A 288,358-nucleotide genomic window follows, 5' to 3' on the forward strand; every position below is an offset into this window, starting at 1 on the left:
TTTTGGGACAGTGGCTTTACCTTAAAAAATATCATCCAGTTTTCCCAATGCCATCTCAAATAAGAACATAATTGAAGAACTGACATGAAAATGGGAGACTTGAAAACGGAAGAGAGATTAATAAGAATTACCAAGCAAGGCATGGATTTGTGCGTAGGACAGAATATGAGGTCCACAGAAAGACAGTGTGTTCTGCAAATGTAGCTTAAGACATAGCCTGAGTCATATCTGCAGGCTTTCAGTTGCCAAGGGCTTTCTAGAGAGAAATTTCAAAGACTTCACTGATTTTGAAAATCTGGTACTGAGCCCCCTTATACCCATGTGAGCTGTAAACTGAGGGTTCCAGTACTTGGTTCTCAGAACTGTAAAGAGTAGAGTGTCACATGGGAATTGACTCGTATTGTCCCATTGTCCTCCCAACTCTGTCCTTCATCTCCCCATTTCACACTGATACAAAAGAAAACTGGTATAGATATTAAATTGTTACTTGTCTCATTATCATCACAGAATACTGACAAAACAACCTACAGGAGAAAGACCTTATTGTATTCACAGCTAAAGCCATGGAAGCCATGGTAAAAAGACTTTGAGGCAGCCCTCATTGCATCTTCAGTCAAGAAACAAAGAGAAATGGATGCTCCTTCTTACTCCCTTTTTATGCAGTGTGAGAACTCAGCCCATGGGTGGATCTTTTCACCCCAATTAATCTAAACTTGATAAGCCTTCATAGGCATGCCCAGAGGCTAACCTAATCTAGATAATTCCTCCAAGACAAGCCCAGAAGCTTGTCTCTTCAGTGATTCTAGAGTCTGTCAAATCGATAATCAATAACAACCAAATCCCAGATGTTTAAGGCAAGAGGTTTTATGTGTGTGTGTGTGTGTGTGTGTGTGTGTGTGTGTGTGTGTATTCCCTTCTATAGTCTGAGTCCTTGAAAGAGAGTGCCAGTGTCAATTAATTTTGTCCCACCGCTGTCCTGGCCATGACAACATCCTTGCTCAGTAACATTTGTTGGATGGATGAATAATATTGAGAGTAAATGAAGACGGTCATTCTAGAGTCGAGGTTTGAGAGGTAGAGTGAGGCTAAACTTTTAACTGGTAACAATTCAGGAAGCACAAGAAGGCCACTTAGTCATTTCCAGATTGAAACTCATGCCAAGAGTAGCACAAAACAGAAAGGCTCCTCGAGGGGGAGGACTGTCCTTGCCCAGGGAGAACTGTGCCCTTCTGCCTTTGCTTGGCTTCCCTATTCCTGGAGGATGTCTGAGATGGAACAGAAGTCTATATGGAGCCCAGCACAGCAGGGTGGGAAAAACACATGTAATTTCCCCTGTGCCCACGCTGCCTCCCACACTGGCAATTACGTAGCTGCTTTCCTGGAGACTGCTCTGACATGCTGCCACATGCCCAGTGTGCAATGGACAGATCAGGAACCTGGGAATGCCAGTTTTCACATTGGCCGTAGGAACAATGCATGTTCTGAACACAATGGCTGAGAAGTCTAGAAGACACAGCTTCACGTAGTAGCTGTTAGTTGTGAGAATGCCCTGGGGAGTGGGGTAAGCAAATGGTCTTTAGGAGACCGTGGTGGCTCTCTGAGCAGTGGATGGGCACACAGCCTTAGGCTTATGCTCCTCAGTGTCAAACACTAGCACTACTACTTATTGGCTGTGTCACTTTGAACACTTTGGGCAGACTGATCCAATACTGTAAATCTCTCTCCCTCTCAGCCCACAGATGAAAAAATAGCCATATCTACCCAGAGGGATGAGTATGAAGACAAAATGAGATCATCCATGCGCCTCAGTTCTTGAGACATGGCAGGCATGGGACATCTATGAGCTGCTCTTTTCATATCTGTGCTAACTAGGATTATCAGCATTATTAATGGGTTCCGAACCTGTTCTTTCATTAAACTAGACTCCCTCAGAGAAGCGATTGGTCCCAATTGGCTAGCATCAGGGAACTCAGGATGTGTGTGTGTGTGTGTGTGTGTGTGTGTGTGTGTGTGTGTAGGGGGGTGATGTTCTAATAGAGGGCCTTGTCACACCAAGTACACTATGTACTGCAATAGCCAAAGGCTGATTAGTACAAATTGAGTTTTGCACTAACCTGCCAGAGGCAGATTGAGCAGTTGGGCTCTGTGGTCTGAATTTGATTGTTATAAGGAGATATTTACACTAGAAGTGCTCTGAGGCTATTTGAAAATTCTATCCTTGTAGCAGTTAACCACAGTGACTATACTTCTGTACCCAGCCATGCTTCATACAGAGATGTCTTGCCCAATAACAGACAACATATATAATTGTGAATCCATATGGTTACAATGAAAGTGAAAACTCCTATCACCTATGGCATTGGAAGTGTCTTAGCACCAGAATACAATTCATTCCTCACACAGTTGCACTGTTGATGGTGTGGACAAACCTGTGCTTTCAGTCCTGCAAGAACAGAGAAAAATTACGCACCACAACTGATACTTGATACTGACAACAAATGAATGCATTGTCTGTTTATGCATTTAGTGTACTGTGCTTGCAGTTATGACTGCAGAGTGTATTCCTTCCACTTACTATAAAATGGGATTGTGTCATGCAGCCAACGCCCTCCTGTATCCTGGGGTTATCACGTCTCTTGATTGCAGCATCTTTTCTTGAGTCTTATTTAGTCTTGTGTCTCATGTGGTTTTGTCATCCTGGTTCTAGGAACAGTGTGTGTGTGTGTGTGTGTGTGTGTGTGTATACACATACATACATATACACATTGTTTATATATAAATATGTACATAAGTATATAAGAACATAATATGAGCAATGTATATATATATGTATATATATATATATATATACACATTCTTAGTGTGTGTGCATGCATGTATGTATGTGTATTTGTATCGTATAGTGCATGTATAATAGACTAACTTATGTTTCAAATAATGATGAACATATCTGTGTTTCTCAAAACAAATCTGTGTTTAAACAACCCATGGCTGAATATAATTTTTCTTGCCTGCCACGAATGAAATATAGGTTCCTGAAAACGTCTTCCAGACTTGAAGGCCAAACTCAACTCTTGGAGAATAGGAAAGCCGGAATGAATGAGAAGAAAAGAGTGGCAGTCTCTCGTGCTTTGAGAGCAGAATTTATTCCTGTCTTCTTTTCTCTCCTGCCTGTCTGCGTTTCTGTATCTTTGCAGTTCTTCCTCCTGATATTATTCTACTGTCAAGTTCCTGGCACTGCAGAGTAGGAAAGAATTTTTCTCTACTCTGAGCTTGAGCTGGGCTCTGGGAAATCCTCCTGTCTGGGATTTGTGGCGGCAGCAAAGTCATTCTTCATGCTGCCTCTGCTCTGCATTTTGGCAATTGTTAGGTCCAACTCAGCCTGGGCTTGTGATGAAGACAAGAGTGAGTTTCTTTTTCATACCTCAACCAGAGGCTCTCAGGAACTTGCTCTAACCTGGCAGGGCCTGGGCAATGACATCTTTCCCAGAACCGAATCAGCACTTGCCCTTACTGTTGGGCAAAAATCTATTTTTAAATTCTTCTGGGAGACCAGCTGGGAGTTCAGGGGGAAAGAGGGGTAAGTATACTTGAGATGTGTCACCAGGGGACTTAAGCAAGAGTATTTGCTTGCTCTTCTCCCACACACTCTCTCCAAGAGCATAGAAACTGCCCTACAGATGGATACCCATTCAGAGCTGAGGTGTGGAGGGAGGGGGTCCTTCCAGGGAAGGAGGGAGGGTCCAACTGCCACTCTCTTGCCCACTCCAGCTGCTCTGGGATGTGCTAGTCCTAAGTCATCAGCTGCTTGTGACTCACATCACAGGTCACATGAAGCTGGCCATCATGACATGTGCGTCACTGGCATTGCAAACACAAACTCAGAAATCAGGTTAGGCTTCTTTTAGTCTTTTGTTCCCTTTTTGGTGCAAGGGGAACAGATTAGGAATGGTTAATGAGTGTTTTATTACTGCCTAATCGGGAGGTTTAACAAAAACAAATGTAGAGACAAGGGAGAGTGGAAAGACCCAGGTATATATAAAGACACAAGAGCAGGCTGGGAGTTTATCATACTAGCGATCTGTGACTTTCTCTAGCCCTGTGGTTTCCAACACACACCTTGCCTCTGCTCTGTCCTTGTGTAGGTGAGCTGTCCTATCAGAGCCTTGCCCCTCCTCCTAAATCCTGTAGTTCTCCCTATCTCAGGACTGCTCATCAGAGCACTTTGGAGGTGTCTTTTATATTGTCTTTGCAAAAATTTCTTCCTCCCTCCCTCCCTATCTCTCTCTTTTTCCCTATCAGTTGTGATATCCCTTTTCTCTTTGGGTAGGCTGTAAATTCTTTGTGGGACAAAAACGGTACCTTCTGAACCTTGGTACATATTATGGGCATGCTTATGCATGCATGTTTATTTATTTCTTTTGTCTAATCATTTTAATAAGTATTATTATATACGTTTAGTTCCTAAAATTATACAGACAGGCTAAAATAATTGGAAAGGTCTTAAAATGTTGGTGTTGGTCATGATAGATATCTAAGTTTGGTAAACTTCTTTTAATACCTACTTTTTCATGATGATGAGAAGGAGGACGAGGAGGAGGAAGAGGAGAAGGAGGACAAACAGGGTAGTTTGTAGAAGAGAGGGAGAGAAATATGTCAAGGGATTATGCAGCATGGTACCTAAGAGTTTTTGAGCAGATATCCATCCATTTTCTCCCATAAAGTGGTCATTCTTATTTTAATGACAAGGAAACCGGAGGTCAGAGGTCTGAAATGACTCGCTCAGGTTCATCTGTAATAGGAAATGCTCTACACAGTGTTTTGTAGTTTCATTTTTTCTTTCACTCAGCAGCATAGTAATGCCTTCAATTGCTTAACAGCTGTTATGTAGTGGTTATGTGTCAAATGTTGGAAGACCTAACACTATATAGTGTCAATCTCTGACATCATGAAGTCCAGATGAGACAACTTTTTTTTATTGAATATTTTCTTTATTTATATTTAAAATGTTATCCCCGTTCCAGGTTTTCCCTCTGGAGCCCCCATCCCATTCCCCCCCCCCTTGCCTCTATGAGGGTGCTCCCCCTCCCCATAGCAAACACTTGATCTCTGCTCTATGATAGAAATTCAACATCCTCTGGGGGGAAAGAGTGAGACATTATTTTATTATTATTTTATAGCAATAGTTCATATACTCATTTCTCATACTTACTCACGACTATATTTGTCAGATAAACATAGTTTAGAATTAGTATATATCTACATATAATTAGTTAAGAATAATACAGAGAATTCTCAAATACCCTTTGGTTAGTTTTATCTAATTGATTAACTTGCATGATTGTTTTATGTGTGGCACAACTAATGAACCTATAACAAAACAGTTACTGGTCTCAGTTCTTCATACCTTAACCACATTCTTGTAGATGACCCACAGCTATTCATTTTCTATTTTAGGAGTCTACAAGTTTGGATATCATGTCTGTGAGGATACTCCCAGCTCCAACAGCTTTTTAGATTTTATTGGCAAGGATAATTTTGAGCAATACTAGTCAAGTATTTCGTAGAACATTCCTTGGTTGGAGTTTGCTTTATGCTAACAAATGGTTCAGGTTGTAGTCACAGGTTTTGGGGAGGAGAGTACATAGGAGAAGTGGGGGCTCCAGACCATGTCAAGAGTGCATGTTATCAACAGAAATTCTGATGGCGATAACCTTGGCCCTTTGGTATGGTCATTGGTGTCAGGTTTCTCGACTCTGAAGTTACTTCCTACCCCTAATTTCATTTTGTGAGCTTTTCTCTATTAATATGTATTAATTATACATAATGATAGATTTATCATATTCAACTCTCGTTATCCTTGCCTGTTCCACTCGCAGTGATCCACCCCAACTGGTCCCTTTATTGCTTTCTTTTTTCGTTTCTCTCCCTTTTTTTCCTTATGCCATCTTTTCTCACTTCTCTCCCCTTTCCCCAGGCCCTCTGTATCTGTCTGTCCGTCTGTCTGTCTGTCCCTCTCCTCCCACATCTCTCATAGCTTTCTTTAGGATTATTTCCAGCATCCTGGACCTGGGGTTATTTACAGGAGCATGTGCTCTTTACTTGTAGCCATACTCGTGACCATTGACTGCCTAGAGATCTACTCAAGGAAAGAGAGAGCCCTGTGAACACATACTCCCTGTTCACAATTACCTGTCTGTAGTTCCTGGAGTGTCAAGGCTCATGGTCCTTTTATTTTTTCCCAATGATAATATGCTGAGAGGCTTGGTCTTGCATAATTCTTATGCTGGCAATCACAAATACTATGAATTTAAAGTTGCAACAATGATGCTATGTTTTCCTGATAGTGTTGTACCTTATTCCAGTCCTATCTCTACCTCTTAAACTCTTTGAATCCTGTTTGATATACTCTTGAATCTTTTTTGATATACTCTTTAGTAATTACTGCATATAATTCATAACTAAGAGGTAGGTAGTGATGTTCCATGTCTTTGAGGAAATAATACATCTGTGCTTTTATTATGTATTTTTGTTAGTTTAAAATTAATACAAATCTTTAAAAATTCTTTGATAATTATATATATAATTTATTGTGATCACAGTCACTCCTCCTTAACTCCTCCCTGGTACTTTCTATCCCTTCTTTCCAGTCATCCATGAGTCTCGAGGGAGGAAGGGGTAATGTGTTCATGGGTGTACACAGCTACTTTCCAAATTTCTTCTTCATAGACACTGACATTGCTCTATTTATTAAATATTATCTGCAATGTCACATGAAGGTTCCTTACAAATATCTTTGAGATACTCAGTTTTTTTTTCTTTACATTGGTCCCTTAATACATTGGGACTAGCATGAGCATCTCTACCAGCATCATTAAGTTTATATTAATAAATTAATTTCTAGAAAATTACTACCTATTTACACTCACAAATATCAATTTCTCCAAGCCAGAGTAATGCTCCATGAATACTACTGTCTTAAATAATTGATTTGATAGACAAGTGATTTAGGTATTTAGTACATTTATAAGGAAAGCAAGCAGAATTTAAGTTCTGTTTTCACTGAGAGATCAAGACTGAAGTTCCTTATTTCAGAAGGGAAGAAATTGGGGTTAACTAAGAAGCTGACTGAGTAATTTTTGGGCCAAGCACTAGACTGGGGAATAGTCCCCACTCCCAAGGAGTTTTTCAGTGTAGGGATGAGCTAACATAGAAAAGCCCCAATTATTCCTGCAACTCAAATAACACCTTCAATTCAAATTGCGCTTACATTTATTCCATTTGCAATTCACAAAGTGCCTCCTTAGACTGTCTACATGACTTTTCATGCTGAAGAAAATGGTGAAGATTGCTCTGGGTAGTTTTGTAGTGCTAAAATTTATTTAACACAAAATTCCGAGACCTACAGAGATGGAGAGGTTATTGGTGCATGAAGGAGCCTACACTCCAAACAAAATTGTTTATGTAAATATTGAACACTAAACAGATCTTTCCTGAGGAAACCTGTCTTTGTGAGTTCACTGATGCCAAATGGGAGGTGATTATGAAAGAATTATGAATTCCAAGATGTAGTTTTACAAGTGCCTAAGTTTGGATTCCCGGAGGGACCAATTTACTAATACCAAGTAGATGAGGGCTAAATGGGATATGGTGAAAACAGAGAGGTGCAGATTCAGTAAGTGTAGACATGAATTTTAAATAAATAAAAGTAATGCTGGCATTTCAATGATTAGGTCTTGTCCTAAACTCCAAACTGGGTTGATCTTCATATACTGAACGGAAAACATTCTGAGGGTATAGGTAGCAAAATCCTTGTTTTGTTCCACCTGAACTTGGAGAATTGGTAAGAAACAGAGAATCACTTAGATACAATAAGAATCTAAATATTAATACCAAGTCCTTTCCTAGAGGAACGTTTTTGTATTTCTTTGGTGAATTCAGTATTTATTCCGCTTCTTTCTGATGCTTCCTTGCATATGTCCTGAATGAATGACACATTGTCCTAGGTTTGGACAGGACTGTTTGAGAAAATGCTTTGGTTGGTATGGCTGGAATGCCACGAGGCTACCTTCTTTGTTCTTTGCTTTTTGTAGATGTATACTGCCTCTGCAGATGAAAATTCTACATTCCCTTATTTTATGTAATGATCCTGTTGTGTACTGTTGATTTTAAGAGCTAAAGACTTCTCAGCTTAAAACAGGGACGACAAAGAGCTCTGGCCAACCTCTGAAATGATGGTAGGTTTTAAGTCTCCAAATCCAATTAAAATCCTTCCTAGTACTGCAGGTAAGCAGGGAAGGGGAGGATATTACAGTCATTCTTTATAATGTAATCGTAGTGGTGGGCAATGTTGTAGCCTGGTTCTTGTAGTGAGTTTTCTGAGACAATATCCAACAACGACACAGGGAAATAACCCATGGAAGGATGGATGGGTATGAAGCCTACTTAGAGGTGACACTGTGCCCTGGGACTGTGCATGACTCCCATAAAGTTAGAGTAGTCTTGAATCAGAATACATGCTCCAAAGAAGCAGCAATCCATGCCATCTGATATGTGTTACCAGAGCTATTCTCCTTTCTAGTAGGAATATATGTGAAATGGAATATATATTCCATTTGCAGTTTAAATGTCTATCCAGGAACAAGGTTAAAGGTAGGCCATGGTTTCTATTTTAGAGACAGTCTGGAAATTCTTTGTTTCTTTGTTGGTTTTTTAATCAGCTGCTTATCTGATCCAGTCTAAAGGGTGTAATACTCTAAACCAGTGGTTCTCAACCTTTCTAAGGCTGCAACTCTTTATAGTTCCTCATATTGTGGTTACTGGCAACCATAAGATTATTTTCATTACTACTTCATAACTATAACTTTGTTACCGGTGTGAACTGTAAAGTAAGTATCAAATATGTGACCCTTGTGAAAGAGTCATGCAACTCCACCCCCACCCCCCAAACAGATGGGAACCTATAGGTTGAGAACTGTTGCTCTAATCTAGAAATCAAATTTTGTCCCCCATCTTACAAAGCAGGGGAGATTGGTTAGTTTGTTTTAGGCACAAGCCACTAAAAATTTGCTCTTAGTGATTCAGAGTTCTGATTTTCAAAAACCTGAATTATTTACAGTTATGTGTTTATGATTTTTATGAGTGCAGACATGTCTATGGAAGTTAAAGGACAGCTTTGTGGCCTTCTTTCTCTACTTTTATATGCGTTCTGAGGAAATCAAGGTCAAACCCAGGTCATCATGGTTGTACACCCAATGTTCTTACAAGCTTAGCAATCCCACCCATTCAGAATTCCACTTTCACCGAAGGCCCGTTTGACAAACATTAGTATGGGAGCATCCCTAGGAAGCTACAATTTTAGCCTACAGATTGTGGAAACATCTTTATATCTAGAGCTTTACAGTTTATCTGCTTCCTACTGTGTCATGGGGTGTAAGGGGGAGTGATCTTAAGCCAGGATATTTAAGTAGCAAGCAAACAAGAAAGGCCTATGAAATTTAGAATTGACTCACATAAGCTGTCGCTGTGAGGCCTGGGGCTATGTTGTCAAGAAGCTTGGAGGTAAGAGGGTTGCACTTACTGGCTCACTACACATATTACATCAGCCTAGGGTTTCACGTTCTTCTCTGTCTGAGTCGTGTCATTACATGTAGCGTCCATTGCCACCGTTCACTTGCAATGCATTCAGACTATCGTAAGTGCAGTGAGTCAGGGAGAGCAAGAGGTTGGTGCTTCATTTGGCTTTTAATGAAAGATAGCCATATCTGTTGCATTTTCTTCAAGTGGAATCTAGACTGTTTCTCCTTCTCCTCTTGACAATTGTTCCCATCAAAGCCACATTTAAAAAGATCCTACTCCTTTTATAAGTCTTGAGTGGGATGTCACCTCCTTCTGGAGTTTGGCAGCAGTTGGCAGGTGGACTGGCACATTCCATTCCACATTCCTGTGGCCCTAGTGGTAGTTTTAAGCTGGAGGAGGAAGAAGTTATCTCGCAGTGGCTCATTTGTTTATACCTCTTGAATACCTCATGACAGAGAAGGTATTTCTTTCACCTCTCTAGAGTGCTGGACTCATCACTAGATGAAGAAATACTCAATAAATTTGCATAGGCTTTCTTAAATTGTTGATTATATTTTCATAATTTAGACGTAGGGGGGTGGTTGAGAACTTGGAGTTCCTGAGGAAATCCTAGGCATTATAAAGGTTATCTCTAGAGGAGATACAAGGTTATATATTTTTGAATCTGTGAAGTATTTCTGTGAATGCTTACAAGAGAGAAAAAAGAGGTGGGTGGACTACTTTTGGGAGAAGAACTAGATTAGAAGATTCTTCATCCAAAATTTTCTTACTAGCCACATGTCCTTGGATCTCAGTGATCTCTCATGTAATGCCAAGGTAATGTCACCTTCGTGGGGAATTGTGAGAGAAGTAAACTGTGCTATTGTTTGCTCGACTCCCAGCAGTGGTGTTTGTCATAATTGCTTATGGTAGTACTGTTGCCCGGCTCAGGGTGAAAATTCATTCCCCAGACGAGGACAGAGAAGTCCCTGAGGATCTCCAAATACCATAGAATCCTGGGGTTCCAGTTGCTTCTGTGATGTGCTTTCAGATCCTTTACAAGGACCAAGTTTAACAGTAAAATGGTCTTGTAAAGGATCTGATAAGCTGTTATTATCTTCTAAGTGTTCTTTGACCTACAGGGTGAGAAGGTGGGCACAATTCTGTGGGTGCTTGTTGCATCTAAACATTATTGTTGCCCATCTGTCAGTGCATTAGTTTTTAATTTGGGCTGAGCCAATTCAGTATTTCAAAACAAACAAACATTTTGAGACAGCACTGAAAAATCTCATTATGAATTTTAATATGTTTACTATGCTTTATTTTGGAAGATTTTGATATGCAAAGTTCCTATTGAAATGCAGAGGAGGGTGCCACCATTGATTTGAGTACTAAAAATAAGACGTAGTCATGTTCTTCTTCCTTTTTTTTTCCTATTTGAGTAATTGTACGGTAGAAAGCTAAATGACAAGGAAAAGAGAATACTAAAAAGCAACAGTGGGGAGCTGCCCAGGCCGGGCAATCATCGCCATGGACCCCATCCAGTGTAAAATCGCCTCACTGAACATCTATGCAAGCACAGCTGTGGAGGCTTCTCCTGACACCAAGTGGGCACCGGACTGGCAGCTGCAAGATATCATACTGCCACCCAAGGCTGATGCTTGCAGGGCAGCAGACATAGTGTCTCCTCACACCTCTTTCTTCCCTGCTGTGATTGTGATTTCCTGAAGTTACTTCCCTGCCTTTTTTTCCACTTCTTTGACATTTATTTGGTTCTAAGATTCTTGCTTAAATTTCACCTTTTCTTTGAGACCCCTATCTTCTCAAAGGGCTTACCATACTTCCTCTCCATGAAGTATCCGTCTCTTGTCCTTAATGTGTACTTGCCTTCTTGTATGTTGTGCATAGGATGTTATGCACTCTGTTAGCCATTGTTACGCTACTTTATTTTGCCATGGCATTGAAGAATTAAGTCTGTCCTTGAACATCAGGTTTTGCTGTCTGAACAAGTTCCTTGAAGATGCTTCTAGATGACTACCAAAGTAACATATACTATGGAATAATCATGTGACACAGGTGTCTTAGTCAGGGTTTCTATTCCTGCACAAACATCATGACCAAGAAGTAAGTTGGGGAGGAAAGGGTTTATTGAGCTTATACTTCCACATTGCAGTTCATCACTAAAGGAAGTCAGGACTGGAACTCAAGCAGGTCAGGAAGCAGGAGCTGATGCAGAGGCCATGGAGGGATGTTTCTTACTGGCTTGCTTCCCCTGGCTTGCCCAGCCTGCTCTCTTATAGAACCCAAGAGCACCAGCCCAAAGGTGATACCACCCACAAGGGGCCCTCCCCACTTGATCACTGAGAAAATGTCCCACAACTGGATCTCATGGAGCCACTTCCCCAACTGAAGCTCCTTTCTCTGTAATAACTCCAGCCTGTGTCAAGTTGACACACAAAACTAGCCAGTACAACAGGAGTCATTCAAAGAATATCTGGAGACTGGAGTAATATTAAAAAGAATTATTCCTCCTAAATGAAGATGTGTCCTTGGAGGCCTGTGCTTTCCCATAGTGTCTGTTCAAGGTACCCCAGACTATCTGTAACAGCTCTTTATTGCAATACTCAAAGATGCTGAAATGAAATACACTGTAAGATCCAAAAGCTATCCTAAGCAAAAAAAAAAAAAAAAAAAAAAAAAAAAAAAGATTTCTGTCTCTATGCAATTCTTACACTTCCACTGTGCACTGATTTTTTCTCCATTAAGTCCCTGGAGCCTTGAGTCTGGATCTTATAGGACCATGTTAGCCATTTCTAACTTCCCATGTGGCCATAACAGATAGTTTCTCTTGGACCAATCTCTGTGTCCGGTTGTGCTTATGCATATTTTTCAGACTTTTCAAAGTCCTATTGGGATGAATGGCATATTTGTCAAGGGACTTACCTCTGGGACATGGTGCAAAGGGCTTGATCCTAACTAATGAGAAGATGGATAGTTGAATAGGTTGTGATGAGGAGGCAGAAGATAGCAGTCTTCTGGCTCTCCCCTTCCTTGTGGAGAAGTGAGAGGCAGTGAGGTTGTTTCTGCCCACAGCTGGCTTTTGACTCTTTCAGACTTTCAGGATGTGTGAAAATAATAGCCCAATAGTGGAACTGTGTTCATAGGTTGACAAATCAACAGTACCTTCCGACCTTTCTAGGAGGAGGATGCCTGGTAAGGATGGGCAGAGATGTTATGCATTTTAACAATGACAAATCGTTAAAGGAGGTCAGTAATGTCTGTATCTTTTTTTTTTTTTCCTAATAAGGAGAAGACGGAATTTCTGGGTTGGGAATGGGAACTCTTGGGTCTGATCCACACTTCTACCTTTGGCCTAGGGCCAAGTTTTGCTTTGGGCAGAAGTGATGGAACTTTCTGCCCCAATTTCCTGACAGAGACTGGGCAGTAGCCCTTCGAAGCAGCACATGCCGCATGGGAGTATTTTGAAGATTAATCAGTGTCTTATGTTAGTGGGAGAAAACATTAAATAAATGAAACATGGATTTCACTTGTAAAAGTACCGCAGAGACAGAGAAGATAAAATAAATCAGGAGAAGCTGAAGTTATGTGGGGACCATGGGGGTTTTTAAATCACCTTATAGTGTCTCGTGTCTTATACTCTCACTCACAGCCTCCCACACACTCACTTGCATTCTCTCTCTCTCTCTCTCTCTCTCTCTCTCTCTCTCTCTCTCTCTCTCTCTCTCTCTCTCTCTCCTTTCTCTCTCCCTGTCTCTTGATTTCACTCATTCTTGCTTCTCCCAAGAATTTGCTTTGGGACAAGTTTTGATTTGGGCAGAAGTGATGGAACTTTCTGCCCCAATTTAAAAAGAAGATATGGTTGGGAAAGTTACACAGTTAAATGCTCATTGATGTTCATGGCTTGTTACGGTCACCTTGGATTGTTACTGTCACATTGGATTGTTACTGTCACATCGGCTTGTTACTGTCATGGCATCCATCCTGGTTTCTTTGTACAGATGATCTTCCTAATTTTCAGAGATTGTTAGAAGTCCATTCCTAACAATGAGTTGGCGTTCTTTTCCGGTTTTGATAATAAACCTGCTTCTTAGTTAAATTTTCACACTGTCTTGCCTGCTTTGGCTACATCATTTTATTTTAATGTCCCACTTTAGAACTGTGAGCCAGAAGAGTAGACCATGAGCTACACTGTCTGGCTCATGTTCCGGCTCTGCCCCCTAATAGCTATGGTTTTGGACCAATTTCTTACCCTATCTACATAAAGCACTGTCAATAACCCTGTCTTCTTTCCCGTACTTCCCCCTTATTTACTGTTTCACTTCCTATGCAGTCAAATATTATCTGAAATTTTAAATGGAAAATTCTAGGTATAAATAATTTATAGCTTTTAAATGTTGTATGATTCAGAGAACATAAATGCCAACTCATTTCTTCAACCTGAGGCATGGTATCCCATCCCTTATCCACTGTATCCATACTGAATACACCACCTGCCTTCTATGCACTTATCTTAGTTATCGGGTTGGCTGGAATCATAGTGCTTGTATAGGATGTTTGAGATTATTTGTATTTCACATATCTGCTAGGTTCTTGAAATAGATCCTTCACGGATAAGGTGGACACAAATATAAGGATGTTTAGGGATTAGGCAACAAACGGCTTAGCACATAGTGCCTAGCACATAGAAACTACTCAGTGCATAACTTTTGCTATATCATAGAATCATGTTGGTGGATCAGCTGTATCTAAAGTTTTTGTGATGGTATCATCTTATTTAAAATTAAATAAAATTCATTAAAGTTCTTTCTAGACATGGGCATGAGTTGATATGCAATAGTCAATACTTCATATTCCTATAACAGGTGTGTTAAGAAATCTTACATGTGCCGGGTGGTGGTGGCATGCCTGTAATCCCAGTACTCTGGGAGGCAGAGGCAGGTGAATTTTTGAGTTCGAGGCCAGCCTGGTCTACAGAGTGAGTTCCAGGAAAGCCAGAGCTATATAGGGAAACCCTGTCTTGAAAACACCAAATAAATAAATAAATAAATAAATAATAAAAAAAGAGAAATTTTACATGTTAAGAAGAGAACATAATGACTATTTGCTTTATTGTATTTCTCCAAAAATAGAATGAAAGGACTGCTTATATATAGGGCTGATATACAGGTACATATCTGCTTTGAATTTATCTTTTGAAATTCTGCTTTTCTTTTACCCTAAGATATCAGTTAAAGAAGCAAAATAGTTAAGAACATGAGGTTTGAAATCAGGCAGTTGTAAATTTGAATTCTTTTTAAATTTGATTTTGAGATAGGGTTTGTGTGTGTGTGTGTGTGTGTGTGTGTGTGTCTGTCTGTGTGTGTTTGTGTGTGTGTGTGTGTGTGTGTGTGTGTATGTGTGTAACTCTGGTTGTTCTGGAACTCATTGCATAAACTAGGTTGGCCTCGAACTCAAAGATCTTCCTGTCTCTGCCTCCTAAGTGCTGGGGCTAAAGGGGTGAGCCACTAGGCGTGGCTGAGTTTGAATTCTTATTCTCTGGTTTGTCAGAAGTGCTATACACAAACAGCACACACTCTTGTTGTTCAGTGCTTCCATTGCATGTATGGCAGAGACACTGATGCCGCCTATGATTTAACCCTCGTGTTCAGGAGAACTGCCGCATGTATACCGTCCCGACACCCAGGTGAAGGCTGTCTTATCCAGAAAGCCACATTGCCCATCTCAGGAGAGACACTATTTATTCTGTAACCCATCAGAGCAGCTGCTGGAGTAGTGTGGAAAATGGCCCTGATCTAGACACTGGTAGCTGCTAATGTGGCATTGTGATGATCGGTCTAGGAAGGGGACCTATGATCTGAAGTACATGTCAGCTTGCTCCTTCTCTGCTAAGATCGTCAGCAGAAACGAAACGGTCCAGATTACTATATTGCATATGCTCTTGTACCTTGTGCCTCTTTAATTCCATTAACTTGTGTCAGAAAGCTTTTCCTGAATGCATACTGTATTATGCAACGATCAAGCCGATGACTTATGAAACTTAGTAGGGGAAAGAGTAGATGTAATCTTTTCTTGCTGGATGTCCTGGTTGCCAGGGCTCAGTCTGGCCAACCCCACCTGCCATGCACGCGGGTATTGTAGGCAGCTTTTTCAGGAGGTGGCACCAGGACACCAGTAGTATTTTGCAAGCAGGATCCTTGGCTTAGCCTGTGGAGCAGAGAATGTGATCCCCAGCTGGGAGCCAAACCACAAGCATGTGAGCAGAGCCTCGAGCTTGGTCTCTACCCAAGTACATGGAGGGGAGTGGAAAACACAGGGAACCTTTGTGAAACACTGCCGCTCACATGCAGAGACCATTCTGCCAGGTCTCGTGAAATCTCCCGCCTCACTCCAAAGGAGGAAACGCAGTTGTAGCTGTTTCTTGCTGACCTGGAATCATCTCCAATTGAAAGAGCCTGCTCATCCACTTCCTAGAGTTCGAGTCTTAGGCAACCCACTTTGCCTAAGTGTTTCAGTTTCTTCCATTGAAATTCCTGATAGCTATTCTACTTGGATCATGGGATCTAGCCAGGATATGCTGTCCCATTGGTGTGTGTAATAAATCTAACCAGTATAACCAACCTCTCCAGTGAAGTAACACGTCTACTTCTGTCTCTTACTATTCGGATTGGTCAGCAGAATCTTGGACCACTGCTAACAGGAAGTCAAAGTCTCCTTCATAAAGTCTCTCATCATCAGATTACAGCCAAAGTTATAGGATAGATCCATGGAGTTTTCATTTATAATTATGTGCATGTGCGTGTGCATGCGTGCGTGCGTGTGTGCGTGGTGTGTATGCGTGTGTGTGTGTGTGTGTGTGTGTATGTGTGTGTGAGGTCAGAGGTCTATGTTAGATGACTTCATCCATTGCTTTCCACTTGTGTTTGTAGGCATTCCCTTACCAAGTCTAGTCAGCTATCCATCCTTGCTGACCAGCGAGCCCCAGGGATTTTCCTCTTTCTGCCTTTCTAGCAGTGGGCTTATGGGGGAGCTGCCATGTCTGACCTTTCAAGCAGATGCTGAGGGGCCAGACCCCAGTCCTCGTGCTTTACCAACTGAGCCCTCTCCCAAACACTTCTTTGTTGGGTTCTTTTCAAGCATAAAGCTGAAGGGGGAAAAGGAAGTGACAGGTTACCCGTCGATGGTCAGTGCACTCTCAGCTACTACTGTACAGTGTCACCACTGATCCTGTACAGCACAGCATGCACAGGCTAGCTCCTGGCTTTGTGAGGCCCGTGTGTGTCTACCGCAGACACACAGATCCAAGGATGTCCCTAGCCTTTCTCTGATTGCCATTAGTATTTTCAAATCCTTATGCCAAGACAAGGTAGCATCCAGCCTTCCTCTTGTCACCCATCAATGTTCCTACCTTTCTTCCAAATCCTCTTTGGCATCAAGAGACACTCTACATAAAGCACATTACTTCTTTCTCACATGAAACTGTTACTGTGGGCTTCAGAGTCACCTAGCTAGAGACTTGTGGTGCTTGTTCTCAGCGTATGAGTGGTTGGCTGTGCTGATCCCCCAGGGCACAGGAACGGCTACTATATGTGGCGGTGCCCTCTAAGCTGAAAGGCTTCACGGAAAGTAAGCTGTTATGATTACTATTTAGTGGTCAGAGATGTTTAATGCATGCAGTGCAAGGAAGAGGTAAGACTCATGCACTCCGATGACCATAAGCTCCCCGAAACACTTCTCTCTAGCACCTCACAGCACGCAGGGGTGCTAGGCTAGCATCTATAATGTTAAATCGTGATTCTTTGCATTCTCTCCTTCATTTTCACATTAGTTTCTCTAGTCCCAACTCCATGAGTTCTGACCTGGCCTGCGGCATGGAAGAAAGGACCGGACACACCAAACAGTGGGAAGAGGAATCCCTAGACAGCCCAGAAAGCTCAATAAAACAGAATACTGTCCATAACTTAAGCATATGAGACATGCATGTCCTGTCAGTCTCCTCAAATCCCCCCTTTTTAAAATGGGGTGAAAGAGACAGAGTCGGGGAACTTTCGGGACATCTCTGCAGCCACCATCCGGGTCTGCCATTCCTTCCTTTCCTAGCATTCTGTTGTCGATTAGGAAGAGAATGGTCCCCACTTGACAAAATGTGCACACAGCTTTCAGACATTTTGGCACCAGAATAATTGAGAAGGGAATCTGGGCATCGGCTCCACTCCATCCCTCAGAGTCTTGCTTTCTCTTTGGGGTTTCCTCGTTTTTATGCCTCTGGAGGCACTGCTTGGGGATGGGTCTGCCAGCCTGACCAATACAAGTGTCTCGCCCTTAAGCTTATGAATCATGCTAGCAGCCCAGAGCTCCAGAGAGACTCCAACCCCCGAGGCCCCGGGTACTGGTGACATTCCAACCCCTGGGCCTCCGTGTTACTGATGACATTCTCTTCAGAGCCACTTGCTCTGGCTTCTGTCAGGGAAACGGGAGATCACACAGCACCTCAGCCTCAGTGGAACATGCTATCAAGAAAACCTCTGTATTACCCTTTGCCACTGGAATCCCGCTCTCTTAAAAGTTTCCCATGATATCCCTGACTTATCTCTGGCAACTGTTCTGCCAATGAATACAATATTTATTTCCCATTAAAAAATCATTTTGTCAAACTATTCTTCCTTTTAAAAATTAACTAGTTTCTCTTTCTCCATCCCTGCACTGCAAACAGAAATTTTCTGCCCTTCATTTTTTTTTTTTGTCTGTAGCTGCTGTTTTTATCACTATATACATATATGTTGTGGTTTTTCTTCTTTATAGAATCATCTTTCCTGAAAGATTGTATTAGCAAACTAGGCCCTGAGTTTATTCCTCTTTCTGCTGCTTTTTGACTTTATGATGCTATGAACGCTGCTTGTTGCCTGTCTCTGGGCTTCTTGCTCTTAAGGCAAGAGGAGTGGAATCAGCCCTTGTAGGAGGGAGAGTACGCAGGGAAATTCCCATCAAATGATCTGACCTTGGTCCCTGTGGAGATATCCTGTGCCGTTCTGCTCTCCTGTACTTAGATTTCCTTGGAAATCTTTTGATCTATTGATCACTGCCTCGAGCTCTTATTTATATATTCTGCACAGCTTTGTGCTGTTTGAGATTTCCATTTGTTGATAGCATGACTAGATCGCCTTCCTTTTCTTTCTTTACCTTCTGTCCGTGCTATTATAACTGGTCATTGTTTTCTCTAAATCTACCACACTGGGACTTTGATCGCAGTGACTTCTCTGACGAACTCTGACAGTTGTGCCTTGTTTTCTCCATTTCATGCTATGACGCTGGAGCTCTGCAAGGTGAGGTCACATGCCAGTGAGTGGTGCAGCCAGACGTTGTCCCTGGGTATATCTGACAGCAAGGAACGTCATTGTCCCTCAGCATCCTCACACCGATTACTTGCTGGCACTTAGCACGCATCACCTCTTTTTATCTTCTTAACAGCCTTGTAAATTAAGTATTATTTTTTCTATTTTACTGCAGAGGATAAAGCTTAGAAAAAGACGTTAGGTAAGGACGCCAGCGGCACACAGCCAATAAATGTTCTCAAATCCAATGTCAGATGACATCCCTGCACTTCCTCTCTGCTCTCTGCTTTGTGAATGAACCAGTGAGTAAGTTGAACGGCTCACCTTCCTTCCTTCCTCTCTTTCTGCTAGTCTTTACTTCTTTTGATTCTCCTTAAAAATATGTGAGTCTGCAAATAAAAAAAAAATCTAAAACATGTTGTAGGTTAAAAAGGAACAAACACGTGGTGGTAGCAGGGTGCGGGGGCGGCGAGGGATACAGAAATCCATTATACCAAAGCCAGTGTGGAGTAACCTTCCACCCAGAGTGGCCGCTTTCCTCCCTCACCAACCCCCCTTTCCTGCCCTTGGCTTGTGTCCTCTTAGCCAAGAGTCACATTCTTTCCCTACCTCTTCCAACACAAACTCCCTTTGGGGGTCCGAGTTTCCCTGCTGTGGCACTTGGCATAGCATACTACACACACATTTGCAAAACTACTCAAGTGTGGAGGGGACACAGAGTTCCAGCACTCCAGAGGTGGCAGCCACCACAGCTGCAAGTCCCTCTTTGCTAGCTTCAGAGGTATGGAGGTGCAGGTGACTCCCCATAACTCAGCCTCAGTCGCCCTTCCCTGGGACTGTGGAGCAACAGAGCCCGTAGCAACGGAAAATGCCACGGAACGCTCCACGCGGTGGCTGGCATGTGCTGGCTGCCTCTGGGAGCCTTACGTTCTAAGCCAAAGTTCAGCTGAAGGGCAGCAGCCGTGCCAGCGAGTCATGCGGCTCTCATGTTGGTTAGTGTGTCACTTTGAACAGTTCTTATGTGATATTATTATGACTAACCCAGTGCTGACAGCATGAGACAGATTATAGGGTCCATGTGACAATTATTGAAGACATCGCTGACTGAACTGTACAGTTTACATTAACTCATTGCTTCCCAGATTACCATCCCTCAGGAATTTGGCCCCTTAAGAGCCTGGTTAGGGAAGAAAGGAAAAGAGAATCAGTAAAGTTCCTTGAGTCCTGAAGAATCCCATTGGTTCCCCATTGAGGTGGGCTTTGGGACACTATTTTGTTCAATAGCCTGTGTGGTATATGTTTTTTTAACTTTTGTTTTTTAAAATCGGTGCTGAGAGTTGTTCATGTTTCAAAATCTTTCTTTTCTTCTGCCTTGTACTGAAAAAATGTTGTGCCTTTGTTGTGGTTAAGGTTGATCTTTATGATACCAGAGAACTGAATGGCAGTCCTAGCTAAAGAAATAGCCCTTCAGCCTTGTACCTAAATGTCAGCACTGAGAGGGCGTTACACCCCACCATATGATTGACGTCTTGGGTGGTGCAAAAGAAACACAGGAACTGCTGTTATTTATTATTTATATGTTGCCCTGAGTGTGTCTGGGAACGCACAATGATACGAAGTCCCGCAAGGACTGTGCCATCAAAAAAAAAAAAAAAAAAAAAAAAAAGGTATTCGCAGTCACTCCCAGGGCAGAGAAGGATTTTGCTGTGTTTGAAGCCAGGTGCAACAATATAAATGGTCTTTGAGTCTGAGTAAAAAAGAAACTTCAAATCTGGTTTGGTGCCATAAAAGTAAATAAAGCAGGGTGTCTGGATGAAAATTCTGATGTTATCCTTGGAAGCTGTGCAGGGTGCTAACATACAAATAAAGTACGCCAGAATGACAGACAGTGAGGCTGGTAAACTTGTGAAAACCGTTCCACAGAAGCCATGGGAAGAATGTTTCTTTGATGAGCTTAGGGCCTCTTTAACACTCTGCTATAAAGTGGAACAATACTAATACCTTCCTCACAGGGCTATTAAAAAGATTTAATGAGAAGAGCCTTGTAAAGACTTAGTCTAGGGCAAATGAATGCTCAGTAAAAGGTGTCAGGTGTTAGCCTTCTCATTATTCCCATTATTGTTATTATCTTTAGGAAAATGCTCCATAGAAGAAGGCAGCAAAATGTGAATCCTTGATTGAAATGTCATTTCTGGGAGGATTCAGTCTTGGGGTTGTCTCAACCTGTTGTCATTGACATCAAAGCCATTCTAAGCGTTGGTCCTTCCACACACTGAGTGCCGTCTTCCCTGTCTACCCAGTACTGAGCCTGTTGCTGGCATCTAGCTGTGTTCGCGTGCAGCCATGGTAAGACACCATCATTTCCAGCAGGTGCTGCATGGGAGTCTAGGAGAGTTTTGAGTCAGCAGGCTGAGTTTCATCCCTGTTGTCCCAGGAAATTCAGTTCTGGCTCCAAACTTGCCCATGAAGTTCTCTCACAAAGACATGTGGTTGACATAGCCTATATCCTTAGATGGTAGTTCAGTGTTCATGCCCCATGGTGTGAGCACAAGCGGAGGATTACATGTTTTCATCTTGAAGAATTTATTCAAGCCTTCTTCTTACCGTGCACAGCACATGGTCTCATGCTGTGGGCACCATACCTTAGTATCATTTTATGCACTAGTACTCTGTGCATTCCCCTCTTTGACACAACACTTAATCCAATTTGTGTGTTGTCTTAAGTCATATGTTTAGGAATAATAATAATAATAATTTCTAAGGAAATTCTATTCAATATTATCAAAGAACAATAATCCACATATCGTAAACAAGATAAATCAGATTGGGGTTACTGTTCATCATCATTGCAGAACCACTTATCAAAATACCCAACACTAGATGGTAAATAGCTGCTTGGGAGGCTTTCTGAGTCTGCTCACAATGTCATAGTGCCACTGAATCTTGGAACACCTTTGGCTGCTTCAATGTCCAAGAACTAAAGGATTCATTGTTGTCATCACATAGTCGCTAGGCACATTTTGATTGGTTGTCTGTTTCCATACTGCTGGTTATTCTTAAGAATGTTTTAGTAGAGAGAATGGAAGTCTGTTCCATGAGTTGGAAGTAAAGCTTGAGAATGTGATTTTCAGTTGAGAGAAGTGGGGTACAATTGAAAGACTTGTGTTAGGTTAAGATTCCATATCTTCTGGTTTATGTGACCTTGCATATGCTATTCTCAATGTTTTCGTTTGTATTGATGAGGGGTGGGGGTAGTAATGCCCAAACTTCACTCTAGCAGAGGCTGATGTGACAATAAATTAATTCAGACATAAAACAATGAGGACAGAGTTTCAACATGACAGGCTCAGAGAGGACCGAATATGTGTATTATTAGAACGTTGGGTTAAATTCAAGCTCAAATTAGATTGGTTTCAAGAAAAGGTGAAACAGATCCAATTACCCTCTTCCATTACTGCAAAACAAAACAAAGCAGAAAGAAGAGACAAAGGAGCCATGAGCCTTTTCTTTTTAAGCATGTTCATAGGAGGATTTTTACTTTTCGGACATATCATAGACTTTAAAATACCTATGTACAAGATGTATGTGGAATGTGTATTGTGAGACATAGTATGGACTGAATCACTGTCTATTATGTGCATTGAAGGTGTTCAAATGATTAACAGAGAGAAATTCTGCTGTTGATGAGTCTGGGTATGGGGAGACAGAGGTATGGACCAATCAACAGCTCTAACATGCTGGGGCAGTAGTGGATTTACCCAAAGAGCTCTGAGGCATGAGGGATCTTAGCCTCCAGGAGTGAATGAGGTTTGCAGAAAGAAATTTGTCTGGGTGATTCCTCTAGGAAGAAGAGTGATACATAGATAAGGAGAGATGGCCCAGAAAGGATTTCCATGTTTGAGCAAAAGCCAGGAAGAGAGATCTAGGTGTTGGGCCCTCTTCAGAAAGCTGGAAGCATAGAGTGGAGGAGGTTCTTACTGAAAAAAAAATAGGCCAGCTCAAATAAGGCCTCATGATCAGGGTCAGGAGGTCTTTAGGTCAATATGGAGGCATGAAAGTAATGTATGCCAAAGTGTTGTGTGGCCAGAGTTGCTATTTGGGGACCTCGTTTAGCAGCAGTGATAATGGAAGGGTGGGTTAGTAGCAGCGACATTCTTTTTTATGGGATGTAGTGTTACTTCTTTTCATCTGATAAAGACACCTTGGTTGGAGAAGCAGATGGTATTGGGGAGGAGATTAAAGTCCATGATGGTATATTTTATGGCCCTGGATCTTCAGGATGTTGGAAGTTTGGTCAGCAGGCAGCTAGCTCCAAGCCTGTGATGGGTGGTTTTCAGTAGAGCTGTGGATGTTGCAGCTAACAGTGCACGGATGCAGGGGAAGCCCTGAAGAGCAGCGAGTCTTCAAGGAAGATTGATCAGCACAGCAAAGTGGGGAAAGCACTGCACTTCAGGGGACACTGGCAGTTAAGGGGCAAGACACTAACAAACAAGAGAGGCTGGAAAGACAAACAGGACCTAAACAGGTCTAAACAGACCACAATGAAAAACAAATTCTGCCAGGTCAGGGGGAGGAACAAGCAAGTTCAGTGAGCACCAGTACCTTCCTCCTGCTTCTGTGGTCACTTAGGCACTGGGTTTATGGGACCTAACCTTGACTGAAGGATTCTTCTACTTTCTGTCAATTTAATTTGACTTTTTTCTTTCTTTTAACTAATAGATTTCACTGCAGGTAAGATATCCAGCTAGTACTAACCTGATTACACACTCCCCTTTGCCTATAAACTAAAACTAAAATATAAAGTGGGACACGAGAAACGATTGTATTCTCTTCCTCTTCCAGTGAAAACTGGAACCATAAACCCTTCCATTCGAGTCCTGGGCTCGAAGCTCGAGGTCAATTCTTCTTTTTAACTGAATCCATTCCATTTCCTCTCATCATCCTCCAGACATGTTCTTTTCATGGCCTTTCATATCCTTTTATGAAATGTTTGTCCTAAATCTCTTTCATTTTGAGTGGCACTTATAAACCAGAGTCTAGCACTGAGCAGATGTATTCATTTAATAGTTTGCTTTGATGGCGCCTTTAAAAGGTTTTCTAATCTTTCTATTTTACCATTGGGTTTGGTGTTTTATGCTTTTCTAGCAGGTGTATTACCTTTGTCAGATGTTTTCATTTTAAGCTGTTGACTTATAAACACATGGCCTGCGGGGATTGGTGTGCAGACAATTTATTCGCTTACCGATTTATTCTCCTGTTCAATTTTTGTATTTAGTGCAGGCAAACTTAGACTGATTGATAATGACAGTTCCTTGGTAAACATAGCTCTTTCAGTGACCAAAATAATTGTTTCCTCCAGTCGACATAGGGTCAGTGAGAGATCACTCTCATATGTAGAGGATTTTGAGGAAAAGTTAATTAAAAAAGAAAATGCTTTTATATTTAGTTTTTCTCGCTCTGTGTTTTAGTAGGAGAAAATGTCACTTTTATATTTCTTCTGAGGACACTTGGAGGTTTGTGTTTTAAGCCTTTCCATCTTTCAGGTTGCCTGTACTGTAGAAACAGAATGTGCTTTGTTTCAAGCTGATATGCTCTGGTCTTACATACCAGGCACACATCCATGCGTCTATAAAAGATAAGAAATGGAGAGAGAGCACCCTTTTGCTGTGTGGATTTTGGAGGGGAACAGGGCAGGGGTACTAGATGAAAGCTGTATGTGCAATGCGAGAGTGGCCCTGCCCCCTGAGAGTGGTCCTGCCCCAACCCCCCACTGCCATCACTGATGGTATTGGGAGGGAGGGATCTTCAGTGAGGAACCCCATTGGCCTTGCCTTGGCATGGTGCTGCAGAGAAGTCTGTGTATACTCTGGGAGAGTATTCCAGAGCCTCTGACTTGGAGACCTTTTCAAGAAAAGACATAAAGACACAGACTTCACTTTGGCTTTGGGTAAGCGGACACCTCTATGAACGTTTACTCAACGGTCCATCCTCCAACCCCAGAACCTGAAAATGGCTTGGGACAGCTCCCAAGAGCAAGTATCTGCCAACCTGGAGTGCGAATGAGAAGTTTAGGAGTGTCTCATCTATTTCGTAGTGTGATAAAATAGGTTTGCCGGTCCATTCAGTCTCCCATGAAAGTCTCTCTTCCTCAGCAGGCACCGTGAGTCCACACGCCTAGCTATCATTTCTACCTGTGCCCAGGAGGGGCCAGGACTGAGCCAGCCTGAGAAAGGAATTGCTCAGGCTTCCTGGATAAAGAAAGGGCCTCTCTTTAGTGAAAGATGCGAGTGTGTGGTAGGAAGAATGCGCCTGACTGAACTTTGTATTCTGCCCTGTGGTCCTTTCAAAGAGGAAGGAGAATCAAAATACGAAGAAAGTATGGGATGTAGGAATTGATAAAGGAGAGGAGGCTGGCCGGTGATTTTAAAGATAAACTTTTTTGAGAGGTGTTTTCTCTGGGAGAAGAGAAAAAAAAATGACAGCTCTCTACCACTTAAGTATATTGAGTTAAAATTTCGTTTTGGAATCTCTTTCCAAATAAGGACAGTTCAGGGCACCCTGGCTGGGTAATTTCTAACTTCCTTCCTTTCTTCCTATTTTCCCCTTCTTTATCCTGACAGTGCTTTGATAAGATTTCTTTTTCTGGCAACCGTTTAATTCATGCTCTTTTTTTTTTTTTTTTTTTTTTTTTTTTTTTTTTTTGTATCACAAACTATTGGTCAGCCAAGTATATCCCCGCCCCAGGGTTGGAGAGGCACGCCCGTGCTTATTGGCTGGTTTGCTTTCATCAGTAATATCCAGCCATCCTTTCCTTACTAGGCACCCATTTGTCAAATATACGAGTAAATGGCCAGATGCTCGAGCAATTGAGTAAGTAAAGGCTTAGGAACCTCACAGATTGGGGCAGGATTGCTGTTGAGTGGATGAATCCCACATTCATCTTTGTGCCTCAGTTCCCTCTTCTGGCGTGTATACACAAAAGGCTGTGACCCAATGCCTTCCTTCAGTCTCCCCGCCTAGCCTTCCGAGAAATACCCTGGCCCTGAACAGCACCGGCAGAGTTAAAGGCGGTGGACGAAATGAAAACTCAAAGCTCCTGGGAAAAAGTCAAGCACCAGAAAATGCAATAGTTAGCTGATAAAATGTCTGCTTCAGTTTCGGCCAACTTCCTTGAACCTTGCCCCACTGCAGCGGCCCCCAGCTGAAGTGGCAAGGAGTTGTCAGTGATAAATCACCCTGCCATGAGACAGCACAAACCTTAGTAAATTGTGTGTGGAGACCAGAGTGGGCTCAGTAATGGTGAAGTCCCAGCAGCCAGCAGGCCCCCGTGGGGCCCAATACTCGTCCCTCCTCGGCCACGGGATGCTTTCTGTCCATTCATAGCTGGAAAATGAGTTGGGAGGTTTTCACTGAAGCATTCCATTGTATCTATCAGAAAGAAACCAAACAAATTTCCCCTCAAAGCTGGCAAAACCTTCACCTCACCACTGAGAGGGCCAGAGACTTACAGTGGACCATTGAAAATCAGCTTGTGATTTCTAATGTTATAGAAATGACAATAAGAAAAAGCCCTCGCAGAATCATAAAACTGCTCCTTTTTTTATGTTCAATGTGTATTTCTTTTTTTAAAAAAAATTTATTGATATATTTATTTACATTTCAAATGATTTCCCCTTTTCTGGACCCCCACTCCCCGAAAGTCCCATCAGTCCCCTTCCCTCCCACTGTTTTCCCACCCAACCCTTCCCACCTTCCCGTTCTGATTTTGTTCTATACTGCTTCACTGAGTCTTTCCAGAACAAGGGGCCACTCCTCCGTTCTTCTTGTACCTCATTTGATGTAGGTATCCCTCAACAGAAGAGTGGATGCAAAAAATGTAGTATATCTACACAATGGAGTACTATTCAGCCATTAGAAACAATGAATTCATGAAATTCTTAGGCAAATGGATGGAGCTGGAGAACATCATACTAAGTGAGGTAACCCAGTCTCAAAAGATGAATCATGGTATGCACTCACTAATAAGTGGATATTAACCTAGAAAACTGCTCCTTTTAAAACATGACACAGGAAAAAAATAAAGTAGACTACTTCCCTGCTATTACTGGGGAAAGGAATGGGGAACCTTCAATAGTTATAGAAATTCAGGCCACACATAGGTGTGGACCTGCATATTTTGGCAAGAAAGTGGAGTCGCTTAAGAGATGTTCCCTTGTCGATGTGATCGAATGTTGAGGGCTCCCCATCTTCTCGTAGATACCTAAGCCCAGTGATATTCTTTTTTCCAGCTGAACTCAATTTCAGATGGAGTGCCACACACCCAGTCCTTCAGAGGCCTGATTCCGGCGTGCCAAGCATTTGTACCTTACTCCAAAGGATCTTTAGTGCTTGTGTATTCTCTGTGTCCCATGTCTCCTATCAGACTGCAAATTCCATAAGGTCAAAATCCATCTCTGGTTAGCTGGTTATCTTTCTTTGCTCTGTTCACCCACTGGCAAAAAGGCTCGTTTTATGAACACCAGGCACATGCAAGATGAATGAATGATAAGAACCTTGGCCCCTGTGCTCCCTGACATTTTTAGCACCATACTATAATTTGGGAACCAGCAGTGAGATTTGATTTAGGTTAATGACTTATTTTATGTTCAACCCTACAATTATTTTCTTTTCCTTTCCATATTGCATGTCTCTCTTTCTCTCCCTCTCCCTCTTTTGAAAACAACCCCCAATAGTTCCTTCTCCTCCACTAACTGAATCTCAGAGTGTGTGCCTGACAAGCATCAGTTCCCTTCTGTCTGCTCACTGTGCTGTGCCCAATCCATTCTAGAACAGTCTCCTAGGAAGAGTGCTTAGTTGGGGGCCCCCCACCCCCCACTCCCCCACCTGCCTGCTTCTGGTGCGATGGGAGCTTTTTCAGACTGTTCTGAGGTTGCCAGTGAAATGTCAAACAGGGTGGCATTCAGTGTGCCTGGGGGCCTCACGTGATGGGCTGCCTGGCACCCCAGAGCCTTCACGTGTAAAGGCAGCCAAACCAAATCCCACGCCTGGCTCAGGCTGAGATCTGGAGAACCAGGAAGAAGCAGTATTTAAAATTTCAAGGTGTTTCACCCACATGCATTCTCTCTGTGGAAACTCTTAGGGGTGGTGAAGAATCCTTCTCATTCATTTGAATTCTTTACACATACCCCACCTACACACATACACACACACACGCACACACACACACACACACACACACACACACACACATACACGGTTATCTGAGGACAAGTGTTTTCTTGTTTACTATTTTCCCAGGGTACAAAGTCTTGAAGAGTTTAATTGTAGATGTAATCTGGAGAATCAAAGTCAGTCTCATTCCTCAGAAGAATGGTGCAAGTGTGGGAGGCAGCGATTGCTCGCTCTGCAGTGCTCAAGCTGTAGAACCAATTCTTTCCCCTTTCCACGTTGTGGAAACCCACTCCTTTCCCTTTGGGAAAAGCGGCGGGACAGGGTGTGGTGATGGCTGGTCTGGTTCACTTACCCTTTTTAATGGAAGAACCTGGGCCTCATCCGTTCAGGCAAGTTCACATTTTCGGCTGGGGCCCTGCTGTTTACTGTGGGCCAGCCCAGGCTGACCCTGCAGGTGCTAACTCAGGGAGAGCAAGCTCTGGTCAGGACAGGTTCCCCGTGGCTTGGACTGGTTTGAAGAATGGGAGGAACAGTTTCTGCTTCCAAACACAGGAGCCTGAGTCATTTCAATATCAGGGCAAACAGGAAGGAGACATCTGGAAGCTGAGTGATAACCCTGTGGAGAGATTGGAGAGACCACATCAAAGAATTACAGTAAAACTCCCCACCCCCATACTTTTTTGTTCCTGGAGGAAAGTTGGGATTTAGGAAGATAGGTAGAGGAAAGTTGAGGAAGAAAATAGAAAAGCAAGATGGATAATTTTAGTGTTCTTTATAGAAAAATTAGGATTTTGGAGAAAAAAATCAGCATTGCTTTGTCTAGGGCCTGGGCCTGATGCCAGTCTCCCAGGGGCAGGAGGCTTGGCTTGCTCTCTCCTGAGTTCCAGCTCCCAAGCTGCATTTGCAGGCGGCTTGTTATGCCATGTTTTGTGCAGTGGCGGAGTCTTGACTAACAGCATAAGCAGATTACCATTCTGTGGGCTAATACAGATCTGAGACTCGCTTCCATTTTCGTCCTTTAAAAATTTCTATCAACTTAAGGTAGCCAGAGGCACATTTTCTGTACGGCTTTACCAGGCTCAGAGTTAGCTCAGCACTGGCTTCAGGAGAATATGTCCCACCTGGGGTATGTTTCTGCACTCGATCTTAACCCATACCATTATATTTATGATGCTCCTTTGAACACTTTATGTTTTATCTTTCCAAATCAATAGGTTGCTTTAGACAGATTGGGATAGAATTTCTTTATGCATACTACTCTTCTTGCTGAGTTAAAAATTACAGTCTCTAAAGTGATTTCATTTAATTTGATCATACGTAGACTTCTAGGGTCAAAGAGCACATAAGCCTTTTGAATCTTTGCTCTTTTCTTACCCTTTCCTCTTCTGCTGGGTCAACCTGCTTCCCTCTCCGTACTGTCTGCATGAATATCCTGGCTTCCCTCACAGTATCATACTGGGGCCTTTTATCAGCATGAACCGATACAGTGTGGTCTGCATTCTCCCCATTGAATCCAACTCTCAGGTACATTTTCTTTGTCTCCCTTTCTCTCTGTGAGTGCTCTGCTAAGATACTCTGTCATCGCGTGGGAAGGGGAGAGTGTTCTGTCAATAAAACATATTTCATGTAAGGGTTATCCTTACACTCAAATCCTATTTTCTATTAGTAAAAAAGGACATTCTTTTTTTTCTAAATGGCTTGGAGCATGACTAGAGAATGACCATTCATCTATTGAGAACTTACAATAGTGATTGAGTAAAAGCTAAACTGTTTCTCAAGGGGATTTATAATTTACCTCATTTTAAAGGAAAAAAACCATTTTATTAAAAAGAAAAGAGACTGAAAACTCTAAGAGTCTTTGGTAAAGCACAGTGTTCTCTAAGATATGAGGAGTCACTGCACAGTAGTTATAGTCATACCTCGGAGACTTATATGGAGACATCTCTACTCCAGGGATGGGCAAATGGATGTGCAATATATTTACATGGCTTTTTTTTTTTTAAATCAAAGTCCATGCACATGGTGAACAGAAAACGATTGTGCGTCACTCGGCTTTGGGTTCCAGGCACGTCTTCTCCCGGCACATTCATTTGAAACGTATTTGTTGGGTATCTTTCATGTTGCTAGCTGGATGCTGGGTGCTAGACATACTACACTAAAAAGAATGGGTTGTAAGGCTGATCTCTGAAGGAGATTTATGGTTTGTTTCTGTGGAGTATAAGACATTTCCAAGTGGAGAAATTAGAGAAGGGTGAGGCTTGATATGTAATCAGGTGCGAGCTGGTGTGCAGCAGAGAGAAGTAGCCTTCATTATTCACCATGTTGGCCTGTGATTTATATAACAGATGGAGCCTAAAATAAGTCTCGAGGAACTAGTACCATGGAGTTACACAGTATGACCAGGAGAGGATGTGGACGCAGGGTCAGCATGAAATAAATGCAATAGGAATAGCAGATACTTCACCTTCTCACCCTATGCTCTGTTCATGACAGCATTGATTTCAGTGCATTTCTTAAAGTCAGTTTCTCACTGTATATCTCTTGTACTACTACTACTACTACTACTACTACTACTACTACACACACACACACACACACACACACACACACACAAACAAACGAACGCTTTCTGTTAGCCAGTATAAAATAGAGCATTCAGGAGACAGGAAACAATGAAATTCCTTGCTACTACCCTCCATATTGGGATAAAAATTCTTTCTTGCATCCAGTGATAGAATCCTATCTTAATATTAGGAGATAAAAGCAATAAACTACCTTTGACAATCATAAGCAATATTTGTCAGGGTAAACTATTGTTGAGAGGCCTGAGATATTTATAGATAATATACTTTACATTTCAAGGATATTTTTGTGTGTGTCATATTGGTCTTCCCCAAATCCAGCACTTACTGCAGTGACTGGGACATATTGGTCATGCAGTAAATATTTGTTGAATGAGTGAAACTCATAGAGAAGTTAATTGTAGCCTTGGAAAGGTGAAAGGCCAGAGTTTTATAAGCTGAATCCATCCAGCTCATGCTGGGACCAGAGCCAGGAAATAATACATTTGCAATATATCTCCATGCATAAACTCCCTTCTGTAAAATTGGTATCAGCAGGGTCTTCTGGTTCCTGCCACGTATATTTGCTATAAGCTGCAACACTAATTAATAGAGAAATTTATTCTTAAAAAAAAGTGTAGCTATTCTAACTTACTTATTTTCATGAATTTTCATATCTGACTCAACTCTATCGTACACTCAAATAGTTTAGAGGTTTTATTTACAGAGAATAGACTGGCACTTTTAATTTCAGCTATTAATCAATGAGATTGTAAAATAGATGCGATTTGGTATTTTGGTCTTACATTTCACCTTCGCAAGAACGAAAGAACATTTCTTAAGTGCTTCTGCTTCTATAGACTCTTATTGAAGAGAAAGATGAGATGTTGTTCCCAGTCTCAAGGATCCCTATCTGTGGATGGACTGTGGTGCTGATCAATATATCTCACAAGCCTGCCACTTATAGCATGTGTCTCTTCCCTAGGACTAACTAAGTGAGCACTTCTAGGCATCATCTTTGATTTTCTTGATATCTTCAATTTGGGATCAGCAAACCAACATTTTATGCCTCATCCATTTCAGTTTCAAAACGGGTTTGAAGTTCATTGTCAAAAATGAACTCCAAGGCCATACATAGATTCAACGGGAAAGAGCGGCCATTGGTAAGTGATGACAGTCTGTGAGCAGAGGTGGGTAAGGTAGCCTGGGCAAAGGAAAAGGGACATCTTTGTCTTGAGAGCCGGTTCCTTGAAATAGTTCTCAGGTCTTTCTTCTCATTCTGATTGAGAAGTTCATAGGATTTTTGCACTTGGATGCAAAACATATCTTAAAGGATATGTTTTTAAAATGATGGTGTGAATATAACCAAAAGAAAGCATCCCTTCTTGGGGATATCAGTGAAACAGTAGAAGAGGTCATTTCTTGAAAGGTCAAGGATTTAATAATAACGTAGTTACCTTAGAAATGTGGATGATGACATGTAACATTTGCTTATTACTTTGTAGTTTACAAATCTCATTCACAAACTGGGGGCGACCCGTCTGTGTATGAATGGAATGCTGACTAAGTAAACCAAGGTGGTTCATACAAAGGGGAGCTGGCAGCCACAATGCAGAATGCTTGTCACCCACAGAGCAGGTGGAGCAATAGTGCATCCTGGGTGTCCAATTATTTGAAGATGATATTTTTTTAAAAGCACACGTGCTTATGTATATGGCATACAAAGAAATCTGTAAGATATAATAATAATAATAATAATAATAATAATAATAATAATGGTGGTTCATCTCATCTCATCTTTGGAATACAGAGAACATTTATTTTTTTATTTCTCTATTTCTGAATTTTCTAAAACTCCTTTGGTGAGCATATTCTATTTCCATAAAAAGAAAGCAAACAAAATGATAAGATCAAGAGTTGAAAAATTCAGCTTCTTTGTTTATTTAAGGTCAGTTCATTCTTAAAACTAACCTGTGGAGTCTGAGGATCAGGAGTTCAGATTAACTGGTAATCGTTTCCCCTCACAGCCAGGCAGTGTTTTAGATGACTGACACATAAAGTCTGCTGAGTTCTCACAGCATCCTTTGGTAAATGTGCGAACAGCATCCCACACTCCACAGACGGAGTTGGAAGTGCAGAGAGGCTATGTGAAACTTCAGAGGTCACAGAGTTCAGCCAGGACTTAAAGGCGGGTCACATCACTGACTCCAGGATTCGTAAGCTTCACTTTCACTAAGTTGCTTCATAGAAGGGAGGGTGTGGTGGTGGTGGATTTCGTGGCTTGTATTCCTCAAACACTCTACGCCACATTTACCTTTTATTTGATGACTAGGATGATTATCAGGCTATATAAACTCCCCACTCTAGTGTAACCTCACAGCCTGATTTAATGTTTTCTTTTTAAAATAAGATTTCATGATCAATTTCTCTTGGAATTCAAATTAAGAGTAAAAATTTTCTCCCCTTTTTCTTGCCCCTCCATCCTTCATTCTTTTCCTCTGTCAATACTTATCCCCTTTTCTATTTTCTCTCTCTCTCATCCAACCCCTGCTCCCCCTTGCTTTCCTCTCTAGTTCTCTCCTTCCTTGTCTCTCACTTCTCATTGTTAAGAAACTATACTAAGAGCTTGTGGTAAAGTGAGGAACAGAAGTATCGACCTGTGTCCCTTTTAACATTGTATTTCAGAAGAATGAAAAGGAAACCACCAAAAGACACATGATTTAAGATACAGATACACGAGGCCATGAGAGCTATGGAGGGAGATGGAGAGATACCAATGCCGGGCACCAAGAGTACGGATGGTGTCGATTTAGGAGCACAGCAAAGTCCTATTTTTTTCCTTGTACAAAATATTTACTTAAACTAATACATTTTAGTTTTCATTCAAAATTCCAGGCAACTCAAAACTGTGCACAGAAGTTGGTTATAGAGTTGCAATGCAAGTCTGGGTATATGCCTACCCATGTGCAGCATAAACGAACGCCTTCTCCTTTTAAGCAGATCAATCTGGTGTTTTTTGTTTTTGGTGTGTGTGTGTGTGTGTGTGTGTGTGTGTGTGTGTGTGTGTACTTATTTTCTTGTTTTCCTTATTTAACTTTGTATGAACCCCCAACTTCCATTTTCATTCAGAGCTACAATACAGTATTTTCTCCTTCATATGTGTCAGAGGTAATAGAATCCAAGGCCTCACTCATATTTGCTAGGCAAGTGCCCTACCACTCAGCTACATCCCCAGCCCTGTCATTTTGTTTATTTCTATGTTACTGTGGATTGAACCTATGATTTTCTCATGCTGTGCAAATGTTCCATCGCTGACCTCTTCCTATAGTGCATAAGGTATAATTTTTAAGCAGTCTTTAAAAAATGAAATTTATGTAAAGTATGAAAATATTAAGATACTCCACTCTCCTTCAGCCTCAAGTAACCTTTTCTTTTTCACTCGCACTGTCTCCTCTCTCCTTTTCCTCTTTCAGTCACGAATGGTCTATCCACATCCAGAGATTAGCATGCCAGTGTTCTTTCTTAATACCTCCAGGAAGTCTTAGGCTTGACTTTATAAAACTAAAATGTCTTTTTCTCTTTAAGATACTAAACTATTATGGTTGGGTTTGGTTGCTCCATCAGTAAAAGTGCTTTCCCTGCAAGGAAGAATATCTAAATTGCATCTCCAGCACCCTTGTAAAAATGCTTGAAATGCTAGTGATAGAGAGATGGATACAGGAAGATATCTGGAGTTTACGGTCAACTGGCCTTGCAACAACCCTCAGGTTCCAGTGGACACTTTTTTTTAAAAAAACTATAATGGTCAATCTCCCAAACAATAATATCCAAGATTGACATTTGTCTTGCACAGTATGCACACAGATCCCATATACATGTCAAGATACACACATGTTTATACATACCTGCACTCAAAGGTTTTTTTGAATGATAGTGAACTGTTTGTTCTTTAGTTACCTTGACCTTTTTGAAGAACTGTGGAACTTTCTAGGACCTGCATGATTCTTGGCAGGAGTCATGAATCTTAATAGATGTTGTAGTTTTCCAGAGTAATTAAAACTACAGTTATTTATAAGACTTCATTTCGAAATTGCTGCAATATGTACTTGCTCCTAATGGGTGGCAAATACATGCAATTTATCAATAATGCAATATATTTATGCTCACTGTTGTAGGGCTCAATTTTTTTCTTTAGCAACGAGAAATCTAGAAACAGCGTCTTAGGCTACAACAGTAGCCTGAATATAAATCAAGATGTTTTTGACTGCTAAAACATTTTGGAGTTCCATTTTGGAAGCTAAAAAAGGATCAGCCATACTGAAGAACAGTTAGCATGGTTAATCATGTGTACACAAAGGACAGATTCTGGATTTCAAGTATAATTTTGACAGTATCTTATATTTTAACAATACCAGTCCCTGCTTACTTTCCTTATATCAGGGTTAGACAAGGCACTCCAAACTCATTCCAGTTGGTTATGTTTAAAATTATATCCTCACAATTTTGGCAAGCCTGAGAGGTGGCTTTCTACATATAGGGCAAGGTCTTTGTGTGGACAGTCAGTCCAAAGTTGTGGGTGGTTGTGAATCTGTTTGTCTCCTCCTCTAGATTTGAAGACAGACATTATTTGTTGCTTAATTTGGTGCCACACGAATCCTTTTGATGGTGGGTGCTCTGTGAGTGTTTAAATAGCAAATACATGAGTTTATATCTGTATGATGGTCTAAGAGAAAAAGGTGTGGAAATGATGACCCAAATCTTTGGTGTATAAAAAGAACAAGTAAATGAATATACACTGCTTAAGAAAACACCCGATATAATAACAAGGCAATGCTTGTTACTATAGAGATCTAACCAGTATTAGTATTCTGCCGTGGATCTTTTGATTACTTCCAGGGCAGAGCATAGTGGTCAGCCAGAGTTGAGCTTTGCAATGAAATCAGTTAAGAATTGAATGTTACAGGAGCACAGCTTTTTCTGCTAGAAGAGGTGAGCCATCCATTCTCTGGCCCTTCCCAGAATTCCATGCCTGGTTTTACTCCCATATTCTAATGGTATGATGGGACTTCTTTATTTACCAGCTTGCGTACTAACCTGTGTGTGCTCCAAAGGTGAGAATTTCATCTGAATCCTCACAATGAGGGCGGTCCTATCTGGGGAGTATAGAGGGTGCAAGACGCCTGTCAATGGAATGAACAGATGGACAGACAGAGAAATGCATGCCTCCTCAAAACCCGACGTTATTGTGGATGCCGGGAAGTACTTGCTGATGGAAGCCTAATATGGCTGTCTCCTGAGAGGCTCTGGCAGAGCCTGACAAAGACAGAGGCAGAAGGTTGCAGCCAAACATTTGACTGAGCTGGGAGGTCCCTGATGGAGGAGTTGGAGAAGGGAACTGAAGGAGCTGAGGGGGTTTGCAACCCCATGGAGGGAACAACAGTGTCAACAGGCCAGATGCCCCAGAACTCCTGGGGACTGGATCACCAACCAAAGACTACACATGGGGGGACCAATGACGCTGGCCACATATATGGTAGAGGATGGCCTTGTTGGACATCAGTGGGAGGAGAGGCCCTTGAGCCTGAGAGTATTCGATGCCCCAGTGTAGGGGAATGTTAGGGTGGGAAGATGGGAGTAGGTGGGTGGGTGGAGGAGCACCCTCGTAGAGGCAGGGGGAGCAGGGATGAGATAGGGTGTTTCCAGAGGGGAGACCTGGAAAAGGGAAAACATTTGAATTGTAAATAAAGAAAATATCCAATCCAATGAAGAAGTAGAAGTAGAAGAAGAAGAAGAAGAAGAAGAAGAAGAAGAAGAAGAAGAAGAAGAAGAAGAAGAAGAAGAAGGAGAAGGAAGAAGAAGAAAGGAAGAAGAAGAAGAAGAAGAAGAAGAAGAAGAAGAAGAAGAAGAAGAAGAAGAAGAAGAAGAAGAAGAAGAAGAAGAAGAAGAAGAAGGGAAGAAGAAAGAAAGAAAGAAACAAAGAAACAAAGAAAGAAAGAAAGAAAGAAAGAAGGAAGGAAGGAAAGAAAGAGGAGGAGGAGGAGGAGAAATAACGAGTCTTGTGACTCTTCCATTATATGTAAGGAAAGTATCATGGAGAGAGCCTGTCACCTGTCTGAAGCTACATGATGGTGACTGAAGTCAACAACGAAAGTCAGGGCTAAAGCTCTGTGCTACCAGGCTGAACACCTGAAAATGTGGTTTTCTCACCTAGAATTCTCTTTGTCTTGATCCTTCCTAATAAACTTTCTTGGGACTGGAGAGAGGGCTTAGCAGTTAAGAGAGCTTTCTGGCTTAGCAGAGCACAGGGCACAGTTGCCATCATCCACACAGCAACTTCCAACCTTCTGTCCCATTACTTCCAGGTTCCTCATGTCCTCTTCTGGCCGCCATTAGCACTGCATGCAAACGCTACAGGCAAAACACTCATAGACATAAATTTGAAGGCAGAGGGTTTTTTTTGTTGTTGTTTTTTGTTTTTTGTTTTTTATTTTTTTTTTGTCTCTAATATTGAGTAGCTCTCAATTTTTTTCCAGATTAATTTTAGCGACCTTTTAAAGATCCCATTTCTCTTTCCTGTTTTATGGTTATTCAGTTCAGGATTGGTTTGTTGGGTGACAGGCAAATCCAGAGTTGCTTTCAGGATTACAGTTCTTAAAAACACGTACGATTAGTTTTCTTTTCCTGTGCATGGTAGCTCATGCCTGTGATCTCAGAACTTGGAAGACTGAGGCAAGCAGAGTGCCATCAGTAAAAAGGTAGCCTGGGCTACAGAGTGAAACCCTATCTCCTCCACACCAAATTATGTGAATAGGTACTTTTTAGTTTTAGCCATGAGGTGGTCTGTAAATGTATACCTGTGTGCCCACGGTTAAATGTACATATTACATATATAATGAAGACTTAATATGCAGCTATCATATTAACATTCTTACCACAATAATGAAAGTAGGTTTATTCACCACACAATGTGATGTACTCTTTGATATGCATTTTTGATGAAAGTAAGGTGCATTGTTGTAAACTGTATAGTCTTCAATCAATGTAATTTTCCTTTGACTGACTGATATGTTATCAAGTTTGTACATCTATTGTTAATATAGTTTATACATATATGTGAAATACTATGATTATACTTTGATACATTTATTGCTTTAATGTATGATGGTTTATTTTGATTCATCAATAATTAACATCAGAGAGTCTTGAGGCTTCTGGTTCATGAAGATCATCAGATAACTGGGAGAAGTTGACATCATGTAATAATACCATAGCTGTGTTTGTATATCATGTCTGTCTCTTTAGGATCTTGGGTCAAACTGCAAAATGTGCAGCTGTGCATGCAAATTATTTGTTTCTAGATTTTGGTCTTCATAAGATCCTAAATGCCTCATGGGCTAGACTGCATTTTGTTTAGATATGCAGTCTTATAATAAGATTAGTAGACAATATAAATAAGTAGACTTATAAATAAGATTAGTAGACAATACCATTATCTGCATAATTCAAAGATGCAAGGCAGTTGCTTTCCTAATATGTTAATATTTAGAATGGTTTCAAAGTAGGGAAGGAGAAGGAGAAGGAATTTTTTCTGATAATAGCATCTCACCCTCCCATCTCCTCTAGCCTCCTGGGTTTCTCAAATGTTTACATTCCACTCACAGTGTCTTTCAGATTCCTCTGTGCTTCCAGAATCAAAGATTCTATTGTTTCTGTTAAGACTGTGGATTCCCTGAGACTAGGAACTAGGTCTTGCTCAACTTTTAGTTTAAGTATTTCCCAGAAGTTTAGGCAGTTAAAAAAAAAACTAAGCTGTCAACAGGTGGTAGAGGGAGGCAGGTATTTGAAAAATGAGTGCCCTCTCAGAGACATACTCTGCAATTAGGCCACCCAGGACCAAGTCCCAGCTTTCTTGCCTAATTCCTTTGAGCCCTTACATAAATGATGTGAACTCTCAGCATCTGTCTCCATTTGACAAAGGAGGTATAACAATAGGTTTCCTTTATAGGTACTGTCTCTATAAAGCCTTTAGAACAGTAGTGGATTCATGAATGACATTATAAGTTAGAATAGACACATCTATGCATTTCAATTTTAAATGGCTCTCTGTTTTATATCTCTGGTTGTCTTATGATTTACTTACATTTTCTGGGCTAAAGACTGATTTGCACAGTGAAATCATGTTAGTGGCTATAACCACCTGCTTGTTGAAAATCTCTCTCTCTCTCTCCCTCCCTCCCTCCCTACGTCCTTCTCTCTCCCTCCCTCCCTCCCTCCCTTTCCCTCTCCCTCTCCCTTTTCCTCTCCCCCTCCCCTCCCCCTTCTCTCTCTCCTCTTTTCTTTGTATTTGTATAGCAGTAACCCCTGACCTTGTACAATTCATCAGTTGTAATCAGGGCACTTGATTTTTTAACTCTCTTAGTATTGAAGAGAAGTAACATTTACCAAATGTCTGTGTGGTGCCAACCCAATGTCTGATACTTGTTTGCTCATGTAGACAGTGGTGTCATCTCACTTTAAGGTCCTTGAATCACCCAGAGCTAGGAAGCATCACAACCTATTTCCACCTCACATCAAAGAGAAACTGTCTTTGCTACCATATTATCTGTCCTTTCATCTGACATCTTTCTCATTGTCTCAGTGTCCCCATCAGCTAACTGATAACCAGGAATATCTCCATGTCATTTTTTCCAGCCAAGTGTGCCTCTTACAAACCTTTTCTTTTTTTCTGGATCCTAGACCTTGTAGCTGAGGTCCCATGAATGGATGGCTACGACTCTGGCAAGCCACTGCTGTTTTCTTTTGTTTGTTGGCATCCACACGGGATTACTCAATACCACACTAATCAAATGATTGGGCACCCTGTGAAGCAGGGAACCAACATTTTTCCTTTGAAAGACTATTCATTCTATTAGATCTTTTAAAGTAACCACTCATACAACAAGTATGATGGAGATTACATCACTGAGTGTCTGTACATATGCATAATTTAGGAATGAGTCTGCTTTATACTTTGAATTACACATGAGGCAGGTATCTATAAATATCGTTGTGGGCCTGGATATATTTATGAGACTAATTAAATCTATTTTCAAGCTTTTAACTGATTCTCCACCCTTGGTCCCACAACACACACACTATTGTTGTATTCACCTGTGGGTAGTTTGATTGATTTGGTGTCCAACTCTAAGACTATAAGAGTGTTCAGTAAGATACTCATAAAATCTTACACAAGCTAAGCACCTGGCATGATGCTAGGCTATCTTTTGAAGTATGTCATATTCTTATAGAATTGTGTCCTAAGCATTTGCAGGTAAGTATAATCCTACATATGTGGCTACACAGGAGAATGTTTTTTAATGTGTGTGTGTGGGGGGGTGGTGGGTATGTTTGCTTTGCAGTGGAGTCTTTTTTGTCAGAAATGTTTAGCTTAATTGAAATTTTTAGGGCCAATTTCTTCTGCCTTTGCAGGGAAGGAAGCTCAAACAGTAAGCATCACCCCCTTCTGCAAACCCCCAAAAAACAGATTTTAAGTGTCACATGGCAACCATAAATAAAAAGACTTCATGGTCAACTTCTTGCTAAGATACTATCAAAACTCAAATTCAGTGAAACTATTCTATGAAGTCACTTCCAAGCTTTGTAATGTATTTGTGAGCCATAAGTGATTTGATGTTTTGATGAGGGTCTCGTTTTCAATTTTTCTCACTATATGGATGCATATATTCTAAAATATGAAGGAAAATAAAAGCATCCTGAATTCCAGAATACTTCTTGGCCTCTAGCCCTCCAGATAGGAAAATCTGAACCTATAGCAGGCAGGGTTCATGTGAGGGAGAAGGAAGTTCATTCTGCCACCTTTGACACATCTCAAGTTACAGTCTGGGGCTATAAATAACAACTGCAGACATGGGTTAAAGAGACAGATTCCTTGCGGTTAGTTTTCCACTTGGGATGGTGTTTATCTTTCTGTTCCCCACCACCTTTCTGATGGTGCTGGGCATTGATAGTGCTTCCAAAAGGTAATGACAAACCATTCCCACACACGTCTTTTCTGCTACCAATCTATTTCACTTATTTCCAGTTCTGGTTACTTACAGGGTAGTTTTGTGATGTAGCTATTCTAAGAAAACTTGAGTGCATCTGAGCAAACTATCACATTTTCTCTGTGAGCAAAAATTTCACCTGGTTGGGAAGTTCTGTTTTTAATTTTTAAAATATCTCCTCTTTGATGGCTTTTCCTGTGAATGCCCAAAATGACACTCAACACACACACACACACACACACACACACACAAAGTCACATCACCCTGAGTTCTGCTAAGTTCCACTTAGCAGCATTTTGTACTGTGTACATTTTGCTCATGTGTGTGGGCTTTCTTAAACTTTCACAACTATACAGTCGTGGGTTCAAATCTTGTGTAGCATTTTCTTTTTAAGATTTTCAGGATTGTTTTCACTGCATATCTTTCACGTATCTCTTATGAACCGTGTTGACGACTTCATGTCGTGTCTTCAGCACTGTTTGAACTTCTGCTTTCTCTGTGTAAAGGCAGCCAGAAGAGAATAGACAGTTTGCCACTCGTCTTTATTTTTATCAGCACCGATTACATATAGAATTGAAAGTACAGATAATATATTTTATCAAAAATTCCCCCACGTAAAAAGTGGCCCAGAATTTGTTGGAGCTAAACATCTTGAGCCAGGAAGGAAATATGGGCATACAGAAGTGCCCGCTGCATACCAGGAGCTTTGAGATGGCTTCTATGACTCAGTAGATAGCAACTCATATTTTATGAGAAAGCTGAGTTCAAGGGCTGTCACTGAGGTAGCCATGTCAAAGAGGAACCATGTTTCTTTTGTGTCTTTGGTACTTCTGGCTAGGCATGTGGTCAAGATCAGGGCAGCCAAGACATATTGGATCCATCTGGTTCTGATACCACTTTGAAGAGCTTCTTCTTAGTGGTGTAATTAGTATATGTGGATGTGTGGTCGGACTCCTGGGCCCAAAGTAAACAAGCTTCTTCTTTGAAAAGTTATATTGTTCACATCTGATCTCAAATATTACAATTGAAAACACTCTGCTTCCTTTCTCACTAAGTTACACTATAGTTTGTGCAGCTGCGGTTGTGAGCTGTATAGGGGTACTGACCATGGGTTTACAGGTCTAATTGACACATGCATATAGTCAAAGACTGTCTTACATTGTCTTTGCCCTTGTAGGCAGAGAAGGTGTGGGGATATCTGACAGTTTTGTTTTCTGGGACATTTGCTTGGGACTCACTGGATGATGCCTTCCAGATGCTTTGGATCTTAGCTGTAATAGCTAAAAAATTTAAGCCACAGTCCCACAAACCTGTTTTATTGGGGGGCAAGTGTGTTTAATGGAATTCATTTTGAGGCAGGCTCTCACTATATATAGCCTTGGTTGGCCTGGAATTCACAGGGAGACTCCTGAGAGTGCTTGGATTGAAAGTGTTCACAACAGTCTATATTCAGTCTCTTCCCCTTCCTTTTTTCTTTTAAATCAATTATTTTCTATGTCAGGGGAGATTAGGAACCATATATGTTAGCTCCCTGTCCTTGAAAGAGCAATACAAAGGATTTTGAGTGGTCCCAAATTTTGTGAAATTCCCATATCTGATTGCATTTCCAAACAGATATGAAATAGCTATTGGAAATTGATTCTGTTATAGATGGTGAAAGGCAGCAGGGAGAGTTGTTTGTTGAGGTCTATTCAAGATTAGATGATACATTGAAGGTACATTACTGAATAGACTTGCAGGAGAGTGTTTGTAGCATGGAAAACATCTTCAAGTTGGTTGGCCGTGTGGTTTAGATAGATGTGTTGTACCCTGCTCAGTATTTAGAGTCACCACAGTTGAAATAAGACATTATTCCACCTCCATTGCCTTTGGGAGTGGATGTCAATGGCCTGGACCAAACACTCCTGGTTCACAGTAGGGGTTGATCTAAAAAGAAAGGTACATTCCTTTAAATGGTATTCAAGATCAAACTTGTAGACACTTGCAGTAAGTAAGCCTTTTTTTTTTTTAATCAAAGGAGTTTTCCATGTTTAGGCCGTGTTCTTTAATTCTGCATATACCTCATATTCCTGGCATTTTATGTTCATATGTATGGTGAATTTACTTTCTTCCTCAACCCAAGGCTGTGGATTCCTCCTGATTTTTGAGGCATTTTTAGATGGCTAACTTACATGACTGTTGGCCAGGAAAAAAAAAAAAACATTCTTTTTCTGCATAGCCTGGTTATAAGAACAATACAGAATGAGACAGAACTTACGGAGGGCGTCATTTCTTCCACAATCCATTTGTTTATTCTCAGGAAAGTTTCTAAGTTTTTTACATTTACTAAGCTTCAGCAAGCTTATCCTTAGAGTCAGCAGAACAAGAGTGTTCACTTCTATTGTTAGTGTAAGGATGAAATGGGAAAATCTACATAACTGCTCAGCATAGTGTTTGGTACAAAATGCAAAGCATCATTTCTTTCTTACTATCAGTTATTGTGTGCAAAGACCTGGAATACGCATACACACACACACACACACACACACACCACCACCACCACCACCAGCAGCAGCAGCAGCAGCAGCAGCAGCAGCAGCAGCAGAGGCAACAACAACAACACAAAAACAAAATAAGGAAGACTTGGTTGTTGGAACACTGTAGGATGAGTTCAGAGAGGCAGGGGACCTTGCCTCATTTTCCATTTCTTTAGACTTATGATGGCTGTAGGCTACCAGGGAAACATCTAGGATTAAGGTGGCATTACTGTGTAGAGGACTGAATGAGCACCTCTGCAAAGCAATCCAAATCAGGTATATGTTCCTTAAGTAGTTTGTAGCTGGAGGTGTTATTTGAGGGGAGATGAACGGAGTCTAACTCGTGATTTGTTGTTGTTGTTGTTATTGTTGTTGTTTGTCTCCTGGATTTAATTGACTTCACGGAAACTTAGGACCAGAAGTTGAAACCAGGATTGTTTCTCTGTATTTGCCCCTTTGTGGGCCATTCCTTAAAGTTGTCAATAGTTATGGCCAGAATTTCCAAATGGGAAGCCACTCTTTACATGCCAGGGAGTGTGGCCTTCTGAAATAGATTCTGCAGCCGAAAAGAACTCTGAGTGTTTTCTGAGGAGGGCTGACCTCCTTTCATGCCACTTACTGTGAATTAAAGCTGCAAGGGAGAACTAGTTTGGGCATGTGGCATAGCACTTAGCACCGCCGCTGCCAGGGAACAAGATTTGTGTTTCTAAGGAGATACAACAAAAAGGAGAATGCTTTAAGAGGCAGCGGCTGTCAGAGTGTAAAAGTATCTATGTTGAGAAAGGGAAATAGAAGCTGAATTAAGTAATTTTATACACACGTTACAGGGCACCCTTCTGCTAGTAATTCTTAAATTCAAAAGCAAATACTTGTGACCACAAAGGGCTTAGTACATCTCAGCTGATCTAAGCTTGCAGACTCAAACTGGCTCTGATCAGTAGTGACCTGAGCCTGCACGTGATTTTAAGATGCCTTCACTCTTGTCTGTTATTTGGTTGGGTTGTATTAATAACACGGAACAAAAGGTGACTTGCCAAGCAGAGAACTGGGCAGATACTTGACAATATATTCTGAGTAAAGAGGAGAGGAAAGTTCTGCTTTTAACAACTAGAGTATCAAAACAGGGCTCTCACCAGCCTCTTTAAATGCCCAGATCAACTTCTTTGCAAATGTTCTCTCCTTTGCTGGCTTGGTAGGATGTCCTGGGATTTAACTGGATAAAGTATCGCCACAGGATAGAAATCACAGGGAGAGTGTACCAAGGAAAAATTACAGTACTGCTATATTTACCTAGTGCCTCTGTACTAGGGTTTTATTTTCCACAGTTGGAAAGGGAACCACCTGTCTCAGCTGCTGATGTCAGAGAGCTCCCTCGAGACTCGGGCTGTTGGGAAGCACATGATACTGTACATATTTGCTCTTACGTCCATATCTGGCTGAGATCGGGTTTCACGGTTGTGTCCTATTGTGGAATTCATTGAGCAGTGACTCCCAGGTGCCCTCCCACGTCACTGATCTCCAGTGAATTAAAACGTAGCTGGTGCAAGGCCCTGCCATGAGTCCTGTCTGGACTGGCCATGGGAGTGTCTGCACTCCAGCAGAATGAGTGACAGGGATGTTGGGATTGTCATCCATGGATTCAGTTTTGAAAGTGAGTAACAGGAGGCATTCTCTCCACACCTCAGACCCACTATGCTGCTGGTATGTAGAGACTTGTCTCATATCTAATAATGAGGATGATTTTTAAAAATGACATAAGATCAGGAGATTATATGTGCATGCTATTGTTGTTGTTGTTGTTGTTGTTTTGCAGTAGAAGGATATGATCTTAGGGCATCATGCATGGTTGTCAAGTCCTCTCCACCAGGCTATACCCCCCCAGCCTTTATGAAGAGTCGAAAAGGGATTAAACTGCAGTCCAGCATGAGTATAAAAAATTGTTACAGAGCAAATGTATTCTGTAAGCAAGAACGATTGAAAATTATCAATGTGCATTTGAGGCAATGTATTGCATTTTGGTTTTGTTTGTTTTTAGGGTTGTTGTTTAGAAGTGTGGAACTCAGCACTGCAGCTCTTTGTGGCTGGAAAGAATTAGATCTTTTAAATGTAACTCCTTAAAGAGATGTGAGGGCCATTATATGGCATGACTCCAGGGGGGTACCATTTGTGTCATAGTCAGAGTCTCACACTTAAGATCTCCTGCTGACTGTATGAACAATCTCAGGAAATATGATCCCATCATCATTACTCAAACGTTGCATAAATATAGAATTGTTGCCCACAGTTGCAGAAGGCTTGCCATTAGTGAGGTAGTTTATTATTTTAATAGTGCCATGAATCTGAATTTAAATATCTTTACCAACTCGCAAATTATACAGCAATTATACAAAATATGTAAGAAAAACAGGCTGAGGGTATGAATTACATTCTTGGGCCATGTCAGATCAATGTCTTGGAGACCAGTCCCACAGTTCTTAATTCCCTGCCTTCCTATGATGTACAAGTTCAACTTAATTTATGTCTAAAATGATGCTTGGTATCATATGCTCAAGTCCTATAAATAGAGTAAATATGATTGGCTAAGACCCCTCTGTTCATCTAATCTTACCTCTAGTATAGAATTTCCCACTGAATCATTACAAGTGTTATAATATATGATTGATATTAATTAGTTTTCTGTAAAGTACTGCACTCCTCAACATGAACTCAACTAGAAATAAATATATTACCATGGATTAAGGTTTTATTAGTTGAGAAGAATTGGATGAAGGCACCTATTTGAAATCCTAAGTACAGACAGACATCAAGTTGAATTAATGCCAGCACTGCTCAGAGATTAATTTGACTATTGAATAATAGTAGACTGTAGCATAACTCTGTTTACTGAATCATTTTTGGCATCAAAAACTAAAGCTGTATCATAGATGTAGCAACAGGCTTCACACACAACTCCACATTGGAAGAAAGATGGGGTGCACTTTATAACTAAAGAGAATGATAGCCTGTGAAGACACAAAAGCTGCCTTCTGGAGACCCCACATTGTGTGTCCTTAGTGAGCTTTGGCCACCTGTAACCAGAGTTTTATAACATGATCAGTTCTACTTTCTACAGTCCTACTTTCAGAATACCAGGGAAAGCCTTTACATTTGCATCTCATTATTATGTATGCATTTTGAGAAAGGTACAGAAGGTGCTGAAAAGATTTATAGACTTGCCCCAGGGATGTTGTTGAAGGGATTCTTAATGATTTTGAGGAAGGATAGATTATGTAGCATTTAATACAGGCCCATTCAAGCACTGAGCACTGTTGGGGACGAATCTTCCCAGGCTGACAGGTGTGGCAACCCCTGGACTTGTACAGTGGTGCTTCAGCAATGCTAGGCTCTTCCTTCTCATTCCCCCAAGTCCCATTCCCATAATACACTGATTTGGTTTTTCATCTCTGCTAAAACCTGAAGACTAAATTAAGGGTTTGCACTGTTCAAGAGGGATATTATACACATTACACACGTAACTTAAAAATTTCTAGTAATTACCTACCAAAAAGATACATTTAATTTTAATAATAAGAATGGGTGGAGAGAAGAAGGTTTATGGGACATATGGGGAGGGGGGAACTGGGAAAGGGGAACTCATTTGGAATGTAAACAAAGAATATAGAAAATAAAAATATATAATAAAAAAGAAAGTACAGGTTAACTCATGTCTTCTAAAAATAAAAAAATTAAAAGATTTCTTATTTAACAGGGAATATCCAAAATATTTTATTAACATGTAATCTATAAATTATCAATGCGATCATTCATATTACATTCCTTATACCGAGTTGGAAATCATAGGCACATTTTATGGAATATTTCAATTTTGAAAACTTAAAGCTCCCAACACAGAAAACAAAATACAGTAAGATCCACTTGTGTCACTTTATCAATTGCGAAAGAACTATGTGGTGGATAAGAGCTTTCCCATCAGCATGAATGCTAAGACAGCCTCATTGATAGTCTACTGGGGCGAAACTGTCCTTGCACTGTATTGTTCTGATATCCTGGCACTGCCTTCTACCTGCCTTCTGTGTATGATTCACATGTCATCCATGTTCCTGAGGCTCCCACACTGGCAAACTCATGATCTCTTGTCAGTTTTTTGTGCAGTGTATGGTTGCTTCTTACTATAAAAGTTCTTGAAAGTCTTTGGACTCAAGTACTTTTGTGGCCTGCTTGAAGGCTGGAAACAAAGGGTCTCTTCAGAGGCAAAGCTGGGTCAGGTTTCCAAATCAAATGTTTTAGTACTTTTATCTTAAAAAAATATATGTATACAAGGTCTGTTTTTTTTTGTTGTTTGTTTGTTTTGTGTTTGCTTCGTTTTCTTTGCCTTTTCTTCCGGTGAGCAGAGAACTCAACAGGCACTGGGCATGCCTATCAACTGGGCTACTGAGGCATTCAGAGGAAGTCAGTCTAAGACAGGGTGTGAACACAGCGTGACTGGAGCTGTCTTCTGCAGCCTGATGCATCCCTCCATTCCTTCATTCCTCTTTTCATTCTTTCTTTCATTTAGATGAGGAAACAACACAAAAATCAAACTCTACCCTTGCTTTCTATTAAATTGATTTTTCAGATATTTGTATAGACTAATAGGATTGATTACATGTATATATGCTAGACATAGGACCAATAAATATGTCATTTAACACTAGTGCCAACCATGTCAAAGAGATATCTTCCTTGGAATGTATATGGATGATGCTAGTACTCATTTGAGAGCTCACAGATCGACACAGTATGATTCTCTGGGTTATTTCTCCAGAGAAGGAGAACATATTTTCAAACTAAGCCAAATGGCACCCTTTAACAATGAATTCTGAGTCAAAGATAAAATACTAAAATATTTAATTTGGAAAAATTCTTCTTTTTGTTACTTAAGAAGTACATGCATATAACACTTAATCACATCCATAACCAACAAAAAACAAACAAATAAAGACAAGATTTAGGACATTAAGAGGTTTGTCCAAGGTGGAACAAACAAACCCCAGTTTTCTGGCTTTTTGGTTCTAGTTTCTTGATTCTCTGTCTCACTCCTCCTCATTATCTGAGTGGTTTAATGACCTAAGAAGGTAAGTTGAAACTTGACTTTTTTTTTTTTATTAACCGAAAGCAAACAAACTTTTAAGCATGGTAGTATAGAAATATTACTGTCGGTTTCTTCTCAATGTATTTAATCCTCAGCTAAACTATAATGTCTTTAATGAAATTCAACCCTCATCAAAAGGGTTGAGATAAATACATTTCCCCTAATTAATCACGCCCATGTAACCAGAACGGACAGCAAAAAGGAGACCATATAGAGTTCCCCAAGTGCATTCTTGCTCTTGGGCCACCTCCTCTAGCTTTCACCAACTGCAGCCAATTCTGCCCTCCAGTTTCCTGGTTAGTTGTCCATTTTTATGTTTTAGTGAAATGGAATCATGGGAATTGTAGGTGTGTGTGTGTGTGTGTCTGGCTGCCTTTGCTGCAGCCATTATATTCCATTATTCATGGAGATGTGTACTTTTGGGTATGTGAATTTTATTCATTTTCAGCTTTTCAAGTATTTGAGTCTTAATAATCAGATCATAATATTCAAAATAGAAAAATAGAAGGGATATGTTTATTTACCATTGATTATTATTTTAAAAGCTTAGGGGGATTTCATAGCCTTAAAAGTCACATCACACAGCTGAGATATAGTTCTCAGGAGGCATCAGTACATGACACGTTCCAGAAAACCACAAGGAAAAGTTCAAGGGTTTTACATATGACGTGGCCCTGGGTGATAAGCAAAAGGAGACAAAGAACACACAGGCTGAAAATACCCACAGCAGAGCTCCAGGTTGCGCTGTCTGCTTGGTGCTTTGTGAAGCTGTGGGAAAGGTTAGGTGTGGCCTATTTTTAGGTGCTCTTCATGGAAACAAATCTATGAATATGGAAGATAGGAAGCTCCATCCTGACAGTAGAGACTTTTGTTGTGAGAGGAGGCGAAGGGGCAGCCAATCTGCTTAACTGCTGGTACAAAGCACGGCCTGGAGACTACAGAACGGCATAGACTACAGGTTGTTCAACATGGGAAACCCTTTTAGAGGCTGATTAACAGATAGGGTGGACTTCAACACCCTTAAGCAAGTTGTTTCTCTGTTCCTTTTCTCTGGTTGCAGCAAATTATGAAGTTGTGCTAGGCCATAGTATTGGCTTGGAGCTGGTTGCTACTGTGCCAAGGCATTGTCCTGACTGAGGTTTATGACTTAACCAACCTGTACCTTTCCTAGTCTCCCGTCGCCATCACCCACCCCCCCTCTCCAAACTTTTGGTTCAGAATTTAAAGTCCTTTGGCTATTCATTTAACCTGAGAGAACCTTTCAGCTAGGTGACAATAGAAGATGCTGAAGGGCAGATCATGTGCCACTCGCTGAAAAGAGTTAAATGTACAGAGAAAATACTTGGACAAGAAAGTCATAATCCCTAGGACCTATCAACCGTCTATCCTTCGCTATAGCCATAATATATTAATACACATTTTAATAATTATATGCTAATACACAGACGTGTGACCTTTGCTTCATTTGCATTGTACAACAGTCTTACCCGATCCTCTCTCTCCAAATTCACATGGAATTCTTTTATTCAATACAACTAGATTTTTATTTAAGAAGCATGACTATGATATTAACAGACAAGAGGGTTACTTAAAATTCTGATTAAATGCTACAGAGCTTATTTATGTTTTTATAAAATCTTAACCTTAGGATTCAGTTTCTTCCTTCAATCTTCTTTCTGTAGCACTGTATTCTTATCTTTTAAAAATCGAATCACATGTTGGTACATTATATTCTGTCTCCATGCAGAGGTAAATAAACAGCCGCTACCATACCCAGTGTGTGGTTTTCAGACTTACTGTGCAAACAGTGGCTTTGTTTTACATGTGACATAATGTCATGTGAGTGCTATCAGTTCTCTTGAGTTCTTGTCCTAGAACAGTTAGTGATTAAACCCCCATATGAAGGAAAGAAATGAAGCTGTGCTCTCTTCTACAAACGGGTATGGAACTTGCGTGTTGTCGCTGACCCCAGATTCTATGATTTAAGATGTTTGTGTTCACCTTGGGCAAAGGTTTTCCTGATTTGTTTACTTCTGTCAAGGTGGTCACACCATGGTATTGTAGAAATGGCAGGGAGTGATCTTAGACATAATTGAATCTCTCACTTTTGAACGATAAAGAGACTGAGGCCCAACACCAGCGAATGAACTATCCATAGTCACATTACTGGCTAGTGACTCAGTGATGTGAGGACTGAGGCTCTGTCCACTTAAGCTTTGTTCTTCTACTTTGGGCTGAGTTAAGAACCACAAAGTGACATTATTACCAGATAGACTTGAGCCTTCAGGAAATCACCTGAACCCTTCAGTTTTGGCTTTCATTTTGTGATTCTTCTTTTTACATTCCTTATGGTCAAAATAATCATCAGCCACATGTAGGAAGGAAAGACCTGAGAAATTATAGGCACAATAGGTTTAATTGATACATAGTCAAGTTTCCATTTCTGTAGATTCTTCTCCAGGAAAAGGAAGATGCATTGGTCCCATTGGCTATTTGAAAGTTCCATCTCCAAAACAGGGCAATGCAGTGCAATCTTTCATGTAGGCAGCTCCACATTTGGAGACTGGTTGTTTTAGAATGCTCCACTATGTTCATAGAAGCCCTATTTGTAGTAGCAAGAAGCTGGAAAGAACCTAGGTGTCCTTCAACGGAGGAATGGATACAAAAAATGTGGTATATTTACACAATGGAGTGCTATTCAGCCATTAGAAACAATGAATTCATGAAATTCTTAGACAAATGGATGGAGCTGGAAAACATCATACTAAGTGAGGTAACCCACTCTCAAAAGATCAATCATGGTATGCACTCACTGATAAGTGGATATTAGCCTAGAAACTTTGAATACCCAGGACATAATCCACAAATTAAATGATGTCCAAAAAGAATGGAGGAGTGGCCCCTCGTTCTGGAAAGACTCAGTGCAAGAGTATAGGGGAATTCCAGAACAGGGAAATGGGAAGGGGTGGATGGAAGAACAGGGGGACAGAAGAGGGCTTATGGGACTTGTGGGGAATGGGGACCCAGAAAAGGGGAAATCATTTGAAATGTATATAAAAATATATCAATAAAAAAAAAGAAAGAAAGACACTTTTCAAGTCACTGGTTTGAAATGGGAATGGTGGTTTCCCTATCAGGGCAATGCCAGTTTTCTTTAGTAGAAGCCCCTTTAGACCAGGTGTTGGCCAGCACTTCCCTAACTGTACCCTACTTCCACTCCCTAATCAATAGGCTCTCCTAAGAAATTTCCTAAGAAATGCTCTTACTTTTTAAGTCAGATAATGCTTGAGCTATTCTCTCTTTTTCTTCTTTTGATTTATGCTCCTGACCTGTATGCCAAAAGGGAAGGAAAATCAGGAATAACAAACAGATAGCTTATGTAAGAGGCTAAAATTTCAGCCTTCTCACCGATAATTATTGTTTTAAAATAGTGTGTGCCTAATGTGATAGCGGTTTCAGTAAGGAAACAATGTAAAGATGGCAGTGATGTCTCAGCCAAACTTGATTCACCTCTGTCCTCTGAAACTCAGGCTTGAGAAGATTTCTAAGAGACCAAGCAGTGACTCCTCTCAGCATTGGGCCAGACCTTACAGCCTTGGGGAAAAGGATGCTAGCTTCCATAGCCGTGGCTTCCTCTTAAACGGATGAGGACTATTTAAGGATGGCACTGGATTTCAGGGGCTGTTTCTGCATGTTCTATCTCATCTGTGTTAAGAAGCCATGACCCTAGTTCTATCTCTCTCTATTTCTTAAATAAGAAAGAATAACTAGTCCTCTTTTGAATATATATGATGTTTGTATACCTAAGAAAACTTGGAAGTTATAGAGACACGCTAAAAAAATTAACACATGCTTATAGTGTCCTTAGCACTGCAAACATCATGTCTGTTCTCCACCTCCCTTCTCTCTTTCTGCCATCATGTGTTTGTTTGTAACTTTTTAGGTAGAAGTTTTATGGTTATTATTACTTCAAATCTAATGAGAAACCTCAATATATTTAAAACAATTTCCCATTATGCTACTAAATGTATTTTATAAGATTTTTTTCACAATAGCATTGATGCCGTGTATATAAACACTGCTTTATAATTTGTAAAGTAGACCACCCAAGGTTTTTACATTGTATTCAAATTTTCAACAATACAAGTAGGATAGCATTATTTATTTTCATACTGAAAATCTTTTAGGCACTCCTCTCTTATTTCTTTGGACAATTGTAGAGCTCAATTTTTTTGGAACTATGGGGCCATCCACTTAGAATATTTTTGAAATATATTACCTATTTGCCTTCTAGGAAAAAATTACCTACTTGTGACCCTATTGTTTGCATGTAATATCTATATTTTTAGATGTAGTTATGAAAACTGAAGGTGTATTCTAGATCTGTCATTCTTGACTAAGGAAATTTCTTTAAAATTCCCATGTGTGACTTGCTAATATCCAGTAAGATTTTATATATTGTACAAAATTTATCTCATGCCCACCTACCTTCTATCTAATTGCTAGTTAGGATGATAATCCATGTATTTGCCTACACATTTTAGGGATATACATTTTAGCTTGCTAGAGTGAGATACAAAAGTCAAAGTACTGAAAAAAATATGGACAGAAAGAAATACCCACCCCCACCAAATTTTCCAGGCTATCGAATGTGATCTAAAAAAGAAACACAATATTCTTTTTTTCTTTTTCTTTTTCTCCTCTTTTATTTTTTAAGGCTATTTATAAGGGACAGTTTTCTTTCATAAAAAGAAATGGTTAAGCTAATAAGTATATGACTCAACTGCAGAACTAACAAACAGAAGGGCAGTTTGATTTTGTTTTCCTGTTTTTCATTTAAACAATCCATATACCTATTTTCCTCCAGCCCTCACCAAACACAGGGAATAAGATAAAAACATTGTCCTTACTAAATTAAATAACATACGTTGGAGCACAGTAACACTTTAATTTTTTAATACATTCTACATTTAAAATATGCAATAAGCCTTATTTTTTTTTCAGAAAATAATACTGGTAAGTAATGCTATTAAACATTTCTTATCTAAGTAATAACTCTGAACAATGTAGATGAATCAACCTGAAAAATTAAGATAAATTAAAATATCTATAGCTTCACAAATATGTCCAATTTAAACATCAGACGATATCAGATTTTAATCAACACTATATTTTCTCTTATTTGTGTTCCTAGTAAGCATAATTCTTGCTTTCTTCTCAGAATAGTCCACTACTAGACTACTGCTCAGATTAATTTTCATGATATTTTTTTGTTGTTATATTAAAAAAGTAGAAAGCAAATTTTAAGATCTAATTGAGCCTGGCTGTATTCCATGAGGCTTTTCAGGTTTTATTGGGGATGAGAGCTGTGTTGCTCAATATGTTGATCAAATCTTGCTTATTAAAAAAAGAAAGAAAGGAAAAAATATACAAATGCTAACAAGCATTTAACAGTGTCCTCCACTTTCTTCCACTTGTTTCACTAAAAGATCTTTTGATCTCTCAGACAGCACCATCACGGTAGCTATAAAATCAGGCTGAGTTTGGGAACCTTTACAGAGTAGAGACCTCTGTTACATTTGAGCCTGCTTTCAATCCTGGAGCATTGTACTTCAAATTAGAATCCCAAAGTATGTGTTCAGAAAGTGATGTGGGGGTGTCAGAATCAAGGGACCTTTAGAAATTAAAAGCAAACCATTTATGCCTTTTAGCAATGATTAACTCTACACATGTTAGTGATTCTGGACAGGCCCCTGTTCATTCTGTTAGAATGCTCTAGGCAGTTTGAAGTCCTAGGAATGTTGATTTCCTTTTGTATGTATGTGTTTCCAGGGGTTGACTCATGGGTTTTTGTAAGACCTTTGCTTTGGAAATAAATGCTGTAATTCTTCTAAGAAGGGATTTTCAAGATCTTTCTGCCCAGTTGGGCTGCTGTATTTTTCTCAGCTGTAAAGTGGACATATAACTTCTTTTGAGCGAGCATTCTGAGGACTACATTGATTCGTGTGTCCTGTAGGGTATGCTGATCTTGCCTCTGGCTGCCCATGGTTTCCCCTTTACACTTTCTTCTTTAACGATTCGGCCTCTACTTCACTCTTGTATACATTATTTCAAGTTTATAAGGGCAAGTGAACAAGGAAAATCATGCTGTGGTTCTTTATTTCCGAGGGTCCTTCCTTGATCATAGGACAATGTTAACATTGAAATTCATGGTCTTGCTGCTGTCTTTGGATATTTTGGTTTGTGGGATTATTTTCACTTTTTAGAAATATGCTTTTACATATAATAGAGCATGAAGAACACACACACACACACACAAGTCTATACATTGGGACATGAGTAGGGAAGGAAACACACACAGGTCATAAAATATATTTAAAACAAGGTTGAGATGTCTTTCCCCCATCTCCCTGTATTCCTGTCTCCATCTGCTCTATCCCTTCACATTATCCACTTAAAAGATAGGTTTTCCAGCAAAACCAGAACGGGGAAGTGGGAAGGGGTGGGTGGGAGGACAGGGGAAGAGAAGGGGGCTTACGGGACTTTCAGGGAGTGGGGGGCTAGAAAAGGGGAAATCATTTGAAATGTAAATAAATTATATCGAATAAAAAAAATTAAAAAAAAAAAAGATAGGTTTTCCTGCCACCAGCAATGGTGGGATCTTAGAAAAGAAATGTGAAGAGAACTTCTGAAGGGAAGGATTCTATGGGCCTGGAATCCACCCCGTGAAGATACACAGCACCATGGGCAGCCCCCAACTGTTAATAAATACCTTTATCTACTGTTTTGAGAAAACAAGGGTTGATTTGGATTTGACTTAGGATTATCAGCATAAGGACCTTGCCCCTGAACATGGCTTGTTTTACAGAATAAAAGGGATTTTGAGCAAGGTGAGACTTCGTTTATAGAAAGTGATTTCCCTTCCTTAAGGATTAGTCTCCCCTCTCCCCGAATGCTAAACTCCCTTGTGTTCATGTTGTATGTCTGTCGGCTCTTGCAATATGTGGCTTAACCCACTGTATAGTTTCCATAGACATTGGTTTATTGAAAGCAAACATTTGGGAATCCTCTATGCAAAGCCGTGGATGAAGTGAGAGGCAAGTTGCACAAAGAGAGAGAGAGAGAGAGAGAGAGAGAGAGAGAGAGAGAGAGAGAGAGAGAGAGAGAGAGAGAAACAGGAGTCAAGATAGAGAGAGAATTAAATATAGAAACTGCCTGGGGAGCCAGAAAAACCGAAGGTTGGTGAGCAACTAACAATTTAAATTCTCTTGAGGACAGAAAAAAGCTGGACAGAGAGGACTTTTAATTTGAAGAGTTAATTAACCAAATGATAAGACTTCTAAAATATCCTTCTTGTTAGAGTTGTAATTTTGAGGCCCGAGAAACAAGTAGAAGGTATCCTGACATGCTTTACAAATCAGTTTAAAATGGACTTCTATAGTAGCAGAAACGAAGGGGAAGAGGGCGGCATGTCTATGTTTTCCAGCCCTGTGCTCTCTCTATCCTCACATAGCCTTTTTAGGAAGGTAGAGAACAGAGTAGCTGTTTTAAGCAGATCATTAGCTTCATGGATGTGCTGGTTTAGTTATTTTTTACAAAGTATAATTAGGTAGCAAAAAAAAGAAAGAAAGAAAGAAAAAGAAAATAAAGAGAAGGAAAGAAAAAATAAACCTGCCACCACTCAGTGTGAGCAAGTTAAAAATATCAAAACAATAATGCAGAGTGATCTAGTACAAGGAAATGTCTGTAAGAGGTGTGAATGGGATTTTTAAAAAGTATGGTGGACGCCTAGCAGATGACAAAAAGAAACCGAAGTATCAGTTACCATCAGGATGCCGGTATGGCTTGATAATAATTAATAACCATTGACTCTTTGTAGCTATGTGGCCAGCATTATTTCACAGTTGACTGTGTGGAGGATAGAGCCCATGACCTTTGTCCTGAATTTTAATAGTTTACTGAAGTTTTACATTAAGTAAAAATCTAATTGGGAAGAAAATTAGTGTTCCTTTGTGGGAGAACAGAGTAAGACTACTAATTGCATGTTGAAAGTGATCCCAGGGTTGTCTTCTCTCTCTCTCTCTCTCTCTCTCTCTCTCTCTCTCTCTCTCTCTCTCTCTCTCTCTCTCTCTCTCCCTCCCTCCCTCCCTCTCTCTCTCTCTCTCTCTCTCTCTCTCTCTCTCTCTCTCTCCCTCCCTCTCTCTCTCTCTGAGTTAGAAAATTAAATGCACAATACCTTTCTGCTATCTGGAAGAGGAGAGTTGTAGCAATGAAGTATATTCACCCTAACTTAGAATGTCAAAGCTGTTGGCCATCTTATTCTGCTCACTGATTTACTGTCGATTTCATTACCTTCTTCACTGGCTACTAGTTGTCCAGGCGAACAGACCCTTTATATGGTGTCTGAAGTGAGAAGATGCTTACTTCAAGTGGGGTTGTGTGTGTGTGTGTGTGTGTGCTGTAATTTTTTTCTTTCACTTTACTGTTTCAGTAACTGACTATATAAACTGAGATAAGTCACCAATGGTTTCCTTCTAAGGGGAGAAACAATAAAGAACACATTAAATTAACCTCAGTGGAAATGGAGTTTAAATGAATGGTGCTTTATAAATTATATTTAGATGTATTGGGACTTTTTTCTTCTTCTAAATTACTGTCAAGTAGAGGAAAGGAGCTGGTTTCTGAGTCTGTGGAGTTTGAGGTGTTATGAAAATATGTTTTCAAAGATCTCCTGTGGAGTTGTCACTGGGCCTGGAAGGGTTAAGTCTGAGCAGCCAAGTGTCATGGAAAGTGCTGAGAGTTGGTTATGTATTTCATATGTGATGTCACAGGCAGAACAGTTGCACCTGCATTACCCCTCATTGACTCCAGTGTTAGTAAGCTAAACTCAAGAAATGAGTGTCTCTGCTGATACCATTTCAGTGTTTTTCCTTCACCCCCTGGACATTCTTGATTTCAAAAACAAACTGTACAACTCAGGGCACTAGGGTTGGAATCCAATGTTTATTCAAAAAAGGCACCCGAGGCCATGAGGAAGAATATGCTACACATAAGAAAAGAAATAAGGGGCGGGTGGCAGTTGAATAGCTAAGCTGTTTCAGAGATGGCAGCTGCAATTGTATTTTCTAACATTTGTTTTCTGGGAGCTTATGAGATCCACGGAAAGAATTATGAGGGGAACCCAAGAGTCTAGGGTGCTGTAGCTGGCTAGCTTTACATGGAGCAAACTGCAGTAACAGTTTTGGAGACCCGGTATTCTCTACTGCCAAGGAGACAGCTGGTTCCGGGTAGAGGAGTTTGTTTAGACCTAAACAAATGTGGCTGTTTTGTTGATCAAACAAGAAAAGAAAGAAAGGAAAAAGAGAAAGAAGGAAGAAAGAGAGAGAGAGAAAGGAAGAAAGAAAGGAAGAAAAAAGGAGAGAGAGAGAGAGAGAGAGAGAGAGAGAGAGAGAGAGAGAGAGAGAGAGAAGGAAAGAAAGGGGGCCCATTGCTTTCGAACACTCCCCTAATAGGGAGGGGAAAAAAGAATCTCATGAAAATGTATCACATGAAGAGCTTTTGCTTCAGTTCCAAACTGAGTCTGGGTCCACTCAGAAACTAGTTCTTAAAGCACACACATTTTAGGCAAGGGTGTAGTTACTGTGTCAGGAGCAGGGGACCTTTGCTGTTTGCCTGTTTTGGATGGAAAATAAATTTTAACAAAAAGATTGCAGGAGATTTGAGTTATTATATGACCAGGGCTCCTGTTTAGAGTTGGTGGCATTCAAAGCTGGCTTTAGTCACAGTGTGATGCTTGAAGCCTCCCAAAGGCCAAGTGTTTCCTTTCTTTCTTCTATTCCCCCCCGCCCCCCCCCCCCCTTCTAAACGTTACTTCACTGAGGCAGAGGGCTGCCTCGGAGTGACGTCAGGAGTTTGAGCAGCAAGCTGCACAGGAGAAGGGAGGCTGGGTGAGTGACAGCCCAGCCTACTTTTTAATAGCTTTGTCATGTGACTGGGGACTGTAGTAAGACAGGTGCCTTCAGTTCACTCTCAGTAAGGGGCTGGTTGCCTGCATGAGTGTGTGCTGTGTGTCAGAGTGGATTGGAGTAGAAAAAGCTTGACTAGCGTGATTCAGGAGCTGGATGGCTTGGGACATGTGCAGCCAAGACTCTGTATGGAGTGACATAGAGGTGAGCTGGGGCTGGGCATTGCAGGACCGGAGCTTCCCTCAGATGCAATGATTCCTGGAGGGGGGGATGGGCTAGGGGAAAGGAGGGGGCAGAGAAAGTAGTTCAGCGGGAGCTTGTGGAGGGGGGAAATCTCAATCTTATCTTAACTCCAATAAGTTTGCTATTTTAAGGTGGCTCGGAGGTGCCTTGAGCAAATCAGAGCTTAGCTGCTGTCATCAGTATCTGTAGCAGTTAGAAACTCTTTCCTTGTGCCTTTGGCTCTGTTTCCACTCATATGCAATATTTATGCTCTAAGATATTGATATGAATCAGGAGCTGAAGTCTTTCCAGTGTTCAGTGCCCTGCTTGGAAAAATGCCATTTCTATTTATAAGAAAATGAAGATAAACATTAAAATGGATTGTGTTAAAAGAGAGTCCGTTTTGACTCTCGTCAGGATTTTTATTTTTCCGCCCTCCTCTCTCTGTTCATTAAACAGAGAATTTACAAGATCCTAAATAATCCTGCTGGGTCTGAGTTAGATTGCTTTTCCCACAGAACACAAAACGATAGTGCTGTTTCCTTTAAAACACTTGTGTGTGGCTGAAAGGGTTGGCTAGCGAGTTAAAAAAAAAATCCCAGCTTTAAGAGAGCAAGGCTTTCTGTTCGCTTCTGTGGCGAGTAAGCGAACGGTTAAATCTCTCTACCACGGAGAGCTGCCTGGGGCTGGGAGAGAATGGAGTTTATGCAGACCGTGTGTGAAGCTGCTCACTGCTTGTGTAAAAATAGACCGCAATACATCAATTCCACAGTCTCTGCTGGCTACAATTCATACAGGGGAGGAAAAAACACAAGCAGTTTCCTCGTAATCTCTGGAGTCTAGCTGGGGCCAGAGGACTTCAGCGTGTTTGCATTCAGTACAATGGAATGTTCTCGGGAAAGTTTGAGCAAGTTGGAAAACAAGTGAAACTTTTGTGGACTCTGGTGAGATGGACCCGAATTGAATTGCGCGGAGGATCGGAGCTGCTAACTAACAATGGTGCTTCCTCCCGGTAGCGGGGGCACGTAGGGTAAGGGGGAGGGTCAAGTGCCACACGTGATTTGATTAAATAAGATGTCCGTGTGGTGCAGTGATACACATCTAAAGTGAAAATGATTTGGCGAGGCTGCCTGCGAATGCATTTTTCCTATCTAGCCAGGCGTGCCCTGGGTTCTTAACTCTTTGCTGGGTCTGCAGATGTTGGCTTGGTTTGCTCTCCCCAGGCTTTGACAGATCGGATTTGCGGGTTATAATTATTGTTATCTTGTTGTGATTTCTTGGCAAGGCAGAATAGATATGGATAATTCATGTGTCCTGTGGCTATTGCAAGTCAGAGTTCTAAGTGGCTTCAAAGTCCTAATTGTTGGAGTAGCCAGCTTAACCCTGGGTGGTTGTCTGGCTGGCACTATAGGTCTCTTCGAATCACTTTCATTTTTACCTCTTGGAACATTTCTCCGTTCTCCAATGCTGCTCCGAGACTGAAGAGCTCTGATCTAAAGGAGATGAGGGAGATTTGCCTTAGTAGTCAGAATTCCTGCAGTTGTTTGCAAATAAGCGTCGTAGCCATTTATAACCATGGCTCTAAGTTTGTTCTTTGTTTGTTTTTCTTAAAGAGTTGGGGATAAGGGCTCAGTGTCCAGCCTCAGATTGAGGCTTGGGTCAGCCAGCTGTGACGGGCCAGTTAGTGCTGCAGAGTAAGTAGACAGCCAGCTGCTGGAAACCCGTGCCTTCGAGGCTGTGGCTTCTGGGAGTCATCCCTGCCTGTCGAAATATTACAAGCAGCAGGTAGCTTGGGCAGCTTTCATTTTTTGAATCATTAATGTTCGCTGTCATCTTTCATACCTATTAAGCCCTTTCGCACCTAATGACAGGACAGGGTATTGGTTAATAAAAGCCCAAACCACCAGAGCTACTGAGAATCTCCTGGTGTGTCACAGCTTAATGGAGGTGACGTACAATAAGGTTACTAGGATTGATGGAGACAGTTCACATGACACTTCACGAAGGTTGTCATTCTTTCCTGCCGCCGATCCTCCGCCCATCTCAACTGATATTTTTATCATAAGTTAAGATTCTGTTTTTTTATTAACATAATTAATGCTGCCGAGTCCACTCACTCTCTCCTCTTTCTCTCTCTCTCTTTAAAATTTACCATCAATGGCACCAAAACCTCTGAAAGGTTAATGGAGAATTATACTTAATTATAATGAATCATTATCATCCATGCAGTTAAGCTAATTTATTGTCTGCTTCTTAACTAAGGGGAAAGACTGTCTGTTGGGGTGAAATAACATACAATAATTAGCCTTTTGTGTTTAGAGACTGCGTTAGCCTCTTAAATCTTATTGTAAAAACTAAGACTACAGTTGTGAAACTGCTTTCACAGTTGCGATGTGGCTGTAGGGTATCTGTGTAATTGAGGCACGACACACCTGTTACAGATGCATAGGGGAACCATCAATATCAGCATGTCAGACAAGTGCAGCTACTCAGCCTGCTAAGTCTGGCATTCTCCAAATAGGAATTAATAACAGAAGTTGCATCTACAAATGTGTTTTTGATAAGTAGGATCATGCACATTCAGAAGCATTGATTTGATCAGGATGTCAACACTGGCAAGCACAAACACTATTTTGAACGTAGTGTAAGAATAAGCATGAACACACACACACACACACACACACACACACACAGAGAGAGAGAGAGAGAGAGAGAGAGAGAGAGAAAGAGAGAGAGAGAGAGGGTGGGTGGGAGAAAGGCAGGTGAGTGAGGGAAAGCAAAATAGAGAATGCTAAAACAAATTTATTTTATGTGTTCCGTAGTTGTCAGAAGTTATATTCAAATGCATATTTTTCATATTTTTTTCTCGAAGGTTAAAGGGTCTTTAGTCTCCCTTAGAGAGAGTATTTAAAGAAAGATGAAAAAAGAAAAAAAAAAAAAACCAACTGTCTCCAAGGAAGTGTGTGTAACCATTCACCATCCCCAACCATGACTTCTGAGCTCTAGACCAGGAGGAACACCAGAGGCACACTGGGCGTTCCTCCGCTTTCGTTTTCCTTTGGATGTTCTTCTTGGTTGTGGTCCTTGGTGTTTTTTTAAAGGAATCCTCCATCCTGACATCCTGCGTGCTGTTTGGCACTGTTGACAATGCTCTCCCCTCCTTTCTGTGCTGACAGTGTTGAGGAAGAGTTAATGAAAAGGGGTTGTGCTCACTCTGGGGCTGTGTAGTGTGGATAAGAATGGAGCCTTGGGATTGTCACACCCATAACAAAACACTGACTGTATCCGGGAAGATCTACATTTTTTTTTTTTTTTTTTTTTTTTTTTTGCCAGACTTCCACTTACAAACCTAGCCAGGTTTTCTGATCTGTAATTTTGGGCTGACTCACATGTTACAAAGGAAAGCCCAACAAGATAAGAAAGAAGCTCTTTCTTGGCATGGCCATGTGCCTGTCTTTGGGGATCCTTTGGGGCCTGGTGGTCTTCTAGTGCAGTAATCTGCAGACTCTGTTCCCATCTCCTTACCCTGTGCCTACTCCTCAGCGTGTGGCGTCATGTCACGCTGCTGCATGTGACCTGTGTGATGCCGTCTGTCAGGGATGACAGGGGTGCTCCAGAAAGAAAATCTGCATGAAACTTACTTTATTCAAAATCTAAATGTCAAGGAAGTTGATCAGCTTTATGTCTCTCTGCTGCCTGCATGGGAACCACTAAATACCTTGAAAAGTAAAGGCAGGGGGGCCTTGTTTCTCTCCCTGTGGGAGTGCCTTGATTCAGGCAGTTGGCTGGTGAGAGGTTGAAGTCCTGGTGACTCTACTGTCATCATACTCCCATAGTAGGAGCTTCTGTAGGGTTCTTTAGAGCACAGGGACTTGGCTCAAGAGCTAAGTATCCAGTTAAAAAGGAGACTATCTCATTGGTAAGGGGTCTGAAAGCCTCAGAAGACAACGGGTCAGGGGGTTGGAGAGACTCTAAATGCTCTCTCTCTCTCTCTCTCTCTCTCTCTCTCTATATATATATATATATATATATATATGTGTGTGTGTGTGTGTGTGTGTGTGTGTATGTGTGTGTGTGTGTAAGTTTATATGTATGCATGTATATGTATATGTATGTGTGTATGTATATATACATGTATATATATACATACATACACACATATATAAAATCTTCTAAAATTGTTTTCCTAATAAGTATTTAAACCTTTCAATATATTTAAATCATTTTGTATCTTTACAACTATCACTTTTAAATTCACCATAACTGTGGTTTTGACATACCTCAATAAAATACAAAATATAATTATGGTACAAAACTTCTGTTTTTTTTTTCTTTCTTTTTACTTGACAAGTCACCTCCCATCCAACACACACACACACACACACACACACACACACACACACACAGCATACCACACACACCTTGCAAAATATTTTTAGTGAAAACTATAAGGGTCACATAGAAAAATAATATGAATATTGTTCTTTAACTCAAGGAAGTTGCATTTGACCTGTTAAGGATGAAGTCAGGGAACTCATAAAAAGTCAAGTGAAAGTAAATGATTTAAATAACAATTCACGAGAGCTGGAGATGAGCTGGAGGACTTGCATCATTAGTTGCTAAATGAATGATACAGATTATAATACTTAAAGGGAGTGGGCATGGAGGTAGTTTTCCTAGTCTAATCCTTGGGTTCTATTATCTCAGTGAGCAGTTGTTCATAGGGATATCCATTACATATGATGGTGATTCCAAGGAATAAATCCACTTGCAAACCTTCTCTCAAACAGGTCCTATGATAGCAACAGAATAAAATCATGTGCATAGTTAACTATATGAGGGTTAAAACTCATCACGTGTTAACCATCCTGGAGGTAGGAAAAAATTCTTGTTACTTTCTATCTGGAAGACTCAAGGAGGCCTTCATGGAAACATGGTACTTAGCTGGGATCCAGGTTTAGAATTTGGATGGAAGAAATTAAACCAAATACCCCCTTGGGAGCCAAGGGGAAAAAGAATGGAAGGAGTTTCCCCTGGTGATTAAAGCCCCAGAGGCAAGCTTTGGTGCTGTCATTGAATAAACCAGACTTAATTCCCATCACATGCCACTGCTGTTTAGCGAATCCCTGCCATTAACAACTGCTGTGTCTTTTTTTGCAGTGTGCTGCTCTGGTTGGTGAGGACCAGCCTCTTTGCCCAGATCTTCCTGAACTTGACCTTTCTGAACTGGATGTGAATGACTTGGACACAGACAGCTTTCTGGGTGGATTGAAGTGGTGTAGCGACCAATCGGAAATCATATCCAACCAGTACAACAATGAGCCTGCGAACATATTTGAGGTAAGCATCTCCTCTGGAGAAACGAATTTCTTGCTTCTGACTATGGCTTGGGCCACACCGAGGTGGTGCTGGGCCCCAGCATGTAGGGGCTCTTCCATGGTCGCCAACGGGAATTGTGCCATCACAGCTAGAGAGTTTCTGCTATGGAAAAAAAATGGTATTTGGAAAATGGTGCTTTGTAGAATTAAAGTGCTAAGGACCACAGAGTGTGTTAAACTGTGTTGAAATACAAGAGGTTGTGAAAGCTTTTGGGGACAAGGAAGAAAAATGTGTAAATCTGTTTACACTTCTTTGTTCCCACAGAAAGGGACACAGGAGCAAAAGGTGCCTGATATGAATTTGATACAGAAGAAGGCATTTCTGGTCCTAAGGGGTTAATGTCTATCGCCATTTGTTTTACCTTGCCAGTGAGCAGTTTTGATTATTGCTATTATATTATTGTTTCAGACCCCTAATTTTCTCACATGATGGAAAATTTCTAAACTCAAAAAAATTTAGTATGTACTTATAAATTAGTCAAAATTCATTTTCCTTTCAGTAGTGAGAATTACCTCCCAGACTCTAGACGCCTATTATGAGTCTACCCTATAATAAAGAATGTTAATCTACTCCTATTAAAGTGTTACTCAGAGAAACGAGGTTCGCTCTCACAAGATCGGGAGTCATTTACTTGAAAATAAATCATTTCTTATAGTGGGAAGCATTCAGAGAGTATGGTGACAAGTGAATTGGGTGCAAATTGCCAAATCAGCTAATTTTCAGCATCAAAATCAGCATCAGCAGCACCAGCATCTGAGAGTTTCTGAGCTCCTCTGTGCCAAGCTGCACAAAACCACTTCTGTTAGCCACCGGTCACACATTACCATCTTTCCACTGACTGCATTAAAATTGTCATCCTTCAAGAGAGCACATTTTTGTAAGAATTAAATTTTTCTGTCACCAGGTGCATAGGTGATACTGCATAAAGAAATGATGGTTTAATGAGTGCATGATAAAAATGATTACATTGAGGAAAAATAATTAGTAACAATGATGGCTACCACTATGAAACACCACTGCTTGCTGTATATTGTCACACACATCCCTTTTATTTTCATATATCATTCCACATGGAATATATATGTATATATGCATATATATATGTGTGTATATGCATATATATATATATATATATATATATATTCATTTTACACATGTAGCCACTGAGTTTTAAAGAACATTACGTGATTTCACCAAAATCACACAGTTGACAAATGAAGATCTAACATTGAATTTCTAAATTTATCTGACTTCAAAGTCTATATCATTGATAAAAATAGGGAGACCGTACTTCTTGGGTGACAGCCATCCTTTACAAAGATGCATCAAGCTGCTTCTTTGCTCAATATATTTAAAAATAGAACGGAATGTCTCCTCTTCGTGTTGGCCTGTGCAGAGGCACTGGGTAGTTGGGGAGCTGGTGTGCCCGCCAGTTCCATGGATAGGTTAGATTCTGTAACATGCCTGCAGCATTACATGGGTCTTAAGAGAACGCTCCGGGTGGGGGGAGTTAGGGCTGAGGAGTGAGCTGCAAACAAAGGTTTGTGGTTGGTTATACTTTCCCAGGCTCTGCTGCTGGGTCTTAGAGAGTTCATGTGAGGACTTGGCTGGTTAGAACTGGTAAATTGAACATTCCTCATCCAGTACCCTTGTCAGGTTACAGGCCCATTCTAAGTCATGCAGCATTAAATAAACAGTTCTTTTAGAATGTGTCTATCTCTATAGACCTCCTATCTAATGATCAGCTATGCCTACTCCATATTGGGTGAATGCCACACATTTTGCAGATGATGGTGCTGGGATAACTGAAAAGCAGGGGGAGGTTTATGTGGTAATCATTACCTCCCAGGGAGGCCGGTTTCAGAACTTTCCCCATGACCTTAAGTCCCCATATTTCATGTTGTGGAATCTGCATGTAGTACTTCTCCTTTATAGCTTCAGGAGCTGTGGCTCGGTAGCCAGTCAGTTATCTATATATAGATGCTTAATCTATGCTCTGCCACTCTTTTTGTTTCCCTATAGAACTCCCCACACTGATAGAATTGTTTGCAATGGCTAAAACGCATGGTTCATTTAATTTAATCTCTCATTAGGTCATTTTAAGCCAATGATTCTCAACCAAAGGCAATTTTGCACCTCAGGGGACATTTGACAGTGTCTGGAGGTATGTTTGATTGTTAAGGGTAGGTTACAAGATGATACCACTGGTACTTTGTAGTTGGAGAAAAGGAATGACACTAAGTACCCTACCATGTATAGAGCAGCCCATTGCAGAAAAGAACTGTTGATTACAAATGACTGGTGCTGAGCTTGAGAAGCCCTGGTTGGTTTATTATTTATTATTATTATTGTTGTTGTTGTTGTTAATCAGTGAAGTTTCTCTTTATGAAGTGGTTTGATCAGACTACTGAGGTGAAAGTGTAGTCAAGATTGAGGTTCCTTATAAACTTGTGGAGATGCCTGGACCTGAGGCCTCATGCGTCAGCTGTTCCTAACAACAGAGGACTAGGGTGACTGTTTTGACAGAGGCTCCTAGCAGTCCTCTCTGATGTCACAGGATCTCTTCTTTGTCCAGGCAAAGGGTAAGGTCATATGTGGCAACGCTATCACCAGCAACAGCGGCAGTGTCACGAGCCCTTGGAGAGAGTGCTGGCTCCCTCACTCCTTGCCCTCTAGTGTTAAACTCACACAATCACTCCCACGATGGGAAACAAGAGTGAGCAGGAGGGAAATTCTCAAATTGAGTCGTTCCATATTTAGGGACAGAGTCTTCTTTGCCTGGCCACAGTCTTGTGTGCCCTCTGACAAAGTAGCTTTTCACAAGAGCTGTTTCCCAGGGCCGTCCACTCCTGTGGACTTTCCTCCTGTGTTCCTTCCCCTTCGCCTGATCCTCAAAGTCCTGCCTCATCACATTTGAGAAGGCCGTTGCCTTGAGCAAGCCAAACAGTCCCAGCTCTGCCTGTGCTGATCTGTCAGTTATAAGCATTATTATGTTGTACCTCTGCCTCCCAGGATAAAATAAGCCATTGAGGAGTTAAACATTTTTCCCTGACTCAAGTTGCACATGGATGACATTGCTGGAATCTGGCCATCGGGTTCTGAATCATAATCAGCACAGCGAGCGAGGTTCAGGCTGGTGTGATGGTGCAGCTGAACCATCATGTGATGTTGGGAGTGTTGGGAGTGTGGAGTATTCACTTCCTTTGGCCCCTAGCATTTGGGTGAAATCTTAAGTTTAGTTTTTAACTCAACATGACAAACATAAAATAAGGAACGGTAATGAAAGCATGGAGGTGAAAGGCTGGGAAGATGGCTCGGTGATAAAGCACTTACCACACAAGCATGAGAGCCTAAATTTGGATCCTAAGCACCCGTGTCAGAAGACAAGAGCGGCAGTGCATGCCTGAAACACTGCTTGGTGGGCGGAGGCAGGAGGTTCCCAGGAACCCTTTGGCCAGTCAGTCTATTTAACTGGTCAGCTCCAAGTTTGTGAGAGATCTTGTGCCAAAATTAAGATTGAAATTGATTAAAAACAACACCTGATTTTATCTTCTAACCTCCATATTAGCAAGCTTAGGCGTACACACACACACACACACACACACACACTCTATACACAAATACTCTGTATTAAAACATTAAAATGTATATCTAAAAACATACATTATTTATACACACAGAATACTACAGTTCAATCTCACAGTTTCTGAAAGAATAAATTCTAAATGTGGCCCAAGCAGTGCTAACCTATAGTTGGTTAAGTTATTTACTGGACACCAATTAACCTGTGCTTACAAAACTCATACTTGGATGTGTAAGCGAAGGTGACTACGTATCACCCAGAAGCCACTCTGGAGTGAACAGGGCGTAGAGCCCATAAGGACAGCTTCCAGTGCCTGCTCCATGTGTAAGGAAAACAGGATGCTGTCTGTGAACAAACTGGTAGCAAGATTTATGTTTTAGAATATTGCAACATGACTTCCTTCCCCAGTTGCCTTTGTGCATTGTTTGGTGGAGAATAAAGGAGTGCTTTCAGGGCACAGGGCTGTGTAAAGACGGGGTGGTAGGGAGTTCAATTAAATAGCACTCGGGCCTTTCTGGGTCACTGTGAGCTACCTTGTCTGGGCTTCATTTTAACACCTGCTTCAATGCCTTCGTGTAACAAGTGAATGGACATCTTTCATTCATTCATCTGGTCCTTCTGAATGACGCTGCTTAGGATTCCTTAGAACACTGGCATGCGGGAATGCAGTTGTCTGGAGGTCATTTCCTACAATGGACACAGAGGAGAGCCTATGGTAGAGGACTCAACAGTTTTAGCCAGCACTCAGTTTTAGTAATGACTGCAACTTTCGCAGTGAGGTTTGAGGTTCTGAACTTGTGTAGGCGAAGGATGAGTGGGGACTCCTTGTTGTCTATGTGGAAGGTGTTCTCCTCTGCACTGCTTAGGAAGTGAGAGATGGAATCTCTCAAAACACTTGATTATCTTGGTAGGAGTATAGGTGGCATTGTTATTTTTTCCTGTGGCTTTCTATCATATTCTAACACTTTCAATCATGGGAATATATTATGTACATTTTTAAAAAGTTAAAATAACCAATCTTGGCAAATTCACCAGACCCGTATTTGATTCAAAAGTATTGGCTGATGGCTGTCATTGAAGAATTTTCAGCTTAAAAGTGATTTTAAAAAAGTCAGTTACCTATATAGTTCAAAAGGAGATCTGTCTTCATTTTCTAAGAAAATTTAAATCCAGTTTGGGAGGCCAAATGCAGAAATGTAAAACAATTTATCCCCCCCCCCCAAAATGGAAGGCTAGATGAGCATATATGTATGCAAGTGTGTGCATACTTTTGTATGTTAACAGATGGAAAATAATGTACAGTCATATACATGCATATGTGTGTATAATAGGATTGTCTAGCACATATAGGTATTCATATATAATATGTATTAAATTTATATTGGCTGCTAGCAAACATTACATGATCATGTTTACAAGTGTACATGTATTTGTAGCTAAGGAAGGAAACAACTGTGGGGTAGATTCACCAAGGCTGGTGAGAAAGTAAAAGAAAAGTTTTTCAGAGTAGGGCTGGAGGTGAAGTATTTGGTACACTCAAAAGAAAAAAATGGACCCATGGGAAGATGTGGTATGAATTTAGATTTAATACAGTTGTGCTGTTATGTCAGGCCATGTTGTGAAGTCTTCATGCGTTTGTATGATAGAAATTAGTGCCCCACAGGAGGCCAATACAATGGAGGTGGTACCAAAGAGCAATCATGCTGGGAGATCTAAAAGGTAGAGGCAAGTAGGAGACAGGGAAGCCAGACTGTATGCATGTAATACTAGGGCAGGCAAGGGAGGAGAGAGGGGGATAGGATCCAGGGAAAGATTCAAAGAACCTTGAAGGAAAATTCCAACAGCCCTGAAAAATATGAGTTATATATAGAGGGAGGTGACAAGTAATGTTGACTTGAACACATTCCAAAGGAATCAGGTCTTCATAGATACCTCTCCTGGTCACATGACTACTCAGTGTTACAAACTGAAGTACTTCCTTCAACTTGTAAACCATTTTATATACAGTGCTTCATCTCCCTATGGCCTCAAGCAGACCATATGAACCCTAATCCACAAATGTATGTGACGTCCCCTTTCCTCTCTTGCCTTCTTGGAGGACATTTTACAACTGTCTATGGTAATGAGTGCCTGCCCCTGGTTGTGCTGGTGTCTAGGAAGACTATTTTATGAATGTTAATCCTGTTGGAATTTTAACAAAACATGCAAGAAAACCAAGCATATAAAAAGACTTACATTCATGTAATCATCAAAAGAATAAATTCCCCTTTGTTGTGCAGAGAGAGTGAATTCATTTACAATAATCACTTTTTAAAGATTTCTAGGATTCCCAATTTGCAATCAATAAATGTTTGCCATTTAAATTAAATTTACAGCCCACAACCAGATTTTGTGCCACACTTGGTAATGACACTTTCCAAGAGCGTAGACTTCAAGTAAGAAAATAATAGCCATTTAAATGGGGAGATAATTGGCTGTAACATAAGAACATTGAAGAATGTTGAAGCTCACGGAGACTTATGGAGTATTTTAAAAATTTATGTTGTACTTATCTTCACATTTGTAGTCTACCACAAAATTCCAAATTCTGATCATAAATCAGTTAGATGTTCATCTTGGAGACTCACAAATCAGAAACCAACAATCAGATCCAGTCTGTGTGCTGTTGCTGTTGCATTTGTTACTGCTACCAACAGCTTATGACACAGAGACCAACTGGGGCTTGGCCTGTGTGCATGCTTCTCTTTCTCTCTCTCTCTCTCTCTCTCTCTCTCTCTCTCTCTCTCTGTGTGTGTGTGTGTGTGTGTGTGTGTGTGTGTATGTGTGTGTGTGTGTGTGTGTGTTTATTAATGCCCCTTAGGTAAACACTTATTTTAGACTTCTTGGCTTGATAACATCTGGCTTATCTTGGGAACATCTGGTTTATCACCCGATTTTCTCCCTGCCATTATGCTGACCACTGGAAAAATATGGCTTAGGAGTTCTGCCCCACAGGGCTACGTCTTTTGGCATCCACTCTTGCTAATAAATAGCAAGTCACAGGATGCAGATTGCATGGCCATGGGTCACTCCCACATACTTCTTCAGTCTCTCTCAGTCGTGGGTCTTGTTAATGAAAGGACAAGGGGGCTAAGCTGTCTTCACCATGGAAGCCGATCCAGTTACTAGGCTCTGTAACCTAGAAAGCATGAATTTATGTTTAATTAGACACACTGATTATTTTTTATTTTTTTATTTTTTTTTACTATGTTTCACTCATTGTCTTTGACAGAGCTTGAGATTGAAGGCAGGATTTCCTGCATGCAAGCCATGCACTCTACCTCCCGAGCCTCATCTCCAGCCTCAACTTTATAGAGATTATCTTGTGCTTAGGTGAGGGACACTAGAAGACATTTCATGTCAGATACTCTGTGTGCTCTTAGAAGTGGGTGAAAGATTTGTTTGTCTTAATGCTGTTTGGTTTCCCAGAATCTCATGTGAGTTATTCATAAGTAAACATTCCTTTGTCTGGATATGTTTAGGGGAAAGAGAGAGAGAGAGAGCCAGATTCACAGGAAGAAAATCCTGAAGTTGAATCAGGAAAAGAATGACTGGCTGACTCCTTTGGTTACTTCAAAGCTGTCCACCCAGGTTAAAGCAAACACTATTCTGGGCTCTGCATTGGGCAAACAGTCCTTATGCACAGCACCTGGGTACTGTGTGGTAACCTCATACATATGCTGTTTTTATTTGTCCGTGGACATCTAGCCATGTGTTGTCATAGAAGCACAGCCCAGCAGATGGCTCACCTAGGAACGAGAAGAACCCTCAAAGCTGATACAAAGATAGATGAATGTTGTTAAACCAAGAGCCAAATTGTTCTTGCACAGTCTCTTGTCCCAGACTTCACATTTTTTTTAAACAAGGTTAATTTGTCCCTATAATTATGTGCCTATTCTTTTAGCAATGAAAACTTTTATTGTGGGTTTAATAAAATGAATTGCCTGTGATATGAAATGATTCTGGGAGGCTTTAGTTTTATCTTTTTCCTTAACCTCTCAAGCCTCCTTTTGAGATTGTGCCCTGTGCAGTTCAGATGGAAGGCAAATCAGGAGACCTCATTTTGCTGTCAAAGATGCTGACTTATAAGTAGCCGGGATGAACACAAGGAGAAATCAGACAGAAAGACACGGTGACGTATCCAGGGATTACTCTTCATAAGGGTACCATTTTTCAAAGCAAAAGTAATTTGTTATCCATGAAACCATACATTCTGAAATGATGTTAGATGATGCTTGTGTTCCTGTTCTTTCCAGAAATGTTAGAGGAATCATGCAGTTCTGGGTCCAAACACTAATGCTGCACACACCTGGGCTCTCCAGCTATTCCCACTGCAAACTATTCATTCAAGGTTCACAGCCAGATGGATTAATGAATTACCAGATCTTGGGGAAAATATTTTCACCTGACTTTTAAATACAACTTTCTCTTTCCCTGTCTCTTTAGTCTTGTGATTGGTGTTATCACTTCTATAACTTGAGCCCCTGTAGAATTCCTCCCCACCTAAAATACCTTCTTTAAGCATCATCTCCACTTTCCTATTCCTTCTCAATTTCTGTTCACAGGCAGTTATTTAAAGAGGCACAGTACAGCCAGGTTGGTCCAACAGGGATGGGAGGGAAGGCTCAGTAGCCAAATCTTTGGTACCCAGTGACCTTTTTGATGCTAAATGTGCATGATTTCCTCTCTGCTCAGCCTCGAGAATGAGTTGTGTAGGGTTCCCTGCTCAATGTGTATAGCTGGCGCTCTGAACTTTGCAGGAAAGCCTTAGAGCTATTTGAAAAGTGCTGGTGCTTGGTGAATACTAAATTACATGTAGGAAATAGTCTACAGTACCAGTTATACTTCATTTTTATTCTTGACACAGACACCTAAATCAGAGAACAGTAACATTTCAGAGATTATGCAAGCAGTTTGGGTATGTTCCAACACCATAATAGGATCAGAATTTTAAGGCCTTTTGTATTATTACCAATACTCGCTTAGTTTCTACTGCAGTGTACTTTGTAGGGAATTACAGCTTTTACTAAAAAGATTAAAATGCTATTATGCAAATGATTGCAGTATGTTATTATGTTTACAAATTAACATCCATGGCTCAACACACAAATTAACTATTCTATCTGTGTTATTAAGGATTTAATAAAGTAACTGTTAATAAAAATGGGTAGCTTGGAACACTTATTAAGAAACAATTGTGATTTAACACACACAGCTAGTATCTGGTGTTTAATGTTCTAGGTGATATAATAGTAAAATCAAGTTGAGCAAAGGCTTTAGAGAAACCACCATTGTGTGAATGGTGGAAATGTTTGCTTGAGATGATGATGCACACGAGCAAAATAGCTTCAGGCTCCAATATACAGTGGGCAGCATATCAACACATCTAAGCAGCACACACAAAGCATCTTCTATTAAAAAGTATTTCATTGAAATGAAAATTGCCCTCTGTTCCATGTCTGATATGTTCCATGCTCCTAGAGAATACTTACATTATTCTAAAATGGAGCTCAGAGCACATTTCGCCGTGGTGACTGGGACTTAGCTGCCGAGTATCACCATGTGATACAAGAGGGAAAGGCTAGCTTCAGACTAAGATGGCTTTACAAACAGGCTGCAAATTGCTATTCCTGGCTGTTCATGAGAGATCATAAAAGCCAGCAGATAAGAGCCGCCAAGGTCCCTGAGAAATGAATGTGTGTGATCATGTTATCTCTCACTTCGGATTTACTAGACGGACCAACAGCACCTTCCCTTTAGCTCCACAGGAACCGTAGGGAGAGGTGCAGAGTTTGAATAGTAAACTTTGCTGGGATGGGTTTAAATACTAAAACCATATCAAGTTGTTTCTTTTTTTTTTTTTGTATGAAAATGCCCTTCTATAACTCAACACCAAATGAAATGGATTATATGTAATAAAAATTTATATTACAAATGATTCTAAAATATCTTGTTTTGAAGAAACTGGGCTCAAGAGGGACCTAGGATTCCAGTGTTGGAATCCCCCAATAAGTCTCATGATAAGAGATAGTGGGTATTACCAAAACTTAAGCAAGCTAACAGAGAAGAGACAGGGGAATTACTCAAGTAGGTGCCAGAAAATTCAATTTACATTTCCAATATTTTGAATGTATTTTCTCACTCATCAAAGACGAAGATAACTTTAGAGGCTGCAAACAGTTACCTGTTTAGGTCTAACTGCTGAGATTAGTAACCTGACCTTCTGAAATGGAAGAGCTAAATGTTCTTAGGAAATGTACAGGCAGGGAAGCCATCGCAAAGTTGGCCAAGGTTTGTGTAATTTATTTTGTTCCAAATAGCACCTCTGTTGTTGTTGGGAAACTGCTTATGCAAATTTTTGATATCTAGCTTTAGCAAGGTGCCTGGTTCCTTCATTTCCTTCCACATTTGGATAAATTGTGTTGTTCCTCACTATTCCAAATTTGTCCTTGTGGAAGTGAACACTTGCAAATTGTTTGAGGCTTCCTAAGAGAAAGAAAGCAAAAGGAAGAAGGGGGGGGGGATCCTGGCTAAAAAACAGTTTCTGTGACAGCTTATGATTTTATGGTGTGTGGCCTTGTCCTGTTCCCAGGCACCTGATCAAGAAAGTAGTACAGTCCTGTTATGCAGGCATTCCGGAAATCTTGCCAACATTCACCTGACATTACCAGGGTTTAAAGTCCTTGAAGTAACTTTATGAAGCAGGATGGAATGCTCTGCTTCTGGACGTGGGTGACTATATCCTCACATTATCTTATTTTATAAAGATGAGGTGGGGAGGGGGGCTGGGATCCTTGCCACAAAAGGGCGGTAAAATAATTAGTCCAGGAGACAAATGTCTTGGACCATGTTTAAACAGAGCTTTAAGGACACAGTGTTCCCAACACTCACATATCTAAATACAAGCGGGTGTCAGCTGTTATACAGACCAAAGCGTAACAGCCTGCTTCCACATAGGTCATCGTCAATCCATTTTGGTCCCAGTCACACTGCACATCTGTTTTTGCGAGCTACAGCTTCTTAAGGTGGCATTTGGACTTCATAAGAGCACAAACAACCGAGCTATAAATTGCCACTGCTGGAGTTATTTTGAATAAGTGTATACTGTTTCATATTTATAATGGTGAGGCTTCATAATAGTCGCAGTGAATATATAACACCCATCAGTTCAACAAGCATGAAATTGTATGTTGTCAACTTGTCTCATAAATAGAGTCATCTTCTGGCTTGCAATAATGTCAAACTAACATTTTTTCCCCCAGAATTGTCGAGAGGGTCACAAAAAATTAAAGTTAAAATTAAGAAAAAAAAAGGAAAAAATAATCAAGAAAGAAAAAGCAAAAGAGGCAGTGCTTTCTTTAGGTAGCTCTTGTAAAGCTGAATTTCCTGCTGTTACCTTCCTTGATCTCTCTCTCTCTCTCTCTCTCTCTCTCTCTCTCTCTCTCTCTCTCTCTCTCTCTCTCTCTCTCTCTCTCCAAGAAGCTATCTTTCCTTAAATGAATGCTAACTGGTTAATTGGACAAGTTTTCTGTGTCATCCAGTGATACCATTTCTACCCAGACCTTGCAGGGTTGGTACATTGTGCAGGTTTTGCTGAGTTGTGCATTTTGTGGACATTTTTATTTTTTAAAGAAGTTTTTTTTATTCTATTCTTGTGATGAAAATAAGTGCTAATTGTTACAAAACCCTCTAACTCCGTGCTCTGTCAAGCTTCCTGCTGGCCTTTGCACCCCCGGTAACTCTTAATTCATTATCAGAGCAATAGGAAGAAGTGACAGGAAGATACTTGGTTCAAACTTTTCTGAGTCAGAAAATGAAGAGAGAGAGAGAGAGAGAAAGAGAGAGAGAGAGAGAGAGAGAGAGAGAGAGAGAGCAAAGAAATGATTGTACCAAATTTGCAACTTGCTGTAAGGATAAAAGACAAATGAAAATCATTCGCCAGCAGCTAGGGAGCAACCAGAGACTGGTCTTCACAGTAGTTGAAATTTCTGCACCAGAGGCATGAGGGACAACCAGTCTTTCTTTGCCTTTGAGAAATTCTTAGATGTGTTCATCACTCCCCGTCTTTCTTCAAATGGCCCGGAGACAAGAAAGCGTCGCAGCCTGTATCTGTAATCATTTTGACTTAGCCAGTTATGTTGCTAACTTTAAGACCTCAGGACACTGTCTGGTCTTAAATCAAACACTATGCAGATATTACTGAGGCTCATGGCCAACCCTGCTCTCTTCATCGGGTCGTCGGCGAGATGGATGGTCACGTCTTCTTGCGAGAGAAACGATTTGCTGGTCAAAGCTCTTGGTCTCATTTTTGCATTTCTTTGTGCTTTTAGGTTAGGAAGTTCACCCATTGCTTCACTGATTTATGTATCCATTCACCAGAAAATAATTATTATCATACCGTAGCATGTTCAGCTACTTGTCCATTTCTAGGGAGACTGTTTTTGAGCAGACATGTCCCCTGACTCCAGGAAGCTCATGGTGACTGATGAGAAGAGGCTTCTAATGCTGGGGGCGGGGAGTAAACATTGTACTAAAGGGACCACGGCACTCTGCTAAAGGGAGCAAAGCAGGTGCTTACTTTACCTTAGTATATTGCCCGTCAAAAACAATAAATTCTGCTCTTCTTTCTCTTTCAAAAATACCCCCAACTTGAAATTGTTGTTGTCTTTTCTTTTTCTTCTAACCTTTTTTTATTCCATATATTCTTTATTTACATTTCAAATGATTTCCCCTTTCCTGGATTCCCCCTTCCCCCGAAAGTCCCATAAGCCCTCTTCCCTCCCCCTGTAAGGACACATGCTCCACTATGTTCATAGCAGCCCTATTTATAATAGCCAGAAGATGGAAAGAACCCAGATGTCCCTCAGTGGAGGAATGGATACAGAAAATGTAGTATATATATACAATGGAGTACTATTTAGCCATTAGAAACAATGAATTCATGAAATTCTTAGACAAATGTTACCTTTTCTGGAGACAACTTCTCTCAGCTACAAGACCATTCTCTTTCCAATTAGGAGCCAAGAGATCTAAAACCTCTAAGATAGAGGCTCAGAATTTTGAAATCAGAACACCTGAGATAGGCAAATCAGGAAACTCATTGCATAAAATAAGAGTTTGCTCACTGGACCTGTTTAGGGAAATCAAGAGGAAGCCAGTCTAAAGGAAGACAGCCCCTCTGTTAGCAGGGAGCTCTTATACACACTGCTTCTGGCAATGTGTGTTGGGCTTACTGTGGACCAGAACCATTTTGTACCATTTTAGGCTTGGTGACCTTTCTCTCTGAGAATGATATTTCAGTCCAATTGGAAAGGCCCGCATGCCTTTGGCTGGTAAGAAGCACCCTATATGGGAAGCATCATTCTCTCCAAGCAAACTGTCTCTAATCCCCTGTCTCTAATTGCCGTCCCATTACCTTCTTTGGTAGAGCAACCTATGGACTGTCCTGTCCCCTTTGGTCAGGCACCCCAGGAAGAATGTCTTGTATCCGTCCACTCTCCTCTTTGGAAAAACCAAATAACATTTCCCTAACATCATTATTCAGTTAGATCCCACTCAGATTTCTATAATGCTCTGACATAAATCTCCTCTGCCCGGTCCCCTTCGAGAAGTCTATTTCTCCAGTTTAACAGCTTTTATTCTAGATGGAAAAACCTCTCTTACTGGAACGTCCTTGATGTTCCCATGGACTCTTTGCCTAAGGATATTAGCTTCCCTGGGTGTCATCTCATCTGCTCAGATGTGAACTTGGAGCCCCTGTATTCCAGACATAGTTCTCTTGGCTGTCCAAGGCACCTAGCCAGCTCAGATTCTGTCCAGAACGGTTCTCATGTCAGGATCCTCTTGTGTCTTGCCAGCCAATTCTTAGCAGGGACACCCTGCTCTCCTCTGAGCTGCATGTCTCCACCTGGCTTTTTTTGGTAGTGCAGTCTAGTGGGTAGGCTCACTTTTTATTCATATTGGAGGAGAGCCTAGCAAATGCCTGGGAATTGGAGCACAGTGATTCTCCACAAGATAAGTGGCCTCTTTTCTCCTGCTGGTTCCCAATTCCAGGGCTCTGCATACCACAGATTGGAGAGTTACATTAGGTCACAATGCTACTGTCTAGATCCTTTAATCCTCAATCCTAGCTGTGTGGCTACCATCCTAGAGGAATTTATGTCAATTTCTCCTGGGATAGATCTAGCCTGGGCTGCTTTGCAATATTTGTTCAAACTGACAATTTTAGCAAAGACGTTCTATCCACATTGAGCTAAAGAATTTTCTGTGTTTAGATGTATTTGGAGGTGACTAGATGTTGCCTGGTCTTAGCAGATAACTGAGTCTGCATAGCTCAAGCCCTATCCTGTTTAATTCGACTTTGAATGGCAAATGTGCTTCTCTGAGTCATCAGACATGATGATTGCCTCTACTGGACTGTGTGACCTGTCTGCTGCTTTAGGATACAGAAGAACAAAATATGAATCTTATGTTCAGGTAATGTCAGGGTTCTGTTCATTGTGATTCCTGGCTACATAGTCTACGGCAGATAGTGAGGTTGTCTTTCATATAGAAGATGCATGTCTAACTCAATCACAGTGGCTATTTTTATAACTTGCATTAGAAGACCTCATTTCTCTGGCCATTATTAACGTGATTAATTGTCTGAAACAGAACTGAGAAACACACCATCTTGTAAAGTTGTCTTAGAGAAGCCAAACTAGATTCAGATAGATTTTCTCATATTTAACACGTTTTATTCCCAGATAAACTTCTCCAGTCCTCCCTTCGCACTTGCTTTCTTCCGTTGAATGTGAAGTCTAAATGAGTCTTGTTGTTCTGAGCACATAAGACATGGGGTAGGAATGATTTTAAAAACTCATAAGATGGCAGAGACATGGATATTATGGGGAGATTTTCAGGTTGACAAGACTAAAACTTACAAAATTCAACACCTAGAACCAAATTATCTGGAACCATTTATTACAAGGGAATCCAAACTCTGTTTGCCTTATTCATTCCCAATCATTATTTTGTAAGAGCAAATGGTGCCACAGAAGTTAATTCTCATAATTTTGAGCGTGGCTGAAATACTTCAAACCTTCACACATGTGCAGGGGCTTGTATGCCCACACTCAAGTGAGTAAGTTAATGTTTAAATAAACAGGTTTGTTGTTTACACATATCAAGTTCTTTGTTTCATCACACAGGGCCAACTGGGCTAATTCTGGATCATTCTTTCCGTGATAAATGAGAGAATGCTCTTTGAAAATTTACAATATTTATTATTATTAATTATTTTTATGAGTAGTAATAGAGTAGTAATAGTAACCTATTGTGATAGTTCTTCACTTAACAAACATATCTATTTAGATGTTCAACAACAATGACACCTCTTGTTATTTTATTTGTTAATTATAAAACTTTGGAGGAAGAGTAGCTTGTCTTTGTGGAATTCAGTACAGCTCAGCCTGTCTACTGCTCTGTCCCCCTTTTACTGCTTCCATCTTTATGTAGCCCCCTATAACCCACAGCTACCGCAATGAGCATCTCAGTCATATAGTTCCATCCAGAACATGTTAACATATCAGCACCAATAACAATACCTTCCTTTTCATTCCTCCTATTTTGCTTGGAGACTCTTATAAGTAACTCACCAGACTTATGACCTGCAAAGCAATTATTGAAATTCACCACTTGCCTTTAGACAAAGGATTTTTAGTTAATGTATAAGACAAAGTTCCTTAAGTCTAATCTTCCCTTAGAAACCCTGGGACTCCTCCAGCTGCATCTTTCTCTAGATTTGCCTGATTAGTTCCCATACCTTGTACCTAAAAGTGAACAGCCTGAGTTTCCCCAGTGTGGACCCTCAGCATTGGTTAGGCCATGACCTCTCATTAATATTCAAACTTTGACAATATCAAAGAGTGCTGTCTTGGCCACCACTGCCCCCCTTGGCCCCTTCTGGAGCTTATTCTTTGTAGAGAGGCATTCGTGTCTTTCTTCATGTCCCTTTTAGGAGCAATTCTTTCCCTTGTCCAATTTTTCCCTTTCTCTTTATGGCTGTCATAATGGTACCTAATGCCATCAGGCAGCCATGACCCTGTCTGTCACTCACCTGCAAGCTATTGCTAAGCTAGTAGATGGTCCCTGAGTGACCAGATTAATTGTGCCAGTGCTAGCCCTTTCCACCTGACCTTTTTTGTCTAGTGGCGTAAAAGCTGATTCCGGGCTGTGTGCGAGACAGACTGCCCTGCTATCCCATGCTCTCCATGGAGCTGCTTAGTAGCAAGGGCAGCTTCAATGTAAATGAAGTGCAGAACAGGGCTGGAAGAAGGTGCATGGTTGCAGGCGGCCAGAGATCACATCAGCCCTCCGCCAAGGGCCATTGGAAGTAAGTCTTAGGAAGAAAGGATCCCAGAGAAATATTCTGTGGCCACCATTTCTGTAAACATTACTGTAACAATGTGCTATTTTAAAGATGGGTTGTTCAGTCTTTTATTATCCGAAGGCTTTACCAGGCACTGGATAAGCTCTTAATTTCCCCAAATTTAGGAAGGTATTTGAGGTCGTCCTTGGAATACAGTGAGTTGTTCTCACATAGGCTCAACAGTGTCCTTTTCTCTTTCTCTAAGCCTCTGGATTATGGCACAGGTCATTGATTCCATGTCTCAATGTATTGTGGGTCACATGACAGAAATCTGGCTGTGTGTTTGCCTCATCGTTGCCCAGGACAATGCTATGCACATTGGGACTGCCTCCAGTGCTTTTAAGGGATGGTTTTACAGTGGTTCCTCTGAATTCAGAAAGAGAAAATGAAATGACCTTCCTAGCCATTCTGACCAATCAGGCTAAAAATAAGACATGTCAAAGATCTGAGAGCATGTTCTCCAGGAGATGGTTTATAAACAGAGCCAACGGTGACAGTGGCATGCCGTATGCCTGCCAGCATGGCTACAAACCTACCTTCTAACTCATTGAACAGAATTGCTGTTCAGATTTAGATATGAGGGAAACTTCAGTGCTGATGAGATATGTAGTTGTGTTAGGTCATGTGTGTACACAACACATAGATAAAGGGAACATGTTATCAGCACTGAGATCAAGGTGGGCGTAATTTTCCACATTCAGTAAAGTGCTAAAGATTGCGTAGTGTTCTAGGGCTCAAGGATCATCTGAGGACCTCTGCCTGATTATAAGGTACTGGATAACTCTCATAAAAACGTTCATAAAACGTTCTTCGTTCATAAAAACGAAGTTCTGCTCTGCCGCTTTACAACACACCATTCCTAATGGTGTATTCCTACCTCCATGTCTCTTTTGACTTTCAATATTTTGTAAGCATGTGATCATTACTCTTGTAGTTTTCTTGTCAACAATCACAGTGAAAAGAATTTGCTTCTTGGGTCTAAGTAATCACAAGACTGTGTAGTTTACCGTGACATATGTATAGTGGTTACCTGGCCTTTAGGAAGAATCGGCCCAGGCTCTAGTTAGGAAGCCTGGAGAGGGGCAGAGGATGGCTAATTCTTAAGGTCTGTGGGTCTACAGAAGCTGGGAATGTTCCCATTCTTGCTTTCTTTTATGAGCTGAGATGGAGTTCAGTATGCAGAAGGGACAAAGGTAGATCTCCGGCTTTTCCTGGTTTCTCCTGTGAAGCTGCTATTCTGGTCACCCTTGTAGTTTTTGTAAGGATGGTGGAACCTTCCTTAGATGTTCTATCTACAAGTTGAGGGCATCAGAATGACTTCCATGTTGTCAGGCAGTCTGTTCCTTTATTTGATTTCAGGACAGATCTGATCTCCTTCATTTGTTAATGGACAGAGTTATCAGCCATTTAAGGAGCAGCTGGCATGGAGCTGGCTCTGTGTTCATGCCACTGCAATGCACTATGAACATGAGGCAAATGGTACAGGGACTCCACTTAGGTGTTGTTTGTCTATTGAAGACACTCCTGAGTTAAAAGTCAGAAGATGAATCCTGCAGCAAAAGGAGAAGGGAGCATCAAGCAGACTTTACAAAGACTGCAAATGTCTGCTGAAAAGGAACAAGAGGAAACTTAGTCATTGTTGTATTTACTCCTGAGACAAGAACAAATCAGAGACATATACTGCCTGTGTATAAATTACATTTCCAGAAAGTAGACATGAAAGTGGGTATATGTAGCAGTTATGGTAATTTTTGAGACAGGGCATCATGTAGGTCAGGCTGACAACTATGAATGTTCCAGTGTAGCTGAGGATGACCTTGAACTTACGATCCTCTTACCTTCATCTCCTAAACACTAGGATTATAGACAAATGTCACCCTACAGCGCTGTGTTTTTGTGCACGCTAAGCAAGATCTCTATGGACTGAGTTACAGCTCCAAACCCACACAGTAGGTTTTTAATGCCATGTTTTAATGAATTTATCTTCTAACCAGCACTGTCTACTCTGTGGATGTGCTTGGCAATCCAACAGCTCATTAGATTTCAACAAAAGCAGCCCAGCTAAATAAGAAGGGTTCCTTAGTCAAACACCCCTGGGCAATATCTCCGAGAGCAAATGTGACAAATAGAATCAGAAATGAATTAAATAGCCACAGCAAGCCAAACTAAGAAGAAGAAGAAGAAGAGAAAATAAAAAGCCCTGAAATGACCAAAAATGGAAACATATTACAGTTATCTACATTTACCGTACAGAGCAAGTTTGGTCATATTTAAGATAATTCTCTAGTGCCTGCTATTTTTAGCCCAAGGGTAATCTCCCTTAAGAGCCTTTCCAAGCTGCATCCCTTTAACCTGGCCCAACAGACTAAGCCAATAAGCTGTCTGCCTTGCCTTGTCCATCCAGAAGGAAGAGCAATGCCTAAAACAAGCCATTTGCAGGGAGAACGCTCAGCCTATCTTGTATTAGCGGTTTCCTTCAGATAGATTTTTAAAACATCCCACTATTGAGTGTTGCCTGTCATAGACCAAAATGTCCAGCTCTGCTGTTTGGAAATTGTAGACTCACGGATATGAAAAGAGGATTTTATAGGCCTGATCTAATGGAAATAAACATTACCCCATTACCTTCAGTAGAAGCAAATCTTTACAGTTCAAGCCATCATTATTAATGGCTATGAGAAGAAAGAAACATTTCCAGGGGATTATTTATTTATTTAAATTTTTTTTTTTTAGGCAAAGGAAGACCGGCGAGCTGTACCATAGCAAATGAAAGTTTTCTTAAAGCTTTCTCCTTGGTGACTTTGCAGTGTGTAATTTAAAAGCAGAAAGCAAAGAAGAAGCAGTTTAAAAACAGCAGGCTGTGCTTCTCGGCTCCAACCAGTCCTGGGGCATATGCTCAATAAACTATCCCTATCTGACTGAAAAAAAAAAGTAGGCTGACTGTTTCTGCTATCATTCTTACATTTTCAAAAGCTTTTGTGAGACCCTTGATCTGTCAGTTCTTGTCTGTCTGTCTGTCTGTCTGTCTATAGTGTATTCCAACAGCTCCATCACCTCTTAGCATTCACTATCTTCATCAGAGAGAGGGAAGGTAGTGTTATACACATGTGTGCACAGGTCCAGTTGTAGGCTGTCTAGGGAGAAATCCAACCATGGGTGACAGCACCATAAAATGTGTTAGCCTCTGCTCAGCTCCTTAGAAACAATGGTTCTGACTGTTCAAGTTCTAGATTAAACCCAGGTTGATTAGTCTACCCAAGTCAGAAGACCACCATAGGTACTTCAGCACAAAGTCAATTTCAGCTGCAGATGCTAAGCATGAGGCTTTCTGAGCTCATGTGTTTTACATCATGTTAAGTAGGTGCAGTGGGAAAAACATGGTTGTAACCCAGGGCCTCAGTCTTCCGGAAGCTGTGTTCCAGGGCTGTACAACTGAGATGTTTTGACCCATAGACTAGGAGACTGAGGACACTTAGAGACCTTCCTCTGTCTGAGACACCATGCATGCATCTTTCAAGGCTCATCTAGAGTGCAACACTACCTGAAATACCAACCTTCTCATAAATGTTTTATGGGGACCTGGTAAGTGCCACGTACTGCCCTTGGTTATGTATGATTTCTTTCTTGCCACAGATTAGGAATTTAGAAGTTAGTATTTAACCAGGCCCCATTCCTGGTTCCCACTGTTTCTCTTCAGTGGCTGTAAGGTGAGATTGCCATTTTTCCTCTGGACATCTAGGAGCACTGCCCCCTCCCCCCCATGGCTGTCTCCAAGGGAAGAGTGGTCCTACCCAGGCTATCTTTTGACTCTTAGCTGGTGAAATGGGACCTGGGATCTTCTGACACTCAGGGTCCTGCAGGGCATACTGCCAGGAGGTGTTTGGTGGTGCTTCCCTGGCCCTGCCTGATCTTTAGTCCCCTTTGAGTCTGGCTGTTAATCTTTAGCTCAAGGCTGACACTGCAACACAGGGCACACAAGGTTGCCTAACTTCTTGTTTGTGTGTTCCTAGGGATCAGAAGCCAGGGTGTTGTTCCCCCTAAATCGCGAGCCTTGGATCTCTATCTTTGTCTCATTCCTTTGCTGCTGTCTTACCACCTCCTGTGTAGTTAGTCCATAAAAGTCTGTTGCTGAGGACTTCCTTTCTGCTCTTTGATGAGTGTTCACAGTCTCTCTCTTTCTGAACCTTCTCTATCTGGTGTTTATATTATCAGGCCTGTCCCCACACCCCCACTGCTTACTCAGTCCTGCCTGCTGCTGCTTCTGTACAGTCCATACTCTACAAACATATTCCTTGAATATGAATCCAAAGGCTGTACTTTACAGCTCCTGCTATGACCCTTGAACTTTGCAAGAAACTATGGTACATAAAAAATTATTATTATCTAGGATTCAAGGATTAGATTCCTTTCCTAATCTTAGAAGTATGCCAGATTTACATGTGTGATGCAACCACTGGCCACAGCTACACAGTTGATGATTGCTTGACAAAGCTTTGTTCTAGGCCTCATATGGAATACATAAAGTCTTCAGCTACCCCCTGCACTCAGTGTCCACAGAGGCTAATCATTGTATCAGGAAGCATGCGGCCATTGGTAAGGGATTAGCAGATATTTTAAGGGTGGGAAGAAATCCTTTAAATTTGTAGGAGAAAGGAAACGTAGCTGGCTAGGAAACACATCTTCTGGCTGGGAAGCGTTTTCATTGGTAGAGTAGAAAGGTAGGTAATTCAAGCATCACATTTCTTTGCAGTATTCTTTCGGTATGTATTTAACACCTTTTGTGTGTTTGTGTGCAAGGGTATAGCTGTGTTAAAATAAGAAGCTGATTGGAAGAAGGCAGCAAGGCTGTGGTGCAGGTCACTCTGAGATGGACAAGAGGTGGGAAGAGGCTGGGTAGGTGGAAGGGACAGTAGCTCCATTGGGACAGAATTTTTGAATTGTTGAACACTGATATTTGGATCATTCATATCGAGTCTTGTGTGCCCATTTCTTGTGTGCAGGGAAACTGAGGTCCAAGAATTTTAAGTTGCTTGTAGCATGAAACCACCAGGAGATCATACAGAAGATGACTTGGGAGAAAAGTGGTAGAGAAGGGCTGAGGGGTGTGTAGTTAGGAAGATAGAAGCCGTGAAGATAGGAGGGTAATGGAGAACCTGAGAGATGGGGTAGTTATTACAGAAGTTGGGGGAAAAATAAAACGTGTCGATGGAGCTGTTCATTAAAGAAAGTGATAGGTTTGGTGTCAGAGTGCAGCAAGGGTTAAAAAGGACTGTAGTTTAACCGTTTGAGTGATTTGGAGAACTGAGGATTAGTTAATAAAAATAGAATTTTGTGCTGAGGGGCTGTGTGTAGTATCTCTAGGATACAGCAAAGAAGACAGATCCAGAATATAACCTAAGTAGATTATCAGGAGTATACTCTGGTATCTGTCGGAAGTAATTTTGTTCACAAAGTATGGGCCAGCTATGGAAGGTGGCTTGAAGAAAGTTACCCTCCAGGAAACAACCATTTGGTAGATATGTTTTGCAAGAGATCTCCGGGCTTCCTTTTGTCCTGGATATCACAGATGGTTCACTTTTGCTTTGAGTTCCATGAATGGTGGACTAGATTTCTTTTAGCCAGTAGTAGAAGTTTGCTGTGTGTACATATGAGTGTGTGTAAGTGGGTGGCAGTCATCATAGGTCAGGCACTTGGCCTGTGCCTATTCAAACAATGTTTTAATATACAAAAGAAAACTTTCGTTCCATCAAATTACTTACTAAAAATACTACTCTGGGTTAAATCTCATAATAGCCATAAATGTGTTGGAAGTATTCACTTATTTTACAGTTTGGAAATTGAGATGGAGAAAGCACCTTGCCAAGGGCCAAGTCTCAGAGCAGATAGCAGAACAGAGGAGCATTTCTGAACTACGACTACAAACTCCCGTTTTCAGCCATTCCCTGTGCAGTGCTGCCTCTTAATTAGTACTTGTATTGGCAGATATTGAGCCTCTTATCCCCTTTACTCCCAACCTCATTCAAAATGTCCAGACACCTACATTTATTTCTGTTTCTTTATTTTCAGTCCTCCTAATTTAAAAACCCCAGGAAACCCCAAAGTTCTGGAATTGCTCTCTGCTTAATTCTACTTCTACTTGAAGTAGCGTAGTTGTGCATCCTTTTCAGAGTGGTGTGTGGTGGATAGAGCACCATGAAAGCCCAAGCTACTGCAGCGGTCGGTAGATAGCTCTCCTGTCCTGTAGCTCCTGGAGCCCTGGATGTTTCGTCTGTATAAGAACACATATTTTCATTTTAGGAGATACTTGCCCTGGGAGCTTGGGAGACTTAGTTCTTCATCCCTAATGTGAATTTTCTTGGCACTTGTGAACTGATTGACTAAAATTCTACTTGTGGTTACATTTCATTGAAAAGGAAGGCAATTTTGAAGTATTAATAATGCATTCTAAACTTGGTTCTAAATTCATTCATTGGACCCTTGGAAATGTCTTTGTAAGATATATTCAGATGACTGTCTGGAAGGTCTCCCGCAAAGTGAAGCTTAGTGGGAACTACAATTCCTCCCTCATACAGTTCTTCTAGTTTCATTAAGTGATGCCAGTTATCAAAATTACCCAAGCACAGAACTATAGCCAGTAAATATTGCTGCACACCAATATCAAACCTACCACCTTTTAAATGCAACTCAAAATACAAATATTCTTCCAAATAAACAACCTTTTATAAACTACATTGAGGTCCAATTATTTTCCTCTCCTTAGTGAGCATCAACTCATTTTGTATTAGTGATTACATAAATTTTCTTAATATTTTAGCTTCTTTCACACCTGTGTAAAGGTGAACACTTGTGCCTCTTTCATCTTCCTCTTGTATGCAGTGCTTGCAGTGGTTCCATGCCTTAAGTGGTAGTGTCCTGTATCAGCTCAATTATAAGCAGAGAGGATGATTTTTTTTAAAAAAAATTTATTATTTCTTTTGGTCCCTGTGTTCTCTGAGCTCCTTGGGATTCGGATTCAAAATTATGTAGATAAACAGAACTGAGTAGCTAGCTGGCGAATAAATGAATGAGCACATGACATCTAACTTATGATCTTCTAAACCATTCTGGAAGTGTTTTTAGGGGACCTGGAAAATTACTTGAGTAATTGGATCTGTTGAATAACTGCTGGGCTGGGTCTGGTGACTGCATCACATTCTGCAGATGGGTCAGTAATTTTGCTTCTGTTTGCTCATTCTTTGTTGCAGATAGTACAGGTCTCTGGGCCTCGATGTTTAAGATACACTGGCACCCATTCTGTAGTTCTTGTTACGTTGCCAAAACAGTGTTTTATTGCTGGCTACACCCACTCCCATTGTTGTACCTGAGAAAGGATTGCTGTGTGTCTCTGCCCTTTTGGCTTGGGTGGCAAATTATTGATCAAAGTGTTATGGTAACAGCTACCCTGCTGATTGGATGAAGATTGGATGAAGATAAATGCAACTGGCATTTTCTGACACGATTGCTTTTCCTGGGAGCTCAGTCATCCCAAGAGGTTTTATAGGAGTATCCAGTAGGTGTGCATTTGTAACTGTGTTATAGGAGAGGACACACCTATGCTGTCAAATTCCATTTTTCATTTGTATTGCAACTCTCACCTCCATCCACATCTCATCTATCTTTTTATCATTACCTTTTATTGTTTTCCTGGCTAGTTAGATTTTCATCTGTTTTCACTTCCTTCCTTCCTTCCTTCCTTCCTTCCTTCCTTCCTTCCTTCCTTCCTTCCTTCCTTCCTTCCTTCCTCTCTGTTCTTCATTCATTTGCTCCTTCCTTCCTTCCTTTTAAATACTTTCTTTTTTCTAAGTCTTTTTAAATTTAATTTAATTTATATTTAATTAGATATTTTCTTTGTTTACATTTCAAATGTTATCCCCTTTCCTGGTTTCCCCTCTGTAAACCCTCTATCACATCCCCTCTCCCTCTGCTCATCCAACACACCCACTCCTGCTTCCTGTCCTGGAATTCCCCTATACTGGGGCATTGAGCCTTCTTAGGACCAAGAGCCTTTCCTCCCTTTGATGTCCAACAAGGCCATCCTCTGCTACATATGCAGCTGGAGCTATGGATCCCTCCATGTGTACTCTGGTTGGTTGTTCAGTACATGGGAGCTCTGGGGGTACTGATTTTACATACATTCTATGGTGGGTTTTGAAGGACTGTGAGCCAATACTACCATTGCCTACTACCATTGCTGCTCTTGAGTTTAATGTTACTCCTACTGATGTCCTCAAGTGTTACTTTGGCCATTATTTCTGTTGCATATATTAAATTGTCAACCTATTAATCACTTCACTTATTTTCTCTTTTGTTAAATATCATAATACAGTCCAATATTGTTACCTTCAATCCCAGTACAAGTTATTGGACGTTATTATTCTACAACTGCAAGTTTGGAACTTGTGATCTGCTTTTCATTTCTTCCAACCTCCCCCCTTCCCTCAGTCTTTCCGAGTGTTCTTGGTTGTTTGACAAAAGTAATTTGTCAGGTCTTCATTCTTCATGAATTTTCGGTGTTATTTGAATATTTCCCATTGGCCAGCTTGTAGCTAAACTCTATCTTGATTGGTGTTTATGGTGTTTAATATAAATAATTGAGGTTTGTGACTATTCTTTATAATCTATTTTTTTCTTCCATGAACGTATTTTTTCATTTTATTTATTTCTGCTAAACTGTCCTGAAGGTACCTCTCTCTTTCACATTATGTATTCAGGTAGACTAGAGTTAACTGGGCAAGCCAAAGAGTATGTCTGAAATGGCTCCCTGGGGCCTCAGTGTCTGATTATGTTGGCACCACTGGACTGAGAACCTTCTTTTGGCCTGACTTTACAGCAATGCCTTCTTTCCTTAATTAACAGAGACAATCCAAGGAAGACTGGTTTGTGAAATGATGCTCAAGTGGTCTTTGACTATCATCTCATTCCCTGGGGAGTCTGTGGAGTTGATATTTCATCCCGAACAGTCAAAAGTACACTAGTAAAAAAATAAATTATAATTAACACTTTAATTTATATTTATAAGTAAATTTCCTTGCATGATATAAACTTCTATTTGTATATTATCTTAATTTATGTTACACAGCACAAGCAATACAGCTGTGTACCTTAATTTATTTTGATAAACCTTTTTCATAGAGACAACCCATGCGGATTCCATATATTCTTTCTGTGTCCCTAACTGAACTGAACAGAAAGACAATTGTTTTGCCATGGCAATGAGTCTCAGTGAAGAAACCTGTCAGTCTGTGAAGAAAGAATAGCAGAGATAAGCATTGACCTTAAACTGACTCCCTAAACATTGAACAGATGACAAGTTCAAGAAATTAATCCCATGTGGCAGTATTTTATACATGCAAAGATTTCTGTTAGCCACAGAGACCATGTCTCCATTTCCCAAGGCTGAACCCAGAATTCAGCAGACCTTGTCAAGTTCTTTGAGGTCAGCAGACACCTTTTTCTTCTTCATACTTCATGACTCCAGAGGTTCTATGGTAAGATGGCTGGAGGGAAAAAGAGAATGAGAGTCAGAAAGAACTTCTCTTCTTATCTTTTGTCCGTCACTTGATCCAAGTGGGACTATGGATACATTTCCTCCTCTCAAAACCAATACTGGCATTATAAGGTCTTTTATTCATTCAGTGAATATTTACAAATCATCACATTACACATGAGAGTCTAGGGGCATTCTAGTTAAGGAGCTGGAATTCCTGTCCTCCTTGGCTTCTGTTGTAGATGATAGTGTCTGCGTAAGAGGCTGCATTAGGAGTTTCACAGTGCCTTAAGCCAAAAGCATGCAGTTCATGTTGCTGACAAAATCCATACGAAGTCCATGAACACTTGGAGGCAATGGCAACTGCCACTCATACATAAATACATGGACAAAGAAAGTCAAAATATTAGCAAACTCCTTCCATGGAAACAATTAAGTGTAATAACAGTGAAAGGGGCTTTATTGTTTATAGATCTTCAGTTAAAATAATATATCATCATCATCATCGTCGTCATCAAACGAATCAACTATAGTATCCTCACACAGAAGTGAACGTGCAGTGGATAGAATTGATGCGAGGGAGTTGAGTTGAGGTTGGCGACTAATATCTGGAACACAGAACCTACACTTCATAGTTTTGAACAGTTCCTGTTTTAGTAGGTTTGGGCTACATCTGTGCTAGCCTCTGGGAGGAGAGGAGAAAGTGAAGGATCTGTCCACTGGCTCCCCATGCAAATCCAGGGGAAACTTTTCTGTGAAGGGAAATAGTGACATGAACTTATTTGTGATGGGCTTTTAGTTGTATGGGAGATCTTGTAAGCAGAAAATGCTTGACATTAAGAGAAAGAATAGGGGTACTTGTTCCCAGGAAAGCAGTAGGAATTCTACCACCCAGTGGTTGTCCATTGAAATTCCACAAATTAAATTAGTGTTGATGTTTCAGTTATTTTCTTTGCCTTTAAAATGTTTTGCTTAAATACTTATTTATCTGCACATGCACATGTGTGCAGACACATGGGCCTTAATTATGTTTTGTATAACTTTATTTCACATTTTACATGTTACAGATAAGTGCTCTTTCCCCATTCCTTGTGGTCTCTGAAGCTTCTTATAAGTTGATACTGCGTGTTTACTACTACTTTTATCGTCACAACAGCCTTAGAAATCTAACTGCTGTTCCTGAGAAATTAGCTATGTGTTTCTGCTAGGAAACTTTCTTTTTCAGCTTCAAGTTTGTTTGTTTAATCTGTGTGTGGGTAGTCATGGTATATTTGGAGGTCACAGGACAACTTGAAGAAGAAAGTTCTCTCCTTCTACTATGTGGGTTTTGGAGGTTGAAGTCAGGACACCAGTTTTGGCAGTAGAAACCTCTACACATTGAGCCAACCCACTGGCTCTTTTTAAAATTTATTTACGTTTTCTAATAATATATGTAGAAATAACATTAGGAAAATGCCTCATTTGATTTTTGTCCTTAACTTTTAGTCAATAAATGGCTATTTGCAAGAATGTCCAATACGGTAGATTTCTTGGATAGCTCTATAAAACCAAAAATGTCCTTGTGAACAAAGTGCATGAAAATTCTGATGAAGATTCAATTTCAAGGGAGAAAGCATCTAAGTGCTTGTCCCTGGCCTCTGGGAGAGCCCTGTAGTGAGAATGGGGCTTTTGCTTGCTGGCTGTGGATCCATTGTTGTATCAAAGACAAATTCCAGGGGTCTGTCTTATACATCATTCACACTCAGAACAGTTCTTAGCACATAGAAATGACCTAAAATGTGGTTTGGAGAAATGGCCTAATTGGGAAGCTCTAGACAGAAGCCAGAGGGAAATGAATTAGCTGTTTGATTGAGTAGCAAGGATCGTTGTTAAAAACAATCCTAGGTGAGTATATGTATAGTGCCTAGCTAAACTTTGTCATGTAATGTCACCTTTGCCAGAATGAGAGGCAACCAAAGTGTGACTCCTTGAGTTACTTAAAGTTCTGGGCTTGTCTCTGATGTGACGAAGAGAGATCAGCAAGCAAATATATTTTGTACATTAAGAGTACACTGTATCCAGTCAGAGATGTTTGCAGTGACTAATGGGTCCTGGTAAGCAGAAACCAGGAAGCCTTGGCCTACTTGACATAAAATATCAATATAGAGAACTTTGCTCAGAACATTGGCTACAGAAGTTTAGCATTTGACGTTTTCAACAACTGCTGTGTGATCTGCTTTATGCTTGTGATGGCATATTCTAGAAACACAGTAAGTTCTGATGTATCTTGTGCCAGCTCTGGGAGATGGATATGCTGATATAAATTTTTGTCTCCTATTATAACTGTGGTAACATATTTCTATAGACCATATTTTATTTTGGTTCAGAGGGGGAAGACCTGCTTTTCATGAATGCCAACTGGGTTCTAGAATATGAGTGTAATTACTCATTTATTTGATGTCTGGGAAATGAATACCAAATCTGGTGACCAGATATTTCTGAGTATATAACACATTGATTTATTCTGATGTGGGACCCCTTTTATATTATTCTTTATATACTGAACTCTTATTATTAACCAGCATTCCCTTCCTATACTGCTACTAAAACCTGGTACCCCAAGATAGCCCATCTTCTGCTCCTGTGTGCACTATAAATTCTGCCCAGGGTCCCTTATTTCCTATGTGTTCATACTCTTTTCTTCCTTTTTCAACTGGGTGGCAGAATTTGTGCTGTGGCATTCAGCCCCCCCCCCCCATCACATCTGTTATTAACTGAGTATGTTAACACAGTGCATGCTTACTAGGTTTATCCTGAATGATGTAAAATGTGGTATCAAATAATCTAAAATCATTCTTGGAGTACTTTAGGCAAAGTACAACACTGGGTATTTCAAGGAGCCCCACACTGACTGGGTACTTGGCTTGTGCTGAAAGGGAACTTCTTGCTAACCCATCGATCCTCATTTATTTGAAATATTATTTTTGTACATCTAGCCTGTTTTTTTTCCTTTCAGAGTTTCCTGAACTAAAGGCTAGACTTTAAAAAAATATGACTAATATTTGAAATTATTTGTCCTTAGTGACAAAATGTATATTTTCAAAACATTCAGGGTTTAGAATTATCTGGAAGAACAGGTGATTGACAGAGGCAGATAAAATGTTGCCGCCTGTTTTCTTTTGGGAAAAAAAAAGACCTTTGTGTCCCCTCCTTCCATGATTTCCTTCATATCTGCTCATCCATCCATCTGAGGGTCATTCATTCTTGGCTTGCACCATCTTATTAGATGCCTGGGATACAAAGATAAATGGCACCTGCTCCCCAGGAAATGTGCATTGATAAACATTTTTTAGAAGCTTAATCTATCTGCCTTTGAGTGAAACATTTTAGTACAATGCTTATCTTCATGTAAAAACTCACCTTGCTCAGGCAAGGCCAACCTCGTTTAGAGACTTCGAATTTCTTTTCTAAAGCTAGGCTTCTATGCTAACCCCATGGAACTGTTTATGTCTGAGGTCTCTTGGTCTGTCTAAATACCGCAGCACATTGGAAATGTGTATAATCTCCAATGGTCCACTACGTTCCAATTAAGACTTACTTAAAGTCTAGTCTTTACTCTGATGTTACTTCTTTTCCCCCTCTTTCACCTCCACCAGAGGCAAAGCCTCTCTTCTCCAGATAGGAGGAGAATTCTGTTCTGAACAAGTTGTTGAAAAGATTTCCATGACCAAAATAATGTAACTATTCTAAAAGTCCTGTGACCTGATAAGAAATTCCTTGCCTGGATTCTTGGCAACATTATTTAAAACTCAAAATGATTCTCCTCAGAGCACACACTCCTCCTTATCTGAGTGACTTATCTGCCACTTGTCATGTACACATAGCCTTGTGGAGTTAGTTATATTTTTACTATTCTTGTCTCACTTCCTTGACTAGATTATAAGCCCTTTGAGGATAATAAAGCGAACACCAATGATAGTTAAAATTTATGAACGGCCTGCATGTGTTTGGCAGCATTCTGAGCATTTAACATGTTTTAATTCATTCGATCCTTGCAACAAGGCACACGCTAGGTATTTAATCATCAACTTAACTATCGGTGGGAAATGGAATACCAGAAGAATTTAGTAGCTCCCAGAGGTGACATTATTAGGTGTAGAGAGAACTCATGGCCAGAAACCTCACTTCAGATACTACAGTCTTCAATAATCAGTTCACAGCTTTGCCAGAGATCTCCCACTTTAACCTATAGGCTGGACTACACCTGGAAGATGCTCCCAAAATATTGAAACATTGATTTTTTTTAAAGTTGTTTTCTAAATGTTTTTTGTATTTTTATTAAAATTTTCTATACCTTAATGGGTAGGACATAGAAAGCAGCTGTCTGAATATTATAGTGAGAATGTAGACAATGTGAGGAGTTCTTTTGGGTACAAGACGGTTGTTCATGGGAGCTGGGGAGATGGCTCAGTGGTTAAGAGCACTTAAGAGTCGTTAAGACTTCCAGAGGTCCTGAGTGAGTTCAATTCCCAGCAACCACATGGTGGCTCACAACCATATATAGTGCGATCCGATGTACTCTTCTAGTGTGTGTCTAAAGACAGCTGCAGTGTACTCATATAAACAAAAAATAATTTTAAAAATATTTAAAAAACATAAAAAAGAAGGATGTTTATGTAGGATTCCTCAGTATTATAACAGTCAAAAGTTTCCTGAGAATAAGTGTTTCATGGATACAAATATGCAAATATGCTGAGCCCTAAATTTGAGATTAATCTAATGTATGTTCTGCTCTCTAAAATGTATCTCATTTTTCTGAGATAACATTGAAATACAGCAAACTTTCCTTCACTTGTTTAATAAATGACAATCCAAGGGCATATTGTAATGGTGTCTGATAGAGTATATATAATATAAGTGGTCTAACTTAAATATTTCATTACTATTTATTTTGCTTAATTTTATTTATTTTTCAGTCTCTCTCTCACACACACACATATACACACACTCACACACCCTCACCTCCACACAAATTTGATCATGTCTCCTTCCATTTCCCTTTCTCAGTCTTTTCTTCCTCCATCTTCTTTATAAATCCTTGAATAAAATTAAAGTTGCTTGTTTGATCTTGAATGGATGATATTTACCTGGACAAGAAACACATACCTGTACCTACACACTGCTCTTCCTCCCCCAGACAACATTATAAACAATTTAACTCCTCAATAAAGGCTGGGGTCCCCTGCTCTACCTACTGTGATGTATCGATGGGCCCAGTCTTGCCCAGCTCTCGTGTACACCATTTTAAACAGACCCTGATGCTAAAGACACAGTAGACCTTGGATGTAGGACATAGAGAAATCCAGTTGGAATGCACTAGCAGCCCGTTCCTGCTGTGAGTTCTTAGGTACACCAGCCATGTCATGTCTCAGAAGACAGAATCCCACAGTAATCTTTCTCATCTTCTGGCTTGTACATTCTTTCTTCCTCTCACTGCTGTGATGGTGTTTGAGCCTTGGATAAAAGTAGACTTTATACATGAAGAATAAAACCTGTAATGATGTATCAAACCACTTGAAAGGATGAGGCTTGTGCATTTAACCAATATTTTGTGATACAGAAGAACTCAAGCCGAAGGTAAAGCCAGGAAACTTCTATAAAGAAAGAAAAATGGGTAGAAATATTTGACATGAGATATACCAAAATGAGAATGTATAAAATGGAGAGAGAATTTGAAAAGGGAGATAAGAGTGACTCCAGTATTGGGGATATAGGCGGGTATTGAATGATGTGATTGAGGGGTAAGTGATTTTTGGGGATGGCCCCAGAAATCAGTGTCAGGACTGTGAGGATGGCCACATAAATGTTTCTCCTTTCTGAAGTGGCCACCTGCTCCTCGACTCCCGTTTATCTACATTTTCTGATTACTTTCTAAGATGTTAAACTTTCAGAATCTAATCATGCTGAGAAACACTTTGTGAACAAAACCATGTTATCCAAGGAAAAGCTATGTCTAGGATTACTGTAGAGAGACACCTCCATGTTGTAACATGAACCAGCATGAGTGGAATGGCAGATAACACAAGATTTTAGTTCAGAGTGTGTTAGCATGCCTCTACAAGATGGGAGAAACAAGCCCATTGAGAACCTCATAGGAAGAAAAACGGTATCAACTAATCAGAACCCCCACAGCTCCCAGGTGCTAAACCACCAACCAACAAGTACACATGGGGGGACCCCTGGCTTCAGCTGCATATGTAGCAGAGGATGGCCTTTTCTGGTATCATTGGGAAGGGAGCCCTTTGGTCCTCTGGAGGCTAGATGACCCAACATAGTAGGACACGGGGCCACTGAGGCAAGAGTGGGTGGGAGGGTGGATAGGGGGGCATCTTCATAGAATCGGGGGGAGGGAAGAGAGGCTAGGAGGCTTGTGGAGGGAAAACTGGAAAGGAGGATAAAATTCAAAGTGTAAATAAATAAAATAACCAAATAAAAAATAAATAAAATGAGAAGATTTGATGTAATCCAACTCTCTCTCTCTCTCTCTCTCTCTCTCTCTCTCTCTCTCTCTCTCTCTCTCTCTCTCTCTCTTAGTTCCCCTGCTCTGTAAGATTCAGGAAAGTAATGGAAAAATGTGCTGACTTGATTAAGGGAAATAGACAATGATCAAAGCAAATTACATACCTGAGTGAAAAATCTCATAATGACGGGCCGGTGAGATGATTCAGTAGACTAAGGGACTGTTTGTTAAGCCTGATGGCCCATGTAGTAGAGAACTGACTCCATCAAGTTGTTAGTTCAAGTCCACAGGTGTACCTTGCCATGCTAGTAAAAATATGTGCATGCAGAGGCGCACGCGCGCGCACACACACACATACACTGAAAATAAATGAATAAATAAATAAATAAATAAATAAATAAACAAACGTGATTTAGAAGATTAAATTCTTACAATGAAGTCCATTTTTGGACAAGTAATGGATATTAACTGCATATTTTAGAGAATGGAACTTAACACACACAAAAAGAAAACGAGACCCTTGCTACTCTACCCTAACTGTGTGATGCCTATGTGATAAGTAGCTTACGATGGCCTGGAAGTTGTTAACAGCTCAGAAAATCTTCATTCCATATATCCTGAAGCAGAACCTGCAGGTTATTATATTCCGGTGCTTTGTGTGTACATAAATGTCTGAGAAGCACTGGCTTTGGTGAACTTCATGTTCTTGTTTCTAACAGCCTCAGCAGACAAGACTTAGAGCAACAGTTTGATCAGACAGCAGGCTTTCAGGGAGCCTTCAGCAGCATCAGTGGAACCAAGGAACAACAACCTCATAAAGGTTTGCTCTCACTGAAGCTAAACAGAGCAGTTAATATGGTAATGGTGACATATTTAGCAATGTATCCAAAGCGCTAACTTCTGAATGAGAACCTGATGAGCTAAACATAATGCATCGCACAGGCATCACATTCATTTGGCAATCAGTGGTTTGCCTTATATAGTCAGTAAATTATTAAATCCTGGACAACTGATCAGATTATTTGCTTTCTCATTTTTATTTTCAATATTGTGCAGAGCCTCTAGTATAAATTGAATAGAGTGACCTTTTGGGACTCTGTGAAATTGACTGCATTCCCTAAGATTCTTTGGTTCCAATTACCATACTTTTTTTTTTTTTTTTGATATTGGGTCCTCAGCCATTGTGTGAATTCCAACATAGCACTCTTGAGTCACTCGTTCTGCTGATACCGTCTGCAGCAGGACAACATGTTACTAATGAGGATCTGACTGTGGCCATGTGTGTTCCCAATCAGGACTTCATGTCAAGTATAAGAACAATGTGTAAATTACCCAAAGCAAATTGAATCACAAAGTTGATTGCAAAATGCTGAGTGATTTGGGGCCCAGTGATGGAAACTGTGTTCTAGGTTGCCGGATCTTGAGTTTGTGAGATGGATAAGTCAATTAGTGGCTCCTCAGTTTATTAGCAACTTAATTGTCAGAATGTAATGAAACTTCTGAACTGCAACAACTCATTAGAAGCAATGAAACATGCGAGTTTTCTTTTTCTAGAATATTCAGTGAGCCGTATTTTCCCCCCAAAGACATCTTGAAAATAAAATGAACAATTAAGTGTAATTTTTTTTTTTTTTTTTTTTTTTTTTTTTTTTTTTTTTTTAGTTTTTGAAGCAGGAAGAGATTTAAATTCCCTCCATAGAAAAATGCTCAGAAAAGGTTAAGCTCAGTCAAGAAAATAAGACTCTGCTCTAACTCCCACTCTGTCCTGTGTTTGGTATGTCACCTGTGTTGAAGCCTTAATCTCTTCAAGGCTCTGCCCTGTTTGTAGAATAGCACAATAATGCTTATCAAAGGGATTATTGTGTAGATGGAAGGAAATAGCAGTAGTGTAGAACAATAATCTTATCACATGTCACAAGGTCTTTTGTCTTTATCTTGAGAGAACAGATTTTAGTTTTGAAGATTAAGGTATTATTAATGAGCACGTAGACCCTGTATGAGCTGTCATATATCAGGTGGCTGTATCTTGATGGCATCTTGTACCTTGCATGTATGGATTATTTCTGAAAATCAGGATTCTTGTAAATGGTGACTGATTCTACTTGACCTCCATGGGAAATGACTCTGATGACTGTACCAAAAGCTCAAAGATGAATCTGGGTGCTCCTTTTATACTTTATTATCACTATGGCTAACAAAGAGAACGTTGATAGTGTTAAGAATAAAGAGCTATAAAAAGTCCTGGATAGTGATTAAAACTTTAATTCATATTTTAATGGCAGTAATTATTTCCCAAAGTCCACAGCCCTAAAGAACAGTAGACTATGGAAAGAGTACTTCATCTTCAACTAGAAGTGAGAATAACCTCAGGTATCTGTCTATTCTATGTTTTTTTTTGTAATTTTTCTTTTTCTTTTCCTCCATATTATCATTACTTAGCCTGCTTTGATCTTAATTAAACATGTAATTTTATTTGATTGTGAATGCATGAATGAATGAATGAATGAATGAATGTAGGCTAAGATAATGTTTCACTGTAAAGTTGGTGATAATGTTTTTCAAGTTTACCTTTTCTCCCCTACTTGCTTGAGATACCTACCTTCCAAAGGCATTTCCTCAGCCAAGTGGATGAAAGAAGAGTTGGGCAAATAAAATAGGACATAAACCTTGGATCAGCTTTTCTATATACTGTGGCCCTTCTATTTTGATTGAGATAAAATATCTCTATATATTTAATATTTAAGTATGATGGTGTATACTATACACTGTATACAGTGTATGTCTATACAATAAACCTTTTATTAGGGAATTTAAGTAAAATATCTACCATATTTATTGAAGACTATGTCCCCTAGTCATATTCTTAAATAAGACAAATTACTATATTTCTTCCTCTATCACCCTCAAAAACAACTTTTCATACATATTGATTTCTGCTATATTTCCTATGAAACATTGGTTTCTGCTTTGTTTTAAAAAATAATAGTTTTACCTAGATGGGGTATTCTGAACTGAAGGCAGTATCTGTGGGCCTATTTTTCTCTGGATTCAACCACACTGATAAAGATTCAGCTGTGGCACAATTTGGCAATAGATGAAGTCTTTATGCAGTGTCGCTTTCAGCAGTTTCTTTGGAATGTTTGTTCTTTGTTGATGATGTAACATTTTGAAAATTCTTCAGAGTAGGAAATATTTCTATGGAGGTCTATGGCACATTTTGTGTATAACATCACATACTATCACCAAGCAACTATCTCCAGCTGACAGTGCCAAGTTCAGTAGCCCCAACTGACTTTCCAAACGACACAAGCTTCTGCATGATAAAATTAGAACTTAATCTCATTCTTCTAAGGCAAAATCCTGTAGGATTTGTAATCTATGTCTTGTAATTATTCACAGTGGACATGATATCGACGAGGAGAGCATTGAAACGAGAGGCCTTGGGTTAATGTTTGGAGAATATTGAATAGTGGTCCAGGGTCAAATTGAGCAGCAATTGATGCTTTAGTGGCATCTAACTATTTTGCTATTAATTGCTAAAGCCTGATGTTTTCACACTGTGCCTTGAGGCAAAAGGATCCACCCTGGAGCCAGCCAAGTCTAGCTGATAGCATCAGATCTTTGAGTCCTGAGTGAGCAGATTACAGCTTCTGGCTGGCACTGTCCCAACAGTGTTGGGAAGTTTGCCTGTCATTATTGCTCCCAACCGGGTTGCTGAGGATTCAGAGCAGGTTAGAGACAGGTACTGTGGGGACCCTACTGAGCCAGAGCTAGAGCCTCATACACCTTCTATGACTGTTTTCACACTGGCTGTTATTTTCCACTTGCTGTCACAAAGTTTTATGAGCAGGAAATAAATTCAGTCCAACTCTAAGTATAATCCAAATTCAGTAAATATTTTGAACAATTTAACCTGAAATGCATGCCATCACATTTGTGGTTGTAAAAATACTTCTTATACAGATTCTCCTGGGTGTCCTTTTAGTTTTTCCCTCAACTTAAGTAGACTGTCTCGTCTATGAGACCTGATGTTATTTTTGTTTTGTTTTGTTTGTTTTTCTTGATGGTTTCATTGTCGTTTCTTTCTTTTTTTTTTTTTTTTACAAGCCATTTAGTTTGACATTAGCAGTAAAAGGTCCTGGTTGGTGGGTACCCCTATCCAACACCAGAGGTCTGATCTACTTAAAGGAATTGTAGGTCTTGAAATAAGATTGGGGCAGGTAAATGAGAGCTCTACTCATACAGGCTCCAGGATATGTTGTAGGATCTGTATTCCTTAGGCATGGGAAGGTTTCCGGGCATCCTGAAGCAGGACGGGTGGACCTTATCTATTGGCAAGCTTTGTTTGCTTGAGCTCATGTTGGGAGCACTCATTTCCCACTTTCTCCAAAGGCACTGCCATTTGGTCTTTTGTAGGAGTGATTCTTAGTCCTGGCTCCTGTTAGAATTCCACCTGGGAAGCTTTAAAATTACTAACTCCCATTTGCAAAGGTACTGATTTAATTGCTCTGGAATAAGGCTAAAGCATAAATATTTTTAAAGCACATACCTGATTCTATTGAACAGCCAGTATTGAAAATTACAGCTCTCCAGCTACCTTTCATTTCATAGAAAAGATAGTAGCAAACTGTTCTGTGAGCCAAGTCCTTGTAGTACCAATTATATTTCCACTTTAAGTGCTTCTAAGCTATCTCAGTGTGAAGTCTTTCCTAAGAAAACTGTTCACGCTTTGCTTTTATAATTAAATCTGATTTTTAAATATGTTTGGCTTTTCTTAACTGTGAGTAGCATTCATATTGCTTTAGCTATTCTTTTATTCTTCACAGTTGTTTATCATGTTTATAGTAACTTATGTTGTCAGTCACTGGTCTCCTTTCTTGCTCAAAATAAGCTCTCTGAGGGAAAAGGCTTTATTTATTTTGTTTATTGCTAATATTCCCAGTATCAAGACTGCCTGGAACATAGTGAAGTCTTGATCAGTAATTGTTAATGTTGTTCAGAATCAGTTTGAGGTGCAAATCACAATGGCTAGCTCTCAAGTGCATATTGTCTATAGGAAAACACAGATTTAGATGCATAATTTTGGTAATTATGCTCTACTATTTCTTTTGAAGTCAATATATTGAGATTTTTTCCATCCACGATATTTTGAAAGATGTTGAGTCTTAAAGAAGGAAAATAGCACTACAAGAAATAGATACTTCTTCAATGTTACTTTTTTTTTTATTCTTCTGGGAAGCAACAGGGTTGATTGGCAAAACTAACCATCATACTGGCCTCGATTAGAACAAATGCAGATATACATCAGTTGAGAGTTGATCTTAAAGAAGTTTGCTCAGCATTTTAAACATTGTTCTTCTCAATTCCTTGTAACAGTATTGCATGATTTGACTCCTCAGTCTCCCTATCTATTGCTTTTCTGTTACTTCATCCTGGTATTATGGGAATCACCAAAGGATAAGTGGGTTAAATTACCTAATATCTCCTTTTGTTGTTTTGTAACTCTAAATTCTTATCCAGACTGGTCTGGTCCACTCTTGTTATTTCCCATGCTACTACAGGGGGATGTGCTTTTTAAGACCCTGATAGCAACTCACTGAAAAAAAAATGTTATGGATGTTACAGGCCACTTTGTCTAAAGGGCACCTGGTGCTACCTCGCTATGCATGCTCCCTGCGTATGCATACAGATCACCAGGAACCACAAAGGAGGCTGCATTTAGAACTAACTCAGTGGAAAGTGTTTAAAGATTCTTCATGAAAGGTGCACTAAGTGTGGCATTAAAGGGAAGCTCAATATCTGAATCCTAGGAGATTGCAAACTTATTCAGAAGCTTCGGAAAGTAAACGGCATGTAGAATTGTTAGATGTGAAATCATTGAGAAAATGAAGCTCTCATATTGTATTTATTTGGCAACTATTTATCGACAACCCGCTCGTCTGTGCAGAGCACTTTAGTGGGGTAGGAAAGTTGCTCAAGGAGTCTCAGATCCAATCTCAGCTCTAATGGTTTCTGCTCTCTTGGGGAAAGGCCAGGGACAGCACAGAGGATTACCAGGAAGCACACTTTGATTTCCTTTACCCCAGATGGCCCCACAGAGGACAGGCTTGCCTCTGAATAGCTTGCAGCTACCCCGAGACAATTTTCGTTCATTCTGTGCTATTGCTGGTATAGCACAGTAATCAGATCATGTGACACTGTGTGCTTCTCAGTGTACCCAACCTGAAATGCCACATAGATCCAGGTGCCGGGATCTGCAGCTGCATAATCTCACACATATCCTGTGGTGCTCAGTCTTTGTGAACAAGTAACACTGACCTTTTTGATGATGCTGTCTAAGCATTTTTTTTTTTTAGGAAGAAAATGTACTATCATATATAGAATAAAGTTTGCTTACATCGTCACTCTGAAAACGGACAAAAATCTCTGTCCTTGATTCATATAGCCTTCTAATTTGACACAAGAAAGCCATGTAGGTTATTTACAGCCACCTTCTATCTGAAGATCTGGTGCTGATGTCCCGACTGATTACGGCTCATGGGTGATTGCTGGTTGAAGTGCAAACTTTATAAAGTTAATTTTTTATTCATTGAAGTTCTCATCTTAGGGTTTAAAAATTTATTACCGCTTATTACTTCGACTGCGCTCCTTTCCCTTCCTTCCTCCCTTCCTCTTTCTCCTTTTCTTGCTCCCTCTCTATTTCTCTTTCTCACTCCTATGCAGACTTAGATCAGTTGGGAATGGATCTTGGAGCAGTTTGTTCAACGCTTCTCCCATGTAATTGCATTGCCTGACTTAACATTGTGCTCTTGCTACTGTTGTTACATCCTAGTATTGTGGAAGCCATTAAAAATGACTGGTTAAGTTACTTGATTTCTCTTTTGTTGTTCTGTAATTGTTGAATCCTTATCCACATAGGTTTTTCCCACTCATTATTTTCAATGCTATTATCCTGCTGACGTTGATCTAGAGATCTGGATTTAGTGATCCGTGGTGGGCTTCAGAAGTCCACATTTCTGTTCTTAGGGCACTTGTTACTCAAATAAAGAAGCTGGGAACTTTGAGAGGTCTAGAAAATCTGGGTTTGTGTAAAACTGCCTTACAGAGGAAAGAATGTCTAAGGTCAGCTTTGATACGGGGGTAGCAGGAACAAATGAAGGAAAGGGGAAGAATGCTCTAGCAGAAGAACCAATCACAGTCACTGGGAGTAAAGACAGATTATGAAGTAATGTGAGCCAGCAAAAACAGTGAGAAGCGATTTTAAAGTGATCCCCTCTTTCCACACAGAAGATGGCATGCTTCCTGGAGTAGAAGTGCACAGACATCTTGGTTTTTCATCTGTTGGTAAGGATAGATATGCCTTCTGATATGAAGATAGATTAGAATAGCACAAATGAAACCCCTATTCCTAATACAATTTTCTCTTCCATAAAATTTCAGTACAGACCATGAGAGCCATATCTTACCAAATACATTTAGCTTGCTATCCAACTCTGCCTCTCATTAGGCACATGATTTTAGACTAACAACAGTGTTAAATGGATAATTTAAGTGAAATAGTGCACATATGCTAATTAACTCAGCATTAGATACATAGGACGCATTGAGTAAAATCAGCTGCTCTAACTATAGTTGCCAACACAAGACCTACACAAGGTCAAGTCAGCCAGCATTCCCAAATGGATGGAGGAGGGATACACACGTTTGTACTCCTAGATGGGGATCCATTGGAAGTTGGTGTTTCTCCAGTTGGGTTTCTTTGGGGGTGTGACCCCTGGTAGGTTGCCCATGCTCCATTGTAAGTCTTTACATCTATGCACATACAGCCAGCCACAAATTGGACTCTGAGTTATTTACAAAGAAACAAGAAGAGGCCACGAAGTTGGGAAAGTGACTTGGGGGAAGCAAGATAAAGTGTAACAGAAGGTTTGAGGATGGGTATGATCAAAACATGATGCATACAGAGATGAAATTCTAAGAGGATTATAAAAGTACTATATTTAAAAATATAGTACTATTTTTAGTAAATAAAATAATAAATAAAATAAAAGTACTATATTTAAAAATAAGCTGTTCTTTCTTGATGCTTTAAATTAAAGTAGCATCTACCAAGAGAATTATAACACTAAATGAACAGAAAAAATTTAGCTGTAAGACAATGATCAGTATCTTATAAATACTTTTAGCAACAGATTATTTTTTTTATTTTGGTTTAATCAAAGAGGATTGAGAAAACTGAAATGTTTGTGTCTCCAGGTTCATACCCTCTCTCCCTCACTTTTCAGTTTTTGATTTTGTTTTTTAATCCGGAGACAAACCAAAAGTGACTCTTTTGTGTGGTTAATGTCTCCAGTGGCAATGTCTCCTCTGTTAACCTAAATAATTCACTGGAATTGTTGCTTTCTAAAAGACACAAGCCTTTAAATCCAGTGACATAGTGGCGTAACATACACCAAATTGATATTCGCTATTGATTTCTTACAGTGACTATACTAATGACCACTGTTCCACAGAACACCAATTTAAAGTCCCTGGATAAGATGAATATACAGAGAAGAACCTGTCATGCAGGGATACAGGTGATGCTGATAGACTGTATCAATATTTTATTCTCTTCTGGTCACCTGGGATTCCAAAGGGGGTAGATTATAAGTTTAGATGGCATGATTTTTCTCTTCATAAAACCATTCTGTTTCTTCTAAGATGTTTGCAAATTGGCTGCTTGGTGATTTGTTCCAGTTTCTGCCCCCAAACAGGGCTGAGATGGATTCATCATTATATTTAAAGGGGTCATTACAATTTTTTCCTAGGGATACCGAGTCCATGGGGGCAATTTCAAAAGTAGCCCCTCTAGATTCCTAACTGTTCTTAGTTCCTTCTTTCCCATCAAGACTATATTGGCTGCTTGCCTGGACTATCATCTGGTATGTGTGAGATGAATGCAAACTAATTTTAAATCATAGTCGAAGATAAACATTATTAAGAAGATAAATATGCTGGGGGTGGGCGGAGGTGGGAATTACAGAGAAAAGTAAAAACAAAAGAAAAATGAAATGTCACAATGTATTTTGAGAAAGTTCTTATTCATTTAAATTAGCCATATCCAATATGCTTGGTGTCTTTTTATTTTCTATGCTAAACCCCACAGCCTCCTACGTACTAGCTCAGCTCTCTACCATTCAGATCCACTCTCAGCCCTATATGCCAATTATCCTTACACTAATCAAATTCGGAGATGATGTTTTAGACAGAATATGAGCAGGCAAAGTCACTAAGATACATGATGAGCTATAGAGAAAAGTGGCAAAAGAATAATAACCTAGGGAAGGTGGCAAGAAAGTGGCTTGGAGTATTGGAAAGTCCTCACTGGGAGGGTGTATTTGAGTGAATAAAGGGAAAGAGGGTAGAACATGTGGCCACCCAGCAGGAGAGCCTTATAAGGATAGGAAACATCAAATGCACAGATGTCACAAATGAATACCTAGTGCTTTGTGGACCAGCTGAGGAGAATTCAGGCAGGTAAATGGTGGGCGGTGTTGCTGCTGAGTTGAAGCTACTGTAGAAAGGGATAACCTCGTGCCCCATTTAAACTGTAATGGTGCGGGCCAACCCTGTGAGGCTGGTCATCATAGTCTGGATAATAAATCATCTGGTGAACACCTAGCTAATATGCAAATCCTTTGGATTTTGGGTTTTATTTTTGAAAATCTGAAGGGACCTGGGTAGGAACTGGCAAGGAAAGGGGTGAGACTTTAGCCAATTTTCATCCCGGTTACTCAGTCTTCGGCATTGACAACAGAGGATGGTCATTCTTGATTGTGTCATGCATCCAGATTTGAGTATCTTCACTGGAGCCTGTGCAGCTGCTAGCACTGAGAACGGGAGCATCTGTTCTCTTAGTCTGCTGTCTGGTGTCATTGAACTCTCTGCAATGATGTTTCTCTTCATTTACATCCAAGGTCAAGAGCAATGCCTTGCTGGCTCTTTTCAGGGTATTGAGCTTCGTGCCACCACTCAGTTCCTTCTTCCTCCTACTGCGAGAAGCAGACAGGAAGTGTCACTTTTCTGTTTCTCTGCTGAAGTAACTCATTCTGCCCACACCGACCATTCTATTGAACTTCGGTATTTACACTTTGGTTCCTCCAGTGGCTTCAGAATAATGAATTCCACATGTTCCCTACATGCTTATTAACTCATGAATATTGTGATATAAGTTAATAAGTTAGTGTGGAATCTAAGTACAGATGTGAATATGAATTTTATGCTTGCTTAAATAGGGCCATATGTATTCATGGGAGTTAAATGGATTCCTACAGATCTAAATATATCCATGCAGAAATAAAAAGTCTTCAGATTTCCTTATATTTTATTTCCACTTGCATTTTATTTCATCTTTGAAAGAATTAACCTTAGTTCTTGAGCATTGCATCCTTGATTGAAATGAATAACCCAGACAAAGAGTATAAAGTACTGATTTTATATTGTAATCTAGTCAACTACAAGTAACTATGCAAGAACAGACTAGAGAATTTATATATATATATATATATATATATACATATGTATATATGAAACTAGATACTTTTTTGAAATGTGTACTTGTTTTATATATACATATATGTACATTAATATACATGTACATATATATATATATTTACATGGATTCTAAGAGAGTTATTATAAATGTATATTAAATGGTCTGTATGTGTACCCAGACAATGAGTTTAAAATTTGTATTCTTTCTCTTGGTCCTTAAATTTTAGCACTTTAGCACCCAGCGGAAGTTGTTGGTTCTAAGGATAGATGGCAATATGCAAACCCTTGGTGTCTCTATAAAATATGAAAACACACTGAAGTATTTCATAATGAATTCTGTAAACTAAAGAGGCCTATTTGAAATTACTGTCTGTTACTTGCATAGCCTTGTGGGGTTTTTATGTCCCATTTTTTTTCTGCATTCAATGTCAGTTCCTTGTTCTAAGTTCTATATTCCATACGGTAAACAGAAGTAAGTGGGGTATTATAGGGACTCTGTTTGCATGATGCGGAAAGGTCTAGGATCCCGTTTGGGCTACATGGAGCTCTTACCTGTTTCTTGTTGATCATCAGAAAAAGGAGGCAGGCTAGCTGTTGGTGTCCCTGCTTGGAAAAAGAAGAAACATCACAGTGGATTATGTCAGTACAAGCAGGGAAAAAAGAAAACAGGTAGAAAAGAGTTGTTTGAAGACAGTCAACACATCTCACTCCCCTCCCCACCAAGAGGCCTCTGGGAGCTCAAGCAAGCACGGAAAGGAGTGGTGCCTGCACTGACTACTACAGGGAGATGGGGGCAGGGGAGCTTCATCTAGGTTTTCATTTCATTTCATAATACAACAACAGCAGCAGCAGCCAGCAACAACAAGACATTTTAATTTTCTTTACTTTGAATGAAGCTTCTATTAGACTCTGGAATGTTATGCATCAAATTCAAAATTCATACATGCAGACTTGGTCGTTGTTATTGTTGTTCTCTACCAATTCATGTAAGAACTCTGTGCATGAAGAGAGATTCAGGGGAGGGTGCCTGTGGTCAGTTGGATTCCTGATTTGAGCTTTTGAATCCATCATAAAAGTTACTTCTCTATTTTCTTATTTGAACTCTTGGTAGGATGTAGCAGAATGAATAATCCAAAATAGTGGATAATCCAAAAATGTCATTTATACTTGGCTTTGGAATACACTACCAGATGTTACTCTAGCAGATTTCCCTTCCTAATTAGGCCTCACTTAAAGTAGAAGTTAATTTCATCTTCATTAGCTGTTTCCAAATCAGCAGGATAGGGCAAGAAAGAGGCCTAGGGCATGCTGGGTACTTGGGGGAAGCTGGCCCAGAGTGGAAAGCCAGTGGTAGATTGTGCACATAGGAAGAAATTCAAATGTGGGTAATCAAGATGATGGGTGTGTATACTGTAAATGCTTCTGAGAACCAGCTTGAAGAATTCTCAAGTTGCATTGACACTTTTTCTCCTATTAATCATAAATTCTGAAGAAGAAAAAGGCGGTCTATAGCAAGAATGAGGCAGAAAACCTGAATCTTTGCATAGAAAAAAAAAAACAGAGACACTGGAAGGTTAAGTGACCTCTCACACAGATTGATCTTTGAGTCAACAGTTCCTAAGAAACTGAAATTGATTAATGAGTGATAAGAAGACCCCCCCCTCCGGTTTCCTTCTTATTGATGATTTGAATAATGAGGAAGCCAGAATTCTCATGGCCTAATTCACATTAAGAGAGCTAAGATAATGAAGCTGTGATTAAATGGCTATTAAACTATTTTTATCAAACAGAGATCAAGCGAGTGTGAGAATCTGGGGATGCAGAGTGTAATTGCAATTCTACAAGATGCAGAAAAAATTACTATCATAAGCAGGGCACCGTCCTTCCATAATAGGCTGCATTTAGAAACCTTTGGGATGCCACATGCGGTTTTCCTCTGTGTTTCTCCCTCCAGGTGTTGGTTAGCAACCGAGTCCTTCATCTTCTCCTTGATTGGGAGGATTTATTTGCTCTCTAGGGTATGTGACTGGATGAGCTGAATGCACTCTGTGTCCAACCACCATGTCTTTCTTCTTTAACAGTTGGAAGGTCCTTTTGCTACTATGCACAAAGCAAGACATCCCAGTTCAGTCCTGGTGTCTGAGATTTAAATCTTCGGCTGATCATAGGGACCCAGAGAAACATGGTCTACCTTTCTTCAACTGTGCCATTTGGATTATGTCACATTCAGTGCACAAGTCATTTCAGGACACTGGAGTCTCAAAGAGCAGTGATGAGTCTCTGGATTCTGTTGGCTGTTCAAAACCATTATTTATTAATGACAAGGCATGGCTTAGGAATTGTTGCAGACTCTAGATTTGGGCTTGTCACTGTAAAAGCCAGTGTATCATCTGTCACTGGAAATTCTTTACACCTGGAGTGAGGTTTTGTTGCTGTGCCTCCTTTCTTCCTGGAGAGCCCTTGGAGAGTGCAGTTTTACAGGCTCACAGACCTTTATTTAGATCAGAAAAATAGCAGAGGAATTGTACCGTGTAAGAAGGCAAGGTTGAACCCTTCCCCCTGCCCTCTCCAACCCCAGAAATGCCATTGACAGCTTCAGAGAAACTATGGAGACGCTGGTTGACCAAGACTATCCTGTGTCTTCTGCTATAAGGAATCCAATGGAGTTGGTGATCTGCACACAACTAGTGTTGATGGCTCTCATTTTTCCATTCTCTCCTCTTTAGTCTTTTAGATCAGTGATTTTTCAACCTCCCTAATGCTGAAACCATTTAGTCCAGTTCCCTTCTTTGTGGGGACACCAACCAGAAAATTATTTCCTTGTTACTTCATAACAGTAAGTTTGCTATTCTTAGAAATTATAAATATCTGATATACAGGTTATCTGATATGCGATCCCCAAAGAGGTCTAGATCCATAGGCTGAGAACCACTGTTTTAGCTAGAGTCAAGAAATACTCTGTTTTATGAAATTGTAATTTCAAGTGACTGGAGAGCAGGGCAAAGGCCAAGGCTGTGTCACCTTGCAATGTCACCAGGCTCAGTCATGCAATGCCATTCTCTGGTACGTATGGACAGACATGTGCTCATAGGCCGCTGTGCTCCATCTGCAGCGACTTTGATTTATTTGCTCTGTAAATTGGGACCAGAGCAATAATGGAAAGTGACATTAATTGTTTAACAGAGTCCTCTTTGTCACATCCATTGCTTCTCTGGAACGATTACTATTGAAACTCACACAAAACTAATTGAAATTGCCACAGTGAGGGACAGCATCCACTCAACTTTGCATGTAAGAATATTTGTCAATCTTTGACACAGAGGCATATCAGTAGGCTCTCATAATGAATAAAAAACAGTTTGGGATCATAACATTCATTCTTCCAAAATTCAGCATAACCATTATGGTCTTGGAGCATACAGCGATAGTAAACGTACCTAATGCGTATTCTTAGTGAACACAGTATAAAAATTGCTGGTATATACTGGTTGAATAGTAGTAGCCTCCTCCACCCACACATCTCAGCCACACTTACAAATTTTCTGTGATAGCCTCCCTTTTGCAAGCCCTCCCCTGTTGTGCTTTCAGGAAAGAGGAGAATTAAAATAGTTGCTGGTTTAATCAGATCTTGTAAATTAATTATGACATTATCAAGCTCCAATATTTCTGCCACTGTGTGTGGTATACATTCACTCGTGCTTATTATAGAAATCCGTGAAAACTAGTTCATTTAAGTGCTCTCTGTCATTTTGACTTGATTGGAATTATCAGAGTTTGTTTACACAAGGGACAGAGCCGAGGCGCTATTGTATTCTGTGATTGAAAGCAAATAGCAGCTTGTAGTACCACTGGCAAGCCAAACACAAATTTTAAATCAGGGTAAACAAAATTATTCATTTATTTGTAAATACTCTTAACGATTTTTCTTGGGTTCTTTTTTGAATTCAGCGAGCTGAATCTTCTTGAAAATGGGTTAGATAGGGACCCATGAGAAGAGCCTAGTTTACTGAAAATGCATTTGCACCTTTCGTCTGCATGTGTATTTGAGATGTCTCTGAAGATTATTTTATTAGAAAATAGTCACTTATACTAATGAAAATGTCATTAGTTTGATAAGAATTAGTAGGATATTTTATTTAAACACAAGAGAATATACTGAGAAGTTATACATACTGAGAAGTTTATGATTTGCATCTCTTTTTTATTTTTGCCATGTGGTAGGTAGAATTTAGGGATACTCAAGATGGAGTCATCAGAATTTTTGGGTGCTAGATTATGTGAGAAGGCAGAGAATAGGAAAACATTTCACTATATTTATTATTGGGAGTATATGGAAAGATATAGAGGCTCTGGGTGGACTGACAGATGCTTGTTTTTATAGTGCACTTTATATTTTGATGGATGTTTAGCTGATGGAAGGAAATGTGCCATTTGAAAGGGATTGTGAAGTTCTGGTTGGATTTCTCTTCTTAATTCGAAGCTAAGATTCAATCCATTTGTCACACTGTAATGTGCCCAAAGTCCATGACTATGGTCTCAAATCCAGGGACAGTAGGGACATGCCACATGCAAATATTAACACCCACAGAAAATAAAATGGCTCTTCTGCGCCTCTTGAATCCAAAAGAAAACAAAGTCTGTCATTTGACTTTCAGAAAGTGATCAGTAATAAGGGAAAATATTTTTTATCTTGTGAAAATTGAATGTCTAAGTGATAAGGCCCTGCCTAATTTCTCTAGTAATACAATTTGATTTTCTGATTAGCTGTCTTTTTCTGTGATTCTTGTAATTTTGTCAGGTCAATTAACTAGAGTTCAGTGGTAGTGAGAAAGGAAGTATGGGTATTGCTAGCTTCATTAGATGCCAGCAACTTAGATGTATTTTGTAATAGAATCATGTGGGAAAATTTACCCATATTGTTAATGTCACAGATTGCAGAACTTGACAAAAAGAAAAAGAAAGAAAAAGAAAAAAAAGAAAGACCCTTTGAAACTTGGACAATTAATGTAGAATGCTAACAGAAAGAAAAGTGGTGTACACCTTCTTTGTGGGAGCCAATAAATACCATCAATGAATTATTCAACTGGCCATTGCCCATTTCTTCCATGTGCCCAGGCTGATTAATTACAATAGTCAAGAACACATTGTCATACTAATATACTGACATTCCAGTGTCTGTACAGAGACCCTAAACTAATATTATCTCATGTAATTTGTTTATAGACTATTTTCCTTTCCAGTATAATAAGGGTTCAGTCTCCTTTTTCTTTCTATTTTCAATCCTTACGATGACATCCCCAAAGACTAAGACATTCAGTAATGTCTGTGAAAGACACAATTCAAGATTAACTTTGTGTTGAGCATATATGAAGATGAGTTCATGCAGGAGTTACAACGCACTGTGAAAGCCCCTACTACAAACCATTTCATGCTGGTATTATACCTCTGGTACTGTAGAGGAGTCTGGTTGAGATGTATTGCAAGGGAAAGTTTCCCCTTAGCAACTGACTTCAGAGCATGGATCCCAGATACTGCAGAGCACAAACCTGAAGAATTGATAGTCAAGCTAAAGAAGTTAAGAGAAAGATCAGTTTTGCTCTGAAAGGTCCCAAGTTTAGGTTTTGGAGACAAGATTGCTATAATATGGTAGAAGTATCCAGTAGGCAGAGATTTATGACTTAAGTTTGGAGAGATGACAAGGAGAGAAATAAATGATTTGAGAGTGCGCAGTGATGAGATTATAATTGAAATCACAAAAGTGTGTAGATTTTCTTAGTATATACTGTTCAAGTTTCTAATGGTGTTCAACTGCAAAGTTACCTAAATATTTGGAGTGGCGTACAGTGTGGGAGATCCAGGGACTGCATATGAAGATTAGATGATGCTTAAAATTCTCTCAAGCCTTGAGATTTCCTGAGTTAGAAACAGAAGGCATAAGGATATGAAAATGACTATAATACAACAGTATTAAGAATTGACCTAGCAGATTGTCACAGCTGACAGCTCCAAGATCAGTAGATGTATTTGGTAATCATATGATTCAGACTAAATGTGAGTTAAGAGTTTGAGGAAGACACATCCTTTGTGTTCTGCTGTGGGCACTGAAGATTTCTCATACAGTTTCCTCACCCTTCTGGACATGTTCAGCCTCTGCTGATCAATCACGGTGTCTACTTCCTCATGTCAACCCACTCATGTCTTCTGTACTTTTTTTTTCTGCTTCTGCAGAAGATAGATGAAGAGAATGAGGCAAACTTGCTAGCGGTCCTCACAGAGACACTGGACAGTCTCCCTGTGGATGAAGACGGATTGCCCTCATTTGATGCACTGACAGATGGAGACGTGACCACTGACAACGAGGCCAGTCCTTCCTCCATGCCTGACGGCACCCCGCCCCCTCAGGAGGCAGAAGAGCCGTCTCTAGTAAGACCCCTTCCTACTGTTTAACAGTGGTCAGGGTTGGGTCTGGCTACCGATGCATGGATATGGTGTAGGAACAGTTAGGTTTGGATTCTTAATTCAGACCAAAGTGAAAAAAAAAAAAAAAAACACAACCCTTCCTAGATTTGCCCATTCTGTAATTCTCAATTAAGAGTGTTAATAATACATTTTTAAATGATGTAATGAAAATTATTTACAAAACAATCTTTTAACATTCTTGTATATATGATTGTATGTATTAGAATTATTAAAGTTTATGGGAACAGCTTCCAGTACAGCAGTACAGGTCTAGAAAAAAGAGAGTAAACATTCACCTGTGATGTTTTTTAAAATCTTATATCAAAATTATTTGATATTTTTTCAATTTAAGATTTAAGATGAACATACCATTGCATTTTTTGTTTTTATGCTTTGTAAATTAAAATAGAATTTTTTAATTTCCTCATTTTCTACCATTCCTGTAGCCCTTCCTAGTTTGTCCCTCTTAACCTCCCTGTTCTTACCATTCTCAAAATAATATCCTCTTTTTTTCAATTATATATATATATATATAGTGCAATATATATACATTGCACAAAATATGTAAATACAACCTGACATGTCTGGTTTATTTGGTGTTTGCTTATATATTTTCAGCATATCCAGAACTTTTTAGTGGTTACACACTGATTTTTTTTTGTATGGAGATGCTATGATTTATTAGGCAATCTAGCATGGTGAAATATTTAGTTTTTTTCTTTACACGTTTTGCTGTTAACAGATTGTATAATAATGTTTACCTGCCTTTTCCTATGATTCTAAAAACAGAATTGCAAAGTCAGGCACTGTGCTATAGCTTAAGTCTTTCAATCAGCATTTCTTATGAAGATGGAAAAAAATAATAGCTCTTCTACAGCCCAAGTCACTGAAATCTGTGGTAGGCAATGGAAAGTAAATTTGTTGGCCATGAGAAGTGACTTTTAGTTTCAACAAAATGCTTGACCAGAATTTGATTAGTTCTGAGTACAGTTTGTTGCCTCATCTATGATAGCCATTCGTCATTTGCCATAAGTCTCATGGAAGGGCAATGCCCTGTAAATTATTGAATGCCATTGTTCTAGCATTAATAACATACTCCGGCATGCCTTTGGAGACTGATCTCTCAAATTGTGAAGACCGAAGGAACTCTACATGAGCATGTGGAGATTTGCTTGTTTCTTTTTGTTGTCTAAGATGTCTGCTCTTGAGGAAAAACCTTCATGTGTAAATTATCCCTCAGTCACCCCGCCTTCCATGTGACACTGGCTCTATGGTCTAGTGTCCTCACTCCTGAGTGATGATTCACATCTGTACAGTTTGTCCAATTGGGAAGTGTTGTTGGGTCAAAGATATCTTGCATGTCAGAGCAGGGTGGCTCTTGAGAGTGACTCATACCAATGAAGAAACTGGGTTAATAAAACAGTAGGTGGTAAAAAACCAAGCATTGGAGCACATACCTGTGTATGATCCAGGTGCTTAGGGTCCTGAAGGAGAAGCACGCACAGTTAGAGTCTTGTTAGGGCTACACACGGGAGGCCCTGACTCCAAAAGCAAAGACACGAACAAACAAAACCAATAAATACTTAGCTGGTGTTATAACCATATCTTGGCTGTGCAACAACATTCTATTTACAAATCCTTTCTTTCCTTTCTTACTCCAGTGATAGCCACTGCCCTAATTCACATATTTTTAATTCCATACATTCATATGTTTAGTTATGCAACATGATCAAGAAAGTGTTCTCATTGATTACTATGTGAGCTTGAAGGTCCTAGAGAGGAAGGTCTAGTTCCTAACCTCTGCCTCTCAAAACACTGGTGGGTCAGGTAGCCTGATATTGCTTGGAAATATTTTTAGGAATGGTTGTGTCATTATTCTATGTAGAAATTGTTTAAAAATTTAAGGCTAACAATGTCAAGTTTCAAATACAAGAAAAGACAATATTTTCCTAGGCAGTACTGTAGTCTTAAAACCCTTTCTTTTACATGAAACTATTTCCTTTCTCATTCTTGTGGTAAAGTGTGGTATAGTTACAAAGAAATATAATTAATTTCAAGTTTTAGTTACTAATGCAAAGCTTAGAAGATGTATAACCTTTCTTGCTTTCCCCTTTTCTGGTATGTGTCTAGCTTAAGAAGCTCTTACTGGCACCAGCCAACACTCAGCTCAGCTACAATGAATGCAGCGGTCTTAGCACTCAGAACCATGCAAACCACACCCACAGGATCAGAACAAACCCTGCCATTGTTAAGGTGCGCATACCGGCATTTTAACACACAGGGGAGAGTAAGGGTGGGGCAGGGGGCGTTGCATGAATCTATGTAACAGATCTAAAGTTTGTATGTATTAGTTTAGCCAAGATTGGCAGCTGCCTCTAGAGGGGATCTCCAAAGTGTGGGGGCGGTCTCCAAGCACTGGACTGGGGCTTAGGGAAAACTAGCATGAGTTCCCTTATGCATTGTTTTTCTGATTATCAGAATGAGTGATTTTTTTCCCATTTGATTAATACGTGCAGTGATCTGCCCTACCGCACAGTTTACTGGTAGGCTGGTAGCTGTGGTCTGTGGATGACTTTAAGATGCAGGGTGGCTGTTTTGCCAGCTGTTTAACCTGAGACAGACTGTTTCGGATTCACTGGGAAAGATCCGTCTCTGCCATTAATTGGAGAAAAGGCTGGCAATGACATAATTCAGTTAGCGGGCTGTATTAAACAATGTTTGTCTTGCCATTCGCTGTGAGTGAAAGCGGAGCGTTAAGGGGTACTTAAGAGAGTTGTGAATACTGGGCTTCAGCAGTCAGCGGTAAATTAAGGTTTAAAGCAGCATTTTTTTTCTTTATTCACAGTAAAGGCGCTGTAGGGTCTTGTTAGTTACATGTTGCTGAGTAGGAACATCGGGATGTAAGGGAAATGAAATAAAAAGCTGCATAAATGACATTTAGGAATTTTAAATGTAATTTTCTTCCTTGTTCTGCAAACAATTATTCACAGCTCATAGATCCAGTACACTTAGACTGAGCACTTCACTGAAAATCTCATCTCTTCAGAAAAACCTATATCCATTCTGATAAGGTTCACTTCACTAATTTTAGCTTTCTTTATGCCTTGTTTTTTAAGACCGAGAATTCATGGAGCAATAAAGCAAAGACCGTTTGTCAACAGCAAAAGCCACAAAGACGTCCCTGCTCAGAGCTTCTCAAGTATCTGACCACAAACGATGACCCTCCTCACACCAAACCCACAGAGAACAGGACCAGCAGCAGAGACAAATGCGCTTCCAAGAAGAAGTCCCACACACAACCGCAGTCGCAACATGCTCAAGGTAGGCCAGTTCCGGAACAGAGAGCAGCCAGCAGGGGCGCAGAGCACATGCTGCAAGTTTGAGCCCAGGGATCCTGCTCTTCATCCCCTCTGTGTTTGTCTGAGGCAAGAGGAGGAAGGAGGTGTGAAGGTCTTCCATGGACACAGATTGATCTTATCCGATTCAGCTGATGGGTAGCTTGAGAAATGAGCTCTAAAGACACCTGGATTGTTAGCTGGGCAGAGCCGGCCCGCAGGGATTACAATACCTTTGAGGTTTATACACATCTGGATTACTGAGATCATTGACTGCTATGTGCGATCTTTGGCCAACTCTTTCTGGGGTTCTTTGATTTTTTTTACCCTTTCCAGCTGTGGAAAAAATGAGACACGGGAGATCTCCTCCATCTACCTTGGGAAGCAGTAAATAGTAACATGTAGTCTTTCTGATTAAATGCATTCTTGTTTTACTTTTTAAAGACCACCTGCTGTGCTCACCGGATTTTTTACTTTGCATATGAGAATTTTGGAAATTTTTGTTTTCCTCTGCCTTTCGTATTTAGAAACTATTACATAGATTGAACAAAACATCTGGGTTGATCTTTAGTAGTCCCATATGTAGCCAGGAGGCTGATGCTTCCAAGACAGATTCGGTGACTTGGGGAAAATCGCTCTTGGCAGAGATACAGTTTTCTCTCTCACCTCTTCCTCTTCCAAATGTTGAAGTCCAGGAAACAGAGTTTGATGAAAGTAATTGTTGCTTTAAAAATATGCCAGCTTCTGCTTACTACCTGGAATCATGTCATAGAAGCAGACATATTCTGTAGTAGCTACAAACATGCCTCTCTTGTGTTTCTGGTTCTCTAAACTACCGCTTCAGGGTAGTGAACAGTCCTTGTCTTGTTTGAAGTATGATCATTTCATACAGATATGCTGCTGCCGCTTATGAGATGATGATGATGATGATGATGATGATGATGATGACTTTAATAAAATAAGGATTTTTTCCCTTGGGGTTTGTAATTCCTCTGCCCTCCGACCTTAGAGTACTTTTAAGAATTTCCTTTAATATTTTCAATTGGCTCTTCATTAGATTTTTTTGTTTGTTTTTTCCTTGTTGGATATGTCAAATTTGCTGTTTATCTCTGACTGTCACTTTGGAGAACTAAATGTCACTAACTGGACCAAACGCCCTGACAGCTTCCTCTGCCAGCACTGGCTACTGCTGCTGCTCTCCATCATTTGTGTGTTGGTTTTGTTTAAGGAGACACATTGATGCTGATGGAGGCCTAGGACAAGGAGCCCACTGAACTTGACCCAGTGGGTGAGTGAAAAGTCCACTGGGCTCCTCCTGACCAAGTCCCAGTCATGTATTCGTTTCCTGGAGCTGAATTGAGAGTTTCAGGGTCTTTGAGATCCTGTGCTCAGGAATCTGGTCAATAAGCATATAGCTTAAAGTTCTCTCTCTCTCTCTCTCTCTCTCTCTCTCTCTTTATTTTAGAATTTGAGATTTTCTTAGAATTCACCTACTATTAAATATTACTGTAAGCTTTTATAAACAATGGCATCGAACAATTAAATAGGTTCCTGGAAGATAGACTCTCTGAGGGAGACCAGCTATATGCAGATTTTCTTAAAAGTAAAAATCTGTGGTAAGTCCTAAAAGGCTCATCACAGAACAAAGCCTGCTGATTCAAACGAAAAGGAAATGCCTTAGTTATTAGAAGCCTGGGAGAAATGAAGTCTGGCATTCTATTAATAACCAATAGGTGCTTACTCTCCAAGGTTTGTTAAGTTACTCAAAATTAGAAAGTAGAAATCATATGAGCAGTCAGAGATCTCATTTGATGAGAATAGCTAGGTTACTTTCTTCCTGGGTTGGCATGTTCCTGACTGGGCTTTTGATCTCTTCTTTGTTATACTGTGGCATCATCGTGCACTTCTTAGTTCCTCATGCTAATTGCCTAGAGGATAGTGTGGTCTGAGTATCATTTATTTACTCACACATGTAGGTGCTGTTCAAAAATAGCATCTTCATGAAGGATAACGAGAGGGTCCTAGCATCCTGTTGTCAGGTAGTGCTTGGAATAGCACAAGTGACAGTCCCTGTAAATAAACTTAGTGGTCCTCATGAGATAATCTTTGTTCTAATGTCAAGTGAGGGTTCTAGTCTGCGGGAGGCTACAGGACCACCCTTTGATCAGGCCTTCCATTCCTACTTGCCTTTGCTGGCACTGAGCATGCGTGTGGCCAGTTCTCTCCCTCTGTTGCTTTAGGCTTCCGTGTACCTAGCTGTCTGGAGTTTTGAACCATTTATATGAGCACTTAACGTGCCTTTTCTACATGCCTTTTTCTACCTTTCAATGTACATCTATTGTGTGATTTAAAGGTTCATTGTTCCTTATTGGATGACATTTTCTATAGAACCAATGTAAATTATCCTGGCTATTAGAGAAATACCATACAAAGTGAGGAAAATTTGTTCATAAATTCATTCTGTTGAAAGGCTGATTAAATTAGGCATACTCAAAAATTAATGTACAATCAGCTCATCTATCTGTATATATGTAAAAGCCAATTAATCAATGTACCTAATTTGTAGAAGACAGCATAATCTTCATATTTCTGGATGCACATTGGATAGATGATATACTTACTATTCAATTGTTTAAAAAGTAAGTCCTTGCCCACAAATTCAATATGTAAATACTATTTTTCTACATAAAGTACCTTATTCCAGACTAATTTGGACATAAATAATATTTTTACATTTCAAAGGACCTTAATTACTAGGGTTGATTAACTTACTTTAAAGTGCATTGAATTTAATTCCTTTTGATAATAGGAGGAAGGAACTATCGGAGTGCCTAAATCTGGCAAGAATCAGTTTTATGGTTCTGTAGACATCTCTTACCATTTTTGTGTCTCAGAGAATTCAACTGTAAAGTAAGAAATTGTTCTGGGACCCTTTTTCTTTCAAATCTATGGTCTTCATTACACATGTAACTACTGCTTGACTTTCTGAAAGTAGTTAACAGAAAAAAAAAAGACAAAAGCTATGTGCATAAATCTCCATAGATAAGCATATATATTCATAATATATTTCTCATCATCTATATTCTTCCCACTCAAAGTACAGGATTGACATGGAGTGGCAGTTAACCTATTAGAATGGGAAGGTTCTTACTCATGAATTTCTTGTTGAGAAAAGACACCAAAGGATCAAAAGATCAGGTGACACTTAAGGAAAGAATGAAATAGTGAGCTTTAGAAAAATATCTATTGATCTTTTAACTGTCAACTAAGATGTCTTCTGTAGTCTATCAGATTTGGGATGCAAGCTCCATTTAAGCCATCTGGGTCACCGGCCACAGTTTGTCATCATCGCTCAACTAATTTTCAGTGACTAGGATGGTTATTGCTTGAGCCTTAGTCATCTCATAGAAATTTCCTGTTCTCACAGCTAGATGTGGAACTATACATTTTAGGAGTAAAATCAACTGAATATTCATAACGATCTGTCACCTTGTAGTTAGTCTGCTGTTTCCTTGTCTAAACAAACCGTGTACTGATTCCAAATTAAAAACAGAAAACAATATTTCTCTTTGATGGTATGATGCAAATTTTGTGTCCTTAACGAGATGGTGCATTTGTTGGAAAATTCTGTGTTTGTTTGTATTCTCTAATGCTATTGCACTGAGTCAAGTGTTGTTTGGAGTTTGTTTTGGCATAACGGACTGCCATCTGACTTTTAGCCAACAAGCAGGGGTTTCCTTAGTTTATTCCTCCAGTTGCCTGGCTGTTTACTACTTAAACATAGTAGAAAGTCGATCTGAAAAAGCCTCAATATTTTGTAATTAGTTTCTTCTTCTTTCCTTTAGCCAAACCAACAACTTTATCTCTTCCTCTGACCCCAGAGTCACCAAAGTAAGTATTAAGAAACGCAAGCATTTTCAGAAAGGGAAGGGGGTTCTAATACATTTGGCTACAGCAACTCCATTTCAGTTTGTTTTTATAAATGTGCCATATCTTCCAGTGGCCCCAAGGGTTCCCCATTTGAGAACAAGACTATTGAGCGAACCTTAAGTGTGGAACTCTCTGGAACTGCAGGTAAGCTTTTATTTCAGTCAGACTTTCTCTCTGTGACATACATATTCAGTGCTAGGCTATGCTTTAGGAGGGATCAACTGAAACAGAGTACAAGTGGAACTGGATAAGAAGATACCTGCCAAGTGTCTTCAGTTGCTTACTTCGAAAACAAAAACAAAAGAAACCTTGAATTGAAAGATGTTTTCAAGAGATAGCATTGATTCAGTATCACAAGGAGCCCGGACCTTCACATACATGCGGATTCTCAAAGTTAAGGTAGCCAGACATTAGTAGGAGGAGAACTGAACATTTTTTCCAGTTTCTTATTATTTAAATTAGCAATATCTTTAATAATTTTTTTGAGAATTTTATACAATGTATTTTGAACTTAATTTACATCTTTAATTTTTCCACCCAGTAAGTGTGCTTGACATCTAAATTGTTTCAGTGGAGTTGACAGTGACTTCATGAGGATAGGGGTAGGTTTTGTTTTGTTTTCAATTTTGAGATGAGAAAATAAGAGTGATATTAAGCAAATGTGTAAAAGGAAATCAAGGTGGAAAACAGGCAATACTTGGATTCAGGTTTATTATCAGTACTTTATGTATATTTTCTCACTATTTGCCATATTTAGCAGCATAGTGCTATCATACACATCTATCTATCTATCTATCTATCTATCATTTATCTATATTATATTATATATGCATAGTATTTTATCTTGCTAGCAAAGGAGAAAATCGAAAATATGCCTTTTCAGCAAGCTATGTTGTTCTTGTATATTTTCCAGCAAGAGCCCTTATCTTCATCCTTTGAGACTTTTGAAGTTCTCTGTCTAATCCTTGTGTCACATGGAGACAAAAGAGCTAAGACAAACTCTTGGACTAGCTGGAGGTTCCTATACATACTTCTGAGTTGGTTGCAAATGGTGTTTAGGTTGAGGCTCTTAACACACAGCACAGAGTAAGTCTTAGGATGTCTAAACTAGAGAGTTCTTGGCTCTGGCCATTTCTGTGAAGGATGGAGGAAGAGTAAGTTAGACAAGATGATTTCAACCAGAACTGTGGTGCCTACACGCACCATGGTCATTGTTGCTAAGTTTAATTTCATACTTTGAGTTGACTAAATTACCTTCTTATCAAAGGTCTACTGCATGATGGCATGGTTTGGTCAAGCAGCAGAGTAGTTAATTTCACGGCATATAAATAGTGTATGTGTGCACATACACACACATACACACATAGTCATGCATGCATTCACTTGTAAACATATATATATATATTTGTTTCTTTTTATAACATTTTATTTTTTGCTTTTAAAATTGTTTTTATATGTGTTTGAGTGTGGATTTGTGCACATGACTGCAGGTGCCCAAGGTATACATAAGACAACAATAGATCCTATTAGTATAGGAGTAACAGGTGGTTGTAAGCTACCAAAATTGGGTGTTGGGAATAAATCTCAGGTCTTCTGGAGGAAGAGTACTCATAACCATCTCTCTAACTATTATCTTGATCTCTTAAATTAGTTATAACTCCCATATATTAATAGCAAAATCATTAACATGTACATATCTGTAGGAGAGACCTTCTTATTTTACCAGTGAAGACAAAAAATCAGTGAATTTGTTTGAAAAATTGATACACAATTCTTGATTCACAATTTACTTTTGCACGATACATGTAAATATCTATTCAGATATCACAGTTTTGTTAGGAGACAGAAGGCATGGCATCGAGTTTCAGTGTGCTAACCGGCAATCCATCAATCTTTTCTTTCATAAGCCATACTAGTGGTATCATAAAGTTCTCCCCTCCTTCTTGTTTTCAGGGGGATGATAATCTGAGTGAAATTTTTTTCAGGATTTTTGTGATACTGTGAGTGCTTTGCAATAGTACACACACATTTGATAGTATCTGTTCTAGAAATTTACATTAATTGTGTCTTTTAATAGGAACAAATTTTCCTATCCATGTACCATTCATTTACATAAAACTGTATCATCTTATCTAATGCCAGTCTCTGGGCCAACAGATAGTAGCAGGTTTTAAAAGATACACAACTGTGCACCATAGTAAAATCCTTGCTGAAAGGGATCTACTGATTATAAGTATCCAGAACCTAAACGGAGTTAGTCTCTTAGTTTCTGAATGGGGTAATAGAGCTTCCTTAGTTATGTACCAATGCCTGACTTTCCATTAAAGAAATACTTATTATGATTAAAAAATGTCAGCTAATTAGGAATGACACAGATATAAGGCAATTGAGAACTTTTTCATAGTTCTAAAATTAAAATATCCATAGCTTTGTTTTCTACAGATATATGAATGTGTTTGTAATCATTATGTATGGCAGTAAATCCTTATAAAATTTTAAAGCCTAAGTTTTCACCTAATATAAGCTGGTTTTTGTAATGCCTCGAAGTCTGTTATCAGGATATAGCAGTAATATATAATATTTATTTGAGTAGATAAATAGAAAATTTTGCTCCAATGTGTAATTTTACATATTTAGGCTGTTTTATACTGTGACTCTTTTGAAATAGTGTTGTGGGGAAATCTTTATGCATACATTTTTAAATCTGATTCTCTCAAAATATATTTTAATAGGAGTTAATGCCAAAAGTAACCACTTGAATATCTTAGAATATTCTGATACATGCATTGCTACATTGATTTGCAAAATGATATTTCTATTTATAGCCCCACTAGTGCCAAGGGGACATCCATGCATCATTGCATCCAGGTCGATATTGAATGTCTTCATGCAAAGGTGTCTTTCTAATTTCTAAATATGAACATACCCCACAACTTGTATTTATTCCATTAAAGTTATTATATTATGAAGCACTTATCTTTTTCTTCTTTTTTTTATTTCTGTGGGTTTGTTTTAGATTTTATTTTTTTTTTTGTATTTTTATTTGATGGATGTTTTGTTTACAAGTATGCCTATGCACTATATTTATGCAGTGCCAGCACGGGCCAGAGAGAGTATTGGATCCCTGGGACTGGAGTTACAAGTAATTGTGAGCCCCTATGTGGGATATAGGAACAGAGCCTGAGTCCTCTAAGAGAACACCCAGTGCCCTTAACCACTGAGTCATGCTGCTAATATCTATTTATTTATTTTTGTTGCATTTGCAAGGAAGGAAAGTCCTTGAACTTACTAGGCAAGCACTGTTCCCAACCCCGGGGAATTTTTAGTTTTAAATAATTTATGTAAAAGTTTGAGATTTTAGTACTCTCCTGTATGGAAAAGCAGGGGGAAATTATTTTATGAAATGTAGACATGCTTAGCATTTTATATAGTACATTTATTTCTATTTCTGTCAGGGAATGCACTTTCATATTATTCATTAAAATCCTTCATTCTTTGTATTACTGAAAGAATATTTGATACAGTGGAAACCTATTTACCAGGATTATTTTTCTCTCTGCTCATTCTTGGCAATATGTGAAGTCTTGGTGAGAATACAATCAGTCTGAGGAATAGAAATAATTCCACATCTAGTACTGAAAACAGGGTCTGGCCATAGAAGTATTGAGTAACTGTTCTCAAGTTTGAGATATCTTCTAATAGCTGATTGAGAAAAATCTCTTCATTTATAAGTGCCACAAAAGGAGGATTTTGACATCTTTAAGAAAGATGTGCCTAAAGGGTGCTCTTGGTTTGCTAAGCAAGATGTTAGCAACTATGTAGGGAAGCTGTGATGAACCAAGATTGCATTATGCAATAGAGGAAATTGGGATTCGGAGATGAGGAAACACATGGAAGAGCTGATAGGTGTGGAGGATAAAGTATAGTTGGATAAAGGAGGAGATTGGGTGGAAGGGAGGATTTTATAGTGGCATCCACTATTTGGGATATAGACAGAATTCTCTTCAGTGACAGATGCCCATCATTACCACTTAGTAATCTTCACTAGTACGCACTGCTTAATGGCAAACATTGGGCATCAGGAACTACAGAGGAGATAAGGAGTCATTAAAGAACTCTGTGAGACCTCTTTCCAGTTCAAGGAAGTATTTACCCAGAATACGTAGATCTTTGAAGGCTGTTAAGTGTGGGAAGAAGTATCACAGCAGTGCTATTACTCTAGTGAAGAGCATAGGTGATCCATGGGAAGGAAACAGGGGTAAGAGTAGGCTCAGTTGACTTGGCAAGCCTTCAGGTAGGGAAATATTTACACTGCAGTTTGGAACATGGTGGAGGGAAGGAAGCAAGGAGGCAGAGTCCAAGGGATGGTCAGATGACAATGCAAGTTTATCATTGATGAAACCAGCAAGAGACTAAAGAAGAAACTCACATCTCTTCCTTTCGAACTCTTGGTTGCCACGACTGTTCTGTGTCCTTGGTAATTCTCCAGTTTTAAGGTTATGTTCATGACTACTCAATGAGATTATTTTTGAACTCCAAGTAACAAATTACAAGTAGAAATACAATATTTATAGTATTTAACCATTTGTGCCCTACACAAATAATGGCAACTTCATGTAATTCAACTTGAGTTTAAACACTTTATAAAGAGCAGAAATAAAAATAAAAGTTCACTATTAGTATAAAAAAGGCAGCATATCTTAGTGAAGTATGACAGCTAGCATCTTGTGCAAGCATTCAGTTCATATTAGCCTCTACTAAGGCCACCTCACCTTGCTTCTCAAGTTTTCAAGTCTCATCTGTCTCTAACATTGCTGATCTCTCTGCTGTGGCCACTTTGGTAATTTCACATGTGACGTTTCCTGTTTTGCTTTGAGTGGTGCCCATTCAGCCACTCCTACTTTAGCAAACATCGGATAAATACTGCTTTTGGTACAGCTGTAGGATTTAGAAAATGGAGGTATAAGCACCAGAACTAACTTTCAGATTCTGTCAACAGCTACTTCTGCTGCCACCAATTCTGGTGATTCTTCACTGACTGTTGAAGCTTAATATCTTTTTGACTCTCTGCCCATTCCATTATCTAGGAAACAGTTATATGTTGACAGAAGCTTCCTGATGAGCCCCGAGTTCAAAGCAGCTCTGTGGATTTCTTTTCTGAATTTTAAAGATAGTAGTTGGCATCTGTTATGTTAAATAGTTTTCTTTCCCCCTTGCCAAGAGCCATTGATTGGTATTGGCTGCCAGAAGTACTGTGTTGGGAAAGATTCTAAGGCCAAGTTTGTACTCAGTGGGAATGTCATGATCAATTAGTGATGTCTGCCACAGGTGCAGCAGGGGGTGAATGGAGTAGAAGCATCATCCATACAGTTGATTTGTTGATCTTTGATCTACATGCCTATTCTGTTTGGTTGAGACAGAGAAGGTAATGAAACTGCTGGGAACACCCTCCTAGTGTCTTCTTTTACTTTACTCTATTTTTTTATTTTACTGAATTTCCCCAGACATTTAAGTGGAAATGTAAAGACTCAACAGAATTCTAAGACCTCCAGAATAATGTGGGTGCCCCATCTGTAGCATCTTTGGGAGGCAGGAGGGATGAGATAGGGAATTTGTTTTATTAGGTATTGCCAGCTGCTCTGACTTCCTTGTGATTGTCCTAAGCTAGCTCGTCGTGGCTGATAAGAAAAACTCTTCTCTTTTACAGGTGTAAAAACTAATTTGATTTCAAAATAGCTGTTGTTAGTAAAGCAAGATGAGAGAAAGGAGAATGTTCTTGTGGCAGAAGGCATTTAAATCTATTGCATATGGAGGTTTTTTTTTTTTTTTTTCAGACAGTACCAACAGGATTTTATGTTTGAAATGGGAATGGCAAGGCAATGTCAGCCTAACAAGGTGATGGTTTGAAACACAAGACATGAAGGAACTTTCTTAGGGACCAAAGTGACTGGCCCCCAATTTTATGTATATGCATACATGTTTTGGTTATCATTGTAAACACTGTAAAAGCATCGTCACTGTTTTATAATTGATAAAAAGATGAACGGAACAAAATCCTCAGCTGTCTTTTCACTCTTGGACCACTGGGTTCTGCCCATATTTCCTTCTGTTCACAAATCTTTGTTGCGTTGTTTAAATGGGGGTGGACATGGGGTTAATTTGGTTTGTTATTATATTGTTTGTTTGAGGATTCCATAAATATAAGTATAATGTATTTGAACATTTCCACTCTGACTCCTCCAAAAACCACCTGTCTCAAAATAATTTGCTCTTTTTCTATAGTTTGTTTTTGTCATATATTACATACACACAAATGGATATGCACATATACACACATACACACACAATGCAATTAGTGTTGCCCTTATTTAGAATTGGCCACTTAGGGTTCAGGTCTCATCCCTAAAAAAATAAGGAAGAAAAAGAAACAAAAACAATAACTGCACCAACTTCCCTCAGTAGCCTTTCACTGCTTGGAGTTGCCTTTTTTTATAGGTGGCATCTCGGTGGCATTCCACTGTCCATGGTAACTGGTGTGATCTATTCAGGTCTTATGCAGGCAGCCATATTGTTTGAGTTTATGGGTGCATCAATGCCATAGCCAGAAGATACCATCCCAGAAAAGTCATCCTGGTCATCTTCAGGTTCTTACAGTCTTTGTACCCCTTCTTCTGTGATGATCCCATATGCTATCACACACATATGTAAATAAATAACAACAAAACAACAATAATAACAGTAAATGCAATTTTTAAGAAAGGAAAGTACAAACTGACATTGGAAGGTTGTTTAACCCATTCCTGTTTAGGAAAAATCCATGGAAGGGAAACCCAGCAGTTCTGTTATAGAAGTCCTATTTGCGACTAGGCCCTCAATCTGCATTTTATGATGTCATTTATTTTTAACTCAGTATTTTCCCTTGGTGAAATAACTAATCATTCAAAGTACACTTTAGTGAACTTGTGATTAAAACAAATTCATATGAACCAATTAATTTCTAAATTCTTCTTCTTTTTTATTCTCACTTAAGAGAAGAATCTTTATTTTTCTAAAATAAACATTGGTTAGTCTCCACACAGCTTGTCCTTCTCCATTTGATGTGCTTTGAGGAAAAGAGACAAATGCAAACTTTAAACAGTAGCCAGTAGTTCTTCAGGAAAAGTCAAAAACAGTTTTAGAAAATTGGGAAGTGACCCAGTGAGATGGTTCAGTGGTTAATTCACTTGTTGCTAAACCTGACAACCTGAATCTGTTTGCCCATGGTAGAGGGAGCAAACCAACTGCTGTGGCTTGTTCTCTGATCTGCATAATCTGAAGTGCACACACACACACACACACACACACACACATCTGTGTATGCTCATACACATGTACTCATATGCACACACACGTGTGCTACCACACACATACATAAATTAATAACATCAACAACAACAATAATAACAAATGTAATTTTTAACAAGAAAAGTACAAACTGACTTTGGAAGGTTTTTGTAATCCATTCCCACTTAGGAAGAATCAATGGAAGGGAGACCAGAAATTGTCTTTGGAGCCCAGTGTAGTGTTTGGTGACTCTGACTGTCGGGACTGCCATCCGTTATCCTCTGTTTCCAGGCTCGTTCATCCCAGCCGGAAGTCTGCAATGCTCCCGGCTTTCTTTTACTGCTTACTTTTCTGGAAATGATCGCATTCCATTGCCTGTTTTTGCCAAAGATGACAAAGGAACTTCTAACTTCACCTCAGCTTTGGGCTTTAGTAGTAGATGACTACAATTCCAGGTTCCCAGCACCCGCTCTGTGAGACAGTAATTAAGGGACAATCCTTAATAACTTCCACTTGGAATTCTACAAGTGAAAATTGTGGTATTAGGTTTTTTTGGAAGAAAGTCTTGAAGATCTTCTGTGAAGTCAGTTTCATTCCTAATGATTAGGCACGGTGTGCAAAACAATTCGTGACATCAGGCAGGGAATTCCTAGTCAGTGTGCATGGATGCCAGCCAGAGAGCACTAGAGCAGTGCAGAGCAAGCCTTACTGTGCCAAGGGTTAACACCTCAGTGGATGGATTTTGTGTTGTCTGAGTGAGTATTGGGAATTGTGCTAAGGACAGAGGACATCTTAAAAACCAGGATCAGACAGATACTTTAGCGCCTATTGTAACAGCAGCGACTGTCCCCACCATATTAGCCATCTCTCTGTTCTCTTGACATACTGTTCAAGTACTGAAACTCTGGGGTACAGAAAAAAGAAAAGGCCTGCTTGTGTTTGCCCTGCCTTCCTGCCTTAGTCAACTTCTAAGCTAATGTAATGAACTCCTCATTGTTTTGCCTTCAAACCCTGAGTTGTCACACAGCCAAGGCAAAAACCCACTAAATTAACTTGGAAGAAAACTTCAGGTTTAGCAGGAGATTCTGAGATTATAAACTACACACACACACACACACACACACACACACAGAGAGAGAGAGAGAGAGAGAGAGAGAGAGAGAGAGAGAGAACAAAGTCCTGCAAAAATATAGGTAGATACTAGTGTTCAATGAAGAGGTCAGAGGCTTCTCCATTTATTAGAGTCATTCAGTGAAGCAAACAAACTCTAAGGAGAGCTACTCAAAGAAAATCACTTCGTGGCATATAATGAAAAACAAAACAAAACAAATCTAAACAAAACTTGTCTCTGACTTTTTTTTTTCTTTAAATAAAAGGGCTGTTTAAAGCGATGACTTGTAGAGTGTGTGCCACTTCTCCCAGATCCGCTGTGCAGAAGTGTGAGGGAGTGTGAGTGATGTCGAGGTACTTGTTTATTATAGAGCACATTTCAATGCAGTAATCATAAATATTGCTAAGGTTGTGCTCTGTTGAAATATGACCTACATACTCTTGATTGTTTGTGTTACGTGATTTGTCTGACACCCATTACATTCTGGGTAATAGCCGCCATTTGTTGCTCTGCACAGCAGGCTCTTTTGACAAAAGAAAATAGGCAGCAATAAAAAAGCTATAGTCTGAATTACATTCTGCACGGAGCTGTACTGCTGAGAGTTTGTGCAAGTGTCTTAACAATGCTCTGAACTGCCTCTTGTCAGCCTTCAGCCTGTAATGGCCATCTGTCCTCACATAAATCTGTCAAAACCTGCTAAGTTCAGGAGAGAGCATGGAATATACCTTGTACTGTCAACACTAAAATGTACACATTCCCCAGAAAAATCAACAAGCAGGAAAGAAGCCAGAGGTTATGGGAGGCATTAGCACTGTTGATTTAGGCTCGTGGCATGAAATTGAGAGTCCGGCCATTAGTGGAAAGATGAGAAAGGAATTGAGCATTAAGGAATTGAATGTTGACCTCCCTGAATCACAGGGGAAAAACCTGTGGGCAGAGCAAGTCAGGTTAGAGAAATATAGCTGATTCAAGGGCCAAGAGGGGTAACCTGTCCCGTCAGCAATGCTTAAAAGTTTGACACAACACTAAAAGAAATAAAAAAAAAAAAAAAAAAAGAAACTGTTCTTTGTGCTTTTGTTTTGCTTTAGTTTGCCTTAGGTCTCTACTCTATCTGGAAATAGATTTTCAATTAAGCACCCGAGTGATACAAAGTCTGTCATCCGTGAGATTTCTCAATCTCATGTAGAGATAGTCTCTGATTATGGAGGTTTGGATAAAGAATATAAGGAAAATAGCAAATTATTCAAGAAACTTGCCCTACTCTCCTATGCACCAACAGTGAACTGTTTCTGTCAAATAAGCTGAAGTGGAATTTGAGTTAGCAGATGATAGGAGCAGAACCTCACAGCCCTGGGCTTCCCCCACAGCACACATTTGGCTTTCCCCAGAGCATTTCCATCTATTTGAAGCATATCTTCCACAAAACATAATTATTTCAAAATTGGAAAAAAAAAATGGCCTCTTTTAGTAAAAGGAACTGTGTTGTCCCTGGGGGGTAGAGTCTTTAAAGTACCATCCAGCACTTAGTAGGTGCCCTATGGATGTCTATTTAGTGACAAGAGGTACTCCTCTAGGAAGACTATTAAAAAGCTTAGTCTTTAACAGAAATGAAGTACAATCACAGGATCAGGACAGCCAAGACCAATTCAAAAACCATTTATTTAAACAATAATTAGCTTCGATATTGGGACAAGGGTTTCAGATGTTCAAGAGTAAAAGAATTTCTATATTTAAAATCCCTAGATAGACAAGGTATTTTTAGAGCTAGTCTCTCTTTTATAGTGGCCTAATTTGGCATTTCTGAAGTTCAGGGTTTCTTTTTATACATCTGGACTGTCAGTCAAAACACAGATATTTGGAGTAAAGGCCACGTGCTATCCAGATGTTCAAAGACTTTGGTTCTCAGTATGTGGCCCAGGAGCCATCTTATTAAAAATGTGTAACCAGCCTCCTAAGTGACTCTTAGGCCACTGACACCTGAGACCAACTACTCAGAGAGAAACTGAAAACAAAAAGGAAAATGAAAATGAGCAAGATAACCTGTAAGACAATTAAGTCCACACAGCATCCTACAAAGTACTCACGACCCCTGAGGAGAAAAGTGACAGGGTTCTAGTTAAAAATAAAAACAGCAACAGCAAAAGACAAAAAGATTCAGAGACATGCAGCATACAGGACTTGAGTCACCCCGACAGGAGTCATTAGAAAAATCAACCTCACCCTAAACTGTTTGTTTGGCTGGCACTTATAGGCACTTACTCAGCTTAGGCATCATTTGTGTGTATGTGTGTGTGTGTGTGTGTGTGTGTGTGTGTGTGTGTGTGTGTGTGGTGTGGTATGTATGTATGATGGAGTTGATAGTTGTTGGTGTTGACATGGTCATGCATGGTACACATTGATGTAGGAGCATGTGGAAGCCAGGGTTTTCGAACCAGATGGCTTTACTCTTCACCTTCATTGATTGATTTTGAGACAAAGTCTCTCACTGAAGCTAAGTTGGTGAGGCTTTCCAGCCAATGAGCTTCAAGATGCATTTGAAGCTCTGCCACCTATCACTTAGATTACATTCTAATACCCCAGACTTTTTACATGGCTGCCAAGTAAACCAGGGGAAGGGGGAAGAGTCCTTATATGTAGTTGCAATGTAGAAACTACGTAGTTGAACCATCTCCTCAGTCCCTCATTATCAGTTCATGTGCATCTTTGGCTCCAATGGGGAATGTTCAAGAACCTGACATCTTTGTTTCTGATCATGAATACTTTACAATGTTCACCTTGTTCGCCAAAAATAGCCTGCGGTAGAAATCCCAACACAAGAATGGAGTATACACAGGGCAATGGAGTATAAGCAAAAGGAATAGGAGCTGCTTAATCTGGAAATAAGCCATGCTCATCTCTAATGGAGAAGGGTACAAAAAGGAACACTCACCTTGTTGGCACAAACGTTTCGTGCTGGAAAACATTACCTACTTCTCTGCTGACGCAAAGAGTGGGCACGTGGACAAAGGCTAGACCCCGTGCAACTCAGGTGTGCACCAAGGATGAACACCCATGCCTCTGTTGCCTTTCGGAATGTTCTCTGCCTTTCTCTACTGAGATACTTAGCTCGACTTGCCAAAGATTGGCTCAAAAACTTTTTTGAAGAGAAAAATATTAATTTCTTCCACATCTTTATCATCAAGTAGGAAGTACAAGACAAAATTTATATTTTATAACAAAATTTCACGTGACTCTCTGTGACCTACTTGGTTCTTGACGTATTTATATTTTTTTCCCAGCAAGGTAGGAATATTTTCCCCTTGAAATGCACAGTTGCCTTGAGACTCACCTCAGGCTTGTTAACTGGTTTGAAGCCTTTTTTTTTTTTTCTGAAGAGCATTTACCCATCCTCTTAAGTACAAAATCTATTGTAAACTAAAATGTTTCCTTGTAAGAATAAAGTCATTTAAACTGTAGCCTGCCCTTCTTCAAAGTTCCTTAGACAGTGGAGCTTTACAATGCTTCTTCCTGGGCAGGATGGGGTGAATAGAGTTTATTCATGGGTGAGTCGTAGAGGCAACTACTGTGTCTCTGAATGTCTACCCGTTAGAATTTTCTGTAGTAAGGCAGACAAGGCACCAACCCATAGGCACCCCTGTCTTCCTTTATTTGTTCCTTATGTAATCAGCTGCTGAATCTTGGATTCGTTTCAGTCCTTCTATCTTATCACCCTCAGTGACAATGTGCTCTAAATAAAATGGTCCCCCGGCACGGTGATATTTAGAGCCACTTTGCACTTCGCTGTCTGTTGCAGAACCATATTTTAGACAGAATGTATTAGTTATGCTTACAAGAATGTATTATACCTACATTAGCCATGGTTTACTAAGTTAATGAACTGTGGAGACAAAGACTCATTGCCTTCAAGTTTGTGGAGGGGCTCCGGTTCCCTGTGTTCAGAGGGGCCATCCGAGTTTGCTGAACTTATTTCAAAATATCTGTGTGCATGATTCTTACCATGAATAAAATTTGCTGTCATTATTCTTTTTTGTTATTATTTTCAATATTGCCCCATGGGTACATTCTTGATTGTTCAAAGAGCCTTGAACCACTTTTTTATTTTTTCCTCCAGCGATCTTTGCAGACAAATGCCACCAAGGCTGTTTCATGATTCTCAGGTCCCAAGACATCGATTCCCTTTAAGTGACCTCAGCGGCACCCTTAAAATCGCCAGTGTTGGTGACGCCTGCTTCTGAAGTAACTGGCAGTGACACATTCCTGTTTTCTAGGCAGCAGGATTTGTTAGCATAGATGTTTGATCTACAAAATATCACAGCCTTCGCAGCCGCCAGGCACTGTCCATCCATCTTTGTTGGGTGACAGAGACCTAGGAGAAGAGACCATTTTTCAAGCCTTGTCATGGATTTAGTTTCCTTCTTCTTCTCTCAGTTTTAACTATGGTCTGAAATCTAAGAAAAGTTAGGAAATGCGTTCATCCTTGAAGAACAGTATCTCTATCTCTGTTCTCTCTCCTTTTCTCCTCCTACATTTCTTTTTGTTTCTCTTTTGTCATAGGCCTAACTCCTCCCACGACTCCTCCTCATAAAGCCAACCAAGATAACCCTTTCAAGGCTTCGTCAAAGCTGAAGCCCTCTTGCAAGACCGTGGTGCCACCGCCAACAAAGAGGGCCCGGTACAGTGAGTGTTCTGGTACCCAAGGCAGCCACTCCACCAAGAAAGGGCCCGAGCAATCCGAGTTGTACGCACAACTCAGCAAATCCTCAGTGCTCAGCCGAGGACACGAGGAAAGGAAGACTAAACGACCCAGTCTAAGGCTGTTTGGTGACCATGACTACTGTCAGTCACTCAATTCCAAAACGGATATACTCATTAACATATCACAGGAGCTCCAAGACTCTAGACAACTAGACTTCAAAGATGCCTCCTGTGACTGGCAGGGGCACATCTGTTCTTCCACAGATTCAGGCCAGTGCTACCTGAGAGAGACTTTGGAGGCCAGCAAGCAGGTCTCTCCTTGCAGCACCAGGAAACAGCTCCAAGACCAGGAAATTCGAGCCGAGCTGAACAAGCACTTCGGTCATCCCAGTCAAGCTGTTTTTGACGACAAATCAGACAAGACCAGTGAACTAAGGGATGGCGACTTCAGTAATGAACAATTCTCCAAACTACCTGTGTTTATAAATTCAGGACTAGCCATGGATGGCCTATTTGATGATAGTGAAGATGAAAGTGATAAACTGAGCTACCCTTGGGATGGCACGCAGTCCTATTCATTGTTCGATGTGTCGCCTTCTTGCTCTTCCTTTAACTCTCCGTGTCGAGATTCAGTGTCACCACCGAAATCCTTATTTTCTCAAAGACCCCAAAGGATGCGCTCTCGTTCAAGATCCTTTTCTCGACACAGGTCGTGTTCCCGATCGCCATATTCCAGGTCAAGATCAAGGTCCCCAGGCAGTAGATCGTCTTCAAGGTAAGGCAGTCAAACCCCTCCCAGGGCTAAAGTCTTTTCCCGGAAGTCGTAGAAAATATCCAACCTCAGGGTTGCTCTTTTGGAGCCACTCGAGTAACAAAGAGAGTGTTGTACACCCCCCTCTCCTCCATCTTCTCTCTCTCATATCCAGCTCTGAGGACTCAGAACACCGAGAGCCATTTGTAAGAAACTTGCTTGTGTAACTTTTTCCCACTACCTGGAAAGCAGCCCTATCCCCGGAAAGCTGCGACTCATAAATGACAGCAGTCCCTTCCCTTGAGCCATGGTAACATCTGCTCCGTGAGATGTACCATGTACTTGAGACATGGAGAAGGAGTCGATGATCACTTCTTGGTCTCCAGGCTGACTAGCTGGCCGCAAGCTGTCACTGAAGATCTCGCTAGGAAAGAAAAGGCGATCCAATGATGCTCATTGGTCCCGATAAACTGGCACTAAGAGGCAGTTGCAAATGTCCTTTTGGTTTTCTCCTCTCTCCCAGATCCTGTTACTACTATGAATCAAGCCACTACAGACACCGCACACACCGCAATTCTCCCTTGTATGTGAGATCACGTTCGAGGTCACCCTACAGCCGTAGGCCCAGGTAATGAGGCCTTGTCCCTTTCCTTCAGCTCCCCATCCCCCACCCCCTTTCGAAGAGGAGACATTACCCTAAACTTTTTGGCTCCCCTTCCCAAACGCTGATGTATTTTTTTCATGCAAATGGAGATGGTTGACTTAATGATGAAGTTGTGTTTCCCAGGTATGACAGCTATGAAGCGTGTGAACACGAAAGGCTGAAGAAGGACGAATACCGCAAAGAGCATGAGAAGCGGGAGTCTGAAAGGGCCAAACAGAGAGAGAGGCAGAAGCAGAAAGCAATTGTAAGCAGCATGGAGCCAATTCCTTTTCTTTTCCTTTGTGAAGTTTTATTTTTTTCAGGTTAAACAATACTTAAAAGTTAATGTTTTGTTCACATGGAAAATATTTGACTTTTTGACTTTAAAATATGAGAGTCTCAAGACCCTCTTATCTGAAAAGTAAAGGGTTTCAGCATTACTGTTTCTCATTATAGTTGAGTTCTCAAGTTTGTTAGCTTCCAAGTTTTGTTTTGAAAAAAAAAATGGAGAAAGAAAAGGTATCTTTGGTTTGGTAGAACTTAGAAACCATGTGGTTTTGTTTGTTTTTGTTGTTGTTGTTGTTGTTATTGTTTTGAGCTGCTTCCTGATGATTTTCTTTGAGTAGATCATCAGGAGCTACTACATCCTATTTATAGTCCTAGAGGAAGCCTGGCTAAGAAAGTCAACATCTCTCACCTCTAATGGCCTGCATCTGACTGGAGGGTGGGTTGATACAGTCGCCTACCATGTAGGCAATGCTGACTGATGCTCATGAGTGAAGATACAGGTTATGCTGAACTTATTTGTTCCCTAAAATCCAACACTGTCCTTCACTAGCTGTTAATATGCAGTCTGGACCCAGCTTTCTCGTGCTACTCCTAACCATCATGGACTGCGGGTGGCAAAAGCTGTGGCACTCAGGTGCTCAAAATCCAGCACATGCCCAAGGCAGACATTCGTAATCAATCACCTAACTCTGTCCCTCTAAGGTCCCACAGAGCCTTAGGGTCTTCCCCAACATAGTGCTCCTGGGAGCTGTGGCTAATCGATGAGCTATGGCACTGTTTTGGTTCACTGCACCTGCTGCCCGTCTGTGCTAGCCACTCCAAGTCACTGCTGTGCAAGGCAGCATTTGATATATTTTGCATATAAGCTATCCAAGCTTTAAAGAAATAAGCTGTAGCCATTGAAGTTGAGCTTCTGTAAGATTTAAAATAACCCAGTAATATAAAAAATTGATAAGCTAACTGTATGAAACACCTCAGCGATGCTGTCAAATCCAGTCTTAGCTGATAGTCATCAGCTAGAGAAGAAAGGTTAAATGAGAGGTTTGCTAATCATAAACGTTGGAAGCAACAGAAGCAAGAAATAATTGAATGGTTGGGTTGAAGTTCTGGGTGTTTCCTGCCATTTAATTCCAGATCTACCAAGGACCGAATCAAAGGCATTCTGCAAATTATAACACTTTACCTCATTTTTTTTTCTTGACTTTCAAATAAGCTGTGATGCTAAGATATGCCAGAGTGTCATTAGTTCACCGTTAGGAAGACTAATGAAAATGAAAATTTCAACTTTTCTAATACTGCTGTATTTAATTAATGCCTTATCCAACAATTATCAGAACTCCCATTAGGAGTGCTGTATCACTGACAAAGCCTTTCCACAGCACGACTTGCTGTTACTCATTACAAAGAGAACCACATTGAGAGACCATGCATTGACCATGTTTGCTAACTCGTTCCGTTTACTGTTTGTAAATTCATATCATATAAAGTTCTATTTTTTTTCTTTAAATATTGGGTATTTGCTCATTTGGGCAAAATACAGTGCAGTTCTAATCAAAGCCAGATGAATGTCTTAATCAAAAATATGCAAATAAATGACATGTATTTATTTTATGCCTACCAAAATAATTTAAGTCTAGATATTTAACTGGAATAATGGAGGGGAGGCACATAGCTTTTGCTGCCCTAACTGTCCCTAAAAACATCCTGTAATTTCCCTTAGTTCTGATGACACAAAAGCATTCTTAAGAAACTCTCCCCTCTTCACTTTGTCTCTCAAATGTTGATTTAATTCTTAGACCAAGACAGTCTTTATCAGTACCCTTTGAATGAGGGCTTGGAGTAATCCAAATGTCAATTTGGCTATATGAAAGCATTATGCATTAAGTACTAGGCACTGGTGAGATTTTTGACATTGGTATTTGTGGTATTTATTTAGATTTGAAAAGGCATTTGAAAAAAAAAAACCTAGGGAACTGAAACAAATTTACTAACCCAGTGATTTATAGATAGTAAGTACTTCATACATATTTGAGACTTTCTTTTTACTAAATCCCCACTTAGAAAGTTATATACTGTTTCTGTTGAACACATATGAAGTCTTAGAATCTTAGGACAAGTAACTCCAGGTGCTTGAGATGTAAATTTAGGCTAAGATGAGGTACCTGAATCTAAAGAGCTTAAAATCAGCTGGCAGATAAAGATGTAGAAGCTGGGAATATGATGTGATTAGTGGCATGACAGAAGGTTCATCTAAGGTGCATGATTGAGAGCGGTCATCCAGATTTGTGGGTGAGGAAGAGCAAAAGGGGAAATTGAAAGCGATCAACATTCTGAAGGTGGGGAGGGCAAAGGTGTTTTGACAATTAGTATGTCCAATATGGCACCCTAAATGAATTACGCAGAATTAAGTTGGACTGTGTGAATGGATTTTGAAAACTTAGTTCAAAACAACCATGGCGAAGTTCAAATGCTTTTGCATCTATCGTGTGTCATATGATATTTTAGCTATTTTGTGATAAATAGTATGTTTTAGCATGTTTTATTAGTGTTATTTTCTATTTCTTTTTATTTTAATGTGGCTCTTAGAAATTGTTGGATTACTTACACTGGATTATGCTTTTATCCAACATTGCTATTCAAGATTGAGGTTCTGTCTAGGAAGTATCTCTACAAAATAGTTCACTACACTGGGTACTTTTCGTCATTTTACTTTAACACTGAGGTAGGCCAGACCAGAAATCAGCCAATAGATCTCAGTGGCAAGAAGGTTTTGGAGTCTTGTAACTCATGCTAAAGATTTTGAACTGTTTTGAAAACACAGTGGCGCTGTGTAATGACTTTAACCACAGGAAGATTTTTGTAATTGATTTGCTTCTCTCCATCCTAAAGGTTTTCTTTCATGTGCCATGATGCATTTAAAAATAAAACCACTTTTATAGGCTTGAGCACAGCTTGCCTACAGTGATTACTAACTCATTTGCTTTAAATTCCATTCAGGATGTACCTCTGGAAGCCAAGATAGGCCACCTAAGTTAGCTAGATAGGTGACTTCTATTCAGTTTTTGAGTGTTCTTAAAAGTAGTGGGATGAATAGCCACTTGTGTTTGTGATGTCTTGAATGCAATGCTGCACAATCTACTAACCAGAGCAATTATGTACCTAGGGAACCAGCAATTCTGAAGTTCCAGAAGAAAACTTAAGAAATCTTACAATGTGCTCATTGATAGTTTACAAAATAAGTGCTCAGTTTTGTCTTGTGGGCTGCATTGCATTTACACTTAATTTTTCAAGGAAAGTAGTCTAGGAGGTCTACATGCTTGTCATGAATTGGAAGTCTTAATAGAGCCCAGTTTAAGCAAATCTTCATAAAGCTAAGGGAACATTAACAATTAGAAACTGCAAACACAGAATTCTCCATCGTGATTGAAGATTACCATGGCACCAGTGTCTGTTTTCCTGTGGCTTCCATTCAAACCATCTCAAAAGCCAACTGACTCCCTTCCTTTCTCTGTCCCCTAAGTTTAAAATAATTCACATTACACTGGAGCTATGAATACCAGAGATTAGTACTTAGTGTCTGAACTGTCACTGTTTTAATTTCCTGCTGAAATCCAAGTCCAATTCCATTTGCAATCTGTACAGTTTCTGCCAGAAAACATGATAATGGGATGTTAATTTAAAGAACAAATCTAGACATTATGATATGGCTCAGTGCTTAAAACCCAACGAAGATACTGAGAAGTGGCTGGCCTCTCACAGAGCTCTCCTCTCTTGGTTACTATACAGCCAAGGATCCACAAGCCACACTTCATAACTGTTGGTTATGAATGTCTCTCTCAAATGTATTATGTCAGTTATTCTTCCAGTAGAGAGTCCAATTTCCTATATAAGCCCATTCGCATGGTTTTGTAGTATTTAGGCTTTTCAAGAAATTTTCATTAAAGGGAACTATATATTGTGTCATGGCTTTAAGTTCAATATTTGGAATTTTTTTCTGTTTTGTAAGGAAAAGAATTGCTAGAGGATTGATTACAGCATCATTCCTATAGTGTGCACTTTGATAGACTTAAATGTTAGATCTCATATTAAGTACACACACACACACACACACACACACACACACGGGGGAGAGAGAGAGAGAAAAAACACAAGGAAACAAGAAAATTAATGCCTTATTATAGCAATGTTTTGGCTGGTGAAATCATATGTCCAAATTCATCAAAATATTTACATTGAATAGTGCAACTTTTATATTCCAATTATATTCAAATAAAACTTTTAAAGAATACTATTATCAATCTATAAATTTGGTTGCATCTCAGCTTTTACTTGGTTGTTAGTTCCTGGATTGACTCAAGGTAACCTTACATTCTAGTCTGGAAGATTCTGTATAGTATTTGCCTAGTAGTAATTTCAGAACTCATAATGCTATATTTTTGTTTCTGTCTCCAAAATACACTTTAGTCAGAAACATTTAGTAAATTGTTTCTCTACTTCCTAAATGTACTCAACATTAAGAGCAAGGACAGTATTTTTTTTCAGTCATTTTTTAATTAATCTTCCTTTCTGACTAGCTATATATCTAACTGGCTGTCAACTATATTACCACTTAAAAATTATTTAACTAGACTGTTCAGTTCTGCATAATATTCATAAAACTGTGTATGTGTGTATGTTTGTGTATGCATGTGTGTGTTTGTGCGTGTGCATGTGTGCATATGTGTATATGCATGTGTGTGCATATGTATATGTGCTCGTATGTGCATATGTGTGTGTGTTATGTTTGTTGGTGGGGTCTGCGTGTGCAACACAGGGATTTTACATGCTGAGCATGGCCTCCACCCTAGATGTACCATGAAAATTTGTGCTGAAGTTTCTACTACTCTGGAATTGAAAACAAAAACTTTTGTTCTGAAGGTTTAAATGGAGCTCTCTTTGTATGGAAAGAAAAATTAACATTTTTTATGCTACACCAAATTACAAGTGTCCAATGAAAGTGCTGGGAACCAAACCTGATATTATACTAGATACCCTGGTGTCTAGGAAAACAGGCCATTTTCCTGAGATAATCCAGTCAAAAGTATCTAACTTGTGACTCGGCCTATATAGTGCTCAGCAAATGTCAAGTCCGACTGCTTCCCATCTCTCCTCAGTCAAATTCCTCTTACAGAGAATCACTTACTATTTCATAAGAAACAACCATTGCTTGATTTTTCCCAGCTAACCAGCAAGCTCTATTCTTCCTGATAAAGATTTTAGTAATACAAAGTCAGTTAATACTGTCAGACATTTTTTTTCTTTATTTATCTCCCGTGTTTTAGTGTAACGAGGATTTACTGCAGCGGTTAATGCAACATAAATCTTCAGTTTTATTATCCACCCCATCAGCAAACTAGCCTTTGTGAAAATTGAAGCTAAAAGTTATTTGATAAATGTTCCATCCTCCTCAATAGTAAAAACTGGTCTGAAAATAATTTTTCAACCAGCCTTTTCCAAAGGTTCTGAGTTCCTTCCAGCCCTTAAGAAGTTGGAAATGTTATTAAGCATTTTGATTTCTTCTCCTTTCATCTTCTGTTTAGAAATTAATGTCTTGAAAAATTGGATGCAAATGTTTCATTTTTTTTTTAAAGATAGCAACTCTATTCATCCTTCTAATTCAACTTCAGCATGTTCAAAGTCTGATTCTTTGTTGGAAATCTTGGCCAATCGTACATAGATTTTTGTCTTTGCCTTTAGGTCTAAACCTTAGGGTTTCTTTCTTTTCATGTTTAGCATGTGGGAAACAAAGGACTTCAATACATTTGAGAGCATTCCAGCTCTTCCTCAATCTTTTGCTCTTTGTAAGGTAGCACAGTATGGCCCATCCTTGTGGTGTATAAAAGGAACTGGTAGTTTAAAAGGGCAATTTGAGCAATAGAGGGGCAACTCTTTCGAGCTCTATCTTCCTCCTGGGCAGAATCTCTCGGTCCTAGAAAAGGTCCTCTGGGTTACGTCTTTTGTGAAGATCATTGTTGCATACAGCTTTGTATAAAGGCGCAATTCAGAAACTGTCCCAATATGTCTGCACATATGGTCGATTTTAGCTTTAAGTTCACATTTCCTTGAACACATAGGCTGAGTGTATTCCCATAACGGCAGCTGAGCAATTTCTGTGCTATGGCTCAATTTCTTTCTTTCTCTTCTGCAGTTCCCTCTCCTTTCTTAACACAGTAGTAACTTTCCTAAAAGGGTCATTAAAAAAAAAAAAAAAAAAAAAAAAAAAAAAAGCCTAACACCATGAAAGCTGGCGCCAGGAAGTTTAAGTTTAGATAACAGTCCCATCACATTTGGCTGTTGGGCTGAAACTGGATGAATAAATAGAACGGAATGTTGTGTTATGATTCCCTTGATAATTCATGTAAAGCATTGCGTAGGCTCGAGCCTTTCCAACCATTTCTAGCTACTGACCATCCAACGGTGTTGGATGCTCTGGAAATACAGTTTTAGCCTTCAGCTGTGACATACAGTCTACATGGAAATGAATCATGTGTCTGCTTGCTTTACTTCACTGGGTCAGTTAGTAGGCTTGATAGCCATGGTCAGAGGCATAATGTATAGCAACCATTTGAGTTCAGGTTCCCCTCTGATTTAGAGTTCCTTTAAAAATAAGTCTGCTTGTATAATAACCTGAAACAATCATCTATTGAGTAGTTCTCACCCTCTAGTCTGTTCCATGTAGTAACTCACTCACCTAAGTTGCCTAGGCTGAGCTTTTCCCTTAATAAAGAGGCATACCCATGCAGCACCAGTCTTGTATTGGAATATACCAGAAAGTAAAGACCTCTCTGGCATGGTTTAGCATCAAAAAGTATTAATTGGTGCCTGGAAGAATGCTTAGCTACTAAGAGTACTATATGCTGGCTCTTGAAGAGCATAAAGGATTGGTTTGGTAATTCAAAGCCATTACGACTCCAGTTCCAGAGAATTCAATGCCCTTTTCTGAATTCTATGGCTATCGGGCACACATGTAGACATGTGGTGCACAAGCATATATGCAGGCAAAATAATTGTACTTATAAAAGATAAGGTAGAAATATTAATTGATTTTAATTAATCTTGTATCAAATATCGAGATTCTCTTTTATACTTAACATAAAGAGGGCCAAAGGAAAGATATAGACTCTAATCCCATACCTTCTTCATTATAAGGAGAGAGAAACATTGTGCAATGACACAAAACTATAATGATTTAATTGTACTTAAACAGAGGACTACACAGGAAATACAGATTTCTTTAGATCAGCTAATAGCACTTTACCTGAAGTCTCAGTCTCAAATGAAACAGTTGTAGAGTTTGATGTAATTCTAGAAAGTCTGCGTGAGCATCTTGGGCTACAGTTTAGGAAATATAGTCCAAGTTATAGTGGAACACTATGTGCAAAGACTTTGAGATGGAAGAAACACAGTGTAACTGGGGCCATGTAGAAGTTCATCATACAAACACAAGTCAAGGAAACGAAGAGTTGTAGGGAAAAAGTCCATGCAGACAAGTTGGGATTTTGAAGGGCCCACCTAATAGGGCTTGTTAACGAGTTAGATGTCTTCTCAAAGATACTAGAGGTCACTAATACATTTTATTTAGAGGACAATTGCCACGACTGAACCCTCTTGATCTGTTGAAAATTATTCCCATTCTATCTGTGGGAAAAGGACAAATTAGAAAGATTAAACATTGACATGGGTATGTAAGCTGAGGACTATTTCACTAGACAGAAAGAAAAGTTGGAAGTTTAGCATCAGAGGAGGGAAAAAAGAAGACAAACTGAAGAAAGACTATGGCCATAAAGTTCAATAGGACCCGAGTTCAATTCTATGCACCCATGTGGTGGTTCCCACCCATTTGTATTTCTAGTTCCAGAGACTCTAGTGCTCTCTCTTGGCCTCCTGATATGTACCTAGAGAGTTTGATTTGGCAAGGTTGTTCAAGTTTAAGAGGTTTAGAGGAAGTCTAAGGAGGTAGCTGGTAATCTGAACCTCGGAAGAACTTTTGCTCCTGATGAAAATGTTCAGTCCACTGTTGTTTATGGTAAATTTGAGTAGGCTTAGCTGACTAGACGCCAACCAAGAAACTACAGAACATGCAGATCATTCAGTTCTGCCTCAAAAAAAGTACTAGAAAGTGCTCACTCTGTGGCAGATCATTTGCTAGTATCTATGAAAAAGGAAAAGCTGCCAACATATGTCAGTGGACTTCTCTTTGTCTGAAGCCTTACGTGACTTTTGCAGCTTCCAAGAATGAGATATAATATAACCAGAAAAAAACCTCTTGGGCAACTGAACCTGCATTCTAACCTCACGTTTCCCAGACATTGCCTTAAATTTAAATTTCTTCAACCTCAAGTTAATTTTGTTTGCCTGTCTTGGGTAGACACATAAATTATTTGGTAAGGGCAGTCTCTTTATTTGCTTCAAATGGTCTCAATTTTGAGACATAATTGCATTTGGCCCCTCCTTAGGACAAAATATTCAAAATTATTTTTCTCCCTAAGAATAAACCCCAAATTTCTATGAAAGGTATCTTATCTTCAGGCAACAATATAATCTTCCTGTGTTTTATAGGTTACAAATATCTAATGACTTCTACATTATGATCATATTTATTTCACTTATATATACTAAAGATGGCCTACATTTTAAGACTATTTCTCAAATGATTGTCTTTAGACCACACACTTTTGAATCTCTGTGGTGTCCTTGCTATAAATGAAGACTGTCAAAGCTTTTCTCCTGGTAGATTTTTTGTTGCTGTTGTTGTTTAGTTTCTGGATAAAGCCCAACAATTGTATTTTAAGCATGTACCTTCAGGAACTTTTTGGTGTATCAGTAATTAAGGACCACCATTTAGCCAGGCGGTGGTGGCGCACGCCTGTAATCCCAGCACCAGAGGTAGGCGGATTTCTGAGTTTGAGGTCAGCCTGGTCTACAGAGTGAGTTCCAGGACAGCCAGAGAAACCAGCTACACAGAGAAACCCTGTCTCAGGGGGGAAAAAAAAACAAATCTGAAAAAAAAAACACCCACCATTTAAGGATTTCAAAGCTTGTCTATTTTCTGATTAGAATTCTGAGTTGATGGAAAGTTAAATACTTTTGTTAGCTAAGGTTGTTATTGTACCAATTCTGAAGATTGCTAACCAAGTCATAAGGGCTCACTTATTTCATAGATACTTCTATCCGCTCAGTGATTTGAAAAGAAAAAAAAAAGCCACTCATGACATGAATGTCTTTTCTAACAAGGTTTGTGTGAAGAAAGACAAGAGTGGGACAGAAAAGGTCGGAAAGAGGATCCATGGAGGAGAAAGCTTAAATGTGAACAAGAAGCCTAAACTTAAGGCTCGAAAAACCAAACTCGGTCCCTATGTGGCTTTTCCTTTAATATAGTGTCCCGTTTTGCTCTAATGAGATTGCCCTGTGAGATTTTGCCCACTATTATGTGCTCGTGGTTGCTTCTAGAGGCATATCTTTGTCTCCGGAGCAAGAAAAAGTCTCTCCTTCCTTTTTGCTTATAGGAAGAACGCCGTGTGATTTACGTTGGTAAAATCAGACCTGACACAACGCGGACAGAACTGAGAGACCGCTTTGAAGTTTTTGGTGAAATTGAGGAATGCACTGTAAATCTGCGCGATGATGGGTGAGAATCTTCAAAATTATTTCTTGTTTAGAAGCTGACGTATGTAAAAAATTATGACCCTAAGATTACTGGGATGGGAGTTGCCAATGTAAGTGCTTTGACAGATGACAAGTTGAGTTCAGAACCTTATTTATTTTCTTTCATCCCTATTTATTAATCTTTCTAGTTGAGATTTCCTGTCTCAGAATAAGTATTTAGCTGCCTGACAGGACAATCACACTGATAAATGGATGTGGTGTCGGAGACGCTGGCCCCAGTGACGTCTCCCACAGTAGAAGGGGTAGCAGTCCTAGTGCCGATGCTGCCTAACCAGATCTCGGTGTCTCTTCCCTGCCCGCTGCAGAGACAGCTATGGCTTCATCACCTACCGTTACACCTGTGACGCTTTTGCTGCTCTTGAGAATGGATATACTTTACGCAGGTCGAACGAAACCGACTTCGAGCTGTACTTTTGTGGACGGAAGCAATTTTTCAAGTCTAACTATGCAGACCTAGGTAAGGTATAGACTGTTGTACAAGGAAGGATGAAGCCATAGCTTAGAGCTCGACATGGAAGCGAGCAGGCTCCACAAACACCTTAGCTTAGGCTATCCCTCGGCTTTCTTGAAGGGAATATTTGAACGCAGTTTCTTTTGTTTTTGCAGGAGACCGTTTCAGAAGCAAGGTGCTTAAGTCTGAGCCACAAAGGGCAGATGCTCTTGTACTCTGTGAATAGATGCTAAGCCTTCACCATTCTTGACATGTGTGTGTGTGTGTGTGTGTGTATTATTGTCTTGTGTATGAATGTGTTTTACATATCTGAATCTACGAATCTACATTCATTCCGGTTTTACACGTTTCCGTAGTCTGTGTTTTCTCTCCATGCCTGCTCTCAATCCTTTCCAATACATTCAAACTGTCACTGTTTTGGGGCACAGGGTATACCAGGGGTTTGTTCTCCTTCCTTATCATGTCCCAAGATCTTGGAAGCACTCTCATTATTTCTGAAGTATTAGAGTTATACTTGAGAAGAGAAAGCTGAAGTTCACTAGCTAAATAACTACATACTTACTTTTTTGAGAATAAAATATAACAAAAACTGAGTTTGTGGAGTGTTTGCACATCTCACATGTTGCATAGGAAGTTCTGCAAACGTTTATAATTTAAGAGCAAAATGACAATAAGAAGTCTATTTCGTTATCATGCCCATTGTACATATGGTTAAAATAAAATCCATATAACTATTTGCTTTTTCCTGTTCAAAGGAGACCCTTTAGATGAAAAGTAAAATTCTAATGAGCTTATTACCTGTGTATGATACTATTACCAGCTAACTTCAGAATTTTGCCTTAGACTGCTCCCTTTCTTGTAGTTGAGACCACGATATGTACGTGCACACGTGTGCTTACACCTGTACGTGGAGTTAAAATAACCTTTTTAGCAATAACACATATATTACTTTCCTGATGTGATCCACAGGACTAAAAATAACTCAAGTGCATATTTTAATGTTTGCACATACTATTTTGCTGGACATGTAGAATCATTATATTAGATAATTAATTGTAACTCTATTTGTATTCGATTTTTATTATTTTTGATGTTATGAATAATGGTACAATGGACATCTTAATTTCCTTTCTAATTTTAATTTTTGTTCCATTGCGTGCCATTCCCTATCTAACATGTGCATTATATGCCCCTTAATTCTTTGAGGAAGGAGTGAAGAAAGGTGGCAAATGTGCATATCATGATTATTTTAAATTAATTCATAATAAGGATAAAATTAACATATGCATCTCTTCCTCTGCATTATTAGCTATCCATTCCCAATTGCTCTTATACTATATAAAGACAAATGTGAATACCAAACACTGGGATTTCTTTCTCCCTTCTAGCACAGTTGTGTCTTCCTGGAATAATTGATACAGGTGCTGTGCATCGTTCAGGGGAATATGCTATAATTCACTTCACAAGCTAAATAGATAGAGGGAAACAGGGAAGCAGAAGCTGACTGCTGGAGAGATAGAGGCCTAGGGATGAAAATATAAAACCTGGCAAACCATTTGTTCAAATGTTGGCTGATAAAAACAGTCAAGACGGATGGAAGCCTTGAGTTGATTTGACTTATTTTCTTTAGTGATGGAGGCTAGGGTGTTTCCACTCTCTCACAACATCTAGAGTTTAAAACAAGTTACCTAGAGGGGTCTTTAGATCACGATTCATCATGGCAGAGGGAGGACTGGATGGTATTTCCAAATTGAACTGGCTGAAATCTTTCTAAGAAGAATGCTCCTTCTCAGCTCGCTATCTTCCTGCCTAGCCAGCAGCCATGGTAGTTTTGCCATTGCTAGGCACACTCACTATATTTTTTGTTTGTTTGTTTGAAGCACATGCTTGATGCACATTGCAATACCATGAGATACTGAAGCTCCCCCTAAAGCATATCAGAGTCATCACAGTGTGGATGTTCTGAAGACATGTATGACGTAGACAAAAGAGCCTCAGAACTAGAGTGATGTCCCCCAGTGTTTGCGACCTGACTCACTGCTGACCATGGATAAGCATTTCAGCTTCATTAGCTTCTGATTATATCTCATACTGTTGTGAAAGTGTGTTAAATGTCTGTGGAGAATTTGACGTCATGATGCCTAATATAAAAGAAATAGGTTATAACTAAAAGTGTGAGAAATAGGAAGTTAGAGATTTTGAATTTTTTTTTTAAACAGAAATATTAAGATTGCTTTGTAGCTTTGGAGATCAATAAAAATTTCAAGTGTCTTATCTTGTTTTCTATGAAGAATTTAGGTTAAATGTTTCAAGCCACATATAATCCCTAAATAAAAGGAACATAATAATGTACTCCAAGCAGAAAGAGATTGGAAGCTCATAGCTATGTTAAAATTAAACAAAACTAACCCACTGCATATTAATTTTACTGAGATGGGAAATTGTGCTGCCACTTTAGATAGATTCTTTTTTCCTATTTTATTTGCTTCTCCAAGTGAAGTCACCCCTCCAAAGACATCTTATTTTTCTTACCAGAAAACTGGTAAATGATGTCTATAATACTAACATGTTAAACAGGACTGCATATTTGGATCAGCAGTTAATAATACTGATTGCTCTTTCAGACGGCGTGGTTTGATTCTCTGCACCCAAGTGATGGCTCATAATCATCTATAACTCCAGCTTAAGGGGATCTTACACCTTTTTTCTGGCCTCCACCGTAGGAGGCATGCACTTAGATATCAGCAAGCAAAATAAAATGTAGCATATAAAATGTAGAAAACAAATCTAAATAAAAAAATGTTATACAGGAAAGATGGGATCAGAACAGGGTGAATTTCTACTAAGAATACAATAGCTTTAATTAAGTATTAATTATACATAGGAATCACATTCAGGCATGTATGAAAATTGAAAAACTACATTCATCATCAACTCATTATGTACTCAAACAGTATATTACAATATCAGATATTGAATATCTGTTTCTTTGCTATTTATCGTAACTAATTCCCAGATCCTATATGAATATTTATTTTCAGCTATAGTTTCTATAGTGTGAGTGTGCTTGAGATTAATGCTTCCACTCAACAACATTAATTTGGGAACCTACATTGTGCCAACAGTTTTCCAGTTGCTAAAAATACAGAGGTGATGATTTTTGTTTCTGTTAGTATGGAATCATTATAACAATTTCTTTTGAAAACGAAGAGAGTAGCTTTTAGTTTATTTCCATATTTTTTCATTATATCTTATTGTTTTCCAATATCTTCTCCTCAAGATGAGACGGCATGGTGGAGTTGCTGCTGTTGTTTCATACATGACCTTACCTATCCAACAAGAATATCTCTTTGAGATGCCTACTCAGAAGCATAATGTGTCTAAGTGGGCATCAATGTGAAGTACTTCACAGTCAAGAAACTCCTGAGAAATAGTGTCTCACAACACTTGGAATATTTATCAACAATAATAGAGAGCATTAAATTTTGGATTACCATTAGGATAATCCAACAGACACAATGGAATTCTTCTCTAAATTCCTTCTAGAACAAATTTCCCTTCCTGGTCCCCTGATGTCGTATGCCCTATATAGTTCCCCAGCTCTGTACCCTCCGCCCCCAGCCTCAGCCAAGCATATATTTTTTTTGGCTTTATGTTTTCATATTCTTTCCTTTAACACTCCTACCATGGATTTTTACACTGTAATCTAGCTTAGGATAAATACAAAGTGCTTATATGGTTAATTGAATTTGATAATCTGTTCTTGAAAGGGCTTATTTCCCTTCAAATAAATACTTCCCTAGAAAGTTGGAAGAAGGTTTTGGTTATATTTCATTCATAGGAGGCTTTGGTTATATTTCATTCATAGGAGACTTTGGTTATATTTTCAAGAAACCCTTTCTTACTTGTAAGACCTGCATGAACTATCTACCTTTTAGTGTAGATACAAATGGAGAATAATTAGAAGTATTTATTAGACTTTTACTTTACACACATTGCTAAATACAACTACTTAAAAAGATTTAATTGAAATAAAGTGTGGGAACTCCCATAAAATCAGATTTGAGCTAGGTGAAAAATACAAGACATTATAGAAGGACTTTATCCCTCCGATTCAACAGAATCTTATGCCCAATAAAGTTAAATCCATTGAATGGGAAGATTATTTCCAGTTTCTACTGTACCTTTGTTTCTATGTTATTGGGGAGCCACTGGCAAACAACTTAAAATGCGAAAATCAGAGAAAATGGTCACTTATAAGATCTTAAATATTAAACAAATATTAAATCTACTACTCCTGTATACTTTGAGTTTTTAGGTATACAATAAACCTATAGGTTTTTGGTTTTGAAAATTAACTACTCCTTTCTCTGTTTGCATGCATACATCCAATAACATTTAGGCATTGTTTTTAAGTACATTGATTCGAACCTTGAATTGTATTAAAGGCCAACAGCAAAGGGTGCATCTAACCTGATTTGTGTTTCTTTCAGATTCAAACTCAGACGATTTCGACCCTGCTTCCGCCAAGAGCAAGTATGACTCTCTGGATTTTGATAGTTTACTGAAGGAAGCTCAGAGAAGCTTGCGCAGGTAACGTGTTCCCAGGCTGAGGAATGACAGAGAGATGGTCAATACCTCACGGGACAGCGTGTCCTTTCCCAAGACTCTTGCAAGTCATACTTAGGAATTTCTCCTACTTTACACTCTCTGTACAAAAATAAAGCAAAACAACAACAACAACAACAACCACCATAGCAGAACAAGAACAACAACGGTTTACATGAACACAGCTGCTGAAGAGGCAAGAGACAGAATAGTAATCCAGTAAGCACATGCTTATTCACGGGTGACAGCTTTGCTTTCCCTGGAGGCTCTTGGTGACAGTGTGTGTGCGTGCGTGTGTGTGTGTGTGTGTGTGTGTGTGTGTGTACTTGTTTGGGAAGTACATGTGTACACATGTGAGGACTTGGGGGCACCTGACCAGAACGAACAAGGGCGACCCCCTTCAAATGGCAGCGTTTCCATGAAGACACACTTAAAACCTACAACTTCAAAATGTTTGTATTCTATACAAAAGGAAAATAAATAAATATAAATTAAAAGGAAAGAAAACTCACAAACCACCCTAAAACGACACTGCTGATGCCTGTTGTCAGCCTCCTCCGGTACCGTCTTTTCAGAAAGTGCAAAACCCTGAAAGTGCAAAACAGACCTGCAGCAAGCTCCCTCTCTTTATGTAATGATCACGTGACAATCCCGAAGATACTACAGGTTCCATTGAACTCATATCCACCTCTCTCTCTCTCTCTCTCTCTCTCTCTCTCTCTCTCTCTCTCTCTTTCTTTCTGTCTCTTTCCTTTGCCATGGAATCTGGGTAGGAGAGGACCCTGCAGGCGCCAGATGCTAAACTTTCCTAACATTTTGAAGTTTCTGTAGTTTGTCCTTTGTCCTGACACCTATGTATATGTCCAAAATGTTGATCTTCCACTGCAAATTTTGAAAAGCCTTGTCATTGGTCAAGCGGGGAGTGTGTTCCGTGGTTCCTTCTGAGGAGCAGATGTGGTGTTACATGACTACTGAGAGTTGAGTAGAACTCTCTGGATGTGTTCAGATAGTGTAATTGCTACATTCTCTGATGTAGTTAAGTATTTACAGATGTTAAATGGAGTATTTTTATTTTATGTACATACTCTACAACTATGTTCTTTTTTTGTTACAGCTATGCACTGTAAATGCAGCCTTCTTTTCAAAACTGTTAAATTTTTCTTAATCAAGAATATTCAAATGTAATTATGAGGTGAAACAATTATTGTACACTAACATATTTAGAAGCTAAACTTACTGCTTATATATATTTGATTGTAAAAAAACAAAACAAACAAAACAAAAGACAGTGTGTGTGTGTGTCCGTTGAGTGCAAGTCCAACAAAATGGCGCTTCACGCACATCCATCCCTTCTTATGTGAGCTTCAAATTAAGCATCTTGTCAACTACAACAAAACTCCTAGGCCCCTCAAGGTATTAACCACTTCTGCAATATTTTTCCACATTTTCTTGTTGCTTGTTTTTCTTTGAAGTTTTATACACTGGATTTGTTAGGGGAATGAAATTTTCTCATCTAAAATTTTTCTAGACAATATCATGATTTTATGTAAAGTCTCTCAATGGGGAACCATTAAGAAATGTTTTTATTTTCTCTATCAACAGTAGTTTTGAAACTAGAGGTCAAAAAAATCTTTTTAAAATGCTGTTTTGTTTTAATTTTTGTGGTTTTAATTTGATACAAAATGCTGAGGTAATAATTACAGTATGATTTTTACAATAATCAATGTGTGTCTGAAGACTATCTTTGAAGCCAGTATCTCTTTCCCTTGGCAGAGTATGATGATGGTATTTAATCTGTATTTTTTACAGTTATACATCCTGTAAAAAACTGATGTTTCATTCCTTTGTTTACTAAAGAGACATATTTATCAGTTGCAGATAGCCTATTTATTATAAATTATGAGATGATGAAAATAATAAGGTCAGTGTAGACTTTCTACCCAGGGTGCATGGCGAGTGTCAGGTTGGAGTGTACGTTCTTCATTTGGGAAACTCGACTCTCGCAGAAGCAGTGTTCCATCTCTCACTAGCATGGCCTCTGATATGACCATGATGTTGTTCTTGGTGACATTGCTTCTGCTAAATTTAATAATAATAATGATAGTAAATGTCAGAAAAAAACCTCCATTTTGAGCATCAGGATTTCATCTAAGTATGGAGTCCCTGCCATGGAAATCACTAAACCTTGGAGTGTGTATTTAATTTCCAAATTGAGATGTGTTTACTGTTTGGCTGACATGAATTTTCTGGAAGATGTGATAGGCCTACTATTTAACTGTTCTTTTTTTTTCTCTCACCCAACACGATCTTACAAAATGGGTTTTACCCCCACCCCCAGGCCAATGCAGCTAATTTTGACAGCTGCGTTCATTTATCACCAGCATATTGTGTTCTGAGTGAATCCACTGTCTGTCCTGTCGGATGCTTGCTCAAGTGTTTGGCTTATTATTTCTAAGTAGATAGAAAGCAATAAATAACTATGAAATAAAAGAATTGTGTTCACAGGTTCTGCGTTACAACAGTAACACATCTTTAATCCGCCTAATTCTTGTTCTGTAGGTTAAATGCAGGTATTTTAACTCTTTGTGAACGCCAAACTAAAGTTTACAGTCTTTCTTTCTGAATTTTGAGTATCTTCTGTTGTAGAATAATAATAAAAAGACTATTAAGAGCAATAAATTATTTTTAAGAAATCAATATTTAGTAAATCCTGTTATGTGTTTAAGGACCAGATGCGTTCTCTATTTTGCCTTTAAATTTTTGTGATCCAACTTTAAATACATACGTTCTCTTGTTTGCCCTGGATCATGGACATGACTGAAATATGTGGTTTCTTTTCTTACTTATCAAAAGACAACCCTACAGATGTCATGTTGAGGATTCATTGACCTCCCTCACCCTCTGGCCTGACAAATCTTGTTACCATGAAGATAGTTTTCCTCTGTGGACTTCAAATTGCATCTAAAATTAGTGAAGCTTTTGTATCTTATGCAGACACTGTGGGTAGCCCATCAAAATATAAGCTGTAAGCTGTGTTCCTTTCATTTTTTTTTTTTTTTTTACTTTTTGTGGGAGAGAATATTTCCAACAAACACATGCACCCCGCCATCAGGGGAGGCAAATTTCAGCATAGATCTATAAGACTTTCAGATGACCATGGGCCATTGCCCTCATGCTGTGGTAAGTACTACATCTACAATTTTGGTACCCGAACTGGTGCTTTAGAAATGCGGGGTTTTTATTTAAAAAAAAAAGAACAGAAATGTAGCAAAATAATTCTTTTAGTGCAACAACTCAGTTTTTGTAAAGGATTCTGAGAACAGTTGGGCTGTCAACATTCAAAGCAGCAGAGAGGGAACTTGGCACTATTGGGGTAAAGTGTTTGGGTCAGTTGAAAAAAAGGAAACCTTTTCATGCCTTTAGATGTGAGCTAACAGTAGGTAATGATCATGTGTCCTATTTGATGGCTGTACGAACAACTTCAATCACTGTAGTCTAAGATCTGATCTATAGATGACCTAGAATAGCCATGTAATATAATGTGATGATTCTAAATTTGTACCTATGTGACAGACATTTTCAATAATGTGAAAACTGCAGATTTGATGGAGCTACTTTAAGATTTGTAGGTGAAAGTGTGATACTGTTGGTTGAACTATGCTGAAGAGGGAAAGTGAGTGATTAGTTTGAGCCCTTGCTGGCTCTTTTCCACCTGCCAATTCTACATGTATTGTTGTGGTTTTATTCATTGTATGAAAATTCCTGTGATTTTTTTTAATGTGCAGTACACATCAGCCTCACTGAGCTAATAAAGGGAAAAGAATGTTTCAAATCTACTTCTGCTCTTCTTATTTATCGGAACCAAATGGTTGGCATGTCTCTCAGATCAGTACACATCACTGCTTGTTATTCGATTTCCTCTCGGGTTCTTTCCTTTCTCCCAGCTTTTCTGTACCAATGGATGTTCTTTAGCTCTAAGGACATATGCACCTCCCAGATTTTCCCTAGTCTTTTCAATGTGTGAAAGGCAGGTGTGTTGATTTCTCTAACAAAGGTTGAAAGGTGACAAGGGACATGCAGCTTTATCAAGTGGCTTCACTCTATGTGTACATGTAGCCCTGGGAACTATATACTTTTAAGGACAAGCAATTGCCTAGAAGGTTATCAAGTAGATATTTAGAATGGAACATAGTGTTTAGAGTGTTATAGAAAGGTTGGATACTTTCAATGACTTGCATCAGGAGAAAGGCCTTGTACTACACTTCTTACCAGACTGGTGTAGGAAATGGGCTGGTAGTTGCAGATATGTCTTGCTCTCAGGCTGTGTGTTGGGTCTGGTAGCTGGTAGTGATCATAATGACAGAATGCATTATTACTACTAGAGCCTCTCAAACCTCATAGGGTTCTCTGCACTCAAATATTTGCTTTTCAAGAACAGTATAAACACAACATTGGGAGGATCACAACTAAGTGTATCCTCTCCCCCACCCCACCAAATCCCCTAGAAAAAAGAATGTGAATATTAAAATATGATGAAAGTATCAAATGCATTAAAATCTGGCAAATAACACAGGACACACTCTCCCTGGAACTACTTACATTCTATATTAATAGTATAAGTCATCAATTAGCCATGTCAACATGCTAGATTAAAAAAAAATAATGTTAAGTCATGAAAGTATTGCAGTCACCTGCAACTATAGATTTTAAGTATTTCTGAGATCCAGGGAATATACTAGACCTGACTCACCTTCCATTATTGCTTATGTGGTATTAGACACCTTTTTATTTTCTTGGTAGATGCTGTCAAGATATCAACAGATTCTTCTGATGGAGTTAAATTTTATGCTAATAAACCTTTGGGGGATGGGTAGACAGGTAACAGGAATTGTAAACAGTCATAGCAGCTAGCTTGGTATTGGAACATCTTATGAGAGAACAATGACTTGTCTCATACTACCTTCAAAATGTTAAATCACTTCCATTCTTGATGATACTATTGGCAAAAATCATTATCAAAACCAAATGTAACCAAAAACATAATAGGAATAGATTATTTAAAAGAGCTTTTTTCACTTAAAAAGTCTTCAAGATTAAAGCTACCTAAACTATACAATGTGCTGTTGAATTGAAATTCTTTTCCAACATTGCAATATTGCAATCTCTTATTAGTGGGGTTATTTAGCAAACCTCTGGATGTAATTTGCAGCCCCAAGAACATTATCAGTCATGTGCTACTGAATACCCAGTTTTGACTAGTATTAATTATGGGATTTTTTAAAACAAAGCCTACATTTTAATATTTACTTTATATTAATATCATAGTGTGCAATTTCTTCTTAGCCCCCTTTTCAGTATACACTATTACAAATCAATGTTTGTACTTTATCTAACAACAGAGACTAATAAAGAAGGTCACAGCTCAAAGAGAAGTTCCTTGGAGGTTTGTCACATCATGATTTAAATCTCAGAAAGATTTAATCAAAAGCTGAATTAATCCCCGAGGAAAAGATGTTATATAGATTCAATTGATGGATATGAAGCAACCTCTTTTTCCCACTGGTCTCTAGTGATATGTTGAGGGATAGAGCAGCCTTTCTATGGGGATGGAGCAGCATTCTATGGGGAAGGAACAGCCTTTCTATGGGGGAATACATGGATTCCTTGGTGAGAGAAGGCGGACAATCTGTCCCCTCAGGTCAGCTTGCATCTCTCCATGGTTCGTTTGTTCTTTCTTTCTTTCTTTCTTTCCTTCTTTCTTTCTTTCTTTCTTTCTTTCTTTCTTTCTTTCTTTCTTTCTTTCTTTCTTTCTTTCTTTCTCTTTCTTTCTTATGGGGATGCTGTCTAGTGCATAGAGTTAAGTGTTCTCCCTCTTGTCCTCAGCTCTCGCATGTGATTCTGTAACTGCACAGTGTCCCCAAAGCTGCACTCCAGTGAAGCATGTGGAATGTGTGGGTTCCATGGGCTGCTTTCCAGGGTTTGTAAGCTGTATAATCAGGTGATTGCCCCAGGGCAAATTCTCAGCATTCAAGGACACCGAGAACTTGCAGGAAGAAATGAACATAAAATTTGAATATTTCCAAGACTGGGCATTTCTGAAAAGCCCAGCAGGTACTCAATGACTAAGGTTAAGTTACTGCTGCCTTCCTTATGCCTTCTTGATGTCCACAGTTCCAGAGCAGCACAACCATGTCCCTGTTAGCTTGATACTCCTTCCATATGACCAGAAGACTTATGGACAAGGCAAAGTGGAATTCATTAGTTGTGAAAAAATGTGAGTGAACTTTTAGAGGAGAAAAATCAAATGATCCTATAATATTTTCATGATTAAATTAAATGAACATAATTATACATGCACATATGCACACCAAGGCATTATTATAATCAGGAATCTTAAAATATTGTATTGTTTCAAATTTATGCATATAGCATTTACTGAAGGCAGCTAGCTAGTATGATATTTGAATTTGCATATTGACCATTTTCATATATTTTCATATATTAACTTTTAGCAGGAAGAAGCTGAATTCTTAGTGAAAATCCTAGGGTGCTTGAGAAAAAAATATTGTGATTTTGCTGGACTTTTAGCATCAGGGCATGTAGGAAAATTTTTCTTCCCTACCACACATACACACACACACACACACACACACACACACACACACACACACGTATCTTTCTGATAGATTTCAACAAGATGGCATTCAGGGACAAGCTGAAATTAAATATGAAGGAAGGAATGTTAAGTGGTAAAGTCCTACATCGATTACTAGACTACTTAATCGGAGGGAATTTATTTTCGAGGCTGTTAAGCACTCTACGGTCAACTTTCTTTGTAGCAATACTACTTGACTAGAGAAGTGCAGTTGCATGATTCCCACACAGTACCCTCCAGCAGATCATTTAAGGCAACTCGCAGGTTCTTGCCTTTGATTGACTTTGGTGTTCCTGATGATTTGGTGCTGTCTCTAATTGTGCTACCACTTTCTCTCTTCATTTCCAATCAGGTATCCCACTTATTCTTACCATGGCTTCACAGAACACTTAAAAGACTTACTTAGTACTCAGAGAGTAAAGCCATTCTTCATCGATAAGTGAATCTTTCATTGAGTATTTCCTATGGCTTAGAGATATCACCCCTTGAAAGCATGTCCCTAGCCATTGGCAGGGCTGAGTGTCCATTATCACAGAAAGAGGATTAGTTGCCTTACAATCCAGAAAGGGAAAGTTAGTAATCTTCATGTATATCATGTGATATAGCTACATCTCTTTCATGTAACTCCATGATCAAAAGCAACCCATGGTCTAATACTCTTCCATGTACTAAGATGGAAAAAGCATCCTGGTGTTAATTCTGTGAGTGGCTGTACCCTGGGTCAATAGTCTGAATTGCAATGTAGATTTCCAGCAGGAAAATAATTGCAGGGAAAACTTCAAATTCATGACCCATTCTTTGGCTTCAGCAGTTTTGGATGTCCCTAGTTCTGCTCTGTGTTTTCCCACTTCTAATAGCAGCTGCATTGTAGCACACATGTATATGTGCATAAGCCCAATGGATGAAATAATTCATAGGGAACTCACAAGAGTTCCTTTGTCGCATGGTACCAGTGGATCACACCATCACATGGGCCAAGCAGAAAGGTCATCTGAAGGAAAGAGAAGTAAATAGAAGGCTAATCAAACACCTTTGAACATCATGTACAAAGCAAGGTAGGCAAAGAAAGATCATGGACTGATTGCCTTTGATGTCTACACATTCCTTGCTATTGCATAAGCAGAAGTACAGGTAGTTAGCTGGTCTATAAATGAGGGAATGAGTACTGTAAGACTGAATCCATGAGTGGACTTGCCTCTGTGTTTGCTTAGAGGGTCTGACTAAAGTATTCTTTACTGCCTTGCTGTCAGATTGATAGGAATGTAGGTAGATTTTCAGATACAACATTTAAGCATTGGGGTTGTGCAGTTATAAAACATAAGGTCCACTCCACCTCACATGTAACACAAAGGACAGTCCATATTTCATTTAAGATTTCAGGAGGAGGATTACTTCTTTTTTTCTCCCAGTTGGTTCTTTTTATTTCCTTCTCCACATAGCTGTTTGCAACAAGGGATCTTGGCAGGCTGTCAGTAGTTAGACTCTAATATTAACCTCCCTTCAAAGGCATATCGCTTAGTTAACATGGGCATCTGTAAATGTCTGGCATCGGGGATAAGGAAAGGCATTTTGTTCTCTAAACTTTGCACTGTTAATTTCACTTAGAAAAATAATCAACTTAGGAGACTTCTTTTCCTAGAGCCCACTATGAGACAGGCCTGGCTGTTGCTATTTCCCAGAAATCAGGCCTCAGGTAAAGGTGTGGCTGGACCTGAAACTATTCCTTAAATACTCTCTTTGCCAATTAAGATAAAGCTTTCACTGAAAGAAGGCACACGTGAAAAGCCACCTTCAAGTTGAAATTGCAGTAGATAAGAGGCCTATGAGGACCTGAAGATATTCAAAGTTACACAGATGTATCAGCTAGCACGTATGATTTACCATCTCAACACTCACTTCGCCCAGTGATTACAGTGCACTTTCTTAGTCTCCATAAACAGAGGACAAGGGAGAAACATAACCCTTCCCATTTTATAGATGAGGAAGTAGAGGTTTGGGACAATTGCTGTCTAGAACAGGGCGAAGTTAGACTGACCTCAAAATTTGTTTCCCTAAACTGCCATGCAATTTACAATGCCTCCAGGCATAAAATATTAATGCTTAAAAGGGGAAAATGCCTGTTAGAGGTAATTGACTATTTTTAAACAATTGTTTAGCTTTGTTGTTTCCATTTGGTTGGATCCAAACCCTTCCAAGTATACATCCTTCCTCTCTACACTGATGAAATTCCAACATGCAGGAGATTGCAGCCTGTAGGAGGAGTAGGAGGGAATAGTTGGGAATCCTATTCTTTAGCTAACTACCAGTACAAAAAATATATTAAAATGTAAGTTTCCTAAGAGTAACAGTAGGGCATTCAGAGCCTCTGTGTGAGCTTCACACACACATACAAGAAAACTTACCATGTTTTCTGAAAAATATGTTGTACAGCAATGGGAAGTAGAGAATATATCACAATAAACATATCAGAAGTTGAAAACATCATTTAGCCAGAAAGCATCCCAAACGTGTACTCTCCTTCACAGTTGAGGAGTACCAGAAAATGCAGAGTACTGTCACCTCTCTCCTGTGCTCCAGAATCACTGTGAAGTATAATCTTTCTGCTGATCCAGTGCCACAAAGAGTAATTCTGTTGATCAACAGCAGCATAAGAGAAAAGAAAAATGTAAAGTGTAATTTTCAATAAGTGTGTATTATTTTTATACCATCCTAATGCAGAAAGTTCAGAAAATAATTTTCTTAACTCAGAACTATCTCTATGACCAGTGCTTAAGAAGACTGATTCCAGATATCCTCAATGAGAGGAAGGATCTTGCACTGTGAGCTTACTGCGCACAGCCTCCATTTGAAGTATTGTACTTGCATGAACCAACACATGGATTTGCAACATTTTCTAATTAAAACTTTAAATGGTTTGTTAAGGAATCTATGATAGGTCTGTGTTATAGCCATTATTAATCCAATAATTACACTAAAGAAGATTTGGAGGTTTAAGGTGCTGTTTCCTTACCACTGAAGAATTAAATAATAATAAAAATATATCATATACAGTAGCTCACTATAATTTTTAAGCAGATTTAAAAGCTTCTGGATTAAGGCTGGGGTACCTGACAAGCAGTGGACATACCAACAATCCATCCTTTGAGCAGATATGTCCTCATTTCAGTGGCTACATTGATGGGAACAAATGATTAGGACCTTCCTAAGGGTTCTGCAATATGTGTTCCTGGATTTCTTTTGTGCTAACTTGACCATACATACACTCTAGGTTTACTATGAGAAAGAAAGGGCCTCAGTATTCAATCCTGCAGAGTTGTGGCATATCCCAATCAGTGATCAGGCTCAGGAAGAAACGGGTCCTTTAAAATTAAGAACTAGTAAAGAAAAGAAGTTAATTGATTTTTAATTTTTGGAAGTCTTTGACCTGACATTTTTTTAAAATGTGGGGTTTTCATAATGGGTACAGAAGTTCCATTAATTAACAATAAACAGGTAAATGCATACAGTGATAGGAGGGAGCTACATGAACTACCACTCATATTGATGGTATTTCAACATTTTACTGACAATTCTTAAAATTGTTTATCTTTTTACAGAATAGTTTTTATTGTATGTGTTTCAGTGTTTTGCTTGCATGTGTGTAAGTATATAACATTCACATGGGGCCTGAAGCACACCAGAGGAGTCAAATTTCATAGGATCTGATGTTACAGTTGTTAATCACTATGTGGGTGCTGGAAACTGAACCTTGTCCCTTTACAAAAGCTGCAAGTGCTAGACATCTCTCCATCCCCAACACTGTCCCTAAAACAAATCACTTTTGTCTCCTTTACACCTTATTCAGTAGCTTCTTTGTATTTTTTCCATTGACTTTTTCATTTCTCCATGTATCCAAAAGCACAATATAGAATTACCTTGTGTGTTTTGAATGTTTGCATAGTGTTTTCCTATGTCACATATCCTTTTCAATTTTCCAGTTATGCTTTCTAACAAAAATGTAATCGGGACAATTGAGCCTTTGATGGAAGATGGAAGGAAACCCTTTTCTTGGGTGTGTGGAGTTGCTTTAAAAGCTTGCCACCCTGTTCCAGCTAATCACACTTCACTGTGCTCTTGACATTCCTCTTTGTTTTACATTTATCAATTTGGCTCATGGTTATAAATGTATTTAAGCAATAGCTGTAAAAAATCTTTGACTCTTTGGCCCGTACCTTTGCCTTGTTTATGGATTGTTATAAAGTTCTTCCAAGGAAAAAGAAAGCAATAAAATCATAGCAGAAAGTAGAAACCAAACCTTATGTAGGTGTGTGTGTGTGTCTATGTGTGTATCTCTCTGTGTATGTATCTCTCTCTCTCTCTCTCTCTCTCTCTCTGTGTGTGTGTGTGTGTGTGTGTGTGTTGCTAGACTTGTCAGAATACCAGTCTCAGACACCTGAGCATGGTCATGTTCTTCCAGGGAGAAGAATTGGAGGCCCCAGCACAAGAAGTTACTTTTCATAATAGTAACCAATTAAACTTCTCAACATTGGAGCACATGTCTTCACACTTAAGTTAATTGAACTGTTTCAAAGTAAATATGGTTCTACATTATTTCAGTGTGTCAAAGTACTTCAGGCATTCAGGTAAAAATGGAGGGAGAAGGTTACTAAATTGGTGTGGAATGTGCAAATAAGACACACAGCACTGACATTTGGTTTAATGATCTGATAACCACGTAATGTGCACCTTGAAACTGATGGTGGGTTGTTTGTCCATCTCTTATCCTGAAATCTACTCTGCAGCTCCTGGACAGTAGTGTAATACTCAGAAAGTACAAGTCAGATTCAATCAGAAAGAGAATTGTGTGCATCGGGGTTTTTCTAACATTTGTCCAGAAAATAATCTCTACATAATTCATTTCATTTAGTAAGAAAGGAATTATTGGAAAAGGTTGGGCTTAATAGAGAAAGTATGGTATTTTATTTGGGGCATGGGTGCGGAGAAGCTGGGATCAAAATTGGTTTATGGGTCTGTTTGCTGGGCACCATTCCATGATGTGCTGGTTCTTCTCTATCTGGTACCATTGAACATTATCAATGATTATCTAATGTTTAAATGTTATTGGTCCTGAAGGGAAAATTTTTATGTCCATCCCATTACCTAATACATATGTAGACAAAATTCCACTTACATGGATTGCCATTGCTACAGTTTTCTGGAATTCTGCATAGATCAGGGAAAGAGATTGAATAGGAAATTGTTTGAAAGACTTTGGTGGGTTGAGAACCCAGCTTAATGAGTAATCTTGTGTAACAGGTAACAGCGAATCCATGGCAAGTCTCATATTCCTCCATCATCATTTTTCTGATCGCAAAGAAACCCCAAAAGGTGAAGTGTATCCTGCACTGGTTGGTTTTGTAGACTCTATTTGAACAGATGAAGAGGCATGGAGACTTAGAACTGACTTCAGAATGTGGATATCACAGAACATAAAGGGGACACTCAGAGTCACAGGTGGTAAAACCATGCATTGAGATAGTCCAAGTGAGAATAGAGTTGTTTGTCACGAGAGAAGACACTGGGCCTCACAGAACCTTAGAATATGAACAAGAAAGCCCTTAATCAAAACATACTTGTGTGGAACAATCTGTTATAAGGACTGAAAATAAAAAAGTGAAAAGACCCATCAGATGTGGCTGGAAAGGGGGACAACATCAATATGAAAGTCAGACAGAGAATGAAGTTCAAACTAAGCATATGAAAGATACTAGTTGGCACAGAGAAAAACTAGATACCTTATGTACTAGTGCTTCCATGTAACAGAGAGCATATGCAGGAAAGTGCTCTGTGCAAATGACTTATAAGGACTCAATAAGCAAAGAATAATTGAGCTTCTGACTTTTCTTCGGCTGTGGTCGACTTACTATCTTCATAAATGGTCTTTGCTTCTACCATTCATCACTGTCCAGTATCTTGTTCTAAAACATAAGAACTAAGGAACACCTGGTGGTGCCCACCAGACTCCCATGTCTACCAAACCACTTCCTGCATAGCTTCTAATCGCTGAGAATTTAATATTTAGTGACTTATGTACATTAAATTAAACTGGAAAAAATAAATTAAGCTGTGTATCAGTGTGTTTGTGCTTAGTTCATTTCACACGAGAGCTAGCTAGACTGTGATAAAAGTGAATATGGACACACAAGTAGTCATTACCTGATGAGGACAGGAAGCAGAGACAGTGTGCATTGAGAGAAAGGGTGCATATGGAGAGTCTGTCATCAGCTTCACACACAAGATTCCATTTAAATAGGTTCCTTAAACTTTTTCTGGACATGGACTTTGAATACCTTGCCAATTATCTAAGGAACAAATTTATTCATCTATACCTCCAAGGAATACCTAATCAAGTATAAAGATATATACAATATTTGACAAGTGAAAAAGCCCTATTATATCACAGACACTGATTCTATCATGAGTGTGACAAATGTAAGTTCACAAGCTGCCCAGTCCTTAGGTAAGTTGAGATTCAATGATTGTACCCCTGTAACATGGGCGAGGAACTAGGAAATATCCCAAGGTATGTAGAAAGACTTACCTAACTAAGGAGAGAAGACTAACTTTGAGATTCCACTGTCACTGACCTAGCCCATGATGTGTAGAACTGTGCAAAGAGGAGTAAAATTTTCTTCTTCTGGGCATCCTCTTGAATTTAGAGCATCCAAGGTTGTTTTGTGTTCATTTGCTTACAAACACCAGCAGTCAGTAAGTTAAGGTGCTGTGTATGCTGCTGTCTCTCCTCCTCTGTGCCCAGATTTTAGACTTCATACCTTCTTTCTGGTATCCTCAACACATTTATCTCTCTATCTAGCATGGAAAGTATCATATCATATTCAGAGTTCTTAGTTTGCTTTTATTTTGCCCATGGTATTTGTATAGATGTTGGCTGACTGAAGAATTAAATAAAAGTGGATTGAGTTTTATAGTTACCTAAACTAATCCCCAAAGGTATAATTTATGAATTACTGATAGAGTGTCATTCTTCTGAAACTCATATAAATGACGACTTATATCTCTTCATTTGGAAAAATGATCCTTCTGGACTTTGAGATGTTTATAAGCAACACTTGTGTAATGCTGTTCTTTCTTTCCATGGTTTATTCCCAGAACAACCCAGGCCACAACAGTCTGTTACCATGAAGAATTCTCATGTAGGGCCTGAAGATTCACAATGAGCTATCCTCATGTGATCTTTGCAGAACATGGACAGTCCTCAGAGTCATGGCTTCTTATGGCCTATGACACTTCTGGAGGAGGAAGTCATTTGCTTCTTCCTTCTATGCATTACAAACTTTGCCTTCTTCACTGTGTAGCTTAGTTGGAGTACAGGACACTCAGGCCAAGCATCTTGACAATTTACTCAGTAGAAACTTGGATCAGCTGAAGGGGCTTCTGAGGATGGGGATACATAGCCAGTCTTCCTGTCATTTTGGCCAGCTCTGGTAGTTACTCTTGTAACTCCTTGGAGACCTACACATTTCTGCTGATATTGGCAACTTAAAGAAGCTTGAAATGTGGTACAAAATACATTCTTGTACTCAAATGGATGAAGTCTGGGGATATTTGCTCAAGATTTCCAAATATCTATTTGAAAAATGTCTCATTTCTGCTACTTCTGTGGCCAAATGAATCGTCACATTCACGAGCATAACTTACCCAGCAATCTGTTTATCAAGAAAGAAGCCAGTTGCCTTCTAATGTCTGCTTTCCGTGTGACTGATATTAATTAGTTTGCAGCAGGCATGGTTTATCTCTGACTCAAACCAAGGCATATGAAAACGCTTCTCTGAAGTTGTTTCTTTTTTTTTACTTTTACGATGAATGGGATGAAGATACTTATCTGAGAGAACAGGGTTTAGTTGGAGCTTCCATCAGCAGTTCTTTGAAATGCATTGTTAGACTATGGCTGATCCAGGTGAAGAATAAAAATGCTATGTCATATTGTGACTGCATTAACTCTTTTCTAACACAAGGCATGAGGCCCTTGCACAGCAGGAGGCTTTCTCTGAGGGGAGCATAGAACTGATGAGGCTCTAAATAACTCTGGAGTTATTACTCAATTACGGCCAGTTCCTCCAAGACCGTGTCAAGTTCACAAATGCAGTAGCATTGCATTAGAATTTATCTTAGTCCTCCAATATAGAAATCAATACTTTTAAAACCAACCTACTCTTTACTAAATATTAATAAAATTGTTCCCCTAAAATGATCTTTTAGGAGTGGAATTCATGTGAAGTAAGCAATGAATTTCAAAAAATAGAAATACCAGAACATTAGAACTGCAGAATGTGACATAGGTACTACAAATGTACTAGAATGACCCTAAGCTACTCATTTCCTTATGTTTTGTAGCCTCAGTTTCTCCAGTAGAGAAATAGAAAGATAAAGTCCATTAAACAAGGCTGGATAAGGCATTTCCTCTTATCATCTGTCCAAAAGACCCTGTCAGCCATCATGCACACTCTTTTTTTTTTTCTCTCAGTGGCCAGATGAGCAATGGCCTTATGAAAATGGAAATTTCAGGCAAAGGGAGACTGAAAAGATGCATGATTCCACCTATTTGAGCTCCATGCACCATTCTCCACAATGAAGCCCAAGAAAACAGAAAGAAATGAAAGCAAAAGCAAAACCAAAACCACAAAGGCAACAGAGAAATTCAGGCTTGGGTTGGAATCAAAAGCTTTGGTACTCCTCCACTGCTGGTGGGGTTGCAAATTGGTACAACCACTCTGGAAATCAGTCTGGCGGTTCCTCCGAAAACTGGGCACCTCACTTCCAGAAGATCCTGCTATACCACTCCTGGGCATATACCCAGAGGATTCCCCACCATGTAATAAGGATACATGCTCTACTATGTTCATAGCAGCCCTATTTATAATTGCCAGATGCTGGAAAGAACCCAGGTATCCCTCAACAGAAGAGTGGATGCAAAAAATGTGGTATATCTACACAATGGAGTACTATTCAGCCATTAGAAACAATGAATTCATGAAATTCTTAGGCAAATGGATGGAGCTAGAAAACATCATACTAAGTGAGGTAACCCAGACTCAAAAGGTGACTCATGGTATGCACTCACTAATAAGTGGATATTAACCTAGAAAACTGGAATAACCAAAACATAATCCACACATCAAATGAGGTACAAGAAGAAAGGTGGAGTGGCCCCTTGTTCTGGAAAGACTCAGTGAAGCAGTATTCGGCAAAACCAGAACGGGGAATTGGGAAGGGGTGGGTGGGAGGACAGGGGGAGAGAAGGGGGCTTATGGGACTTTCGGGGATTGGGGGGGCTAGAAAAGGGGAAATCATTTGAAATGTAAATAAAAAATATATCGAATAAAAAAAATACAAAAAAAAAAAAAAAAAGCTTTGGTTTCTAGTTGCAGCTACAATATTAGCCAGAAGCAACCATCTTGTGAATGTGCATGTCTCATACTACATCTCTAGGGTTAACAGCTCCCAGTAGGGCATCTCAGGAGAACAGAATGGTATATCTATTAACCTTCGGTGTTTCTCTTTCTTCTCTAGTTGCTCCTTTGTATTGTCCTTCCTCAGTCTCCTTTCTTTACTTGAATCTTACCCTCTGCCTTCCTTGGTCTTTCTTGTCAATTGTCTTTGCCTTTGTGCACATCATTGAGACACATCATTGACTCTGGTCGATGACTGACTTCATGGAGACCATGGAAGTGATTTCCAAATCTATTTGTCCCATGAAAGTCACCTTTCTGAGCTTTCAGGGTTTAGGTACCTGACTACTGGAGCTTTCCTTTAGAGTCCTCCATCACATATGAGGCCCCAAACTGAACATGCCACAGTTGATTTTCTCTTTCAGAGTTTGCCAAACAAACTGTAAGCAAATGCAAGAGGAAATATGAAAAATTCACCCAGACTTTCATAACCACAGTAGATTAATTACCAAAGTTTGTTGACTTCGCTTTGCAAAGTCCCCAAATTAATTTCCTTTTATCATGACTGTTCCAATTGTTAAAAATATCAGTACATCTTTTAAACCAAAACATTGCTCCCAAAACTCTAATTTTATCCTCCCTGACCTCACTGAAGCTTATTTAGAGCCTGTGGTAGGTTTCAGCTGGTTCCACAAAACCAAATACACAGTCCTTGGTATCAGTGAGTCTGTGAACATCCCCCTATCATCTCTGGGGTATTTTCATGGTGTCAGCTTTGGAATCTTCATATGCTATAGTTGCACACTTGTTACAGTTTTGCAGGTTCTGAAATTGACAGACTTGTCATACTTACAAAACTTAGCAACGTAGGAATGATTTCTCTTTTTCTACCAAAGGGAAGTGGATATGCTTACAGATGAAGTAAGGTCAAGTCTCTTGAGTAAGACTTACCTACTTAACCCAGTAGTTATAATGGAATAGAATTTCATGATCAATATGAATCTAAGGACCACCAATGGCATATTTAAAACATTACATGGCACAGAATAACTAATATGTGTCCTTTTCATTGAGTTCTAAGCTTTTTTTCTTCTTATCCTCAACCATACTTCCAATGTCTAGGTTATTTAATCTTTAGCCAGAATGAGATGGCAAAGAAATAGATGAATGCTTCTTTTTTTTTATCCATGTTTTCTCTCTTCTTTTTCTTCTCTCTGTGCTCCATTTACTTTCTAAGAACCAAGTGGATCAGCTATGAGGGAGCTCCCTGTTCTTACAGAGAATCAGAGTTGGTTTCCAGCTCCCCTGTCAGGTGACTTACAACTGCCTGCGACTCCAGCTCCAAAGGATTCTATGTCTTCTTTCCACCTACACATACATACATACATACACACACACACACACACACACACACACACTCACACACTTAAAAAATAAGAACTAAAATAGATTCTCAGTCAGAGAATCTAAAAAAATAGTTGGCATGGGCCTTGTGAAATCAATCACGCACCCAGGCTAGACACTATAGACACCTGGTGCTATAATCCCTATAGTTCCCTGGTGCTCTAATGGAATTAATGTTGATGGTGGCACCTGGAGAGAGGGACTTGTCTCATCAAAATAACTTCATATAGGTTTCTTTGAGCAAGGGCATAAAAATGATGCACATGAGCTTGTGGGGGAACTCTGTAGATCTCCCCCCAAAGGCAAATTGCAAAGCTGGGCAGGTATAAGTGAGAGCTCATCATGGGAGCATGTCCACGGAGAGTACCAGTGAGAATAGCTGGGGGGTGGGAGGGGAGGCGATTGTGTGTTTTCCCTAAACCCTGGTCAAAGTGGTAGAAAGTCTGCAATAAACTTCTTTACCCTGTTCCTTGGCCATGGCCTCCAAACCACCTTGCAGTCAAGGCAAGAAGCCCAGCTGACCCTGATATGCATCAGAATGAAAGGGCTTGTGTGCAAATCAGGGAAAAATCCCTTCAGCACCTACAGGAATGGTGCCAGAGAGTTAACATTTGGAAGCCTCAGCTCGGTGCCAGGTCGTTGTTTGAAAAGGCGCAGATCTTGAAGCAAATGCCAGGGAAGAAGTGAGGACAAGGACTCCAGGAATTATAAGTTCAATAAAAAGAAAAAAAAAATGTGTCCAGACACCTGATAGCTTTTTTTTCCTTGTCAAAAGGGAAGAAGAGCAAGAGGCTCAAAGGGCACTGAAAGGAGTGATCTTGGAAGCAGGTTGCTCAGTTTCCAGGGGAATTGGGAGGGCAGATGCTACAAGGTTATTGGAGTCAGTGTCAGATGTGAGAATAAAGTGTCAGAGACATGAGCCGAGAAGTGAGTAAGCACTGGAGGCCCGGAGCAGCTAAGAGCTGCTCCCACTGCCAAATGCAGCAGTTGTCTCAACTTATTTGAATACTTCTGAAGAGGTGATGAAAACCTAACAGGAGGGGAGGAGTCTCTTCTAAGCAAGCATATCCCAAGGTGGTGCGGTAATGCTGCCTGACTGCAGTACAGGGGAGGAGTTGGGATCCGGCCCTCTCCTAAGTCATCAGACTGGTTTACTTTCCTTTTTGTCTGGCGTCTTAGAGTGTCAGTCTTAGAGACCTTGATTAGAGAGACCTTATTTCATCAGGGGTGGTTTCCTGTTTGCTGTTTAAGGCTCCCATCTCCCCTACAAGGGCTGCCTGGGGCTTCAAGACAAGAGCAGGCAAGTGTCTGATTACTCTAGAATATCTCTTCCCTTGCCTTTTCTCTTTCTCCTTTTATCTCCATTGCTTGTATATATTCAGATCCTGAAGCCTTGGGGTCTGCTGGACACTGGAACAAGAGCAGAGGACAGGGCACACGAAGAGTAGCTGAGCTGACATGGGTTCACACGTGTTACAGATCTGCCTATCCTTGTGTCTCCCTCTCCCTTGTCATTTGCCCTCTCCTAGGCATCACTTCCTTTTTTACCTTATTAGCAAAGGAGATTTCAGGGAAAAAATACGTTTTTTCAGGATTGGTGAGATGGCTCAGAGGGCAAAGGTTCCTGCTGCCAAACCTGATGACCTGAGTTCAGGAACCCATATGGTAGAACGAGAGAACTAACTCCAGATGGTTGTTCTCTCATCTCCACATGCTCCACCTGAGAAAATAATTAATTAATAATATAATTTTTAAAACCGTTTAAGGAAAAAGATTGTATTTAAAGGAACACTTAATAATGACCACAGCCACTGTTTCCTTAGTACTCCTTTTCCTCCAACTCTCCATCAGGAGTTTCACGATCTCTGTCACACTTTTCTACAAGTTGGAATAAGATAGCCAAATAGAGTTGCTTTACAAATGAGAAGGTCTTGCTAAGTCACTTGGCTTTGTCAGTAAAAATAATAACGCTGGATCCCAAACTCAGCATGACTGTGCTCCACCATTTCTCTCCTGCCACACATGAGTACGGCTCTTTGGAGATGCACACAATCCTTTGGGTGCTTAACCACTGGTAAGCACTAGATGAGGAGTCAAAGCCTGTGACATAAGTCAGGATAGATATCTCTAAGAAATGACACCTATAGTTGACTGTTGCTTTCACATTCATGTACACAAATATGTGTATACTCACATACACATGTACCTGCATACACTTGAACACACACGTTTATATACATTCATGCACAAACATACAGAGAGAGAGAAAAAGAGAGACAGAGACACAGAGAGAGACAGACAGAGAGTAATGATATTGGTAGGATATTTTGTTTAATATTGATAATTCATTACAAATGCACATGCTAGCTCTTCCTGATCATTTCTTGCTCATAAAAGTTCCAGTGAAATTCTGAATGTGGATATCCAACCTTCCAGTTAGGAATGTTACATTTTCTCTTCTTGAGTGCCGACTATACTAAGCTCTGTTCTGAGAGCCAGTGGGAACAACTCCAGTCCCTGGGAGAAATTTCCTTCTCTGTTCCTGTCTCATTGGACAATTTCATACCTTGTTGACCACTTAAAAAGAAATCTTTGAAAAGATCAAGTAGGTGGCTAGGGAGAAAAGGGATTAAGGAATAAAAAGGGGGATATTCATTTTAAACTGTTCATTTAGAATAACTAGTTTCAATCAATGACAATTTTAGGATATTAAATGCATTCTGGAGCAACCTGTCACACAGAGAAGGAAAAGGTGCTATTACTGATATTCTCCAAGGCTTTTCTAATAAGATCAGGGTCAGTGATGGGAAATAAGCTGGAAGATGAATAGGATGTCAGAATGCAATTGACTTCCAAGGAGTTATTGAAAGTTCCCAGTAAATACTCTATGAACAAGTTTGTTCCAAGATGATGGTCTGGGATGACTCTATTGAAACTGATACAGGGACGAGCTGCCCTTTCGCCACTCAAAATAGTAAAAATAAACTGTTTAAGCTGTAGAAAATAGCCCTGGGTATTTTTCTTGGAGTCAAAGCAGGAAAGGACCACAGGAACCCTCTCCTCTTCTGGCTCCACACTTGTTTGCATTTTATCAATAGCTCCAGAGACCGTCCACAACACAACCCATGGCACATTCTAGTTTGTTTCTTATTGTCTGGCTCCTTTGGCCAAATATGTAACTTCTAAACCTCAGTCTCCAAGGCTGAAGAATGGGCATACTAGTCTTCTGACTAATCATAATAGCACACACTGATAAAGGGATTTTGTCTTCAGAGACACTGCTCTGGTGGACACTCGGTAGTTCATTTGTTGTTCACCAGCACTTGCACAAAGAATGCCGCGGCCATTAGTAGCATATCAAGAATTAAGTGTGAAGGTAACAGGCCACTAGGAATGACTTTTTAAAGAATTATGATTATTTCCCCTAAAACACAAGTGATGTATAAAAATTTGTGGTGATCATCTCTTCTGGAAGGAGTGTCTATAATTTCATATGCAGCTGATTTTGGAAATGGAACACTAATACTACCAAAGAGGACAATAGCTGTATTTAGAACTGAGACCTGAGAAACCCATAGTTTCTGAATCTACAAGGTTGGATACCTTAGCAGTCTTGATCATTGCTTACAGACCTTGAGGATTCACAGAGAGTCACTGGTTTTCACTTTATGGCTAAAGAAGTTTGGTTTTGATGTCAGCGAAGAAGGCAGTAGAAGTATCAGCAACAGAGTACTCATATACAAGGGGTAAAGGTGGGCTGGTAAAAACATTCCTGGAATTTTTGCATCTGGGGTACCACTGCCAGAAGGACATTCTAGGGGAGTGACTTTCTCCCATTTAATTCTAGGAAATAGCTCCAGATAGCAAACCAGAGCCATGTCTCTTAGCTGAATATAGATTGAGTAAAGTTGACAACAAAGCTTAGCCATCATAACTTCTTCCACAGGCTGATAGTAGCTCCTTCAGCAATCACCAAGTCCTCTCAGGGTACTGAATGCCAAGACTCATGAGTCAGCTTCCTGTTTTTCTAATGAAACTCAGGTGATTAGCATATAAAGCAAAAAGGTTGTATTGGCTCCAAGATCTGGAAGCTTCAGTTCAGGAGCAAGTGGTGCCAATGCTTTGGGCATCCACAGTAAGTTTGGGCCTGTGTCTGCCATCTGCTCACCTCCGTGACTCAGGAAGCCTTAAAACAAAGAGAGAAGGAATGATAAGGGTCACAATCCCCTTTGAAGGTATAATTTCCATGACTTGACTTGCAACAAGGTCTCACACTCTAGATTTTCTACCATTTGCCCATAGTGTCATCTTAGGTATTAAATATTTGATATAAAAAATATGGGACACAATTAGCATCTAAAGTACATCCTGTTTCTTTGAATTGATTGCAAATATATGTTGTCTTAGTCACTTTGAATGAGCTATGATAAAATGCCTGTGTTCTTTGTGATGAAGTTTACTTAATCCAATATTTAGGAAGGGCAATACTGCAGAACTGTAATGAGCTTCATCATCACCACCACCACCATTACTATTATTATTTAGTAGATGTATGTGTGTATATTCCTGTGTGAATGCATGTGTACCACATAGGAATTGTGTAGGTCAGAAGAGGGTACCAGATCTCCAAGAACTAGAGTTACAGTGATTTTGATCCAAGTGTATAGTTGCTGGGAACCCAACCAAGATCCTCTATAAGAGCAGTAAGCACGCTTTATCACTGAGCCATTTTTGTAGCCCTATTGCAGAGTCTTTTGGTCACTGTTTTAAAAGAATCTTTCATAAGAATCTAAACATAATCCACACATCAAATGAGGTACACGAAGAAAGGAGGAGTGGCCCCTGGTTCTGGAAAGACTCAGTGAAGTAGTATTCAGCAAAATCAGAACGGGGAAGTGGGAAGGGGTGGGTGGGAGGACAGGGGAAGAGAAGGGGGCTTATGGGACTTTCGGGGAGTGGGGAGTTAGAAAAGGGGAAATCATTTGAAATGTAAATAAATTATATCGAATAAAAAAAATTAAACAAAAGATAAAATAAAAAAAAGAATCTAATTAAACTAGAGAAGCCAGCATTAATACCTCCATGAACACATTATTAGGTCATCTCTGCAATGTTTCTTTATTTCAAAACTTGAGGACTGAGCTTCTACAACATGAAACTTTAGAAGACAAGTCATATCCAAACCATATCCAAACTACAGACTAACCCATTAAATGGTCATGTAGGGTACTTCTATGCAGTAGTGATTCTTTGTTGAAAGATTTTCACAACCCTAATTCAACTTTCACAAATGCAAAGAAAAATAACCAGTGTTACCACCTGACCCTGACTTTGTGACTGATCAGTTGTTGGATTTGCCCTGGACATCCCATCCTACCAAGGGTTATATATATTTTTTCTTGAGCAGAGCCCTTCAGGGTCCCTTCCCAAGGCCTTATTCCATAGGGAGTGTGTTCTCCTTAAAAAGGAAGGAAAATGATCAATCCCTAATAATCTAACAGAATCCTTCACTCTTCTTTCCATGCCTGCTAGCCTCTAGTTTCTTTCTCTACTCCACTCTCAACTTAGGAATCTGTAAGAAAGGAAAAAAAATCACTTAAGGGCAGCCAGCAAAGGTTTCTCTGCAGCCCCTAACCACATCTTAACACACCAAGCCATAGTTCTTCCACATTACAGTCAACAAAGCTTCCTAATGTCTTTTATGTCTTTGCACAGATCCTCTACAGCATCTCTCCTGATTAGTTAGGAACCTCCTTTTCATGGGAGATAATTTTGTATTTTAGATTTTTAGAGCCATTTCAAGAGGTGACCTGGGATACAAGAGTGAGGGCAAAGGCTGAAAAACCAAGCCCTGGATACTTTGCCATGGACAAATGATGATACCTATAAAGGTGACTTCTGATGGTTCTGTTAAAGGCTAGAGAAAGGTCTACATCCCAGACTCTGCCTGGTCCCCAAATTCCCATGATTTTCTAATAGCGTCTTTTAAATGATTTCCTTATTATTTTAATGCACACCACATATTAAGAGAATTGTATAGTATCTACTGAATGCTCAATAATGTGAATAGAATGAAGAACAATCCCCGGTTCTTGCTCACATCTTAGTTGGAGAAACAAACAAGTTATTGAGATGGGTGTAAGGCAATGAGTCTTAGGGCTCCTGAGCACTTTTCAAGTTGCAAAAGAAGAACCTGCTTTTCCATATAGGACAGAGAACCTTGTCCATCACAAACATATCCAGAGACAGCCATAAGGTAGCAAATCACAGAAGTCAAGGATGAGGTCTTGGGAAGAGATGCAGAAGAAGTACCATGGTTAGATATCAGGCATGCTCAGATTCTGTGTATGTCACATGTGAACCATGTTAACTTTGACAAGCTCTGATCCTGACCTAGTACTGCTTCTTGAGCTCTAAAAGAATTGGCCTTTGCAGAGCTTCTGTGAAAATCAGAGCATGATCTGAGCATTTCTAGAATTGTGTTTCATATAGATATGCAAATATTCAATACACAGAGAACTATTATTTTATTATGCATACAATTCAATTCAATATATATATGTATATATATGCTTGGAAGTTTATATATATTTATTATATATGTTTATAATATAGATTATAATATATGTATATATATATTTATTATATATGCATATATACATATATGTGTGTGGATATGTATATATGTATATATTCCTTTCAGTTTGGCTGATACTTGCAGTGATATAAGGTAAAGAAAACCAGGAACCTGTGCATTAAAGGTCTTGGGTTCTCTATTTTGGAATATGGGTTATTTCTTTAAAGGGGCTGGGGCCGTTGAAGGTTAGCCACATTTTAGGAAAGACTATGGACAAGCAATTAAGCATCCCCATGATGACCTGGTGCTCCTGTCGTCAGCTCTCTGATCTTGGTTTGCAAAGCCTTGGGTCATTTACCACCTGGCTGTGGAAAATAAAAATCCATCCAGCACTTTGCCTCTGAAGAGCTCTCAGCAATTTTTCGGAGTAAAATATTTTCCGTGAAATTCCTGCGGATTTCTCCCCCTCATTCTGAAAGGCCCTGCATTTCAAACAGCTCTAATGTTGCTGACTCATTTCTAGTTTCATAAGGATCTGGGTTGACTTGTCATATGTTATAAATCTCTACTTCACAGAATTTCTCCTATTGCTGTAAGCAGACCTGAAAGTGTGTCATAGGGATTCAAGGTGGGCTAAATAGAAGGTGAGCTTAAAAAGCATTCCATCATTTTGCTCCGTTTTCTCCTTGCTGTTTTCTTTCCCTCTCCCTTCATCTATCTCTAACTTTCTTTGTTCTTTTTCTCTTTCCTCTCCTTTATTCGTTTTAGGGAGAATAATACAATTTAGGTCTGCTTTTAAGAATTCCATACATGTATATTATATTCATACAATCCCTACCATAGACTAAGAAAGAAAATCTACCTACTATGCCCATTTTTCTTCCATTCTCCTAAACAAGTATACTTTCCAACTAAATATGTAGCTTCACATCCACAGGTAGATGTAGCTATCACCCTCATTATATAAAATCATTATTTTTCAGGAGATGGAGATTATTACAGAACCCCTATGGTTGGTGATAATTCAGAAAGCATGTGACCCTAGGATTCTAAATCCAAACTAATAAATGTACAGTGCAGATTCTATACATAACATTTTGAGAATAGCATACAAGAGAGGGCAGAAAGATTGAAAGAGTCAGAGCACTGGAAATCTCTATGATACCATCTACTATATATGACAGGGAAGTTGCTTCCATAAAAATCTCAACAATATCATAGCTTAAATAATATGATATGCGTAATTAGTATACCAGTTGATTTGCTGTCATGGATGGGAAAATTTCATAGAACTCCACTCATAGAAGAAGAATTACAGGCCATCAAAGAACTCCTAGAAGAGGGAGAATCGGTTTTCTTCAAGTCTATCCAAACCCACAGGGCTCAACCCTAATAACATATACATATGACCAACTCTAAATTGACTCAATAGTGTGTGTGTGTGTGTGTGTGTGTGTGTATGAATAATAAGTAAAATAAAGAGGTCATGAGTTTGAAAGGAGTACAGAGATAGAGGAAGGGTGGAACCTCAATGTTATTACTGAAGATTCTTATTTAATTTTTGTCTTGAAGAAATGTTAAGGAATAGGCTTCCAATACATATATGCTCATGGATTTCTTGGGGATTCTCATAAAATTTCACGGAATTATAGCATCAGTCATGCCAAAAACATGTCAATAGGCTTGAGACTAGATTTCTGGTTTTAAGACTTTGATGTAATGACCGGCTACTAGAGAAACTGAACTGAGACCAATATGCTGGAAATGTGAATACATAAACATATTCAGCAGGAGTAAAAGAGCCTGGGCAGAGACAAATATGGCTAACGTCACAGTTTTGTTTTGTTTTCTCAGGAATCTACTGTATTGGCACATTGACTGAGAAAACAACAGAAGATTTGACATATGAGTCTCTTATACCAGAGTAACTCTTTCCTGCTAGAAAAGCTTACCTATGTCTTTGTACAAATTCTGCTCCACTTATAGAACACACAGGTGAATAAACACATAACTAATGTATGTGGGCAATTGGGTGACAGGTAAATGGCAGAAAAGATGGATCAGTAGCTACCCAGGATACTAGCCCTTATCTAATACCACAGTGTCGTCATTTGTGGTTGTACATGATTGTTTTCCTTGGGTGGTTGTACAGTATTGCTTATTCTGCTACCTGTTGCTTGCCCTCTTTCCTCTCTTTCATTTTAACCTCCATGAGCAAAAGCCATGATCAGATAGGTGAGACTGGGAAACTTAACTTTTCTACTTTGCATGCAGGGTTTCTTTCAGGAGGAGATGCTGACTCATAGAACTGGTCAGGTGGGTTTATATGCCAATGGTGCATTTTTCTCTTACACATATTTTGCAGCGGGTCTATGGAAAGTGAGGAGCTGCCTATCAAATGCTCACCTCACAACCTTGCACAGTATAGAGTAGTGGCAGCTCTAGTTTTCCTTGTTTGTACGATCTTTTCCCGTGACTAGAAGTGGAAGCTTCACAGGGGCAAGGGTTTTGAGGCTTGTTGTAGCTGATGTACACCTTCATTTCCAACCCCTTGCACAAGCAGAAGCTAATTAAATATCTGCATAAATTACCGATTGAATACAAAGTCAATAAACTGTCATGATGCTTTTCTTCCTATGGCTTTATGCAGACTTCTTGTATGTCCCTTCTGTAAAGGTTCACAGAATCCCCACAGGGAAACCCTTACCATTGTTCTTCCAGATTGTGCCATTGGGAAACAAGGAGCTAGATGCTGAAGGCTAATTCAGTCTCACTGACCTCAAAAAATTCACAAATTAACTTTTCTATATTTTTATAATCCTTCTATTTCTGGCTTAGTTAAGAATAAGCCTGTTTTTCTTAGGTTATTATTATATAAAATATTCATTTCTAAAATGTCCTTAAATGTAATATTTTTTATTTTATTTTATCTTGTAAACTGTATCATCCTTTCTTTATAAAGGCTCAGTTGTCCTTATATGCTATTCTCCCCTTTTGAGGCAGTAAGTAGAAATTTACCTGAGTCTCATGGTAGGATCTCTTTTTAATTTAGTAGCTACAACAATGCTTTTTAGCACTCTTTCTAGGTATTAAAAGTCAAATAAGCTTCTTCCCATTTACTTGGTGAGAAGGTAACCATTGACTATTGGAAACTTGTTCCTCTTTATCCCTTCTTCCTCTCAAATTGTAGGATAAATTTGAAGTAGAAAACAGAAGGTCACTCTTAAGAGGATCTATTTTCCTGGATAGGAGAAAGTTATTAGTCTACAACATGTACCTAGAAGCAAATTTTCTTTAGTTCCAGTTGTAATTTCCCCAAAAGAACAGATCAACAGTCCTTTTTAAAGAGGCAGTGAAAGCATCATTGTGTATATGACCGTAAGAATAGTCATAGTCACATTTCAAATGTTCCAATATAAGGCAAAGAGATGAAAGAAATCAATTATTGTTATGAAGGGGATGGTATTTGCCAGCATCATAATGAGGAAATTTGAATAAATTCAGTAAGATTCTGTGTGTCTTATTGAGTAGCCATCAAGATAAAGTTAATTAGGACTCAAGGGAAAGAAGAGAATCCAGAAGACGACTGAAAACTCAGCATTCCTACTTTAACAAAAAAGCATATGATGGCTTTCTGGGGAAGCGGATCTGTGTTTGGATCATGCACACCATGCCTACATAATATGCAGATACAGTTATTAATAAATGAAGCATGTAGTTGGATAGGGACTGGGGAGATGGTTCAGCAGATAAAGAACTTTCCATATAAGCACAAAGACCAAAAGTTCAGTACTCTAGTGGCCACACAAAGAGTCAGGCTACCCACTTGTAATTTCAATATGTTGCGGTGGAGAAAGGAGATTACCTAGGGAAAGGTGGTTAAACGGTGAGTTCTGGGTTCAGTGACACATCTGGCATCAGTAAATAAAGTGAAGAGTAATCAAGAAAGATCAATGAAGTCAATCTCTGGCTTCCATTTGTACACATATGTACAGAAACACAAGTACATTCATATCTTCATATGACCACACACATAAGTACCCATATATGTGAACATGCATACATACATGTACACCATGTGTGTGTGTGTGTGTGTGTCCCTCTCTGTGTGTAAGAAAACCAAGTGAGGCTCCCCATTATATGCCAGCTTCAATTGCCTGGCAGTGGCTCCTGGAGCTGTATGTTGGGGACCTTCTCAATGTTGAGAGGAATGTGGGAGAGAAAGAACCATGATCATCAGCAGTGTCTGTCATAGACATTGCTTTTGGACATGTGGGTCTGTATTCTACAAATTTTTCATTGTCGATTCACGTCCAATATCTGCTTCAAGATTGGTTTTATTTGCTGTCTACAGTTTTATTATTGCTGTTGTTGTTTCTAAATTTCGTATTAAACATTGTTTCTGAAAAGATTGATATATCCTAAAATTCATCTGGCCCTTGAATTGTTTGTGCAGTTGGGTCTGTTACTAAGTTGTACCCTATCTGCTACTTTTGACAGATTCTATAGCATAGAGCAAACATCCCACCTGAACTGAAAAGAAAAATACTTTGGCCTAAGGAAGCAGGAACTATACAAGGAATGATTCACTTTTTCTTTTAAATTAAGAAACTGTACCACCACGGGCTCTCAATAGCACTATGCTCTCAATTGTGAACAATCATAAATAGTTAATAGCGGCTTAATGTAATTTGAGTAATGGCTTCCAAGAATCAGGAAGCTGAGCATTGCTGATATTTGTTTAGTGCCACAATAACATGGGGTTTCTTATGACTCTACCACTTGGAGTTTTTCCCATTGATATTGCTTGGAGGCCACATTACCAAGTCTTCCAACTACCTTAGAAAGTGTGGACTCGGGGAAAGTATCAAAGTCTTCTAACATTTTCTAAAGAAAACAATATATATATATCCTTAGACCTTTGTTACCTTTTATTCAAATATTTTATCCTGTGGCTCCACTAGTGACATGGGAAGCTCAGATGGTGTGTTTAACTTTTCTAGGTCAATTAATAAGGAAAAATTATTAGTCAACCAACTACTTGTATCTGTCACAAGGCAGAGGCAGGTGGGTTTCTGAGTTCAAGGCCAACCTGGTCTACAGAGTGAGTTCCAGGACAGCCAGGGCTACACAGAGAAATCCTGTCTCAAAAAAAAAAACCAAAAAGAGAGAGAAAGAGAGAGAGAGAGAGAGAGAGAGAGAGAGAGAGAGAGAGAGAGAAAGAAAGAAAGAAAGAAAGAAAGAAAGAAAGAAAGAAAGAAAGAAAGAAAGAAAGAAAGAAAGAAAGAAATCTGTTCCTTCCTGTATTTTCCAGGAGGAAGGCCAGAACCTGGAAGGACAAGGAAGCAGGAGATGGCTCTGCAAGTTTTCCTCACAGTCATCTGTAATGCAGAGTTTAGAGAAGATGTTCATCTAAGGAAGGGCACTATTCTAGTTCATTTCTTATTTATGGAGATTCAAGGACCTATGGTCATGGCCAGGCTGTTGGCACCTTTCATGTAGGATAATGAGAGAGAAAAATAAACAATGTTTGTGCAAATATAGTTTTAACTCACAAAGAATCCTGCTTTCTAGTGTCTAAGTTTAGGAATTAGTATGATGTGCAATACCTAATTAAGATATGAAAGATAGAGATACCTGATTTATGACACCATCTTAAACACAATCTGTATGAGAGAACAAGTGGAATACTTAGTAAATGTTGGGATTATTCCTTAGTGCTTAGGTAGCACTAATGGGTAGACACCATACTTTGAGTCTGTCCCATAGGAATCCACCATTACTTGTCATCCATCACACAGGACTCTTTGAGGACCTGGCTCCAGTTTTGCTGTCAACATTATTTTTATTCTTCATGGTGTTTTCTTTTGGGGGGGCACCTAATTTAGATATGACTTTGATGGCCCCAAAATATGCATTGTGATTCAAATGCTTGGCAGTAGGGTGACATTATTGGAAAGTGGAGCCTCATAAGAGGTCCTTAGGCCATTGGACATGCTAGTGAACAAGATTAGGGAACTCCAGTCTCTCTCCTCTACCTCCTTTTGATTTACTGATTGGTGATATAAATTCAGCCCCCATTTGGCTCTGCTGTGCTATGGCATGTTGAGATAGAGGGCTTGCACCATGTACTTGAACTTTCTAAATGTGAAGCTAATTAAACTTCTTCATAAAAAAAAATACCAAGTCAGGTATTTCATTAGCTAAAAGAACTAGTATGCTAGTATTAAATATTTTATATATCACATCTGGCATATGTCCAGTTATGGCAGCATGGGAGTATATTCCCTGTAATAAGGGCCCATGGAACAAACCCAAACATTTTCAAGGCTGTATTACATTATTCAAATGTTAATCAAACTCTTTTTAAAAAGAACCATATCAAGTTGTAAGAGTAAGTTGCAAGGAAGTAATAAATATAAAGAGAAGGTTAAAAATAGGTTGGTTAGAGACAATGTATGAGTTGGTTGAAAGTAGATTCAGGAGGTAATTATGCTAATGTAGACCAACTGCTGTGGCATTCCTTTCCTGTGTATCTTGGCACAGTTTAGTGCCCAGGGGCATGTTCTTAAAGCTATTGACCCCTCCTGGATATAGGCCAAACAAGGAAGGGTGAAGAGTAGAAGTCCAATTAATCAGGTGCCTCCAATACAGGCAGCTAAGAGACCAAAGACTGGAAGGTCAGCTATGACGGGGGGAGCATGAAGGTGTAATAGATCTTCGAACACGGGCAGGGTCCAGAGTCTCAGAGGTTATGGATTTGGCAGAAATAACTCTAGTAATAAGTGTTGAACTTGGACCCTAGGGCAGAAAGAGTTCCATTGAACTCATTACCATAAGACCTAATGAATGTGAGTGAATTGCTGTATATTGTCAAAAGGCCTAAAGAATTTTTCTGACCAAGAATACATGCAAGATGTCAGTAAGACCTTAAGTTTTTATTAGCAAACTATGTTTTTTTCCCTTAAAATTTTTAGTTATTGAGTTGTAAAATTTTCTAGTAATATGTACTATTCTATCAATAATAGCTAATATTCTGAAAGATCTTCCTTAAAACAAACCAGTCACATGGCTTTCAGTGTCATTCTTACCTAACAGAGGGGTATACACGCGTCCTACTTTGCATTCTCTACACATGTTCTCTATATATTTCATTTTTTTCTTATTTTTCAACTTAGCTACTTGATCATCCAGCTATGTGTCCTACCATTCATCCATCCATCCATCCATCCGTCCATCTGTCCATCCGTCCATCTATCCACTTAACATATGACATCCAGGCTATTATGATAGATTCAAAAAAATGGAAGAACAAACAAAGCTAAAAACCTCTTTTTGGACTGTTACAATCTAGCTGGAGGATCAGACATTAAATACACAATTATGATACAGTGTGATAGTCACAACAAAAAATAAAAAACCTGTATATTTAGAGAAGAGATGTTTAGTCTTTGTAAAGGGACAAAAAAGATTTTCATGAAGACAGCTAAAGTGAAAAATAAAATGCCCCCTAAATATTTAGAAATAGGAGAAAACATACTCAAGAATTAGAAAGGTAAAGTGTGTTGATTAGAACACAGTGTGAAAAGTAGAAGGAGAAAGATTAAGAAGGAAAGGAAGGTGGAATGGCAGGACACCAAGGGCTTGGCTTTTATTTTGATGATACTAGGAATTCTTTGATAAGTGTTTGTTACTTCTTTTTTTTAATTATATTATAATCACATCATTCCTCTTTCCCTTTCTCCCTCCACGTCCTTTCATATATAACCTCCCTTGTTCCTTTTCAAATTCATGGTCTCTGCTTTCATTAATTGTCATTACACACATAAGTACAAGCCACACACTCTGTTTGTTCCTTGTACCTATGATTTCAGTGCTGATCATTTGGTATTGGATAGCCAATCAGCGCATCTTTTCCTGGATTAAAAGGGAGTCATGATCCTTTTACGTTACTTTCTAGAAGCAATGTTCTGGATGTGATGTGGTGGAAGGGATGAATGGGACAAGACCCTAGGCATTCAGTCCCTAGATGAGAGTCTGTAGTAGAGAGAACCATGGCAGTGGCCATTAGAAAGTTTTAAAAGGTAGATAAAGTGGAGTGATAACTAGGAAGTGGTTATGCAGAACTTGCCATGGGCTTTCCTTATGGACTATGTGCATATATTGCAACTCATATGAAGTACATAGTACTGAGTTAGGATCTCATGCCACATTTTCAGCATCTAATTGAGTACCTGGGGGATTATGGAAAAGCTGTACCTCCAAAATATACATTTTTGCACTTGATAATACATGACAAGAAAAACTCCCATTTTCATCAGACAGAGCCCAATATTTATAGCTGAGGACTGGTTATATTACAACATTAGGGCCTTGGATGATATTTGAATTCATTTTTTCTCAATTATGTATACAAGGGAAAGCTACACTATGAGGCACTGAAATATGGGACTCAGTGGGGAAATCGAGGGGAACTTTTCTTCCAGTAATGGTTATTTTGGAAAAAAAAAAAAAGATTGTAGGATGTATCTGTACTGCTTCACCACAATTCTTCCTTACCCTTCATGTAAGTGGCTTCTCCTTTAAGGGAAGGACTTGGAGCCTGATTCTAAGAAAGTAAAATGACAGTAGAAACTTGGAAGAGTTGGCTCAACCTAGATGCCCGAGCTAGGCTGTGATATAAAGCACAGAGAAGCCTCATTTTTCATCCATTCCATAACCAGGAAGTACATGAATAGAAGCTCCTGTTTGGAATTACATTGCCTCCCTATTGAATTTAACTTTTGTCCAATTGAAAAGATTCATATTTTACTGCCAGTCATTTCAGCTGCTATTCAGCAAACTATTGAGACCAGATTTTTTTTTTCTTGCATGTGGTACATAGTTGTATTGTTGTCGCCTCACACAGTATTTTGCAACCTGTTCATTTCTATGCTCTGGCTAGCTAAGGCCTAATTATTAATGTGTCATTCTCTGAAATTGAGCTCCCCGTGCCTTGTCTTATAAAGAATTGTATTACATATTTAAATTGGCATTCAGGTGAAATCAGATATAGGGCTTGTTCTGGCCAGCATATTATGGCTTTTATTCCAATGCATTTCTGCTTTATTGACATTTCCAAGGCCCTTCAGAGCTTAGGGACATTTCTCACCAATGGTCACAAAATGATTACAGGAAGGAGAGGCAGGTGTTCCTCAGCTCTAGCATGAATGACAGCAATTGCCTATGTTCTAATCTCTCTAGCTTTCATTCCCCAATCCTCTAACACATTCTCCAATCGGCAGCTAAACATAACCTTATCTGTGCTGTTTTCTGCTGTAATCCCTGTGGACTATTAGGACTTTTTATAATTTCACCTCTCACTAACTCTCACAGGAGTCTACAGTCTATCCAGACTGATCTTTATATTTCTGAATGGGCTTTGCTTTCATTGCCATCTGTAACTTTCAAATATAATTCCCTGGGTCTGAAATCATTATCTCATACTTCTATCTATTCAGCCTGAGTATAACCTTGGTTGTCTCTAAGAAGACTTCTTTCTGTAACAAGAATCATATAGTTCTCTTGTTTTGCAGTATTAAATCTCCTCATTCTTTTAAGATGTGCTGTTCACATATTTTTCTTCCCTCATGGATGGTAAACACTTAGCACAGGGACTGTATTTTCTACCTTTGGTGCACTAGCAGCCAGCACAATGGATACTATATAGAGAAAGCTTGATAAATTCATGTTGACTGTTTAGAGTTGAAGGAAAGAAATGTTCTCTCAGCCTCACAACACAACTTCTCCTCATTAATCAAGGGAAGTATCTAATATTAATTAATTCATTCATGCCTATTCAATAAATATTTTCAGTACCTATGAATATGCCAGCGAATGTTTTGAGCACTGGGGATATGGAGATGAATGTGGCATTTTCCTTTTCCTCAAGACACTCAAAGTTTATGTGGAGAAATAGAGAAGTAAGTAGTTATGATGTGATATATGTATTAATAAATAAATGCATAAGTTGCTGCAGAACATAAAAATGCAGTGCTTAAATCTGCCTGCTCATCTAAAGAAACCTGACATACACAGGGTGTTGATGAATTTGGGAGTCGGTGGCAGTCAAGCAGCTGGAAAGAAGCAATTCCCAGTGGGGAGGAGTCAACATCTGTCAAGGTTCGAGTTGATAGGAACATTGGCACATGCAGGAAATTGAACGGTCAATACAGCGACTGATGATGGTCACTCATTGGATTTGTCAGGCTTGTGAGGAGCTAAATCATTGTGTCTTTTGATGCAAATAAAAACAAATGGGACCTATTGATTAATTTCAGGTAGAAGAGAAAGAGAGAGATGCTCAGTGCAGTGTGTGGCAAATAGCACTGTGGAGGCCTGACTGAAGGAAGGTGAAATAGAGGCCGATAAGCCCCATTGGGAACTATTTTTTCTGCTATCTGTGAGAAACAGAGAGCCTCTGTATGGTGGCTTTGGGCAGTAGCACTGCACTGAAAGTGGAAGGATTGTGAATGAACCTGGAAATAGAACCGCCATGTTGCCTGGGCTCTTCCTTCTTGGATTATCTTATCCTTCCTTTAGCTAATCCTCATTCTACTATGGATCTATTGTCATTCCACTGAAGGCTTGCCTCTGTCAAGTTTCTTCTGCTTCTTTCACCTCAGTCTGCTTAAAGTCCCCTCCTCCAAAGCACTCATTGAATACACTATGTCACATCAGCCATCGTGAGCCCAAAAGCAATTTGAGAGCAATTTGATATCCAACTCTATTTGAAAATGTTATCAGAGTCTCTACCACTTGGTGGGTGGCCAGCCCATACTTACTATATGAAAAGGTGGTATGGATGTGGCTAAGTAATACTGAGCAATCAGAGTGTTACCAAAAAAATGAGTCAGTGTGATTTTCAGATTTTTCTCTTGAACAATAAGTAACATGGTTTGGATAATCACAGATTCAAAGATAAGAAGGGAAGAAAAAAGACATAACAAGGCCTTAGGTAATATGTCTTTGGAGGCACCTAGTTAGGAAAATTGGATTTGAGCAGCTTATTAGAAGAACTCAGGAAAGCTGAGGTCAAGAGTTATGACTGCTTGATGGATAGGTACATGCATCTGGAAACTATCATGTGCTCCTGTCATCTGGGAATGTTAAGAATAAGACAATGTTTACCAGACAAATGTGAGGATCACCAATATATTGTACTGCAATAAAGATGTCAAGAAGACCCCTGAGAAATGGGTAGACATTAACATAAAAGTTTGAAGAGAATATTGCTCCAAAAGACAGAAGAATAAGTCTCAGGAAATAGTCAGCAATAACAAATATTTCCAAAAGGTCAAATAAAATAAGGGTTGAAAATGTCAAGTTCACAAAAATGTATGTCAGTCTTCTGCAGTGACAACAATAGAAGTGAAGACTCTTACATTTAGGCAACTGCTTTACCAAGAGCTCCAGTCCAGGCCCCTTAGTTTCAGTTTTGAAATTACTTACTATCTGTGAAGGACAATGTTAATGGAGTGTTGAGGATGCCATAGAGTTGGGGGGTGGTTTGAGAAAAGAGAACCATTAGAAGCCAAGAGAGAAACATCTAAAATCCTTGTCAAGAAAAGATAATTAGTGGGGTAGAGAAAATGAAATTTAAGAAATAGCATCCAGCTTTGGAGGGAACATCTTCTTTCAAATAGACGAAAACAAAAATGGCAGCATCTTGAGAATAAGCTGCAATTTCAGAAGGTGCCATTAGTAGCACAGATGAAGAAAGTTTCTGTTAACAAGGCATAGACTAAGATAGACTCACTATCTCACTACCCCAAAAGATCATAGTGTATAAAGGGGAAATAAGTTGTCCTCTGAAATAAAAAGAAGAAAGTTGAAGTCGAATTTGAGTTATGAGAATGCATATATACTGAGTTTCTTGTTTGTTTGTTTTTTAAAGGTAGTGACACAATCATCTGCAGTGAGTAAAGCGGGGAGGAGCCATAAAATGGATGTTAAATGCTTGTTGGCTAGCTTCTGTGGTGATTAAAAAAGGAACTTAACAGAGTGATGAAATATTATTGTGTAGCTGCGCAGACTTTGCAAAATGGATAAAAGCGTATCTGTTGTGTTGTAATTTTCGCAGTTGCATAATTTGCTTAGCATCAAAAACAGCATGTGTCAACCTAAATTAGAGAAAGCACATAGTTGTAGTGATGCAGATGAACATTAGCTGGCTACCTACACAGATTTTGAGCTTGGGACCCAAGACTTAGAGCTCATGTGCAACTTCAGGAACAGGTATCTTAGGGACCTCCACAGGGAATACAAACTGTTTGTGCATATAGATACATTTATGGAGAGACAATAATACCTCAATTTTCATGTGACATGAAAGTGTTTTCAATAAAAAAGTAGACTAAAGATTAGGCTGGAGAGATGTCTTGGTGGTTAGAAGCACTTTCTTCCATTGCAGAGGATCGAGGTTTGCCACAATCATCTGTAATTTTAGTCTCAAGGCACCGGATGCTCTAGTCTGGTCTCTTCTAGACTATTCAGACATAGTACACATTTCTAAGCAAAACATTCACACACATAACATTTTTAAAAGACTAAAATATTGAAAGAGAAGCATTATACTTGAGGATAGTTGAGTGATACTCAAAAGGAAATAAAAGAATAAAGATGTCTTTTGAGTTATAATATTTGCAAGCAATTTATATTAAAACATACATATGCATATGAATATATATATATACATAATACAACACACAAAGAAACATAAATGCACACAACTGAAAATGATTAATAGCAAGATAATAGAAAGAATCATAAAAATTCAATAGTAAGAAAGGAACACAAAACAGGCAAAATCTTTGAACTGGAATTCAATAGAGAAGATGTCTGAATAGCAAGCAATCACAGGCAAGAGTGCATGCTAGAGTTAGCCAATAGGGAAATGCAAATGGCAGCTATGAAGAAATATACTGCAATCGAATGACTCATTTAAAACGTGCAATCCCATCTGTAGCAGTTGTGCAGCTGGGTCTTCGTGTGGGATTCCTAAAGGTGGAGCAGAGGCTGTCTCTGACTCTATTGTCTGCCTTTGGATCCCTTTCTCCTAATTGGGCTGCCTTCCCTAGCCTCAATAGAAGTTGTTTCTTGTCTTATTACAACTTGATATGCCAAGGCATGGGAGGACTCCCCTTTTCTCAGGAGAAGAGAGCGAAGGGTGCATGGGAGGAGGAGAGGATATGAGAGGGAGGGACTGGGAGGAAAGGAGGAAAAAGAATCTTCAATTGGAATGTAAAGTAAATATTTACTTTATATTATATATAAATCTATATATTTATATATAAATATATAATTACTGTAAAGAAGAACAAAGAAAAGGGATATTTAGACAGCACAACTTATAAATTAACTAGTTAACTAATTAATGCAAAGTGCAATCTAAAATGTTGGTGATGATATAGAGAACTTGCAGCTGTCATTGCTTCACATCATTGTCACTGTGGCTCAAAGTCACTTATCTGAGGAGCTCATTGGATATGTTTCTTTGTGCAGTAGTTAAAGTAGACACTTAGAACTGATAGGAGTCTAGAGGATATGGGTCATTGGAGTGCACAGCCACAAATGAGACAGCACACCTCCACAGGTTCAGGGCATCTCATGAAAGAGGGAGCAGAAAGATTACAAGTCAGGAGTCAGGGAATGAAGAGGTGTCTTTTGGAAATGTCCAGAGTGGTACATTCATTGTCTGGAGTGGTACATTCATCAGCTCACAGCAGCTGTGGTTGCCTGGCAAGGTCTATGAAAGATAAAGCCAGGAAACATCCCAGCACTGAAGAGAGAGGGACTCAAAAGCCCCCACCTCTAACTGAGGGGCTACTAAAGTCTATAACTTCTGAGGTAGGAGAGTCAGTTGTCTTTAACAGTATGGCCCCACAGTCAAGAGTAAATAAGTAGCAAAAATGTGATTTGTTGAGTTATTAAAAACAACAACAACAAAACAAAACAAAGAAGACCTGAAATTGGAAGTGGGGGTAGGTGTAGACTTGAGAGGAAGTGGGGAAGGAATGAGATAATTATGTCCAAAAAACATAAAACTCTCAAAGAGCTGATAAAATGTTATATTTCAGTACCTGTTTACATGAGCTCAAGGGTGCATTTATTCATAACTCAAAAAATTTGAAGCAATGCAATAATCTTCAGCTGTGAATAATTTTTAGTAATGCAGTATAGCATACAATAAAACATTACTCATCAAAATAAAAGGAGGGACAAAAGTTGGAAACATGGAGCCGAACAGAAAACTCAGGAGTATTATGGTAAATGGCCGAATGTAGGGACAGAAGGTTCCAGTAAATGTATGGTTCCTTTCTGCCACATTCTGAAGAAAGCAAGTGGTCAGACTGGAGTGGATAAGTTAAAGATGTACATACAGAATACATGGTGAAAGGTGAAGAGAGAGAAAACTATTTAGGGAAATTGTAAAACATTTTGGACAACATTTCCCTCAGCATCTCATTTTGCATAGAGCCAGCTCTCCTTGATAAAAAAAAAAAAAAAAAACCTCTTTCCCAATTAGAAATGCAAAACACAGAACCCTCTTCGGTCTTTGTGAAGATGATCTCTGGAAGAAGGCACTCCATGTGGTGACAGTGTGGGAAGGAACCCCACTGGCAAGATGAAAATGGTGGAAAACATCTGGGTCTTCCCTATTTCGAGTCTTTTTCCCAACTTACTTTCCAGCAAAACTTTGATCTTATTCATAATGACTTGCATTGCCTCATAGAATTAACACAGACACAAGCTTGTGCACCAAGAAAAGGCAATTGGGTTAGTTTTTGCTACATCCATTTCATCTTAGAGAATGATATTGATTATGCACTTACTATGTCTTTGCACACTGACGGAGTCTTTGTTGGAATGCATCCAGGGTGAGGAAATTCTTGTAAAACATAATAATAGAATGCTTGCTTCTATGAGGTCCAAGCGTGAATGGGACAAAGAACTAGCAGGCTTTCGCTGATCCGCAGAACAGCATCTCATACTTGCTCTGGATACATGGTTTGTGAGAGGGATGATAGAGGGAAAAGCAAAAGTAAAGGTGAGGAAGTGTTAAGGATAAAATGATAATCTCATCCTCATCGTAGCTCTGGTAATGCTAAGAACATGTGGCTTAAGTGTCCTGGGTATATATTCAGGTTTGATTAAAAACAAATTCTATTTAGTTGAACCGAATGGCCTAAATTCAAGGAAAGAGGAAGCTATGAGTCTTATCTCTGTAAGAATAGAATTTGATGAGCATGGAAACTCAAATATCTACTACAAAGTGACTTAAGGAACTCAACATGAGTCAAAACTTTTTCCTCCCCAAAATACTATTTAAAAATGTGAATGATGGTGCTAATCATGAGAATCTCACAGACTATAAGGTCTCTGCTTAACTTTAATACTTGTGATCCTTTCAAAACACTTCAGTGATAGTATCTTGTAATGGCAATTGACACACGTCATGAAGAATTCTTACATAACATTCAGGAGAGCTGTAACACTTAACCTCTACATATGGTAGTTTACCCATAGCATCCAAAGAAACCAGAGTCATTATTAAACAAGACATGATTCATGTGAGCTAAATTCTTAATAAAAATGTTATTTCTCCTAGAAAAGATTCAGAATAAAATGTTCCCTATTCTGGCACTGTATAGTTTCTGAGAAGTGGGTGACCAGAAGAGGAGGGAAGGGGAGGACAGGCTATATTGAAAGATGGGAGGCAAGTCATGGTCAGATGAGGCCATTTTAAAGATAAGGACTAGTTAAACCTTTTCAAGATATATTGTAGGGGGGTGTTATGATTTTGATGTAAAAATGTCCCATGGGGAATCAGGTTGGTTTGAAGATTTGATCTCTAGCTATAGAGCTATTTGGGGACAATGGTGGATAGTTTCATGTCAGCTTGACACAAACCAAAGAGGAGGAAATATGAGCATGGAAAGGTTATCTGAGAGGAGGAAATCTCAGTTAAGAAAATACCTCCACAAGATCAGGTTGGAAGGCCTCTAGGGCATTTTCCTAGTAATCAATAGGGAGGGCCAAGCCCATTGTGTCAGTTGACTGATGGTTCTGGGTTTTATAAAACAAAACAAAACAAAACAAAACAAAACAAAAACAAATAAACGAGGCATGTGGAGCAAGCCAGTAAGTAGCACCTCCTGTGACCCTTGCATCAGCCCCTGTCTCCAGGTCACTCTCCTGCTTGAGTTCCTGCCCTCATTGCTTTTGATTACCAATAGTTATATGGAACAGTGAGGGAAAGAAACCCTTTCTTGTCCACGTTCCCATTGATTGTTGTGCTTCAGCATAGCAATAGTAGCCCTAAGCAAGACAGGGAGGTTAGAGACACTTCAGAAGGTGTAGCTTTAACTGTGAGTCACTGAAGCAGGCAGGTCACATGGGTTGTAGCACAGCCTGCTTCAAGCTAAGCTCTCTCTGCTTCTTGGTCCACTGAACCATGAGGCAAACTTCCAGTACCATGAAATTCCACCATTCCTTTCCTGCCACAGTGGACCTTCTTCAATTATGACCCCAAATAAACCCTTTCCTCCCTCAAGTTCTTTCCATCAGGTATTTTTGTCTCAACAAGAAAAAGCAACTAATGCATAAAGCATAAAATTTTTAGAAATACAATAGATGAAAATGAAGATAACCCAGGTGAAATTTAAAGCACTAAAGCATTGAACTTTTACAGGTTTACTGAAAAAAAATTCATGTGTGTACAAAATTGATATGTACATATCAGAAAGGGACCACCTAACATAGTCAGGTATCCATTGAGACAGCCCAGTTCTGCCCTCTGAGGATGGCTGAGTGCCATGCCTAAGAGTCTATATCAGTTTAAATACATGGCCAGTGGAAGGAAGAGTTTATTTACATGTAGTTTGAGCTTTTAAATGTATGTTTTATTTACCTATGCAGAGAGTTAAATAAGTCTGAATTTCTGTGCCAATCAGGTTCTGAGAAATAATGATTTTATACTCAAATAGAATAAACTGAAGAGTATTTGAAAAGGAAAATGTTTTCAAAGCAATAGTGAAATGCCAGTAAGTAAAGAACGGTATGTAGAGACTATTAAACTAAGGGCATGAGGTGCTCAGAACCTGTAACAAAGATAGGGGGAAGAAAAATAGTGGTTAGACCCAAATGGGAGGAGTCTTCCTGCCTCAGGAGAATACCAAAGTCCAGAAGTCCATTGATGTAAGGTCTGAAGTTGTCTGTTCAAGGCCAAGAGTAGACTGAAGCAGAGAAGTGAGCAGGTCTGTGATGACAAGAATCACTTGCAAGGAGGCTTCCTTGACAACCATCTTGTCCCATCTACTACATGGTTACGACAAACAGAAAGACACAAACCTGATGCTGTATCAGTGTGAGGGGTGAGGTAATTACTTTTATTACTCTGGAAAAAAGCTAAAATACTAGATGATGATTATGATTTAAAGTGGTGGAAAGACAGAAGCATTTAGTAACCATGACGTTTACTTCTTCTATCTTACCTTAGTCACTGTACATGAGGGCTAGTTTGTCAATCATAGCTATTACCAGAAGTTGTATGTTCAAGTCTCATTCCACATTCCATTGGCCAGATGCCTCCTAAGTAGATGATGACCTGACTCTCATTCTCTTAGGACTTTTGTTTTCTTCAGGGACATAGCTTCAACTTTCTATTATTACCATAAGGTAAAAGGTGACAAATTTGCATTCTTGATAGCATCCTTTGTTTCATCTTTCCAATCAATCCAATGTCCAGAGATCCATCACTCATGGAACAGAAGTCACCCTTTTCTACCTGTACCATACCTGATATGGCTAAGAAGGAAACTTATGCTTCCATAGTTCATGTCAAGGAACTCAAGGTTCATGCCTTATTCATAGCATTCCTCTTTTAACCTGAGGCCTTCCAAATTCCTTTGGTAAGACTACTATGACTTAAAATATGCCATATAGTGGGCAATATGTTTTGGAAGGTACTATACTAATTTTTAGGCAGACATAACAAAGTGCTTGGAAAACTGAATGGCTTAGAAAACCAAAATTTGTATTCTCATATCTAGAGGCCAACTTATCAAAGGTACAAACTGGACAGGGCTTGCTCTGAATGAGATAAGGCAGACCCTGTGGCAGACTTCTTGCCCAGCTTCATGGAAGAGTGTATCTTTCCTCCTCACAGTATTATTCTTATGTATGTCCATGTTTTTCATCCCCTTTTTCATTGGGAAAACATACATGTATGGTATGAGCTTATTAACTACTTGTATCTTCTATGACTTTACTTTCAAATGAGGACACACACACACACAGGCACACATATATGCATGCACGAACACATAAAACCACACACATGGACGGACACACATTTCTGAGTATTTGTAATTTGGGACAAATCTAAGAACAGTTTCTCAAACACATTCTTATTGGCTCAATGATCCTGCTGTACTTTAATTTTTGCAAGTTGAGCATATAGCTTGCACACACACACACACACACACACACACACACTCATACACACAGACACACACACCTCAATAACACAGAGAATATAAACAGCCATTTGTATGATATATGATCTGAGTAGCAATAAAAGACTCTTGCTCAGAGTCAATCTTTCTTTAACACACTTTAAATTCTAGAATTGTCACTTCGTTCCAGGCAAAATCCTCCCTGCTATGGTATTCTGTGCAGAAGCCCTTTGTTCTAATGAAATTTTCCTCCAGACTAAGTATGCCTGGTACAGTGAGGAGATGACAGAGTTGGGGATGTAGAAATAGAGATACTACTTCAAGTCCTGTCCCTAGTTGTCCATGCAGATGTGACAAACTGTATCTGTTTGCCCCCATGTTACATCATTTGAAAGGTAAAGCAAGTGATGAAAATCAAGGTTGTAATAAGTGACTGATCAAAAAAAAATCAAGTAGGATACTTACTAAATGATGGCTTCTAGACTGCTCACCTTAGCTTCAGGAGTACACAGCAGTAGGATTTCAGTATTCAAATTTAACCTCACATGGTATGGTATCCTGTGTTCTTGAGCCCCAACAATTTAGGAGAATGCCATATCAGTTTATTTCTAAACTCCATCTCTCTTATAAATAATTAGGAAAACTAAACAAAGGCCACTGTACTGATTAACCCATGAGCTGACATACCATCGAGAGGAATTGTCTAGGATGGGTAACTTCTCATCAGCAGACTGTTTGGTGCAGCAGGAGGCCCAGATGTCAGGCAACACTTGGAGAACTTGAGGACAGAATGAGGCCCAAATGGGTAATTTGGGCATAAACTAAAAAGCTTGAATGTGCATATTATCTATCAGTGTATGTGAATGTATGTGTGTATTGTGTATGCATTCATATATATGAAACGTATATGTGTGCATGCATATGAAAAAGATTAAATGCCCCAATTATGGCTACATTGATAAAGATTGCTAAAAATGATAGCACAGATCTATTTTTACTGAAACAGAAAGATGCACACCATGGATATCCATGTAGAAATCAGTTCCTCCACAGCTTCTACTTTTGGGAAGAAATATTCCTTTTGGATGTGGAGTCTATATTTTGGAAAGCTGGATGGATTTGAGCTTGGAGATCATAGTTAATTTTTATGCCTTCTCTTCCATATTCAGTTAAACTCATTTTTTTAAACAGTGGAAATGTAATAGTTTACAATCTTAAGCAACAGCAAAGCTATTTTCACTGTGTCATGATAAAAGACATGCTATGTTTCACAGTGGAGACAAAGATGGTGGCTCTTCATGGACATATGAAGACACCAAATGAACTAGTATGAATGGCTGGATAGATAGCAATGGGACAACATTGCCAGTAGAGGAAACCAATGCAAGAGGCAAGGGGAACCACAACGTTTGAGTAAGGCCTGCTTCTCCTAGGTCAATGTTGCCTGCCTCGCTCTTGAACTCAGGTAGGCTAGCAATAATTCTTCAGTTTGTGGTGTTCTGTGAGAGTAAGAAACTGCTGTGTCCATACAGCAGAGAGAATTGCTGTGTGTGCAGGCCATACTGTGTTGTTTAAGATTTAAGTCTTTTGCTTCCTGTCACTAGCCTACAAGCTCGCCTGTGGCTACCTGCTTCACTGACCAATGTATTTATTTCTGTGTGCAACCAGCATTGCAGGGTTGACTAGCAGCTTGGAGGGTAGACAAGGGAACAGAGGCTATTTATAGCTGACAGGAACAAAGGTTTCCTTTCTTCCTGTTAACTCCAGTTGTATTTCTCTGAGACTCTGCCCATGTTGTGCAAAAATCAAAAGGGCAAAAGAATGAGTTCTCCAGAGCTGGATGCAAAGTTCCGGGGCTCTGTTTTTAGAGCAAATCTGCCAGCTTCAGAGGAGGCTGCAGCCACCCTTGGATTCTAAATCAGCTTGATGGCGGTGCAAATAGATGCAAATGAGGGTCAAATCAATTTCCATAATGAACAGCACAAGCAATGCGGGCCTCCTTTCCACCTGACTCAAAATTACTAGGAAATCCTATGAGGGGAAAAAGAAACAAAGAAAGCAAGGAGATGTTAACATCTTGGTGACTTGAAAACTGACCCCTGAGATTAGGAAATGGTAACTCAAAGGTCCAAGGATGAATTTGGATTCATTTAAAAAGTATATATATATATATAATTTATGTGTACATAAATACATTTATATATGTATGTGTCTGCTTGTGTTTATAAATGTGTATGTGCATATGTATGTGTATGTATATGTGTATGTATATGTTTATGTATATTCATATATATCTGTGCATATGTGTATGTGTGTGTGTATGTGTGTGTGTGTGTGTACACATGACTAATTTAGCATAGCTCTCTGAAGGATTTTTGTTTTTACCATGTTTTCAGTTTTCTTTGCTAGCCTTTCTTTGAATTTCCCTGGTTCAAAGTTCCACTTGATATCACAGCTTTGTCCCTGATACATTACTGGGTGTTTATGAAGATGTAACTTATCTATTATACAACTCACTCCCCAAGTATCATGGTTTAGTACATCATGGACTTATATAAGTATTGCAGATATCTTATGTCAAGGGTTTTCACCACACACAAAAGGAATTCATAGCCAGTGGTAGTCCTTCCTCCCTCTTCCAGCTGTGTTCATCTGCTTTCTAGATCTGTGGACGTGACTGTTTTGAAAACGTTGTATGCCTGGACTCATGTACTGTGCAGCTCCTTCTGCCTAGCTTCTTTTACTATACCTAGTGTCACTTTGGAAGCATGCTCAGCACTCGCACTTAGTTATGGTGGCTCAGAGTTTTTAGGAAGAATGAAGCAGCAGGCCATGAACATCTCTGTAACTGTGCCTCAAAGGATGATTGCCACTTGCTCTTCTGAAAAACTACAAGAATTCAGAGGTGATAGTAATGTGGCCTAAATTTATTACTTAGACATTCAATTCTTTCTGAATGTACTTTGCTGTTGATTTTCATGTATTTCAGAATTTAGTTTTGCACCTCTCGATTAATATTGAGATCTAGGTTGACATACATTCAAGACTAGCAGATACTTTTATGAGCCAAAATGTCCAAAAATTATGCTTGTGCTTCTTGTAGGTCCTGCATGCTCTAAATGATTGCAAAGCATGTCAGAGAGAAACAAAAGTGGTAACAACTATACATTTTCGGCCATTGGCTATACTAGTTAGAAGATTTTTAATTGGTATGTTTGTGTAATACAATGATGTCTAATATTGGATTATTTTAAATATTTAAAACCACTGACGTATTAATTGAATGGACTTATTTATTTATTTATTTTGCTCAAGGACACTCAATAAATACCTTTGGGTAACCCTAAATCTCTCTCTCTAAAGTTCTATTTCCATGAACATATATATCTGTAAGCATATATAGTAAAGGATTTTCTTGTGTATGACTAAATTTTGAAGCAATAAAATTTGTCTCAGTAATTATGCACAGAAAGCCTTTGATGATTTAGTCAACAGAACCTCACATTTAATAGAGAAATACACAGGAAGAATAAAATCCAAGTTTATTGAACCTTCTTGGGAGGATATGCTTGTATCTATTAAAGACCAAGGAATCAAATGTAAACTCAAACTCTTTTTCTCTCTAGCATGACCCTTTCAGAGAATGTTTGATAGATGGATGGACAGAGCATGTGAGCAACCTCTGGGCAGATGCCTCATGTGTTCAAAGTCTGATTTGGGAACTCATTCTGAGAACATGAGTTGTGATATACTTTGTGTCAACCAATTATCTGTGTATCTGCTGTGTAGTAGACCCAAAGATCTGGGACAAGAACAAATATTAATAAAATGTTTTGGAGAGAGAACATTCACCAAAGGCAGGCATGCCAAATAGATTTAACTTTCATATGGGATCAAATATCTGATGAATGTGATTAGGAAAATTTAAGAAAACACATACACACACACACACACAATGATATTATTTTCTAAAGCAAGAAAAAGGTAAATAAATTAGCTATGCAGAATAACACTGGCATTACAAAGGGACCAATAAATATGTGAATAGAAGGGCTTTCCAGACATCTAAATTACTGCTAGCCTGAGGCAATCACCTCTACACCTCTATAAAATAGAAAACCATTAGGCACAATTATTTTTGTGCTTATGTCATGCATGTAACACTAAAGTGTTACACATGTGTGCAACACAAAAATGCTAGCAAAATTTATTTTAGCACGAACGTGTGTGTACCTTTGACAGGGCAAGAGTTTTAGCATTGTAGAATAACCATATGCAACTCCCAGGAGGTCCTGGGGTGGCAATGCCAAGACGTAGCCATGAGAGGCTAGACGATATGAGACATAGTTGGATGAGTTGGGAATACCAATAAAATAGGAATGGGATAACAATAAAAGTATTATTGGTACGATTGTTATTAGTGAGAGGCATTAGACAACTTCCCAGGTGGAATTGCTGTGGTCATAGCCTGATTATTCTAAGAGCCATTCATCTACCATTATTATAACTCCTTATTTGGTGAGACTCATTCATGGTAGAATATTAAGAATAGGTTAGTAAGGTTATTAGGGACTTTGAAGAAGTCTGTACTGGCAGAGTTGGGTGAAATCCAAACAAATAATGATGATTTGAACTGGAAAAAATACAGCTATTGAATTTACTGTATTCCAGGCACTGTGCCAAGTACTTACATTTAGAGTCTTTCAAAATAACTCTTTGAATTAAATATATTTATTACATCCATGATACAATCAGAGAAACTGAAGCATCAACTTAGCCTTATCTTGGAAAGAGTATTCTCAGAATTCAGAGGATCCTTCCTAGCCAGAGTTCTTGGCCTCTATTTCATATTATCCTCTACATTATAGCTTCAGGAATCTGATTTTTTGAACATTCATGTATGGTGTCTCTCTATTTCTTAGGTCTATCTTGAGCACATTATTTAAAACTTTAATCTTTATACAGAAAGTGACACCTATTTGTATGTGTTTCAGTGGAGTCTCCTCACAAGGGTAAATACATTCACAAGTAAACGTGTAAACTTTAGAGAAGAATAGACTTCAACAGGAAGAAAGACTGGTATTAAACACATATTTCATTATTTCTTAGTCCTAAGCATCTTCCTTGAGGAGTAATAGGTAAAAAGACAGGCTTTTTTGGTCAGTGACATAGCAACCTTATCAGTATCACTGCATACTTTCCTTGTTTGAAAGAAATAACACCTGGAGCAAAATCTTAAGTCATAAAAGAAACTCAGCATTATGCGTGGATGTAAGCCCACTAGTGCCACTGAGGCAGCTTCTAGCTGAAGGTTGCCCAGGGGAGCTGCCTATCAGTTTATTAACCTTCAACATGCAAATAGAGCTTCTATCTATCCAAATCTTCTAAAAAACACTGTGGAATGCTTCAATTACACCATCCTAGAGGAGATGAGGAGAGAGAGAGAGAGAGAGAGAGAGAGAGAGAGAGAGAGGAGGGTAAGGAAATGCATATTACATGCATGTTACATGAAAACAGAAAGAGAAATATTTATGGGGAAGAAGGGGATTATCCAAAGTAGACAAAGGAGGTTGGGGAGGGACAAAGTATATTGTCATATGTATGAAAATAACATGATGAAACCCATTACCATGCATGTTAATGTAAAAGTTAATTTACAAAAGAGAGCAAAACAAGTCCATATTCATCCTGAAGGCTTAGGAGAGCTCAGCGTGGGAAGAACGTGGGAAGAGAAGGAGGAGACCTTTGTGTGACATGAATGTCCTGTTTTGAAATGGGCCTTAGAGAAGGCAACATTTGATGGCTTATTTCTGGAGACTTCTCTTGAAGAGTTTCCTACATCAAGAAAATAAATCTGAAAGCTTTCTTGTACCTGACAAGAAGGCATAGGGATAGTGATTGAATTTTTGTGTGGTAAAGATAATCATTGATAAGTGATATGTTGATGCATTCAAAACAAGTTGAAGAAGGTAACCATCTTGATGCTATCCCTACATTGATGGAATACTCCAAATAGATGGCCATTGTCTCTGAAGAAATGCCTCAAAGTCAAGTCCATTTTCTTTGTGTGGCTGACATGTTCATGACTCTATAGCTAGCTCATCTACATTTGAGTCTCCTTGATTCTGAGCTACTTCATTCTGAGCTACTTCATCCCTTCCTCTCATCTGTTATAGTTTCAGCCTCACAGAAGTCCCTACAAACCTCAGGCATTGAAGATCCTCAAAACACATGAAGGCAGTCTGTGGGTCATTTCATAATTTGGTGTCTTTCTTCAAGCAGAGGGATAACAATAAGGTTGAGTTGATAGGAATCCGAGTGTTTCTCCATAGGTCTTCCCTATATGAATAATAGCTGATGGAGAAAATGGAGAGCACAGCTGGGCAGATGGGTAATAGCTGGAACTCAAAACTGCACCGTTGCATAGTAATTTCCTCTGGATTGAAAGATTTCCTCTTGGAGGGAGGAAGGAAGGCCAGAAGGTTCATGAAATAAACAAAACTTACAAGACTCAAGAAATTTCTGAAGCCTAAATGTTCATTAATCTCTTCCCCAAGGCACGATTTCTGAGGAAAGAGCTATCCCTGGCCAGGATACCTAAACTGTCAAGTGAGATCCAGAAAGGAAGCTCTCATGAGTTACCACTCATGCTAGGGTCTACCTCAATGATTTAACTGCCTTTGAATTACTTATACTCTGTAAGTAATCGCAGTAAACTCACTTGCACATTAGGCTAGACTCAGACGAAGCTTTTCTTTGGTCCATTATCTGTACCCTGTTTAGGATGAAGAGTTGTTTTTTCTTGTCTCTTCATGAAGAGGCATACAACATGATTGTATCAAACAACAAAGAGTAAATTTCATTTATACTCATTATTCCTGATAATTCTTCTGAGTGTGTGTGTGTGTGTGTATGCGTGTGTGTGTGTGTGTGTGTGTGTGTGTGTATGTGTGCCATGATTAATAAAAACAACTTAAAATATAAAATCATTCCCATGTTATGAGGTTGTAGAAATTATTGGTTAGAGTTAGGAAATAAACAAAGGAAATACACTTTTTTCAAATTACTCACACTGGACTGGAAACATTTCCAGAGATTTGAATTCTGTTCCTGACGTTCTCTTTGAAGTTGGTTTTATGATATTGGCCAAGTCAATTAACCTTTCTATTCCTCAGATTAACCTCAGTAATCTTAGAATAATAAATCACAGCCTTCCTGACTCCCAAGCACTTGAGGTGGAAAGGGTTAATGGGCAAAAGTTTAGAAAGTATCCAAGGTGGTGTTTATCAGAAAGTCTACAGTCGGTTTTGATAGGCAATCTGTGAATGAGGGTGCCAGATAGTGGAGGGCTAGGAAACCTTCATCAGAAAGATTACCTGGGCACAGCTATCTCTTTCCTGAAAGCCGTCAACTTACAAGTCAATGAGACCTCTGTCCTGGATGATATTCAAGGTTAGAGAAATCACGTGCCTCGCGACTGTATTGTAACAAATCAGTTAATTACAGGGCAACTTGTTCTTAATAGCCCTGGAGTCCCCGCCTGACCCTGTATGAGGGCTGTGAACAGATACTTTCATGACAAGGAAATAGCCAGACTTATGAGGGCTCTCCCTTTCCTCAGGTATTTACAAGGGTTGCTAAGTGCAGAACACATAATTTCCTCTGAAAGTCACCACACCTCCTTTCTATGACTTCCCAACCCTATCCAGAAAGAAAGTAGCAAGGGCCAAGAAGGGGGTTTGGGGGTGTACTCAGACATCAGGACTGCCAGCCAGTAGAAGGCTGCTGGTGGAACAGAGGCATGTTATCATTGGTTAAGATGTGACTGGGAGAAGAGGTGTGCTGTTTTCAGTATCACATTGAAATCATATTGCCCAAACTGTAAAGAGTGGAAAAGAAACATCAACGTAAACAAGTTAGCTCGCACACCCAGTTTGGGGGCTTATTTCGCTGCATGTGTGAAAGTTACATTTTTTACATCTTCGTGCCCTAGTGATTTTACTTTATAGGCCTAAAGAAATCAATCGTCCATGTGTAGAGAGCCATGAATATGGACAGGCATTTTAGCACACCTGGTAATTTTTAAAAAGGCGGAAAGGAGGCATACCTTACATACCAACAAGGAGCAAGTAAAGAATGAGGGAGTCCTACAATGAAATGTCACAGGGAAAGGTAAAGGAACATGGCCTATCATTGCTAAATCCTTATAGTTTTGCTTCTAAAGTCTACAGCGTATCTGACAAATTCTAACGATTCCATTCTAGACAATCGTTTATCCATCACTGCTTTTGTGGACTAAGGCATACAGACTCAGGATCTTTTTCTGAAGTTTCATTTCTCACTCTCTCCCACCCACTGCAGTTCATTTTCTACTGGGCAGCCAGTGTCTCCCATATGCAAATGTGATCACATCACTGGGAAGGTTTCTCATCACAGTTAGATCAGCACCAGTTTCTATCCCTGGCCTTCAAGGTCATCAAGGTTTTGAATGTTGCTACTTCTCCCAATATTAAATTCCAGAGTAGGTGCTCATTGAAGCATTGCTGAATCCATTAAAGTGGTCTCTAAATTCACTTAAATTGAAAGAGCAATATCATGTGTAGGATGTGATGCTTACAAAAACATTGGTGGTCAGTTCAAAGCAAGTACGTTCTAGTTCTAGATTCACCAGCTGTGTTGGCTTTAGAACTCACTACACTTTATATATCAGAAACTTCTTATCTGAAAATGAAACTACTATCTCTTCGGAATGTTATGAATTTTAAATAATCAAGCCAGATAAGCAGGAGAATTATGGTTTATTCCCAATGTACCTCACTTAGTACCTGCTCACAACTCGGTGGAGATTCTGTGAATTTTTTTGGATTTTCCACTGTCTTTGTTACTACTATTCTATTAAAACAAACAAAAAATCAAAACGAACAAAACAAAACAACAAAACATTTAGTTGGGAGCTTTTGGACAGTTTCAGAGGGTTAGTCTGAGACCATCATAATGGGAAGCACAGCAACAATCAGGCAGACATTATATTAAAACTGTAGCTGAGATTTTCCAACTTACCCACAAGTTGGAGGCAAAGAGAAAAAGACTGGGCCTGGCCAGAGCTTTTGAAACCTCCAAACCCAACCCAGTAACCCCTCTCCTCCAACAAAGTCACTCTCCCTAATCCTTACCAAAACATTCTATCAACTAGTGTCTGAGTATTCAAATACACAGGCCTAGGAGGGCCACTCTCATTCAAACCACTGTACCCTCTTTATATTCTTGCCATACTGTGCGTCATCGGTGCTACTTTCTTTGTTGCGATTAAAGCAGCATGTATCAAACAGCATGTGAGTGTTGTAAAGAGAGGTGGGATAGGGAAGCTGAAGACCACAGGACTGTTCTGGAAAATACACGTGGGTGGAGGGACTACTTCAGGCAAATCGGCTGAACTGGGGATGTTCCTGAATGTTTTCTATTAAGCTGCACTGTGGTATATGATGGCAAGGGGAGACAAGGACAACACTAAGGACCCTAGCAGTGGTGACACAGCACAGTGCTAGCTTTCTCATCACAGTAGTAAGCCGTAATGCTGTGTCACAGTGTAAAGCTTCAGTAATAGATGCTTCAAGACGAAGGTTCCAGAACACACAGAAGTAAAAACCTATCTACTTTTCATGTCTCGAAGGCCCATTAGGTATGGAAGCATTACTCTGCTTAGTTACACATCACACTCCCTGGCTCTCCTTGCTACTGTCCATTGTTTTTGAGTACAAGTACTTATTCATTAGTACTTAGTACTCTGTACTTTATTTGAATCTTATCATAGCTGTGTTAGTTTCTCTGTTATCAAACTCAGAAAACTGAGAATTAAACACATGTAGTTACTATATACGGGTGATACCAGGACAGAATTTCCTAAGGTTATTTCACAGAATATTAAGTGCTATGAAAGAAAATGATGATGCTACAAGATTGGGAAATGTTAGATTAAATCAATATAAGCATGCTTTTTAACAGGACTTCTCAGGTCATTAATATGCTAATATAACTCTGCAAGGGCTTTAGCATGCAACATTTCTCAGTTACTTGAGCACAATTTCTTTCCTGGAGCTTCTCAGAAGTTTAATACTAGGAATAATGTATTTCGGGACATGCCTCTTTAGGTCAACTCAACCCTGAGGAATGATAGATGTCTGTGACTTTGTTTTATTTTTTAATGACATTTCTTTCAAAAACCTCTCTCCGTGTTATGCCATAATGCTACAAGCATCTGATACTATCTCATATTTCTGATTTCTCCACTACAATTTGTGCATAGGTGCACATTTTGATTGATGTGCTATTGCTGGTCATACAAATATGATTTCACCTTGATAAATACTCAGCATGTTTGTCTTATGAATAGAGTCTGGCCACACAAAGGTTTTCTTTGGCTAGCTTAAGCCACAAGCCATCACCCCAATACCACAGTCATTCCTTGGGCCCTAGTTGCCTTATATAGTCAGGTTTGTTTTGCCATGCCTCTAGTCTCCCTAGGTCTGATATTCTAGACAATTCCTATATCTATGTAGTCATAGGTGTGGAAATGAGGGTGTGGCACCCTCTGCGAGAATGTCAGCTCTTTATGGGTCATGAGTCATAGCTCTTTAGTCTAAGTGGGCCTACATGGCTGGGTAACATTGCTACTCTGGTCTCCTTGCTGAGTCCTTCATCGTGGTCCCTTGGTAACCCTCAGTTCTATGAAAGGAAACCAATTGGTTATTATCAATATCTACAGGGGTCAGATGTTGAAGTGTAGATTTTAATTCAGGGCCTGGGTCTCAGCAAACTGTAGAGAAGTGCCTTGGGTAGTGAGTTGCTCAAACTTCCACATAATTAACCCAGAGCTTCTTCAGCTATGATTAACTTTTCTTATGATCTATGGCGACAACTGGGTGTTGGGTTGCATGAGTACTCATTGGGTCAGAATCATGTTGAGGTATTCAAAAATTATTTTATTAATAACCTTGCAAAGTAAATATAATTATCTTTACATTTTAGAAAAGGAAACAGCATCAAGTTAATAACTTGCTGAACATATTGTTCCTACTTAACTTAGAGACAAGATTGGCATGCAGGTGCTTTGGAGCCTGTTTTCTTAACACTAATTTCTCCATATATTTAGGACCCTATTCTTTACTCAAATCTTCTTGTGTTTTCTATAATCTAGATTTATTTAATATTTTTCCTATAAAAGTAAAGTTAGCCATGTCAAATATCATCCCTGTGTTCATTTCTTTGTCAAATGTCTACTGAGGTCTAACTAAAGAGTAAATAGTTTTAAAAATTGCATAATCCCTGACTTCAAATGTTTCCTGTGTTTCAAGAAGATGAAAACATAAGCCCATGTATGTAGAGAAGCTAATGATGACTCTTTTAGGCAGTTATAGCTTAAACATGCACAGTACTCTAACTCAGTGGAACAATTGGTAGGGGTCTGTAAGCTCCATCACCTTAATATCTATAAACCTAATATGTTTCAAAAAGAATGATGCTTATTCTAAGTGTGTATTAGCAACTGTACATATGATCACATGAAACCTCCATTCTCTTCACATATAAGTTATGGTAAGTACACCATGGAATCCTTTAGTATCTCTTCCAGATATTTGAAGAATCAACAATAAACCAAGGTGGCTAAATATAATTACTTACAAACGTAGCAAGAAAAAAGACCTCTTTTTGAAACTTCTTTGTTCTTCAGGTTCAAACTCTCTACTACTTTAGTGGACAGGCCCTGTGAGTTTGAACATTTGGAGTGCATTAGATATGATGGTGCCACCATTTAGTAGCTATAATAAATCAGCAGTTCTACCTGTGAGTGTTAGAGAGGCATAAGTATATCTTCAGGCATTATGGCATGTTGCCAGGCAGCAAAAGGTGGAGTATGGTGACAGATGAAGCAGGCACCTTAATGATGCAATTGTGTAGGGGACAGGAAGTATGTAGTATAAAGGCTCTTCACTGCTTTTCCAAAGATGTGCAAAATAATTTGCTTAATATCATTGTCTAGAGCTAGGTAGATCTAGGTTTGGGTCTGGCACAAACACCCATGTAGAAATCCAAGCATGACCATTGTGCTTGGTAGAATTTTCTCTTCTCTTCTCTTCTCTTCTCTTCTCTTCTCTTCTCTTCTCTTCTCTTCTCTTCTCTCCTCTCCTCTCCTCTCCTCTCCTCTCCTCTCCTCTCCTCTCCTCTCCTCTCCTCTCCTCTCCTCTCCTCTCCTCTCCTCTCCTCTCCTCTCCTCTCCTCTCCTCTCCTCTCCTCTCCTCTCCTCTCCCCTCCCCTCTTCTCTCCTCCCCTCTTCTCTCCTCCCCTCTCCCCTCCCCTTTTCTCTCCTCTCCTCTCCCCTCCCCTCTCCCCTCTTCCTTTCTCTCCTCTCCCCTCCCCTCACCCCTCTCCCATTCCCTCTTCCTTCCATTCCCCTTCCCTTCCCTTCCCTTCCCTTCCCTTCCCTTCCCTTCCCTTCCCTTCTTCTTCTTTCTCTTCTCTCTCTCTCTCTCTCTCTCTCTCTCTCTCTCTCTCTCTCTCTCTCTCTCTCTCTCTCTTACCTTCCAACACAATTTTCCCTCTCTCCTCTCTTTCCAGTACCAACTCCCCATGTACTACTCCTCAGTTTATCTTCAGAAAAGGGCTGGTCTCAATAAGTATCAACCAACCATGGCATATAATGTTGTAGAAAACTATGCACCTCGTCTTCTATTAAGGCTGGCCAAGACAACCCTGTAAGCAGTAAAGGTCCTAAAGGCAGGCAATAGGCTCCTGCTCCCACTATTAGGAGTCCCACAAGAAGAACAAGCTACACAACTGTAACATTGTGCAGAGGGCCTTGGTCAAACCTATGCAGGCTTCCTGGTTAAAGGTTCAGATTCTGTGAGCCCCTACGGGCTCAGGTTGCTTGACTTTCTTATGGGTTTTCTTGTGGTATCCTTGACCTCTCTGGCACCTATAATCCTTCCTAGTTCATGTGATTACCCATTCTGCCTAGTATTTGCTGGGTAAAGCCTCTCTGATAACAATTTGAGTAGGCTCCAATCTATGAGTATAGCAGAGTATGATTAGAAATAATTTCATCGAGTCTATCCAGCCTCTGACTCCTGGCCCTTTGGGTGTATCAGGGGTGGGATTCTTCTCATGATATAGGTCTCAATCTGGACTATTTGTTGGATGGCCACTCTCATAATTTCTGTGCCACCTTTGTCCCATGTGCTAGGTAGTATTATGTCAACTTGACACAAACTAAAGATATCTGAAAAAAGGGAACATCAATTGAGAAATGCTTCCATAAAATCCCACTGCAAGGCATTTTATTCATTAGTGATTGATTGATAGGAGAGGACACAGCCCATTATGGGTAAGGCCATCCCTGCATCAATGGTGCTGGGTTCTATAAGAAAACAGGCTGAGTAAGCAATGAAGAGAAAGCCACTAAGCAGGGTCTTCAGTAGATTCTATTTCAGCTCCCAAATCCAGGCTCCTATCCTGCTTAAGTTCTTAACCTAAACATCCTTCAATAATAGGCCACAATATGGAAGTATAAAATAAACAAATCCTTTCTGCCCTAACTTGCTTTTGATTGGGGTGTTTAATCACAGCAATAAAAAACCTAACTAGGACAGGGGTGCCAGTCAACCTAGTCTCGAATCTGATCTGCTTAATTTCTATAATTTTAATCATGTGTTTACAGTATCAGTCCATTTCAGCAATTCTAAGAAGTAAAATCAGGGATGTGTACCAAGGTCTACATTAAAAGTGTGAACTTCCCTATTCACCATGGAAATGGGTAAGAGTTGGGGAAAAATATCCTAAGGGAATGCTACAAATTTGTGGTGTTTCACCAAATAGGAGATTAGTAATTGAAGGTCAGCAGCAAAATAGGGAATACTATACTACATATTATCCCAAAATGTTCATTTACTTAAAATAAATTAAGCTAATTCTCATTGACTTAGATTTGAAGCCATAGATATACACATGCTTAATCCATAAAATAGGTTGAGTGGGGGTGGGTGGAAATGGGCAAGAAGTCAGAAGGAGGTGAATATGATTGAAACATGAAGTAAAAAAACTCTCAAAAAACTAATAAAAGAAAATGATTAAGAAAGGGATATGGGTTCTCCAGAAATACGCTACATACAACAATTAAAAAAAAATCTTCTCTAGATTGTTAGTTTTACTAGTTTCGCTAGTCAATGGGAGATCCAAAAATCGCTGGAAGAAAAGACAGTAATGGACAAAGGTTAATAGTGATAAGCTTTGTCTTGTCCTATAAGACCATAGGGTTTTCAGAAATCTTAGACAAGTTTGGGCATGGTAGTATAGGACTCAGCACTCAGGAAGCAAAGGCAGGTGGATCTTAAAGAGCTCCAGGACAACAAGAACTACAAAACTACAAAGACAGACCTGCAGAAGAAATAAAGGGATATATATATATATATATATATATATATATATATATATATATATAGAGAGAGAGAGAGAGAGAGAGAGAGAGAGAGATCTTAGGTGGTGGAGTTCCATCATCTTCCCTCACATACCCTGTTCTCAGACCCATTTTGATATCTTATGGGAGCATTTTTACCTTTTTATAATCCTAACATGGTTGAATTGCTAAAACACGATAAGGGAATATTCCACAGGAGATAAATCAATGTTGTCAGAATCTTGGGCAGAAAAACAACTACAGAATCCCCCTCCTCTATAATAGTTTGAGTTCCCCAAAATTGAATATATGAGTTCTGTCTTTAGATAAATTCAGAAGGCTCTAGAATCTCAAAATAGAAACCAGTTCTCAAGGACTAATGTCTAATGGTAACTTCATAAAATAGGTAACATTATTTGGAGGCCAACGGAATGACTCTTCACAGACAGTAGGTCCCAGAGGCTAGCACTGAGCTAACTAGATTTGGAGAAGACAAGTTTAGGTCCTTGCTCCAAAGAATCTTGTGTTTCTTTAAATATATAAGTAACTTCAGAAATTAGCATAACCATGAGGCTATAAATGATTATTTGCTGTGATGTGAGGTGAGATAGAGCTACATTTCTGGGAGGTCTGAGTAGGGAGAAGATCTCTGTGATTATCAGTATGGCCAATTTATAAATGGCTTAATTTGGATGCCCACTCTGATACTTTGCCATCTGCTTTAAAAGAATTTCCTCCCATTATGTAAAACACTGGATCGTGGGGTGTTGCTTCTATTAATGGATGTTTTTGCTGCTTGGAAAGCCTCATGCGCTCCATCTCAAGTTGAGCCTCAAAGTCAGATTACATTAGATGCTCACGCTGTTAGCCGCTCAGCAATTCTCATCTATCAACAGATGTCTGGGTAGAGCACTTTTGTGCATAGAGCCTTTGGAGGAAGTTAGAGCTAAAGAAACTCACCAGTTCCTTTAGAGACAAAAACACACAAGGCACACACTTTCCAATCCAATCTTTATGGCTGAGCAGGAGACCCACAGTTCAATTTCAGACTGTTTCTCGGCATGTAGAATCTGTTACTCCTGAAACTTCAAAATGTACATATTTCCCCCAAATGAGATCTAAGTCTGTTGAGTTAATTATCATACAATTATAGCAATGGAGAAGAAAACCCTAATCAAACGTGAACAGCTTGTCTAACTATTAACCAGACCATGGTGAACCATTACTTAGCTCTGACTTGCATGATCCATCATATAGACTCTTGGCCCTCTGTGAACAAATGTGTAAATGAGTCCATGGCCATTTAAAACTGAGAGGCCCAGCCGCCTGGGATCTTGTGATTGTCTTTAAATTGTTTAGTCATTATATTTTACTGGCTTGAAGTTATTATAGCAACCTTCCCACTTCCCCCTGTCTTCCTGCAATGGGAAAGAGTGGGCTGTACATCACATGAAAGGGAAAGACGTAGCTTCCTGGGACTCTGACCTAGTAACATGGTGATTTGTTTAAAAACATCTCTGCTTACATATTCCCTTAAGCTACTAAGAAGCATTAGAAGTCAAATGCCTCTGGATAAATTTCCTTTCAAGGAAGATCCCAGAGTCCAAAGCATCTACTTCAAATACCTTTTAATGTAAGTCCTGATTGAGCTGTCTTCAGGCAAATTCAAGTTACTGCCAACATAACAGGCATCTAATACAAAAAGACTCAGGTGTGACATAATAAACTTTCCTTTACAGTCTGAAATACAGGAGGTCAGTTTCTACCAAAATGGGGGCGTGAAAATCTAGTTTTCTCTTATTAAATAGGGCAATGGGCTATTAATCAGATTGAGATTTAGAAACAAGAGGCAAAAACAAGAAAAGGAGACTCAAGAGGAGGATATGACTCTGCTTTCAAGTTAAATAATCAGTCAGTGGGCTTGATGGTGAAAAGTATCTGCCCACCCAGTACCAACAGAACATGTGTTCACTGTAATCTGTTTTATACCAACCTTGCTTTTATATCAGCTATGAGGGGCTGAGAGTCATTGGCTTCTCAGGAAAAACAGGAATGGGCCAATGTTCTATGATACTGTTGGCATCATCTACAGGCTGATCAAATGTGGAGAAGATTCATCTATCTCAAGCTTTGGCAGAGTTTAGTGTCTAGAATTGGAGACACGGAGCCAGCTTAATGCATCAAACACACAGACGATTATTTTATATAAGCTTGGGGTCTGAAAAAAGACATCTAAATAACATCTTGGGTTTCTCTGGTCCCCTGGAACAAAGAGACATGATGGGGGAGGAGTGGGGGAAATGTGGAGGTGAATCCCTGCTTCTGCTGTTGTGCCTCTGCCAAGGCAACCACCAAGGGTAACAGCCCCAAGGGCCCTATCTATAAACAAACAGGCTGCTCCCAGGAAAATATCAGTCTCACAAGACCAATATGAGCAAACATATTGTGTCCTTCCTTTCTCCACCCTAGATGTCTGCTGAGAAATGCAAACATCTCGGGAATGAGAACTCAGTTGGGGGTGAATACTTCAGGATGTACTGAATGTCAAGAACTTACTTTCAAAATTTACCTTGCTTCCTGTTAAGTGTTTTTTTTTTTCTCTACAAAAGCTGAAAATTAGCTTTTGAAGAAATCCCAAGTCAAGGTTTGCACTGGAAGAAAATGCCTGTTAGAGTGAGGTTTGTAAAACAATGCTCTGGAAAAAGCTGAGCAAAAGTCAAGGTCAAAAGTTACAGAACAGGAAGTACGAGGGTCATGTGTAGAAACAATGAAGTCTACAGTAAACAAGATGGAAGAGATGGAAAGAAAAGAAGATGGAAAACACACCCCAGAGGAGGATGAGAAAGAATTAGCCAGAGTGGGTTCAGGATGAGAGTTGGAGTAGTCAAAAGATTCCAGGAGTATGCCAAGTGAGCCTCTAGAGAGCTGCCTGGCAGAAGTACAAGTTGATTTCTTATCCTCACCTTAAACCTATTGTTGATGGGTCCACTTTCTGGTGTTTCACAATAAAGGCACTTCCTGAAGAAAAAATGAGATAGAGAATTCTTACAAAACAAGGTTGGCTGGTTGAGGGTCATACACACACACACACACACACACACACACACACACACACACACACACACACACACACACACTTTCTGCTTAGAAACAAAGGGCAGGAAGGACTTCAGGGAAACTAATGACCCAGACAGCAGTGTGAGTGTCTTATCTTTAAGGAGCTGGGACTCATAGGATTGGTTGCCAGGGGTTACATCTCAGAGTTGGAGGAACCTGCCATTGTTCCTACCACCAGGACTCTGAGCTGTCCTAGCTCAGAAGAAAATTGGCAAAGTTCAGTTCATCTGTGTTATATACTCTGAAGATGTGGGCCAGCCAAGATCACCTCCACTCACTGTTTCTAGCCACTATTGGCCACCTTTCCCCCACCATCACAATTGAAATTGAGGAAACTGTTGTTGTAGAAGTGATAAAACAAACAAACAAACAAAAAACAAACAAACAAGGGTGACATAATAAGCCCTTGAGCTGACAACTAGACAAGAATATTGCCGAAGAAGCAAATCAGATTTGTTTAAAGAGCCAATAAAATTCTAGGATTGATGAGCTCTTCCTGTGTAGGTTTTTTTTTTTTGTCTGCTGCCCAATAGAACTCCACAGCAAAAGTTATGCCCAATAGAACTCCACAGCAAAAGTTAAGTCACCAAATCTAGCAAAAGTTCTGCCCTTTGATATTTTTAATACATAGTAAAAATGTGTTTAAATAGGCACTTAAGAGTCCATCTCCACAGCATCTTTTGTATTGCTCCTATCAGATACCTGGGTTGGTCTACTTATCAGTCCTGATTCCTATAACATACCCTCAGTCTGGAAAAGGTTCAGGGGGTGGGGTGGGGGTGGGTGGGTGGGGAGGTGGTGGGAGTGGGGGGTGAGGGGATGGGGGGTGGGGGGAGGGGTGTCCCTCCTTTTCCTTGTCCTCATTAGCACTGAATAATTGGAATTACTTTAACTATATTGTAATAATTTTAAATAGAGCTTTTCATTGAAGGTGGCACCAAGAGTACCTTGCCTAAACATTGTTCTAGGGAAGAACTTGTCTCGTGTAAGTTATCTTCCCTAGCTTCATGAAACTATTGATATAATTATTTCTATAACTATTAAACGGGTGTAAAAAAATCTTTGTGCTTCAAAGTGTTAAGTGTAGCTCTTAAACTTTCCACAGTTAGAAAGTGGTGAAGCGGAAACCAAGATACAAAGAGAATCTAACTAGACCTGATAGACATAAACATTAGGCTTCATTGCCTCCAATGGGACACTAACAAGATTCTGTGATAAACATTAGAGATAGGCCTGGTAGTGTAGGCCTGACATCTTAATTAATCAGGAATAGGAGGAAACTATTACAAGACTTGCCTAGGATATATAGAGAGTTCAAAGTCAGCCTTTGTATTTCAGTGAGACTATTCAGTGAATGGCTAGAGTGTTTGGTAGAAATAGCTGATAAAGCAGAATACTCCTTATTCTTTAACTTTATGCTATTATTCAGATTATCTGGATGGAGTACCTTAAGCTTGCATGTTATACTTTTTTTTTGTTATTTACTCATGAGATGCTACATAGGAGCCTTCTTGGATAGAATTATTTGGATATTATTGTTCACTGACTTTTGAAAGTTGCTCAGTTTCACCTCTTTTTTTTAAAGTTATTTGTGTGTGTGTGTGTGTGTGTGTGTGTGTGTGTGTGTGTGTGTGTGTGTGTGTGAATATCTTGTTTGTATATAGAGCATGTGTAAATGCCTGGTGACCATGAAGCCTAGAAGAGGGTATAGTGTCTAACTCTCTGGATTTAAAGGAAGGTGTGAGCTACCATGTGTGTGCTAAAAATTGAACTTAATTTCAACTCTTATAACTGGAAATAATACACTCAAAGTTGAAAGTAAATAACTAAATATATAACGGCTTAATGTCCTCAAAATAAGTGTTATTCAGGAAGAAAACTATGATGGCCAATTGAGGCTGGTAACATAGTTCAGTACAGGGGTGTTTGATTGGCATGCATGAGGGTCAATCTCCAATACCATAGAGGAAGACTAACAAGTAATTATTTGTAGAATTGAATTAAATTCAAAATTTAATTGAAAATCATTTCTCAGAAGACATACCTTCAGGATACATCTGACACAGATATCTGCTCTTTAGTCTAGTAGCCAGTGTGAATTGTGGATTCTGAAGTGTACAGATGTGTGCTCCCATCTCATTTCTTCCTCTGCTTCTAACTGTGTGCTCCAGGTAATACTAGTTAAACTTTAAAGAGTTGTAGAAAGGGTTGTGTCCTGTAAAGGGTTGTATCAAACACACACACACACACACACACACACACACAACCTAGAGTGGTTGTATGAAACATTTTATCCTGTCTCATGGCCACGTGACACAATGCGCTGCTTTAACCAAGCACACTGCACACCTGACTCAGACACACAGAGCAGATTCTTGTGTCTTTGGTTCTTCTGCTCAATCACACTTCCTTTGAAGACAATCAAGTCTCATTTCCCCTTATATCATATTTTAACCTTTCCACGTTAAAATTTATATATGATGATGCATTTCCCTTATCCTCTCTTTCCATAGGTTCTTCTAAGAAAATTGTGTCTATTTGTGGGAGTGTATAGCTGCTGTGGTGCACATGTGGAAGTCAGTAGACAACTTGTAGTAGTCAGCTCTCTCCTTCCACTGTTATGGGTCTGGAGGATCGAACTCAGGCCATCAGACTTGATGACAGGTGCCTTTACCCATGGATCCATCTCAGTAGGCCTTCTTTTTAATGTTTGGATTCATGACAAGCTGCTGCCAACATCCCAGTAAGTAGCCATCTGCAAGTGACAGGGGCTTTTTGCAAGTAAACATTGCCTATTGATTGTTGATTCTTCTTTTCATCAATAGACATTTTTATAGTGATCAAGGGCAGAAGTGCCAATCCAGGACCCATTACAGATGAATTTGGACTTGACTGAAATCTGTAGAGTAGGGCTAATGGGATATATTGTCACCCTGTAGATAGTACACGTGCTTCTGTGGTTTACTTAATATGAAGGGACATTTCATAATTCTAGCTAAATTGGAATTACAAGTCAGATGAAATTTAGGAACAAATTATAGTGATCTTGTCCTCTAGAGGTCTAGGAAGAATGGGGTTTGCCACAGTTGGTAATGGTTGTTGATAGAGCTTTTTTTCCCCCTTCTTCTTCAAGAAGGAAAGCTACTATTTTAGGAATTGAGAGTTTCTTGGATTCAATGACAGAAATGATCAATTCTTCACAAACCAAAATGGCTCATGATTAAAAAGAGTGGGGAATATTAGTGTTCAATGAAGCAGTGTGGAATTAAAGTGCTTTAAGAAATATCTTAGGAAGTCATAGTGGTTGCGAAGGAAATGGCTGCATCCAAATTAGGCTTCTAATATCCAGTTTCGAAGGGGGAAAATATTAGATGTGATATTGAACAATATTTTGTACATGAAGAGCTACGTTAAATACTACAAACCTTATATAATACAATTCTTACAATTATTAAATCATATCTACATTTTAAATCTGTAGTTTATAAATATTAAATTATTTCCTTCAGGACATTTAGTTAGTACATTTCCCAATTTCAATCAAGGGAAGATTTGTTAAGGTTTGTGTCTCCTTCATGACTTTTAAACTCACAGTGTCAATATGTGTGTCAACCCACTCACACTGTACAGGATTTTTGAAAATTTTATTTCTAGTTTCTGCCTTTTGGTCATTTTTTTTGGATACAACTAAGATTCCTTTTAGTCTACCACCCAAGATTAATATTAACCAGATCTCACCAAAGAAGGAGCCTTGGGTCAGTTAAGTGCGAACACGAGAGGGGTTTGAAGAGTGTAATTGAACTGGTAACGTCCCTGTGCCCTCCTTCTGAAAGCATGCGGGCATTGCGGATTGCTTTCTGCTCTGCTCAGGGATGCTCAGACACCAAAGAAGAGAGAAAAGAAGATTCCAAACAGGAGCTAACACATGGTCTCAGCTGTACAGAAGCACACGTTCGTTCAGCAAATGACATGGCTGAGGCCTGGGACTGTCAGTTTCCAAGGATTTCTTCCCTGGCTTTGTTATGATAAGTGTATTACCCACACTTCCCTATTGCATACAGAAGGTAGGGGATCGCAGAAAAAAGATGAGCAAAGTTTTGTATCTCATGTGCTTTAATAATTCTCCCAGAAAGCCTGAAAGCTACCAGAACAGGATTGGGTCTTTTGACTTTCTCTTCCACTGCTTTGTTCTAGATTATGCTCAGTGTGCACAGTGTATTCTGCTGGGATTGAGACCTGGATGATCCATCTCAAGACTTGCTCCTCCCATCATCTTCCTTGTAGAGATGAATCTGGACAGGTCTGCTCTTAGTCTCGTGCTTTCAGACTTGGACTAGGGAGACGTCAGTCTTTGTGGGAAATGGAAATGCCGCGGTGGTGCAGGTACAAGGTCCACTGGGCATGAAGAGAGGCTGGAAAGATCAGCAGGGAAGAGTGTCATTGTATCCCCGGTCTTTCCCTCTCAGACTGCACAGACTGCAGCCCTTCTCCTGCCAGCTCTCTGTATGCTTGCCCAAATCAACAGGGAAAAGTCAAAAACAAAACAAAACACAAACCGAACAGTCCAGCAGCTGTTAGTTTTCAGTGATATGATCTCAAGTCAGCCTCTCTTCCTCCTCCAAAGGGAGGATGAAAGAGGGGTTGTGGGCTAGCCACTCCTACCTGGCCCGGCAGACTTCAAACTCACACTAGGGTCCTTTCTCATCACAGCACTTTGGTTTCTGGCAGGATGTCCCGTGTCTCGAATGAAGGCAAAAGCCTCTCTCCATCCGGGCTTTTGCTTTTGGACTTGAGGGAGTTCAGAGTGAGCTCTCAATAAGTATAGATTGTGTGGCTGCTCAATTTGACTTTTAAAAATGAGGTAGATAGTTGGGGGAGAGATTTGTTCAGTTCACTGACAGCCAATAGTCCTTGAGACTGCTTTCTACCAAATTGAAAAATGACTCCGACATATGAATACAAATAAACTGATAATTCTAGTCCATTCATTTGTTTCTTCATTCAGTAAGTAGTAATTTGAGCGACTTCTATGCAGACGACATGGCTCCAGGCCAAGAAAACACAGTGGCAGATTAATAGATACAGTCTCAGCCTTAAAAAGGCTCACAATCTCATAAAGGAATCATCTAAAGTAAGAGAACCAAGGATACATATATCATACTATTTTATATTAAGTTACAAGAAAATATGGCTAGAGCAATGATTTCAATATAAAAAAATGGTCCTCTGTTACACACATGTACTTAAATATTGCCTATGATTTCTATCCTTTTCTATAATGTTTAATCACATCTTCCTCCACTTAGCGGGCATAGTAAGTGTATATAACACCATAAATAGCCAATATTTTAGTACTTTATCATAAAGTTGCTCAAGTTTTGTCTCACATTGTGCTAAGTACTTAACAAAAAAAAAGAGTTAATACTATTGGGCAGTCTTGTAAGCCAATTATTTCTCTATAATGTTAATTTAATCCTCATTTTATCTTTATGAGATTATTGCTATTATTATATGTAAAATAGCACAGCCACATTCATAGACCTAGTAACTATCTACAGTCAAATATAATCCCAGATGGTTGTCTTTCATAGTGACCATTCAAATATACAGTACTGACCATATTCTATTACACTTTAGAACATATCTGATTGTATTACAAAACATAAAGGACAACAATTTCTTTCAATGATACATATACATTTATAAATGTGTACTAGTTATATGTGTATAGGATCACACTATGTCATTCACTGCTATCTAACCATGATCAGAACAGGTTGGCATATCACTCTTCCTCGCAGAACACTTTTCTATTTATTTAAAAGGATCATTGAAGGCTGGAGAGGTAGTTCAGTGAGTGAAGCATTCAATTAGTAAGTATAAAGCCCTGAGCTCTATCCACAACATCACATAAACAGAGCATGATGGTGCATGCCTATAACAGCAGCTCTCAAGGGATAGAAGTAGAAGGATCAGAAGTTCAACATCATCTTCTCTTAGGCAGCTAGTTGGAGCCTTATATGAGCTACAGTAGATTTTGTCTCAAAACACAAAGATACATACATATTTCACAAACAAGACTTTGAAAAGAAGACAATGTGCACATTGTCTAAAATGGATGTTTTCTGTTTTTCATGAGTTTGGTGACCAGGAACAATTTGATTTACCTCAAAAACCTGTGGCCAAGGATGGCAAAATTCCTGATAATTTTGTTTCTTCAATGAAAATGGGAGCAATTGGATTTTCATTATAGTGTTGTTATAAGATGTTCTAGGAAGTTTAAATCATGTGACATATAACTCATACTTAATAAATGCTGCTCCAGATAATGTCTCTTTCTCTAGTCATACCCCAATTGATAATCTGTATAGACACTAGACACCATTCAAAAAATTCTACCGATTCTTCTAGTCTTCTGGGTGACCCCAAGTTGAATTCTTACATCAAACCATTTGCATGGGCCATTCAGGAAATAAACAATTCAAGATAGCTGACATGCTAGCATCTGCTAACATGCCTCACCTAATCACTGAATAAGGTGGTGAGTAGGATCTACTCTGTGGGAAAGTATAGCTTTGCTTCTCCAGGCTTCACTATGGCTGTGATGTTTTAGAAGAGGAAGTCACTGTGAAAATGTTGGAAGGAGTCATTGAGCTTAAGGCACTGTAGAGATTCGAAAGCTCTGGAAACTCCCTCCTAGAACACAGTTCCATAAGAGCTCTAGAACCTGGGTTTGCTCATTTGCCAGGCCCCTTGCTTTAAAAGGAAAAACACAAAAGCTCAAACCAGATGCTTCTCACAGCTGGCTTCACCTATTATCTCTAATCTATCCTAGAAGAAAGCTTTGCTTCTGTAATAGCAATGTGCTCAATCTGGGTAGATGTGCAAGATGCTGTCCTGACAACTTTAAATTGCAAAGGAAATACCGGAGAAGAATTTTCTTTCTCTACTTAATAAATTTCCTCTTGTCCTTGCCTCTGATTCTGGCTCTTCTGAACGCTTGCACTTACCTCCAACCCCTACCACCATCTTTGTGGTTGAAGGCATGAGTGGAGATGTGTTTCCAACAACGTAGGATTAATCAATCCTCAGCTACCTTTAGATATTGAGAGACTGGTGTGTGTGTGTGTGTGTGTGTTTCTTCAGTAGCATTTGCTTTTATTTGATTCACCATTCCAATAATTGGGAGATGGAATCTTCACTGGGTTGACATAAATAAATGGGACCAAAGAGTTACTCTTCAGCTAGAGCTAAAGGAGACAAGACATATGAGGTTTATTGCCCTTGTCAGAGTAAGATGCTTGTTTATGGAGAGTATGGATTTGAACTATTCAACTAAATACAATCCTTGTAATCCCTGAAGCCCTAAGCAATATTGTAAATGGTGATCTTTAATACACACATACACACCACACACACACACACACGCACACGCACACGCACACACACACACACACAACCACAAACTTGACTGGGTTGGGATTGTTTTAGGTTTCTCTTTTCTATTTTTTCCCTGTTATCTTTCCTTAACCCTCGCCTCTCTTCACCCCACTCCGTGTGTGCACACAGTTTATTTCTAGTTTGCTCCTATGTTTTGCCATTACTAACCTTCAGACTAACTCTTTTGTTTCACTTCCCCTGTGCCTCGCAAAGCCCAGGTTAAAAAACAAACAGTCACCATCAGCCAGGGGTGTTCACAGAAGCAAATACCAACAAAAACATGGCCAAAAGTCAACTAAAGGAGAAAGAGAACAGATTGAAATTCCTTGCGGCTGGCTCCCCTCCTGGTTTCTTTCAGGGCCCTAGGCAAGAAGTAAGCATGTGCTAATTTGCATGGCTGACTTAATGGCGTGGTTACACCCCAAATTTGCATCTCTGCTTGGGATCTGAAGTGAGTTTCTGAACCAGTTTCACTTTGATTGTGTTATTTCTTTCTGGCAAGTTAAAGCCCTATGGAAATGCAGCCCACCAGGGTACACCTCTGCAGAAAGGCAATAATGCAGCCTTGCTGTAAGATATTGTTCAGGATTCTGAATGTGTAAAGGAGGGGAAAACCAGAAATGCAGGACAGAGAAGGGAAGGAAGAAGAAAGGAAGGGAGGGAGAGAGGCAGAGGAATGGAAAGGTAGGAGTGGGGATTAGCAGAGGGAAGGGAAGGAGATAATTTCCAGGTCATACACACAGAGGATATCAAGTCTCTTGTCCTACTCTTTCCAAGTGAAGACCACTGTGCTCAGACTGGGGGAAGAGAGGTTGCAACAGTTTTCTAGTTGTGTTTACCTTCCTAGATCTTGATGGTGGGAGCAGAATGGGGTTTAAGTCAACTGAATGGATTCAGGCAAACCACAAAATGTGTCTAAATTTCCTTACCTGTGAAATGGAAAGAAGCAATACTCAGTATTCAGTTCAGTTGGGTGTGTCAGTGTGGTTATCATGGTCACGTAGGATCTTTTAAGTTGAGGAATGAAAAGTCAATTTTTGTTGTGTTGTTCTACTGAGAAGCCTTCTGAAGCAGAAGCCATTGTCCTTGAGGAAGGAAGTTGGGGAAGGTACAAGCCTGATGCCTGGATGCTGTGCCCCTCCTGCCTGCATTCGTCTCCCTGATCTCACGTCAACGTTTCATTGATGCAGACATTAAAACTCAGAGAACTGAAGTAAATTATGAAATCCAACTGTCAAAATGAAGTATTTTTCAGAGGTAAAGCCATTATACATTTATGCCAGTGATGAGGACTTTATCAGATTACTATTTCCCATTTTGTTTCAGAGGAAATTGAGCTCAGTAAATAATGCCCAAGTGACTGCATGCGTTTGAATGGTGTCAGCAAACTAACCTTAGCAAGCAATTGGCTAGAGGTGTCATTTACTCAGGCTGAGGACAAGCATACGAGAGAGGAGGACTAGTCAAACTGAGTTTTGTGAACAATTGTGATGAAAACTTAAAAGGCATGTCAACATTATTATTATTATTATTATTATTTTCAGCTCCTGTTCTGTTTCTAAAGAGGCATATGGCAAAGAATTATTTTTGTTTTTATTTCGTCCACAAGAGGGAGACTGTATCACCCACTCCATGTTCTGAAATGTTAGCCTGAGGAGGACAGGGATTGGTGTAGAAAGCAGGAAGCACACAGACTGTGAGAACATGGCAGCACTCAGTCATGAGTGTCTTGGCAGAGTATGGGGGAGGCTTGTCTCTGGAACTTTGTTTTCCCCTTGCAGAACACCACTGTGATGGAGTCACTTCAAAAACCCATTTAGTCACACACATACACACACACACACACACACACACACACACCCAAAAGCAGACTCACTCAATGCCAGAGTTCTCCCTTCACAGGAATCTGAATCTGCTGTTGCCATGTTCCTATCAGCTACCACATTGTCTTAAGATGTTGCTTTTTCATATGGTTAATCTTCCTCAGTTCAAGTAAACTACTCCAATTTGTGCTGCAAAGAGCAAATGACAATCTGTGAAAGACATGCTACTATGGGGTCCACACATGGGTTCTTACTGTTTCAAGAAATACTTTTCATGGAAAAACTATCATTTGATAGTCCAACCTATCCCCCCCAAGTGGGATAGGAATGCACAGACTTCAGACTCAGGCTATAATTTCCAAAGGAGGCTACTACTTCATCCTTGTTTTAAAAACTTTGCATGTTACATAGAACATTGATGTTTCTTTTGCTATTTTCAAGATAATAAGTCACATGTAACCCTCAGCATGACTAGTAATTAAACAAATCAACTAGCCACATGCTAAAAGGAAAGATTAAAGCCCAATCCAGGCTCCTCTGTGACTACAAGGGCAATTGAGGTGACATAAACAAAAAAGGCTCAAACCCTGTCTGAAGGTGCTTTTCATGTTCCAGCAAGGTATTCCTGAGATTAGAAATGCAGGGCATCACAATTGTAAAGAAAGTATTTTAACTACCTTTAAGGTATAGCACTTTATAAATCAATAAGTCATTGTTATGTTCCTGGAGAAAGAAGGCTTTCCAAATAAAATAAAACATCTCAGAAATTAATTGTATTTTTCTTCTAGTAAACAACCTCTTTTGCCTACAGATATGACTGAATGAAAATAAAGGTGATAGTTTTATATTCATAATGGATCTTAGGCTTAGCTGTAACATAGATTTAACTAGGCCAAGGACTATATAAGGGGATAGTTATTTATTATATATTTATGCCAGCAGTCTTGTTTGGGTCTTTGTCTCAAGTGGAATGATAAACCCATAACATTGGAGAGGCAAAATTGTGGAATATAAGTAGGTTTTTTTTTTAATATAGAAAGCTTTCCCAATACTTAGTACAAATAATGCTTACTGAGCAATGATCACTTTAGTGGCAACTTGAATGCACTAGAAAGAATACTTCATCTTCAATAAATGTTCATAGCAGGGCTGGTGAGTTAGCTTAGTCAGTAAAACACATGCCTTGTAAGCACAAGGACTGAAGTTTGGAAACCCTGAATCCACATAAAAATGATGGACATGTGAAAACACACTTGTAACCTGCATGCCTAGGAGATGCCAAGGAGCTCTGGCTGAACCTGCCAGTCAACCAGATAGGTCTGGGCTAATGAGAGCCCTTGTCTCACAAATGAAGTAGATGGTGTTGGAGGCTGTTTTCTGATCTCCAGGAATATATGAGCACATAAATTCTTACAATAATCCCATGTGATATGTTTATCCCTAAATACCTAAAGACTGATTCTATGCATTTGACACATGCCAAGTCCTTACAGTGGCCAGGCTCACCGCTCCACACTGCCTCTGCTTGCCTTCAGAGGCAAGAGGGTAACATGCACCACAGTCCATACAACTGGCCACTTGGAATGCATCTTCAGGCTTCCAAGTAGATTATTAGAGTTGAGACTTCTAAAAGTCCCTTTTCGGCTTCACATATTTATGAATGTGCCAATGAGCACTTTAAGAACATATCTATCAATATCAAATGTGGTTTTTTAGCAGAAACCTTGAAAAAATGGCAAAATTATCCTCTGAAATATTACTGCTATTATTTTTTAAAATTGCAAGAAAATGTTCTGCCATTTCAGACCATTTATCTCTGTTAACAAGACACTTTTTTAGTTGGATAGATAATGTGCACCCATCTGGCGTGTGGTTTCTTCATTTATTCTGGTAATAATAACTAAAGACATTTCTCCATACTCTGGCATGGCCCAGGCCATTCTTTTGTCTTTGCAGCTGTTGATGTGGCTTGAAAAGGCAAGAAGGAAATGAGACCCAGAGATAACTCATCAAGAAGTCCATTTCAGTGTTGAGGGAGCAAATACTGCCTACATGTTCATCAAAACAAAACCTTACTAAAAACACCGAAAGAAACATATGGTTCTTACATTTCCATGTCTCCTGCTGAAGGGAGTTGGGACTTTTCAGAATCTATAGTTGAGGCAGCAAGCAGTTGAGCCATTCCACAAACAGACCGGCCATAAAAGATAAGGGACATGCCTGGCAAAACTCCTATGGGTCATATACTATCTGGACTGGAGTCTCCTGTCTCCTGTCCCTTGGATGCAGTTTACTAATGTCAAAGTGACCTTCCTGCTAACAAAAATAAACCGCCCTCCTACATTGCTGACGGCCCGATCTGCACTTATGCCAAAAAATCCCACCCTGCGCGCCAGAATCCCCCACCAATGTTTGAATCAGCAAATCATGTGTAACCGTGCCAAACCCCCCTGACAACCCCCCTTACTTTTCCTATATAAACCCCTAACTTTTGAGCCTCAGGATCGACTCCTCTGTCTCCTGTGTGAGAAACGTGTCGATCCAGAGCTCTGACAATAAACTACCTCATGCATTTGCATCAAGTCAGTCTCTCACGTTTCCTTTCGTATACGCTATCCCAAGAATGGAGGTCCCAAAAGGAGGTCCTACACTGCTGCTGTGGTCCAGACATTGGGTGTGTATTTGCCCCTCAAGAATTCATATGTTGAAACTTGGTTTTCAGTGTGGTAAAACTGGAAGATGGTGATGAATTTTAAAGAGATGTAGTCTATTGATACATTGACAGTCACTGTAGTCATCTTGGTGAACAGCAAGGGTTAAATACTTCATATTGGCCTGTAGTGAGCTTTATAAAGGTAAGTTGACATTATAGTAAGACCAGACCTCTAGCTACCTGTCTCTATGCTCTGGTTGTTGTGATGCCGCCTTAGCTGAGGTCCCCAGTTGAACCTATGGTATTATGAACTAAATAAATTTCTTTCCTTTGTAAACTGAACTTTGTACAATTCTCAAACATATTTGTAAAGGAGTGTGTAATTCAAATGTCTTTTGCCCGAGTTACACAGCAGGTAAAATAATGAAAAAGAATGGGATCAACTTTCCATTTGACTTAAGCTCTGTTTCTAGTAGAAAGAGAAGCAAAACACTAAGGCCCTATAATGTATATAGTCCAAAATAAAGATAGGATTTCTTTTGATTTCCTTGCTATTTCATTGGTGTTCAAGGTATCTGCCTCATTCTCCATTTTCCTTCCTGTGTTTACAGACTTGGTATGTTGGCATATATTTTACCTGGGAATTCTAGAAAAGATCCCCATGGCTCCTGAAGCTGTAAACTTTATCCCCCTCTATCCTTTGATTTCTACTGGTTTGTCCTTCTCCCTCTTGTTCCTAAAGCTATTAGATGCCCAGTTGATTGGCTTTATTGAGCTAGTCTATCAAATGCAGTTTCATTCAGAGAAAATTTCTGTTTTGTTGTTGCCTGTCTGACGGAATTGTTTTTCCCTTCCATGCGTTGTCTGGACTTTACTGTGCCTCTTCTGGGCCTTTTTGGCAGGTAAACAGAACTGCCTTCTTGCCAGTCAGTAGTGGCATGTCTCATGTGGATTACTCAGCAGCAGGTAGAGTGGCAACGAAAGAATCACGGCTTTACTTTTGCTTGTCCAAAGAGTTGAGTGTTCATCATTCTAAAAAGTTCACGCAGAAAAATACATTTTAATCTTTTTTCCCTCCCCCGCCGCCGCCTGTATGTTGTTGCTTTTATTCTCTGAAGATAAGAGACACCGTTTTTGTTTTTTTTTTAATGGAAGTTTTAAAACACACAATGGACATACAGTAAGCGACATACATTAAAGTGTAGAGACGTACATGTGCACTTTACTTTGTTTTGCACTTTACTATATTTTGACATGGGCATGCAGTTTCCATCTTGAAAAAATGTGAAAACATTCTGGCTCCTTTATGAATTAATTGTTTAAAATTGACTGCCTATTATAATAAGACAACACTCCATCTTATTTTATATGTCTTATTATACTTTGTCTTATACTGTGTATGTATGTGTGTACGTACTTACATATGCTAAATTTTACAGTGCAGAACACAGATGGATGAAAGCACATAAGAGATGATGTAAGATGCCTTCATTTTCTTGATGAGGAAACTAAGACTTCTGGAACAAAAGTCATTTATTTACCCTCCAACAGTTTTCCGGGCGTCGCCTGGCAGGCCCTCCTGATTGCCATTCCTATGACAGTCATCAACACACCATCTGTCATTTCCAATGTTGATGAAGGGAAGAAAGTCCTAAAAGGAAAAAAAAAATCAACTTTATATTTCAAGTCCTGATTTGAATATAAACTTTCTTATTATATTTATAAGGAGTAAGAAAAAAAATAAAATCTTCATATTCCTCCTGCTCTGGAAACTCTCTTTTTCTCTCCCCCTTCTCTCTGCATTTAGAAAGATTCATTCCAATAAACAAGGTCATGAGACACAGATATTGGCAGGTGAATAAAGAAAGATATATTGTGCTGGGCTAGACTTTTTCTCTTTAATAAACTTGCACTGAGTTAAAAATACAACATGCACCATATAGAAACTCCATCCCCACAGTGTGTAGTACAAAAAAAATCTCTTCTTTTGTCATTCTTGCTTATGATGCTGCCAAGTCTTCATCAAGCTTTTTTCTTGACTTTTCTTGGGATGGTAGTCCTGGATCTTTAAAATCAAATACAGTGCTAGACAGGGGTGGTTTACTTATTTCTTTTCTCTTTACCATATTTGTGTGTTTGTGTATGTGTGTTTGTGCGTGTGTGTGTGTGTGTGTGTGTGTGTGTGTGTGTATGTATGGTGTTTGGGATTGAGCTGAAGGCCTCACACATACATGCCAACTACTCTTATCATTGAGCTGTATACCCAGGCCCTGGAAGATGCGAACTACACAGAAAATTCTTTTTAAAAGGTTGAAGCAACAGAGAAGGCTAGATTGTCTTCCTAGGCACCACCCCAAATGAACTATCATTATAAACATTTGGTAGCTGAGTAGTTAAAAGAGGCACAGGAATGGTTGGCATGGGTGCAGGTAAGTAGTAAAGCCCCTATGGAGATCAGTGTAGACATTCTTCAAGAAGCAACACATGGACCTGCCACACGAACCCGCTATCCCACAGTTGATGACCATTTTTGATAGCTATTCTTGAATGTCAACTTGAGCACACCTAGAATTAATGAAAACCCAAAGTGGCTGGGCACACTTGTGAGAATTTTTCTTTTAAATCATTTGAAGTGGGAAGATTACTTTTCATCTGGATCATTTGAGGTAGGAAGCTGTACCTTTAATCTGGCCCACATCTTCTGCCGAATGCCTATATAAAGGACATGGAAAAAGGAAACTTGTTCTCTTCGCCTGCTGCTGCTCTTGCTCTTGCTGTTAAGTCCAGTCCTTCAACTACTTTCTTTAGTTTTTTAAATTCTGGACTATACTGAAGACCAGCTGAGATATCCAGTCTTGCAAACTGAACAGCTACTGGAATTTTGAGCCTTCCATTGTAGACTTCCATTGTTGCACTGTTTAGACCTCAGCCTGTAAACTATTCAAATAAATATCAAATCTAATAACTAATAAATTTTAATAAATAAAATATTCATTCTCCAAATTCTGTTCTTGCATATTAGTTTCTAGGATAATATACGACTCCTGGGCACATTCCCAAAGGACTCTATATAGGACTAGTAATTCTTACTCATCCATGTTCTTTGCTGCTCCATTTGCAAGAGCCAACAAATGAAAACAAATTATATGTCTATCAACTGATGAGTAGTTAGTAAAAAAAATATTGCATTTATATAGTGAAATATTATCCAACTATTATGAAATGTTCAGGTAAGTAAATGCAACTAGAAATAATCATTCTGAGCGAGATAACCAAGACCTAGAAAGATTAACACCACATATTTTCTCTCATATGGATATGCTAATATAGAATCTTTAGATGTTTCTATTTTAATTGGACTGTCCATAGAAGGTAGGAAAGTAGCAAGGGCCCATAGAGTGGAGATTTCAAGGAAAGGCTAATTTAACACACATAATTAGAGCAGGCAGAGGAATAATAAAACAGGAAGTCATTAATGAGATAGGTTGTAAGGACAGAATAGAGGAAGGAACATAGAGGAAGGATACTAACACCAAAGACCTTTGAAAAGGTCAGATAGAAACCTACTACTGTAGAAGCTTCCTAAAATGTGTACATATACATACACAAAGGGTTTTGAAATGGAGTTACCCTAGAATTGGGGAAAGAAATCTCCCACTATTTGATATCAAATAAAAAGCCCATTGCCAGTAATACCTATGGGTTATTTACTATGTTATGAATTGTTAGTCAATGAAGTCCCCTGTACCCTACCCCATCATTTTAGGCTATTGCCTTTTCTATTGGTTTCTACCTAGAATATGGTGGTAAGACATCATGGCTGAGGACACCACTTATCTGGGTCATGAAATATAGAAAAAGAAGGCTGGAAACCACTGAAAGCGTCATTCTTACATGGTAATGGAAGGTTCTATATAGACTCCTGGGAAGAGGAAAGTCATCACCTATCTTACACATCTGTGAGTGCTGGGAACTACAATAACAAGTGGTCTGGCAAGTGGTGTCCTCTTGTGTAATAGTGGCAGGAACATTATAGAAGGAACCAATCACTTTATGACTTGATTCAAAACCTGCTTTATATACTGGATCCCATAGCAGATACTGTACCAGATACTGTTAAACCGGCCTTAAACCCATGGCTGGCAAGGGCATAGACCCCAGAGGAAAACTTAATGCTAGTATTCTGCTAAACGGACATTGTAATAAATTTATCCCTTAACTTCTCATCTTTTTTTAGTTTTTTTAATTTTTATTTTTAATTTTTTGTTAAACAAATAAAATTTATTTTAACTCAGTATTAACATTTTAAGTCATCAAAATAATTTATAATAGTTAAATTCCTCTTAAATATACAAGATATCTTCTGAAGCTAAAAGTAATATGCACTCAACCAGTTTTTTTAAAATGTATTTGGAACATTAAACATGATAGAAGTAGAAAAAAAATCTCTTATAAAGTCCTCTATGAAAGGAAATTGTGAAAAGTTCCGGATTAGGCAGAAACTATTCTGTCTCCAAGGGAGAAAACTCAGAGTAACTGTGGCTTCATAGAATGAATTGGGTAGTGTTCCTTCTGTTTCTAGTTTGTGGAATAGTTTCAAGAGTATTGGTATTGGGTCTTCTTTGAAGGTCTGATAGAATTCTTCACTAAAACCATCTGGTCCTGGGCTGATTTTGGTTGGGAGACTTTTAATGACTGCTTCTATTTCTTTAGGAGTTATGGGGCTATTTAGATGGCTTATCTGATCCTGATTTAACTTTGGTATTTGGTATCTGTCTAGAAAATTGTCCATTTAATCCAGAAAATACACCCAGGAGGAGTAGATGGCAAGAAATAATCAAACACAGGGCTAAAATCAACCAAGTAGAAACAAAAAGAACTATACGAAGAATCAACAAAACCAGGAGCTAGTTCGTTGAGAAAATCAACAAGATAGATAAGCTCTTAGCTAGACTAACCAGAGGACACAGAGAAAGTATCCAAATTAACAAAATCATAAATGAAAAGAGAGACATAGCAACAGAAACCAAGGAAATTAAAAAACAAAAACATCAGATCCTACTACAAGAGCCTATATTTAACTTATCTTTATGTCTAGAGATTAGTGCCACTTTCAACCCTCATCAGAGGATTCTCTTTCTGTTGCAGATGGTGATTTATATAGGGACCAAGAATTTGCCCATGTTCAGAGAATAAGAGACTCTTGAGTGCTCCACATGAGATAGAACTTCTTTAGTATATTCCGTCTCCTGGAGGTACAGGAATCATTTTGCAAGAAGGGATAGAATGATTGTAAAAGCCAGAGGGAGTAGATATTTTTACTTCAGTGGCCTTTGCTTGGCATTACAGCATAGTTGTATATATAAACTCACAGAGGCTGGCATTAAGTTCAAGCCAGCCAAAGTCTCAGCATGGATGGGAGAGGGTCTCATGAAATCCCATCCCTGTATAAGGAGCTGCTGACAGTTTATAACTACTGGGAGAGGAAAAAAATTTTTTTTATCAGAAATGCAGTTCCCGAGTGGCTACCCATGTTCAAGTCTGTGGTCCTACACACACACATGCACACACACACACACACACACACACACACACACGCACATGCACACACACCCCCCCCATATATATACATACATTCACATACACACACACCATACACACATATACATAAACATACCATACCCATACACACACATACATACACACAAGCTACAACATTGAGTTTTCTCAGAGGGTACTAATTTCATTTTAAAGAGCACATGAAATTGAGAGGAAAATTCAGTGTTTATCAAAGGAAGAGTTTGAGAAGAGGGTATGGCGGGTCGATTGAAGCCCAACACATTATGTACATGTATGAATATTAAAATAATTTAGAAAGCATTGTGTATATTTTTAGAGAACCATTTTTGTTCTCTGATATCAACCCAGAAAGTCGCAAGTAAGAGAACTCACAATTTTAAATGTTATGAATGAATTCTTCTCTATATTGTGTTTTTTTAGTGAAAAATATGCAATTTTATTTTGTCAGCTTTTTTCTGCACAAGTTCTTATAATTAGAATTGATAGAGTACCAAAACTGTATCTTCTCAAAAAACCAATTCTTTCTAGACCTTTATCCTAATGGTTTCTCAATGTGTAGAGTAAACACTAAGAGTGATGAACTAATGTAGCCTGGGCTCTTCCTGTCACTCACTAATTCCCTTCTAACTGACTAAACATTTCTATGGGCTCTGCACACACAGCTTTTGATAGCCTCAATCAAGGCAGACAAGATGCATGTGGGAAAACTGAAAGCTACAAGTACCTCAAGGCAGAGCTTTATAGAAATGAAAACAAAACAATAAACCAGCAGTGGGCTGCTTGCTGAGAGGCTGAGGAAGGTAGAATGTCTAGGTTGGTCATATTTGGAGAGTCAGTGACACAAAGAGATGAAGGAAGTTATTAGGAGCTCTAGGCTCTGGGCTGGTGATTTTTCAACCTTCCTAAAGCTGACCCTTTAATACAGTTCTTCATGTTGGAGTGACCGTAAAATTATTTCATGGCTACCTTGTAACTGTAATTTTGCTAAGTGATTCCCCAGTTCCTAAGTCCTTCAGAAAGATGTGTTTTCTGATGGAGGCGACCCACGGGTTGAGATCCGTTGTTCTAGGTAGTAGTAATAGCAACTGAAAGGTTGACAAAGGACCAGGTGGACTTGTTTAAGGAACCAGAGGAAGGTTCAATAGCTATGGTTAATGGAAAAAGAGGCCAAGCAAAAGGAGGAAACAGTCAAGGACAGCAATGACTCAAGTCGCAGCAGATCTGGTTGTTTTACCATCTTTAAATAGATCTCTTTCATTAAATACCAGAACTTTTGGGGATTTTTTTTATGTCTTCTTAGTAAGCAACAAGCTTTTAAATTTATAGTTGATTTCTATACTTTTAAAAGACCTGTCATGTTTGGAAATGCACTAGCTGGAGACCTGGGACAGGGGAGGCTCCCATGAGTCTGTGGGGGGTGAGCCTAGCAGGGAATATGGAGACTGAAGCGGCCACTTCTTTTAGCCAAGAGGGACTTCCAGTGGAGGGAGGGGGCACCAACTACCTACAAGCCTTCAACTCAAAATTTGTCCTAGCTACAGTATGTGCAGGGAGAGAGATGGAACAGAGATTGAAAGACAAAACAATGACTGGCCCAACTTGGGATTCATCCCATGGGGGACAGGGAATTCATGACACTATTAATGATTCTCTGCTATGCTAGTAGACAGGAACCTAGTATAACTGTCTCCTGAGAGGTTTCATCAAGCAGCAGATGGAAACAGATGCAAAGATCCACAGCCAAACATCGGGCAGAGCTCTGGGAGTCTCGCGGAAGGGTGGGGATAGAATTGAGTCAGTTGGAGGAGTCAAGGACACCACAAAAAGACCTACAGAGTCAACTAACCCAGGCCAATGGGGCCTCACAGAGACTGAACCACCAATCAGAGAAAATTCAGGGGCTGAACCTAGCCTTGCATTCATAGTGGAGGAATTTGTTAAATAAATATTTCTCAAGCCTGATAAGACACTTTGACCTCTCCCAGTGATGTTATAATTAGGTTATATTAAAAGTTGATAACGGGTGGTGGTGGTGTACGCCTTCAATTCCAGCACTTGGGAGGCAGAGGCAGACAGATTTCTGAGTTCGAGGCCAGCCTGGTCTACAGAGTGAGTTCCAGGACAGCCTGGGCTACACAGAGAAACCCTGTCTTGAAAAAACCAAAAATAAAATAAAATAAAATAAATAAAAGGTTGATAAATTTTAAGGTTAAGATGTCTAATAATCTAGAAGTTGAGAACCAAGAGGCAAAGCTCTATGATACTTGGTATAAATCCAAATAATATTGTATGCATATTGTAACCACACAAAAATGAAATTTACTACTTCCACTACTTTGAATGTTACATAACTATTTATAATATAAGCATTTTGAAATGTAAATATCATTCTAAACGTATGGGTCAGGCATAAACAGAAAGTGGATGATAGTTTGCCATCATTGTGGTCATATAAATATAAGAAATATTCTTTCGGCAGAATCATTAACGTGAGTATAAAGTGTGGCATAGGCAAGGTCCAATTAACATTTAACATAAACTTTAAAAGCAAAAAAAATAAATTATATGATCCTTGTGTTTTGCTGAATACAGATTCTTTTGGTTTTAAATGTATCAATTTAAGGAAGAATGTGGATGACATCATACTGGGAACACTAAAACTGGAGCTACTTTATTGTGATAGCTCATTTCATGTGTCTGCTTGGCCAGGTTGTAAAGACCAGATGTTTGTTCAGGCACTTATCTAGCTGTTGGAATAAGGGTTTTCTGTAGATGTGATTAGCATCTGAAGTTGATGGTAGGACAAAGAACTGTAGTGTGATAGGGTGTCTTTTTATCAGTTGCAGGCTGCAAGAACAACCATGTCTCAGAGACAGACATGATTCTGTCTCAAGATGGTGATATACAAACTCTTGCCAGAGTTTTCAGGATGCCAGCCCAGATATATTCACATAAGTAATATTTCTTTTCTTTTCCTTTCCTTTCCTTTTAAATTAAGAAACAGTCTGCATAGATAGTACAAACTGGTATCATTTTTATTAGTATTATCATTTCTCTGCCTCTGTTCCTAAGTGTTTGAAATAGGCAACAACTACCATGCTGTTTTTGGTTACTGTTCTATTACTGTAAAGAGACATCATGATTAAGGCAGATTATGAGCAGAAGCTTTAGTTGGAAACTCGCTTACAGAAGGCCAGTCCTTTGATCATCATGGTGGGAAGCATGGTGGCAGGCATGGTGATGAAGTAGCAGAGTGAGTTTGAAGCAGGCAAGGATGTTTGAAACCTTAAAGCCCACCCCTGGTGACATACCTCCTTCAGCAAGGCCACACCTACTGTAGCAAAGCCACACCTCCTAGTCTTTCCCAAACAGTTCCACTAACTGGGAACCAAATACAAAATCATGTGGACCTCTGAGGACCATATCCATTCCAACTACCACACATGTCTTATCAAAAACCAGTTTCTCAAGGGTAATACGCAGTTCAAATAGATAGAATGCACAGTTGTCATCTTTTTGTTTCCATGAGGAAGGGGCTCCTGAATTCCTACAGACATCAAAATCTGCTGGAATTCAAGCCCTTTATTGACAATGGTATGCTATTTATGTGTAACCTTTGCATATCCTCCCATATAATTTAAGCTGTCTCTAGCTTAGAACTATTATTTAATACCTCATAAATAGCTTTTATGCTTCATCGTTTACAGAATACTGACAGGGAAAAACACACACACAGGCTGAGTTCAGAAAGAATTTTTCTGGATATTTTGATCTTTGGTTTGTTAAATTTAAAGATATGAAGCTATAATGCATGATAAATAGGTTATACATGCTTACATGTGTGTGCATGTATGTGTATGTCTTTGTGTTTTTGTATCTATGTATATGAGTAGTGAGTATATGTGTATATGTGTTTGTATGAATGTGTGTATTTATAGATATGCCTATGTGTGCATTCATATATCTATCTATCTATCTATAGATATAGATATAGATATTTGTGCCTATGTCTATCTGTGCTTCTATATATGTGAATGTGTCTATACATGTATGTGTATGTTTGTGTGTAACTGGGTGTATATGTATGTTTGTATACATGTAGTGGGTGTTTGTGTTATATCTACTCTGTTTCCTGGAGAAACTCAAAGAATACAATTCCCTTAGTTTTTTCTTATGTTGGAGAAGATGATTGAAGTTTGCTATGACTTTTAAGAATTCATCCTTATTGTTCAGCTGAGACTACAGACTTGGCACACATTGAAAGAGTCGACAGGAATTAACTTAGAAAGAGGCTAAGAATTTAGAGAGTTGCAGTCCTGAAGCTTTTCTTCCCCTCCAAATCTTACATATTACCTACATTAAGAAAGAAAACCCAAAAATCCCTACGGTCCATAAATAGAATTTACAATTGTTCAGCCATTGGACTCATTCTATATTCAAGCCTTTCTATTTGCATGTTTCCTCCCTTGGCCTTGTAAATAACCCAAATAAATCCTCCATGTATAGTTTATGGGAGTGCCTGCACTCAATTAGGAACAGAATGCCATAAAATGACTGTATTCGCCACAGAAAGAATTCTTTCTCCTCATTAACTCATAGCTTCAGAGAGCTCAGTGCCTAGGGGAACCCTTGTCTTGTACCAGGGTTTCAGGCTGTGTGATTTTTTTTTCCCCAAGAATTGAATGATTGTGCTATTGGGGAAACAGCATCACCAGTGACAGATAACTTCTTTATTGGAAAAGATGAGGCACAGTGAGTGCAGCGTTGATATCATCCTTAAAACCTAAAGGGAAGAAAGGTGAGAGCAAGTATGGCCCAGCACCTGTCCATAAGGCTCAGGATTCATCACGCTGGAGAAGTCCATGGGAATAATACATTCATTGTGTCATGGCTACCAAATCTTCCCAAGTTTAATAGCAGCTGCAGACTCATGGTGCAGGAGAAGCCTCTGAATTAAGATGATTCAGTGGGTCCCAATTCATCCTAAATAAGTGGCTGTCTAGATAAATGAAGTTCATCAAATTGCAATGAATACCATATAACAACCTTGCTGGGATTGCATGCCCCTGGGACATAGACCGTGTCTAACTGTGCACTAGGCAGAAATTCCTGTGCACAGTGCTTTGCAGTCCATGTTAAATAATAACAATGTGACAATGGCTTTGCCCTGAGTCATTTTGGTTCTTATCAGCAAAGTTAATGCTTTAACTACATCAATTAAGTCTACTTAAATTCAACCAGGTAATGAAATGTTCTTATGGAACACAACCTTGGAACTTTTTTTTAAGTAGCCAGAAAAGAAAACAACAAAAAAGTCACTATAAATTGCATGCTATTCAATGTAGTTTAAAAGGATAACTCTAACTCAGCTTTATTTTAATTAATGTACTCATTTGGTAAGGCTTCCTCAGCCTAACAAATCTTTCTGTAGATTCCAAAGACAATGTGAATAATCAAATAATGTATTTGATTATTGATACAGCACCCAAGGAGGAGTCAAATCATCAGAAAATGACTGGGACTATTCCTGAAATCCTTGAAGATTCAGGCTGTGGGAATAGTTTCTGCATTCATGACACTAGCCTCAAGGAGAGGAGCTATGCACAAAGACACATTCCATGGCCCTGGGGCTTCTTTATTCTAGGAAAAAGATTACAAGTACCCATGACTCTAGGGACTCTAGGTGCAGATGCCACCCACAAACACCTGGCACTCACAGTCAGACTGTCTGGTGCCAACCAGCTTGCACATTCTCCACAGATAGGCCTGCTTCCACACATTTGTTCACAGATGTCAGCATGAGGCAAGTGGAGCAGAGTCCCACCCCTTGACTGCAGTTATTTTCTGCCTTTATGTCAGGCTCTGGTCTTTGGCTGCCTCTGTGGAACAATGGAATCACTAGTTGAGCTTGTCTTCCCCTCTCTATGACCTCTGGCTGGTAGATGATTTTTCATTATCTGAAAGTTCCTTTGGAGGTAATCTTTAACTTATGTGACTTTGTGAAATTTAGTGTCAACTTCATCATCAAGATGGTGCTGATTCTAATGGCTAGCTTTGCAGAACACAGCCTAAGATGGCCCTTTGGGATTCTCATTTCTCGGAAGTATGGCATTTCTATTCTTCAGCATGAATAAAGCCAAAAACCTGGGGTACAGAGCTAAGCAGGGAATTCTCAACTGAGGAAACTCAAATGGCTCTAAAGCACCTAAAGAAATGTTCAGCATCCTTAGTTATCAGGGAAATGCAAATCAAAACAACATTGAGATTCTACCTTACACCAGTCAGAATGGCTAAGTTGAAAAACTCAGGGGACAGCAGATGCTGGAGAGGATGTGGGGAAAGAGGATCACTTCTCCATTGTTGGTGGGATTGCAAGCTTGTAAAACCACTCTGGAAATCAGTTTGGCGATTCCTCAGAAAATTAAACATAGTACTACCTGTGGATCCAGCTATACCACTCCTGGGCATATACCCAGAAAGTGTTCCTACATGTAATAAGGACACATGCTCCACTATGTTCATAGCTGCCTTATTTATAATAGCCAGAAGCTGGAAAGATCCCAAATGTCCCTCAACAGAGGAATGGATACAGAAACTGTGGTATATATACACAATGGAGTACTATTCAGCTATTAAAAACAATGAATTCATGAAATTCTTACGCAAATGGATGGAACTAAAAAGTGTTATCCTGAGCGAGGTATCTCAGTCACAAAAGAAAGCACATGGTATGGACTCACTAATAAGCGGATGCTAGTTCAAAAGCTCAAATTAAACAAGTTGCAATTCACCCAGCACAGGAAGCTCCAGAAGAACGACTTAAGTGAGGGAGCTATGGTTCCTCTGAGAAAGGGAACAAAATGCTCACAGGAGCAACAAGGGAGGCAATGTGTGGAGCAGAGTCTGAAGTAAAGGCCACCCAGCGAGTGCCCTACCTGGGGATTCATCCTATAAATAGTCACTATGATGAGAAGCATGTACCGAAAGGAGCATGCCATGGCTGTCTCCAGACAGGTCCTGCTAGAGTCTTACGAATTCAGAAGCAGAAACTAGCAACCAAGCTTGGACTGAACTTGGGGTCCCCAACGGAGGATCTGGAGGGTTGTCCAGAGGAGCTGAAGGGGTATATAGCCCCATGGGAAAAACAATGACTTTGAACACCCAGACACCCCAAGACTCCCAGGGACTGAATCATCAACCAAGAGGTATACACAATGTGGCAGAGGAATGCCTTTTGGGGCATCAGTGGGAGGAGTGGTCTTTGGTCAGGTAAACTCTCAATAGAGGCCACAACAAAGGGAAACAGATGGGGGAAGTTGGGGGGGGAGGTGGAACTGTGTTGGGTAGAGGGGCATATACATGGAGGCGGGGGAGGGAGGAAGGGTAGGGAATCGTTGGGGATGGGGGCTTTTGGGAGGGGGAAATTGGGAAAGGTTTTACCATTGGCAATGTAAATGAAGAAGATACTCAATTAAAAAAAATAATAATTTCTCACTAAAAAAAATAAAGCCAAATCCCTTGGTAACAAGTAGAATCATGTCTTTGGTCTCACACATTTCTACCTGAAATGCCCTGTGTCCTTGCTGCTGCTGTGTGGTGCTGAGAGGAGAAATGATCATTTCATGTACCTTCTGAACTCTTCTCTCACCAAAGCCTAGCACCACCTCCTCTGTGGGGGTCAAAGAGCATCTTGTCCTTACTACTCTGGAGTTTTTCATGGGCTAACAATCAAGACTGTTTCTGTCTTGGCATACCCAACAGGAGAATGAACTTTAGATTATACTTCTACAATAGAGGCCAGATCACCATTTTAAAACATATCTACATTTTATACATACTTTTGTGGTATACAGAGAAATCAGGAAGAGAATTTTAATAGAGGATGAGAACCTAACTTTAGAATTTAAGAGAAAATTTTATCTCTCTGTCTCTTGGTGTTCTGACCAACAGGGTGTTTTGTTTTGTTTTGTTAGTTTGTTTGCTTGTTTTATAAGAAGGCTATAGGGAGGGAAAGCACTAGTCAGTTTTTTTTTTTGTTTTTTTTTTGTTTTTTTTTTTTTTGTACCTGAAGGATTTCTTTAATGAAACAACTTATAAAATAGAATGTTCCGAAGTTGATAGTAGAGAGTCCATTTGTGGGGAAGGGATTAAAGGAATCATCCTCAAAAAAGTTAAGACACTGAAGGTGGGGTAGGATGGCATAGTGGAAAAAGGGAATTATTATACAGGCCTGATAACCTCAGTTAGATCCCTGGGTCCCACAGTGGAAGCAAAAAAGTAACTCTGGAAAATCGTCTTCTAACATACACATGTACACACCACACACACATACACACACACATACACACACACACACACACACACACACACACACACGCATACACACACACACAGAGCAAACAAATGTAAAGAAGCATTAATAATATATAAGTTAACCTATAAATAGATTGAAAGAAAAGTAATATATAGTTACTGAAGAGTTGACTATGTCCTACCTAGACCAATGGCTGGTAAGGGACAGCTGAAGTTACAACGCAGACACTCTCCTTCTGCTACCAGCTTTTTTCCTCGGTCTGATGAAGATTGTATATGGAATTAGTTCTCATTGAAAACAAAAAGCAAAACAAGACAACTGAGAAACTACAGATAACCTCTTGACTGAATGCATCAGCCTGTCAAGTTCAGCTGCCTTCCCTATTTGACCTTCATGTTATGTGGGCATAATAAAATCTAATAAGTGATGTCAGCAGGCTCAGTCCAAGGGAAATTGGGGGTTGAGCTTTGCGACCCATTTTGTGTTTGATGTAAGAAAGTGAAATTCTGGGGAAATCGTTTGAAATGTAAATAAAAACATATATCGAATAAAAAATTAAAAATAAAAAAAGAAAGTGAAATTCTATGAAGGTTTTATGCATCTCTGAGCCTCAGATTGCTTTTATGTTAGCAACATCTGGTAGATTCATTTCTTCCTTCTTTTTAAGTATTTGTAGGGACCATTTCCAGTTTTGAAAATAGTTCTCATAGTCTGCAAAACTTAAAACCTTATGGGTTTTATGGTAAAGGTCATTTACATATACAAATTCCTGGATAAAGTAGACTGTACCTACAGGAGAAGAGGAGACTTGACCCCAAGTAAATCTACCTTTATTTCATAGACCCAAGCCATTCCTCCTCTGTGTTTATAAATGCTCAGATACAAAAGTTGTATGTCATTTTTTCTCCCCTACTTCTCACAAGCTTGGGTTCAATATTGCTGAACATTCACCTGGGGGTTCTCTCCAGCATGCTATTTGCTGGTTGCTGTATTTCAGTCTCTACAACATAAAGTCATGCTATCAAGTGGCAGAGCAGGGAACTTTGCCGGAGCAAGGACTTTGTGTGATTGGCTAGAAGAGCAAGCACCGGGCTTGCTTGTTCTTCCCTCCAAGGCATTAGGATCTGCTGTCCTTTTCAGGATCAGCACACTCTGTCCTTGTGTCCTTGTGGACAATAAATCATGTGCAGGGCCTGAAAGATAGACACATGCAGGATCCATGGCAAACTGCTACTCCCTGGAAATTAGCACTTCTGTCTTCTTTAGGATTACTAAAGTTATGCTCCTAAGATCTTTCCTATGAGAGAAAAATCAGATGCAGATACTTTACTTTATTCTGTGGCAATATTAAAGGTAGTATATAGTAAAAGGATGATGGATGTCACCATTGCTAATGATCAAACACCATTGATCCTCTTGTTCCTCTCATAGGTAACAATCAGACAAGGTCAGCTACCCTACCTAATCACCTGAGCCTTGGCTCTACAAGGTCAATAGGATGCAAGGAGACACAAAATGAGTGTTCTAAGTGTGTAAATTTCTGGGAAACAGATGAATGGGGTTGAGAAAGTTATAAGACAAGGTTCTAGATGTGCAACACCTCCTGAAGAACAGGAAACAGTAACAATGGAAAGTACAATGAGTACTAGAAAGTAATAGAAAGAACACCAGGAGTTTATGTCTGTTTTCGTCTTAAATCAAAATAGAGAAAACTTGTAATGACCATCTCAGCTATTTACTGGATGCTCTTACCTCGTAAACTTCTAGTTTTACAGGACATTATGAACTAGGTATTTAGGACAGAAATAAGAGGAAATAAAGAAATAAGATTTTGTTTGGAAACACATTGAGCTACAAATAGATATTCAAGATTTCTCTGTCAGAGAATCTAACAATCTCTGATGTGAAAATTAGAACTAATACCAAGTAATATTGCCCATAGGACCCAGAATGGGTCCAAGACACACAAAGGCAAATTGTATACAATAGGTGAACAGAACATAATAAATTCTTGGTCAGAAAATAAACAAAACACTATCATAGGTATTTCTAGCTAATGGACTCTCTAATAATATAGAAGTGTCAGTGATTGGGATGGACCAAAAAAAAAAAAAAACCCATGCATTAATTCAGTACAAATTTCCAGAAGGATATAGGAAGGTAACTAAGAGGGGAGTTAATGAGTCAAATTGATTATGCTTGTATCCTACTTATACAGCTTCTTAGCTATATCAATTGGCTATTGTTATAACTATGCTGAGTAACAAAACATGTTAAAATCATAAATGTAAAATAACTAGAATTTTTTAATGGCTTAGGTGTCAATAAGACTGTTGTAATCTGTTTGATATAATTGAAGCTTTTGTAATTGGTATCAGTCCACAATGTGCTCTCCATTGACCCGTTATTCTTCTGAAAACAAGCTACTGTGCTATGTTTATATACAAAAGTGATCACTTATTTTCATTGCCAATTTGACCAGATTTAGAATCAACTCAGAGATTAAAGCATGCCTCTATGTATGCCTGTTATTTTCAGAGATGATTAATTGAGGGGAAATGACTTGCTCAGAAGGTGTGTGAAACTGACTCCTAGTTAAAAATTAAAGACAGAATAAAGGGGGAAAGCAACTACTGGAGCAATGCCTGTGATAGCCTCTCTCTAGTTCCTGACTTATGATGTGCTCTGTCCTACCAAGCCTTCCCCACCACGTCAGTCTTAAACTATGAGACAAAATGACTCTTTCCCTTTTATACTTAATTGCTCTTATCAAGTATTTGGTCATACTGATGAGAAAGGAAACACACAGTGAAGGTGGGTGCTCTGCAATAAAGGACCAACCACATGCATGAAGACTTCACACTTTGCTTACACATCATCTAAATACTCAGTCTAATCCCAAAGTAAGTGCTAATGCATGCAACCCCTTTAAGAAGCCAAGTCCAATATCAATGGGGACAAGAAACAATCCTCCCATGGAAGCTGTGTTGGGGACATGAAGGATGTTTAGGAAACAATAACCTATTTTACTACCCTACCTCTGTGACCTTGAATATTTGTTGAAATTCTCTTAAACAATAACATTGTAAAACAAGTAATAATTTGCTCATCAGAAAAGGGGAATAACAAAGGTAGATCATTAAGATCAAGTTGATTATTATACTTAAAATCTGTAGAAAAATGTCTAGTCCATGGTAATTGTTCAATCACTTACTATTATCTTTCATAGATTTTACTGTGTTACCTCTTCCCTTGATCCATATTTAACCATTCATAGATGAATTTAATAGTGATCATTTAATTGGAAGCAACAGAAATTCTTTTGTTGGGTTAAAAAATGAAAGGATTTTAATGGGGGGGGGCACAAAAACTGGAAATCAAGCCCAGGAATGTGTCATAAAAACAACAGGAAATTTCACTTTGACATACATAATCTGTTACTAAGAAGTACCCATGGCTTTCTGGCAAGATTTGGGGATGGCCCTATTTCAGGAGCTCTATATATTCAGTTCTGCTCAAATTCTTGTGCCTGGGAAGGTCATGGGCCCTTGCTGGGAAGCAATTGCTATTGTTTTTCTAAATGGATATGATGTATTCATCGAATTGCACTCTAAACAGCTATGTTTATAGAGGTACTAGTTTTTGTCTGGGGCAATGGCAACTGCAGAGATTCATATTTGGGACTTCCATATCATCTCTTCCAAGACTTAGTGAACATTGCTGAAGATCAGGTAGTATGAATCAGAGGAAGGAGTTGAGTGAGTTATAATGTCGTCTTTGGGACATGAAATTGATTTTATGGTCTTGTATTGCTTTTGAACTCTTCATTACATAGCAGTTGTGATTGTTAGCACAAGAGCCACACCAGGTTAGGTCTGCCAACATCTTGTCATGGGTGACTGTCATAAAGGCATATGAGAACACCCTCTTCTTGAGTAACTAAAGAAGGTAATGGTTGTTGGGTAAGCAAAAGTGGTGTGGACACAGGTAAAGAGATTCTGCTTCTATAAATAACCCCTCTTTCAGAATCCTATAACCAGTCCTAATAAAGTTCACTCTCATTCAGGTCATAAACAGGAAGAAGAAAGGTAAAAATATATGAAAGAGATCACAATGAAGTAATTAGGAGGCTTACAAATAATTAGGAGGAGTTTCAACTGGCTATCTTTTGTCATGAAACACAGCTTCTACTACTAGGACTGGATTACATTCACTTGAGTTGTTGGCCCAAGACATGCCATGGAAATCCCCAAGCAACCCAAGACAATATGTTGCTCACCACAAACTGACAGCAGGACCTCAATGATGATGACAACACCCACACAACTCATTGAACACAGAGAAGGTTAAACACAAAGAGGTAGAGCTAGTGCCTTCATAGAGCCTTTACCTCCTTATTATAATGTCTTTGATATGAGAAGCCTGCTATCTTCATGCTATCAAAAGAAAACATAAACACCAACTCATTCACAAGACTTGTGATTTGCATTGCCATTTTTGCAAGATATGCTTGCCAATGATGGTACAAAGCTTGTGGAAATAACCAATCAATGTCTGATTTGACTTAAGGCATATTCCATAAGACAGAGTACCCTACCTGACACTGGTGAGGTGGCCAGCAACCAGAGACTAAAGAGCCTAGAGACCTAGAGTAAAACCAAGTAGTACTAGTCAAACAAACACACAAACAAACAAATGGACAAACAAAACCCATGAAAAAAGAAAAAATAGAAATAAATGACTCCTATTGACATTTTGCTATACCATCTTCATTTTCAACCTCATCTGCAGTAGATGGGAACAAATACAAAGACTCACAGCCAGACAATACGCAGAGAATCACTGAAACTCACATCTCTAAATGGGATGTCTCCATCAAATCCCTCATGCTGTAGCTCAGGGAACCCCACAGGAGTGGAGGCAGAAGAAGTGTGGGAGCCAAAGGAGATTCACCAATAGAACAAGGCTCTCTCAATCAAATGAGCAAAGCTCACATAACTTCATTGACTGAAGCAGCAAGCATGTGTTTGCACCCAGTCCTCTTCATATGTATTATAGTTTTTTTTCAGTTTAATATTTTTTTTTAGAGAGAAAGAAAGATGGAAGGAAAGAAAGACAGAAATGAAAGTAGAAGGACAAACTGGGAAGACAAAAAGATTCAGTAGGAGAAGGCAAGGAATAGGATCTAGTTATAGGGAAAAATAATATGATCAAAATGGATTCCATGCATGTACGAACATGCTATGGTTAAAACTATTATTATATATAATTAACATATGACAATACAAATCTCCTTAAAATTTCTATCACTGATATAAATCTTGCATACCACCGTGGTTTTTCTGTTGCCTCTTGTCATGGAATCATAGCTCAGGATGGTTTACTACCTACAACCCTACTCTCCATTGCTCCAAATTCTTACCATCAGTACTTCCCGCTAAGTGTTCTTTGAGATAGATCCCACTGGGTGATCTTAGCTCACATGAACATTGTTTTGTTTTGAGTATAAAATACACCTCATGGGGAGTTTTTGAGGCTTGGTCTCAGCTATCAGATACTTTAGGAAGTAAGGTTTACATGGCAAAAGTAGGCATCTTAGGAGCTTTATTTTCTTCCAGTTACTTCTGACAATCTGTTTTCCATCCATCAGAAGCTGAGAGCCCCTTGCCATATTTTCACACCACCATGATGTTCTATTTCACTATGAGACCAGAAGCAATGGAGATAGGGACTAAGGACTAAGGAAAGCAGAAGCTTAAGTAAGAAATCCTTCTTCCTCCTAGGTCATTCTAATCAAGTATGCTATTGTCAAGATGAAAGCTGTGTAATATATATATGAAATGGATTTGGGAAAAGTGACTTTTGATCTTAACTCCTATGACTTTTATATAAAATTGTCTCATGTCAAGACAGCCCTTATGGAATCTCTCAATGCCTCATGAGAAAAAACTGCCTGACCCAACTAAAGGTTGATACAACTGTGGACTGCCACGTTCCCTATTGCCTGTGGATCATAACTCCTGTAAGGTTTCCATACATTATCAGTGTTTCCTTATGAATCATTCACAGTCTCAGAGTGAAATTCCTTGCATTTATTTCATAGCATTCTTCATTTCTCTATTAATCATGCTATTGTTGTGGTGACTTTCAGTTTTTTTCCAGTTTTTAGTTCATGCAGTCTATCCAATGAGATTCAAACATGAGGCCACTGTATTTGCCTGGATGTATTTATCCATGAGCACACATATGTTATAAAGAGTTAGCACTAGATTTCACCATTGGAAACATAACTGGCATCACTAAAGAGAGTTCCTAATCTGACGTTTCTAGCTAAAATGGGCAGGTTAGCCTCATGTAAGTTCTGTGTAGTCAGGACTTTATGAGTGGATATTTCTGAATGTAAATTATCACTGAATAACTGTTGTTAGTGTGAATCAGCCAGATAACTGCTTTCTTTCTGGGACAATGAAAATATTTCTGCTTCTTCAGTTGTATAACTTTGTGACATATCATGGAACCCCTTAGGCTATTTGGCTACAGGTTATATACTATTAGAAAAATAAATTTGAAAAAAAAGGGTTCATTGCATGTTAAATCTGTTATTCACATCCCTCAATACTTTCCCTTTCATGTAACAAAAGTTGTCTGGCATAGATAATTGGGTTACGTCATTCATAGCTGTCAGGTATTCCCTTCACCTGTCCACAATGGTAGGCATAAGACAGAAAGGAATGGAAGGCTTGCCTCATTGTAGCAATGGACAGGTGCTGGATCTGAGTCTGTTCAGTTATAATCATAGTTCCCAAGCCCAGTAAGACCATAAAATCCATTCCTGTTGTTTTCAAAAAAGTGGCAGCAGCACCAGTTTAGTTCTTGCCATTTTTACAGAGGTCTGGGAGTTGTCAGGCAAGCAGTTGCTCTATTAGCAGTGGCTTGCCTCAGGACAACAGAGTTTTGTTTTGTTTTTCTCTCAAATGTTCAGGAATGCTCTGTTCAGGCATCAACCCTGGGAGGTAACTTTAGATAAGTAACTGGACAAAGAGACTTCATGCCAGTCCCGGCATTTAATTGCCTCATCATGGTAGTTGTTTCAAGCCTGGTGAAGCTTTAGGCTGTTGCTTTGGCCATGACAGCTTCAGATCACCCTTAGATGACCCTATAGTACTGATAACTCTGCTAGTCACCACTCTGTGCCTCATGCTATCTGTCCTGGTTGCAGATGAGAGGGAACGTGCTTTCTCTATCTCTCTCCGACCCTCCCTCCCCCCTCTCTCTCTGTGTTCTCTGTGTGTGTGTGTGTGTGTGTGTGTGTGTGTGTTTGTTGCTTTTAGTTTGCAGCAGTGGTGGTTGGGAGACCTCTATTCAGTGTGCAGCCCTTGAGATGCAGCATAGGAGCATAGGACCCAATAAAGCTTCATGTGAGCATTTCTGTTGCCTACTTACTCATCACAGGTAGTGTGGTGTTGCTCTGAATGCACAAAGAACAGGATGCCCTTAGGGCTGTCCATTCCAGACATGCTCAGTAGCAGCAAAACAGTGGCAGACGAATTACAGAGAACAGTCAGAAGCAGAGGGCAGAAGCTGAAGTTCTGAAGGAATACGGAATTGCTAAGAAGGTGAGAGGTGATGGAGAGCGGAGTCAAGGCAAAGGGGCCTGAGGGGCAGAGACAACAGTTGATGCAACAGAGAATCCACAACAGTGGTTTCTTCACCTTGGTTTTCAAATGAAAATAATGATCCATTTATTTGGGCTCACTTAATGAACAGTGATATTAATTTTGGAGTATCAGGACTCATGATGGAGCTGAGTGAGAATCTATTTTAAGTCCTTTAATTATTTCATGACTTATAAGGATGCTGAGCCATAGTTGGTTGCAAAGGACAATGGCTAGTGTATTAATGAGAGACTACTATGATGCAATAATGTTTGAAACCTTTCATTCCATTAGCTTATTTAAGCTCCATGCTTAATAAGTCTTACAGGAGGCACATATAAAGGGTGAATAGCTTTCCCAAATTGACACAGGTAGTAAGTGACAAAACCCAAAATTAAGCCTAGGATTTTTTTTTCATTCCAGAGATGTACCATTTATATTTCCAAACTAGTCTTCAGTGGGACCATCCTGCCTCTAGAGGATCTATTGGATGTTGCAAGGTCCCCATTCTAAAGGTTCCTGGCCTATCTTATACTTTGTCATCAATGCAATCCAGTCCTTCTTCAGCCACAATACTCTGCACTCTGGATTTTTTTTAAACCTTTCTCACCATCTGCGCATTCATTATTTTTTCTGCATACCTTTCTGAACTTGGATGTTTTGCTTAATTTACCCTTTATGGTAACATCAAGCAATCCTTCAAAGCTTTCTCCTACATGATGTCTTCTCTTTGTAAATCCTTCAGCTCCACCTTTGAAACTATTTCAGGGATCCATTTTAGGATTTTAGAAAGTTCACCAGACTCTAAGAACCAAATAAGATTACATGTCATAATTTTTCACTACCTCATCAAAATGTCACATCATTGTGTTTAGATGTCAATTCTCTAATCATTTCAGTCTAAGCCACAAACAACATTGCTCAAGAATTCTCAGAGTGAAGTGCCTGACTGGGGCTTTTAAATTGGAAAAGTTTATGAGCGTCGTGGGAATCACACTTAACGTATCTATCATTACAGAATTTCCATGATGAGCTGAGAATCGCATAAGACATTCTAGATACATTGGTTAATATCATCATGACTCTTCAAGGCAGGTGTTATCATTATTTCTATTTTACAGATGGTGATACTGAGTCTTCTAGTATTTCCCAAGGGTCGACGACAGAAAACCACCAAGCAGGCATTCAGAACATTTGACATTTTTACTAAACTAAACCAGGAGTTTGCTTTGCGCATGTTTATGTTATTTTATGTTTTTAAATCTCTGCTTCTTTTCTACCTGACATAAATAGAACACTTGAAAGTCACCACTACTGTCAATATTAGAGACGTGTCAAATCCTGTCACTTAGCCAGAAAGCTGCTTTGGAGTAACTGTGTAATATTATACAACATGACAAGCTCCTATCCACAGTGGCAACATTAAACCCAGGGACATGTGGCTTGTGTAAAACCCCAAAGCCATTAGCTGAAATCCCTGGACCAGAAGGCTGAAGAATTAACCACCCAACCCAATATGGTCTCAGCCCTGGATACCAGAGGCCCTCTCTGCATGGGTAGGTTATTTTCATTCAAGACAGAATGTGTGCTGACATTCAGCGTTCTGTGCTGGAGCTAGCTGGGCACATTATCTTCTCAGTGTGGATTGGATGAGGGAGGTGAGAAGCAAACAGCAAATTCTTGGCAGCCAAAGACAGGCAGCAACAGAGGAAGGGAGGCGAGCTGTCAGAGGACTTAGGGAGAGTCATTTGACTTTTGGAATGCTCCTGCCATTTTTCTTCAGTCATCAGCCTGCCGTTTGAAAGTCCCTTGTGATATATGAGGGGATAGAGGGAATCCTGAGAATGAAGATGCAGGGAGGGGCCACCTGATTGCCTCCCAGACTTCATCACTACATCAGCCAGAATTTTAGGAGTCAATGCTTCTAGAAATAGGAATATCCATAGTACAGGAAGAAAACGAGCTGATAGCAAAAATGATGAAAAAGAACTCATAATTCTATAGAACAGCAATTTTCTAAATCAAAATATGGTGAAGGAAGCCTTGGCACAAACACGTACATGCATACACACACACACACACACACACACACACACACAGTGGGGAGGGAGGGAGGGAGGGAGGGAGGGAGAGAGAGAGAGAGAGAGAGAGAGAGAGAGAGAGAGAGACTCACATACTCTGTAATATGGCTACCACATTTACAATATGGTAGCCAATAGCATGTATCCTGCATGTTCCCTGGTTTATCAAATGAAAAAAAATCATCCTCAGGTGTCCTCCAAGCAAAGTCTAGAACATTCTCTGGCACGTATCCTACCTGATCACCTACAGTCTATTTGTTTCGCTTGAACCCGAGCATGCAACCTGTCCAATGACGGTGGTTTATCCATGTGCTTTGCTGGTTAACTCAGACCAGCTGAGACTTCAGTGTGAGCTCAGGATGAACTCATATCAAGCTATACAGTGAAATCTCACAGGAAGGTAGTTTTCCATGTGTCCTGCTGGCCACTGGGGGAAAGAAATATATTCACAGTAAGAAGGCAAAACATCACACAAGGCTCCCACCTGATCCCTACTGTGAGCAGAGCATCATGGGAACAACATTAGCAAATCTCCTCACTAAGCTCTCCTAAGCCTGTCACTCTAGCCCTGCTTTGATGCTGTTCCCATTAAAACAAGTGACATCTAGCATCTCTTCTGGTATCCAAAGTCGGTTAGAAACTCTTCCTATCTGCCTGTTCCTGCAAACAACTGTGGATCTCCCTTCCAGGCTTCTGGTCCCCGCTCATACTTCATCATCCTTCATCTATATCAGCATAATCATTCTGCTAAGAGGCTTTTAAAGACTTAGCCATCTCATATATTCATTACAACCACATTCTTCCCTCCAGCACAGAAACAGCCTGATTTGCTCTCTTTCCCCCTTTTCTCTTTTCCTTTCCTCCTCCCTTTCTTTGTTTCCTTTGCTTTCCTTCAATACTGTAAATTCTTTCAAGAAAAGGTCCATGGCCTCTGAGCTTAGCATCTGGGTACCTCATGGCATAGTGTAGATATTTGGTCACTGAAGAGATTTTTGCTGAGTGATTCCACTTGTTGATAAGCTTTTACTGCTAAGTCATGTGAGCAAAATGTTAGCAAGAAAACAGAGTCAAAGTCCATTTAAATAGTAGGGATCTATATTGAATAGAGAATGAAGCAAGCCGTCCTTCATAGCGTTTTAATTTCTTTGACTCTAAGCTGCATCTCTATCATTTACAAAAGCTGCATTTCTACCACTTGTCCAAATCTTGGTATCAAAATATTTTTGTATCTTCAGGTCACATCACCAAGACTTTCTTTTCTTTTTTCTTTTTTTCTAAGAGCTGATGAAGAGAGGGGGGTAGTTGGTACTCATGCAAATATGCATGTATGAATTCCTGGACACTGTGAGACACAGTGATGATTTTACGTGACCCTCCAGTTCTGATTCTATTAAGCAGGGTGAACGGCAAGTAGTACTTCTTTGGATACTGGTCATTTTTCTTGGGTGAGAATTAAAAAATGTACTAATTCCAACAACTGATTTGAAACCGAAAAGAAAGAAAATATTGTATTAAGGGGAAATGTATAAAATTTAGTATCAAACTCAGTCTAGTTCATTATTCTGGTATTGTTTTATTTTACCTCACAGCACAATAAATTTGCACCTAATTTTTAACTAATATTTCATTCTGGAAAGCTCCCGGTACATAATTTGTATTACTATCAATGATATATTAGCCTAATTAATTACAAACTAACTTACAATTATGCAAACAAATGAAGAAAAAGATACTTTTGTTATGCAGTGGCTTCCACTTATTCTCTCTCTCTCTCTCTCTCTCTCTCTCTCTCTCTCTCTCTCTCTCTCTCCTCTCTCTTTCTGCCTTGCATTCCCCCCCCCCCTAGCTTGCTAACTCTGAATTCAATAATCTGTACTGGATGTCCAGGCATTAGTATGAATTAACAACACTCTACCGTAATTCATTGTAATTCCCCAGAGATGAATTTTTGATAAATGGAGAGTGAGTTTTTAACAAAGATCACTGTTGCGAAGCCAGCTTTCGGTGAAGTCTGTGTGCCTTTGGTGATTATGCTTTCTTTCCTTTGGTTGATCTATTCTGCATCCCTTACTATCTTGTGTGTGTTGGGGGGCGGTTGAAATAAATAAAATCCTTTTAAAAAGAAGCTTGAAAACTTGAACCTGGATTTTAATAAACTTAACATTAGTAAAAAGTTCAGGTGATTGGAAGAAGGGTTTTTAATCAGTCCAGATAGATAAGATCGCAGTCATAATTGCCTTGGTGGTTATTACTTCCTTCACATGTGCTCGTACCAAATGGAAAATAAAGTCTTGAGATGTCTACAGATGGAAATGAAAATAATGGTGTTCGGTGATAATTTGATAGGAAGTAATTGGCCACCTGAAGAGAAAAACCCTCATCGTGGAAATAATTATAAGTAATTGGTTACTCCAAGATTGGACTCTATTTGATATACTCAATGCAATAAATACTCCTAACTAAACATGCTAACTTGAGTATTTAAGGGTACTAGCAATTGCATAAATTGGAGATAAAATAGTTGCTTAGCAGGCAGGGGTAGCCATGGTCTTATTTTGGTCCATGGTCATGATTTATTTTTATATTTTAATTACCTTACATTTGATTACAAATGAAGACCTTGCATGAAATTGGGATGTATTGCTTTTTTCCCAAGGAGAAAGAAGAATGACAAAATAGATAGTTTTATTGGGTATTTTATTTAATTACATTTCAAATGTTATCCTCCTTCCCTAAGGGGGGATAGAACCTATAGAGACCATATCTAGTAGACTGTCACAGGCTCCCTCCCCCCCCCATTGAGGGATGGGGCCATACACCCATCTCAAAAATAATAATCCAGAATTGCTTCTATCAAAAGGAAATGCAGAACAAAGACCTGCAGAGACCAAAGGAAAGGCTATCCAGAGACTGCCGACCTGGGGATCCCTCCCATATGAAGACACCAAACCTTGACACTATTGCTGATGCCAAGATATGCTTGCTGACAGGAGCCTGGTATAGCTGTCCCCTCCTCTGCCTCCCTCCCCCAGAGGCTCTGTCAGAGTCTGACCAACAAACGCAGAGGGTGATACTATCAGCCAACCTTTGGACTGAGCATGGGGACCCCAGTGGAGGAGTTAAGGGAAGGACTGACCGAGCTGAAGGGGTTTGCAACCCCACAGGAAACAACGTTATCAACCTTTTATCACCATATAGGGAAACAATCATTTTGAGCCCAAACAAGAGCTCTCTAGCATAGGTTAATGCTCTTCTGGCCTCCAGCAGACAGCCTCATTGTGGGTGATACTGAGCATCACTTCCTCTGGACACATCCCCTATATTCATGCAAAATGTTTATAACTTATAATGTATAGTAATTCCACATCTCTTAACTTGCATGATCTTTGAAACATTCTAGAATAATTTTAGATATTTTCTTCATTTACATTTCAAATGGTATCCCCTTTCCACATTTCCCCTCTAAAAACCCCCTATCCCATCCCCCCTCTCCTGCTCACCAACCCACCAATTCTTGCTTCCCTGTCCTGCCATTTCCCTACACTGGGACTTCAAACCTTCACAGGACCAAGGGCCTTTCCTCCCATTGAGGAAAGAACAAGGCCATCCTCTGCTACATATGCAGCTGGAGCCATGGGTCCCTACATGTGTACTACTCCTTGGTTAGGAATTTAGTCCCTGGAAGCCCTGGAGGTACTGGTTTGTTCATATTGTTGTTCCTCCTGCGGGGCTGCAAGCCCCTTCAGCTCCTTGGATCCTTTCTCTAGCTCCTTCATGACTTTATTTAAGAAAGGTATTGGGAACACAATCTCACTGTAAGAAACATATCAGTTAAGGAGATAGCCAGTATGTGAATCTAAGACTTTTGATTCTTAATCATAGACCTTTTCATTGAGCCCTGCTAGCACTGGTCTGAAATCCTTTGTGGAGCTCTTCCCCATAGTAATGTATGCACTCCCTTTCTCACTCGGCTTTCTTCTTAGACGAGAGTATTTGGTTTATGTGAGAAGCACTAAATAGCCAAGAATCAAGACATAGTTCTAAATTCTATCATACATGGAAAGTTTTAGGAAATCTCTAGGGGCTATTTGTTGAGTTAGAAAAGGGACCCTTATAAAATTCCTACCCCCAAAGGAGCTGGTGGGGGGCAACATACAATCTATTTCACTGAGCACTAATTTCCAACTTGTGTTAAAGTTTGATAAGTTTCAGGGGAATCAGAACCTAGATACAAGCTGTCTGGAATGTCCTCTGTTCTCTCCTGATTTCTGGATCTTGGCATAACGAGTCTGTGCTCTGCTTTCTCTGCTCAACTGTGCTTTCCTGGGGCTATGCACCTTCTCTTGATAAGACAGACCCCTCTATGGCCTCAATCCATTTTACAGCTTTTAGAGATATTTTTATATGTGATTCCACCCTTAATTATTTATCATTTAACAGTGATTACACGACGATTATGTTATTGAGGATTCAGGCTTTTTACTCGTTCAGATGTAAACTGCAATGTGATCACTATTACATGTACAGCATGAGTAAGGTGCTCAGGAAAACAATCTGTGGCTCCAGCAAGCTGCAGATTTTAGTACATCTGCTATGCATCACCTCAGGGAGAACAGCCATGGTCAGGAAGGCTACCTGAGAACTCCAGACACAGCCAGGCAACCTCAAGAGAAGTAGCAAGGACCTTTATCCTCTGGGCAAGAGTGAGTTGGTTGCAGGCTTTCCTTGTACCGGTTTGGCTCTATTCTGTCATCTCTTCACACAGCTTGAGTTCCTGACCCTCTCTGCTTGTCCTACACACCTTTCATCTGCAATTCTGCTGACTCACTGTCCTCATTTTGACTTGCATATCCTGCATCACAATTTTAGATTGCTCTGAAGCAAAAGGACGAGGCCAATTTGCTGTAGTGCTAGAGACTGGATTCTCAGCTTCATACATGCTAGATATGCTGTACTGCTGAGCTTCACAACCAGAGCACAGTATAAATATTTTGGCATGTAATTTCAAAATACCAACATTAACATTAATTCTAATGTCTTGACAAAATGTAAATTGTGATTGTGAGTAACTTCTGCACCAGTGCTGCCTAACATAAATATAATATAAGCCATATAAATAATTTTAATTGCTAAAAATTTGAATGAGTGACTGAAATGGCAATTTATTAATAATGACTAGGGCAGTCACATTATGGTATAAAAGGGAACAGGGAATACATGAAACTAACAATATCATATGTATATACATATATATTTAATTCTATAATATATCAAGCAGGTAATTAGAATCAAAGTGGTTGAATTTTTTAATTTGTTCATTTGTACTAAACCTTTGGGATCTAGTACATTCTTTATTATTCTGGCATCTCTCATTTTGAACTAGACACACTGCAAAATGTTCAATACCTACTACATGGGCCAAATACATTTGCACTTACCCTTCAGACTCTGTTGCATGATAGGAAGGATTAAATTTAATTTAATCTTTTTGTTAGGGTTTCTTCTAGAAAGAGGACTGGAAAACCAGACTCTTGACAAGATTAATAATAGTGTCTACAGTGCTAAGGGTCTGAAAGATGGGATGGCGCTCAGGAGGGGAACAGAGCAGGAGAAAAAGAGCTGGCCCAGCACTGGGTTAATGAAAGGGATGTTTAGGACAGACAGGCTGCTAGAAATTGGGTCTGGAAAGACATCTTCTCTTTACTTGGTCTTATTTCTCTCTATTCCATTATCTTATTTTCTGGTGCTAAGTTCCTTAAGATTCCTGCTGGAACACGTTTCTACTGGGGATTCCAGAACAGAAGAGGAACGCAAGGCAGTACTGGGATATAGGCAAATTGCCAATAAGCAGAGGAAAAGAAGTTCATTTGGAACAGAAGAACTGAAATCTTCATATAAATAACCTAGAAGTGTTTTGAGCAATGGAGAGACATGTACTTCTTGAGTACGAAATAATTTCATTTCTGAAATTGGCACATGTATGGGAAATAATCGGGTTAATAGGAGAAAAGAGGATATTTCATCAAAACTTCATGGTGCATTTGATGGATGCAAGATATATCTAACACCACTGTGACTAAAGTGTATTTTAATGATAGTCACCTCAATTGCTCCCCTAAATCCTCTCAGATCCACCAGCACCTCCCAACCCCATCATTTCTTGTCTCCCTTCCATCCCTTTTAAAAATAGTCCATGGTATCCGATTTGTGCTTCCCATATACCCATAGAAACAGAGCAGGGCTATCCACCAGAGAGTGATCAGTCTACAAGAGGCAACACCCTTAAAGAAAAGTATTCTCCCTTCCCTACAAGCAGTCAATAGCTCCTCAGTTTTGTGTGGAAGACTCTGAGTTCTTACTTTGTGCAAGCAACATAATGGTGCTATGTGTTCTTAGTACAGTTCCTGTTAAAGTCAAAAGGCACAGATTCAGTCTTTTTTCTTTTATAATCTTTTCCCTTCCTCATCCATGATGGTCCTTGAGCCTTTGTGTGTGTGGGGTAGGGGCAATAACGTCACTTCAGACACTGAACACTTCATTGACACATTCATTATACGGTGACCTTGACCAGCTATGATTTTCTTCATTCACCACTACCGGCTGCACAAACTTCTCTGATAAGTTCTTAGAGCTGCTCTGGCCTGCCTAGAAACATAAAAATGTATTTTCATTTAGCAGAAGAGTAGTAGTACTCTTCCCCTTGGGATCTGGAGGTATCACTAACTTTTGTTACTGGCCAGCACCAGTCATGGTTTCACGTCTACAGAGTAGAACTTAAATCCCATGTACCATGACATCCACACCACTATTACATTCACCGGTGTATCTCGTCATGCCACTCATTACTGTAATTTATAAGGTTCACAGCTGTGTAAGACTATTGATGGCCTTTTCCCCTAAAAGCTGATATAGCACCTTCTTACAATATGATGCCTACCTTATATGGCGGGAGCTTCCTGACCAGCACAGACTTGGTTTCTCCATGTCCTATGGCCCACTTCTACAGCATACTTAGCAATAGGGTCTTTCCATGAAGTTCTAACAGACTACCCAGGACAATGACAACAGCCTGCATTGTTTTGGAGGTATCTAGGATACCTATACCAACAACCTGGGGTGACATATACAATTCCAAGCACTGGGATTTCTATTGGGCAAACTGTGACCCTTGGAAGGACATTATCTTTTGTTTAAGCTAATTATGCAATGGTTTTAGAATGTATTTTTTCTGTCTTTCTTTATTCAAAGTCCCTAAAGAAAAAAAATCTTACTGTCTATGGTTTGTTTTATGTGAAACCATCATTTGTTGACCTTTCTGGATGAATACTCTTTGATTCAGGCCATGCAGATAGTTAAATCAGCTATGGCAGGAGATGTGCTGTGAGCCCCGCATGGCTGTGGGTCACTAGATATACTCAATGGCATTTTGTTTCTTAGCATACTTATGTATTGGACAAGATGGAGAGCCAGCTGTCTGGATTGCTTAGCTTCCTTCAAAGCAGTGAAGAGTGATGGATGAGAGAACATGGATTAAGAGATTGTCTGGGTTAAAACCTCAATCTTACCAGGAACTGCACATACTTCAATGGCTTAACCTTTGCAAATCTGTTATCTGCAGATAGAAATCCTAATGGTATCTGTATCTTGGTTATATAGAGGATTAATTAAAGTAATATATTATGACTATTTAAATATACAAAATTGAATTTGAATTTAAATTACAGAGTTAGTGATGTAAGTGTGTCTGTCTGTGTGCATGTGTATGCGTATCATGCATGCACACACACATACATACACACAGGAATATACATATTTGTCTCTCAGTAGAACTAATCATTTACTTTAGCACAGAGTGCTTTCATTCTGTTAATCTTTCTAACAATTAAGTAAAGAAGTATTAAAGATTTTATATAACCCATGATGCAACCAGAGCTAACAAGGGTTAACAACTCTACCCCAACTACGCAACAAACATAAGACAGAGTTGGGACTTAAAGATAAGGAAGGATGATTGAATTCAAAGCCTAATTACTCTGCTTCACAAGAATTATTTCTCTCCCAAGAGACAAAAGATAGAAATGAAGGTGAGTGTTGACAGTCAGTATCCTTTGGGGGAGTTTTATTTCTATGGCATGCGAAAGATTATCACAGAACACATCCCCAGGATCGTATTTTATTTCCATGCAGCCTCATCTCCAGCCCCCTGTCCTATTCATTTTTACGCATCTGACTGCCAAAATGCAAGACCTGCCACTGAGCCTGGGTGCTCTGTACAGTCGGGTCTCGCTGCCGTCAAGTCATCAGTGATGTGTTGAAAAGGTTTGTTCTGGTTTGCTTTGCAGAGAGTGTACTGATGCCTCTTTGGACCAATATCAGGCACACTGCTTGAATAACAGGGCTGTAAGAACCCAATCAAGAGGTCCAGGCTTCTGCTCCAGGGCTGCCATGATAGAACAGAAGGCAGCCTTACTGTCCTTCTCTGACAGTGCAGTAGCCTAGAAAGGGTTTGCAGGACTGTGCAGCTTGACCAGAATGTATTTGCAGTTGCAAAACATTGTTTTTAATCATGCTTTGGCTTTTGCAAAAGAGGTTCAGGCTTTGACCTGATCCCTCTAAGATAGACTTTGTCTTTGGAGCTTTGGAAAACAAATACACACACACACACACACACACACACACACACACATACACAGACACACACACACACACAGACACACACACAAACACACACACACACACACAGACAGCACACACACACACACACACACACACACACACACACACACACACCTGTGCAGAAAGGTGCAAATGTATGAATTTAAGGGTAGAACCATTATAAAGGTTGATGCTTTTAAGTCCTAGAAATCAAGGATTGGAAGGGAATGCATCCTTTGCTGATTGCAGGATAACTAGTGCAGGTAAATGGGCTCCAGACACTACTAGAATAGCAGATCCCCACGTGCAACTACAGAGGGAGAGATAAGAAAGAGAAAGACAGATGGTTTACTTAAGTGCACTTAAGTCTGATTGCTTGAGTTGATAATGAATGTTTAAATATGGCACTCCCATAAAATCAGATACCTGTAGACAATACTAGAATAAATACAGACTTGGTATAGGGGAAAAATGAAGTTGTGGATTCTAATTTTTGTTTTTGTCATTATTGTGATTGTCTATTTACTGATAGGGGAATTTTCATAACTCTTTCAGAGCCTAATCATAAAACATAAAATACAATCAGTATCATGGAAAATAGGGTTTTGGATATGCGAACAGCCTTAAAGATTATTATGGAGCTGTGGAAGTTTGCAGCCAGGTAGGTGAGATGAGAAAGGCCAGGGAGTCTTGGTCCTCAGTTTACCTCCCTGCTCCACCCTTGCTCCACCACACAGCATCATATTTCTGTCTAAGAAGATTTTATTTCAAAAGCTAAGGCAGGCAAGGGACAGAATAATAACAGTATACAGTCAATGTTGCTCAAAGGTGGGAAAAAAAATCTATTCACTCCCATCAACCACTACAGTTTTAGTGGACAAATTAGAGACAGTTTTTTGTTTGATTGTTTGTTTGTTTTTGAGGCATTGGAGGCAGAGCCCAGGCAGAAACTCTTTTATGCTAAGTTTAAATAAGGCTTTTAAACATATAAGAATAAATAGAAAATATACATTAATGCATTTCATAGTGTCTCTAGATTTTACATTGTTCCATGCATAGACTGACCAAACAGCTCTCCAGTTACAATATTAAACTGCCAGATCACATAGAGACAAACAAACGTCCTGATTCAATTAGTTACCAAGGAATAACCATCGCATGAGTTAGGTCACAGAAAAGCATTACCAGCTCAAATTTGTGTAGGGAAAGTGAGGGAACTGAAGAGAGACAGCCCTGTACCCAAGTACATGTTCCACCCAGAAAGTAGACATCGAACAAAAGCTGTAAATAAATCAGACCTGGCACCTTAAGTGCTTTAAATGTTGGATGTTAAACCTTCCATCGCAGCCTCATCCTTAAGGGGAGTGGGTGAGCCTCCTATTGAAGAGACTGGTGGCATAACTGCATGGGTATAATGGCAGAATTCTGAAAGGACTTCACAGTGTGAGTGGGAGAGACAATCCCCAGTGCAGGGAGCAATGGAAGTCCGCACGTCACTTACCATCTGGGTGGTGAGAGATGCACATACTTTAAAACCAAAGTGCTGACAGCATCAGGAGCTTTCTGGATGGTTGGAGATATGCTGTCCATTTGTCATTTTCTGGAGCATATAACAAACTGATCTTATCACTAATTTTTGTTATTTTTTTCTAAAACGGCACTCACATGAAAGAAAAAAACAGTATATGGTTTCAGCCTTGCCCCATAATTACCTGAAAACTTTTAAATAATTCTGTTTAGCAGTAAACTGAAGAAAGACAGACTGCCAAGATATAGTATAAAACCTTACACCAACAACCTACTAAATGATATAATGAACCAACAGTGGTGAGTGTATTAGAATCCTGGGTATGACTCTAATACACTCACCACTGTTGTAGTAGAAGTTTACTGAAGACTGAGGGGAGAAATACATTAGTGGAATTTGGGAGAAGGAATTCCTGACGTGCTGATTAAAAACTTTTCAAAGATCCATGATGACATCTTGTACTTCACCTAGTGATGTGGGCAGAATACCTCACAGAAGTTTTAAGACTCTAGAAACACCCAGTTCACATGTAAGAACATTGGTCTAATCTGCATTCTAATAACCCAAAAAGATAAACATAAAAGGAGCTTCGAGCATTAGAGGACCTTATAGCAGTTTGGAACTCTACAAAAATGACCCTGCCACTTGGATCAGCACTGGTTCTGGGGCATTAATAGTGTTGGCATTAGCAGTTGGGTAAAGAAATTGTCTTAGTCTGTTTCTATGACAAACACATCATAAACTGAGTAGAAGTTAAATAATTGGAGTTTGTTGCATAAGATCCCAGAGGCAGAAAAGCCTTGTGCTCAGTAGCTTCATAGGTTCCTGTTGTAGTGAATGTTGGCTTCTTGTTTTAAAAATAATCCCCAGTCTCACCTGGCAGAAGAGGTAGAGATCTTCTCTGGAGCACGGGGCATTGGCTCCATTATTAGGACTTCTTTCTCATAATCCAATCACCTCTAAACCGTTACTCATCAAAAGAGCATTTACTGGGCATGTGGATTTAATGAGTTGGGAAGTACTTCAATTTCAGTAAATGGCAGACAATATTTGGGATTTATGGAAGGTGCAAGAAAGAAGGCAATGGCCATTCTAAGATCTAGACAAAACAAAGGTGTATCCAGAGAGAGTCTTGTTGTTGAGGAAAGAAATAATTATATAACTCTACCATGCATCATCTATAAAGAACATGTTTAGAGTAAGTCACGAGTTTTTCAAGCTTTATCTTACTCAGAAAACAGTGCATTTTCTGAAACAATATTAATTTAAGAAGCATAACTGAGGGTTCAAAGCAACAGGTATATATGTGTGTGTGTGTGTGTGTGTGTGTGTGTGTGTATGATGTATTACATTCTATCGTATAGTTTCATGAAAACTCCATGAATTGACTGGACGTAGATAATCCCAAAGGAACAATGATGGAATCTGAAGTTTCAGAAAGTTAAAGAACTGGATAACTTTACAGAGTTGACTACAGATGAATGCCTGATTGTTTGTTTTCCCTTTTCCAGATGCAAATCTGTTCTTGATGACTAGGAAATAAATTATACTAATGTTTATGTTTGAAACAAACTTCTCCAAACTATGCTTTCAAAAAATCACACACACACACACACACACACACACACACACACACACACACATGCAAGAATTTGCATGTGCACATGTATGCACATGCATATATACACACACATTTCCATCTTTTTACAAACTGGAATAGATAGATTCTGCTTTCTAATTTGTCAGTTTTTAAGAGTTGTATTGTAGGGAGCTGTTTTCAATGATAATACAACTATATTTTTGATGAGTAAATTTTTTGTCCATTCTAAAGAATTTTCACATATCATTTGGTTAATTCTTTAAATATCTATTAGAAGTGGGAATAAATATATGGCTTTATTTAGAATTTTTGAAAACTAAAAACAGAGCAATTAAAAACCTTATTTGAATTCCTAAGTGGAAGAAATGGAACTTTAATTCAACCAGAAAATCTTTAGATATGATAATCAGTTTCAGCAAAGTAGCAGTATACAAAATCAACATATAAAATCAGTGGATTTTATATATACCAATAATGAACTTGCCAAAAATGAAATTAGGGTAAAATTACATCCACATTTTACTTTAAAAATATTAAAGTATATAGGAATTAACCTAACTTAAGAACTGCAGTATCTTTAAGATGGAAATGTAAAAGCATAGAAAAAAATGAAAGAAGGCCCCAGGAAAATAGGAAAAAAAAAACTTCCCTGCTCATGGATTGGCAGAATTAATATTGTGTTAAAGGACTTTATTGTCAAAAGCAGGATTCAGGATGACACCATTTAGACCTTAATAATATTCTTCATGGAACTGTAAAAGACAATCCTAAACTGTATAGAGAAGCACGGAGACCCTGGACAACCAAAGCAGTGCTAAGAAAGAACAATGCTGGGGGCATTACAATATATAATCTTAAATTGTGCTACAAGACCACAGGGACAAGGACAACATGGTACTGGCCTAAAGCAGACAGCTAAGCCAATAGAACAGAATAGATGACCCAGATATAAATCCACAGAGCTGCAGACACTTAATTTTTGACAAAAGTGCAAAAACCATACATAGGTTAAAATAAACAATCTTTTTGACAAATAGTGCCAGGGAAACTAGATATTTAAATATTATCTCTAAAGCTGTCACCCTGCAGAAAGGTCCATTCGAAATGACCAAAGATCTTAATAGAAGACATGAAATATCAAATCTCTTGGAAAAATATAAGAAAACACTTCAAAATGCAAGAATGGGCAAAAATATCTAAAAAGGATTCTAATAACACATACGCATGTGCACACACACCCCAAATACACCCACACATGTATACTCAAAAACACATACATACAGAGTCACATACACACTCATACACATGATCACATACACACTCATACCCATTCACACACACACAAGCACACACAAACACAAAATCACATACACACAGTCACGCACATACTTATTCCCACTCACACATGTATACTAACACCTACATACACACACATACACACATACACGCATCAAATTACACATATTCATATACAATTAACTACACACTCATGCTCATACATATACACTGACATGCACACAATCACACATGTACAGACATATACATACACATAGACACACATAGACACACATACTCACACATAGAAGAATTGACAGAGGAGATTAAACAAATTGAGAAACTTCTGCTGTACAACAAAGAAAACAAGCTCTGTTTAAAGTGCCAGCCAAAGAGAGAGAGAGAAAAAGTCATTGACAGATATCTATCAGACAAGGGGTTAACAGCTGGAATATGTGAGTTATAGAAGCATGAAACACTTTCTCCCCAAGTCTTTCGTTCATCATAGAGGCTAATGAACTAAATGGAAATTCTAAAAACAAACAAACAAACAAGCAAAACAACCCACAAATGACCAATAAATATTTGAAATAATGTTCAACATCCTTGGCCATCAGATACATGTAACTTGAAACTACTTTAGGAACCCATCTCACCCCGTTCAGGATGAATAGCATTAAGAAAACAACACACAACAAATGACAACAAGAATGTGGAGCAAGAGGAAGTGTATTCACTGCTGATAGGAGTATGAACTGATATCTGCTATATGAATCAATTTGGATGTTCCTGAAAACACTAAAAACAGAACCATCAACATTCGTGGTAGACCCAGCTCTACCACAACTATGCAAAAGTACTGAGAGTTCTACCACAGAGACGCACTCTGTGTTCACTGCTACACTATTCATAATGAGCTATGAAATGGAAGGTGCCTGGATGTTCACTAAGAGATGCATGGGATAAAGAAAACGGTACATACACAATAGGATTATATCTAGTCATAAAGATAGAAATTTTCAAGAAAAGTAATGGAATCAGAGATAGTTATGTAAGCAAAATAATTGAGACTCAGAAAGATGACTGTACTATAGCCTGTGTCACTAGAAAGGAGGTCCTAAGAAGGCAAGACAAGATCTTAACAAGGGAGGAAGAAAGAAAAGTTAATAGAACCCATATGACATAAAGGCAGAAACAGGGCCATGGAAGGGCAGCAATGTGGAGGAAAGGAAGCAAAGGATGGGAAGTGGCGTCCGTGGTGACAAAACACTGACCAAATGCAATTTTCAGAGGGAAAGATTTATTTCAGTTTATTGCTTATAGTCTGCCATGAAAGGAGATCAGGCAGAAACTCAAGTCATGAACTGTGAGGCAGAAACTAAAACAGAAGTCATGATGGAACCCTGATTACTCCCTTGCTCTCTGTGGCTGGCCTAACTTGCTTTTTTATAGAACTCAGAACTACCTGCCTAGGGGTAGAGCTGCCCACAGTGGGCAGTGTCTTCCCGCATCAGTCATTAGCCAAGAAATGCCTGCAGAGTTGTCTACAGGCCAATCTGATGGCATCATTTTATAAGTAAGGTACCTCATTGCAGATGACCCTAATTTTTGTCAGGTTGACAAAAGAAATTACTGCACCAGGGCAATGAAAATAATCTGTGTTTGAGAATGCTAGAATGAAACCCATTACTTTCTGCTCTAACTTTAAAAAAAATAGTATGGGAAAATAAAACGAACTCAACCCAAGATGCAATTCACAGACCATATGAAGCTCAAGAAGAAGGAAGTCCAAAGTGTGGTCTTCAGTGCTTCTAAGAAGGGGGAACAACATACTTACAGGAGAAAATATGGAGAAAAAGTGTGGAGCAGAAACTGAAGGAAAGGCCATCCAGAGACTGCCCCACATGGGGATCCATCCCATTTACAGCCAACCCCGGACACTGGGAAGTGCATATGCTTGGAAGTGCTTGCTGACAAGAGCCTGATATGGCTGTCTCCTGAGAGGCTCTGCCAGAGCCTGACAAATACAGAGGCAGATGCTCACAGTCAACCATTGGACTGGGCTTGATGTTTGTGATGGAAGAGTTGGAGAAATGACTGAAGGGGGTTTGTAGCCCCATGGGAGAGCAACACTGCCAGACAGCCAGACCCACCTCAAAGCTCCCAGGTACTGGAACACCAACCAAAGAGTGCACATGGAGGGACCTATAGCTCCACACACATATGTGGCAGAGGATGGCCTTGTTGAACATCAGTGAGAAGAGTGGCCCTTGGACCTGAGGGGGTTTGATGCCCCACTGTAGGGGAATGCCAGGGCAGTAAGGCAGGAGTGGGTGTGTATGTGGTTGGGTGGGTAGGGGAGCACCCTCATAAAGGCAGGGGGAAGGGGATAGGGGGTTTCTGGAGGGGAGACCTGGAAAGGAGATGACATTTAAAGTCTAAATAACAAAAATATCCAATAAAAAAATATGAAGAAAAATATGAAGACATAGATCTTTAATACATATGATCTAGCTTATTAACCAGATGACATGTGAGGTACAGTAATTAAAACTGTATAACTGAGCTTAGAACTGATAGGATGGCTCAGTGCTAAGAGCACTCAGTGTTCTTGCAGAGGACATGGGCTCAGCTCCCAATACCTTCATGTCTGCTCATAACCACCTGTAGCTTGAGCTCCTACAGATTCAACAGCTTCTGCAGGCACAATACATGGATGTGATTTATTTATCTTATGTCCAAGTGTTTCTCTTGCAACACTTGGACATAAGATAAATAAATCAGTCTTTTAAAACTGGGAAATCCCAGCATCTGTGGAAGTCTGAATCAACTCCCAGTTTTCTTTATATGTTTATGTGAGGCCTAGTAGCTACGGGACAACAAAGGAGTAGAGTATCTTATATGTCAGTTGCACAGAGAGCTTTAGTTAGCAATCAAATAGATTTGCTTTCTATGCCTTCTGAACTGTATTGCTAACATAGAGTGCTGGTATCTGTTTTATGTAGGAAACAGCCAAAGAAATTTGTATCTCAGTCCATTTTTTGACATCAATGGTTATGAACAGCATAAGCCCGGCCATTTAATCTTCTGTGATCAAGTGTCCACATGGGTGAAGAACCATCAATATTCGTATTTCTCAGGCTCATTTGATGACTGAGTGGGAACAAACTTTGCAAATCACTTAGTGTGATTTCAATGTCTTATGACAAACGAGCAAACAAGCGCACACAAATAAGAAGGAATGAGGATTTCTAATGTTCTAGGAATGAATGGCCCTCTGCACCAGACCAATACGGAGCTATCTGAATTCTTAGAGGCCATAGAAGTCCATTGAGGTTTTCGTTCTCACAAGCCTGTTTAACAGCTCTGGTGTGTTTGTTGTAGTGTACCAGCATAGAGAAGGATTCCACTCCCGCTGCTATGGTCCTAAGGATTTTCTATAGTGGCTCATAATGCTGTAATGAATTAGTACATCAAATTTCCACTTTTTTCATTTATATTTTTCTTCTGATAGAAGCAACCCTGAGATTTCACCTTACACCAGTCAGAATGGCTAAGATTAAAAATTCAGAAGACAGCGGGTGTTAGAGAGGGTGTGGAGAAAGAGGAACACTCCTCCACTGCTGGTGAGGTTGCAAATTGGTACAACCACTCTGGAAATCAGTCTGGCGGTTCCTCCGAAAACTTGGCACCTCACTTCCAGAAGATCCTGCTATACCACTCCTGGGCATATACCCAGAGGATTCCCCACCATGTAATAAGGATACATGCTCTACTATGTTCATAGCAGCCCTATTTATAATTGCCAGATGCTGGAAAGAACCCAGGTATCCCTCAACAGAAGAGTGGATGCAAAAAATGTGGTATACCTACACAATGGAGTACTATTCAGCCATTAGAAACAATGAATTCATGAAATTCTTAGGCAAATGGCTGGAGCTAGAGAACATCATACTAAGTGAGGTAACCCAGACTCAAAAGATGAATCATGGTATGCACTCACTAATAAGTGGATATTAACCTAGAAAACTGGAATACCCAAAACATAATCCATACATCAAATGAGGTACAAGAAGAAAGGAGGAGTGGCCCCTTGTTCTGGAAAGACTCAGTGAAGCAGTATTCGGCAAAACCAGAACGGGGAAGTGGGAAGGGATGGGTGGGAGGACAGGGGAAGAGAAGGTGGCTTACGGGACTTTCGGGGAGTGGGGGGGGCTAGAAAAGGGGAAATCATTTGAAATGTAAATAAAAAATATATCGAATAAAAAAAAAAAGAAGCATGATTTTCCTTTTGAAAAGCACTAATCCACACTTTTCATGACATACAATTGTTAGTGTGCTATGGTCAATTCATTTTCATTTGAAGGAAATGAAAAATTAGGAGAAGCAAATCCTATCAGCTATTGAAATTCCCTCTTGATTTAATGCTTAAGTGTAATAGATGTACATATATATAGCTATATACATTTATATATGTGTGTATTACATATATACATGTGTGTGTGTATGTGTGTGTATATGTGTGTGTGTGTATAATATAACATTATAGTTGTGTACAGCTTCTTTCCCATCATGAGTGAAGACCATGGAACCAACATGCACGGTCAAAGATAGATAAAGAAGGAGAAGACAAAATTTGATTTCTTGTGGATTTGTCTGGATATGAAGCTAAATTGTGACTAAGAGTATTAGTTTACAGGTCCAACAGATTATTCATCCCTTTAAAGAGACAAATTAGTACCCTATCACTTGAAAGTCAACAAAATCAAGATGATCTCTTTAATTGTAATCACTAGAATTACCAATGTACTTGAAAACACTCAACTGAAACAACTCCAAGCTGTTTGGGCTGCTCACCCATGCTCTGCAGGCCTGTCTCAACTGAGTACTTACTGTTGAAAGTCAACCAGTGAATTAGTTTTCCCAACTTCTGATCTTGCCACTCTGTCCTTCCCTTAAGAATCTGAGTATAGTGTTTGAGCTTTTCATAACAGAATAGCAGTATTGTTTTGCATAAACACACATGACTTCTTCTAACTCATTCCCAAATTAGTCTTCTCCATCAGTGCACAGAAATGCCCATGGCATATGGCTCAACTACACTATTACATTCACTCCCTACAGAGATTCTCTGGGTCAGCTCTGGAGACAGTAATTACTCCTTGCTTGGAAGCAGCTATGTATCATCAAGAGGCTTGCATAATTGATGTTTCCTATAGCTGTGTTTCCTTTTAGGGATACCTTTGGAGAGTCGCAGACTTATTTATTTGGATGATATTTGCTTTACTTATTTTTAAAAAGTAGATTATAATTTTATGATGAACTTATTCCAGAATTACAGAGCTCCTAAATTCATGCCAAATACATCTCCTTGATAATCAGAGATTATGTCAAGAAAAGTCACTGGGCACTTTGGAAGAAACAAACTATTTAATTATTAATAATTATGACTTCACCTCATGAAAATTCAAATTAGCTTTCGTATATGAATATTACAAAATCAATTTCTCACACCAAACATTTCCTTTCTTGGGCTTTGAAGACTCACTTTTTCATTTTCTAGGCAATGCATGTTCTTGAAAAAGAGCAACATGAAAAAAATGTCATTTGTTTCTACTTCTCAAGAATGTAACCTTTCACATTTCACAGTCTTGAGATTCATAATCACCGTGCAAGCTGCAATCACCAGAGCAGCCTCTCAGACTAACAGGAAGGTAGAGGCGCGAGTTTTAAGCATGCACACATCTGATAGAGGACCTTATTTGAAGAACATTATAGCTAAACTGAAGAGAGCATAGGGCAACAGAAATGATAAATGGACGGGAAGGGATTACTGAACATATGAGAAGAGATTAAGAAAAATGGGGTTGTTTAGTCTTGAAAGAAGATGAGTCTGAGGTGAATTGATTGAGGAATTTGAACTAGCTAAGGGCCACAATGCAATTAAGTTTGATCCATTTGAAGGTGTACCTTCAGGCATAAATATGTGAAAGGCAAATTAAAGGGCTCTTATTGTACAGAAAGCATGGTGATAAGCAAAGAAAGGATTTGTAAGTACTAAGCTAAAATAAAACAGTATTATCCTCCTTCAGAAAATATTTGTAGTGTTTAATTGAAGACTCTCACGAACAGGAGAAAGATAGCAGAAGTAAGCAGCCAAGTTGCCATGTTATATAGAGGCAGACGTTTTGTTCATTCCTTACTAATCTTACAAATATTAATATCAAGATATTAGGCTTGGATGTTAACTTTTCTTATATTGTTTGTTTGATTTTATGAAACGTTTTCCTCATCCACTGAAGAGACTACAAAGCTAACGCTTGCTTTATTTCATTAGATATTAAACAGCTCAATAAAATTTGCAAGTGCATTACTTAAAAGACTTAAAATATTTGGTATATAAGTAGATGTGTAACGAATTTGCCAATGCAAATATAGTTAAACATTGTTTTAAAAATGTATTTCCTTTTTTTATTCTTTGACAGTTTTATAACTGTACATATTGAATAGTAGTCCTTCTTCCTCCTGATTACTCTATCTCCCCTTTCTTCTAGCCGAAACTCATTCTTACCAGCAGGCTTCTCTCTTCTTTCGTGTCATTCTGTCTGTATATGTGACCTATAAAATTGAAAGAGGGTTTTCCATAATCTATTAACTATGCATTTGCACATTTCTTTTTTTATGAAAGAGTATATGTGTGATGATTTGAATGATGATAACCCCTGTAGTCATATATCTGACAATTTGGTCATTAGGGAGAGGTGCTACTTGAAAGGGATTAGATGTGTCCCTGTTGGAGCCGGTATTGCTTTGCTGGAGTGGATGCAGCCCTACTGGGTATAGGCTTCAGGGTTTCGAAAGCTCAATCCAGTCCCAGAGTCCCTTTATTCCTGTTGACTGCAACTGGATGTAGAACTCTCAGCTGTCATGTTGGCCTGTTTGCCGCCGTGCTTCCTGCCATGCTGGTAATGAACTAAAACTCTGAAACTATAAGCAAACATTAAATACATTCTTTTATAAGTGTTGTCATGGTCATGGTATCTCACAGCTATAGAAAACCGATTCAGACCATGATATACAAAAAAAGGCATTTTTAAGAAATTTGAGTAATTTCTTCCCTTCTATATTCTTCCAAATCATGACCTGGAATATAAAACAAAAAAATATATGAGACTATGTAGTGGTTCTCCACCTTCCTAATTCTGTTATCCATTAATACAGTTGTACATGTTGTGATGACTCCCAACCATAATGTTTTCATCCCTATTTCATAACTGTAATTTTGCTACTGGTATGAATCATAATACAAATATCTGTGTTTTCCAGTGTCTGTGAAAGGTTCTCAAGGAGGCCACCATCAAGAGTTTGAGAACTGCTGAGATAAAAGAAATAAATTTTAAATAGATTTAAATTTAAATAGATTTAAATTTAAGTAAATTTAAAATCAATTTAAAATTTAGAAATAAAATTTAAAATCTAATAATAAATATAGAATTAAAACATAACAAATGTGGTCGTGCTTGTGGATTTTTAATATCATGGCCAAAGAAATGTCTGAAAGACAGGATGCAGTATCATAATGAAGAAGTTCCTTGAGCCTAATATAATATCACAATAGTGTCATATATAATAAATATAATACAATTAATAACATTTTAATTTATAGAATGTATTTGCTGCCCCAAAATGAACACAGGCATAAATATTTTTATTGAAGTATAAATCAAAGGTAACAATTCCAAAAAGTTTTAAATATTTAAATGAAAATATTTATTCCTTCATGTCATTAACTCACTTTAAGCACCTACTATGTGCTAACATTCAGTTAAACTTTTAATACATACAGAAATAAGGCACAAACCTTAAATAGCACCACAGCTGACTTTTGTGGTTTGTAACAGGGTAACTCTTTCCCCAAATACAACTACAGAGTCTGGATAAAATACAGAGAAAAGCAAAACCAGTTACTTTTAAACACAGAGAACAACTACGGCGACCTGGATTTGGAAGATAAATTTCAGATAAATAATTTTACGTTGTCTAAATTTTTCAGAACAATAGCAAGAAAAAATCTGTTGTGTTAATAAGTAACAAAAGTGAAATTTGAACAATAAGGATAGGAAACTATATTCAATTTATTTTTTCTTGAGAAGCTTGTATGGCTATATATTTGTAATAAAGACAAATGATAGATAAATGGTCTCTATTGGTTATGGTGACTGGATCTTGTTTTAGCTACTGGTCATAGAAAAAAATCCTGTCTGAAAGACAACATCATTAGGTTTATTAAAATTATTTACATGTAATATCTAGCATCAAACTAAATGCTATGAATCAGAACTAAATAACAAATGCAAAAGGAAAAACACAGAAATTCAGAAAATAATTATTTAGAGCTACATACACATGATATTGATCAAGATAATCTATTGATTAATATCATCAATAGAGATGAACATTTTGGAAAATAGATGAAAAATAACATTGAATTAGAATTTAGACATATGAGAAAAATGTAATGGAAGCAGTAGTACCAAAACAAACAAACAAAACACCATACTTGGAGTTTAATAGGTTCAGTTCATAAGAGATTAAACACAGTTGACAATAGAGTTAGAGAATGTGAAGATGGGGCAGTGAAAAATATTCAGTTGGAGACACTGGAAGAGCAAACAGAATTCAGAGAGGGGCATAGTAAATATCTAGAGAAAAAGAAAGAAAACTGAAAAACCTGTAACTCATGTCCCAGAGTAGGAAAAAAGACAAGGGGAAAGGCAAAAATGCTTTAAATTGATGCTCACACAATATTTTCAAAGCCAACATTAGATACAAAAGCACTGATTGCAAGAGCTCAGTGAAGACCAATATAACTAAATGGAAAGAAATCCGAGCAATCATATTAGAAATGTAAAAGGCAAATAGAAACACACTCGGGATGTAGCTTAGTGATGAAGGGGCTGCTTAATGTTTATGCCCCTGATTTTCATCCCAGCACTTCAAGAGACACATACAAGTAAGATAATCAACAAATTATAAACAAAACTAGAGAAATGTATTATCATTTTCAAAGGAGTTGGTATAAATCTAAAAGAGATCTCTAACTAAAAATGATAGAAAGCAGATGATAATGTAATTGCTTTTAATTAGATTCCAAATGTTACCAAAATGGACTTACATTTGAACTTCTTAGCATTGTGTTGTTGCTAAAAAAAATAAAAACCTATGATTTGTCAGCATAAGTAATAAACTTCACAATATTTATTACTATAGGTCAGAAGTCAGTCACCACATATTTGAGCAGTGTCAAATATGTTGGCAAGTGATTCACTCAATTTGGAAATTTTTATGAGGGAAGCCATTCACCAATCTAGTCAAGCTCTTAGAAGACATTCATATTTTCTTGGATGTTCCCCTTTTTTTGTCTTCTAAGCATGTTAATAAAAGTAGAGAAAACTCATCAAAAGGAGTAAATACATGAGAAGCAAATTACTTAAGATTACACACATGTTGAGATGTTGAAATTCACACAGATGCCAGCATTACTCTGCAGTCAGGAATCATCAACTTGTAGGAGCTTACTGGGAAGTATTCATTGTTTCGGAAAAGCAATTATTTAATGCACTTACTAATTTTATCAAACATTAAAGTCCAGTGCTGTTATTAAAATTGTTTTAAAAGAAAATACAGTGAATATTCAAAGAAACCACAGCATCCTATTAATCATCTTATACGTAATACTACTACTAATTCTTCATATGATTGATCTCTATTCTATCTCTGTATGGGAATATTTTCTAATGGTGAACTGAAAATTTTCCAGCATGCATTCAGGCATGCTATATTGTGATTTGGAGTTGATTAACTTAACAGCACTTATACCAGGAGAATCAGAAGATATTTTAACTCATGGATTGATTTATTGTTTTGATTTATTGTCTAGAAAATGGTAAAGAATATGCCAACATTGCTGCTTAATTATAATCTGTATTATCAAAGAAATTTATCTTGCTACGGTTTCAAGCTTTGATGTTTATCTAATTTCATTGTTATAATGTTTGGTGATATAAGTAAGCCATAAAACCATTCATATTCTGTGTATATTTCAGTGTTAGAATCAAGCATCACTTTGAGGGAGCATATAAAAGTTCGGAAAAAGTCAATGGAAGCATTTTGTGAGAATTGATGGTATAAAATTTATGAGAGTATTATCTATTTTTGTCATTATTTAACAACTTGGTGCTATTATGTATCAAGGAAAAAAGCTTCTGATTTACAGAGGCTTCATCCTGAAAAACACATAGCAATTGTACGTCAAGCATGCATTATTAGCACATATGGTCGAGACATAGAACACTGTAAAGTATTTCTTGTCTCCCATGACTTAAAGTAGGCTGGGACAGTGCTTTAGTGCCTCTACTCTATGCTGTGAAGGATTTTTGTGTCACATATTGCTATCGAAGAAAACTATGTCAAATATTTAAAGTGTAGTTTCTACTGAAGATATATTGATTTTGTCCATCATGAAATAGAAAAAAATGTAATACATCCATTAAAACAATTTACAACCATCAACTAATAAACTCATATATGTATATGTATATCTGTGTACATACACACACACAGACACACACACACACACACACACACACACACACACATTCCCCCCACATCCCTCACAAATGAAACATTTAGCAGTGTGCACTAAAGAAGTTCCAATATATATTGGTAAAGCAAGGATAGAGTTTAAGTGTTAGAATTTCTCAGAGAGCAAATTTATTTATATAAGGCCAAACATGGAAGCTATAATTCCTGAGATTGTCATTGTATAATGAACTGAAAAAAACAATACACAAAACATGGTGCTGCTTCTTAAATGTAAGTAAGACATGGATTTCATTTATTTCTACTCAGTGTGACTGCTGATATATTTGGAAACAGTATTTTATTATTTGGTTTTTTAAAGTACTGCTATATTTATCTATCATTTCCCCTACATTCTCTGTGGTTTGTTTCTTTAACAAAATAATTTCTGTCTCTGTCTCTCGTTCTCTTTGTCTCTATCTCTATCTCAGCATATATCCATTTATGTGTGTGCGTGTATGAGTTTGTGTGTGTGTTCTGAGTTCATTATTCTTAATCTTGCATGTCATTAAATGTTCTTTCAGAGATAATTTTAATGGTATCATAAAATACCATTATGGGTGTTATTATTTATTTTCTTTCTTATCAACAATGTTAACAAGACTATTGCTTCTCACATGTTACTTCTCTCATTCCCACAAGATATATTCTTAGAACATAAAAAAAAAGCGCTACTTCTTTTACACTCTTTAAATGCAATTACATTACTAACTTTCTTTCAGAATGATTGTACTAATTTATAGTTCTTCCAGTTAAAATATATTCTTTTCATGTGTATTCTTTGGTTAGTAATTTAGTCCCTGGGAGCTCTGAGGGTACTGGTTGGTTCATATTGTTGTTCCATGGTTCCAGATGCATATACAGCAGAGGATGGCCTTGATGAATATCAAAGGGAGGAGAGGTCCTTGGCCATGAGAAGGCTTCATGCCCCAGTATAAGGGAACCAGGAAAGGGAAGTGGGCGTGCGTGGGTTGGTGAGCAGGGAGAGGAAGGTATGGGATAGAGCATTTTCGGAGGGGAAACCAGGAAAGGGGATAACATTTGAAATGTAAAGAAAGAAAATATCTAATAGAAAATGTTTAAAAAATATATTCTTTCTTATCCAAATTTCTTTAACATTGATTATCATTACTTAAAAAAAAATCTTTACCTGTCTTTAAAACTGAAATTACATACAATATTGACATTTTCATTTATATTTCTTCAATAAACATTATTTTTCAATTTATTAGTATTTGAATTACTTTTCATTTTTTGTGACGAAACATGGTGATCAAGGCAACTTATTAAAGAAAGTGTTTAGTTTGGGACTCTTGACTCTAGAGAATTAGAGTTATGACTATCCAAGCATGGACCATGGCAGCAGTCAGCAGACACTGCAGTGGAGCAGGAGTTGTCAGCTTTCATCCTGATCCACAAGCAGGAGGCAGAGAGAACTAACTGGGAATGACTTGTAAGGGCTCAGAGCTGGCCCCCAAGAGATATCGCTCCTTCAAAGAGACCACACCTCCCAATTCTTCCCAGACAATTCCAACAACTGGGGACAAAGTATTCAAATACAGGAGCCTTGGGGGCCATTCTTATTTAAACCTTCACAAATGGTCACAAGCCTATCTTCTGTCATTTCTTGGTTCATGTCCCTATTTCATTTTCCCAAATGCTATGGGTGTTAATAGCATTTCTTTAATTTTCATTGGTGTAAATTTTCCGTTCTTTGTAAATTTGTATTTGAACCTTGATACCTAAGTTGGTGGCTAGCATTTTTTTTAATTATTTTTTAATTTTTTTTATTCGATATAATTTATTTACATTTTAAATGATTTCCCCTTTTCTAGCCCCCCCCCACTCCCCGAAAGTCCCTTAAGCCCCCTTCTCTTCCCCTGTCCTCCCACCCACCCCTTCCCACTTCCCCGTTCTGGTTTTGCCGAATACTGTTTCACTCAGTCTTTCCAGAACCAGGGCCTAATCCTCCTTTCTTCTTGTACCTCATTTGATGTGTGGATTATGTTTTGGGTATTCCAGTTTTCTAGGTTAATATCCACTTATTAGTGAGTGCATACCATGATTCACCTTTTGAGTCTGGGTTACCTCACTTAGTATGATGTTCTCTAGCTCCATCCATTTGCCTAAGAATTTCATGTATTCATTGTTTCTAATGGCTGAATAGTACTCCATTGTGTAGATATACCACATTTTTTGCATCCACTCTTCTGTTGAGGGATACCTGGGTTCTTTCCAGCATCTGGCAATTATAAATAGGGCTGCTATGAACATAGTAGAGCATGTATCCTGATTACATGGTGGGGAATCCTCTGGGTATATGCCCAGGAGTGGTATAGTAGGATCTTCTGGAAGTGAGGTGCCCAGTTTTCAGAGGAACCGCCAGACTGATTTCCAGAGTGGTTGTACTAATTTGCAACCCCACTAGCAGTGGAGGAGTGTTCCTCTTTCTCCACACCCTCTCCAACACCTGCTGTCTCCTGAATTTTTAATCTTAGCCATTCTGACTGGTGTAAGATGAAATCTCAGGGTTCTTTGATTTGCATTTCCCTAATGACTAATGAAGTTGAGCATTTTTTAAGATGCTTCTCCGCCATCCGAAGTTCTTCAGGTGAGAATTCTTTGTTTAACTCTGTACCCCATTTTTTAATAGGGTTGTTTGGTTTTCTGGAGTCTAACTTCTTGAGTTCTTTATATATATTGGATATTAGCCCTCTATCTGATGTAGGATTGGTGAAGATCTTTTCCCAATTTGTTGGTTGCCGATTTGTCCTCTTGATGGTGTCCTTTGCCTTACAGAAACTTTGTAATTTTATGAGGTCCCATTTGTCAATTCTTGCTCTTAGAGCATACGCTATTGGTGTTCTGTTCAGAAACTTTCTCCCTGTACCGATGTCCTCAAGGGTCTTCCCCAGTTTCTTTTCTATTAGCTTCAGAGTGTCTGGCTTTATGTGGAGGTCCTTGATCCATTTGGAGTTGAGCTTAGTACAAGGAGACAAGGATGGATCAATTCCCATTCTTCTGCATGCTGACCTCCAGTTGAACCAGCACCATTTGTTGAAAAGGCTATCTTTTTTCCATTGGATGTTTTCAGCCTCTTTGTCGAGGATCAAGTGGCCATAGGTGTGTGGGTTCATTTCTGGATCTTCAATCCTGTTCCATTGATCCTCCTGTCTGTCACTGTACCAATACCATGCAGTTTTTAACACTATTGCTCTGTAGTATTGCTTGAGGTCAGGGATACTGATTTCCCCAGATTTTCTTTTGTTGCTGAGAATAGTTTTAGCTATCCTGGGTTTTTTGTATCCAGGATATCCAGATGAATTTGATAATTGGTCTTTCATTGAGTAGAGTATTGTTCAGTTTCCACGTGTATGTGGGTTTTCTGTTGTTTCTGTTGCTATTGAAGACCACTTTTACTCCATAGTGATCAGATAGAGGCATGGGATTAGTTTGATCTTCTTATATTTGTTTACGTCTGTCTTGGGACCAATTATATGGTCGATTTTGGAGAAGGTACCATGAGGTGCTGAGAAAAAGGTATATTCTTTTGTTTTAGGATAGAATGTTCTATATATATCTGCTAAATCTAATTGGTCCAAAGCTTCAATTAGTTTCATTGTGTCCCTGTTTAGTTTCTGTTTTCCTGATCGGTCCATTGAGGAAAGTGCAGTGTTGAAGTCACCCACAATTATTGTGTTAGGTGCAATGTGTGCTTTGAGCTTTAATAAAGTTTCTTTTACGAAAGAGGGTGCCCTTGCATTTGGAGCATAGGTGTTCAGGATTGAGAGTTCTTCTTGTTGTATTTTTCCTTTGACCAGCAAGAAGTGTCCCTCAGAGTCTCTTTTGATGACTTTGGGTTGAAAGTCAATTTTATCTGATATTAAAATGGCTACTCCAGCTTGTTTCCTGAGACCATTTGCTTGTAAAATTGTCTTCCAGCCTTTTACTCTAAGGTAGTGTTTGTCTTTGACCCTGAGGTGTGTTTCCTGTAAGCAGCAAAATGTAGGGTCCTGTTTATGTATACAGTCAGTTAGTCTGTGTCTTTTTATTGGGGCATTAAGTCCATTGATGTTAAGAGATATGAAGGAATAGTGATTGTTACTTCCTATCATTTTTGATGTTACTTTTTAAATTTGATTGCTTAACTTCTTTTGGGTTTGATGAAAGGTTACTATCTTGCTTTTTCCAGGGTGAAGTTTCCCTCCTTGTATTGGTGTTGTCCTCCTATTATCCTTTGTAAGGCTGGGTTTGTGGATAGATATTGGGAAAACTTGGTTTTGTCATGGAATATCTTAGTTTCTCCATCTATGGTGATTGAGAGTTTTGCTGGATATAGTAGTTTTGGTTGGCATTTGTGTTCTCTTAGAGTCTGCATGAGATCTGCCCAGGACCTTCTAGCCTTCATAGTCTCAGGTGAGAAGTCTGCTGTGATTCTGATAGGTCTCCTTTGTATGTTACTTGGCCTTTTTCTCTTACTGCCTTTAATATTCTTTCTTTGTTTAGAACATTTGGTGTTATGATTATTATGTGACAGGAAGTATTTCTGTTCTGGTCCAGTCTGTTTGGAGTTCTGTAGGTTTCTTGTATATTCATGGGCATCTCTCTCTTTAGGTTAGGGAAGTTTTCTTCCATAATTTTATTGAAGATATTTGCTGGCCCTTTAAGTTGTAAATCTTCACTCTCATCTATGCCTATAATCCTTAGGTTTGGTCTTCTCATTGTGTCCTGGATTTCCTGGATATTTTGGGTTACAAGCTTTTTGCATTTTCTTTAACTGTTGAGTCCATGGTTTCTATGGAATCTTCAGCATCGTAGATTCTTTCTTCTATCTCTTTTATTCTGTTGTTGATATTTGCATCTCTGTCCCCTGATTTCTTCCCAAGGCTTTCTATCTCCAAAGTTGTCTCCCTTTGAGTTCTCTTAGTTGTTTCTACTTCTGATTTTAGATCCTGGATGATTTTGCTTAGCTCCTTCACTTGCTTGTTTGTGCTTTCCTGTAATTCTTTAAGAGATTTTTGTGTTTCCTCTTTCATGACCTCAGCCTGTTGACCAAAGTTTTCCTGTATTTCCTTAAGTGTTTTTTGTGTTTCCTCCTTGTTGGCTTTTTTATTCTCCTGGATTTCTTTCAATGATTTTTGTGTTTTGCTTGCAAGGGCTTCTAACTTTTGATCCATTTTCTCTTGAATTTCTTTAAGTATGTCCTTCAGGTGTTCCTGTACCAGCATCATGACCAGTGATTTTTAAATCCAAATCTTGTTTTACTGGTGTGATGGGGTATCCAGGACATGCTGGTAAAGGATAATTAGATTCAGATGTTGCCATATTGCCTTGATTTCTGTTAGTGATGTTCCTCCATTTGCCTTTTGCCATCTAGTTCTCACTGGTGTTACTTGGTCTTGTCAGTGCTGGACTCACCAGTGCAAGCTGCCCCTTCCCCGTTGGCCTCTGGTGCACAGCTTACCCCCTGTACTGCCTGTAGACAGGGTGCTGCTGCCCAGGCTGTTCAGATCCAGAAGCAGGCACCCGAAGGCTCCCGCTGGGGCCCGTTGGATTCACTGGAGCACACCGACTTCTCCCAGCTGGCTGCCCGGAAGCCCTGCTAGCCTCTTGCAGGACCTGGAGATGTGGTGCGGCCTCCCAGGCTGATCTGGATCCGGAAGCAGAGAGAGTTGAGCTGAGGGCTTCTGCCTGAGGCCTTGCCCCAGATTGTGTCTGTGGACCAGATGGAGCCCGTGTGCACCCCCAGGGAGCACCGACGGTGTATGCTGCTGTGACCTCCCCTGTGTTCTGCTCACTCAGCTGGGCAGCAGATCCCCCAACCGGGCTGGCGCACACAAGGTTAGCCTGGCCACCCAGGCCCTGAGTCCAGGCAAAAGCCTGGGAGGCCAAAGTACGAACAAAGTTCCCCTAGGGCTATGACTGTTAATTGGGTCTGCCAGGTGACCCGGATGGCCGGCGTGCGCGCCCGTGCTCCCTGAAAGTGCCGGGAGAGTCTGCTGTGCTAACAACCTCCTGGGCGGGTTGACTCACAGATGGCCCACCAAGCCGCCCAGTTCTTGGGGTCATTCCTTTTTTGCGCCTATACCCCCACTTTGTTAGCCTCAGTCTATGCCTGTTACGGCTCTGCCCGCTAGAACTGTCTGTCATCCTGCAGGCAAAATGGCGGTGCGAGCGTGCAGGCCCGGGCAAAAAACCTCCTGGCTGGGTTGGCACCCCGATGGCCCCCTGAACAGCCCAGGGCCTGGGTGCAGGTCAACTCCCGTCGGGCTCAGACCCCCGTGGTGTTGGCCTCGGATTATGTTTATGTACCTCAGTCTGTCCGATCTCTCTGGAGTCTGAAACCAAGATGGAGGTGAGTCTCTCCTGACTGGCGGGAGGCCGCGTTCTGAAGTGGCTTCCGTGCGGTGAAAGACGCTGCACAACCGCAGCTGCTTGCCGCCCGGCTGGTCAGCGAAGGTCAGTGGTCGTGGGTGCAGGGCCTAACTGGACCCTGTGTCGCCTTGGTTCCACTGCTGATGGCCTTTCAGCTGGACCAGCCACTGCTGCACTGCCGCTGCCGCCGCCGCCTCCGCCGCCCGGTGGCTAGCATTTAGAATTAGAAGATTTGAGAAGGCTTCTTTCTGATGACAGTGATTATTGTTCTCACCAGAAACATCCAGAGGCTTCCGTACCTCCTCTATTTTAGAAGGAAAAAAAATGAAGGATGCCACCCAAAGCAGACCTTTAAAACACCAAATGCGCCAACATATTGATCTCCAGAACTCTGAGAGATATAGTTCTCTCTAATTACTTAATATATAGTATTTTACTATCTAGAGAATTTTACTATTTATAGTAATTTATATTATTTTAGTATTTATAATATTTCAGAGAAATGAAGATATTTGAAATAAGTCATTATTCCACAGACTCATATATAAAATTATCAATCAATTCACTACTGTTTACTAAGAATTATCAGCCTTTATACTTTCAAGGGATATGAAAATTTATAGCACCCTAAGGGTCTCATATGCTTGGTGGAAAGCTATTGGTTCATGTAAGAACATAAACCAATTGAAATACATGACTAGGGCCAAATGCATAATCCAAGCAATAAACACACATGCCTGGAAATATTAATTGGAAATGCTTTTTGATAGAGTTTTGTATGTTTGAAGGAAAAGTCAGGTGTAGACTGAGAGAAACAGTTTAAACAAGAAAAAAAAATGAACGAAAATACATGTGCTAGATTGTAGCAGAATTTTCCCTGTCCAATCAGTTTAAATATTAATACAGCAAGAACCCTGTAATTGGACAGGGAAAAGACTGTCAGAGCAAAGAGTTTCAGAGATGGGGACTGAGGGGGGAGGGAGAAAGAAGGGGAAGAAGAAAGGAAGATGGAAGAAGAAGAGGACGATCCAGACTCCACGTGGCTTTGATAGCCACAGGTAGATTCGAATATCATAAGAGGATGGAATAATTGGGATAACTTCTCTAATCTAGGTGGGCAGCTTGTATCATTATCCATTGGCTCTGAAATTATTGTGTGGGCATCTTGTGAATTGAGAATGTGTTGATATATTAATCTTACTGATTAATTATAAGCTTCTAGAGTTTTGATTTACTGGGTTACTGGAATTTGGGACCGCCAACCACAGGGAGTTTATGGCTGAGAAGGTACAGCAGCAAGGAGACAGGTGAACCAGAGAAGGGAAGATTACCAACTGGGGCTAGCTAGAGGCAGTGAGACCACTGTGGAAAGAGTAGGTGGGTATAGTGTGTGAGCTTGCAGTTCATTTTAATATTTCCTGCAACAATCAATGAGCGAAAGTGGGATTTAAGGCCTAGTGATTCGAGTATATGATTTGACAGCAGCATTAAAAACAATTGATGGTGTTGGATATAGGTTTGATGTGTTCTCATCATCAGTCCATGTCCACTCTCCCATCCAGGCCATTTTAATGAGCATGATGAAGGCAAACAACATAGACTATGCTGACCTCAGCAGTGAGCGGGCAATGTGTACTCCGGAAATGACACCATACCTAAGGCATTGGTGTGCAAGATTGTGTGAAAAGCTAGGAGACTGCAAAGATTACCATCCCACACAACTGGATGCTTCAGAGGCCAATGAGATGCACCTCTACAAACTCATAACAATTGTGCCTTGAATTCAGTGTTTTTGTGGCCATCTCCTGGGCTTATCAGTTTTAAGACAGCCTAGGTAATTTAAATGTTTTCCTCTCAACCCTTCCTATTCTATTTAAAATAGACTGCAAACACAATTATAACTATTCAAATTAGAGAGGATAATTTCAAAAGCAGTTGGTTTAAAGCTGAGTCTTAATTGGGACTGGATTTTCTCTTATACTAAAAATAACAAGAAAATTGGGCACAGTGTACAAAATAGTTATCCTGAGATGCACAAAATATACCAAGGAGATGTTGTATGACATGTCTTATCTCCAATAAGAGCAGGGGGGTAAAGTTCTGAACAAGGGAGAAGGCCAGTCTTATCACTGGGTATCACAGAGAGAATGAACCAAACTCCAAGGAACAAGACTGTTAGAGTATTAAATCCAGACGCTGAAGAAATGGTGCAGCTGGTAATGGCACTGATGACTTTTGCAGAGAACCCAAGTTTGGCTGCCAATATTGACATCAGATATCTCACAAATACCTTTAATTCTAATTCCAGAGGATCTGAATACTCTGATGTCTACGTACATCCACATAAACACCAATACACATATAATTAAAATACAAGTAAGTTTTAAAAAATACTAAATCCAAAAATTTCAGCCCCTCTCCAGGCTGTTTCTGTGTAGAATGAGATCTACTTGGAACACTGAGGGGAAATACCAAGCCCCACATTTAACCCTATGACCTTATGTAGACAGAATGGAGTAAAGAAAAGGGCATCATTGTCATTATTCCATCCATTTAACTATGTAATAAATTATTTTTTTATGAATTTGTATTTTTTGCAACTTGAAATATAAATTTAAAATGTGTAATTGTATATTATTTATCTCTCTATGAACTACAAATCTAATGGAGGGCTATCTTTTATTTACTCTAATTTTTAATACCAAGAACACTGAAGAGATTTACATATTTAATAAGGAATTTTGTGGGCTTGGAAGCTGTTCTTTTTAGCACGTATGCACAAAACCTCATTTTAACCATAGAAGTAAATGGTCACGTGCATCTACACACACACACACACACACACACAAAACACATGGACACACAGAATATTTCCTGAAAGTATGAGTGCCTTTGGGCTATTTGAAGAGATAAATGGCTCACGTACTAGAAAAGAGTGTTAGGTAGAAATGGATAGCATCATTCTTTTTCCTTAACCATCTTTCAATTCAGCATTGATATTGCTGTAATTTTAAAGTCGGTTAGTTGGCTTTAATTACATTGTTAGTAAGTATATTTTAGTGAGGTGTAATGGAGAAATAGTAAATTACAAACTCAAATGCTGCCTGACACATCATTTTCTTCCCCCCTGCATGTTAAAGGCACCCTAGCAGTCTGGAGATTACATCCTAGTGGAAGCTTCCCATCAATTATGAAACACATTTTCCATTTATATAAAGGAAATTTGCAGTTTCCTCATTGAAAGAGGGAAACTTTATTCCTTCATTCAGCCATCCTAAGAAGAAGACTTCAATGAAGCTTTATCAGGAGTAACCAACTCTGGCATAATCTGTAGTGATTGTGCAGGCACAAACCAAGGTTCCTTATCACTTACATAGTGGATTAAATGAGAATTGCTCCCCCTTCTCAGGCTAAAGTTTTGGAGCTCTTGTACCCCAGTTTGTAGTGCTTTGAGAGGGGGAAATTTGAGATATTTGGAAACTTGTTGGAAGAGGTAGACCCCTGCGGTTGGACCTGTAGAGTTTATGGCCATTTCCCTCTCTCTAATTCCTTTTTCAGGAAGACTAGTGGCATGTCTCTCTCCTAATTAAGGACTCCACATCTGGAATTTTAAGCCCAAATAAAACCTCTCTTCTCTAAGTCAGTTTTGTCCATAGGGTTTTATCACATCTACAAAAGGTAACTAAATCTTGTAAATACTTATTTTTTCATATCCAAGGATTTTTGTATCCTATTCCTTATTTTAACTTCTGGAAGAGAAAGTTCCCAATAATCTATGGGTCTGGGAAGCCAGGAGTGCTTACAAGGAAAATTAAGAGAAACTTTGAAAAGGAAAAGAAAAAAAATCTGAAACATCTTATCATGTAATGGATATGCTGGATGTGAGAAAGAACTGGGGAAGACGACGATGAGCCTATTTATTTCCTCCACAATAAAGGATAGAGTTATATGCCCTCATCTAATATAACAATGGCTGTGAGTAGGAGGAGCCAAAGGAGAGGAAGAAAAGCAGCAGGACTCATTTCTTAGCAAAGAGATGCCTAATTTGATAGAACCTTGGATTCATTTGAAATTATTTGGATCTCATTGTACTAAAGGTGGAAATTCCAGAGGGAATGTAATTTATTTACGTTTTCTTTTATACTTTTTTGAGACTGCAATATGATTATATCTCTTGCCCCATTTTTCCCTCCCTCCAAAAGCTTCTATGTAATGGTCCTTGCACTTTTTAAAATTCATGGCCTTGGAAGTCAGTGTGCTCTGGTGAACCCAGCAGGCCCCAGCAAGAGCCTGTAGGTGTCTGCTTCAGGATCTGAACAGCCTAAGCCACAGCACTCGGTCTCCAGGAAGTGCAGGAGACCTGGTGTGCACCCAGAGGCAGTCTGGGAGCACACACCTTGCTCTGGTGGCACCGAGCTTAGGTTCCAGTCCTGAGGCCTCTGGCAGAGGCCCGCAGATCGCTCTGCTTCTGGATCCAGATCAGCCTGGGTGGCAACGCCACATCTCCAGGTCCTGCAAGAGGCAAGAGGGGCTTCCCGGAGGACAGCTGGGAGAAGTCAGTATGCTCTGGTGAATCCAGCGGGCCCCTGCGGGAGCCTTCGGGTGCCTGCTTCGGGGTCTGAACAGCCTGGGCAACAGCACCCTGTCTACAGGCAGTGCAGCAGGTAAGCTGTGCACCAGAGGCCACCTGGGAAGAGGCAGCTTGCACTGTTGAGACCAGCATTGACAAGACCAACTAACACCAGTGAGAACTAGATGGCAAAAGGCAAACGCAGGAACGTCACTAACAGAAATCAAGGCAATATGGCAACATCTGAACCCAATTCTCCTGTACCAGCATGTCCTGGATACCCCATCACACCAGTAAAACAAGATTTGGATTTAAAAATCACTGGTCATGATGCTGGTACAGGAACACATGAAGGACATACTTAAAGAAATTCAGGAGAAAATGGATCAAAAGTTAGAAGCCCTTGCAAGGGAAACACTAAAATCATTGAAAGAAATCCAGGAGAATACAAAAGCCAACAAGGAGGAAACGCAAAAAAAAACTTAAAGAAATACAGGAGAACTTTGGTCAACAGGCTGAGGTCATGAAAGACAAAACACAAAAATCTCTTAAAGAATTACAGGAAAGCACAAACAAGCAAGTGAAGGAGCTAAGCAAAACCATCCTGGATCTAAAATCAGAAGTAGAAACAACTAAGAAAACTCTAAGGGAGACAACTTTGGAGATAGAAAGCCTTGGGAAGAAATCAGGGGACATAGATGCAAATATCAACAACAGAATACAAGAGATAGAAGAAAGAATCTACGATGCTGAAGATTCCATAGAAACCATGGACTCAACAGTTAAAGAAAATGCAAAATGCAAAAAGCTTGTAACCCAAAATATCCAGGAAATCCAGGACACAATGAGAAGACCAAACCTAAGGATTATAGGCATAGATGAGAGTGAAGATTTACAACTTAAAGGGCCAGCAAATATCTTCAATAAAATTATGGAAGAAAACTTCCCTAACCTAAAGAGAGAGATGCCCATGAATATACAAGAAACCTACAGAACTCCAAACAGACTGGACCAGAACAGAAATACTTCCTGTCACATAATAATCAAAACACCAAATATACTAAACAAAGAAAGAATATTAAAGGCAGTAAGAGAAAAAGGCCAAGTAACATATAAAGGAAGACCTATCAGAATCACAGCAGACTTCTCACCTGAGACTATGAAGGCTAGAAGGTCCTGGGCAGATCTCATGCAGACTCTAAGAGAACACAAATGCCAACCAAAACTACTATATCCATCAAAACTCTCAATCACCATAGATGGAGAAACTAAGATATTCCATGACAAAACAAAGTTTATCCAATATCTATCCACAAACCCAGCCCTACAAAGGACAATAGGAGGAAAACAGCACTACAAGGAGGGAAACTGCACCCTGGAAAAAGCAAGATAGTAACCTTTCATCAAACCCAAAAGAAGTTAAGCAATCAAATTAGAAAATAACGTCAAAAATGACAGGAAGTAACAATCACTATTCCTTAATATCTCTTAACATCAATGGACTCAATGCCCCAATAAAAAGACATAGACTAACGGACTGGATACATAAACAGGACCCTACATTTTGCTGCATATAGGAAACACACCTCAGGGTCAAAGACAAACACTACCTTAGAGTAAAGGGCTGGAAGACAATTTTACAAGCAAATGGTCTCAGGAAACAAGCTGGAGTAGCCATTTTAATATCAGATAAAATTGACTTTCAACCGAAAGTCATCAAAAGAGACTCTGAGGGACACTTCTTGCTTGTCAAAGGAAAAATACAAGAAGAAGAACTCTCAATCCTGAACATATATGCTCCAAATGCAAGGACACCCTCATTCATAAAAAGACACTTTATTAAAGCTCAAAGCACACATTGCACCTAACACAACAATTGTGGGTGACTTCAACACTGCACTTTCCTCAATGGACCGATCAGGAAAACAGAAACTAAACAGGGACACAATGAAACTATTTGAAGCTTTGGACCAATTAGATTTAACAGATATATATAGAACATTCTATCCTAAAGCAAAAGAATATACCTTTTTCTCAGCACCTCATGGTACCTTCTCCAAAATTGACCATATAATTGGTCACAAGACAGACCTCAACAAATATAAGAAGATCGAACTAATCCCATGCCTCCTATCAGATCACTATGGAGTAAACGTGGTCTTCAATAACAACAAAAACAACAGAAAACTCACATACACGTGGAATCTGAACAATATTCTACTCAATGATACCTTGGTCAAGGAAGAAATAAAGAAAGAAATTAAAGACTTTTTAGAACTTAATGAAAATTAAGACACAACATACCCAAATCTATGGGACACATTGAAAGCAGTGCTAAGAGGAAAACTCATAGCCCTGAGTGCCTCCAAAAAAAAGAAATGGAGAGAGCATACACTAACAGTTTAATGACACACCTGAAAGCCCTGGAACAAAAAGAAGCAATTTCACCCAGGAGGAGTAGAAGGTAGGAAATCATCAAACTCAGGGCCGAAATCAATCAAGTAGAAACAAAGAGAACCATACAAAGAATCAACAAAACCAGGAGCTGGTTCTTTGAGAAAATCAACAAGATAGATAAACCCTTAGCCAGACTAACCAAAGGACACAGAGTCAGTATCCAGATTAACAAACTTAGAAATGAAAAGGGAGATATAACAACAGAAACTGAGGAAATTAAAAAAAATCATTAGATCCTACTACAAAAGCCTATACTCAACACAACTGGAGAATCTGGAGGAAATGGACAGTTTCCTAGACAGATATACGATATCAAAACTAAATCAGGATCAAATAGATCAACTAAACAGTCACATAACACCTAAAGAAATAAAAAGGGTCATAGAAAGTATCCCAACCAAAAAAAGCACGGGACCAGATGGCTTCAGTGCAGCGTTCTATCAGACCTTCATAGAAAACCTAACACCAATACTCTTCAAACTATTCCACAAAATAGAAACAGAAGGAACTCTACCCAACTCATTCTATGAAGCCACAATTACGCTGATACCGAAACCACATAAAGATCCAACAAAGAAAGAGAACTTCAGGCCAATTTCTCTTATTAATATTTCTGCAAAAATGCTTAATAAAATTCTTGCCAACCGAATCCAAGAACATATCCAAGAACACATCATAACGATCATCCACCATGATCAAGTAGGCTTCATCCCAGGGATGCAGGGATGGTTCAATATAAGGAAATCCATCAATGCTATCCACTACATAAACAAACTCAAAGAAAAAAACCATATGATCATTTCGTTAGATGCAGAAAAAGCATTTGACAAAATCCAGCATCCTTTCATGCTAAAAGTATTGGAAAGAACAGGAATTCAAGGCCCATACCTAAACATCGTTAAAGCAATATACAGCAAACCAGTAGCCAACATCAAACTAAATGGAGAGAAACTTGAAGCAATCCCACTAAAATCAGGGACTAGACAAGGCTGTCCTCTCTCTCCATATCTTTTCAATATAGTACTTGAAGTTCTAGCTAGAGCAATTAGACAACATAAGGAGGTCAAGGGGATACAAATTGGAAAGGAAGAAGTCAAATTATCACTATTTGCAGATGACATGATAGTCTACTTAAGTGACCCAAAAACCTCCACCAGAGAACTCCTACAGCTGATAAACAACTTCAGCAGAGTGGCTGGTTATAAAATCAACTCAAGCAAATCAGTTGCCTTCCTATACTCAAGGATAAGCAGACTGAGAAAGAAGTTAGGTAAATGACACCCTTCTAAATAGCCACAAACAATATAAAGTATCTTGGTGTGACTCTAAACAAACAAGTGAAAGATCTATATGACAAGAAATTCAGGTCTCTGAAGAAGGAAATCGAAGAAGAACCTCAGAAAATGGAAAAATCTCCCATGCTCGTGGATTGGCAGGATTAATATAGTTAAAATGGCCATCTTGCCAAAAGCGATCTACAGATTCAATGCAATCCCCATCAAAATCCCAACACAGTTCTTCACAGAGTTAGAAAAAGCAGTTCTCAAATTCATCTGGAATAACAAGAAACCCAGGATAGCTAAAACTATTCTCAACAACAAAAGAAATTCTGGGAGAATCAGTATTCCTGACTTCAAGCAATACTACAGAGCAATAGTGTTAAAAACTGCATGGTATTGACACAGTGACAGACAAGTGGACCAATGGAATAGAATTGAAGATCCAGAAATGAATCCACATACCTATGGTCACTTGATCTTTGACAAAGGAGCCAAAAACATCCAGTGGAAAAAAGATAGCCTTTTCAACAAATGGTGCTGGTTCAATTGGAGGTCAGCATGCAGAAGAATGCGAATTGATCCATTCTTATCTCCATGTACTAAACTTCACTCCAAGTGGATCAAGGACCTCCATGTAAAACCAGACACACTGAAACTAATAGAAAAGAAACAGGGGAAGACCCTTGAGGACATGGGCACAGGGGAAAAGTTCCTGAACAGATCACCAATAGCTTATGCTTTAAGCTCAAGAATTGACAAATGGGACCTCATAAAATTACAAAGTTTCTGTAAGGCAAAGGACACTGTTAAAAGGACAAAACGGCAACCATCAAATTGGGAAAGGATATTCACCAACCCCACATCTGATACAGGGCTAATATCCAATATATACAAAGAACTCAAGAAGTTAGACCTCAGGGAACCAAATAACCCTATTAAAAATTGGGGTACAGATCTAAACAAAGAATTTTCACCTGAAGAAATTTGGATGGCCGAGAGGCACCTTAAGAAGTGCTCAACATTATTAGTCATTAGGGAAATGCAGATCAAAACAACCCTGAGATTTCACCTTACACCAGTCAGAATGGCTAAGGTCAAAAACTCAGGAGACAGCAGGTGTTGGCAAGGATGTGGAGAAAGAGGAACACTCCTCCACTGCTGGTGGGGCTGTAAGATGGTACAACCACTGTGGAAATCAGTCTGGAGGTTCCTCAGAAAACTGGACATGAGACTTCCAGAGGACCCTGCTATACCTCTCCTGGGCATATACCCAAAGGATTCCCCGGCATGCAATAAAGACACATGCTCCATTATGTTCATAGCAGCCTTATTTATAATACCCAGAAGCTGGAAAGAACCCAGATGCCCCTCAAAGGAAGAATGGATACAGAAAATGTGGTATATTTACACAATGGAATACTACTCAGAAATTAGAAACAATGAATTCTCAAAATTTTTAGGTAAATGGTTTGATCTGGAAAATATCATCCTAAGCGAGGTAACCCAATCACAAAAGAATACACATGGAATGCAATCTCTGATAAGTGGATATTAATTAGCCCAGAAGCCCTGAATACCCAAGGCACAAATTGCATAACAAATGACTCCCATGAAGAAGTATGGAGAGGGTCCTGATCATGGAAAGGATTGATCTAGCATTGGAAGGGAATATAAGGACAGAGAAAAAGGAGGGAGGTGATTAGGGAAGGGATGGAGAAAAGAAGGTTTATGGGACATATGGGGAGGGAGGATCTGGGAAAGGGGAAATCATTTGGAATGTAAGCAAAGAATATAGAAAATAAAAATATTTAAAAAAATTTCATGGCCTTTTGACACACACACACACACACACACACACACATGCACGCACAAACAAACACATGCACACGCACACACACACACACATGCACACACACAAGCACACACACACGCACACACACACACAAATATATATGTATACACACACACACACACACACATATATATATATATGAATTCCTAAATTCATAATATTTGCTCTGTCTGTATTATGTTAGTTTAATACATTTTCAGGGATGAACATTTAGTATTGGATAAGCAATAGGGGTGTTCTCTCTTGCTTAGCATTTCTTAGTTTCCTATAGTTCTTTGTGTAGGGTTGAGACCTCCAGGACTTCCCTCATCCATCCCACTTAAGAATATTTTTTATTGTTGTGTTTTTGTTCATCTCAAGTTCGGGCAGTCACCTTGGTGAGACTTTATAGGTGGAGCTTCTGACATTACTATCAGGTACAATCTCCCAGCAAACTCAGTGTTTCTCTGATAACAGCTCATTGGTTACTTTTGTTTTATAAATTTCAATTATCTGATCTAATGAAAGGAAGAGATGATTTGAGGGTTTTGACTGGGATAAGTTTTGGGAGTGTGACTAGCAGTGGCTATGTGACAGACGTGGGGAAGATCTCAGAGGGCAACAAGCTTGGGTATGTGTATAGTGTATAGTAATAGTACTCATGGTAAAATATAATCATTAATAAGGGCAGTTTGTAGAATAGCTTTGCAATGCTTTTATTTGAGCATCTGAAAAGAATTTCATGATCTTATACAAAGCTGTAGATTTTCAGCAGGCAGCTGGATGTGTCTGTCATCTATCTCAGAACCTGCAGAGATGCCATTCCATGTATAGTGCAAATATTGACATTAAAAAATAAATCCCTTCGATTGTACTTTAAATGTTTCTGATACGATGTAATGATCACAATGATTAAACATTTACTAGCACTCACTGAAGATAGAAGAACAGTTTTAAGAATAAAGGCATTAATTCCACTCTTAAAACTTGTACTTTTATTCTACTTAGTCCACATTTTTTTTAAATCTTACTATCATGTGTTTTATGCTTGGAAGGATTTTATTGATTGCCTTACCACACATCTCTACAATAAGCCATATACGTGAATTGAGATTTAATTTTTTAATGTTTCCTGTAACCATAAGACTGTTAAGTGTTATTATCTTCCAATGATGAGTTATAGTAATTGGCATAGGCATACCATTGATCAAAACAACATATTATGTTTCAAATTTTATTAATAATTATTAAGCATAAAGTAATATTTTATTAGCTCTTCATCTCTTAATGAGATGAACATATCTTATATATCTTTTTATTCATTCCTTAGCTCATGTGCTGCAGATGAATGCTACTTATTACTAGAATCACATAGACCCTGCCTGACAGATACTTCTAGTTTTGGTTCTGTAGTCAAAAGCACTGAGAAGTCACCCATAATTATGGACAGGGTAGATACACCCAGGGCCCCTCAATCTGAACTTCTTTGGCAATACATATTCTGCTTTATATCATAATCTCACATTACAAACTATTTTCCATCTATTAGCTGGTCACTTGATCTGACCATCTTCTGTTTTGTTGAAAGCAAAGATTAGGAACCACCTGACTTTCAGAAACAATTTGCTGGGTCATGATTGGTCCTTCATTTGTCTCCATCTCCAGGAATGCTCATCCTATAGCCTAGTGTCTTAGAGGTTCATATATGACCCATGGCACTTCCGCAGAGATGGATCCCAGTGAGTAATACCTATATTTTTTCTTTAATAAACTGAGATAAATAAGATCCTTATTAGAGGATGTAGAGTCTGTCTAATAACTTCAATTGCTCAAAAGAAATAACAGTTAAGGTAGATGGGAACTCAAAAAATCTTGGAAAATTTAGCAGAGAGTTAGCAGTACCCAGTGACAGAGCTGCTACCTTAGCCTATGTCAGGTAGACTATCTCCCAATGGATGAACATCATCTTCTTTATAGAATGGAATTTAAAAGTGGCAGTTTTTCCTAACCCAGTTAATTCCCAAATAATTGAGATGGAGACATATAGTTTGAGTCAACAAGGTTGAAGCACAAAACTTGAGCAAATCATCCTCTCTCTCCTTTCTTAGCTATGTCCCAGCCATATGCCACAAGTTAATTGCATTTATTCTCTCCTTCACTTGCTATGATGTAACTGTCTGTTCTCACGGAGACATCTCTTGGTGATTCCTCCTCATGCCTGACCTCATGGTGACCTTCTTCTTCCTCCATTTCAGGGTCCTTCTTCTCCTTCACTATTACCTACCTCAAGGTGAACCCCTTCTTTCTCTCTCACCCTTCTCCCCAGGACTCAAGGCTCAGGTCAGAAGCTCAGCCTTTTTATCTCTGTCTAGTATACTGGCTGTTCAGCCTTTTATTAACCAATCAGAGATTGGTTAATAAGCATCCAACCAATAAGCATTGGTTGGAAAGCATCCTTTACACCACATTGATACTGGAGATTCTTCAATATTTATGACAATGCCCATGTCTGAACTGAAACTAGATCTTGAGGTATGGAAATCATCATCTTAGTAAGAAATGCACAAGACCCTCCTCCATCACTTCTTACATTTATGAATTGAGTGGACATCAATTACCTATAAGATACATGGCAAACATGTGGTGTACATTGTGATGGGTAGATGTC

The 288,358-nt window shown here is 39.3% G+C and overlaps 1 protein-coding gene across 1 annotated transcript; it reads left to right on the top strand.

The window, feature by feature from the left end:
• The first annotated feature begins 19,691 nt into the window (after nt 1-19,691).
• Nucleotides 19,692-150,844, top strand: Ppargc1a (PPARG coactivator 1 alpha). The gene is made up of 15 exons (XM_052199701.1): nt 19,692-19,896; nt 23,628-23,639; nt 28,206-28,468; nt 63,678-63,857; nt 112,717-112,911; nt 115,078-115,200; nt 116,064-116,268; nt 120,128-120,173; nt 120,283-120,356; nt 133,201-134,116; nt 134,616-134,720; nt 134,880-135,000; nt 144,569-144,690; nt 145,034-145,185; nt 149,673-150,844. Exons 1-15 carry the CDS (start codon nt 19,692-19,694, stop codon nt 149,774-149,776), a joined length of 2,823 nt encoding a protein of 940 aa, XP_052055661.1. The 3' UTR covers nt 149,777-150,844.
• The last annotated feature ends 137,514 nt before the right edge of the window (nt 150,845-288,358 follow it).

The sequence above is a fragment of the Apodemus sylvaticus genome, chromosome 11, assembly GCF_947179515.1.
Source record: "Apodemus sylvaticus chromosome 11, mApoSyl1.1, whole genome shotgun sequence".
In the NCBI taxonomy this organism is placed as follows: domain Eukaryota; kingdom Metazoa; phylum Chordata; class Mammalia; order Rodentia; family Muridae; genus Apodemus; species Apodemus sylvaticus.

What these genes read in the sequence shown, in the direction of transcription:
- Ppargc1a (XM_052199701.1), top strand. Translation starts at nt 19,692, where the DNA reads ATGGAGGTGCAGGTGACTCCCCATAACTCAGCCTCAGTCGCCCTTCCC. An exon ending in CCCTACAGCCGTAGGCCCAG is followed by an intron (nt 134,721 to 134,879) that starts GTAATGAGGCCT and finishes TGTGTTTCCCAG; the next exon opens with GTATGACAGCTATGAAGCGT. An exon ending in GGCAGAAGCAGAAAGCAATT is followed by an intron (nt 135,001 to 144,568) that starts GTAAGCAGCATG and finishes TTTTGCTTATAG; the next exon opens with GAAGAACGCCGTGTGATTTA.